Here is a 287197-nt window from a genome sequence, read left to right as displayed (position 1 = left end):
AAATTAAGTTTACGCTTTGCTGCATGCATCAGTAAGCTCGACCTAGCAGGCATACTTGTGCATGTTTCTCTGTACTCGCACTACATTGGTCAGAAAAGTAGGAGGACCCAGCAGCGAGTACACAGCAGCCTACTGTCCACTGTTGTGCTCGGTGTCTATTTTTTTTTTTTTTGGGTAGGCTGATGTAATGTGACCACACATTAAATAAATGAAGTGGCATCGTCGTGAGCGGAGCAGGTCAAGTTTAGACGTGTCGGCAGAGGGTGAGGTTTAAAGTTTGCACGCTGATTTGGTTGACGGTTTGCCGTCACGTCTCCTGTCGGTTTCGATAGTCTGTGAAGAGCATGTGAAGCGAGCTGCTCGGACATGGAGACGCTCTCGGAGACCAAAAACTTGGAGGACTGCTTCGGCAGGACGTTTTCCGCTCTCACCGTCGATGATGTGTACAAGATAGCCAAAGTGATCGGCACCGATGTGGAGAAACTCATCGACGGTTACGGCAAAGAGAGCGCTGAGGGTCTAGTACCGAAGATAGTGAAAGTGCTGGAGCTGCTGGAGAGCTTCGCGTCGAGGAACCACGCTCACAAACTGAGGGAAGAGGAGCTTCTGAAGACCTTCGAGACCATACAGCTGCAACAGCAGAAGAAACGCGGGGGGAAGGAAAACGACGAGGCCAACGATAAAAACGAGATACGGGTGAGAGACGTGGGGGATTTTCAGTCACACCACCATTTTGTAAATAATACAACGGCGCCTGTGCGTGTTACTCACCGAGTGTGCGTCTCTGTGTTATAACAGCAGGTTAATGGAGCTGTTTGACAACGAGTCTGATGTATTTCGAGGTGATTTTGCGCCGTTTGGGTAACCTACATGCTACTGCTCCCAACTGTAGTGAAAACGTAGCTCCATAACTCTTTTTTTCTGTGATACTATGTCACTGTGAAACTAAAATTACTCTTGCATATATATTTGCATGACCTCGCGTGATATAAACCTTATAACTGCCTGTTTGATATCAATCCACCGCCACCTTTAAATACCTGAAGTTCCGCCCCGTGTCGTCAAGGCAACCACGTAGACCGACAGTTATTCTGACTCTGTAATTTAACAGTTTTCAGTGAGAATATTTAACATTGGCATAGTTTAACTTTAATTGTTATGTCCCCTGTTATATATTGTAAAATGTATTTTATAAATCACATGATGACACAGCAGTGATTTTAGCTTTAGCACTGGGAGTGTTACCACCCACACTAGAAAGAAGCTAGCTAATTAGCAGTCAGCCACTTAAGTAGCATCTTACCAGTAATCACTTGGTGTAAAGTACCACATTTAAAAGGGACTTTTCGTTAATTATAACTGTAGCTATAGAGTTATAAATGTTGAAGAACCACGTTAATACGTTCATGAGGTCATAGCATCATTTAGGAGCTTCTGCAGTACTGTACACAAGTTTTGTGCCACCTCATTTATTTATATTTTGCTTGGAAAATGCAACGATTTATTGAAACTATGTGCATACATACATGGGAATACAGTTTATAAGGTAAAAACAGAACATGTCAAATTCTAAGGAGCTCCAAAGTCAGTATTTGGATTGGCCACCTTTAGCCAACACCCAAAGCTCTGCTTTGGATCTCACACTGCTTCATGGATGTTGAGGTCCTGTGTTTGTGATCATTGTCATGCTGAAGAGTGAAGCTATGCTGGTATTGCATGATGGATCAAATTCAGATTCAACACTCTATAGGGCCTGTTGCCACTGATTTTCAGCCCAGTTCTTCTTTGTCAGTCTTTTCTCCTGTTTTCCTTCTTTAAGAATGGCCTCTTGGCAGCCACCCTTCCACTGAGAGCATATCTGATGAAGCAGCAGATTGTAGATCAAACGAAGGTTTAGATGCATCTCTCAGGTCCTGTGTCATGTCTTTTGTCAGACTATTTCTCTCTTTATTTAGTGTTTGTGCTGCCATTATATGGAAAAGCTCTGCTGTCGTGGGAAGTCAGACTTTGCTGTTTAGATGTCTCATAGCCATTAGAGAAACATCTGCAATTTATGCTTATGTGTATGGGTCTTGAGATATTTTTTATGTGCAGAGACTGGATCTCTGTGGTGTCTTGTCTAGTGTGGACCTTGAAGGGGGAGAATTCGGGATGGGGGGTTGGAGGGTGTAATGGACATACAATTGTTCTGAAATCAAGATCGACTTTGCTGTTGTCATGATGTCATGTATGTCATGGTTGAAATCAATAAAACAAAGTTGGAAAAGAAAAACATCTGCAATGACTTAACACTACACACCTGCTTGGACGCAACTGGTTAACTTGAATCCAGATTTTGAATGCTTTAGAGATTTTCTACAGCTTACATCAGATCTTTTTCCCCCTTCTAAAAATGCAATACAACCTGCTTTTGAGGTTTTAGTTTCACAGTCTGACTCCTGTCATCTCATCCAGGAACTTCAGCAGAAGGAGCAGCAGTGGAAGACGAGGTGCGAAGAGCTGCAGGTCCAGATACAGCAGCTCCAGGAAGACAGGGAGGTGCTGGAGAGCAGGCTGAGAGGCAGCCATGCACAGGAAGGTATGTATGAGGAATTATTTTTGTTGAAGTGAACTGTAATGTAAGGTATATCATAGGCTTCTAAAATCGGAACTATGTGAAAATCAGTCCCCCCCCCCCCCAAAAAAAAAACAAAACAAAACAAATTCAACATGTTATAGAAGTGCAGTAAGTGCGTGCTCTTCAAACAGGTAAATCAACCTCGAGGTCTTGTGGTTATGTTGGTTTTTTTACTTCATTCTAGTCTGTAAATGTGACATCAACCAGTTCCAGTAAATATTTAAAGCAGTGGGTTAACCATCATACTCTCTGAGGCTGAAACCAGTCCAACTGGCCATCGCTGTGTGTATAGTGCAGTTATTTTTGCTGGCTGAAGTTCATAGTTGTGAAAGTGTTCAGAAAAAGCAAACATCAAAATTAAACCCTGACAACAACCTGAACAATTACTCTGTACACTATAAAAATTAAACAGCAGAGAGATACGATCAATAGTCTTTTAAACATAATATACAGTAAGGCTCCAGTTTTTGCGTACTGGCAGATAAACTCATGCCGTCTTAACTTTGTGATTTATTTGACAGGACGCCCTGAGGCAGGTGAACGTGACTATTCATTTCATGTAGTAAAAGTGAAATGGCTGTTTGGCCACTGAGGTTCACCGCAAATATGCTTTCAGTTATTTCAGTTTTGATGAAAGGTCACAGAGTGTAAGGGTTAAAAAGAAATGTTATTATTATCTGCTCATTTTTACTGCTGGGTGAACTACATGAAACTCATTTGCTGAATTGTTGGCATCATTTGAGAGATGCACTTCTCAGAATCTGTTAATGTGAAAGCAAAACTATTTGCAAAGCAAGATAACAGTAGATGCAAGCAAGAGATACTGTCTGTGCTCTGAAATCTCAAGTCTCTGTAGAATGAATCAAGATTACGTGCAGCGTGCTGTCCTCGTGCACATTGACACAAATGGGATCAAGGTATTAAGCTCGTGTAATGTTGAGGTCTTGTGGTAATTACTTATGCTGACTTTTGTCTTTCGATATTATTTAGTGCAGATTTTCTTAGAAAGAGTTTGGGCTCATGAGTTTATTACATTTTAGATGACACGAGTAAGCTATTATGAGCATTAGCAACAATAAAACACAGGTTAAATGTTAAATCCAATTTGAATGAGCGTAAGCTATGAAATTATGAAGACAAAGAGGGACAAAAGTAGTTAAAAAAGTAGCTACACAAAGTTGATACACTTTGTGAATTTGTGTGTGTGTGTGTGTGTTAGACCGTGTTCAGCGGCAGGAGCGTGAGGTGATGCTAAAGCTGAAGGAGGTGGTGGATAAACAAAGAGATGACCTGAGGGCCAAAAGCCAGGAGATAACTACCATCACCAAAGAGGTGGAGGCGGTAAGGAGACATACGATATAATTCACTCTTAACCTTTTTTCATTCTTTCTTTTTAGGAGGCTGATAGATTAACTTTCTTAGATATTTTCTCGTTTTCGGACCACTCTGTGTAAACTCTATAGAGATGGTTGTGTGGGAAAATCCCAGCGGATCAGCAGTTTCCGAGAAACTCAGTGCAGCCCATCTGGCACCAACAACCATGCCCGTTCAAAGTCACTTAAATAACCTTTCTTTCACATTCTGCCGCTCAGTTTGAACTTCAGTTTTTGCCATGTGATCAGCTGATTAGATCTTTGTTTAAACAAGCAGTGCTTAAAAGGTATACCTTATAAAGTGGCTAGTGTGTCTATCTATTTTTGATAACATTATAAGCTTTGACATTTCTGTTGTGATGTTCCACTTACAAATATTTTAGTGACCTAGAGTAACAAGTTTGACTGCTGCAGAGGCCTTGAGGCAGATGATTCCCATGGTGACAATGGAAACTAATCTAAAGATGGAGCTGGGTCGGGTTAACTCTTCACTGAAGAATAACGACTGAAAACATCTTTAATTTAATCAAAACATTTTATCATTTCTTTTAAAGGGAAAGGAAATAGTAGAAGTATAAATAAACAAACATTAAAATATATTGGCTCGGTCACTTGAGAATTAAGATGAAAACATGTATGAAGTGCAGCCCTTAAATAATAAAAAGTGTTCTTTGTCCATGTGGATCACAAGGTTACACTCAATCAGATTTATGGCTGCAAGTTGTGTTTCCTTACAGACTTTCTGACTTTTCTCATGGAAACAGTAGCATTTTTTTCATTATTCTCAAACCCTGTTTTATGTATTGTGTTATTTCTATATATATCATACATACTCACATACACAGTCGTGGAGTCATGTGTCGCACAGCAACACAAGAGAACTTGCATCATGTAAACCGCTCTAACGGAGCCACTGGAAGGCAGAAAGTGTGCTAACTGTCAGGAAAAGAGGGCAGGGATTATCCGCACAGTTACTGCTTGATGATTTAAGCTGCACTTTAGACAAGTCAGGGCACTGTTTTCATCTTGGTACAGCCACAGTGTGGGTGTGTGCTATTGTGTGAGTGTTTGCACGTGGCTGTATGTGTGTCAGGGCATGTATACCACATGATTTAAATAGCGGCCATAACTGGGTGTGTTTGTTAATGCTTGGCGTTTTGCACCCAATCAGCTGACTTTTAAACAGAAAGAAAAACTCACTTCATGGTCAACTGGGGGAAGTAAAAGAGTTGGCTTTGATTTGGTTAACCAAGGAGTATTTTTTATTTTATTTTAAATAATGCCTATTTTTTAATCCTTTATATTAAGGCAGAGTAATCTTATATACCACATTTCCAATTTCCATTTTTGTGGGTCAGCCTTGGTTCATTGATTTAGCCATAAGCTGTGTTTATAACTGTCTGCAGTACTGCTCATGATGCAAATTTGTAAATCATATATATATGTGTATGTTTATGTGTGTGTGTGTGTGTAGCTTCAGGAGCAGCTGGAGCGCTTTATGAAAATGAATGCAGAGTTGCGACACAAGCAGAATGTTTTGCAGGCCCAGCTGAAGAGCACCGTGGAGAGGAAGGCCGACATGGAGGCCGACCTGAAGGAGAAAAACAAAGAAATAGAAAACCTCCAAGCACAGCTCGACAGAACCAACAGCAACACGCCGGTATGCACACCTTTCACACTGGATACGACAGATATGTTTCTTTACTTTCCCGCATATTAAATAAGATGCTTCTTAGAGATACCTTAATATTTACTTAAGGCCTTAAAAGAGAAATCTGTGAACTTTGGACTCCAACGTCACTCTAGAGTGTTTAGAGAGTTTAAGCTTGCACTGTTGATCAAATAACTGCTGCTCTTTGCTGAATCAGCTTTGTGGTTGAATTAATCTGTTGATCACTGTTTGTTGTCCCGTCAGTCCCGACCAAGTCAAACAGCACAGGAGCCAAAGAAAAAGCCAACATCCGATCAGAAGGATCCCGATCAGCCATGCTTCACCAAGAAGGAGGTGCGCGACATCCTTTTCGAGAGGAACGAGCTAAAAACCAACCTCTTCCTGGTGCAGGAGGAGCTCAGCTACTATCAGAGGTGGGTTTTCTTGTTTGGGTGCGTGTGTTCTTGTTTTAGTTGATGGTCATGGTGCCAGTGAAGTTGTCTACACGCTGAAAGGACTGTATGTGTCTGCAGGGAAATACTGAACGAGGAGAGGTGTCCAGGTTTTCTCTTAGAAGCTGTGCGCTCTGCCATCAAGAAAAAAAGAAAGCTCATTAAAGCCAAGATGCTTGGGATTCCTAACAACGAATGCAGCAGCAGGTATTTCTTACAGACATGATTTCTAGAACAACAATAGGAAACAATGCGCGGATTTAAAAAGATGTTCAGAAAGCGAAAGGGGTTTGAGTGACTCTGTTTTTTCCTCTGCAGTGATGAGGAAGACAGGAGTTCTCTGTTTGGCCAAACAGAAGTGGATGGAACAGTGAAACCGGCTGAGTCACGTATTCGAAACCTGTGAGTACGATGTTGGACAATCACTCCGCACTGGTCAGACTGGAAGCCAGAGTCCTGGTTTGTAAAAAGCAGCAGAACCTGGTGGTGTTTTATATTTATGTTTCGGCTTATATTAGTGCTCTTTTCGTTCCTACATGAGGTCACAGTGCTGATTAAAGCTGTCATTCGTCTCATTTCCACATCTGCTGCACATTTACTGAAACAGAATGCTGGCAAAATGAACCATAAATTAATTTTCAACAGCTTCAGCGCTTTGCACTGTTCCTGTCAATAAACATAGAGCAAATGCAATAAGAAAGTGAACCACTCAGAAAGAAAGAATAAAAGCAGAAACACTGCAGACATCACTCCATCTCCCTCGCTCTGTTAACAATGTCACCCTCCTCAGATTTTGTCAATCCCAGTCTATATTTAGCAGTAATCCCTGACTGCAGATCTGATCTCAGGCCTGTCCCTTCTGCTCTGTCGCCTGCAGCTTTGGCTTCCTGACGAGGTCAAGCAGCGGCCCGGGTCCCACCGACGTGAACAACTCCTCCTGGGAGATCATCAGAGACTCCGAGGCCAATGAGGAGGCGGAGCAGCTGAGGTCTTCCTGAACGCGTTACTGAGCACAGAGATTGAACTGAGATTTCTCCAAGTTTGACACTCAGACAACACTTTCTCCTCACCTCAGTCACAACTTCTCTGCGGTTTTTGCTCAGGGCAAAGGTTATGAGGACATTTGAATGCAGACCCAGAGCACCGCTGGAAGATAAAGAAGCGCTTTTAAACAATCCCCTCTTATTTCCTGAAGTTAAGTTTCAACCATGATTAGTTCATGTCTGATGCCTTCCCCTTTATCATGGAAGGAGAAAACAAGAGGAACATTGTGTAACTACAGTACGATATAAGAAATACTGCTATGATATTTTGTACAGGAAGACAATCATGATTTTTTTCATTCTTAGAAAAAAAATGTATTTTTGGTAATTCAGTAAAATCAGATTCAGTGTTTATATGTATTTTAAAAAAAACCAAAGACATAGTTTGAGTTTTAAATAGATATAATTATCTACTTTAATAGTACATAAAGCAGTAAATTAAGTTCTGCTCATTTTATAACTCATACAAATATTTTCACAAACAATTACAATCTAACTCATACCTCAGTGAGGGAATTTTAAAGCCATGTGGTTACTCTATGTTTAACCTCCTAGGACCTGGCGTCCACATATGTGGACATCACATTTTGGGTTATTTAGACCAAAATACTCAATTTTGCTCTACAAGGGCCTGATATCCACTCACGAGGACATTATACTGCTACTGTTCTATCAAAATTTTAAATGAATATCCTCATATGTGGCTCTTATTTTTCTTAAAAACAAAAATAAAGAAAAAAAAATCTGGTAATTCTTTGTTTTTACATTCATCGGGCCCCAATATGTCCAAATATCAAAGAGAAACTAAAAATGCATGCCGTGGAAGAGTTCAGGTCTTAGGAGGTTAAATGATCTGAAGCACTTCTATGCACAAGGAAACAGAAAAGTGAGTGCAGTGCAGGTTAGGAGAGTGCATCTTAACCCCATAAGCCTTATTTTAGTGCTCGTAGTGTAAAAATCAATCAATCATGTATCAGTATTCGGGTATTTGATGGTGGTGCCCTAAACGTGTGCTTTCAGCACCACCACTTTAAATTAACCCCTCTGTTCCCTCTAAATGTAGTAGAAACTACTCAGGCAGGCCAGTGGCATGTGTAAAGGGAGAATGAATGAACATTGAGTAAAGCCACCTTCTCCTGACATCCTTTGTGGGCAATTTATTTTTGTAAGCATCTTTGTAATGGAGCATTTTCTTTGTTTGTTTTTATGATGTAAACACATTTAAGGTGTTATTTGCCGTCTGAGTGAATTTTATTATAAAACAACTGAAAAATGTGTGACATTGAGATTTCAATAAAAACATCTATTAAACAGAGAATATATTTACAAAAGTGAAACAATCTCAGTTCATTTTTTTTACCCTCATAAGAAAAGGAACAAAGAATGCTGAATAAGCTTTCACTGGATCTCAAATTGATCACATGGGCATCTTTTCACCGACTTTCACGACTTATAAGGAAGACAAAGGCTTCCTTCATCATCTCCTGTAAGACCTACTGCAATAGATTCTGACAAAAGGGTGACCATCAGTACGTGTGTGTTTGTTCGTACGCGCCCCATCGTTGTGTACGGCGAGTTTTGTGTGTTAGTGTTCGACCATCTTTAAAAAGCTCTTGTGTCTGGCTGAATAGAAGGAAGTGGCTCTGACTTCCCCAGGAAATGGGAAGAGGAAACCTGGGGGCTTCGACCTCTCTGGCTATGCTGGAGCCACAAGACGACTCACCGGACAGAAAGAGAGAGGGAAGGGTGGAGGGAGGCTGAGAGATAGGTACTGCCCCTCGTTTTTCTCCCCTCGAGTTGAGACAAAGACAAGTTGGGAGCAGAAATAAAGACGGGAATATATTTGTCCCTGGTTGTGCTTTCAGATTGGAGATGAAGCTTCTCCTCAGAGCTCTCAGTGCTCTGCTCTGCTTCTCGCTGGCCTGCGCTCACACTCTGGATCCTGCTGGGAAGAACGTCTGCCAGAATATAAGGTAAACTCCAGCTTTTCCTTCACTCGCACATACTGGCTTTTGAGTCTTAAGTGGCAACAGCGGGTTACCGAATTAACATTTTTGGCGGCCTTCGTCTGGCTTTGAGTTCTTGTGATGAATATTAGTGCCATGAGATTGTACTGTTGGCTTGTGGGTTGTGTGGCCCGTCCTTCTTTAGGATGACATGGCTGAATGCAGGCACTGGAGTGTTTTTTCTACTAAGGTTTCAGATTTATCAAGCTGATTTGATGATGTCTGTAATTCTTAGGGATCCCTCTAACCTGTTCTGTTGCCTTGGATGGCGCCAGGAGGGAAAAGAGTGCACAATACGTAAGTTCTAGTATTCTAATGATTATTATTCCTATGCTGTTACCACTTCTACATTGGCTTTGTTTTCTCTTTGTGTTTGTGTGCAGCTGTATGTGAGGGTGAGCAGGCCTGTTTGAAGGGTGAGATCTGTTTATATCCTGGATTATGTCGCTGCCCACCTGGCTACTATGGTGCTGAGTGCAAAACCAGTGAGTTAAAACGTCCATTCGTTGTAGAAGAAATAAGAAAAATAACAATATAAAAACATTATAGTGTTGATAATTACTATATTTTAGTCTAGTAATAGCTCTTTATGTACTCACTGGTGTGTTGTTTCTAGACTGTCCTCTTGAGTTCTGGGGTCCAGACTGCCGTCAGATATGTAAGTGCTATCCTAACGGGCGCTGTCATCCAGCCACTGGCGAGTGCACCTGCCACCCACTCCGTTGGGGCCCACTATGCAAGCAAACCTGCAGGTGTTCCCGGCACGGGCGCTGCCACCCCATCCACGGAAACTGCACCTGCGACACCAGCTATTCAGGTTCAACCTGTGCCAAACCGTGCCAGTGTGATATCGGTGGGTCTGTAGGCCCCAGCTGTGACCAGCAGACAGGCAAGTGTCAGTGCCACAAGGGGCACTGGGGGATGAGGTGTACAAACCCGTGCGACTGTAACCAGTCCCCGTGTAATCAGCGCAATGGTGTGTGCGAGTGCAAGCCTGGCATGTGGGGAACCAGCTGTGACCTGAGTTGTAAATGTGACCTCAAACACAGCAGCTGTGACGTAATGAGTGGGACGTGTCTGTGCCACCCAGGATACATGGGCCTCTTCTGCAACCAGCCCTGTGAAGCAGGAAAGTATGGCATTGACTGTAAAAGGAGGTAGGTTTCAATGTGTGTGTGTCTGTGTCTCTGTTTGTTTGTGTGTATATCATGTTTACATATCTTTGTGGGGACCAAAAATTGAAAGCTTGCTATACTTGTGGGGACCAACAACCCCTATGAGGACGAAAAACCCATCCCCATGTGTTCGAAGGCATTTGTGAGACTTAAAATGTGGATTTAGTGTCAGGGTTAGGGGTAGACATTCATTTTTGATGGTTAGGGTAAGTAGCTAGGGAAAGGGTCATATCAATTAGATGTCCCCACAAGGATATAAAAACACGACTGTGTGTGTGTGGAAAGAAAGGTGGATACACGTGAATGTGTGTGTTCTCACTGCTGAACTTTATCCCTTGTCTTCAGTTGTGGTCACTGTAAAGACAACCAGCTTTGCTCTCTGATCGATGGCACATGTGCAGCCTGTGAGCCGGGCTGGAACGGTACGCGATGCGACCGCCCATGTTCATCTGGTTTCCATGGTGATGGCTGCAAAGAAGGGTGTCCACGATGCAGGAACAATGAACCCTGTGACCCAAAAACTGGGTTGTGTCAGAGTTGTGATCCCGGATGGACTGGACCCAGGTGCGCGCGCATATTTTGGGGAAACATTAGCAACAATACATAAAAATTTACACTATTTACAACTAACTGCTTTACAAAGTACATTACGAGTCATTATTTTTCACCTTTTTTTGGTGCGTTTTTACACTTTGACATAATCAAAGCAATTAATAGGTAAAAGGAAAGAATTAGCTTTCAAATTAAAACCTTATTTCCAAAAAAGTAGGACGCGTGATGATTTGCAGATCTCATAAACTCACATTTTAGTCACAGTAGAACATAGAAAATGCAATTTAAAGAAAAATATTTACACATTTTTGATTTGATGGTAGCAACACATCTCAAAAATGTTGTGAAAGGGTCATGTTTACGGCTTTGCAGCATCCCTCATGTCTGTTTTTAATGCAGTGCTGTCTGAAGGCTCGAAGATCACGGGTTTTGATTTTTGGTAGTGTCCCTTGCACACAGAGATTTCTCCAGATTCTGTATTGTAGATAAAAAATTAGTCAAAGCTGAAGTTGTTCCACAAGTTAATGGCTCAATTTTTTTGAACCTCTGTCCATCTTTACTTCTGAGTTTTTTGGGAATTGGGGTTCTAAATATACAGAAATGCTAAAATGTAATAACTGGCTACTTAATCACTGTGTTATTTTAAAAAAAAGAATAAAAATGATCAGCGGCCTGCACCTCACTGGTCTTAGGAAGCATCCTGTGATCAGTGTGGTTCATATGCTTTAGCTCAAACTGAAAAATCAATCAATCAGTAAATTGTCTGTCTGTCACAGATTATAGTTATTTTTGTCAGAAGCTCCATTGTCATCCTGTGGTGTGATCTGGGGACTGAAAACACTTCCGTACTTGTGCATACAGCTGTTCGTGGGAGGCTCTGACGTCCGTGAGTTGGCTGTCAAAGCGCATTTCACTGACTAGAGACATAATCAGAAAGTCAGACCCAGAAGACAAGAGATGATTTGAGTTTAACAAAAAGAGATGAATCTGCTAAAAAGTCCAAGTTATTCACTGCTTACAACTGTACTGCAGTCTCTTGAACATGACGGATTCAAAGAGTTGCTTGGAAGAGTTAAAACTTATGGATTAAGTTGCCTAAAGATGCAAAATTAATAAAATGATCCATGTGGTAAAACATGAGCACTGCTTATGACACTTAAGCTCAAAAACAGTCTGCTTACAGAGGATGGAAAGTTTGTACCGCCAACAGTGTAAGTGTTAGTAATCTCTGTCCTCGTTTTTCTGTCCTCGTCCAGGTGTCAGGAGCGCTGCCTTAACGGGAGGTTTGGAGACGCCTGCCTCTTGACGTGTAGTCCTTGTTTTCATGGCAACTGCCATCATGTGACAGGAAAATGTGTCTGTGCGCCAGGCTTCCAGGGAGAGAGGTGAGAAAATTAAAGCATTGCTTACTGTTGGATAGACTTACTGTTGCAGATGCAGCTTTTATCAAAGGTTAAGATTTTAAATAGTTAAACTGCACTCCCAGATCAGTTAAAGACTGTGTTTAACTGACAATCCAGCAATTTAGAAACTTACAATTAACCTAATTAGTTGTGGGATGTTCCAAAAGGTGGTAGCATTGCAGAAGTTTTCTAGTCACACCAACCATGGTAAAAAAATGAAACTAACTACCTTCATGACTTGGATGTCCTTTACATTATCCAACCATATATTGCCCACTGGTGTAATCGCAGTCAAGGTTTCAATTAATAAAACTACATTGAACTCTTTTTCAAGAAGCCTTCAAATTTAAATTTTTTCTGATTTCACTCTTTCTCTTGCCCTGAGTGTACGATCTGAGGTTAGTAGGTTAAAACATGGAAAACGTGGCCCCTTTAACTTTCTTCTCTGTGATGCTTGTACGTCATCGTTATGTGTTCACCCAGTACTAAAATAAAATCTTGATTTAACTTTCTTACTCACTGTGACTCATGGATGTTTCCAGCTGTAACAACAGCTGCCCTGCCCTCCGGTTTGGCTTCAACTGTTCTTCTGTCTGCGACTGCGGTGAGGGGGTGGCCTGCGACTCTGTGACCGGAGCCTGTCCTAACAGTACGTCCATCCATCCACTCAGTTATCTGTCAGTTTTGTGTATAAATGTGTACATTAGTGTGTCTTGTACTTTCCCTTACATGTTTGTGTTTGTGTGTGTGTTTGAATGACAGGTTACAGAGGTGCTGTGCTTGCGGGTGTGCTGGTTCCTTTGCTCCTGTTGCTTCTTGCTGTAGTTTGCTGCTGCTTGTGTTGTGGAGGACGCCCGGCTGGTGACAGAGACAAAGACAGGTCAGCAGCTACCTTTCTTTTAGGCATTTTATCTTCACTTTGCATAGACGGTAAAACATGGAAAGCAGGCTACGTTTATCATTCTATATACCGGTAACTTTACATGATTTCTTTTGGTCGTAGTACAACTGTTGCTGATGGCGGCTTCTTGGTTCGGATGAAGTATCACGTTTATAGCGTCCTGGCAAACATTGGCGCTGCCCTGCCGTGTATCTCTGCCTGGTCCTCTGGCCTGCCTCGTGTCACCGGTCAGTCTTGCCACTCACAGTGCTCACAGTGTAATGCAACTATTGTATACAAACTTCATAAAAGTACAAAAAAGACTATTTTAATCATCATTAAGATTTGAATTCTTTTAAAATGTCTACTGTGTGCATGAATTATGACCAGAAGCTGTGATATTTAGTTCTATTATTATTATTCTTTTTAAATTAATCTGCTTTCTATGTCTCATGTAAACACACACAGTGTCACACCATGACCCTGAGCTGACCTTCAACCACAGCTTCATTGAGCCTCCTTCCTCTGGCTGGGTGACGGAGGGATCGTCCTTCGACAGCGATGAGGAGACGGGAGAGGCTCTTTACTGCGTCCCTCCAATGGAAGGTAGAGGCAAAAATAAAGTTCACCAGTTAACAAAGTTTATAGTGCCCTCTTTTGGTGCAAGGTAGAACTGCCACTTTTAAAAACTCTTTCTGGCACTGGTTGATGTTTTGCTCTGTTTCTGTTAGACATCCCGGCTGTGGCGGGCGGTGAGTTCCAGGAGATGAGCTCAAAGTGTAACATGTTCTTAGACCCATCGGGCTTCAGCAGCGAGGACATCTCCTCACCCTTTAACATCCCTCGCACCTCCAGCATTGCCAAGGCCAAGCGGCCATCCGTCTCATTTGCTGAAGGCACCCGCTTCAGCCCCAAAGAGAGGCGTGGCTCTGCTCAGGACCCTTGTGCTCTCCCTCGCAGCAAACCCAAATCATCCTGGGGGGTTTTGATGCTATCGGCCCTGCAAAGTCAGGGAAGCACAGCTAGAACTGGGGAGGGGAACGGACTTGAGGGCGAGAAGGAGAAAGATGGAGTGGATGTGACCGACAGTCAGGAGTTAAACTGTGAGGAGGCTGACCAGGAAGTAGACAGAACCCCATCAAGGTCCACCCTGCAGGTTCCTGGAGCATCAGGACGGAGACGGACTATGTCTAACACAGCTGCTCATAAAGGGACATCGTCCGCCTCTGATGCTCAAGAAGGGGGCTCTCATAAGGTCACCACTGTGTATGTGACGGTGGGTAAGGCGGGTAAGCCCATCACAAAAACAGAGCCGAGCTCTGAGGGCCCCGTTCAGGCGATGCTGCGAAGACTGGGCAGCCTCCAGAGGCAAAAAGAGCAGGAGTCTGGCAGGCCTAAGCCGAAGGGGAGTGAAGGCATCATCAAACCACCCAGGAAGAAGCTGGGAGCTCGGGCGGCTGTTTGGGAGCAGGGAGGACCGTCTACAAGGGAGGCTGGAGTTTGTAAGCCAATCAGGAGGAAGCACTCCTCCCACAACTCCTCTGATGCAGCTGGGTCGAATGGCACACTGCCAATAGAGAGTGGCACTCCAAAACGGCCGCTGTCGTCCATTTTAAAGAGCGTGCCTGAAGTGGCGTCAGCCGACTCGGGGTCTAATCTGCGGGCCGAAGGAGACGAAAGGCAGCACGCTGCCTCGCATCATGAAGAACAAATTGAGAGCTCCTACCGGACTCTGAGACCCGTGGGAGATGGCACAAGCCCCATTGAAATCATCACCAACGAAGGAGCGGCGGTCAGTATGACTGATGAACCCTGGTACGAAAATGTCCAGATCAAAAACTCGTGACCTCTGAGAAAACGGGTCAGCAGGACTGATCGAAAAACAGCCGCATGTTTGTTATCCTGCAGTTATAACTGAACAATGGGGAAAGCTTCTCTGAGAGATTTGTGCAGCTGCAGCTCACATGACTGAAATAACAGAGAAATTGTGATTTTAAAAATAGCAACCGTTAATGAAATTTCAAACAACAGATGGAACAAGAAAATAGGGTGTTTTCTAACAAGAACGCTACACAGTCCGTTGTTGCCTTGGTGTTGTTCCCACACTGTAACCCATGTTTCCCCAGTACCATGACCCTGAACTGACCGATCATGCTGTTATGAATTTTTATCTTTGTAACTTAGTTTTTCTTCAGGCCTTTTCAATACTCACTAAACATATTTTCCCTAAACCTATAACCAAGTGTTTCTGGCTTAACCTAAAAACAACTGCAACTGAAAACTGAAACTACTCTTTTTAGTATTATTTTAATCTAAGCCTAAAAATCTAAATATTTACTTTTACATTAGCACAAACTTACAGTCTTGTGGGTGAAAGTCCTGCATTTAGACTTTCATTAGCCAACAGCTTTAGGAGCAACATCAGCTGGGTCCTGGGTTTGAATCCATTGGCTGTTTTGGGGCCTTTCTGTTCTCTCTGGGTACTCTGAGTCCCTCCTGCAGCCCAAAGACATGTATGTTAGATTAATTAGTGAATCTAAATAGGCTGAAAGTGTGAATGTGTGACGATCGATGGGATTGGCTCCAGCACCCCCATGATGGATGGATGGACAGATGTAATATCTGCACCTGTTGTGCTTATATAGTCAGAAAGGATAAATGGAAGTAAAGAGTGGAAGTTTGTGGAAAAAGAAGCAGTGATGAACATCTGGGTGGGTTCCCAGAAGATAATAAAATGAGTGTGATGAACTTTTTGATTGATTTGATTGATTCAGTTAAGTGTGAGGAAAGGATCTGAGTCTGCTGCTCTGTGGATATTTTATTAGTCTTGGATGAAACTCAGGTAAGAACAGGCTGTAACAGATTGTAGTCGCGATTCACTCAGAATCAGTACATGCTTTACACATGAGGGAAAAGCCCGGCAGGGTTGTTTATTCTATCGTATAAATCAGTCAGAGAACTGGAATTGTAAAAATGTTTGTACTTCTGTGACCCGATGTTAAAGTTTCCTGCGAGTCCACAGCGCACGAACACTGCTGTGGGGTTAGAAACACATTGCTGCCCTGCTTGTGACCACTGGTGAATTAAACCTCCCCTGAAGTCTGTGTTAATATTTTATAGTATTATTATTTCACTGTATAAACATGACCGTGATTAATAAAAAGACAATAAACACTTTGGCTTTTGTAGATACATTATTCAAAATACACGATAAGTAATGAATACAGTAATAATTGCAGATTAATTATCATTAACAGAGTTTAGCTTTCAGACGGATAAACGTTGCTGTCTCTGGGTCTCTCTGTTAAATGTGTTTTTCACTTTAGCTGCGTTTAATAAAGCTGACTGAAAGTCAGCCAGCTGAACTTTGGCCCTAAGCTGCATGTGGACTCTCACCGATACACCAATATTTGCTGAAGTCAGCTAGCTGTGTGTTACACTGCGCATGTTCGACACTTTTAACCCCTACCACTGCCTACTGCAGTAAAAACAACAGCTCTATTACACGCTAACTGGGTTACACTGATCAAAATAACAAACTAAAATTCTGGAAACTACTTCTTCTCTGCTCCAGGGGTGTCCGAACAGCCGAGCCAGTACTTGGCGATGGATCTGGGGTACGGAGGAACAGCAGGATCAACTCTCTTAGTCCTGATATCCACTCTGTAGTATTTATCTAGAAAACACAAAAACTCACTCAACACATGCTTACCAGTCACAGTTAGTATTCATATTGTCTGCTTTGTACACATACTATACTATTATTATAGTGTGTGGAGTAGTGGTTAAACATAAACCAGAATGACACTGAATATGACGTAAAGATTACAAACAGAAATGCACTTGGAGTAAAGTATAAAACAGAAACAATGTTAGGCATCTGTTTTTTGCTGTATGAACTATATACAGCATTAAAATGTAATGAAACTAGTGTGTGGTGAGAGAGAGCCGAGCAAGTTAGTTCCTGTTGCCTCCCCCAGCTGTCTGCCGTCTACAGCTGTGACTCAGCTCTTAGTTTATGTGCCAGCAGTGTGAAGACCAAACACACAATATTTGAACAATGATAAAATCATCATTGTTATTTAGTCATTTAACCATTATTGTACTAGCCTTCATAAGCATTGCTGTTAATAACGGCCCTGCTTTTGCTGTGAGCGTGAGATATTCTTTTTCTTTAACATCCTCATCTTCCTTAAAATAGATTTGATTTGATTACAGTTCCCAGGAAACCTTGAAATAAAGACAATAACTCATGGGATATGCCTTTTCTCTTTCCTTCTGCTCTAGCTGACTTTGTAATGATTAATGTACACTCACTGATAACTTCATTAGTTAGGGGTAGAATGGTGAAGAAAGGTGATTTAGGTTCTTTTTGACTGTCGCATGGTTGTTAGTCACCTCAAGGTGCTTTAAATTGTACAGACCCTACAGCAAAACACAGAAAACCCCCAAAATTAGACAGCCCCCAGTGAGGAAGCATTTGGTAACAGTGGGAAGGAAAAACTCAATTTTAACAGGAAGAAACCTCTGGCAGAACCAGGCTCAGGGAGGGGCAGCCCTCTGCCACAAACAGATGGAGTGTTGGAGTGTGGAAGTGGCATTTTCTAAGTGCTTCGAGCTGATTGGAAGACAACAGTAACTCAAAAAAGGCACTCTTTACAGCCAAGGTATGCAGAAGAGCATCACTGAACGCTCAGCCCTTTGAAGCAGATGAACTACTGCAGCAGAAGACCGCACTGGATGCCACTTCAGCCAGCTAAAAACAGGAAACTGAGGCTAATAGAAGCTTGGGTAAACGTTGCCTAGTCTGAAACATTCAGATAGCCGGGTCAGAATTTGTTGTAAAAAAAAACATGGATCTATCCTGCCTTTTCCCAGCAGTTCAGGGTGGTGGTGGTGTCTTTGCTTACTTCAGGCCTCTCAAACACCGCCTACCTGAGTATTAATGCTGACCATGTCCATCCCTTTATGGCCACAGCAAACCCATCTTCTGATTGCTGGTTCCAGCAGGATAGCAGACCATGCCACAAAGCTCAGATCATTTCAAACTTGTTCCTTAAATATAACAACGAGTTCACTGCACTCAAATGACCACAGCCACGAGATCTCCAGGAGAACCTTTGGGATGTGGTGGATGTGCAGCCGATAAAACTGCAGCAACTGTGTGATGCTATCATGTCAATATGGACTGAAATCTACAAACTGTTGCTTAATTTAACAAAGAAAATGTTAAACTGTTCTTTTTAAATGCAATGCTTTGCTGCTTTTCTAATTTATATTACTATGAATTACAAAATAACCAATTAACCACATGTTGTAAGGCAGTGGAAATGAATGATTGAATACATTTTCAGAAACATTGTTTGATACGGTGCGTCCCATTCTGAATCTGTTACCTTCTTTGAAGAAGTAGACGGTCTGTATGGGCATCTCCCTTTGGAAGTCGTAGCCGTATCGGTCATCTCTGGAGTCATAGTTGCCTCTGTTGTTCTGGCCATAACGATCTCTCCGTCTGTCCTGGTCCCAGTCTTGATCCCACCGTCTGTCCCAGCCTTGTCCCAGCCTCTCTGCCATTTCCATCCTCCTCTCTGCCAGTCTCATACCCATTTCCATCCCTCTTTCAGCAAATTCCCGCCCCATGTTCATTCCCTGCTCAGCAAAGGAGCCCCAGGAGGGTGAACGATTTTGTCTCCGCCGACCCCACTGCTGGTTCCACTGCTGGTTCCACTGCTGGTTCCACTGCTGGTTCCACTGCTGGTCCCACTGCTGGTCTTGCTGGCTGTTGTAGCGGCGTCGCGTCGACCTCCAAGGACTGATGTAGATTCTGCCCGCCATGGCAGCATCCACTGGAGACCTGAGGCCCTTCCAGTCCTTGTTAATAAAGTGGTGCTTACTATGATGCTGAGGCACTGCAGAAGATTAAAAATAAGTTAAACCACACACACGTGTGACTCCTGTCTGCACAAATAGGTCTATAACTGCACAACTCACGGTCAGAGAAGAGCTCGCCGAAGAAACGCTCATAGTTGTTGTAGTACACATCAGTGTAGCGCCTGAAGGGAGTGGACGGAGAGCTCTCAGACATTTTGATGCACTCCTCATGAGACGGCTGGTGCAAAAACTCATACACATAATACTGGTCACCTGCAGAAAGGATGGTATGATGAGCCACTGATGTTCAGTACTACAGGAACAGCTGGAGATGTATGCAAACCAAAGCGTCTGGTTGTACCTTTGAAAAAATAGACCTTCTCTTTTCCGTGGTGGCTGTGGGCAGGAAGGGCAAACGCTGCGTCCACATGATCGGGAATCCGGTCAAAGCCAACGTTTATGTATCGGGGATAGTCATCATCCAGCACGCCATTGTCAAACCTCCAGTACTTGTTTCCCTACATGGGTAAACATCAAATTTGTAGTAGATTAGCTTTTTAAAATACTTTTAAACCTAAACGATGACATAATGTTTCCAATATTGGCTTTGCCCTTTATAAGGCAGTCATTGAAATACATGGAAATGGAAAATTTGAGTGTTATTGGAGGACATTAAAAAAGCAAACTTTTTTCAAAGTTTTTTTTACTTTTTTATAGTGCAAAGTCACTGAAGTTATCATATATGGTTCCTCACACATTTAGAGCATTTTTTTCTACAAAAGACTATAAGAATAAAATACATATTTAAAGGAGGATTTATTTTTGAACATTTTCCTGGTTTCACACTGTCAATTTTCATAAATATAACACACATATCAGAGTGCAGCCCTGCCAACCCCTGTTAGTTTTAATGCTTTAACCACAAGTGTGGGAGTAGGTACGGGGAAAAGCCAATTTCCTAAATTCAGGAAGAATTTGATTGGAAGTTTAAAATGTTCCAGGCCTTTAATGATTGGTCAGATGCAATAATGTCACATAAGCTGATCTTTGCTGATTAGCTGGGAGAAATCCATGTGTTTCTACAACCTCCCAGTGAGTCACGAGGAGGCCAATTTTCATGTCCACTTAAGTCACCAAATATGGCTCCTCGCCCAACAGTACTTTATTGTTGTGTTGAATTTTCTTTTTTTTTCTATTGTTGAATTATTATTTTTATTCTCTTAGAGCTTTTGATTTCTTTGGAGAGTTGCAAACAATTAAAGTGATCAAAATTATTAAGATAATTGGATTTGATTTGTTTTGGTTCCACCTTAAAGATGTAGGTCTTCCCCTGACAGTTGATGCGGGTGAACGCAGCATCAATGGACCCGCTGATGCCCCACACATCCTTAATGAGCTTTGGATAACCAGGGAGCACTGCCTTCTGGTCAAGTTCAAAGAAGTACTCCCCTGGAAAACAAAGCCAGAGCGATCATGCTGTTTTATTTGTTACTTTCAAACATGAGCGAGACCATGACAGAGCCTGAAAGGTTGTCTTGTAACAGATGAATTCACTCACTGACCTCTGAAAGCATAGATGGAGCCATTTTTGATCTGCATGAAGGCGTCAAAAGGTCTGCCACTGCAGACCTCAGCATCTGGGTCAGGGGCCACGGTGGTGGCTGTTGTGGCAGGAACTGTGGTCACCTCGGTTGCTGCGCTGGTCGTGATGGAGTCCTCCAATGTGTGGGTGTCTGGGTGTGTCGCACGTGTCGGCGGGATGTTAGAGACTCTCAGTCTGGTCGGTCTGGTCATTTCCAGCGTGGTCTCGGGGCGTTCTTGCGCTCTGGGATTGAAGTCCGGCGGTTGTGTAGGCCTCAGCTGGTTGCGTGCTGAACGACGTGTGGGCTGAGGCGTGCTCTCAGATTGCCCATCGTAATAATCGTCTTCAGCAAACTGAAATGTGTCTCCGCGAGCTGAGGGGGGTGTGAGAGAAATGTCAACATCCATTTTTGACCTGTGAGTTCTTAACAGAATGAATGAACCAATGAGCAGGGAGGTTTCTTACTCATCATATTGCAGGTGGATTCAAAGTCAGAGCAGCAGCTTTTGTAGTACTTGCACATGGAGTCACACTGGCACTTCTTCCGGGCGTCAAAGCCATTTTCGCAGCGGTCCAAACATGACTCTGGAGATAAAACAACATGCTTCAGTCATTCCCTCTCTCCGCTGTTTGTACCTCAGAACAAAATTCATTTCCTCCTTTGGATAATAAACGTAAATTTGATTACAGCTCCCATGAGGCTTTGACTGTATGCCAGCGGCACAGACTCATGTGATATCAAAAACTCAATCTTACAGTGAATTAGGCAATATATTAAAAGACAGTTGTAATAATTCAAAATGATTACAGTTTTGTAGATTTAACAAAGTGCTCTAAAGACTTTACTCATTTTTCCACATATTTAACAACATTTTGGAAACAAAATAATTAATTTATTATGAAAATAATCAAATGAATTGTTTTTTATTAGCTGTACTGACAATAATAAATATGTCTACTTGTTAAGCAAATTGTTTGCTAGTGCCTCAAAGTTTATGCGTCAGACATTTTAATACAACAGTTAATGAACATAATTCAACTTTTACCACCCAAATTTGTACGCAATAGGTCCCAAATCAGATCTGAAGCAGGGTCCTGAACAGAGCACAAAGCTACTCTATGAAGTCAAAAGTAGATTTTGTTAGACTCACCGTCTGAAGCCAAAGTGTCGGCGAGCAGAGCGAGCAGCAGCACAGCCCACAGGTCCATGTTGCCTCCTCTGTGTCCGAGGACAGACTGAGGAAATAATGAAGGCCTGTGTGCTCCCTATCATTGGAAGCATGTGCCAGTCACCCCACCTCCTCATTCACTTGAACCTTATTTGCAGACTTCTGTCTACTCGGACAAATAAACACAGACTGAGAGGGGGAAAAGATCAATGGGGTGGGTGTGTGGATTACTGTTTGACCTCTGACCAAAGATGTTTGTACATTTTAAGTAGTTTGTGGTCATTTTTACAGATTTCAATTATTGAAATCAACATTGACTCTAAATATTCTAAAGACAGATATTCTACTCTGGCTGATAATAACTTTAAAGGCCTTTTCTGATGAAAAAATGGTGAAAAGCATCTTTCAGGGATTCCTTGTAACTTTTTAAAAAAATGAAAAATGTATCAATAATCTGGTCTCTTGCTAAATAGGAATTTTTGGCATTAAATTATGAACAGCAATATATTAATTAGAGATATTTTCACTGTAAGCAACTATTGTACACTGTGAAATGCACTATACACAGGTACACACACACACAGGTCTTTATCACCAGCTTCCACATTTATTTATAGTTTTCCCAGGTTATGATATGAACACAGTCTGACAGCTGTCGGTCCCAGCTGATTTCCCTCTCCCTCAGCTCCTCTCCGTCTCACTATAAAAAGGGAAGGAAACCATTATCAGTCCAAATCGCCATCAGCTGTTCTCACCGGCATTTCCAGCACCGCCCCGTTGAGCCCACTGCACCACTCCTCCCCTGCAGCCGCGCCCGGGACCACACCTCCGCCACATACACATATCATTTTAACACTTTTATACACCACTCTGCATTTGGTTATTAGCTATTATTAATCTCTGGCTCTCATTCACAGTGTGTCTTTTGTCTTGTCTTCCTCCCTTCACCCCCAGCTGGTCATAGCAGATGTTTGCCCCTTCTTGACCCTGGTTCTGCCGGAGGTTTCTTCCTCTTTAAAGGGAGTTTTTCCTTCTCCAAAGTTCTTGTTCATAAGGGGTTGTCTGATTGTTTGGGTTTCTCTGTATTATTGTAGCCCTTACCTTACAATACTGTTGCTGAGATTCGGTGCTAAATAAATAAAATTCAATTGAACTGAAATATTACCTTTAATTGTCAAAAGCTTGTTAGAAACTATAAAACACGTCACAGACTTCTGGATGTTAGAAGACAATTAATAATGCTCATGAATGAGACTAAAGGCAAGGAGGTGTGTTTTATAACTAAACATGTTAACAGCACCTCCACATTTATATCACAGTTTATTATATTGCACGTGTATTTCAGTAATAGGCTGTTTATTTCAGTATAGTGGTGTACACGAATTCAAATTTCCGAGGCCACAGGTGGCCACGTGGGCGTTATCCATAACCATAATCTATGTGATATTTCTAAACTATAATTTATCCAAGTACACATCAGTTAACCAAGTCAGTCGGTTCTTTTGCAATGAAAGACATAAACACTCATATCACCGGTTAGTTACCGCAGTGCCGGCTGTTTAATTCACAGGAGCGTATGCAAGTAACCATGGTAACCACGGACTCTGAGCGGCTGGCTCGACGCAGGTCAGACAACTTTTACATATAAGATCTTAAAACAGGACACAGACACTGTAATTGCTGACCTAATATCAAATGTATACGTGGACTGAGTCTGTGTTTGACGTTTGTTTTTATATCTAATCTTTACTCTCAAACCTTTAAACAGCAGCGAGTCTGCTGCTAAGAGAATACAGACTCAAACCGATTGATCATTTCTTTTTAAAGTCATCTGGAAGCGCCACGTTTTCACTCAGTCTTTTATTTACAGCACGATTTAAGTGTTTTAAACGGGGGAATGATGGAGGAATGTGTTGTAAATTAGCATGGTACCTGGCATTGTCACGGGAGCATGCAGGTATTAATTTGGTGATTTATTAAATGTAGCCTATAAATGTTATTATACTTGATTCTAATCTGCTGCTAATTAGCAGTCTTAATTAGCAAGTCTTACGCTAATAGAAATGCAGATACCACAGAACACACATCATGAATCTGATCTGCGACAAATTAAAGCCATCTCTTTTACAACAGTGTGGTCTCAGACTGGTATATTTTTAAATTCTTTATGCTTTAGATTTTCGAGTCTCTGGAATAGTTGATAGTAATGAGGATAATTTTCTGTAAAAGAATATTGATATGACCTGTGAATTGGATTCATAGATGACCGTTAGGTTAGTTTGATGCCAACACTTTCATGTCAGCTAGGAAACTCTGGGTTATGACAGTTGTGTACCAGGACCTGAGCTTTGTCGGTGGTATAACAGCTCAAGCGCTTATGAGAGGGAACAGGTCTATCACATGCTTTGCTGTGAGTCTGGGCTGGGCAGACATCTCCGAAATCATCGAAGAACTTTTGCAAAAAGGCTCTATCATGACAAACCGACCAGATATCTGAAGATTAAACCACTACATTCTCGGCTAAAAAAAATAAATAACAGTGCATTTGGTGAGACAAAAACAGGGTATTTCAAAGTACAGTTTAGTTAGTTTCCACATGCTGGTTGTTGGTGTGGAGAAATGCCCAAAAGAATGGCCACCAGGCCAAAGCAATGGCTTTGACTTGAACAGCGTTAACCCCGCCCCCTGAGTTTGATGGGTGAGGCTGACAGGTAAAACGAATTCATCAAGACAGCCACAGGGTCAGGACTGCCAAAATGAATTAAATAAATACATCATTAAGTAATTAATTAAACGGTTCAATAATTAATTAAAATAAGAAATAAATAAATAATTCATCAAATTTGTCAAAAATTAATTAATCAAATATACAATTAAGCAATTGTTAATTAATGTGTCATTAATTAAATAAAATTTGAAATAAATAAAAAGTATGTATTTAATGTTTTAAATGAAATGAATGGGCATTTTATTAATTATTTAAATATTTCTTTAATTAATTACTTCAAATTTCAATTAATTATCGACATATTTAATTAATTATTTAATGGCGTATTTAATTCATTCATTTCGCCACTCCTGGCCCTCTATATCTACAGAGGGCCTGCAGTGTTTACAAACGCCCTTGCCACTATACGCATGCTCTGACCGGCTGTGATGCAGGGAGTTGAGAGATGATGAGGAGCGGTGCTGCTTCTTTCACTGTACATCACTGATAACATATCCGGCGCCGGTGGGCGGTGCGAAACCTTGAAGATGCAGGCAGCCTGCGGATGCTGACCAAAGGATGTCAGGCGAGGAACTTCCGCAGGGTACGAGCGTTACTTTTGATATTTTTGGAGAAAACAATCCGCGGCAGCGCGCTGGATGCGTTGGAAGGGAAACTATGAGAACTAAAAGTCTCCTTTGTTAGCCAAGCCTCAGTGAATGAATGCGAGCGAGAATACAGGCAACAATAGTTTATTGTTATTCTTCTTAGCAAAACGAGCAGGCCGTGCCTCCCAGCGTTTCGGTTCGAGGTCTTGTGCGCTTTAAGGACACTTCTACAAATTGTGCCCACTAACACATCTACTGAGAGAGACAAAGCAGCAACTGTGAAGCGTAAATACCCGCTGATCTGCTCAAGATCTGCTCAGACGTCTTTAATGGCTTACTGGCGCGTATGACACCCAGAGAGAGGTGATGTGCGATTTGGTGAAAGGTGTCACTTTTGATTAATAACCGAGGCCTTGCTTTTTCTGCAGGAGTTGGCTTTGTTTACAGGGCGGCCAGTAGGCTGAACACGGATCACAGGCCTTAAGTGAACACAGCAGTGCTGCTTCTAGCAGTGCGCATCCAGATCGATCACATTGTTTGTGCCGGTAGATGCTTTTCTCCCTGACGCTCTTCTTGTGGAGGCTCTACCGACATTTCTACATCATGTTCAGCTCTGACCGGCTCACAGTCCCGGATTACGTCAGCCGGCTGCAGAGAGGGAGGAGCGGCTCCGCATGCGACCCCAGGGCCATCTCTCCGGGGATCAATGCCGACGTCCAGGCGGTTTTGGACACGTCACTTCCCGCCCTGCGCTCCGCCATCAGTAGGCTGAAGTCATCCAGGGAAACATCGAATTCAGATGAGACCCGCAGAGCTATCGCGGAGATCTTCCAGCTGGTGGAGGAGGCCTGGGTTTTACCTACCGTGGGTCGTCAAGTGGCCGAGGAGATCTGCAACAGGATCCGGCTGCATGGAGGCCTGGAGCTGCTGCTTCAGCTCCAGCAGTCGCCTGCTGTGGAGATAACTTACGAGTCTGCAAAACTGCTGGAGCAGATACTGATCTCAGAGAACAGGTATGGTGTAACGGTGTGATGCGGTGCAGGACCGCAGTAGACTGTACTACATTGCAGTCTGTTCTTGTACTTAGACATAAAGTTTAAACACTGCTGCGGGTAGTGCAGTATTTGTGTTTGTGTGTCTCCATATTTGTCTGAGTATTCTAGTAATCACTTAGTAAATGATTATAAAATGTGATCTTTATTTACTGAACCTTTATTTAATGGGGTTAATGTGACTCTTGAGATTATTACTCTCCTTTCCACAAGCAAGCTGGCCAAGACTGGCAGCAGTACAGTTTCAGAAATGAGTGCTCAGCAAAAATACACAAAATAAGTGTAGTACATTTCCAAGTCATCAATTTAAACGTCAGCGTCTGGGGCCAGAACACAGGGGTGGTCAAATATTTGCAGCATGAAGAAGGTGAAGCTCAACACTTGTAGCATAAAGAACAACTTTACTGCTTGGCATCCACGATCCAGATGATTACTCTCCAGATCCAGATGAAGACTACAAGCCGAAACGCGTCAGTCAAGCGATAAAGTTCATTTTTATAGTACAAGTGTTGCTGGAGCGTCTCCATGCAGTTCGAAAGTAGATGAAGCTGTGCCAGACACCTCTGCTCTGTTTCTACAGCCTGAAGTAACTGATCAGTTATATTCACCTGGAATCGTATGAAGTTTTAGTTGAAGGAACTTCCTTGCAGGCATTATACAAATGCATATAACAACTCTAATATGACGAGGGAGCAACAAGTCTCTTTGTTGCCTCAATATACAGACAGCTGCTGAAAGTGAGGTGTAAAAGAGAGTGAGTCATCTATTATAATTCTTAAGCACTTATACTGAGATACTGATTCACAGCCCAGGACTGCAGTGATACGGTTCAGTGGTTTTGAGTTTGCATTTGAGAAGATCATCAGTTCGGTGTCGTCAGGATTTCAAACATGTTGTGCTGTAATGTACTAGCAGCTGATTGCAGCTGAAGGAGAGGCTGGGTCAGAGTATGTGCAGAGCAGTCCATCCACCTTGTTATCATCATTACAGTGAAAGGGTTCTTTCAACTGAACCCCAGGGCACACTTTTAGTTGCATTAACCAAGTTGTAAGTGATTCCCTTCTACCTGCATGTACTGAGATCTGTCTGCTGAATACTTTTAAAACCATGCAGCGTTTCTTATGTACACCTGTCACAGAAATAACATGTAATGTTGCAGTTTGAAACAACAAATTTTACTTAAACAGACGTCAAAAGCTATAATAGACTGAATTCACACTGACGTACACTACCAGTCAAAAGTTTGGACACAACTTCTCATTTTATTGTTTTTTCTTTGTTTTCATGACTATTTACATTGTAGATTCTCACTGAAGGAATCAAAACAATGAATGAATGAACACATATGGAACTATGTAGTAAACAAAAAAGTGTAAAATAACTGAAATCATGCTTTATAGTCTAGATTCTTCAAAATAGCCACCCTTTGCTTTGATTACTGCTTTGCACACTCTTGGCACTCTATTGATGAGCTTCATGAGGTAGTCACCTGAAATGATTTTCCAACAGTTGTGAAGGAGTTCCCAGAGATGCGGAGGATTTGTTGGCACTTTTGCCTTCTGTCTCATCCCTTTTGCTAGTCCATCTCATCCCAAACCATCTCGATTGGGTTTAGGTCAGGTGACTGTGGAGGCCAGGCCATCACTCTCCTTCTTGGTCAAATAGCCCTTACACAGCTTGGAGGTGTGTTTGAGGTCATTGGTCCAACTAAATGCAAACCGGATTGAATGGCATGTCACTACAGGATGCTGTGGAAGCCATGCTGGTTCGAATCCCCAACAGTGTCACCAGCAAAGCACCCCCACGCCATCACACCTCCTCCTCCTTGCTCCATGGTTTGAACCACGCATGTAGAAACCATCTGTTCACCTTTTCTGTGCCGCACAGAGACATGGCAGGTGGAACCAAAAATCTCAAAATTTGGACTCATCATATCAAAGCACAGATTTCCCCTGGTCTATTGTCCATTCATTGTGTTTCTTGCCTCAAACAAATCTCTTCTGCTTGTTGCTTTCCTTAGTAGTGGTTTCTTAGCAGCTATTTGATCGAAAAGGCCTGATTTCTGGCGGAACAGTTGATGTAGAGATGTGTCTGCTACTGGAACTCTGTCTGGAATTTATCTGGACTCTAATCTGAGGTGCTGTTAACTTTTTGAGGCTGGCGATGATGATGAATTTATCCTCAGCAGCAGAGGTGACTCTTGTTCTTCCTTTCCTTCATGTGAGCCAGTTTCGTTGTAGTGCTTGATGGTTTTTGCGACTGTACTTTGGGACACATTCAAAATTTTAGCAATTTTTCAGACTGGCTGACATTCAGTTCTTTAAACAATGAGAGACTGTCGTTTCTCTTTAGTTAACCGATTGGTTCATGCCATAATATAAATTCTAACAGTTGTCAAATATGGGTGTTAGCTGTGTAAATAAACTCTGATCAATTTTTCTGTTAATTAGTGATAAAGAATGTGGGATGGTGGGTATGAACTTCAATTTCTTGGCTGCTGAAGTGCTGTCACTCAGTCTCCCAGACCGTATGAAGTCTGTATTTAGTGTTTGTTACCATCTTCCAAATTTGTCTACAGGGATTACGTGGCTCGCATAGGTCTGGGGGTCATCCTCAACCTGACTCGTCAGCAGGAAGATGCTCAGCTGGCTCGGAGCGTCTCGGGCATCCTCGAGCACATGTTCAAACACACCGAGGAGACGTCTATCCACCTCATCACCAACGGCGCCCTGGACACCCTCCTCTTCTGGTGCCGAGGTACGGACCCCACTGTTCTGCGTCACTGTGCCGTGGCACTGGCTAACTGTGCGATGTATGGAGGCCACTGCTGCCAGCGCTGGATGATCGAGAAACGGGCAGCTGAGTGGCTCTTCCCACTGGCCTTTTCCAAAGAGGATGAACTCATTCGTTTCTATGCCTGCTTGGCTGTAACTGTGTTAGCTGCAAACAGAGAAATTGAGAAAGAGGTGGTGAAATCAGGGACCTTGGAGCTAGTGGAGCCATTCATCGCATCTCTGGATCCAGAGGACTTTGCCCGCAGTTTACTGGACAGTGCAGACAGCATGCAGGGAAGGACCGCATCTGACCTGCAGCAACTTTTGCCGTTACTGGATGGCACGAGAGTGGAGGGAAAGTGCATTGCAGCCTTTTACCTGTGTGTTGAGGCCAGCATCAAGTCCCGTCAGCGCAACACAAAGGTAAAACTGTCTCTCTTATTTAATGAGTTGGAAAGACATCAGATGCATAAAATAATAAATAATACTTCCAGTGGCTGACACATAGTATTTATTTTTTAGATTAATGAAGTGCATGGATTTTATAGATATTTGAATCAAAACTGATTATAAATTAATAAAATAAATTAACAATTCAACATATTCATTAAAACATTACTTAACAAATATTACTAACATCTAAATCCTCTACAGAGTTATTGTATCAAGGTCCCAAAATGTCTCAGACACAGCACCACTCAAGCCAAAGGGAAGATCCCAGCACTGCTCACCTGGGTGTATTTATAGCCCTCAGAAAAGCTTTAGAACATTTATGCAAGAAGAAACAAGACCTGAAGATCAGGATTAAACAAATGAAAGAGGAAAAATGCAACAAATTACAGAAATGTTGAAAGAAAATGAAGAGCAGAGAAAATGCAAGTTCCAAGACATGGAGAAAAGGCCTGAAGTGATGTTCGACGAAGTTCTGAGAAGGAGCAGAAGGAGCTTTTATGGAAGCAGCACATGAAGAGATGCAATCCAAGCTCCAAGCCACAGAGAAAGATAGACAAAGCACTGAGAAGAAATGCACCATTGCTGAACGAGAAGGAACAAAAGGAAGCAGTATACCAACAAATCGTGTGCAAGCTTCAAGTATCGGAGAAAAACAATGAAGATTTGCGTGTAATGTTTGAGGAGGACAAATCTCAGAAAGACATGAAGTCTTTACTTCAAGAACTACAGCAGAGACATGAGGCCTTACAAACAATCCATTAAAAAAAGAACAAAAAAGGACGTGGAAGAGGAAAACAAAGAACTGCGAGAAAAACGTGAACAAAAGCAGGAAACCTTAGAAGAACTGGAGAGAAGGTGTAAGAAGGTGTAAGTGCAGCATGAAGAACTTTTCAGAGAGAAGACAGACCTCATAAAACAGAACAAAGATCTGCAGGAAGTGTGCCTGAAAAAGCAGAGAAAGCAGTTTAGGTTTTTCCACAAGAAGGGCTCTGCTGCTTCTTCAGTTCAGCCTGGACAAGAGTAGCCTCATCTTCCTCCTACAGAGGCAAAACCTGCAAACAAATTCAGTGTGCTTCAGGGTCTTATGCAATTTTAATGTTGTTAAGAAACATTACTGATTGAAATCACCATTTAGCAGTACTTAAGAAAAGCTGAATAACTGAGCTTTATTTAGCATGACTCCTTGTATTTAGCATGAGTCGACAGGTATAAGTTGGATAACAGTTCAAAACAACCTCACCTTAATTGGAAAGTAAAATTTGAGAAAATTCTCACGTTAATTATTTGCCTTTATTTTATGAAGAGATGTATGTTTTAGCGTTGACTGATCCTTTTAAGCCTTGTTGTTGTGGCAGGTGGCTATTTCACTTAAAATTGAAATATATTGTGGCTGATCCCCAATTTCTCCTTCCTTTTCAGATATTTCAAGAGATTGGTGCTGTGCAGAGCCTCAAAAGAATCGTCATGTACTCCAGCAATGCCACAGTCTGTGCCCTCGCTAAGCGGGCGCTGAGCATGATGGGAGAGGAAGTACCGAAACGAATCCTGTCAAGCGTGCCCAACTGGAAAACCTGTGAGGTGCAGACGTGGCTGCAGCAGATCGGCTTCAGCGCTTGCTGTGATCGTTTTCAGGTGAGCGACACATTATTCCTACAGAAAGATGAAATATCTATCCACACGTTCATCTCACAGCTCAGTTTAACAGCTGAACTGACATGGATGTGGTTTGGGTCTTAGGAGTGGTTTAGTGGAGAGAACGTTTTTAGGGTCAGTTTTGCCTTTTGCACCGAAGAATATCATTGGACTGCCAATTAGACTGCCCCCCACCTTGTACATTTTTAAAGTAAGGCTTAAAACTCATTTTCATTTCTTGGCTTTTATCCTAGAGTGAAAATTGTAGGTATTTAGGTACTTTATTGCCTCTAGTATATTTGTGATTCTTCAGATATACTTATTGAGGTGTGTGGGCAATGGTGTGTGCGTGTGGTGTATCTTTTATTATGTTGTGTAACCCTCATTTTCACGTACAGTGTGCTGGCCGACTTTGTTGTTGTAAACATGCTTTATAAATAAAATCAGACTAAACTGGCCTGATGTGTTTGGTGATGTTATTACGTAGGAACTCCAGGTGGATGGAGACCTTCTTCTGAACATCACAGATGAAGATTTGAGCTGTGATTTGAGCATGACTACCAACCTTACTCGCAAGAGGCAAGTGGTGAATAATATTTGAACCCGCGTTTATTTGTCTTGAAAAAAAACAAACCCTCTAATTTGTCTGATCATCCAGGTTTTTGAGAGACTTGCGTGTGCTGAAGACTTACGCCAATTACTCCACATGTGACCCCAACAACATGGCCGACTGGTTAAGCGAGGTGGACCCCCGTTTTCGTCAGTACACCTACGGCCTAGTCCAGTCAGGCGTGGACCGTCACAACATCCAGAGCCTGACCGATAAGCAGCTCCAGCACGACTGCCACATTGAGAACGGCGTCCACAGAGCAAAGATACTGTCTGCCAGCCGTGGGCCCTTAAAACTGAGCCACACCGATGCACAGCCTTCAGGGCCTGACGTCTTCATCAGCTACAGACGAACCACGGGCTCACAGCTGGCCAGGTTAGAACTGGAGAAGATTTTGTGCAGAAGGTCATTTAGGATGAAGAGTGAGATCAGATAAGGTTAAAATTAAATCCTGCTCATCTTGTTTTGCTCCCAGCCTATTGAAGGTGCACCTGCAGGTTCGAGGATACAGCGTCTTCATAGATGTGGAGAAGCTGGAGGCTGGTAAATTTGAGGACAAACTCATTCAGAGTGTGCAGAGAGCACGTAACTTCATCCTGGTCCTGTCTGCCAGTGCACTCGACAAGTGTATGGGAGACACAGCCATGAAGGACTGGGTGCATAAGGTCAGTTTTCCATTTCCTGCACACGATGGTTGAAATGTCAGGGCTAATTATGTCTAATTTCTGCTGAAAAATGTCAGATCACTGCACCTCGAACTCTTCTCGAGATGTTCCACAGTAGTTCTGTTCATGAGGCAATTGGATTACATCAGATCAGATTTGTGAGCTTGCATTTAAAGTTTGTTCTGTGGAGTCATTTTTGGAGTGTTTTTGTATTTTCAGTGGAACACAACTCTCTTAAAACTCATGAATAGGTTTATAGTTCCATTTACACCCACTTAAATTCATGATGGCGGGTTTTAATAAAATATCATGACTAAAAACTGAATTAACGGAAATCCCACTCTGCCTAATATTATGCCATTAAATACCTCTGATTCAACAGGACATGGGACCCTTGGAGGGGTCCTGTGGTGTCTGCTCCCTGTGATTTGTGGGGTTGGACTTGCTCTAGGACATCCTATCCTTGGTTAGAGGTTAACCAAGCGTACATAGAGGTTCATAATAACATGGTTAGGATGTATGTTATTATGAGAACGCATGATTCTTGTGTCGGGCTCTTTGCCGTGTTGCTCACACTGTTCCTGAGCAGTGTTTGTGTTGTGGTAGGCAGTTTTACCCTTATGAGGGAAGCTGCTGCCATTGGGGAGTGAAATTCAGATAGATTATCTCCAATTCATTTGTTTCATCTTGCAGGAGATCGTCACGGCCCTGGCTGGTAAGAAGAACATAGTTCCTGTCACAGATAACTTTGCATGGCCTGACCCCATGTCCCTGCCAGAAGACATGAGAGCCATTCTCAACTTCAACGGCATCAAGTGAGTCCCTGCATACTGTGCTCCGATTGGACAGTGGACACAGTCCTGTTGTGATGTGCGGGGAAACTGTTTTCCCACCAGGTCTAAACCACAGCTGTTTGTTCCATTTGTACTGCATTTATTACAATCTCCCAATAGCACTCATATTTCTCTCATTAATATTTCAGTCACTTTAGTGCAGATGTGTAAAAATTCCAATTAGAGGGAACTGTTTTCCCTGAATCGACATCATCTAATGCCTGCTGACGTCTCTTCACATAGGTGGTCCCACGAATATCAGGAGGCTACGATCGAGAAGATCCTGCGCTTTCTGAAAGGACCCCAAGACCAAGTCGACCGCTCAGACGGCTCCAAAGAGCAGAAGAAATAAACTGAGATAAACACAGTCCGATTTCAGCTATAATAACTATCCATGATGCCAAAATTCCACATAACCTACAGTGAATAGTCTGGCAGCTTTCCCTGCTCTGACCTAATGCATGTGAAATGAATCCGGATGTTTAGATTACTTGCTGACCGGAATACCTGATATGCACACACTTAATTATTAACAATAAATAGAACTGATAAGGGGATTGTATATAAAAACTCTAAGCCTTTAATGTTAGTCAGTGCTGTATATGTGTAATCAGGTACAGTAAGCGCCTTCTGTATCTCAGGAAAATAACTGTGATAGACCAGCTGACATGGACACCCAGCAACATTATCACTGCTAACACATCAGTGTTCATCAAAGCTCCTCTATATGCAGTCGTCGTTTTTTTTAACCTGTGTACATCAAATGGACCAAAGCAGGTCTCTGACTTTACCAACATTTCTCCCGTTTTCATGTTTGTGTTGTGATAGAAGAAATCTTCCTCGGCAGACTTGATGATTTGTTTAGGATGAGTGACTACTGTGAGTTTAATCTAAGCCCCAAATTTAACCATAAACAAGTGAAATATGTGTAGCGGGAATAACTCCATGTAGCGTTAAACATACTGTTCTGTAATAAAAGTGGGTAAAAAGTACCTCAATATCTGTTCTGTTTTACGGTGTAATTGTGAATTACCACACTGTGTAATCCATTATTACTGCTGACATAAGACTTACTTCACCACAGTCTGTCCAATAGTTATATGTCTGCTTTTGAACTGAAAATGTATCATCCATCCATCTTCTGCTTATCCAGTCAGGGTTTTGGGAGTGGGTGGGCTGTTTCACCCAGCTGTCACAGGGTGAGAGGTACACCCTGGACAGGTGGCCAGGCTATCGCAGGTCTGACACACAGAGACAGATGATCATACCTACAGCCAGTTTAGAATGACCCATTAACCTAACCCCATGCGTGCCTTTGGACTGTGGGAGGAAGCTATAGTACCGGAGGGAATCCCCACAGACATTGGAGAACAGAGAGGCCCCAAACAGCCGGTGGATTCAAACCCAGGACAATCTTGCTGTGAGGCAACAGTGCTAACCACCACACCACTGTACTGCCCCAAAGTGTATCCTTGTTCAGAAAATAAATAAATAATTAAACACAGCAATCTGACACACCTGTCCTGTATTCATGAAGCATAAATGTACACCTGTAAAAACCAATAAAAGCAGTCATCCAGATGTGTTAATCAAGTTTATTAAATAAAATTGTGTAACTCGATTAACAAGATTTTTGGGGTTTGAAATCATTAAATTATCACACTTTATATTATAACAGATCACTCTGTTGACAGAACTGGAAGTGCAAAACCATAATTTAATTGCATTTTGTAATTTTAGAAAAAACATAAAATGTTAAAAGTTAAAACACAAACATCACTTATTTTATCACTTAAAAAATGTACTCTAAAATGTATTCAGATTGCTAAATATTGGAAATTATAGAAGAACAGACAGGTTTCTCAGACAGTTGTAGCACACTGTATGTTTTCTAAGGATGGCTTTGGTCACATGATCACGCGAATCTTGCTAATCAGTTAATGGTAGGTCAGTGGAAACTTCACTCAGCCAAGTAACTTCCCTTTGTGCATTTAAAGCTGATTTGACAGCTCCTGTTCGTTCATTGTGCAACTAGGACGTGACACTGTGTGCACGGCTTCTGCATTACTTCACAGATCAGCGTGTAATGCAGAAGCAGTCATTTAGATAAAAATGATTAACATTCATACAATGGAAAACATTCCTGATTGATTCTACATATGGCTTAAATCAGTGACACCTGGAGATATACAACAATTACATACATTCACGGTTTTAACTAACAGGAGTTAGTTAACAGGAGTGTGTGTGGTCTTCTGCTGCTGTAGCACATCCGCTTCAAGGTTCCACTTATTATGCACGAGGTACCGCCATGTGATCAGCTGATCAGATATTTGTATTAGTGAGCACTTGGACAAAATCAGAAAGCAGCAATTTACAAAATAACTTCTTTGTTTTTGTTGACGCGTTACATAGAATCTGTGACGACACTGCAGTGTCATGATCTCCGGTGCTCTACAATAGCTCATGATATTAAAAAATTACATCAAATTTTAATTATAAAGACACATTTTTGGGTTTGGCAGAACTGTCAGTCAGGATGTCGTTTCTTCATCGCTTACTTATTCTTTCTGGTGTAACAAGATGGAAATATCCCATCCCTGGGTGAGCGAATAAAACTGCAGACACAACGGATGCCTCTGCTCACCTTTCAGACTAACACCAGGATGAACCTGCACTCTCTTTTGTGATCCTGCCCTCCACCTCTCTGCAGGTCAGGACACTGTGGCATCTCTCTGGTCTCTCCTTTGTTCCAAACACTGCAGAGTCCTAGAAATACAGACATGAAGATGGTCAGTAATGACATTTGTCTGGTTGTTTACAGCCCATAAGACTAAAGCCAGTCACACAGGCATGAACAGACTCACCCTATTATTCCAGCTGGGATGAAGAGGATGATAGCAGCAAAGAGGAAAGGGAATCCCTTCATGAAGTGCAGGGTTGCTGGGTAGAGGGAGTTGAAAACGCCACTGCCCACCAGATAACACAAGCTCTCCACACAGGCAACAGATGCAAACAGGGCACCTAAGAAAAAGCACACACACACCCAGTAACACAATTACACATACAACCTGCAGAGCACAAGCTGTCCCGCGTGACAAGGGAACATGTGCTTCAACTGTGCTGCTGATCTAATTAGTTCACTGGCTCCACCACTGCACAGCTGACACACTGAGCTCTCTCTCTCACACAATCCGCACAACTTTGGTTTTAAATGTGTAACACTTGTACACGATCACGGGCTGACCCTGCTCTGACGGCTCCACCAACTTGGACAGCTTGGACCTCAGCACAGGTGTCGATGTCATGAAGAGCAAACACAGACCATAACCTGGGGAGAAAAAAACCCAAAACCAAAACAGATTTTTATGTTTATATGCGTGTAATTGTTTAATATCCATGAAATAATCCAGAGCGGGTGAATAAACTGTGTTAATTATTTCTAGAGGTTACAATCAGAGACAGTTTATTGTAGCCTTGTACTCAGGGCTGACAACCCTGAGTACAAGGCTACAATCAGTGGCCTTTTGTTCACTGACGTGTCATTATGTTTAAAATTTGCTTTAAAAATAACAATAACATGGGGTAAAAGGATTTGAAAAGCACAAATACAGGAAGATAATCAAAGTAACAAGCAGACATTCATCCATTCACTTATCCTTGAAAAGGTCTAAAGGGAGGCTGGAGCTTATCCCAACTAACATAGGGCGACATGCAGGGTGCACCCTGGACAGGTTCCCAGCCTAAGATAGGGAGATAGACAGCCATTCACACCTATGGGCAATTTAGATTCACCAATTAACCCAACTGCATGTCTTTGGACTGTGGGAGGAAGCCAGAGCACCGGAGAGTACCCATACAGACACGGGGAGAACATGCAAACTGCAAACTCCACACAGAAAGCCCCCGGCCAGGTAGCCAAGTTGAACTTCTTGCTGTGAAGCAACAGTGCTAACCACTGTGCCACCATGCTGCAGTGACATTTAACTCCAAATTAAATTGACACCAATATATATTGTAAGTCTTAACACAGACAAAACTTTTTCTTGGGCAGAGGCCGCATTCCATTACACATAATAGAAGAGAGAAAACACCTAATCATGGTAAAGTACTACAATAGTAAAAGTCATCTTCACTTAATTTATCCTACCTCACATTTTTCCTCACATAGTACATTCAGATTGACTTTTTACAATCGGTTTATAAACCATCTGGAGGTTATGAATGTGCTCCGACACCTCTCACCTGTAAACATGAGCTGAGTGCTGTTAGCCACAGAAAAGACCACCAGACCAACAATGTTGGAGGCAAGACCCACAAGAGCCACCCAGGAGTCCTCCATGCAGCGCTGCATGATCTTTATCCCCGCCAGACTGCTCAGGTAGCCCAGGTGGTGAGCTGCTGATCCGTAGCCAATAAAGTCTGGGCCCCAGCACAGAGGCGAGCTCAGCTCGTACAACACGTACAGTTCTCTGGAGCCAAAGTGAACAGTCACCACCAGAAAGAAGCACAGCGTGTAAAGCCACAGCTTGCATCTGTGAAATTGTCCTCCAGCCTCACTGCTGCTGCCTCCTGATGAGTAGAGGTGCCAGACAGCTTTATGGTGTCGAGTAGTGAGGAGCTTAGCACTCGGGTCTGGCACCACAGACTCACGGACAAAGAGGAAGGCATACAGAGCTGACACCAAGTTGGTGGCCAGCACGAGCCAGAACGGGTTGATGTAACTAAACAAAGCACAGAAATAGAGAGGTAAAGCTTATATGGTTGATTTAGATATATATTAGAGCAGTGTGAACAAACCTTTTAACACACATTCCTTACCCTTGAGCCCGCCGCCACTGTCCTCCAATGATGCTGGCTAGCATCCCTGACAGGCCCAGACACGCCTCTAGGATTGCCACCCTGAAGGTGCGAGAGCGCCTGTCACTGATATCTGCCACATAGGCAAAGCAGCCTGCCAGGACGGCATTAAAATCACCCGACAGGCCGCTAAGCAGCCGTCCCACTAGAAAGTAGACCACGGGCAGCTTGAGATACATCACCACAAGGTACACGATCGTCTGCAGGGCCAGGCCAAGGTTAGGGAGGATGAGGACTCGTCTGCGACCAGCGAGGTCACTCCAAGAGCCCAGGAGAGGCACAACCAAGAGCCCGACAGAAAAGCCCCCCAGACTGATGTACAGGTTCCAGTGTGCTGTCAAGGTTTCCACCTCCTGAAAAAGACACATTTAACAACAATCAATCTCAGTGATCAGCGAAGAGGTGGAGAAGATTTTTTAATAGATGCTGTGTTTCTACTTTTTGTTTCTTAGCTGCATCCCAGGTGTAACTCTGTCTGTGCACCAGCGTAATTAGACCCATACATCATTGCGTCTGATCTGCCCAAACACTAGTTTTGCTTCACCTTTTTTAGCAGAGCGTGTAGATTGTATTCCTTTTTCCCATTTTCAGCATGTGACTGCTGTTCCTCATTGTTGAACTGCTTGTAGGTTCAAGGCTTACGACTCCTTTTTTCCTTAAATGACTACACATGCAGCCATTCAGGTGCTGATGATCAATTTACTTAGAAAAAAAAAGCCTTTAAAACACATCTGCATGTCTTTATGTGTGTATTAGTTTGTGCATTGCTTTTGTTTTCTCCAAATTGTAAGCACTTGACAGGAGGTCTTGCATATCTTTAAAGGGCTTGCGTGATAAAAAATGGCCCTTTTGGTGATGCTTATAACTATATGAGCGTGCTTTACTTGTTAGAACAGGTAAAAAAAATATGATACAGGAATGGCTTATTTTTAGGATTGCTTTGCATGCAGTTTCTTCAATAAGTGTTTTCATTTTGTTGTTTGTTAAGGGTAACTATGTAACCTGAAGAAATCAACAAAGTGGGATGGCCTCTCCTACTGAACCAGTTAGTTTAACTGTAAATCTAGCATGTTAGCATTACTTTGTGTCTCACTTGTGATGAATAATAAATAATGCTGCAGGTTTGCTGGCTGTTCAACAGAATATTGGATTAGTGAGTCATGATATGAGATGAGAGTCAAAGTCAGATTTATTGTCCATTCTGCAATATGTCCCGGGTATACACAGGATTGAAATGCCGTGTTTCCCTGACCCATGGTGTGCAGCGAAATTAAATAAATATAATAAATTAAGTGAGAAGTTTTTCAGCTTTTTTATATACAAGATATTAAGTATAAATGTTTTTTTAAAGCCTGCATAAATATTCCAAGTAGCAAAAAAAAATGAGGGTAAACAGGGTACCACAGTCCTTCTGTGGACTAAATCACACATTTCTCCGTGGTCTTTGTCAGGTTACTTCGTTAGTGCTTGTAAGCTGTGGTGCTACTTGGGACTAGTCTAAACCTATTGGGGGTGGGCATATTGTTTTATGCATGGCTTCATTAATAAAATCAATCAACAGTGTTATAGTGTCTACAACCCCTTTAAGTTTTCCGCCATTATAGAGCCTGAAGAAAAGGGTTAAAATACATTGAATTTTTAAGGTTATAAACATGTAACGTAATATTAATGAAAGATGTTTTTGTGCTTTTCCTGTTATAAAAATACTTCACAATGTATTAAACTCACGTTGAAAAGCCTTTATTTGTAACGGCATACATGGTTTTTAAATTAAAGGGTAATTCAAATGCTTTTCCCACGCAGAAAAGACGTGGACAGCAGCAGCAGTACATTTCAGGGTGACCGGACTACCTTCTGAAGCGGGTCGGGGGGCGCTGAGCTGTTGCCGCACTCCGACCTCTTGGAGCCGTTGTAGCCGAGGTCTTCGCTTATGCGGTCCCACAGGTACTGGGTCGACAGAGGTGCCTGCAGGGCCAGGGAGAACATGGACAGGAACAACACCGGCTCCACAGACACCGGCAGCGAGCATGTAACAGGCGGTCGTACGACGTCGGTGGACGGTACACCAGGCTCCTCTTTGTTTACGTCGAGCTGTGGTTCCTCCGCTGTGTCACTGAGGACATCTCCGTGTAGGATCGCCGCAGTGTCCTGCTCGTCCATGTTGGATCCACTCAACTGTAAACATTAAGTGTGTTGACTAGTTTAAGCTGCCTGTTAACGGAGTATACAGTGAAAACGAGAGCGTGTGCGGCTGGCTAACAACGGTTACGCTAATGAGAGTGAAAGTAACTTTACTGCCAGCTCAGCCAAAATCAATGAAACAATAACATGAACCGTAAAAGCGCGGGCTTTGCGGCCTCTGCTGGACGAAGAGGTGAACTACATTCCGAAATGATAACTGCGGTGGGTCACGAGTGCCAAAATGAATTAACGAACTATTTCTTTAAATAATTAATTTACCCCTCCCCCCCCCATAACAAACACAGCTCTCATATTTAGTAGGGGTGCAACGATACACAAAATTCACGTTTCGGTTTGATACCTTGGTGTCACGGTTCGATATTTTTTCGATACAAAAAAATATTCATGCCTTTTTAATTTGTCATTTATTAAAATTATAAATATATATTTTAACTCAAAAGTACAGTTTTTAAATTTAATGTTGCTGAAACAAAAGTAATTAAAAAAATAAATATATCTCAGGGCTCTCAAAATTTCAAAATCCCTGGTAGCCCTTCGGGCAGGGACTCTTCAGTTTTTGGTAGCCCAAAATAAATGTAAGTAGCCCGAATAAAAAAGAGAGCAATTTTTTGATTGATGTTTTGTTTCCTTTACAATATTATACATTAAAGTATAATATTGTAAAGGAAACAAAACATTAATCAAAAAATTGTTGAAAAACAAATTACAACATTGTATAAAAATTACAATCATCAACTCAAATACTTGGTTCTAATTGAACAGAAATTTCTATGAACTTGTAAGAACTGTGTAGGACATGAATCAGTCTGTGTCAGATCCTGAATTTGAAATTTCCACTGAAGTCACGGGTAAGAGGAAAGTGGAACCAAGATCGAGGCCATTTGCTTTTTGAAGTTTGCAAAGACTGCTAAATTTTGCCAGTGGTAGTTCACTCTTTGCAACATAGTACGCTGTTCTAAACAGATTTTTCAAGTTTATTTTTAGTATGTTATTTGCAATTGGTGTTTGTTCTGGGAAAGCTATTGCAGACTGAGCAATAATGCATTTCTTGCATTTCTCATGGGTTCTAATGGGGGCCTTTCTTAAAATGACTGGTCCCAGTAACAAAGGCGCTTGTCGACTCAGAAATCGAGAGAAAACCACCAACACACCCGGCAGAACATTATGTTATTTACACGGGTGCACATAAGTGGTCCGCATGTGCGCATTCGCTGTCAAAATAAAAGACGCGCACCAGATAAGAAGTTGCAACGCGCGTTTGTGTCCATATAAAAAGCGCTGTTTTTGTCCGCTAGAGTGGGATTTTCACGGCACATTCCGCACCACATCTCTGTGCGTTCATCATTTGTTTGAAGCCAACTCACCTCCTGCAACCACTTTTCCGAGAATACGCGCTTCTTTTGTGGTTCGGACTCCTTCTGACATTTGTTTGGAGGTGGAGGAACACCAAAGTAATTGCTTAAAGGAGCTTGCTTCTTCGACATCTTTAAGAGTTCTAAACAAATGTCTGTCCTCCTCCAGAAAATCTTATGTATGCAAACACGCGTTGCAACTTCATATCTTGTGCGCGTTTTTTTTGTTTTTATTTTGACAGCGAATGCGCACCTGCGGACCACTTATGTGCAGCCCCGGTTATATAGCTCGTCATATTGCAGCCACAGAAATTCTTTTGTCCATGAAACCATAAAGCTGCACTTTCTTTTTGCCTTATAGTCTGATTTGTCGTAACTTTTCCGTTTTGTGGTAAGCTTTTCTTTGGCTGTCACTTCTTCACCCTGACCTGTCTTATTTGGCTCAGCAGAACTAAAATATATATCCTGCTGCTTTTACACACACACACACACACACACACACACACACACACACACACACACACATAACGGTCAGCGATTCTCTGCGCGATCAACCTCTCATATGTTTAAGCTTGCTGCGGGAGATTTCACTTGTCATGTTTGCATAGTAAGCTAACGATTGATAAGACGATGTCAGAGGAATTGGTGCGCAAATTATCATCACTCACCAATCAGTACTATCACTCTCTATACACAGTTTGGGCGATTGCAAAGTGAAACCAAAAAACAAGCGCAAATTCAAACGCGATTTCAATATGTCACATATTGACAGTGGCTCACCGATGCCAATGACATAATTACCCAGCTACATTTCCGAAAGAATGCAAAAGCATTGACATATATTTTTCCTTCCTACGATAGCCCGACGGGCAGGGCAGAGATAGATTTTGGTAGCCCGACTGGAAAAATCGCTAGCCCCAGGACGTCGGGCTAGCGATTTTGCAAGCCCTTTATCTGATTGAGGAATCACTCATCTTTGGAAAAGAGAGTTTATTACAGAGAAAGGGCTCTTTCCAAAATAAAAGCAATACTATACGCTTCTTCTGGGCTATATTCTCAGCAGCATATTGTAGCGGGTCAGGGCTGTTCGGGGTTCTGTTTGTACAGTTATGTTTTGTTTATGTTGCCATAGTGACGGGTGACACCCACTCGCCGCGACGGTGTGTCCTTCCGGGATCAGAGGGCGCCCTGTGTGTTGTTGTTGCTGTGCGGTTGCCACGCTGAGCAGTTAGCTAGCGGCAGTGTTCTTCTGCAGATGTCAATAAACGGCTGTGCTCCCTGGCTAGTTCACGGGAAGCTAGACCAAACGACACCTCCATCTCCTCCTTGTCTGAGCTCGCCACATTGGTGTCAGAAGTGGGATGATGGTGGCACCCCATGTTCTGACCCGAGTGACTTTTCCCCCGCCGGTCGGGACCGGCCGGTGCGCCAAAAGAAGGCACCTGGACATTTGCAGGACTTTGTGTGCGGTAATGGGGTCGTCGGGGACGACTGACCCCTTAGGTGGGGGCTATGTAGCGGGTCAGGGCTGTTCGGGGTTCTGTTTGTACAGTTATGTTTTGTTTATGTTGCCATAGTGACGGGTGACGCCCTCTCGGTGCGACGATGTGTCCTTCCGGGGTCAGAGGGCGCCCGTGTGTTGTTGTTGCTGTGCGGTTGCCGCGCTGAGCAGTTAGCTAGCGGCAGTGTTCTTCTGCAGATGTCAATAAACGGCTGTGCTCCCTGGCTAGCTCACGGGAAGCAAGACCAAACGACACCTCCGTCTCCTCCTTGTCTGAGCTCGCCACAATATTAAACATATCAGGTCCCCATAAGGAGAATCATGTGCTAACGGCTGTCTAAATGACTTGGGTTTGTAGCATGTATGCTTGTTGTTTTTGTCTGCTTCCACTTGTCTTTGCACTAGGATGATGTCGGCGTAAATGTGCAGTCATATTCGTTGTGTTCCCACTAGTGCTGTCAGCGTTAATCTCGTTGAAATGACCTTAACGCCACAACACGGCAAATCTCCGTTAACGAGCTACCCCTGATCACCCCGTGCATGGGGCTAGACGGCCAACACATTAACGAGCTAACTGCGCTAACACACTAGTTCCCACCCATGTAATTGAGCATTGCGTGGCACATCCAACATACTGTTTTACTTTAGTCCATGACGCGCTTACCTTCAGGGTCATATGTTTCATTTCATTTCATTTCATTTTTATTTATTTCACACTTGGTACTACAAATCAAACAAAACAACCACATCTTCTGTCAACAAAACACAACAACCATGTGTGAAAAGGAGCAGGAAGAAGAAAATATTCTTATTAAACCCTGCCCCCTATCTACCATCGAACTTATATCACCGGTGGGCACCAAAAATCAGGAACAAACTAATATTGACATTTCTCTCCGGTCGAATCCCAAACCAACATCACATTCATTCGCCTTCTTCATACTGAGTTATTGTTTTAAACATATAACACTTTTTAAAACATTGTAAATTTATACAATTCTTTAAATTATAATGAAGTGAATTCCACAGTCTTATACCCCTAACCGTTGTGCTCATTAATCTTTGTGTAGTCCTGGCTAACTGATGTTTAAAATAAAATTTCCTTCTATTCTCTTCTCCCCTTGAACACATCAAAAATACTCTTTGTAACTTAAAAGGCAAAATATTATTTTTAGCCTTAAACATAATTAATAATGTCCGTAATTTCACTAAATCTCCTAATTTTAATAATTTTGATTCTATAAATAATTTATTTGTATGTTCTCTATATTTAACATTATGAATTATTCGTATAACTTTCTTCTGTAATAGGTTTAAAGGTTTTATGGTATTCTCATATGTATTCCCCCAAACTTCAACACAATAGTTGATATATGAAAAAAACAAAGAAAAATATAAAATACGCATTGTTTTATAATTTAATAAATCTCTTGTACTACCCATGTCACATGAAAACCAAAATAATTCCAAACGCCAGATCTGAATGAGGGTGGGGGAGGTTCAATTTGCCATGTTGCAAGAGGAGCTTAACTTCTGTCTCGCTAGCTTGCCCTGCGCTCTTCCTTCTGACAATGCTGTCTGTGTTGAACGCTCAGTGGATCTGCGCTCGACAGTGCAGCCTAGATGGAATAGTCGAACGCAGATTCACTGAGCGCTCAACGCAGACAGCATCGTCAGAAGGAAAGTTGATAAAATAAATTACAAATTTTGTATTGTTCGATACATATGCGTACCGAACCGAAAGCCCTGTATCGAACGGTTCAATATCGATACGAGTATCGTTGCACCCCTAATATTTAGATTGTACTCTTACAGCCTTTCTTTCATTTTTTTCATGACAATGATGATGACATAAGAGTTTATTTAAAAAATTAAAATGTTGAAATGATACAAACACGTAAACGAAACATAAGGAAAATATTAACGAAACATTTATTTTTCTTATTATTATTTGTGTGTTTGTATAACTATATATCTAGATATTTACATACACTCACTGGCCACTTCAATACTTACACCTTGCTAGCAGCTGTGTTTTGCAAAAAAATATATTTATATTATGTGTAAGTATATTTGCCTGAATTGATAAATAGCCTACAGTAAACAGGCATTATGAAGGGGTTATATGTAAAATAAAGAAATGACCTATTTTGGAAGAATTTTTATTCCATGAACTGTGTGGAAGGCAAACTATGGACCCGGATGCAGGACTTGGGAGACACAAAAAGCTTTAATGCTCATAATAATATAAAGAAGTCCAGAACAATCGCAGGACAGACAGAGAATCCAAATATCAGGAATCTTTAGGGAATGACAGGGCAAGACAGTGCATGAATGCAATAATAGGGTAAGAACATGGTGATTTTGGTAATTTGATAAGTGTTATTAATATAATTATGAGTAATTCATTCATCTAAACCCCTGGGGCTGATCTGGCTGGTAAATCAAACTAAATGTGGTTGGATTCATGCAGTATAGATAAGTTACACCTAGTTGGTTAACCTTAGTGTGCTTGCTTGTTAACATCATTGCACGAAGTACTTTCTCAGACTCAGAAAAAGTATTGATGCTTACTTGCCTACTTTCTACATAACTTGATTCTGTAATTGTAGTTTTTAAAAAGAGGTCTAAAATTAAGACTCAAACGAGAAGCCAACTTTAGAGCACTTATTTACAGCCTTGCAAAAATACTGCACTATCAGTTGAAAAATCCTTCCTGATTTTAACATGATTCGAGTCATGTGGGCACACATGTTTTTTTCTTCTTTTTCTTCTGCTCAAAGTCAGTATAAAAGGCACAGAGAACATCTGTATTTGCTGGCCTGATGAGATAATCTGCTAAAAAGAGAATAAAACAGAGGAGTCAAGGACAGACATGAAGAGAACATTAAAAGACACTGGCTGTAAAAGTTTGGCACTTCTCTTAGAAATCTACCCTCAAGCAGCAATAAAATAGAACACTAATAATAAAACATTTCCTCACCCCTGAATAACTGAGCATTAATAAATATAAGATCTAAGTTCTTTTAAATAATTGCACGATTAGGCTGCTAAAATGGTTCTGAGTTATTTTGAGACCAAATAAAATCTAATTTCACTTCTGTTTGCTGAATCACAAGCGGCGGTTCAGGTCAGTTGGCAGAAATGGTGACAGAGCAATGCTGAAAATGAAAGCACACATCAGTACTCTGTGATTCTAGGCAGATTTTATTTCATTCAGATGGGTGCTTTCCTTTTTTAAGCTCCACTCCTTCAGGTAGTGATCAACAGCAGCATGCAGATCTTTCTTCTTCACAAGCAAATTTCAGTTTCTTTATGCTGCACAGAGGACATTTAAGATACTTAAAATAATTACACATCTACCAAAATACATTGCTGTCACTATTATTTTTGCCATTGTTAGTTTTAATTGATGGTAAAATTTATATAGCGCTTAATAATGCGCAAACTATAATATGGATTTTTATATTAGCCCTCAGGTTCCTATCAACATCTATCTGACAGTAATTTAAAAGTCACAGTAAGAAAAGCTTGGGGGCTGGAACAACATGCTTTTCTGATTAATTTTAATGTAATTTCTTTTTGTTATTACATACAGTGACAGTAGGTTATTTAAAGTTTCGACCACATGCCAATTATAACACCTGTAAAATGTTTGCTGGCTTTCATTTCACCCACACACTAATGTGTAGGTGCAATTGGGTGTGGAAAAAACAAAAAGGTGCCGCCCTTGTTGTCGTTTTCTGTCATTCAATTGTTTAATTAAAAAACTGAGAAGGTTCAGTGGGTGGTTATTAAGGTTGGCAGCCTGTAGCCATGGCACTACAAGAAAGAAAGCAAGAGCTGTTATTTATAGTGTATTCAATACAGAAACACGCACCAGGTACTTTATTACCAACCACTGGATAACGCAAATATCTAACCAGACAGTCATATAGCAGCAACTCAATGCATTTATGCATGTAGACATGGTCAAGACGACCTGCCAAAGTTGATTCTGAGGATCAGAATGAGGAAAAAAGATAATTTAAGTGAGTTTGAACGTGGCGCGGTTGTTGGTGCCAGAAGGGCTGGTTTGAGTATTTCAGGTATTTTGCCACACAACCTTCTTAAAGGTTTACAGAGAACAGTCTGAAAAAGAGAAAATGTCCAGTGAGCTACCTACCTGAGTATCGTGTCCATCCCTTTATGACCACAGTGTACCATGTTCTGGTGGCTGCTTCCAGAAGGATGTTTTATGTACTCACATGGCCTCCACAGTCATCAGATCTCAATCCAATAGAACACCTTTGGGATGAACGGGTAGAAGAGATTCACATCAAGGATGTGCAGCTGTCAAATCTGCAGCAACTATCCGAGGAATGTTTCCAGCATCTAGTTGAATTTATGCCACAAAGAATTAAAGCAGCTCTGACTATGAAAGGGGCCCAACTCAGTACTTGCAAGGTGTGTCCACTGAAGTCGACAGTGAGTGTACGTAATTGTGTTTTTATCATTTATCTAAAATATATTTCTCATTAATCTGAAATGTAAAGTTTTTTTTTCCGAGTTTGTGTTTGTATCAGGCTTTCTGATTTTCTGACATATGCACAAACTCTCTGTATGCTATTCCTGAGCAATGGCCTTATAGGAATCTCACCACCCATCAGCACAATGCCAGTAAAACCGAAATGTCATCACAACCTAAGATATTATCTTTAAAGCAAAAGTTTACTCACTGATATCCTTTTTTTTTAAAAACTTTGAAAATACCTTTATCTTTGCAGATATCAGAGGCTTTTATTTTTTACACAACTCATGTTTGCCTCAGGCAATAACACTGATCGCTCTTTTCTGCAGAACTGATTTGACTTTATGTACTCACACACACACACACACGCACACACGCACACACACACGGGAGAATGCTCTGGATTGTCAACATTTTAATTTCATGAAAGGTTTTACACTGGAATCATAACATTGGTCTTCTTGGTAAGTTACACCCATCGGCGACTAAAACCTGTTTTTACAGATGATCCTGCTGCAGCATTGAGACATAACCAATCTTTCAACTTTTTTAATCAACCACATTCAGGGATTTATTCTTGGGCTATTTTGGGGTTAGGTGGGATGACGTCCAACATTCATGCTGTTACATGAATACCTGCTTACAATGTGCTGTGCTCACTTTAATAACGACCGACTGGGCATTATTCTTCCCACTACCAAATCAGTTGACCTAATATACAAGATAATGTGACTGTTGTAATGACCACATCTTAAAATGCAAATTTAATTTCTACCTTAGAAACTGTAGTAGGTCTCTGGAGGTCCTCTGCAGGTTGGTCCTACATTTATTAAGAGGAGCTTACGGTCCTCTTTTACTTCTTACAGTGTATAGTGTTATATGTCACTATGGATTTTCCCAATACATAGTAACATGTAGCTTACTGGGAATAATACACGTGTAGAGACAGACTGTGTTTTGATCTAAATTACATTTCTGCCTCTTCTTATGTTTTTCAATGAATATCCTACAAGGAATGGCTGAAAATCAGAACAGTCTACATCTGTATCCAAACTTTGCAACCTAATATATATCAGATTGAGAGGTAATCAAAAAAGACATTTGTCTGGATTTATATTATTGTTCTATGTTGTCTTCTTTGTTATAACATGTTCAGGCCTACATCACTGACCCTTGGCATCGTGTAATCTCTGACCAAACTGACATGTGGGATCATATTCAGGTAATAAAGCATGCATGAAGCAATGTCCTTATTTACCTTCACAGGAGACAAAGTGGTGTTGTGTCAGTTGTGCTGTACTGGGATACAGTGCATACCTTTGCTTGTGAGTACCCCACTGCATGTTATCCTTTTCCCATTGATGGGCATCATGGAATATAGCAGTGCCATATAGCAGGCACGTTTTTAGCTGCTATATATTTAAACTGTTGTAATGTCTGTGTGCATTTATATGTATTTGTCAGAGACTGATAATTGTTTCTCCCGAAATCCTTTTACTGCTCGCCCTTTCTTTGTTATGCCTGCAGTTCATTATATTGGGTTCTGTGGATTTTACTCTGTGGAACTCTGAAAGAACAGAAAGGATTATGAAGGCAACAAGACATACCAAACAATCAACGGAGCGATCAAGGCAAGGCAAGGCAAGTTTATTTGTATAGCACAATTCAACAACAAGGTGATTCAAAGTGCTTTACAGAGACATTAGAAACAAGAACAAATAAAAAGCATGATTTAAAATTGAATGAAAGATGAATATAAAAGCATGGAGCATGAGCTTCGCAGAGGGCTGTGCGCTTGTTATAGTCACATTTCTGGTTTTGTCTGAGTTCATACTTGGCTGAAACCACTGTGCTCCTTTTAACAAAGACAAACTCTTGGTACAGTAGTTGTTTATTACACAGCTTTGGATGTGTACCGATCACCAAATAGTGACATCTTGTATCAGTGCGGGCTGTTATTGTATTAACCTGGTAATAATTGCTTCTCTAATCTTTTGGGTTTATTAACACGTTTCTAGGAGCTTTATTTTTAGACCCATTTGCTGAAATAGAATCGTGATTTTTTAATTTAATATAGGAAATTAGGCATATGATGTTCTGTGGCCAGAATAAGACCATCATTGTTGCTCTGCTGCTGTGGGAAGTCCAGAGGTCACCTAATGAGATCAGTATAGTTGTTTATAACAGGTATAAAGTTATTAACACTTTTATGAAAAAAAGATGACTGGCACTTTTTCAGGATCAGATTTTGAAGGTATGAAATCTGACACTGAAGGTTTATCGGCTCTATTTTATATGAGTCTTCCTGTTCACTTGAAATGGAACCATCTTTACATTTGTGCTTTCATTTGCAGAGTCACACTGACACGGTCATGATGAAGAAACAAAAGCACAAGTCAGCTTGTTTTAGGAGGATAAGAGGAGGGATGCTAAAGTAAAAAGACTTTTCATACTGTGATTATACATGCAGCACAAAGGAAAGTGTGCTTTTCACTGTTGCGTCACAGTTTAACCTCTGTAACTTCTCTCTTAAAGATAAAAACACAGCTTTTTTACGATTTTATGCTGTTTTCTGTAACAGCCAAAGATACAGTCAGTTACTTTTACCGCCTGTGACAACTCATCTCGCTGATTCAGTGGTTTCTAATTAACTTTATACCAACTCCTTGCAGAGATGTAGCCTGATAGCCTCAAGGTCAAGCCTGTGCAGCAGTTCCTGCTGTGCTGTTCATCAGTCAAACTACTTCAGTGTCAAAGATTAATTTTTCTTCCTTGGTAACTTAAGTTGAGCATGTCTTGCTCCTGCTTATGAGCAACAAGGCCGTGGTGCTCCTCAAAAAGCTGAAACATCAGTGTGTTTTGCACACAGAAGGGTGACATAATGATTAACACACACTTGGTTTAAAAGGTGTGATGCAGACTTTCGGGTGCCAATAGTCCATTAGTCACTTTGGGAAAGTGGAAAAACCTGTTGAAGTACAAACCAAGTTACAACAACACATTAAAGCATTCTTGTGTTTCATCTTTGCGAAATACATTCATTATCTGGAGACAATATAGAGGAAGGCTTTCAGACAGAAAATAAACAGCTATCGAGGTGCTTTTGATGTTATTGTATTTCTTTGTCTCCTTGTTCTTGTCGTGGTTCCACGGAGCATCCTTTATGCTCCGCTGAAGATGATTTGCATTTGCCAGATGTTCAGCAAGACCATATTTTTATAATTTTTATAAAGATAATGCAGTCTATTAATATTTGGATGTTGGGATCAAGAAGTCTGAAATTCCACTGTGGATTGAAGAAAGAAGAAAAAGAAAGAGATTAATCGCTTTGGCATTTCTACATTGCTGTGTGTGTGCTGGTGGCCACATTCACTGAACGTTCCAGCAGTGTTGTTTCCACCAAGGTCTTTGTACTAATACTGGCCTTCATGGTGAGACACAACATGACACTAACAAGAACAATAAGAAGAAGAATATCATGAAAACCTTTCAAACAAGCCCACAACATGGTGAATATCACCCTCAGAGGCAGAGATACAAATCTCTTATATCTTTAACCTTTAAATGTATTAAAACTTCAATAAGTTCATCTTGGTTTTGGTCATTTGTGACTTAAAAAAAATGTATTGCAAAACAAAAAGCTTTACAGCCTGGCCATGCACATCATTTGGCTGTGATAGTATTTTAATGTTTGTATAGATTTACATACAAAGCTCTATAAGTGAGCATGTTGATATGCACACAGGGTTTTGGATAAAGATTATATCCAATTTTTTGATAAGCAGCTTATATTAATCCTCATATATCTGATCTTTATTATCTAATTGCATGGCCATAATATCCTGAATATTACCATGGAAACTGATCTCAGGAAGCTTAAGCAGCAAATGCAATGTGAACGTGCCTCCGTGGTTTGATAAATTGCCATCGATCTTATTAGAAAGCTGATGGTGTTAACAAAACATTGCATTGTCTCGGGTCAAGCACTAGACATAATTTGTTTTCTTTGAGCGAAGGCAGCAATCATCCCGCTGGAGTCATAACAGCCATCATAACCACTAACGCGGGGAACATAGCCACGTTTCAGCTGAGTGTATTTCCAAGCTGGGCTAATAGCAGTACTAATTATTTGAAAAACATCTCCTACTTTTGCAGGACTGCAACAACGAGGCTTGCAGCTGTCTTTGTAGTTCTAATCAAAGCTCCTTCATGTGGCCTGATAGCCACTGAGGCCTCTTACTGAGTGACAACACTCAATCAATTTTCAAATTTTCTGTTTTACAACAAGCAGGTTACAAACTTACAAAGTAAATAACAAACAGTTCTTTACTTGTATTTCTGAGCAGAAAAAATAGTTTTAGTTGTGCAGGTATAAAACTGCATTCAGTTTGTTATTTGCCTAACCTGGTAAACATGGTTTTGATATAGTTGATATATATATGAAAATGAAGTAGATTGTTAATTTTAATGTTTTTGATTTTAGATATAGGGGATTTGTATAATCTTTATTACTCATATTATGAACAATCCCCCTTTTTTTGCAATATAGATAATGATTTTAGGGTTAGCCCCAATTTAAGCACGGTGAAATCAGTGAAAAATAGAGAACATGGAGCAAAATGTGGCCCGTAAAATATCTTAATTCACTCAATATTGAAATGCTTTTTGAAATGTTATGTTGGCTGTATTTTAGATTGGCTCTTTCAATGTCCACAACATCGATATGATTTTGCACTTGATTCCCAAGCAGCATCGTTTTAGTTTATTTTGATTTAATGATACTTTATTGACCCTTAATTGGATGAGCAGAACAGAATGAATAGATGGATGGATATTTTATTGTGTTTGCATTTTATACATCTTACATAATGGTTCACATTAGGTCTACTGACAGGATATCTACATAAAAATGGCTTCGTGGGGATTGCTGTTCCTCTGTTCAACCTCAGTACAAATTGTGTTTTTGGTATTAAGCATACATGTGAAACTGCAATTCTGTCAGTATGGTTAGATTGTGCACATGGTAGTGCACAGAAATGTGATAATCAAACTTTTGATTATTTGATCAAAGGTAGAATATTTAACTTACTTAAAGAAAGCACATCTTTACAATAGCGACACTGCAGATCCAAGAGTTGTAGTTACTTTTAAATCTAATGATGGGCTCAAATCTCATTGCCATCTATAGGATTATGACCACTGACCCCTCGGCTGATTTAAGGAGAGCCATGGGAACAGGAGGCAAATCCTTTCAAGGGGTCAAGTGGGAGAAATTCAAAATGATTGAAGGTCAGAAAAATCTATTATATGACGCTGATTGAAAACATTTCATTGAACCTCTTGGCAGGGGGCCGTATATCTGCTGTATGTGAAGGCATGGGGCAAAAAGGACTTTAAAATGGTGGAAGCAGAAAACTCAAAGGGTCAAAGGAGTAAGCAGGTATGAAGCCCAGAAGATTTTTATTTAATCTACAGACCATGCTCCTGGTAAAGGCTGGACGACAGCATCACACAAAGGAAAATCTATCACTCGCTCTCAGGGATTTGATTCTCACAGTTATGGAGGTTCAAGAAGGTCCAACTGATGTCAGCTATCAGAGGTAAGACTCAACATTTATGCCTTTATATAGGATGTGAGGGGTTATTACACCACTCACATCCCAGTGTTGTGTTTTGTGCCCTGTAATGCTGCAGTACAGCTGGGTTATCCCAAGACTCAATCTACTGATCATGTAATAGCTTACCTGTCATTTAGCTGTTTGCGGTTACTGGCACTGCCTCAGATCATGAGATTTGCATATTAGGATTTCATAATGGGCTGAGAAATATGTGAAGAGTGGGATGGGGGTTCTTGAAACGCTGAATCACTGAGTTTAGAGGGAATAATTATTCAACTTGACACAAATGAAAATTTATCTGCCTTCTACTAACACAAAAATAAATACTACTGACCTACATACCAAATCTTCCACATTAATTTCTGGGCGTGTCCTGTATGATCCTGTGAAACTGGCAGCGGACCCTTTGGATCCTGTGGGTTGAGGGGTGGCACCTGCATGGCTAGTCCTTGTTGTCTACATCATTGGTTATGTGTCAAAGAAGCATCCATATGGATCCCAAAACCTAAGGTTTCCCATCATAGGGTTTTATTGTTAATACAACTGCCCATGTTTTAAATGTGATAGCTGGCCAGTGTAAGTGATTTAAAATAAGTCCATCATCTTCTGAAATTCTTGCCCATTCTTTGCAAAACAGCTCCAGCTCAGTCAGATTAGATGGACAGCGTTTGTGAACAGCAGTTTTCAGATCTTGCCACAGATTCTCGATTGGATTAAGATCTGGACTTTGACTGGGCCATTCTAACACATGGATATGGCTTTATGTTTAGGGTCGTTGTCCTGCTGGAAGGCGAACCTCCGCCCCAGTCTCAAGTCTTTTGCAGACTCCAAGAGGTTTTCTTCCAAGATTGCCCTGTATGTGGCTCCATCCATCTTCCCATCAACTCTGACCAGCTTCCCTGTCCCTGCTGAAGAGAAGCACCCCCAGAGCATGATGCTGCCACCACCATATTTGACAGTGGGGATGGTGTGTTCAGAGTGATGTGCAGTATTAGTTTTCAGCCACACATAGCGTTTTGCACTTTGGCCAAAAAGTTCCATTTTGGTCTCATCTGACCAGAGCACCTTCTTCCACATGTTTGCTGTGTCCCCTTCTAGTTTGTGGCAAACTGCAAACGGGACTTCTTATGGTTTTCTGTTAACAATGGCATTCTTCTTGCCACTCTTCCATAAAGGCCAACTTTGTGCAGTGCACGACTAATAGTTGTCCTATGGACAGATTCCCCCACCTGAGCTGTAGATCTCTGCAGCTCGTCCAGAGTCACCATGGGCCTCTTGGCTGCATTTCTCATCAGCGTTCTCCTTGTTCGGCCTGTGAGTTTAGGTGGACGGCTTCGTCTTGGTAGGTTTACAGTTGTGCCATACTCCTTCCATTTCTGAATGATCGCTTGAACAGTGCTCCGTGAGATGTTCAAGGCTTGGGAAATCTTTTTGTAGCCTAAGCCTGCTTTAAATTTCTCAATAACTTTATCCCTGACGTGTCTGGTGTGTTCTTTGGACTTCATGGTGTTGTTGCTCCCAATATTCTCTTAGACAACCTCTGAGGCCGTCACAGGGCAGCTGTATTTGTACTGACATTAGATTACACACAGGTGCACTCTATTTAGTCATTAGCACTCATCAGGCAATGTCTATGGGCAACTGACTGCACTCAGACCAAAGGGGGCTGAATAATTACGCACACCCCACTTTTCAGTTATTTATTTATAAAAAAAAATGTTTGGAATCATGTCTGATTTTCGTTCCACTTCTCACGTGTACACCACTTTGTGTTGGTCTTTCACGTGAAATTCCAATAAAATTGATTCATGTTTGTGGCTTTAATGTGACAAAATGTGGGAAAGTACAAGTGGGCTGAATACTTTTGCAAGCCACTGTAGCTGGAAATGTGCCGCGGGCACATTCATACATTTGAATCAGCTATAGCGTCTTGTCCACAGCTTGTCAGCTTTCACATGTGATTTATTTATTATTCATTCCACTGACAGCCATCGGTGTTGTTTCTGTGACACAATCATTAGAGAAGAATTTGCATATTATAAGCTCAATTTGTCACCATAGGGCACGGCAGAATCTGACATGTGACTGTTGAAGGTTCTTTAAGTCAAAATGTTTTCATTAGCATTGCATAAAGGTAAGGGTAAAGTTTATTTATTAAGCGCTTTTCATAGACAGGTAGTCACAAAGCGCTGCACACAGAGATTAAAATAAACAGTACAATAAATAGACAATAAATAGCAAAATGCACAATATACACAATATAGAGTTTAAATGTAAATTAAAAAATCTAAAAATATGAAAAGCATTGGTCAACAGAAAGCTTGTTTAAACAGTAAAGTTTTTAACTGTTTTTTAAAGGATTCCACAGAGTCAACCAAACGTAGTTGTAGAGGCAGACTGTTCCACAGCCTTGGTGCCACAGACTGAAAGGCTCTGTCCCCTTTCGTCTTCAGACGTGTTCTGGGAGCTGATCATGTAATAATAAGTGAGAAGAGAATCAATATGATGCATAATGATCTGAAATGCAAGTGGAAAGCTTTACTGCTTTAATGCACCTCTGATTTTTAATAACTGGTCATGAAATGGTAATTTCTTTCAAATGGGATACCAAGAACAGTCATTTGGAGAAACAGCTGCACATTTTATTATTCAATATCCCTGGGATACCAACTGTAATTACTGAATTCATTTAAGTGCACACTGAGCCATAAATGTGAAGTACTCTGTGATAAAGCTCGCTGCCTCAGGCACTCTGAATGAATGTTTTCCTGAGTTTTTAAAGGCCATTCATAAATCATTATTTCTAATGTGGAATTTCAGCTCTATTCTCACTTTATCGCACACACCCCTGTGTGCGATAAAGTGCTGTGTACTGTGTACTGACACGTGTGTAGCTTCAAATGCTTAAATTAAACAGGATGGCTAAGCTGTGGATCTGAGGAAGAAAATATAGTCGATGGCCTGGTGTCATAACGTCCACTTTGGGAAGAGCACGTGCAGCCACACCATTAAAGGTCCACCCTATAATAGTCCTGATTTGTTAATGATCACACATATTTCATGCTTACTGTAATAAAGGAGGTCTGCTATCAGGTAAAGTTCTGCTTAGATTTAGCTGTATACATTGTTCTTGTAGCTTTAAGGATTACTCTCAGCACATGTAGATACACTATGGTTTTCACGTTTCAGCCACTTTCCCCCAACATTCCTTATCTCTCTTTATCGTTTGTGAATAAAGAGTCAAATGCCCAATTTGTCAGTTTGAGGCCATGCAAAACAAAACAAATCAATGTTTAATTTAACCAGCTGGTTTAAAAAAAAAAAAGCATGTTTGCCTTCAGGTGATATTTGATTGACAATTTATGTGATCTGGTGGCCACAGGAAATCCATCCCTCTTAAAAAGGTTTACATTTTGTCATATGTATACAAAGAAGAGACAAAAAAAAAAAGAAAAAGAAAAAAAGAAAAAGATGGGCCGTCAAACGCTGCATACAGTGTAAATAAAAACAGAATGCAGTGATTGGCAAATCTCAGATGCTCATATTTTATTCACAATAGAACAAACATGTTGAAAATTGATCATTTTAAGAAACATTAACTCATTTTAAATTGGATGACAGGATTATGTCTCACAAAAGAAGGGAGATGACAACAAAATCCTGTAAAAGAACAAAGAAACCATTTTTACCTACTTGTTATATTGGCAACAGGTCAGTAACATGGTTTGGTATTAAAAACAATCTTAGAGAGGCAGAGTTTCTCCCAATTAAAAATGGGCAGAGATTCACCAGTCTGTAGAGACAGTGCCCAATATTATCATAAAATGAAAAGATTCAGTGGAATCGGGAGAAATCTGTGTGCAAGGGATAAAGATGAAGATTACATCTATGTAATTTTCAGGTCCTCGGACCGCACTGAATTAAAAACCGACATGATTCTGTCATGGAAATCACCTGATGGACACATGAACACGTTCAGAAATGACTGTCGATATGTAAACGTGATCCAGAAATGCTGCTGTCTTCTCTGAACCACAGCAGCAAAATATTTTGGGAAAACTTGAAAGCTTTAATACTAAACTGGCCAAACTTTTTGAGATGTGTTTTTGCCATTGATTTCAAAATAAATGAGCATTTTTCTTAAAATGATACATTTCCCCAGTGTAAACATTTGATATGAGTAAAATAAGGGTTTATGAGATCAGCCAATCATTGCAACCCCCCCCCCCCAAAAGAAACCAAACACCCCCCCCCCCCCCCAAAAAAAAAAAACAAAAAAAAAAAAACTGCTTCATTTATTAGCTGGTACCTAGTCTTATTACTCCAGCTTTAAACACCATTAAAATTTTATTGAACGGAAAGGTAGACATATACATGCGTGACTTTTAATCAATAACTAACACAATGAGAGACCCGCTAGTTAACCAGGGTGAATGCCAGTTTTTGCCCATTGAGCGCTAGGATAGGCTCCAGACACTCAGACGACCCTAAACTAGTTAAATTAACATAATGGATGGATAACTGTCGACTGGACTAGTGATGATGGTAGAATTTGTTAGTGATGTTTTGGGTAACAACACATAAAACTAATATCTTTAAAGAACAAGAAAACAACACCAGGTCAAAATTCAAATATTAGCCAACAAATCACAAACATGACGTCTGTTTCACATTGTAAAGTATGTCATGAAGCAGGTACTGCATATGAGTGGTGTGCTAACATATTACAGCACAGCTCTGCTTTGAGCTGAAAAGCAAAGTTAGCAGGCTAATAATGCTAACACGTTTAGCAAATTTCCATTTTTATGTTGATCATTTTGGGGTCTTTTTTTAATTTCCAGGAATGACTTTAGTTTTTGCGGATAAAAGATAAAAAAGAAAGTTTAAAAAAAAATTTATGAGGGAGTAATCCAGCCGACAGCTGCTAAATAAAGATCAGGAAGCAATTTAACAAGTACATGCCCGTCGACAGCGTGTCAGCAGAGATATTTATCTATTTAAGGTACATACCATTTTGCCATATCTGCTATTAGCGAGTCTGTGGTGACATGGAGGGGACGGTCAGAGAAGAAACAGACATGAAAATGTCATCCTTTTAATTTATTGTTTAACCCATTCATTTTCATAATGGCTTACAATGTAGGTTAGAGGCTGATCACTGACCTGATCAAACAACTAAACTGGATGTGCAAGTTAGTGTGCATTTGTTTTTCTGCAGGATTTTTATTTGCATATAGCAGAGAGTAAATTATATGCAAAAGCCCTCAAAGAAAACAACATTCACTCTAAACATTCACTCACCTGTCATGATTTTAGATCTGGCTTACGTGTTATGTAATTCTAAAGATATGTCAAGTTCAAAACCGTACAAACTGTGCTCTGACTTGCTGTCAGAGGCATTGTTTTGTTGCTCCAGCTCTAGAAAACATGATATTGCAACTGAGAACAGCACCAGAGCAATTATTTTCCAGAAGACATTGAGACTTTGACTAAAGAGCCCCCCAGATTCTGTTCCCACATTACTCCCTCCTCAAGATCTTCATCTTTGGCAGAAAAGGCCTTGGGCACCATCTTCACTCTGCAGAGGCCTTGCATTGTAACACAAGAGTTTATTCAGTCTGTAACTAATCCTCAGTCTTTCTCTGTCATTCGGCCTCACCCTCTCATTGAGGACAGGGTTTGTTCAAGGTATAGCTACGAGCTAAGGCTGCTGTTGTTCCTGGTTCATTGGGAGGATAGGATAGGAATCTACCTGTATTGACATACCTTTACTCCCTCTCTCACATTCTTCGGTAAATATCTACCTCAGTTTCTTTTCAAGCTTAACAGCTGATTTTTAAACACTAGTTCCTAAAAATATCAGGGATCTTAAAATGTACGTGGGAGCTGCCTGGTGGTCCTAAGATCAGTTTGACTTCAGATTCTGCAGCCCGTAAGAAACAACTGGTGGATATGTCCACGAGGTATGACATTTACTGTTACTGGTTACATCAGAAACTAACATTTCCAGAATGACTGCTTCTGTTCACTAGAAACAGCAGCAGTGGCGCGTTTGTATTCTTGCAGGCTTCAAATGCACAAACGGTGTTGCCTGCATTCACCTGTGCACATGTTTGTTTGAACACTCAATAGTTAAATGAAAACAGATCATAGTGAAGGCAGCCTTTGCCATGGGCAAGCTCAGAAAGCAGGGCAAGATGCCCGTTCTGTGCTGTGAGCGGTGCTGTATTTTATGTCCCGTACAGACAGCCAAACATTCAGAGAAAAGACTGATGGAAGGAGGAAGAGAGGGCTGCCAGCTGCCAGTGACTGCACCAAGTAGATCTTTTGAAACCTGTTCCAGCAGGTTTTTCTTTCTTATTGCTGGGCTAGCTTGGACGAGTGCCCCACACACCCCCCCCCCCCCACACACACACACACAAAACATGAGGATGATATTCCGAGCTGCCAAAATCTGAAACCAACCCATCAACCATTTCCATACACATTTAAACAGTCAATCTAATCGAAGTACCTCACTATCAGGTATAAGGAAGTGGGAGGTGCACAGGTCCACAGGAGAAATAGACTTAAGCTGTCAACAGAGGTTAGAGGGCTGAGTGAGAGAACCTAACTGGGACAAGAAAGAGCAGCCACTGAATCCAAAAACTAGGTGAGTTAAATTACTAGTTGTTGTATCATTGTAGGATCTTTACCTTACAATATAGGAGAGTGTTCTTGTGATTTGGCGCTATGTAAATAAAAGTGAAATGAATAGTTGCGGTAAATTTTTGTAAGCTTTCTTTGATATTTTCTGACATTGTTATTTTTATGCTTACCATGAGTGAGTTAGTTTATTATCCTTCTATTAATGGCAAAGTTGCAGCACTGCAGTATTGCTGCTGGCATGGGTGCAGGAGAGGAATCCTCATTAACCTCTGAACTTTGAGTGGCAACGTTCTCATGCCAACACAACTGTCATCGGTATCATCCAGGCCATTAACAGATCTGCCTGCTCTTTTTTCCCCCCCAATAACAACAGACTTCGAGGTGAATTACCCACCTTCACAATCGTGTGCGTAAGACTTAGCTTGTGGGGAGAAACAGTAATAATTTAGCTTTGCTTATTCTGACAGTTGACTGCTGACATATGCATCAAGCTTCCTCGTGTTTTGTAGAAAATGTTGGCGTAAGGAGGCATCTATTCCAAACAAATTGCATGATAGCAAGTAGTTAAAAAGAACCCCTATACATTATGTAATCCTCACAACATCACCCAGAGAGAATTTCAGCCTGCAGCAAGAAAAGCATTCATGAGAAAATGAACACATTTTACTTGATACCTTAGTGACAGCCACCAGATTTGTTTCCATTAAAACAACTGACATGTGATCTAATGAGGGATCATATGCCCTATCCTCAAATTAAGGGTTTAAAGTAGTTGACTAAAATGAAAACAGTAAATAGTCCAGCTAGATGTGGTTGTCTTGGAACATTACCTTAATTTGCACACCCCCATGAAATGCAAATACAAATGACACATTATGCAGCAGTCAAATCCCACATGAATTCAGGCCAGATACTGATTCAATACAACAACCATAAATGTACCACCCACTTCCTGCTCACCAGACCACAAACTTTAAAATCATCCGGTCTGTGAAGACGTAACTGAAAAACAACTCAGCTAGCCAGACAATTGGTATCTCGTCTTCAGCTTACCTGTCATTTAGCTGTTTGCGGTTACTGGCACTGCCTCAGATCATGAGATTTGCATATTAGGATTTCATAATGGGCTGAGAAATATGTGAAGAGTGGGATGGGGGTTCTTGAAACGCTGAATCACTGAGTTTAGAGGGAATAATTATTCAACTTGACACAAATGAAAATTTATCTGCCTTCTACTAACACAAAAATAAATACTACTGACCTACATACCAAATCTTCCACATTAATTTCTGGGCGTGTCCTGTATGATCCTGTGAAACTGGCAGCGGACCCTTTGGATCCTGTGGGTTGAGGGGTGGCACCTGCATGGCTAGTCCTTGTTGTCTACATCATTGGTTATGTGTCAAAGAAGCATCCATATGGATCCCAAAACCTAAGGTTTCCCATCATAGGGTTTTATTGTTAATACAACTGCCCATGTTTTAAATGTGATAGCTGGCCAGTGTAAGTGATTTAAAATAAGTCCATCATCTTCTGAAATTCTTGCCCATTCTTTGCAAAACAGCTCCAGCTCAGTCAGATTAGATGGACAGCGTTTGTGAACAGCAGTTTTCAGATCTTGCCACAGATTCTCGATTGGATTAAGATCTGGACTTTGACTGGGCCATTCTAACACATGGATATGGCTTTATGTTTAGGGTCGTTGTCCTGCTGGAAGGCGAACCTCCGCCCCAGTCTCAAGTCTTTTGCAGACTCCAAGAGGTTTTCTTCCAAGATTGCCCTGTATGTGGCTCCATCCATCTTCCCATCAACTCTGACCAGCTTCCCTGTCCCTGCTGAAGAGAAGCACCCCCAGAGCATGATGCTGCCACCACCATATTTGACAGTGGGGATGGTGTGTTCAGAGTGATGTGCAGTGTTAGTTTTCAGCCACACATAGCGTTTTGCACTTTGGCCAAAAAGTTCCATTTTGGTCTCATCTGACCAGAGCACCTTCTTCCACATGTTTGCTGTGTCCCCTTCTAGTTTGTGGCAAACTGCAAACGGGACTTCTTATGGTTTTCTGTTAACAATGGCATTCTTCTTGCCACTCTTCCATAAAGGCCAACTTTGTGCAGTGCACGACTAATAGTTGTCCTATGGACAGATTCCCCCACCTGAGCTGTAGATCTCTGCAGCTCGTCCAGAGTCACCATGGGCCTCTTGGCTGCATTTCTCATCAGCGTTCTCCTTGTTCGGCCTGTGAGTTTAGGTGGACGGCTTCGTCTTGGTAGGTTTACAGTTGTGCCATACTCCTTCCATTTCTGAATGATCGCTTGAACAGTGCTCCGTGAGATGTTCAAGGCTTGGGAAATCTTTTTGTAGCCTAAGCCTGCTTTAAATTTCTCAATAACTTTATCCCTGACGTGTCTGGTGTGTTCTTTGGACTTCATGGTGTTGTTGCTCCCAATATTCTCTTAGACAACCTCTGAGGCCGTCACAGGGCAGCTGTATTTGTACTGACATTAGATTACACACAGGTGCACTCTATTTAGTCATTAGCACTCATCAGGCAATGTCTATGGGCAACTGACTGCACTCAGACCAAAGGGGGCTGAATAATTACGCACACCCCACTTTTCAGTTATTTATTTATAAAAAAAAATGTTTGGAATCATGTCTGATTTTCGTTCCACTTCTCACGTGTACACCACTTTGTGTTGGTCTTTCACGTGAAATTCCAATAAAATTGATTCATGTTTGTGGCTTTAATGTGACAAAATGTGGGAAAGTACAAGTGGGCTGAATACTTTTGCAAGCCACTGTAGCTGGAAATGTGCCGCGGGCACATTCATACATTTGAATCAGCTACAGCATCTTGTCCACAGCTTGTCAGCTTTCACATGTGATTTATTTATTATTCATTCCACTGACAGCCATCGGTGTTTTTTCTGTGACACAATCATTAGAGAAGAATTTGCATATTATAAGCTCAATTTGTCACCATAGGGCAGGGCAGAATCTGACATGTGACTGTTGAAGGTTCTTTAAGTCAAAATGTTTTCATTAGCATTGCATAAAGGTAAGGGTAAAGTTTATTTATTAAGCGCTTTTCATAGACAGGTAGTCACAAAGCGCTGCACACAGAGATTAAAATAAACAGTACAATAAATAGACAATAAATAGCTAAATGCACAATATACACAATATAGAGTTTAAATGTAAATTAAAAAATATAAAAATATGAAAAGCATTGGTCAACAGAAAGCTTGTTTAAACAGTAAAGTTTTTAACTGTTTTTTAAAGGATTCCACAGAGTCAACCAAACGTAGTTGTAGAGGCAGACTGTTCCACAGCCTTGGTGCCACAGACTGAAAGGCTCTGTCCCCTTTCATCTTCAGACGTGTTCTGGGAGCAACCAACAAACTCTGAGTCTGTGAGTGGAGACGGCGAGCAGTAGTGTATTTTGTGAGAAGCTTGGATAAATAATCTGGGGCTTGGCCATTTAGTGCTCTGTACGTTAAAACAATAATTTTAAAACAAATTCTAAAATCTATTGGGAGCCAATGTAAAGAACATAAAATAGGAGTGATGTGAGCTCGCTTGTTAGAGCGAGTTAGTAGTCTGGCTGCTGCGTTTTGTATAGCATATATTACTGCAATTAAGTCATTGAGTGTGATTGGAGAAATAGAAGTAAATGACCCGGGACAACAAGGGGCATCTTCATAGGGGGAGGCACTCGAGGAGATTTTGGATCTCAAGTCCATCACCTTATTTACAAAGTAATTGAGGAAAGTGCTACAATCTTCGTCAGAAAGTAACACAGCATGCTGAGTTGGAGGAGAAACAATACTGTTGATAGTATCAAATAGAATTAATAGAATAAAATGGTCACTTTCATTCTTATTGTTTCACAGTACATTAAAAATAATTGCAATTGCAAGACTCATATAATGATAAAGAATAGATGTTAAATGCTCATAAAATTTCATCATCTTTGTCCAGTTCCACTGAAGCACATACAAACCGAACCACCTGACTGAATTTATCAAATATAACAAAATAATAGCACAACAAAACCCATTTTAATATTCACATTAAAAAGTACACAAATTGAATTTTTTCATGCATAACATCCACCATCCTACATCTACTGCTGCTTGCAGAGGTCAAAAAGTATATTATACAATATTTTCTATATCATGATTAAAACTTATGTGTAGATGCAACCACAGAAATTGTGACACTTTGTGGTAAAATCTACACCCATAAAAAAATAATTTCCAATAATTTAAAACAAGATTATTTAGCTTGAATAATTTACATAACAAATAACCCCGAACTGAAGATCAAAGGGTTGCAGCATTCACTCTTAGCACAAAACTCTGATCTTGTGTTTAATTTGGACTATTCTGCCTCTATGTATTAAACATAAGAAGCCAAGTGGTCATAATCTAACAATAAATGACACAAACTATCTCAGTAGTTAAAAGCCTGGTTTACAGTTAAATGCTAGTTAAAAGAGGCTAACTGTGTAAAATCCAGGAAAGTGTCAAAAATGGAAATGCATACATGCAATACATTATTTGTTCATGTAGAGTATTACAAGTATCACATGCTCTGTTAAGTTTAAAGAATTATTTTCTAAAATAAAATAGAAAACTCACTAGATTGCTGATTGTTAAAAGGGAATGTGAGTTGGAACATTTAGAAAGCATAAGAAATAGAAAGGAATAGAATAAAATAGCAGACATGAGAGTCATGAAGCTCCTTGAAACTATTAGCGCACAATTTTATCCTGACTTGCTGATGAATCCTCACAGCTGACCTATTTACAGATTTAATACTTACACAAGATTAGTCACTTAAATTTCTGTCTCTTGTGCATTAATAGTCATCCAAAAGTACCATAAAAAGCATGGACAAAATAAAAAATCCTTTTCATATATGAGAAAGATTTTTAAGACTGAACAGGTATGCGTTTTTTCATTTTGGGTAAATTTCACATCAAAGTCTTGGTAGTGTCATGTCAAGTGTAGGAGCCTCTCAACCGCCCTAATACATGTATACTTTCATGTTTAAATAAAATGGAAATCATGAACACTGATCTTTGTAACATTACAAAACTTTTTTTGTTTTTTTTTGTGCAAAATGAGCAAAGAGATAGAGGAACAACCTCTCTTTTTAAGATAGATGCAGTTTTTAAAAACTACACAACTTTTAGGTATTGATTTATGGAAACACAGATAAGCACACATACACACACATTATGGCCACCGCTACAGCTCCTTCTTTTCTTACTAAAAGTGCATCCGTTCTAGCTGGTGACAGTGTCTGTCAAGCAGATGAGAGGATTTGTTGCCACAGTGATGAAAACGTCAATCTCTCAGCTTTCACCTCGACACTTTAGCCTCCTTTGATGTGAACAGAAAGAGCTACGATTGCTACTTCTCTCTTTTCCACACACAAACTTTCTAAGAGAGGCACTTTGTCCGCCTCAGCATTACTTTACTTTACGTGACCCAGCGCCACGGTTTGTTGGCAGTTTTAATGAGCTTGGTTTATGTGGAGGCTGAGGTTACCTTTACTGGAACCAGGGCCACGTGTCTCACACCTCTGATGGGATCACATAACACTTTCAGATAACCCTCCTGACCCACATACGTCCACCAGCACTTTGGAGTTTTAATGCTCTGGTGGTGAAAATGAACTCAGCTGTTCCCACGCCTGCATTCGTGCTGTCAGATTTACAGTAGAGAAATGACTCACACGATATTATCACAAAGGATCAGTGAACAGAAGTGCTTTCCCCAAACATGTCAGAGTTGATTCCTCTTATGTGGCAACAGCAATATGAATCAGATTTCACCACCGTCCACTTGAGTTTTCTTGTCATGTTTTACTCCAGAATGAAGGGAATTGTGTTGGTCTCTAGCAGAGAGTTGAGTGAGTGCAGTAAGCAGCCGCTTAGCTTAGCTTAGCTTAGCATGATACTGGACACAGGTAAAACACAAAACCCAATGTAAAACAACAACTTCAAATTACAGTCCTGTGCAAAAGTCTTGAGCCACCCCCTCATTTCTTTAAGCCAGATTTTTTAGTAGTAGTTGAACAATTGGTTTTATCTTTGGACATTGGCTGCTTTTTCACTTAATTTAGCCCTGTCCTTGTACCCGGTCATTTTCAGAGGAATGTTTAGTTTGTTTGTTAAGCCATTTAACAATGTGAATCATTTGAGGTCAAAAGGGGCACCCACCCCAAGGAATAAACCAGTGTTGTGTCAAAACATAACAGACAACTTAGCAAAGAACTGATTTTAAATCGCATGTTTAGGCAATTTGTTACTTATAACCTGTTGTTCCAAGTAGTTGATTGTTTTCAATCTTTAGTTTTATCTATGAGAAATGCCAAAGATAATACAGTTTGACAGACATGAAATGTTATTTTAGCACCATCAAGGTGGATCCAAAAGAATTATTACAGTAGCTGAAAACTTGGCATTTCTCAGTATAGTGTTCAGTGTGTCTTTAAAAGACTTAGGAAACCGGATCGGTAGGGGGGAAAAGGAGAATTCACAGGCCTAGAAAACTCTATAGCAGATGAACAGTATCAGTATCATGTCATTTAAATGTATGAAAATTTACCAACTACCTCAGACATGTAGTTGGCTCTTCAGTTCTGTTTACTCAAGTGTCATTGGAAATGTTCTCAGTGAAAGGATGGCTGTCGAGAAACAATTCTTAAAAGATGGGAAACAGGGAGAAGAATGGAAAAAGCTGGACAACTGGACTGAAAATCAGTGTCAACAGATATTATTAATTGATGTATACAAATCCATTATGAATGTCAAAAGAGAGGTACACGGTGAGTATCTGTAGAAGTCCAGTCCTTGAGAGCTACTGTCCTGCAGCGTTTAGATGCATCCTTGTTCCAACACATCGGAATCAAATTAATGGCTTGTTACCAATCCTTTGCCAAACTTGATGGCAAGTTGAAGAGGTAATTCAGCTATTTAATTCAGCTGTGTTGGAGTATAGATGGCTGTCTCGATGGAGTTTAATAAATTCAGCCACCTGCTCCTTGCTATGTAAAATATAACAGGACACTGGCGTAAATGCTTGATCATCTCACACTTCTGTTTAATCAGTTTTCTTTTTGACGTTTATTCAGCTGTGTGAAAACTATAACTTTAATCTCAGCCAAACCGATTTACTCACGAACTAATAAAACACTGAAAAAAGCCAAACAAAAACATTAAATGCATTTGGACAGCATTTGTCGCGTCGCTGTGACGTAATCGGCCTACAAACGCGGCATCAGGAGGGTGCAGCCTATGAATTTGGACACCCCCTGTATCTTGAGGACTGGAGTTGGAGACCCCTGGTCTACAGCCATCTTTAAAACACAGTGGAACACTATGAGCCTTGGATTGGCCTCCCCAAAGATCAACATTATCGACAGTGTGGACTAATCTTGACAGAGAACAGGACAAAATGCAGCCAAGATCCAAAGAAGAGCTTTAAATGTCTTAAAGACTAATTGAAGAAATTACAAGAAAGCTTGCCTAAGGCTGCGTTAAAGATGCTTTTGCGTTGCACTGCATCAATTTCCTATTTTCCTAGCAAAATATAAACAAATGTGAGCTTTAACTGCACAGCTTTTGCCAATTTTGTCACATCCTAGCAAGCAGTGCAGTCTTTAAGCTGTGCACTGCTAGCTTAAACTAAGATAAGCTAAGCAGCTGCCAGATACAACATCATTATATTTAGCATACAAAAATGACACCAGAGTCAGTCTCGTTGTCTTATTTTGGTCCAGCAGCATTTAAGTTTTTACTAAATTACTTTCACAGCTTTTTTTAACGTTCAATTTGACTAAAGCCCCTGACAACAACCCAAACGTTTCTCATTTAGCTTGTTTTCACAAATGTCTTCACAGCAGCAGGTTTTGGTGCAGGATGTCACAGTCACTGACATTTTCCCCGAGCAGCAAATCTCATCATCAAACATCACCCCCTCAGGTGAGTCTACACACCTGTGAACCCTTTGGAGCCTCACATCAACAGATGGTAGAAACAGAGGCAGCCGCCTCTGGCATTGCTATTTTAACCCAAAATGACCTTCTTTTTTTTTTTTTAATGTAACACTGCAAATAAACCAGTTCTGAATCTGCTTTGAGTCACATCTAGCTGCTATCTGCATTTCTGTGTAGTGTTTCTGAATTAAACTGAGTGAGTTTTTCAAAAATAACAAGAACAAAGTATATGAGGGCGGGGATTGTACAGCTACCCACTTGCAGACAGATACAACTTATGCCACTTTAATGCTTATTAAATAGAACTTAAACTACTGTCAGGATAAATAAACCCGTCTTAAATCCTTCAAAAAGACTTCTGACACATTTTATTTTGTGGCCACACTCTAAATAACAATAAAATAAATAAGAATAGTAATAAATAAAGATGGCACACTTCTCTGTTTACCTTAGGGGATTCCCTGGAAAAACTGTTATTGAATTCTTTGTTTAAAATTAAAGTGGAGAGATGGGTGCCACCTGTTTTGCAGCAGTTAGCATATTTGTATTTCCAAGTAAATCCAGCCTGTGTCAAATCACTGTGATGATGGTTTTCACACCACAGACCAAAGAAGGCAGCTGCTTCACCCAGGAAAAGAGCAACACCTTGAGTCTGAGAACTGCAGCAGTGAGCAGGAGGCACAGCGCTGATGGAATGATCAGTTCACAGTCAGGGCGAGGGGACCTGGACGCTGACCGTTTCCACCCGTATCAGCGACAGTTCAGTGACGGAGCAGTGACAGAGTGCCTACAACAGTGCTCTTCTTCCTTTAGCAGTCTGCATGAGGTGTGCAGTCCTGGCAGTCATTCGCACAGCAGCGATATGCCACCATCCTGGGACCAGTACAATGGCAGCATTCAGGTTTCTATCCTTATGATACTCTCATTTTATCCTTCCATATTAATAAAGTTTTGTACAGCCAAAAGCAGCCTGATTGATTTGACACAGGAAGATAGACAGGCCAAAAAAAAAAAAAAAGATCCACCACATCACAGCAAAAAACACTGTCTTGAAAGCTTCTCCAAACATTTTTCCTTCATTTACTTACATTTGCAGAACTCATATCCAGAGCTACCAGGCATACCTGTGGATCCTCCCTGTTTTCTATCTCAGAGCTATCCATCCTACAGCTCAGCAAGTCCTCAACAACAGGTGAGTGTCCTGCTTCAGGCACTCAGAAATGCTTTAGAGGACATGACGTTTAGGACACGAGTAATATCTAATATTTGCATTTATGATATGGTGTGCACATTGGACTATAACACAGTGGTCAGATCATGATTTCTTCTCTGTTCTCAAAAGGTCTCTTCTAGACTGTATCCTAACAAGGACCAGTCCAGCACCTCAAAATATAGTCTCTCCAGCCAGTCACACCAGGACGACACCACACAGTCCATCTTTCCTAAGCCCATTTACTCATACAGGTCTGAAGCTAAATCTTTTGTCTACCTTTTTTTACTTACTAATATTTAATACTGTCCGTGCTATCACAAGCAGGGTAGCTTTTTAAAATATATAATTATAAATAAAATTCTTTATTGTGGCAGCATTTTGATTTTCATGGCTCTGAAGAACAGCAAAACAGGAAGTCTCCCAGTCAGCGAGATCTACAGCTTCATGACTGAACACTTCCCATATTTCAAGGTACCACAACGTTATTATTAAATACTTTACTTAAGCATGTTGGCTCACTGAGACCAAGGTTTCTTTTCAAGAGACATTTGTGTGCTAAAGACATTTTTGTTTTAAGGGTAAACATACAGACACGTGATATAGAAACAAAGCATGTGACATAGTCACTATGACCCAGTGCTTTGAGTTTATTTTTGACTTTTGATTCTCTTTCTTGGATTTAAGTTTTAGCTTTGTATTAGTTAGTCCTGAGTTTTGTATTTTCTAGTGCATCATAGTTTATTATTTCTAGTTCCTGATTCTTGTTTTGTTACATTAGCTCCCTTTCGTGACCAGTCTGTTTCTAATCTCGTCTCTGTGTCTTGTCATCAAGAGCTCCTGTTGTAGTCTGTCTAGTCTCTATGGTTTGTCTCTTCAGTCAGTCATATTTCCATGTTTGTTTATTTCCAGTCCCTGTGTCAAATTCATGTGTCTCAATTTTGGTCTCAGTGTTTGTTACTTCCTGTTTTATTTTGATAATCCCTTATTCCTATACGCATTGCATTCAGTTTTTCTTCCTCTGTGTCCTTACTAGAGATGGACCGATCCGATATTACGTATCGGTATTGGTCCGATACTGACCTAAATTACTGGATCGGATATTGGAGAAAAATAAAAAATGTAATCCGATCCATTAAATATCACGAAAGCACCTCACAAAACTTGCAACACGCCGTAACTCACCTCAGAACGTTAGCACGTCGGAGCAGTATGCATCACGTGATAGAGCGGCTGTGGCATGCGGGACCTGTCGGTGGTCTGGATAGCATGTGGAGCTTCGCTAGCAACCCGGCATTTCATCTCCAACAAAGTTATCCCCGAGAGAAGTAAAAAAAGTGTGTAAGTCCATCTCTGAATGTTTGTAAAGCATTCCTGCGTTAAGCTTAACAAGCGATATATGGAGCGACTGCCTCTTCTTGCTGCTACTTCAATCATGAAACTGCTTAACGATCAGCTGATCGGCTTTTCTGTCAGTCCGTGTCTCTTGTTTGTTTTTGGCCCACTTCGTGCCAGAAAGAGGAAACCAGGGGCTGAACAACAGCAGCACGTTTAAGCTTGATCAGCTGTTGTTAGAATTTATTTATTATTACTTTCTACTCGAGGATCTTTTTCTACGTAGCTGACGGCTGGTAACTGTGCAGGGGCGGATCTAGCAAAGTTTAGCCAGGGGGGCCGATAGGGCATTAACAGGGAAAAGGGGGCACAAAGACATACTTTTCTTTCTTATTCTCATTTAAAATGTCGAGCTTTTAATAAATAATTATCTGACACCCAAAGTTTTAATTTGATGTAAAAGGAATAGAAGTCAATTACTGTATATAGTGACTATTAAGTCTAATATATATACCCTAGTAAGCTATAGTACTTTTTCCTTTGGGAAGGTACCATCTGTGCAGTCTGCAATTTTGTTGAAGAAAGATGTTGAATCTATTTAATATTTCTTGAAAAATAATTGATTTCTGTGCATTTTTTTCACACTGCATCAAATTAAGGTTGATTACGTCGATTAAGCATCATGAGGTGGAGCGTGAGGGGTGGTTCCCTATGTTTTATTTATTTATTTTTGTTGTTGCTGGGAGTTGGAACCCTATTAGTTAGGTTGCTTAATATTTACGCTAAGTACTCTTTAAAATACCAGAATAGGGAGGATGGTGTAGGTTTAAGTTTATTAGATTGAACAGTATTGCTGAACTATGAAATTTTTTTTTTGCATACAGGTATAACAGAATAGCTTTAGTGTAGTTGTTGTTTTAAACTTGAGTATGAACTTATACAAAATGCAGCAAGATATTAAAAAAAAACAGTTGTTGATTAAAAAAACACTATATCAGATTCATATCGGTATCGGCAGATATCCAAATTTATGATATCGTATCGGACATAAAAAAGTGGTATCGTGCCATCTCTAGTCCTTACTCCAGATTAGTCGCTGCTGTGTTCACAGCTGTCTCAACTTCCTGTGTCTGTCCCAGTCTTCCCTTGCTCTTTGTTGTGTTCTTGAGTATACAAGTGTCTCTTGACACTGAACTGACATGTGGGACTTCATTGTAATGGGCTTCCTAAATGTTATTCTGTGTGTTTAATCGAAGTGGAACCATGAGTGTACACTCAAAAAAATCTTTATGCCCAAAATGCTGATTAACGAACTGATTTGGTTTTTCTTTTTGCGAATTTAAAGTGTAAAAGATTCAATATAATAGATTACCATTAAAACTTGATTGATATGTGTGCAGTTTATACCAAGCGTATTTTCCTTAGTGATTAATTAATTAATAGTAGTTTAAATAAACAAACCTTTCAGTACTTCAGAAACGTTTTTTAAGGGCAATTTTGTAACAGCTGTTCCAGGGTAAAGGACAGAAAAATACAATTGTTAACAAACGTAACAGAAAATAGTTGTAAGACAGTAGCTCATATATTTAAATGGAGCATTTTTCATTATTAAGCGATTTTAAGTGTTTTACTGATATTGCAATTTTTTTCTGGGAACCATGGAAATCACTTCATGGGCTTGGGAACATTTCTGAAAACCCATGCCTCCTTTCCAAAGCTGTTCAGTGGGCTGAATTGGGGACTTTGCTGGCCCATTTCTTATGTTTAACACCCCTGCTATACATCATTTGCTCTCAGTTCTCACGCACGGTATTAATTTACAAATAAAACAGTGATGCACTTTTTTGTTGGAGGGAGGTATACATATCAATGCATTGCATCCTTTTTTTGGTGAGGAGTTCTAAGTAACAGATTAGATTAGATTAGTTACGCTCATAAAATACTCCACATCTAAAGGAGCCAGCTGAGGTGGTTCGGGCATCTGACAAGGATGCCTCCTAGGCGCCTCCTGGGTGAGGTGTTCCGGGCATGTCCCACCGGAAGGAGGCCCCGGGGCAGACCCAGGACACGCTGGAGAGATTATATCTCTCGGCTGGCCTGGGAACGCCTTGGTGTTCCCCCGGATAAGCTGGAGGAAGTGGCTGGGGAGAGGGAGGTCTGGGCTTCTCTGCTTAGGCTGCTGCCCCTGCGACCCGGCCCCGGATAAAGCGGAAGAAAATGGATGGATAAAATACCTTTATACTTTTTTAGTGGTTAAAGCCGCATTGTGTCAGAGCTGATGTAAAAACAGAGATATATAAATAATAAATTTTTGTATAGCAGTTGACAGATGTGATCATGTTAAAAATGAATGCCTTTATTCATTAATTTTGATAAATGAGGCAGCTGCAGGGTTGGACTTGAACCCTGCAAACGACAAATATTTTACATTTTCCAGCCATCTATGAATCAGTTCAATAGGTTCAGAGTAACTTCTGGAGGGAGCTGAAAGACTTGCTGCCATTCATATTAAAGATGGCTTATAGATGGCTGTTTTCCAAACAGCTGCCTAAAAAAAAAAAAGAATGAAAAAAAAAGTTAAACATATGCTGCAGGGCTCGAATATACATGAGACAGATGAAATGATATTTGAAGAAAAGTTGGGTTCACTTTGTAAAAGCTGTTTCTAGATACGTCTAAATGCTTCAATCAACACATCACTTATGTGCAGTTCAGTGGACACTTGTTATGGCATGCAGATACCATTTACTGGCAGAGCAGATGGTGGCAATATTAATATACTGTGTGTTGTAATATTCCCTGCAGGGTGGACTGAGTACCCTGATTTTATTAGATGGTTCACAATTAATTTATAGTTGCTCTCAAGATATTTTAACAAGAATGTAACACATGCAGCGGAAGACAATCAGGCAAGTGAGGTCGAGTTTCTTTCAAAGTCATACTCAAGATGTGGAAAAAAAAAACTGTGGAAACTATGGAAAAATGTTCTGTTTGGAATTCTGTATAGGGTGTTCCCCGAAACAATGAATCATAATAACATTCATGAGCCATCAGGAGAATTTGTCCAGTTTGTTTAAAGTAATATGAGGTGTCCCGGCAGCCAAGTGGTTCACTTTTAACATAAATGTTCTTCATTTATCTTTTTCTTCCTGTGTTCAGACGGCTCCTGATGGATGGAAGAACTCTGTGCGGCACAATCTGTCCCTGAATAAGTGCTTTGAGAAGGTGGAGAACAAGAATGGCAGCACGTCTCGTAAAGGCTGCCTGTGGGCGCTCAATCCAGCCAAGGTGGAGAAAATGCAGGAGGAGCTGCACAAGTGGCGCCGGAAAGACCCCGTTACTATTCGCAGGAGCATGGCAAAGCCAGGTCAGTCCCGTAGGTATCCAACCTGAGAAATTGCAGAGTAGAAATTAAGGTATACAGAAGATTCTTTTCTACTACTTATTTTGCTTGTTTTACTTTTCCTGTAGAAGATCTTGATCGACTACTGGGAGAAAGACCGGAAAGACTCAGGTCTGTGCCACCGAACCCCAAATCAGGCACATTAACCAGAGCGACCCCCGTCTACAACCCCTCCGCTTTTACTTGTACTCCAGCTGAGCTTCGCCCAGCATGCCAGCCCATTTGCCAGTCACTTTATGCTCACCTTCAGCCTCAGCAGCCCTTCTACCTCCCCCCTGCTGTCACACACCCCAGCAACTCATTCGCCCTCTTCTCACCCTGTGGACAGCAGCCTGCAGCCGGTATCCCATCATCCACTGGAAGCCTCAACTCACCGGTAGCTGGGAAGATACCACCTGTTTATAACAATGCTCTCCAGTGTGATTACAGTGTTGAGCCCAGGACCACCATGCAGGAGTTTCTGCTGGAGGGAGACACCACTTATGACATTGACATGCTCAACCCCAGTCTGACTGACCTTCAGCTGCAAGGTATGAAAGACAGGGACAATACGGAGGGAAAATGAGTGCACCAAGATTTGCTTGTGCAAGCTTCAGCAGATATTTATTACTGATACTGACAAACTGGTTTAAAAGCTGATAGGAAAGAAAAGGGAATTTAGGAGCTGTGTCTTAGTTGCATAGTTTGCCCACCAGAGAGCACTGAAGAGTTGAGTTCCTTGCTTGGTAGACAAAGCCCATCATAATCTTTTACACAACTTTAGATCAGTCTGCATTTCTGCAGGCTGCTTTAACTGTAAAAATAACAAAATAGCAAACTGTTGTGTGAGTGTAGCATCCCTGCTAAATAATGATTGGTGTTGCTCTCTAAAATATGACCTGTGGTTCCTTTTTTGCAGGTAACCTGTGGGAGGAGCTGAGAGTCGACAGTCTGGTGGCAGAACCACAAGTTAGCACAAGCTCGTCCGCTACCTTTGTCCCTCAGAACCACCACATCCAGAGCAGCGGCCTGCATGTCGTGCCTCCCATCAGTCAGACATCAGCTGTGGTTGCCAGCGGTCGTTGTGAAGCGGAGTACGAGGACGGGGACGAAGGGCGAAATGTGGAGCAGCATGGCTGTTTTAACGGACTAAATCCCGTATTATATTCAGGAGTGGAAAGCTTGGCTGGGTATCTGACCTCCTGCACTGCATCCGTCTCTTTAATGTAAACCTTCGCTCTATGGATTTGATGTACCATGTGAGTCTGAACGAGGAATATAGTTTCAAGCAGTTTCACACTACAGTGTATGATTGGTGGTAATTTAAGCCCCGTGGCGTGTCCAGCGGGGTGGCCTTGGGGGGCCCCCCCAAACCAGACTGGCCACCCCGAAGCTAAAACAATAAAATTCAATGAAATATCAAATGTATGATTATGTTTCATAGTGAAGCTCAGATATCCGAGTGTAACTGAATGCAGCATCGGCTTCTGCACTATGAGCATCATGTTAGCAAAGGTAGGAGAGCCAAGCACGAAAGACGGCACCACAGAAAACAATTTTTCTGCGAAAGATTAGCAGGTTAACATAGCTGGACTGGCCATCGGGCATACCGGGCATTTGTCCGGTGGGCTGATGACTTATTTATTTATTTATTTTGTAACGGCATGAACAATGAGAGGTGGTGGATTGGCCAGATGCTGGCCGATGTGTAAAAATAACTCAGTTGTTTGGTGGTGGCTATGGCGGAGCTTCCACAGAGGCAACAGGTGGATGCAGGAGGAGGAGAGACCCGAGGCGGCCGCCAGTCCGAGTGTCAGGTGAACTGAACTTCAGATAAGAAGTTATGACCTGCAGTCTCTCTGGGTCATATATAAACCAAGTTTAGGTGGAGTTTATTTTCGTTGTGCTGACTTTTTACAGTCAGTTACAATAACTCGTACTGCGTGAGCTAGCATGACAGAGTTTCTATACAGCTGTGTGGGTGCTATGATGTTACTGATAGTGAACTTTATTGTGTTCATAAGGTTAGTTGGTAGAGTTGCCAACGGCTCCTTAAAAATGGAATGGTCCCTCATTCAGAGAAAATATTATGCGTCTCGTATTGAGCTGAGAAGAGACGCAGTTTGTCCCGTACTTCAGCTAGAATGAAAAAAAGACACAAAGCTGGAGTTATTCTGTCGTTAGGCTGTTCAGCTGCCTCTTCTTCTCTCATCCTCTCACCCTCCCTCTCCTGTTGCTACTTCAATCATGAAACTGATCAATGATCAGCTGATCGGCTTTTCTCTCTTGTTTGTTTATCGCCCACTTTGCGCCAGAAAGAGGAAACCAGCGGATGTCGCCCTAAACAACAGCAGCATGTTTAAGCTTGATCAGCTGTTGTTAGAATTTATTTAATATTAATTTCTAGTATCAGCTGATGTTTGCTGGAGCCACAGCTGTAAAGCTGCTGGTCATGATATCAGTTTGTATATCTGGTGAGAGGGAAACATGAAGATGAAACCAGGAGATGTCCTTACTGAAGCATCAGAGCTGAACAGGTGATGGAGAAACAGGTTTACCCTTTAGGTGACATGAATGAGTTGAAGTTATGAACTGTTTCTGAGAGACAAATAACACCAGGCTCCTTTTTTAAGCAGCTGACAGCTGGTAACTGTGCAGGTGCGGGTCTAGGAAAGTTTTGCCAGGGGGGCCAGGTAGGGCATTAACAGGGAAAGGGGGGCACAAAGAAATATTTTTATTTCTTATTCTCATTTAAAATATCTAGCTTTTATTAAATAATTATCTGAATCTTGCGAACAAAGTTTTTATCTGACGTAAAATGTATAGAAATCATACATATACCAAAAAGACTGTACATCACTGTCACAACAGCGTTTGTTTTCATTCAAAGGCTTTATGGCTTTAATACCTGGTGGGCCGGTCTGTAGTCAAAATGCCCAATTTTTTGTCCCAGTCCAGCCCTGCAGGTTAATACTGGCAGTGTCACCATGCCAGCTGACTGTATTTCATCATCAGCCAGTGTTGTTCTTTATACATCAGTATTACCAAAGTTTACCATAAGGCAGCATAGAAAGTATTTACTTGCTTTCAGGTTTTATTCAAATGTTAGTCTTTTCAGTTGTTTCCTCACTTTTTTCCTGTTTCAAAATCAAACACCAGTTTGTGAGAAGATTATCTTCTTTTTTTAATAGGCAGAAAAAGTTTTGCATTGGCTAATTTCCCAATTGTATGTTAAAAATGTTCGTATTTTAATATTCAAAAATATTTTTGCCCAAAACATATGTGCACTATATGTCAGTAAAAATACTATGCAAATATTGCTGTCCTTGAATGCTGAATAAGCACTGACAAAGCACTGATTGTATCTCTTGTACTTTATCAACAGAGTATCTAAAAACTTTGCACCGTAGTGGTTAAAATCTCATTCTAATAAGAGTTAAAAGTGCATTTGGTTATTAGGTTTATAGGGTTACTGAATTATGGTTAACGGTTGGTAGAATTTTTTTTAACATTATCTGCCAATTACATCTGCCACCCTTCTCCAAATCTGTGCCCCTACCTGGCCCCCCAACAAAAATTTTCTAGACACGCCACTGTTGAAGCCATCGCTGCAGCAGACTCTGATGAAATTGGTTGTTGAGATTTTCACTGCATGCAGTCACAGTTCAGCTGATAGGACAGAAGAGCTCGTGTATAGTTATTGTCTGAAACATTTTTCCGCCTCCATTTCTTCTTATAGCTCCTGATGAATTAGACTATTCAGTATTAGAGGTTTACAAAGTGCATGTGTTTTGGTTCATTGTTTCTTCCTGCGGCTCACTCCCTGATCAGCAACAAGCAGCAAACAAACACAACAAACCTTCTTCACAGCAGCTGTTTTTGACTTGAACTAGTCAGCAAGATAAGGCAGGTGTTACTAATCACGTTAATGAAGGCTTAGTTTCTAAGCAGAACAGCACCAAGCTTCATTAATGTGATTAGTTACACCTGCTTTTACCTGCTATTAGAAGAAAACAGTTGGAAACCGTTAGAATATTCTGTCGATGATAGATATTTGGATGAAACCAGGTGGTTGGAAATATGACCTTACATGGTTGCTAATTTTGCTCTGAAAGGTTTCCACTGCCTCTGGGTGTCCAAAAAACCCCTTGTTGTTTCATGTTTATACACCATTGACCAGAGTCTGTGTATCATGTACTCACTGGCTCAAACCATGCACAGTATGTGCTGAGAGGGAAAAAAAGAAAGAAAAGATGCTGATGATTGATGAGTGATACAGTGGGAGATGCAATAATAACGGTGCAGTAAGACTGTTGCTACAGAAGATGGCGACAAAAACACGTTTTGCTTGTTGCGTGTTAGGAATAATCTTTGGACATGCTTTACTTTCTGTGTGCATTTGACTGTTTTCTACATCAAATAAGTCAAAGGAAGAAGAATTCCAAGTAAAAGCACACAAACGACCTGCGGATCTTAAAGTGTAGAGGATGTTAAATGGAAAGTCTGCAGTCTAGGGAATTTATAAACCACTGCAGTCCATTTAAAGGTAATCAAGTTCAGTCAATAGTATCGTCTGTACCTCAACTTTAGGTCTTTTTTCTTTTTTAGTGGGTGTATTTGGAGTGAACCTCACTGTTAATGGAAAAAAAACCAGCAAATATCAAGGTCCCACAAAAATCCCACATTTATTGCAGTTATGGAATTTTGGTTGTCAAAACTTTTTTACATACTTTTATTTATTTTTTTGCTTAAAACATTTATTGTAATTAAAGTATACACAGTGCTCAGTACTACAGAGATCGTACTGGATATCAAAATTGGTATCTGACTTTGGGCTAGTGTAACTCTCTGACACTTTTTCCAAAATGGCTATTTATTTAAAAAATACTCCTCACGCACTACAGTAGTAGTAGTACTACGGACATGAAAATATATGACAACAAGTGACACATTCACAAAGACAGAGTACACAGTGCCGTCATTCAACTGAACGATGGCAGATCACAGGAGGAGGACTGAATCATTCAGATGTGTGTGCCACTACAAAGACTTTGCTGAACCTCTGCAGTACAAATACAGTGAGACTCCTATACAAACTATATACTGTAAATATACATCTGATTTTTTTTATTCTTACTGCTTTTAGGGCAATTTCATTTCCTCCTTTGTCTCATTCTGTGTTTCCGCCTTGTCTGTTTGACTTCGGTTTCTCTTCCAAAACACACAAAATAAAATAAAAAAGTTTTCCTGATGAGAAACTGGAACCCACATATACAGACAGAAAGCAACACTATGTACAGACACCGCATGTGTTTGCTGCCCACACACTCACTCACGCACGCTGATGCAAACTGAGGATAAAACTTGCAGAATTCAGTGTTTCTGCAAAAAAAAAAAAAAAAGAGGCAAAGGGAGAAATCTGATTGGCCGGGCAGCTCAGTACCTGAATGGAAATGCATGGAGCTTAACAGGGAAGGAGACATGAGTATTTAATGCCAGTGATTTGTCCATCAGTTCATCTGTTTCTGGTCCTGAAGTGATAGCTGGATTATCGAAAATGTCTAAAACAGGGAAGGAGAAAGAGAGAAATGGTGGAGGGTTGCAGGATGGAGGCTTTCCTACGGCCCTCCGCTGTAGGAATAATCTGCCTTGTTGTGCATCACCAGCTTGTTGTCCACAAAGTAGAAGCTGTCAGACTGTGTCTCGTAAGGGTGCAGGATCATCTCACGCACTGAGAGAGGGAGAGAGACAGCACACAGCGTTCTAAAACATCAAATCCATCTAAACATGGGGCGGGGGTATTTGTCTCGAGTGCGTCGGAGTGTGTGACACTCACTCATTTCCTCGGACAGCGTGGGGAACTCATAAATGTGCTCGCACGTGTTCTTGCTGCTGGGCATGCAGAAGCCAAACTCGAAATCAAAACTCTTTAGCAGCTGATCGCGGAAGTAGTGTCTCTCAATCATACGGAAGTTGTTGATGGGGGTGTCACCAACCGTGAACTCCACTCTGCAGAGACACAAAGTGGACAAAATACACCCACCAACGAGTAAGGGAATGGAAATACAAACTGCTGTCGCTGCTTTTGACACTTATGATAACAGTTGTAAGAACGCAACAAGGGAAAAGCCTAGTAACAATCAATCTAGATTATCTGCAAACCCAATTCCAAAAGGGTGGCTGCTTAAAACGTGAATAAAACTGAATGCAATTATTTGCAAATCTCAGAAATTCCATATTTTACTCACAGCAGAACACAGAAAACATATCAAGTACTTAACCTGAGAAAATGTAACATCTTAAGAAAAAGCTTGTTTTGAATTTGATGGCAGCAGCACCTCTGGAAAAATTTGGGACAGGGTTTGTGTTCACCACCGTGTAACATCACCTCTTCTTATAACAGTTTGTAAAATGTAGGAACTGAGGAGAGCAGCTGCTGGACTTTTAGGAGAAGAATATGGTGGTGTTTCTAGATTATGGATGGATATGTCTTTTTTGACTGATTTGTGGAATTCACAACAAACTGTGATCAAAGAAAACGATTTCTGGAAGAGTTCCTGATTCCTGACAGAATCATGTCTGTTTTTAATGCAGCACAGTCTGAGGGCCTGAAGTTCACAGACATCCGATAAGCAGCACCTGGCTGCTACTAAAGCCTCTTAATTCCTATGGAAGCAGAAAGGATGCAAGTCTCCTTTATTAGGTTATGGGAGAGTGTCAGATCTGAACACACTGAGTAGCCTTTAGTGTTTAATTGCATTGGTTGCTTCAGAGCTCTAACAAGTAGCTTTCACATTAGAAATAAATAGCAGTGAAAAAATAAACACATTAGCTTTATTATTTTTATGCGGTTGTGACGAGCAAATCACTTTACTTACAACACACTGCACTGCTCTCTTGTCTTAATTATTCTTTACTGTTATATTTTTACATTCTGCTTACATCTCCATCACCTGTTCCTCTGATAATGTCTCTGATTGGAGCAGACCATGTGCCATCGATCCCCTTTTTGCTTGGAAGAAGAGCGAAACAACACGTCAAACTTTTATGTGAGCCTGAAGCAGAAAGTCTGAGTTAAATAAGAGAGTCGATAATCATAGTCGTGATACCTGTTATCTCTGACTGAGGTTTCACATTTTGTTAAGCCCGGTAATGCAAAGAAGGCCTGGTTTTGTTTAGCTTGCTCTGGAGCACACCCATAAAGGAGGCTTAAAAAAAACATAGTTTGGTGAATTAAATGTGATTAGAAATGATAAAAAGGATAAATCGAAGTTATAAAATTAAAAAATGAAGACTGTCAGGGGTTTTGAGTTTTGGGGAGTTTTGGGTTTTCTATAATTTTGTATTCTTATCTTGTTTTATGTTTCTATACTCTATAATATTGATATTTAGCTTGCTGTATTTCTTAGTGTTTATGGGACCTTTTTTTCAATCTTGGTTGTTGTTTTCACGACTTTAGTTCTGACCCTTTGTTGCAAAGACCTTTAGGTTTGGTCTGTGTTTTGTGGGTTTATGACTTCCTTTTGGTTTTCAGATAGGAGCTCTCTGTTTATGTTGTTAGTTTTACTTTCCTTGTGTTTATGATTTCTTATCTGTGCCTTTAGTTCCCTGCTTGTTTTAGCTGACGATAGGTTTTTAAATTCCCTTTTGTATTCCAAATTCTGTTCCTTCCATCTTATGTTTTGACCTCTTTTCAATTCAATTTCATTTATATAGAACAGCAATTACAACAGCAGCCACCTCAAGGTGCTTTATATATACCTACAAAAAGACTACCTCCATGAGCAAGTACTTGGCGAAAGTGGGAAGGAAAAACTCCCTTTTAACAGGAAGAAACTTCAGGCTCAGGGAAGGGAAGCCATCTGCTGCGACCAATTGAGGACGAGGGGGAGAAGACAGGACAAAAGGCACATTGTAGGAAACACAGAGATGAATAACTAATGATTAAATGCGGAGTGAAAAAAGGTGAATGAAGAAGAAAAACCCAGTGCATCATGGTCCCAAGTCCCCAGCAGCCTAAGCATATTGCACACTAACAAAGGGATCCAGCCCTAACTATATAATTGTATATTTGAGTCTTGGTCTCAGTGTTAGTTATTTCTTGTCTTATTTTGATAGTCTCCTGTCACTAGTGCTTTGCATTTAATTCTACTTCCCCTGTCGCGCCATCTCTGATTGGTTTCAGCTGTCCTCCCACCTGTTTCCTCTCCGGTGTATATCTATTGTCTCAGTCTTTCCTCCTTGCGTGTTTTCTTAGAAGAGTTGTAGTTTTGGCAAGTTTGTTCTTGACCTGCATTATTTTGTATTTTAGTAAAAACACAGCATTAAAGCTGATTTTGAGTTTACTTTCCATTTTCTCAGGCCTACATTTTGGGTCCATCCATCCAGCTGTCAAATGCACTAAAACCATTTACTCTACAGGTTAACACACACATAATCCAAATAATAATAATAATGATGATGATAATACTACTACCAATAATAATGATACAAATTTAGGGCTAATCCCAGTTTAGATTAGTCAGTTGATGTGTTGGTTTGAAATCTGCACTCAGTCTCATGATGAGCAGTTTTGGCTACTTGGTGCCCGACTCAGCAGATGGGCTGGGCCACTCTGTTCACACTCATCGCTGTCAGCCTGCTGCCTGTGACACCAGAGCCTACACATATCCTACTTCCGGTACGTTCCCTCAGTCGGAGCAGCAGGGTTGACCGGATATTACACCACATGGGGACTTACGTGGCTCCAACCTGCCGCAGCTGTAGGAAAGCCGGGGTGAACTGGTATCGGACAAAACGGCCGGCATTGGGGTCACACTGCTTTTTACCACCAGCTGAAGACAAGATGAATAAAAACAACAAAAAGCAGTCAGCTTTTTGAGTTCCAGCCCTTGCTCGGCTTATTTGAGCTATGCACATATGCGTGCAGGTTTTTCCTATTAAACTGATGAACCAATAAACCATCTGACATACTGGAAGGTTTTTGGACCTGCCATATAATGTGTTATCTAGTTTCTGCACGTTGGAGCTCACCTGGTGTCGGAGGTTTGGTGATCTCAAAGAGGACAGTCCCCGTTTCCATGTCACGGATCTTAAATCTGGTGAAGTCGATCATGTGGACGTTTTCTTCTGGAGAGCAGAGGTAATCTGAAGACAGAAAAAAAGAAAAAAATGTGTCTTAGGTTCTTCTGTTGTTTTGTACATGATACAAAACCAACTGTCAGTTAACCACAGACTTCTGTTACACTCCAAGAAACAGTCATATCTGTTGTTACAGGCAGGCCCGAACCGGTCTCACATTCATAAAAGCCAGCTCTGCGCTGAAGAATAGTCACCGGTGTAACATCACAGCGGTGCCAGGAAAGCCATTTTTGCACGTTTTTATCTTCCTCTGCGCCGAGAGAAGTCACAATACAAAACTCCCTACTTCAGCTACTTCAGTGAAAGCCAAGACAGACGTTCAGGTCACGCTGAGCTCAGGGAATTGTCTGAGTCGCTCAAAAGGATAGACACACAAAGCAGAAGCTAAACACGTTACTCAAAGTTTCTAACTTTCAAAGCAACTCACTAATCTCTCATATGTTTGTACTTATGTGCACCGGAAGATACGCCCAGAGTCAGGTTTGACAGCGGCAGTTATGTAGTCTCATTTCTGGCGAGTGATTGAATTGTTTTTGTGATTGGTTTGAGTATGCATATACTTACCTTCAGATAAAGAAATCTTACAAAACAATACAGAAAACAATATGGTGATCCTATTATTGTATGCATGAGTTGTATGTTAGGGTTGTTTAGAAATAGCTTTTCTTTATTTAACTTTTAACTAAAGTTGAAGTTTAATGGCTTAAACATAGTTTTGCTCTGGTTCTATGCAGAGCCTACAGACAGCTTTGCAGATCAACTTCTACATGCATTTATATAGAGAAGCAAAGGTGCTTTGTGTTGTAAGATAAGGATCCTACAATCACCTGGGAGCGGTGTTACAAACAAAAATAATTTCCCACAGTCACCCAATTCAGTTCAATTTAATTAATTTCAGTTGTATTTAGTTTTCATATTGGCAGCTAACAATAACAGTTGCTTCAGGTTTTATACCTTGAAAGCCCCAAACAATCTGACAGTCCCCTATGAGCAGCACAGACAATGTCGCCTAATCATTCAAGCCTTTGTATGTGAAGAGAAGGATTCAATTCTGGATTACACTGGGAAATAATAAAGAGAAGCGCATATATGAGAAATATGATCTCGCTTTCTCTCTCTAGTTGTTCCTCTCTAGACTTTTCAGGGGCCTTTTAGAGCCAACCAAAGGTTTTCTCTTTCATGGGGAACACATCTGCCTTCCACTTTCCTGCTCTGGACTGCACTTTTCAACTATTCTGTATTTGACCTATGCAGGGCATCATCAACAACAAAGCTACATGTTATTGTTTGGAGAACTGCATCAGTTGCATACCTGCTTAGGATCTACAACCGGACACCAAAGCAGCACTGTAAATCTTGCCTCGTTGTGGCTGTTTTTGAAGCTTATGGATGGCTCTGGACCACAACTTGGTTTTTCCTGCTGTAAATTCAGGCTGGTGGGAGACCTCCCATGGTGCAAAAAGCAATTCTCCTCTCTTCCTGTGCCTTTATATGCCACATTACATTAACATGTCTTCAGTTTCTCCTTTTTGTTGTGTGTTGTTGATTTTTATTTTATTGTTATTTTTTTTAAAGAAACATTGTATTGGGTCAAAGCAAACATTCTCATTCTCATATAATTTCGGATGCTGTTACCTCTCATTTGCTGCTCTCATGTGCTGAAAATCTAAATTACGATAAAGAATTTTTGTCCACTTTTAAAACACGTCTTAACCCCAATTTTATCCTTTGATTTTCAGCCTCAGCGAGACTTAGCTTTTCTTGTAATTAAATTAGCTACTAACTAATTAATTAATTACTTTGCTTTTTGCTTTCATTTGTTTTTTTATTAATGTATTATATAATTTTATTATTTTGTTCCAATGTTCAGCACTTTGCATCACCTGTGGTTGTTTTAGAATGCTTAATGAATAAAGATGATGATGATGATGACTTTTTTACTGTCCTGTAATATTGTTGACCAAACAGGTTGCTTTCCGACAATAACAATAAATGTTTTTTTTTTTATCACTTTTCTCTTTCAGGATTTTGATGGCATTAAACCAAAGAACTGTCAGATTTGGCCACGTTGGCGCTATGTGTGCACGTATGTGTGCACGTATGTGTGCGTGGCATGTGTGAGACACTGCCTTCCCAACGGGGCAGGATTAGATCTAAGAGGCTTATTGTGTTTTACCATCACATGGACTGACTGTTTGAGAAGCGCAGACACAAATGCACACACTGTATCTCATTAGGGTATGGTAAGGGCAAGTATTATTAGCTGTTTACGTTGCGTAAGTGTTGAAGGGTCTTTCTCTCTGAGCCTTTCATATGATACATTAAGAAAGACAAACATAAGTTACACTAAATGCGTTATCACCTGACTTGAACGGATCTATGTATTTGTACACACACACACACACACACACACACACACACACACACACCTGCACAGTTACATCTTTGACTCCTTCCTTCTGAGGGTTAAGGAGCAGATGGGCCACACAGGCTTTAGCCACCTGCTCTGAGGTATTTATAGACTTCTTCATAAAGGTTAACACACAACACTTAATGTGAAATTTACTGAACACCAATAATAATCATAATCAATCAATCAATTTATTGATAAAGTAATAATAATCTTAAAAAAGAAGAAATCTGAATGCTGTTATGCCGGAGTTAAAGAAAATCCCTTATTTTGCACGGTTTTAATGGAGATTTACACAGGTGGTGAAGTGAGACCCATTACTTAACAGACCTTATTATTTTTTCTAAGGACAGTCTCTTTGGTTCTTTAGAGTTTCTTTCACACTCCAACCAATGCTAACATCTGACATGTATTTTAACTCACAATTTGCATAGAGTTAAAAACTTTATGAGCTTTGATATTTAGGTGAATGAGATCGTGTCATCTTTCTACGGTGGCCCTGTGAAGTCAAACAAACTGCAACTTAAGAAAAATGGAAAAACACCACAAAAAGCAGACAAAACAAAACGGAAGTGTTTTGGGGAGACAATTATGTGACGGACCAGCTTCAGACGTGAACTGCACTGTAAAAAAAGAAAAGAAAAAAAAAACTTAGAAGAAGAAGACAGCTGTAAAAACTTGATGCTGGGAACCCAGTTGTGTATTCTGTAAATCATCATTTGTTTTTCGGTTGGGAATCTGTGCAAGCTTTCTGGAATGTCATGCGGAGTTAGCTACAGTCCAGGGGGATTCAGTTACCACATTAAACATTAAGTGTAATTCAATTTGGGATATTTGATCATTAAAAAAATGAATTTGCTATTAATAGATTAATGTGGATACTTTGACACTAAACCATGAACAGAATGGCTGAATGAACGCAACCCCCTGGTTTAGTCACTAAAACAGTTAGCGTTAGCTTGTCACTTCCGCAGCTGGTCCGTCATGGTAATGCTTCCCCTTTCTATGAGGTTTTTTTTTCTATGTCTGTTGTTCTTTTGTGTGTTTTTGCAGCATTTTTATATTGCTTGTGTTTTCTGAAACTGGAGTGACTTTCCATTTTCATAGTGAATAACGGCGTGATCAAGAGATTTTTGCCTTTAAAAAAAAAAAATTTTTCGGTTACTTTCTGAAACAGTGAGAGTATAGATAGCGTGTGTTTATTTGCAGCGCCCTCTAGTGCTGTGGTTTTTTAATGTGAGGGGCTTATATGCACTGGGAACATTACTATAAGCCTAATGTTACTGCTGCAAATGCAACTTTCACATAGGATTTAAAGAGTGCCTGCATGCTATGTGGCCTAGACGCGATTAGCATGGAGTCGTTTTGAAATAAACCCAAGAACTGAAATCGTCGTCTTGGCTGAAAGCTGAATCAAATACTGTTATCTAACACAGTGCAAAACTACGCTCTTCATGCTGCAGAGATTAGATGCTTGTTTGGGTTACTCACACTAATAACATAAGTATCTACAACCTCTCTCACCTCCCCCAAACCATTTACAGCTCATGTTTAATATGACAGCATGTCAGGGTCCTGAGCTAAATGACTGTTTCAGGGATGCAGCAGAGTCAGAGAGGAAAGTGTTTACACTCAGGATCCAAAGCTTAAAATAGCTACTGTAATTGCAGCTTTGACATTATTTTCAAAGTGAAGGATGTATTGGGTATGTTACACTGAAGTCCATCGGTGTGTTACCCTGCTCCCACGGTTAAACCATCAACTTAAAAAGGAAACTCTCGCATGCGTACTGCACTATTCAAAAGTCTTGAGCTACCTTTGATTTCTTTATATTCTGCTATGAAAACAGGAAATAGGTGCAATGACTTATTGAAACATCAGCATACATATATGGAAATACTGCATATAAGGCACAGATAGTTACCATGCTAATAGGCCTGAATGTCAGTATTTGGTAAGGCCGCCTTTATTCTTTAGCACAGTCTGAACTCTCCTGTTAAACTTTCTTGTAATTTCTTTAAGGAATAGTTCTCCAGGCTTCCTAAAGGATATTCAAAGCTCTTCTCTGGATGTTGTCTGCCTTTTGTTCTGTTCTTTGTCAAGATGATCTCATACTACTTCAATAATGTTCAGGTCTGGGCTCTGGGGAGGCCAATCCATGACTGATAGTGTTCATCTATGTGTTATTCTGACAGGTATGCTTTTACTGCACTGGCAGTGTGTTTAGGATGTATGTGATGCTGAATAATTAAGCTATTGCCCATCAGATGATTTCCAAATGATACTGGACCGTGGATCAAAATTTGATGATACTTTTCTGCTTTTATAGTCACATCGATATTTACAAGATCTCTAACACCACTGGCTGAAATGCAGCTCCAAACCATAACAGCCTTTACCGTGTTTTACAGATGGCCTCTCTCCTTCCTTGATTTGAACCAAAACTTTTCATAAGACAAACATTCTTCTGAAAATGGTCAGGTACAAGGACTGGACTGAAATTATGTGAAAAAGCAGCCAATGTCCAAAGAAACGCTGAAAGGACTTCAGAAAACCTGGAGAACTATATCTCGCTCCTCGGAAGCAAAATATATAAGAAATGACGGGTGGTTCAAAACGTTTGCACAGTACTGTACATACAAAATCAAAGATTAGGTCAGAACTATTCCCACAGTTTACTCACAGTATATTATAACATTGCTAGAACGCCTTTGGCTGTTTTGATCGAACGAACATTGACTGAAAACTCAAAGTCAGTGCTCTTTCCCTCTGTCCAGTAAGAATCTTTTATGTTACAACCTCAAGGAAAACTGAACTCATCATTTTTGGTGAAATAGCCCTTCCTTTTCTCACAATCTGTCTGACGAGTGCTCTAAGTCTATTTTCTGTAACAGCTACTAAACTTGCTGTCTTTGTGGACAGATGACTGATAGATGTACTTGGTGAATCAGAGACGGCTTCTTGCCAAACCTGATGAAAAAGACAGATGGAGCGTTTCATCTGATAGCAAAGCCAATGAAATCACTTTCATCCAGTGCAGTGCAAGAATTTGCACACTTCTGTGTGCTCCTGCGGTCGCATGAAGCCCAGACTACACACTACAAAACACACTTTGATTTCACAGCCTCTGCACATGGAGCAGCTTGACTGATGATGGGTGACTGCCTTTCAGAGATTTGTAGTAGTCATAAAATATACCCCTTTCACATGCTCGGTGTTTAGAGAACACAAAATTTGGTGTGAGGGGAAAAACACACAAACTGAAGGAAAAATGTCATTTTCAGTTTGTGAAACATATTTAGAACACCAAAAAAGAAAGAAAGAAAAAGAAATAAAAAAAGACAGAGAAGTACAGTATAAACAAATAGGTCTCAGACTGGTTTCTGAAAACATGTAGCTGGGGCAAATCTACCTACTATAGCACATTTGGAATTATTTATATATCGTCTGTGAAAGCAATTAAGTTAGGAGTTAACTCTGCTCTAGATGGTTTTCATCCTGCTCGGGGGCTACTCCACCAGTTGTATCTTTGGAAGATATTTAAGGGTGTGTGGGAGTTTACCCAACCAGTCTAAAGGCATTGGACTGCTTTCTTTAAGGTGTCCTGTGAGGGGTGTTTCAGGAGTCTGTTGTAAGTTACGTAACTGCTGATTAATGGGAAGAAAAATACTACTGCTGAAGCCAGCATCTTAACATATTCCAGCCATGAAGATTACCCCTGCACATTTAAAAAATTATGCTCTGTGTCAATGTGACACAGAGGTCTAGAGCAAGCATCCATATGTGAGGATTGGGAAGTGACCGTCGTCTAACTATTGTTTCAATCAGCGCATCACAAATACACAGTGCTAAAGGGCACTGTATGTACCTCTAAGTGACTTTCAGAAAACAGCATTATTTAACACCTGGGGAATAAGAATAAGCTTAAAATAGAACATTTTAGGCTTTACACACAGTAAGTTTTGTCCAGAGAGTAAAACTTGTTGAACGCGTAGCTTCACTGGTGCTGTAAAAAGGAAACCTGTACACAGCATCTCACTAACAAGGAAAAAAGTACAAGAAAATAACCGTCCATCATTGTAAAGACAGGACATCCACAAAAATGTGGTTAAAATGATGGTTCTATTCGTCAGTTTGCTCTTCTTTCCTTTTTGCACACACACACACACACACACACACACACACACACACACACACACACACACACACACACACACACACACACACACACACACGCACACACACACACACACACACACACACACAAAGTGCTGCACTTCACTTCCTTCAACACTGTCACCTAGCAACGCTCCTTGTGATAGAGCACTAGCTCGATTAGCCAGTCTTTTTCCTTCTCCTGTTCCACCTGCCTGCTCCACAACAACAAGGTGCAGCAGCAAATCAAAGGAAAGCATCTCGGATTTGACATCAGTCGTATGCAAACGAAATGCACCACGTCTGGGATCCAATGGAGGTATGCCTGAGGCCTCCTCCTATGGAGGTTTGTGCAGGATGTGCCTGAAGTGCAGGAGAAATTAGACATCCTGTGGCAGTGAAAACAGTGACTCCACTTGTGACATGAGACCTTACTGTACTTGTCATTTTGCTGAAACATGTCATTATCTTCCAGCTCAGGTAGGCTGCCTTTAATTCTGCCTTTGCCTTTTGGATCTTACTCTAACCTCGACACATCTAATTTCTTGGATAACAATCAGACTCATGCTATTAGACTAACATCAGGCTTTTGTTAAATACATGAATTTTCAGTTGTCAACAGAGTCCTGAAAAGAGGCAGCAGCACCTCTACAGAGAGTAAAATTAGCACCAAGTCAAGAGTCATGCTGTGCTCCTGCGTTCAGACTCCCAGAGCCTGTCTGACGGGTGCCACTTATAGCTCCCTAATCCCTGAGATTAGCCCGGAGTTACAGACTTTCAGCCACAGGGATTGACTCCACATGGCTCATTCTTTGACTGCGTGGCCTTTGATTAGTTTTAAGACCTTGTTTTGAATAAATCTAAGAACACAAGTAAGGAAAATGCAAAACATGTTTGCATGTTTTCACCTTAAATCCATAGCCTTTGGCTGCTTGTGGCATTAGCATTACACGTTGGAGTTCACGTAATGATGTATGGTGCACCTGAGTGCGGCGGGTTGTTTCATGTCTCTCAGTTAACAGAACCTGCAGGCAAACTGACAAATGGTGAGGTTCATGGAGAGGTTGCATTCTGAGCAGCTGAATGCAGATGAGATTTTTCTCCTCTTATCTTTCTCCAACCAGAAAAAAGAGGGGGGAAAAGATCCGGGGCTTCCTGTATCTTATGATCAGTGCTGGTGGTAATTCTTTACATTCGTCTGCAATGCACTATGGTTCCTAAATTAAGTAATCACATTAGTTACTAATCAAATATTTATGTCAATTTTGTTACGCAAGTTCTTTAATTACCTGCATAATTTTTGCTTGTGCACTAATCACTTGACTTTGGTTCACGTGGCGGATTTGGATAAAAATAGCAGAGTCGTCTGTAGCTTCTCAGGGGTGGATATAACAAATAATCTTGTGGACATTTGTTTTCATATCTTAGTGAGGACAAACAATTGACATAATGCCTTCCCTAGCCACTTGCCCTAACCATCAGAAATGAATGCCTAACTCTAACCTAACCATAAACTAGTTGTAACCCTGACACAAAACCCACATTTTGAGTCTCAAAAATACCTTTAAACTCGTGGGGACGGGCATTTTGCCCCCACAAATATATTAGCATTCCAGTTTTTGGCATATTGAAAAATGGCACTTTATGTATGTTGATTGCACTTTATGTACACACACACACACACACACACACACACACACACACACACACACACACACACACACACACACATAAAAGCACACAAAGCAATGAAAATTTGAGAATTTTTTTCCCTTTGTTTTCTTTTTAAGATGTTGGAGTGAAAACAGATGATAGCATTCACCTAGCTTACTACAAGGAGTGATTGTTGTTACCTCTGCCAGCTGTTTTCCTTTTCCACCCTTTATGCCTAGCTATGGTGCAGTGGTTAAAACATTTGCTTGGCAATTGCAAGCATGCTGGTTTGGTTCCAGCTGGAGGCACAAATCCCTTCTGGGGTTGCCTCAGGAAGGGAATCTGGCATAAAACTCTGCCAATGCAGAGCAAACATGCGGTGCTACCCAATGGAACGACCCCTTGTGGTAACAGAACAGCTGAGAGTAGCTTTTATGCCTAAACTAGCCTTCAGAGAATAAAAAAGTAAAATCCCTACAAAAACTGCAAATGCTGAAATTAAACATATAATTTCTCTTTTTTGCTAGCAAGGCAAGTTTATTTATATAGCACAATTCAACAACAAGGTGATTCAAAGTGCTTTACAGAGACATTAAAAAATCAAAAACAAATAAAAAGCATGATTTAAAATTGATTTAAAAAAACAGTAGATAAAATCTGTAGTTAAAATGTAAGTTTTGAAATTTAAGCTTAAAAGTGTGGATTTGATGCTTTATTCAAATGCAGCTAAGAATAGGTGAGTCTTCAACCTGCATTTAAATAAACTGAGTGTTTCAGCTGATAGCAGGCAAAGATCCTCAAAGATCAGCAGGTTTGATTTGTAGGGTAGTGCACACATGTATACTGAATGTAGGTCATCTGTTCTTCAGGTGGAAACACTTCAGTATGGAGTATGATATAACCTCTGCCTGGTAGTAAACACACACACTCCACCTCTCTTCATGGACATCATCCATTTTAAAAAGTGCATAAAATAGCTCAAATTAAACTGCAGAACAAAACAGCTCAAAATATAAAAACATATTTAAAAAAACTACTGATGTTTTTATTGTAACTTGTAAAACTGCACCTTGCAAATAGATAGAGACTGCTTAAAGCAGCAGATTCAGCAGCACACTGATATGAATATTTGAACTCTTATAGTATGGGCCTCCAACCTGTGGCTTTGGATCCATATGTGGCCCTTCCACCTGTCTCCAGTGGCCCCCTTTGGCTCTGATAAGAAAACTAGATTAAGAAAATGATCCTCTTAAATTCTCTAGACCTCCGTATCAGTGGCTAGCATGGATGCACATCTATACACGTCCTGTTTTAGTGTCCTTAGCTATGAACTGAAAATAAAAGTGTCATAAGAAACTTAACAGTGATGGTCAGATTTGTTTGCTTTAATCTCCGATGCTGCTGGTATACTTTACCTGTGGCTGGACTTCTGTCAGAATTAATTTGAAATGTGTCTTTTACTATTTTCCTATATTTCAGCAAATACTTTTATCTGTTTCTCAAACTTATTATCATTACTTATAATTTAATTCCTTAGCACAAGCATGGGAAGAACTCATAATGGCTCAACTCTGTTTTAAAGTGGGTCTATACGGTTTGTTTTTCTTTAAAATTGTTCTGTTTTGTTGATAATAAAACATAAGCAAACTAAACGCTTTTAGTTATTTTAGGTCTCGAATTTCATGAATGCAACAAAATCTTGGTAACACTGAAAAAGAAATGCAACGTCAGAGTACCAAATAATCACTATAACTAGTCTACTGCAGAGTAATTACATGTGGTGAAAGATTTTAACTATTTAAACCTGTTAGCAATGTTACTGTAGGTTAATTTATATGTAACAAGCCGTGTCCCTCCGTTAAGATAACATTAGAAAAAATTTATTTATTTATTTTTTATCTCAAAGCTGGGAAATTCTTTCGTTATAATAGGTAAAAAGTGAAGTTCAGCACAGCAAACATCTAACAAATAGCCTGCATAAGTCAACACTGTGGGGCTCTAGTTTCTCCCAATATACACAGCGTGTAAATTTAACACTACTTTAATGTAAATACTTTTATTTTTCCTTTAGTTGAAGAAGATTTACAAGATGGTAGTGAGGCCTGCTGCAAATGAAACCAGATATTTACATACACTTAAAAAAACACAAAAACATTTTCTTTACCCTCAAAGATGAAATCGGGTCTTGTTTTAGATCAATAAATATTAACGTATTTGTTGTATTTATGAAATGTCTGAATGAAGAAAGAGAAAATTGTTATGTATTTTTTTTATTACTTTCATCAAAGTCAGAAGTATACATATACTTCCTTTGTGTTTGGTTTGCCCTGAAACTGTTTCACTTGGTCAAACGTTTTTGGTATCCTTCCACAAGCTTTCTACAATAGCTTGCTGGAATCTCGTCCCACTCCTCTTGACAGAACTGGTGTAACTGGTACAGGTTTGTAGGCCTTCTTGCTCGCACTCGCCTTTTCAGTGCCACCCACAAATTTTCGATGGGATTGAGCTTTATGATGGCCACTCCAATACCTTGACTTTGTTGTCCTTAAGGCACTTTGTAACTAATTTGGAGGTAGTGCTTGGGGTCATTGTCCATTTGGAAGACCCAAGCTCTAAATTCCTGGCTGATGTCTTCAGATGTTGCTTTAATATGTCCACATAATTTTCTTTTCTCATGATGCCCTCTATTTTGTGAAGTGCACCAGTCCCTTCTGCAGCAAAACAGCCCCACAACATGATGCTGCCACCTCCATACTTCACAGTTGGGATGGTGTTTTGAGGCTTCGAAGCTTCCCCCTTTTTCATCATTACGGCCGAACAGTTCAATTTTGATTCGTCAGACCAGAGGACATGTCTCAAGAAATTAAGATTTTTGTCCCCATGTGCAGTTACAAACTGTAGTCTGGCTTTTTTAATGGTGGTTTTGAAGTAATGGCTTTTATCCTCCCAGAGTAACCGTTCAGCTTTTGGTATTACGGGACTTGTTTTGTTATGGATAGTGACACTGACGTATCAGTTTCAGCCAGCATCTTCACAAGGTCTTTTGCTGTTGTCCTGGGGGTGATTCGCACATTTCGCATCAAAGAAACATTCCTCTCTTGGACTCAGAATCCGTCTCCCTCCAGATGATTGGTTGTACGTTCTGATGCTTTTTATATATCTTAACAGATGAACGTTGGACCTTCAGGCATCTGGAAATTGCACCTAAAGATGAGCCACACTTGTGGACCTGTTTTCCCATGATGTCAAAGAAAGGCTCTGTGATTGGGGTATGCCTTTATATGCATCCACAGATGTGCCACCAACTCAAATGGACTCAATTAACCTATCAGGAACTTCTCAAGCTCAGAATGGAATCATCTGGAGTTTTCATTTTCTTTAAAGACACAATAAACTTAGTGTATGTATACTTCTGGCTTTAAAGAAAGTAAAAAATACATAACAATTTTCTCTCTTTTTATTTTGACGTTTCACAAATACAGGAAATATGTTAATATTTATTGATCTAAAACAAAAAAGTTTACTCTCATTCGATTGTTGATGGTAAAGAAAAAAATGTTTTTGTGTTTTTTTCTGAAGTGTATGTGAATATCTGGTTTGAGCTGTGTGTTGTTGTATGGTTTGGAGATGGAGGCACTGACAACAAGACAGGAGGCTGAGCTGAAGATGTGAAGATTTTCATTGGGATCAACCAGGATGGATAAAATTAGAAATGAGTGTATCAAAAGGACAGTAACTTCTTCAGTTTAAAAGTTAAAAGCTCTTGTTGTTGATATTAATGTGATTGTGTTGAAAGTAGTGCAGTGTCCTATTTTAGTGATGGTGTAAAAAGAAGAAAACGCCCATTTTTTTTACTAGTATTGGACAACGAATGTTAAAGATGGAGGAGAAAAAAAGGAAGACCACAGAAGAAGTTTGTGGATGAAGGAGGACACGCACCTCTGTGGCGAGCCCTAAAGGGAACAGATGAAAGAAGGTTTCATCTGTAAAGGACGTCCAGCTCAGCAGAAAAGCAAAGAGTAAAGTTGACTACATCCTGTTTAGGATCACCCATTTTTAATCTGATGTAGCTCTTTCAGAAAATTCTTCCTATCAGGAGGAGAAAATGAGCAGAGATCCAGCATGAATGGCTACAAGCATATGTTTAGTCTCTTGAAGCCACAGTAAATTTTCTAGACTGCTGATTGCAATTTGTAAGGGGCATGAAAAAATATTAATGTTACTGAATAAGCAGAATATTTTCCAATTACTTATTCAGATGCTCCACTGATGATTGTCATTTAGCTTAGCTATGCTGGGGAGTCTAAATTCATCTTCAAGTAAAACTAAAGGTTTATTACACTACGAGGGTTCTGGTGGCATCTTCGCATACACAACTGAACTAAAATTATTCAGCACCAAACCCTGACCTGTGGTAATTTTTCTATTTCAGCTCTCACGGTTTGTCATCCACAAGCAATCAGAATTGATTATATGACTTAACACAAATACCAGCACCAGCCAGTAAGCACAGAGTCATAGGTTATTGATCAGTAACCATGTTAGACCCGATACAGGGTGATGGCCGTCTCACAAGTGCACGTTTACCATAATCCAATTGCTTAAGCAAAAATTAGGCCTAAACTCATGTGAGGGACACCTCACGAGACCGTGCCGGTGACTGATGTGGATTCAAAAGCCATCTCTCTGCGCTTCAGATCGCTCCGAAAGAATAACCTTGCGACAGCTGTGCATGGGAGATTAAGAACCGGCTGCACCAATCAATTTTAATTAAAACTGTATCCATTGTGCTGGCACACATCACAGAGTGGAAATCCCGCCCGATGTAGATAAAGCGCTGCTCTGTGTCCCAGACTTATTAAGGCCAAATAATTGATTGCCCATTAATGTAAAAGGAGCAAGATCGCTTTGAGTAAATCATCTGGATAATTCAAAATTACACACAAGTGATCCTTTGAGTAAAAAGACCCACAGTCTAAGAAAGCATCTAGTGTGGTCATGCTCCTCTCTTCCCACGAAGGTGTCATTTTTTACACTGAAGATAACTTTTTTTTAAACCTGGCTGTATTTTGGAAAAAGGGAAGTGTCAGGTTCCAAACTTTACATCCATCCTTCACGAGACCATTACAACAGGTACAGCTGGATGAAAGCTCTCTAAGGGTGTTTTCAAACCTATAGTTTGCTTACTTTGGTCCAAAGCTACTTGTAAACTTGTAGCAAACTAACCACGTGAGAATGTTCATTCCGCTCATTGGCCAGATGTGTCTGGGGCGGGAACTACAAAAGTAAATACAGGAAGAAGGTTCTGTATTCTGGACCTGTGCTCATCTATAGTACACAGTAGTAGTATCAGGGTGGGATCATGTTCACACCATAAACAAACCGCTCTGGAGACTGAGACTCTTTGGAGGAGGTGGTCTTGGTGCGGTTGTTTTGGTCTGCAACCGAGTGCGATTACCATGTTCAAACCTGCACAGACGAACTGATTTAAACTGACCAATCTCCTTTTTCAGGCTAATTAGGACATGAATGAAACAACATCGAAAGCAAAAAAGTCAACACAAACTAAACTTCTACTGCGTGCATGTGTGCTTTTGTCTCAACTAAAGATAGCTGTCACCTTGAAAAGTGGTAAAATCTAGTGGTCATTCTATTCATAATGGACATTGTGGTTTTAAGAGCAGCATGGTGATTAGTACTGTTACCTCACAGCCAAAAAGGGCTTGGGTTCAGATCTGGGCTGAGGCATTTTTGAATTGCATAAGCAGTCTGGACAGTTTCACATTACCAGGTAACATGATGAATGTAAGTACCCAGCAAAAATTGTGTTAAATGATCGCTGTTTTATCATATTTAAGAAACAGTTCTAAAAGTTGTGCTGTTATCTGGTTGTCTGCTTCAGCTGTTTTGTGGATGTCATGGTTGTTAAGAAGAATTTTGGTACATTATGATTTCTCTATGAAAACAAAACAGAAACTTAAGCACCATAAAATGTGATCGAAGTCATGGCTTTGATAGCTAACCTGCCAACACAACATGGACTCTAAAAGCTTGTGTTAGAAGGGTCAGCATGTAAGTGGCTAAATCTTCACTTCCTCTGTGTGCTGCTCAAGACTGACTCCAACAGGTTACAAAGTCTAAAAGCTTACAGCAATGCAATAATGTAATGCAATACTGTACTAAATTCAGTAATTACACTAGCTGCAATTGTGTCATTACAAAAGGTCTTCATTTATCTGCGTGCCGCTTGGATAAAGTTTTTAAAGTTCATGTGTAGCAGGAGGAAAATAGCAGCGCAGTCTACAGCAGACATTACTTTTATTTTTAGTTCCCAGAAGGGCAAGAGAGAGAAGGTAAAGTGCAAACTGCATCCAAGACAGAAACAAATGCATTATACTGCTTCACAAGCACCTGCAGAGACAACATGCTAATGCAAAGCTACACAGCAAAATCTCCAGTGTTAAATTAACACTGGAGAGTGTCTATATGGGTCCACACCTCTGAGTGTTAAATACAACACTGTTGAGTGTTAAATTAACACTTTTGACAGTGTTATATGTTTAAAAGTAACCTAGTCAGTTTTGAAGATTAACAATGGCTAACACTGAGCAGTGCTGATTTTCTAACACTGGAAAATAACTCAAAATGTTAGACATATTCCAGTGTTAGAAAATCAGCACTGCTCAGTGTTAGCCATTGTTAATCTTCAAAACTGACTAGGTTACTTTTAAACATATAACACTGTCAAAAGTGTTAATTTAACACTGGAGATTTTGCTGTGTAGTAAAGAACCCAGGATGATGTTAAATCTGAATGTTTGCTGACCCCAGCCCAGTACCCAAAGCCTGATCTTCAACAGGTAATGAAAGCAGTGATGGACAATCAGGTTTGAAGCCTTTGTTTCTACCATTTTATGTTTCTAATTTAAAATCACTGTGGTGATAGCTTTGAAGTCTCTTTGGCCTGGTTTTCAGCTTTATGGTTGTACCTAAAAACTAAGAGAAAATAATACGTATTTATTCTCATTAAGGTACAAATAGGGTAGAGCTGTGGAGACCTGGCTTGTCTGGTCTTGTTCTGTTAAAGCCAAATAAAGATCTGTTAGTCTGTTTAACTGACTGGCCTCCAAGTTGTCCGGCAAACCTCCACACCACATGCCCGCTGGACCTGCTAGCCGCTCCTTCCTTACCAGACCACCTACAGCCTCATCTAGCATCGAACAGTCATTAGACTGAACCTCTTTACTGTATTTGTGTCTTTTGGAGCATTTATGTTGGATTTGTTTGGTTGCTCTGTCATCCAAGCAAATCCATGAAGCAAATCCATGAAGTGTATCCATCATTATGTTCATTCATTCAAATTAGCACTAATTAGCCTGTATGGGTGTCTTTGCATTGTAGCTGTCAGTTTATGATTGCAGCTAACTGCGCTAACTAGCATTAGCTAATAAATTAGCACTCCATTCTTTCATCCATATCAGGTACAGTGCAACAACAGGCTGAAGAACAAAACCAGTAAGCCCATCTTTGATCATGACCTCAGTGTTTGAAAGTTTGGCTATGTATATTGGTTGTATCAACAGCAGAATATAAGGAAAGGTAAACGTTAAATACAGTTAATTCAGTGCAGGTGTGGAGGATGAGCACTTTTGACAGAGACCATTTCAAATCAGCTATAATTTGTTTAAACAACTGAGGTGTAATGAATGACTGATTCAGTATTTTTATGGTTTTGGTGAATGTATCAGTGAATGCATCCACTGCTGCACACTGATATCATAAACCAAACACACCCACAGTCACAACCCTTCCCATAGCGTTCCAACAAAGGGTCATTTCTGTCTGAATCCACCTGCTAACAGCAGTATTTCAGGGATCTGGATCTCTCAGGTAGCTGTAATCTCACTGTGGACTGTATGTTTTAAATTGTCAGCTGGAAATTTAAATGCATTTTCAGCAAGAGGCACAATTTTCCTGAAATCCTGACTGCCTTTCTGCGGCACTCAAGTGCACTTACATGGAGACATAGTTAGACATGGTGGATGACAGGAAAGTGGCTACAATAGAGAATTAAATAAACATAGAATGTTTCCAGAAATGTCTGTAACAGGATCAAATATTTTAAATTTAAGTCTCCCGTTTTTTCAGAAATCTGTGTTTGATTATAACCAAGAATAACATATTTCACACCGCTCTTGTCCATCAGTAATTCTTGATATGAGGTTACAGGATTGCAAGCGCAACATTAATTTAGTGTCAGCAGTAAGCCTGCTTACAGTATGTCCGTCTGCAGCCATATCATAAATCATCTGTAATGCAAACAGTGAACTGATTATGTGCCATTTTTCATGTCACAGCACTGTTTCTCATCTGCCTGGATTATATTGCTTCTCCGTTCTGCCTGTGTGACAATGAGGCGCTGTGCCTTGCTTATCAGCACTGAACCACCATGACAGACTGGAGATGGGCTGCCCCAAAATGGTGGCATTTGCTTCCCAAAAGCACAAAAGGAGAAGTCATTTACACAGCAGGCTGCGGTATTTTCTGCAGACGCCTTTTCTCTAAAAGATTTTCTTTCCCTTGCAGCAGAAAACAATAGCCAAAATTATATGAAACTGTGCTTATCTGTGGGATATGTGTGTGTGTGTTTTTTGTTAAATGGTGAGGACTTGGAACCACTTTTGGACACCTCGGTGTGAAATAGGGCTTGACGACAGGTTGAAAAAGTCATCTTTCACCATCGAGGATTACAGCCACACCGCGTGTCTATAACAGGGTGCAGCTCAATAAATGAATGAGTGGCAAGCACATTTGTAAGCTTATTCCTAGTCTCCAGGGTCATTAATTACCTGAGGTGTATGGCTCCACTGCAGAATGCTGTTACAGCCATTCTGACATAATCCAGATTACATGTCAGTGGAGAGCGGAGATTACCGCACCATCACGAGTGATTTAGGAATTATCAGGCTGATGCAGGCCGAGCACTGCCTCTCCTCTTCTGAGGGGTTACTGGATGAAAATCCATGTGACTGTTTGAGAAAAGAATGAGAGCGTGACTTAAACCGAACTGAATAAATAAAAATAAAGGCAAAAAAATTGGATTTGTTTGCCTTTTCACTTTGTCGAAAGATCAGTCACTTGTTGAAATCCCTTCTTGTTGCATGATAATAGTTGGGAAATCTTAACTCTAATGTTTAGATTAGCATCTTTTTTTCTCATTGAGTTGGGGTGTGATTTAGTGCTTCATCACACAGTCTTTTAATACTGCATATGGATATTCCAGTCATTAGTAACAGTTTGGTCACATTTGCTCCTAAAGTTGTTAAGATGAGGCTCAAAAAAACTAAAGTAAAATCAGCTAATCACATTTCTTTGCTCACACTAACTGTCGCAGGCCTCGAGTAGTGTTACTATACTGTAAGTTTTCACACAAGCCACCTCCACAAATTGTACAGTTTCATAATAGTGCATCCTTGATCACCACAGAGATGCAATAGATGGACTAAAAGCACCTGCGTGAAACATCCTTGTGAGAAGAAGACACGTGAGAGAGGCTTTCACTGTTCCCCTTCTCCAGCACAAGTTTATTAAAGTGTTGGGAAAGCAGGCCTGGTGCTGGGGAGAGCCTCTGTGGCCTCCCTGCTTCCATTACATAATGTGGAAAGTGTCAGTTATATATGACAAACAACAAGTTAATGGTATCACTGTCTTGTTTTTGTTCCAACTGTCTGAGAGGAGCTATAATCAGTGGATCACCTCTCCGGCCACCTGTTACCTCAGAGCCACAGGTATCTTGAGGTGAGGGAGTAGTAAGCATCACTCAGGCCCCCCTCCCCTGCAGTGGGAGTTGAGAGGCGCACATTAGAAGCACCTACACTCACCTGCTGTCTCTTTCAGTGCCTACACAGTCAAACACAGAGGTACAAAAACAAAACAAAACAACTGGAAGCATTCACACACACACACACACACACACACACACACACACACACACACACACACACTGATGCATTAGTAGTACCAGTCAAACTTTGCACGGCAAATACATCTGCAATTGGACGAGACATCTAATCTACAACTGCACACTGACTGAAACGCACACTGATTACAAGTGGTTAATCTTTTTTTTTTTAAGCTATAACACTCGGAGGTTATGTCAGAGTCGCTGTCCATGGTATCTGTCAACAAGGAAAGCACATTTACAAAAAAAGACACCGCGAACAAGGAAGGAGCACATGGGTCTGCACTAATCCCATCTAACAGTAAGGCTGAACTCATCCCCCCGTATCGTGCGAGTTGCGGCGGGTTACTCACTCTTGGTGATCTTCTGTAGCCCGAGCACATCCTCGGGCGTTATTACGGTGTGTTTGCGCAATTCTTCTTCGGTTGTAACCGGGATGCCCATGTCTGATGAGTTGCAGCCTTGCTGCACTTTCATGTCCGGCAGGAGAGGGTTGTTCGGAACGCGACCTGGCAGGAACTGAGGCTTTCTGATGTTCTCGGCGTCGTCGCCGCAGGAGCCGATTTACTTGCGCCTTTAGTTACGCGATGGCTAATACGCCGTACAGCAAATAGGCTCTACTCTGTTACAAGAATAACTCATTCTCCGAGCCTCCTCCCCTTCTCGATCCGGTAAAAGATAAAAATCAGCCCTCGGCTCCCTCCCTCCTTCCCTCCTCCTCCAAGCCTCATCGGCTCTCTCGCAGCTATTTAATCCAAATCCTGCGGCTTTAAAGCGACCGGCGATGCGTGGCTGTCCGTCTGCGCGCCTCGTCATGCGCTGCCGGTGCGTGCGCGGTTGGCTTTTTGCTCAATAACAGTTTCGCACCTCCGAGATGAGCTCTGGCACCTCCCGCGTGGAAGTTAGTGGGGGTCAGGAATAACCGCTGGAAATCGTATTGTGGATGGTGCGTTCACTGCACTGCTGTGTGGAAAGAGACAGAGGTGCTAAAGTGCACGGCGGAGCTCGAATGTGCAAGCTACACAACGCAAGGCTGTCTGTTTTTGTTTTGTTTTTTAGGGCAGTTATTTAGCCTCCGAAATATAATCGGTGCTGAGGCTTGGAACTGCACAGCTGAAGAGAGTCATCAAGATAGAAATGCATAGCGACCGGCAAACCAAACAATGTCACGGTATAGTCACAGAACTATTTAGACCATATGGTCTAGATTGTGCTTTGACACTGTCTGCTTTGAAGATCCACGTGTTCACATCTGTCTGAAGCTTGTGTGTCAGCAGGTAGGGTCCAGTGAATGTGTTGAGAGTGAACCAGAAACAAAAAACTTGAGTTCCAGGCTGGAAAATCAAAAGAGCGAGCTGAATGACAAAGCAAGGCACTTCAGACTGCTGTTTCATAGCCAGTCTGAGCAGCATCGAACATCAGCAACATCTGAAGAAAAAAAAACAACAAGAGGGAAAAGAAAGTAGGCCCAGTGAGACTTGCTTTCAGGTACAGTTCTTTTATTTTTCCATTGGAAAGTTGCTTTCCAGATGCCAGCATCCCTGAGAACATTTAAAATGCAAACCTTCTGGACAGCCCCATCAGTGAGGTGAAACAGGCCAGCCAAAAGATATTCACATCAGCAAACCCACAGCTCTGCACTGCTCTTTTTTCTTCTTCTTCCTTTTAAGTCTATTTTAATGATTAACCAGCATTGCCGTCCAGGCTCTGAGTCTGTTGCTTTGCGATGAGGATATGGTGCCTCCCTCTGCCTGGAGAAATAACTGCAGGCCATGTGTTGGGTTGAGAGCTGTCCATGGTAGTACTTTGTAAGCAGATATGATATGTGTACCTTTATTCTAGACTAGACTATGGATCCCAGGAGAAGGAGAGCTCCGTGATGAACAGGCTTAGTGACATCATTTCAGCTTGAAATACATCATCGAGTAAATAAAAATAAAATCAAAGAGTTGCAGGTATGATTGGAAAAATAGCATTGAAACAAACTAATAAACACAAACCATTAAATCCACTAATCCCCTTTAATCCCCTGTTCAGATAAATCATATAATCTTTCCATGAGGTCTGTAGACAGAGAGCTTTGCTACGTTTTTTTTTTTTAAACCTGTGTTACAGTTACTCTGAGAGTCTGTGACAATAAGAAATTTTCATCCCATTCAGAATCGTTCACCCCGCCACATACTTCCAAATCCTACCAGGAAACAATATTAAAATGCTGTTAGCTGGTGTGGCCATGTGGCTGCTGAAGGATCTCCAGGGGATGTTTTTAGCAGCATGACTTCACCCTTGCTATTCCCTCCTTTTTAGTCAACTGGACTCCTCTATGCGGTCATTTCGAAGCAGCCCCTGCGGTGCGTCTGCATGTCTCTCACGCGGCGGATGGACTGGATCTGGGGGTGGTGGGCTCCCCACTCATTCCAGTGCTTGAAAGGACCCATTTCAAGCATATATTGGTAGCCACGGTAGCCAGGGTACTGGTAACCCACCCAGCTATGTGAAGAAGACAGAAACAGAGGTTAACTACAATGCTTTAGCTTTCAGTTTTCAGCTACGTTGCTATACAAATGACAAAGGTATTTTCTGTATAAGACAACACCTCCCAGTGCTTTGTATTTTACATCTGTTTTCATATTTATTTGTTCTGTCTTTTCTTATTGCACTGTGGATTTCCATGTTGTAATTTTAAGTATTTGATGGGCTATACAGGTGTACACTGTCTGATGGTGTGTTATATTTCTTGGTTATTATTTTTGTCCGATCTGTGAGACTACAGATGAAAAGGAGCCTTTTGACTAATTCTGGAATCTTTGAATCTGAAGAGCCCAAATACACTAAAGCTATAAATCATCCATATTATCTGACAGAGGCATTTTGGATTCCGGCCTTCAGTGAGGTCATCAAGTCTACCAGTTATGGCCCAATCCCCCTCCAGTCAGGGTGAACAGTACCCCTCGATCACCCCAAAAAACATGCCCTAAACAGAGAGCTCAAACCAAGTGGGGAGTTGCCACTGAGCCTGAGTCGAATTAGCCAAAAAAGATAACTAGAAATGGCTTACGTTCCACCGGTGACCTGAATGCTGGCAACACGATCCTGGAAGCCGTAAGACCACAAACTTGGAACATCCTCGTCGCACACTTCCATCTTACGACCCTCAAAATTTGCACATTCATACAGGCAGATCTTGTGGTCCTGCGGGTCCTGTTGGAGAAATACATTGTTTGTCGCAGATTGTGTAAATGTTCATATTTCTATTCTAGATTAACAAACAAAACAAAACAAAACAAAAACAAACAAAAAAAACCATAACCAAAGCATTATTATGATTACTGAGGATAAATGATGTATGCATAAATACACAATGGTTGTGTAATATAAATGTTTTAGAAGATAAAATCAAATCCTTGAAAAACAACAGTGAATACTTTTTGTTGTTTGGGGGTTTTTTATAGTTGAAAATGAAACAGCTGCAAAAAAAAGACATCTAATGAATCCTTTCATCCAAAAATGGAAGAAGACTATAAATACACGTGTGAACCCCTCCCCTCACACAAAAAAAAAATAAATTCCTTTGAGCCAGCAAAAGACAAAAGAAAGAATAGATGGACACGAGCTGCAACGTGAGGCGGACACCAGAGACTAAACCAAAAATTGACAGGCTGAAAAATGTCCACCACAACTTACCATCCGGAGAGGTCTGATTGACATGATGCGGTCGCACCTGTAGCTGTTGGACCAGGTGTCCCAGCGGGGGTACTCTCCTTTCTCCAGTATGAACATCTCACCGGTCATGTTCTGCTGCTCATACCCGACCCAGCTGGAGAGGCGGACAAACAGATAAGGAAAAGGGGCAACCTAAAGTGTGCTGTCACTCACAGTGTGTCTAACACGGGGTCAGTGACTTACGGTCCGATCTCTACCCGGATGGAGCCGATTCTCTCCATGCCCTTCTCGCACAGGTTACGGGACTCTCCAAACAGGTCCATTCTACGTCCCTGGAAGTTCTCGTATTCATAGAGGTATATCTGGAAAGCAAAAACACACTGAAAGCATTAGTTTCTCAAGTACAGTACTTTAGATACATAATTACTTGTTTTCATGTTTTTTTTAGGGCTCTTGGTGTTAAAAAGAAAACCGTAGTAGTACCTTGTGATTGCGCAGCCCAATGGCAGAGTGGCTGCCTATGCTGCCTTGAGCACCTGAGTGAGACATGATCAGCTCTAGAGGGAAGAAGCATGAAGTCAGTCAGCTGTTTTTAGAGATCCTGAAGAGGATAATTACTTCCACTCGACTGCTGGAACATGGCATAAACTCCAGCACGGCAATTAAATTAAAATAGTGGTCATTTAAAATCAAAGATTACTATTCTTTTCTTTTTCTAAAGATTCGCTGGATAGATCCTTGATGCTTATTCATTTAAAAGTAGGTTTTTCTCAGAGTTATCCAATGGCTGTTTTCAGATATAGCTTGTTTTACTTTTGCAGTCTATAAAACGAGTCAACACAAAGCAAACTGAAACACATAATTTGAAGTCAGTTTTTCTTCTGGCACATCCAGCAGTGACATCACAGTTGGGATCAAGGTGAGAACTTCAGCCACACCAGTTCAACAACAAAAACAGGGTTTAAGTAGAGTCAAGCTGCTCATTAAGGATAAAAAAAAAAATCCGTTCTGAAAATGATTGAGCTCATTATAAAATAAAAAAATAAACTATGGGTGTCTTTATATTCAAGCATTTTGGACACATCGTTATTATGTGAACATAAATCTAAGGCTGATCAGTTTTTAATGCTTAACTTAGTTATAATAACTCACTTTATCAGATTTTGACCTTAAAGTTGTATTTACTGTGTAAATATTCCAGGACTGCAAGAACATTCAATGATCATCCATAAATCTGTCAATAGTGGCCTGAGCGGCTTTTTAAGGACAAAAGCACTGGGCGCAGTCTCTTATCTTTCTCATTCATGTTAACTTCAGGGTGACAAATGAACACGTAAACTGCATTCTGTGTCAATATTCCTCCTGTTCAGGCCAGAGTTAAGGTTTAAGAGAAGAGGCAGTCCCTAGTTGGTTCTTTGAGTCCAAGGTGTCAGTAGACAGGAAAACAAACACAACATTTCCAAATAACGAGTCTAGCAGTTCTTTAAAAGTTAGAAAGAGGAAAAACTTACAGTTACAATTGAAGGAATGGCCGACCTTTAGAGAAAGTGATGGACGCCGACCTTATGAGAGGGGATATATATATACATTCACATCCAAACCAAGTCTACAGAGGCAGGATTCCGGCTTCTCATTGGCTGTGAGCTGGCTCACAATGTGGGGTCAAAGGGCACGCTGCTAATCCGTGGACAAGTCATGATGACTCAGCTGCTCCTTTTGTTGTCCTGGACCATTGTGGGGGACCAGGGACAGTCACTGCCATCAGCAGAAAGTCTGCACACACACACACACACACACACACACACACACACACACACACACACACACACACACGTAGGTGTTTGTCCTATGTGTGTGAAGCTGTCACTTCTCTTCATGACTTTCTTTTAAAAAGCTTTTTCTTTTCCTCATGTTTTTTCTTTTCTGTCTTTCATTTCATTTTCACTTCTTGCTCTGTGATATATATTTTTTTGGCTTTCACTTTCATTTTTTCTCTCTTTTTTGATGCTTCGTGCATGCAGTCTAAGCTTTTGAGCCCCACGTCTCTAATATGCTGACTGCAGTAGCTTTTGTATAGGCAGGCAAACGGACACTCTTTGGAACATTTGGGTGGTCGACAGGCTATAGTCATGCAGATAGACATGCATCCATGATTGTATCATACAGACGCTTTATTTTCTACATGCACAGCAGAGTGGCAGCTTCTTGACATGACTTGTGAAATGACCAAAAGACCAGAAACATTAAATGTATTTTTGTTTGCTATATTAAAATAAAAACACGGTGTCATTTTCTTTTACAGTCATGGTAAAAGCAAGTGCACTCTCTCTTTCAATTTTAAGGTTTTATGTATCTGGACACAATGAAAACATAATTCTAGTCCTTAGCAGTGTCACGGCGAATGGGATGAGCCGTGTGGAGAAAATAAAGGAGGATCCAAGCACAGGCACTTGTGGAGGTGCGAAGGAGGTTTGTTGTAAAAATAAAACACAAGGTGAAAAATGGCAGAACGGAACTAAAGATAACCTAAAGTGTAAGAAACTAAAGTATCAAACATGAACACAAACATGACAAAGGGTGAGCAGAGGCATATCAAGGTGGACAGCAGGGTGAACACACGGTGGATACACAGACAGACCAGCAACTGGTACACGAGTAGACACAACTTAAATACACGCAGAAGAACACAGGGAGATTACAAACAGGTGGGGAACACAGCTGGGAGTAATTGACAAGACGAGACAGGGGAAGCAAAACTGAATACACTGACATCAGACATGAACCTTCAAAGTGGAACATGGAAACATACACTGACAAAACTCAGACCTGATACTGGCTGTTTTCTCAGGCTTATATTATATTATATTATTTTTGTGTGTGTATGTGATGTGTTGGTTGTCTGTTTGTTTGTATGGACATACTGCAAATCAATTTCGCTGTAGTGAACAACTGCAGCAAGTGTGAGCAACTCTATAAAAGTGGGACTTTTAGCAGTTTGGTGGTCTGTAGTATTCAGGTGTGTGCTAACACAATGCCAAGGAGGAAATACATCAACAATGATCTTAAAGCAATTGTTGCTGCCCATAAATGTGAAATTAAGGCTATTTTCAAAGAATTAGAAATGAGTCATTCTGCAGTAAGGAAAAAAAGAAGGAAAGAAAAACGACTCAAATGAAGAAAACATTCAAGATTGTTGCAAATCTCCCAAGAAATAGACGTCCTGCCAAATTTGCACTAGACTGTGCAATGCTCAGAGTAACTGTGAAAAATCCACGAGTTAAATCTCAGACACTAAAGGCCTCAGTTAGCATGTTAAATGTTAAAGTTCATGACAGTACTATCAGAAAAGGACTGAACCAGTATGGCTACCAGGAGAAAACAAACCACAAAACCTCTGGATCAATTTCCTTTCAACAGAGACCAAAATGAAGAAGTTTGGCCGTAATGCTCAGCACCATGTTTGGAGACAATCCCCCACACCTTATCAGCACAAACACTTCATACCAACTGTCCAGCACTGTGGTGGATGAGCGATGATTTGGGGTTGTTTTGCCCTCACAGGAGCATCTTGCAGTCACTGAGTCAACCATGAACTCATCTGTATATCAAAGTGATCTAGAGTCAAATGTGAGACAGATAAAACTTCTCTGAAGCTTGGTCATTCAACAGGACAGTGATCCCAAGCCTTTTCTGTATTGGTGACATATTTCTTTCCATTTAGTTTGGGTTACACTGATTTCAACACTGTACTTGTATCTTTTTGACATTTGAGAAAGTAATTTCACAATGGTTTACCTCTTCAGCCTTGAATGTTAGATCAGCACAACAGCTTCACTTAAAATAAAAAGAATTCACAGTGTCCATGTTTAATCAAGTGGTTAATTATTCAAATGCTAAACCAAAAGTTTCTTAGATAAAACTCCAACAGGTTTTCTGCTTCAAAGCATTAGTTTTTCCTCACTGACCCACAATATGCAGGATGTGAAGCTTTAATCTTCACAAAAAGAGTGTAATTGATGCCGCCTGTATGAATATCTTTGCAGGAAATTAAGTCAGAAATTATTATTTATTTTTTCTGCCTTAAAGACAAAATTATATTAGGGTGCATAATAATAACATGTGAAATGCCACCTATTCACAGACAGCCTTTGACTTTTTAGTGCAAAGCAATTTTTGGCTCCTTTTCATTATCATTATTATTATTATTATTATTATTATTATTATTATTATTATTATTATTATTATTATTATTATTATTATTAACAGTAGTAATAGCAATATGCAAGGAGAAGATGAGTGTACACTGGAAGGTCAGCTGTTCCCGTGTAAATGGTTTTCTCTCTGTGTGTCCTTTGTAAGCTCTGCATGCATGTGTGAGTGCATGAATGAAGCCATTGCATGTCTGTCTCTGTCCATGACAGTCTGCCTGCATGACTGAGCATGCGTGCACATTGATTTGAGAGGGGAGAGGTGAAAGGATCGGAGACGTGGGGTCAGTAGAAGCGGACATGATGTACAAATCTGAGACAGAGCACACCGCATTCTGGAAAGCCCTTGTGAGTAAAGAAGAGACAAGTTATCTTTTGTATTAGACAAATTTTTATGTCCCCCTAGATTTTGAAAAACCTTTAATGATGAAAAGTCTAAGCTTGCCTATCTTTTTTCAATTTTTTTGCTTTCTAACTTAATTCTACTTGTGGTGCTTTTCCTATTTGCAGGGCAGTCTCTGCCAGGACTGTGAACATCTGTTATCTGTTATCAGACTAGGCCGTGCCAGGACTTGGTCCGGCCCACCGGTCATGGACCATTTGGAACTTGTGCTTATCTGCACTGGGCACCGTGCCCTCCATCCAGTCCTACTGCAGCTAAAGCCCAGCAGCTCAGCGCCGAACAATGCACGGAGCAGCAATGTGCTGACTCCTGCCCCGACCCACAGGCCCAGCTGCTTTTCAGCACCAACATGTATAAATAGGTCCGTTTACTCTGAGGTCAGGACATCGTTTTTGTGGAGCCCCCTGTGAGCACTGAACAGCTATTCTTTGGGGCCGGTCAGGTAAGCCCTCTATCTCAGTCCATTCAGCCTATACAACCTTGTGCAGACTATTGTCACTTACATTTTTGCATTTTTTTTTTCCTCTTTGTGGATTTCGCTGAGTCACATGAATGTAAAGACAGAGAGCAGACATGCATATGCAAAGGTGTACTGACGACACACAGGGAGGACATGTATGCACTGTGTCTACATCTGAACGTGGTTTCATCAAGTGTGGAGAATTTCCCATAGTTAGCTGTTTCAAGCCCAAACATGTATGACAAAGGCAGTATTGTTATATATGTCAAAAACATTCTAATTAATGAACTTTGTAAATTTTGTTATAAAATTTGGTCAAATTCAAAAAAAGACACACCAACATGACACATAAAATGATGACAGTCTGTAAGATCCTCTTATATTTTGCATAAAAACTGCAGAAACGCTCGTTATTGTTTTAAGTGGTGTGAATGATAAGCTGTATGTTTAATAAATGCAACACTCCCTGCTCTTCATTCTGAAGGTATATCAAGTCGGAAACACAAAGTAGCATGGCTCTAAACAACCCTAACCCACTGGGACCATGGAAAGTGAGTCTGACGCCCTTGTCATGGATCAACAACAAAAGCAGATAATGCTTTTAAATATCAAGCCTGGCCTGATAAATGTGTGCATCTGTGCACACATCAGTGTGTGCGTGCAACATGTGCATGCTACATGTATGCATTTGTGTCCGCTCCAGATCACAGTTTATGACCAGGAGAACTTCCAGGGGAAGCGTCTGGAGTTTACCTCAGCCTGCCAGAACATCATGGAGTGTGGCGTTGACAACATTCGATCCTTGAAGGTGGAGTGTGGCGCGTAAGTCACCCACAGAGAAAAGAAAATCTCGAAACCAGAGTGTGACCTAAAACACATTTATCATTTATTAGAAAGATACTGAAAGATCTGTTAGTATTTAAACTCAAAACATAACATCTGAAATTACTTATAGCCCTCACTTATAACTATTTAAAGTTCACTATAAGCTTTTTTAAAATATACAAAACATTTGCCTGATGTCTTCTAATTGGTCTGTGTTCCTGTGATCCAGCGATGCATTCATGTGTCTCTCTGTTTGTTCGTGGCAGCTGGGCAGGATATGAGCACTCCAGCTTCTGTGGCCAGCAGTTTGTTTTGGAGAGGGGAGAGTACCCTTACTGGGAGTCATGGAGCGGCAGCAACGCCTACCACATTGAGAGGATGATGTCTTTCCGCCCCATCTGCTCTGCTGTGAGTTTCTGTCCTAAATCAGCAGCTTCTGCTTTTTCTCCATCTATACAAAATGTAAAAAAAAAAAAAAGTATTTGTCTCATGAAATGGTCTCATGTGTGTGTAAAGCTCGATAGAGTGACTAATAAAGGCGCTGAGTGCAGCCTAAAATAGAATGGAGTGCACTTGCAACTTGTAAATTATTAGATTTTGGGCCCAATTCACACAATTTTAATGATTATTATGCAACTCTTTTATGCCTGGAAGGTTGCTACCTCATTACTACACCTATCACCAACATCATGTGTTCTTTTGCCTGTTTTCTCTGGCTGACTCATGCTCGCACAGAATCACAAGGAGTCCAAGATGGTGCTATTTGAGAAGGAGAACTTCATGGGGCGCCAGTGGGAGATAAACGATGACTATCCTTCCCTGCAGGCTATGGGCTGGGGCAACAACGAGATCGGATCTATGCAAGTTCAGAGCGGCGCGTAAGTCTCGACATCGGAACTCGTATTACTCTTTACAGGCTTCACACATGTTAAAATTGGAACAAGTGAAGAAAACTGTAGCTGATAGTGGCTTCCAGGCTTATCCACTGGCATACAACTGTTGTCTTTTCCTCCTGTAGCTTCACGTATATTTTTCTAAATGCATTTCATTTCACTTGCTGTCTAAACCACAAATTCCCCTCTCCTCCTCCTCCACCACCAGCTGGGTGTGCTACCAGTTTCCAGGTTACCGTGGTTACCAGTACATCATGGAGTGTGACCATCACGGTGGCGAGTACAAACATTACAGAGAGTGGGGCTCCCACGCTCAGTCCTTCCAGGTGCAGTCGCTGCGTCGAATCCAGCAATGAGACCCCGCGGCCTCCTCTCCCAGCCTCTCGCTCTTTACCTCCTCCAGATCTTCCCTCCTGCTCCTCCTCTTCCACCCTTAACCCAATCATTCCAGCACCTTCTGGTGCTTTATCATCGAGATGTTTACGACACTTTTCTTGTCTGTTGCCAAATGAAAATAAAGAGAAAACATGAGAAGAATAAAAGAAAGTTAAAAACAGGCCACTGTAGAGAAGCTCCTGACTGATGCCCCGCTGAGGAAAGAAAAGGAGGACGCTAAAAACAGGCCTCAAGGCAGCAGCAGGGTGGTGATGTCACTCAGAGTCATTGCTCCTCATATTTGTGGATAACTGTGGTGCTGCCAGTGTTCAATAAAGACAGAAGAAGGCAACTTAAATAAAGAGTCTGCTGCTAACCTCTGGTGTGCTCAGTTGTGATTTATTTTAAAACAGCGAGCTTTGCTTTAGGCTTCTCTGTTTAACTGTGACTATTTGCAGTGAAAAGAAGCTGGGAGCACATAAGGGATAGTAGGTATATTGGTAGTCATGTTTTGTTTTACGCCTTAATAGAAGCAAAATTGACTTATACTTACATAACACCTTTCTACTCCATTTGAGCACTCACAAGTGCTTTCTAGTACAAGTCACCCAATCACATACCCTGGTACCCTGGTTCTTCCATATTTTACATATTGTGTGGAAGTGTGGGGAAACACATATAAAAATACAACTAATCCATTAGTCACAGTACAGAAACGAGAACTGCGTATTATTCACAAGGCTGGTTATCTAGATCATACTCACAAACTCTTCCTTCAGGCAAAGTTACTTAAATTCCAGGATCTGGTTAATTACAATACATCTATAATCTTATACAAAGCCTTTAATAAACTTCTACCTACAAATTTACAAATTATATTTGAAATTCGAGAAAGGGTTTATAATGTGAGAGGCTTCGGAGAATTCAAATTACCCAGAACTCGAACAACCTGTAAAGGTTTTTGTGTGTCTGTATGTGGTGTGAAAATCTGGAACAGTCTGAGTTTACAACTGAAACAATGCAAAAATATTCATAGATTTAAATTCCTCTACAAACAGTTGGTCTGGTCACAGTATACTCAATGATGGTTTTGTTGTGCTCTGTAATGTCTGTTCTCTTAACATTGCTGGTATGAATTAAAAAAAAAAAAAAAAAGTGTGTGCGTATGATTGTACATATATGTACATGTGTGTGTAGATATATATGTATGTATGTATATGTATGTGTGTTTGTCACTATGTAATTATTATTGCCTGTTACCTGTGGTAACGCAATTTATAATTAATATATATTCTGTATTCAGTTATGAAGGTTCTATTTGTTGTTTGCGAGCTGCCGTTGAGATGCTTGCATGTGCCCGGGGCTGTTGATGGTTTGTTTGGTTGCAACGATGGGCGTAGCTGCGGGAAGCTTATTGTTTTTTGTTGATGAGTGAGTATAGGGGTGGGATTTAATAAGTTTTCTTCGTCCCACTCCTTTTCAGGTAATTTTTGTTTTTGTTTTGTGCACTTTATGTTCAATATATGTATTCTTGTTGTGCCTGAAATGAACAAATAAATGAATGAATGAATGAATGAATGAATGAACATGCACTCACACTCGGATCAGGGGCAACTCAAGGTTTAGTATTTTGCCTAAGGAGTGTCATTAGCCAGTACTAAAGCTGGTTAATTATTGGAAAGCACGAGCATCTTCTTGAATCTTTTAATGTGGAAATGAGACTAATTACTTAGAAAAATAAATTCAGCTTTTAAAATCAGGACACATTGGGACTTCCTTATAATGACTAACAGCAGGAAGCAACAGCACAGATAAGTAAACCACACATTGAAATTCTTAGATCCCTTATGCTAAACCTATTAGATCTAGTTTAGTTTGCCGCTGCAGCTTTAACCTCTGCAGTTATAGTTTAGCCAGAGCTGTCTGAAGTTAAACACCTCGGGGGTTTCAAAAACTTTGACAACTTGCTACCAGCTCAGGGAAAACAAAGCACTTTGAAAGCATTTTGAAGTGTCCTCAGAACCTTTGAAAGGTGAAAAATACATGTATTGAAAGATTTCCAGGCTGCATGTACATCCTAGCCTGGAAAATGTGAGGAGAGTTTGTGTTTTTGAAATCTGAAGGCTCTGAGAGATGCTTTGGATTGCAATTTTCCAGAATTTGCTAATATTGGTAGCATCCATTCTTTCCCATTAGTGGTGGTCATACAACCCCACAGGAGGATATTCCTACCCCCCCATGCTTAACAGCTGACAAATTGGGATAATTTTGTTCTCCAGACACTAAAGCGTTGATTTCTATGCTCTAAACATTGGTTTTGTGAAGAGATTGCAGATAAAGTGTTCATATGGACAACAGACCTCCCTTTCTTTTAGCAGTTCCTTCTTGTCTAGTCGAGGCCCATAATGGCCACATAATAAATTAAAAACCATATGTAATAATATAAAAATAAAAAAGACAATTCAATGTATGAAATAATATACTTAAGAGATCAAAATACCATATGAATTTAAAATGCTTTAAAACTGTACAAAATAGACGGTATTCTGTTTTATATCAGTCCCCCATTCCAGTAAAATTAACCCTTTTAAAGCCAAATGTAGTATATTTGATGAGTTGTTGAGTGCTTTTGGGACTTATACAGAATTTTCTTCTACATTTTTAGCATTTTTATTTTAATAAATGACCAAAAAAGACGGATGTACCAAGTACGATACAAATTAAAGCTAATATATATAAATTGTTATTCAATATTTTTTTTAATGGCCAGGTTCAATAAACACCGTTTTCAACAAATAGATTTTTCTGGCAATTATTTCGGGCTTTAAAGGATCAAAGGCGGAACTACTCCGGCCCACCTTAAAATCTGACGTCACCACGAAGCTCCGACCCTGTGAGGTGAACGGAAGTAGATGGAAACAGGCAGGCCAGAACAACTGTGGCAGCGGAAAGACGTCCGTCCGTGCGGAGCCAAATACCAAAATATCTGAGTGTAGTGTTTGTTGTTCAGTTAGCAGTTCCGGATGGTGTAGAAGTAGAAGACAGGTCAACATGGTGGCTAACTGGGAACATGTCTCGATGACGCTGAAACTACGGGTGTCACTTTTCGCCTTTCTTTTCCTTTTTGTCGTGTCTCTTGGCGACGACAGACTGCTCGGCACAAGAAGCGCCCGAGCCTCTACGGAGGAAGCGGTAGAAACTTACGACATATACTACAATTATAATGAACTAACAAAACGTTTACAGTCGTTAGCCCAGAAATACCCTCACATAGCTAACCTGTCGACTGTAGGGCAGTCCGTGGAGGGCAGGCAGCTGTGGGTGATGCGGATCACCAGGGACCCCGACAGGAAGTCACTGGGGAAACCTAAATTTAAATACGTTGGGAACATGCACGGCGACGAAACCGTATCCAGACAGGTGCTGGTTTACCTAGTGGAGTACCTGCTAACCAAATACGGGGAGGAAGAGCGCATCACTGAACTGGTGAACAGCACGGATATTTACATCATGCCCAGCATGAATCCCGACGGCTTTGAGAAGTCCACAGAGGGGGACTGCAGTGGTGATCACGGCGGTCGAAATAACGCCAAAAATAAGGACCTAAACAGAAGCTTTCCTGACCAGTTCGACAAAGCCACCGTGGATCCAGCTAATATCCCCGAGGTGATGGCAGTGATGAGATGGATCCAGGAGAAAAAGTCAGTATTTTTGGCGTTATTTGTTTTAAACACGCAGATACCAGATGTTTTTGTCCAGCTATTTGAGGTTTTGACTCGTGTGGCTTTGATACTTTAGCTAATCTGTTTCCAGTTATTGTCTAGCTAGTTGTGGAGATCAAAGAGCAACTCCATCATTCACAAGGAAGTGCAAGGTTCACAGAGTAAAAGTTGTCACACTAGCTTCACAGCTCTTTGCAAAGGGGGGATGCACCTCAGGTCATCCTACATTATAGGCATTTCTCTCATCATCACTTTTTTATACAGAAAGGTTCACAGTTTCATCCTAATTTAATGTACATGTCCATATGTTGAGCCTTTCTAGCGTTAAAGCTGGGGTTGGTTAAAGTCCTTATTCTTTATAGTTGTTCATGATATTCAGCCAAGAATAATTTGATGTGTCAGCAGTCAAACATGATCAAGTCAATTGTTCATAACTCAGGCTGACAGTCTTTTTAGTGTTAGATTCTTTCTTTACTTCATGGCAAGTAGAGACATGAATGTTATGGTAACAAAGAGTTTGGAGCACTGTGAATTTTATGCTTTAAAGCTAGTGATATAAATCTGTCTTTATCTCCTTAGATTTGTGCTGTCAGGGAACCTGCATGGTGGCACTGTGGTTGCCAGTTACCCTTTTGATGACTCAGCCTCCCACGATCAAGAAGGTCACTACAGCCCGTCGGCGGATGATGGTCTGTTTCGCCACCTGGCCCTGGTGTATTCCCAGAACCACCCTGTAATGAAGACCGGTAAGCCTCACTGTCCTGATATGCCAGAAGAAACATTTAAAGATGGCATTACTAATGGAGCGGCGTGGTACGACGTGCCAGGTAAGACAGCCAAGTTTCTTTGCTCTTATTGATCTGTGCGGGGCAGAACGCCCTCAATAATCTATCAGGGTAAATGAGGTTATCTCACTGGATTCAGCTGAATAAACTGAGCTTCGTTAATCATATAATATTTGTTTCTGCTAGAACTAAACGTATGATGTCCTTGTTTGTTTTTGGACAAGGACATAACAGTCCAAACTGAGACACTTTGTGTGTGTGAAGGCATGGAGATCAGTGGAACCGGTATGTTGTTTCTTTGAATGAAAGCTGATTGTTGTGTAAGATGGTTATTTAGTCATTGTTCTGGAAAGTCTACTTTGCCAAGCAGGTGAGTGTGGTTGCAAGCTGAATGTTTTCTGTTACAGCTGCATTGTTTGCATTGTATGTAGGCTGCAAGCTGTTTGAAGGGTCTGGCTTAGAGATTATTTCAGTTTTCTTCACACATGCACTGCAGGCAAGCAATCTTCTAGAGATGTGAAGGATAGTGCAGATATAGAGTATCCAGGCAGCACCATCACTTAAAACAGATAAACAAACTATTTATGTTGTGAAGTTTAAAGATTTTTTTAAAGATTCTTCCATGATAGATTGCATGCAAAATATCTGCATTTGCATCAGAGAAAACATTATGCCACATTCCAGAAATGGCACGTAGTAAACCTTCTTTAAGGCTCTTTATTTCTTCATTAAATATAAGCTTGGTTAAAACAGAGCCGTTATAATAGCGGGACATGGCATTCCAAAATCCATGCAACAATTCATGCAAAGATGGCGGTTGAAAAATAATTTTCAGTGGGGGGATAAGCTTTTTTTTTTCTTTTTTTGTTCTTTTTATTTTTTTTCTTTGTTCTTCTTCCTTTTTTTTTTTGTCCCAGTGATCATTGAGTTTAAAATTAATTTAGATAAAACTTCACAATAACTGCCTCCAAAAGTTCCCACAGTTGTTTCCTGATTTCTAGTAGCAAGATGTCTTTGTAAAACACATTATAACGCAGTGTTCATCTAGGGTTCATTTATTTCGCTGCATTGTTTAACACATGATAGCCAGTTCACAGCCTCTTTAATACATGTACATATAACAGAATAGAGGTCTTATGCTTAGTGCTTTTGAAACACAAAGAGCTTAAGTGCTTACAGTGCTTCGGGATTTTGACCCTACTCCAAAACCAGAAGTGCACTGCTCATCGTGTTTGTGTCTGCCAAAGCCTGTAATTATGCAACATTTTAGAGCTGGAGGCCTCTTATGGCTCTGTGGGCTGACTCTTTTCAGTTGTCAATACACTGCATGTATCAGTTTCTTACATGAACCAAACTAAAAGCAGTTTGTTTTGTTTCCTTGACTTCAGTGTAATTTAGGCTGAAAACAAGCTCTTCTCTGAACCTGAGGGCCAGAAACTCAGTCAGCATGCTCCTCTCAACCTTTGTTTTGTTGGCTTGTCTGAGGGGTTGGGAGTTGGTGATGTGTCTGGAGCGTCGGGTTACCAAACTGCTCTTCCTCTGTATTGCGCTGTAGTAGATGTCAGGTTAGCGGTGGATTTGCCTCAACCAGATTAACTGCTTTGATTAAACTCAAGCTTTGTGTAACTAGCGTGTCGTTTACTCTTTTTACTTAGGTGGCTGTAGGTAGAGCCAGGTCATCTACTAATCAGAAGGTTATGTTTATAAAAGTGTCTGTCAGCCAGCTATTTGAGCAAAAATACTTAAGATACATCTGACTGAATGCACCTGTATTTTCCCAGCTGATTTTATAGTCTATGCAGTGAAACTCTGAATATAAAGATGGCTTAAAAGTAAGCACTATTTGTTCTTGTTTCAGTTTGTCATTAAATGGAACAATATTTGTTTACCACTTAGAGAAAAGGAAACACTAAATCATCACCTTAAAGGCTTAAATAGCAGGCAGTATATCCTCGTACTTATCAGAAACACAGTGAAAGAAAAATTAATGTTCAGGTTAAATATTATGGATCCTTGACTGAAACATCCACTATTTACTCTGTGGAGGTTCACATTGTTAGTATGAGACACTTATTGAACCTCTTAGCAGCGATAGTATTCATATCTCACTGATGAAGGAGGTGCCAAGAACAACCTTTGAATTGACAATGGGTTCATCTGTCTGCCATGCCACAGTGGATGAAATGTCACGACTAAAACCGGACTAATGGCAGATGATGGAAGCAGTCAGGCCATTGTGTGACGTAATTAGTCATCCAGGCAAAGCTCCAGGAATCAGGTACAAGGGATTTGTTGTTTGGGAGTCAGAGCTTGAAATAATAATTGTGCATAACATGTAATCATGACCTATAATCGTTTGACACGGTCTATTGTTCGCGTGCTCTTACTTTTGAACTGTGTTTTGTTCATGTAACCAGATCTGGTGTTATTGATGATGTGCGTTGCTGTCTCCAGGGTCTTATCTGTTTGAAATATTTTTGGCTCATTTAGTTGCTGTCTGTGCTGAAAGAAACGCGTCGCTGCATAGACACTTACAAGAGAACAAGGTCCTGAATCTAATTTTACTGCATGAAAATACCGCTCCACAGCCACGATTATCTGACTGCTCTGCCAGTGTCTGAGTTCACTCACGCCTCTTATAACCACACTTTTAAAAAACCCAGTCACCTGACATTTATACTCTATGCCCTGGGTTGCTATCTTAAATGTTTGACTCAGCTTCTTAAATCAGCACTCTGAGTTCAGGGTGTGTCACTGGATCCGGTACAGACAGGACATGTAAGGTTGGGGCTGCTCTAGGCCTTTTTGTGTGTTTATCCAACTCCTGCATATGCAGGATGTTTGCTTTAAGTGATTTGCCTGAAAGACAGCGAGACTTGGCTAACATCTTATGACCAAAAACAAGCTTCTTATTTTTGTCATGTTGTTGTAGGCAGTTGGATTTAGACATAGTTGAAACAGGGGAATGCCACTTACTGCAATTATTCTACTTTAACAGGTGAGAGATTTTAAGACCTGTTTGCTGCTTGGTTGACAATGCCCCTACTCTCTCTGTTGTGAACACAGTGATTAAAGCGTTACCCTGACACGTCTAAATACACCACCCATATTCCAAATAAGCCCAGAGGCCATGCTTCCTATTAAAAAGTCAAATCTGGCTGGTAGCTTTAAAAGTCACAGTTTCAGATAGTTTACTTGTTTAGCTGCAGCAAGAAGGAAGCTTTGTATTAAAGACTAGCTTTGGAGTCTTTGGAATTCTTTATTTAGACTGTTGAACCCCCTTTACAAAATAAACTTTTGTGTTTATACCATGTAGACACACAAATGATGACTATATTTTGACCCTCATCTTATGCAATGACTGTGTATTAGAAAGGGAATCTTTCAGTGGTTGGTACGAACATAAGGTTATAGAGCCGTAAAAATGCATTTGTTTTGGTATAGGAAGAGTTCATCACTTTGCTTGTAATGTCCCTTTTCAGCTTCCATTGAGTGAACTGGCAGACACTCTGAGTTTCGGGCAGCCAAACAGCTGTCGCTTCACGAGGGATGACTCAGAATAACTTGTATTTTTCCAAGGCTGCTCTCTGAGTTGAGTGTACCATATCACCATCTGTCTTTAGGGTGGAAGAGATTCATTGAGATTTTCATTACTGTGTTTTTTTTGTAACATAGTAAAGCCAATAATACAACAGACAAGCAGACCAGGTTTATAAAATGGTCAGCAGTAGGGCTATTTGGAAGATACTCAGTGGGTTATACAAGCAAGTAGTATTTTTAAGAAAATGATTGCAAGTAGTGTAGACTAAAGTGGTGGTGAGTATTGTGACAAGGTAGGGGCTTTCCATACGCTTTTTTTTTTGTACATTTTCCTTCTCAGATTTACTTGCATGTGGCTTTGTTGTGCATCACAAATTTTGTGTGCCAGCATTTTCTGTTGTCTTGTGGTTTGCATCTTCCTCACTGAGGCTGGTGTAAGCTGGTTTATAGAAATTTTGACAGACCCCCTGGCTCAACTGTGTAGGATGAGGGCAGAGGGGGAAAAAGAGAAACGAAGCCCATATAGAAACAATGAAATGTGTAACAACAAACCAACAACTCTCGGCACTTGGTAGGGCAAGCAGCCGCACATCATTGGCATACAGGATTGGGGGCAGAAGTGTCTGTTGCATTTGGTTCCCGGGGCCACCAAGCCAGGAGTCATGGAAACCTTGCAGCCAGGAAGCATCTGACTGCCTGCTCATGTTCCACAGGGATGAACAGCCTGCCCTTCTGTGTGTGTTTCTGTTTGCATTACTGGACTGCAAGGTGCCTTGCAAACCCCAGATGTCGGGGCTTGTTGCCACACTAACTCCCTCTGTAAACTTTGGCACTGAGGGGGACAAAGACAGACTTGAACTTTTACAGACAGATCCTCTTGTATAATAAACAGTTCTGGCACTGCTGGATTACCGTTCAGGGTAGCATAGTATGTAGAATATGTAATTTTTGCATCATTTGCATGCATCTTTTTAAATGTGACTTTAATATCGATTTAGCTGTTTCTAACTTGTGCTTTTATGTACATGTTTTTTATGTTCTTTTTCTTTTATCCAGGAGGGATGCAGGACTACAACTACATTCATGGAAACTGTCTGGAAATCACCATGGAGCTGAGCTGTTGCAAATACCCTTTTGCTTCTGAGCTCCAAAGGGAATGGGATCTAAACAAGGAATCCCTGCTAGCCTACATAGAACAGGTACATAAGAAATAAATTGTCCATAAGATGTGTCTTTTGTTTGTTTATATAAAAGAATAATAGCACAATCAACATCTCTGTCATGCAGTTTCTCCACTTAAGCCAAATGTAAGGTTCTTTAACTTTTGTTGAAAATCATAATGGTCATTTAAGAAAATGCATACAATTTAAAAAAAAAAAAAAAAAAAAAAAAAAAAAAAAAAAAATTAGCCTAAAGCCACAAAGATGGTATTTTCAGTGAATTAAAAAAATCACGTTATTACAAGTGTTTTATAGATTAATACCAACTTCAGTCAAACCAGTGATTTTATAACCACTGAGGGTTTCTTTGCACTCATATTACTGCTGTCTTCCAGGTGCACATCGGTGTTCGTGGCTATGTGAAAGATGCAGTTAGTGGTGCTGTCCCTAGCAATGTCAGCATTGTGGTAGCAGGCGTTCGCCACAACCTGACGACAGGGGAATATGGGGACTACTACCGCCTTCTGTTACCAGGAACATACAACATAACAGCTGTGGCTCCAGGGTGAGTGCACATAACAGGTTTTTTACAAACAGAGGTTATTCATTAGTGGAAACACTTAATGCTGGGCCAGATCTCTAGTTTCAGTTCAGTGACCAGTGACGGCCCAGAGGTTGCAGATTGCTCCCTGCTGATTGCTACCAAGGGTTTTTTTTTGATAGAGTTTAGACTCGTTTGTTGGGTTAGACCAGTGGTTCCCAAACTTTTTTTGCTAGGGCCGCCTTTGTTTTACAAGAAAAATGTCCCCCGCGTGCGCACGCACGCGCACAAACACATCCTCCAACCATACACACCCATATTTTGCTCTATTGCAGTTTATTTCACACCTCAAACATTTAGTAAACAATTAAGCAAATACAAGTAAACTGCAATAAATTACAGGTAGTAATAAAATAAACTACTAACTCTGTTACGCTACGTCCACACCTACACGGGTATTTTTGAAAACGCAGCTGTTTCTATGCGTTTGGAGCTTTCGTCCACATGTAAACGGCGTTTCGAATCACTGAAAATGGAGATTTTTTTTAAAACTTCTTTTTTGTGTTAATGTGTGGATGAGGAATACGTGATTTAGACAGGGGAAACAAATCGTGGCAGGATCAGCCTGATGTTATTTGTATCCCGGTGTAACTTTACTGTATAAAGACCTAACATCTCCAAAATGACAGGAGTAGTTAATCATTATGAGAAGTGTTTGTGAACTAAAAATGAAGAATGTGGGATACTGTTTGTCCGTGATTTGAAGAGCCCAGCGCTGCTCCTGACGCAGGGAAAAGCAATTCTGCAGGGGAGACCTACCTCGGCACTTGTGCAGGTGAAACCAAAGGGCAGATATGCTTCACCATATTTTCTAGTCTTTGGCTTAGAATGAAATTGGTTTGGAAACATATTCAGCTATGCTTCATCCCCTGCTTTGCGCTTGTGTGGGCGCCCCCTGCTAGCAGTGTCCAAGCGGTTTTTTTGGCGGTTTTTTCTCCCCCTTTTCATACCGCGCCCCCCCTGCAATGGCTCTGCGCCCCCCACACTTTGGGAAGGTCTGGGTTAGACCAACCTTGATTTTGCTTACTGTATTTTCCGCACTATAAGGCGCACTTAAAATCCTTTAGTTTTCTTAAAAATCGACAGTGTGCCTTATAAGCCGGTGTGCCTTATATATGAATTCTGGTTGTGCCTACTGACCTCGAACTGATTTTTAAATTTTACAAGGCACTCAAAAATCAGTCAAAAAATGTTTTACTGCGACTTTGGTAAGCTACGAAGCCGCACTGTTTGATGGATTGTCTGAGCATTACGGCTGCCATAGTCAGGAGCCTCGCGGAGTAATCTGGGTCATCCGCTTCAGGTTCCAAAGTCAAACGAACACTGCGGCATCACTGAGAGCTAAAAACTGTCCAAATTCATTCATCTGCAATAAAATGATCAGTGTTGCTGCTTTACCAGGTGTAACAATTAAGTTTAACATCCAGGCATCCATGAAAACAGAATTTATAAAATTTAACAGAGTTGGAAGTTGGAAGCAGCAATTTAGCTCGCTAGTTTCCACCTACACATGATATAGCATGTTCTGACTGAAAGATTTCTGAAAAAAGTAAAACGTACAGGCCTGCTATCACTTCCAACATAAATGAAGACAGAAAACTAAACAGCAGTGACATTTGTAGGGTTACTGAAGTTGGGTTAGCTGATATATCATGATGTGCTACGTGATCGCTAGCAAAGCTATGTTAGCATAAAATAAACAGTGAAGCTGGAGGCCGAATGCTGTTGCTTGTTTCGCTTAATGCGCCTTACAATCTGGGGCCTGTTCTTCGTACCGCACTAAGTGAGTTAGCTGGATGAGATTGTTGACGATTTCGCGTGATCCTGGATCGTTCGGTTCCCCGAAGCCCATCCGGGACTTGCTGTCATAGCAACAGAGCCGTAAGCGTAAACCTGCTGGGGAGCAGGCTTACTTTATGTAAACAGGATTAGATCGCGGCCACGCAGGTATGTCCGCGTCATTCATACGAAAGCAACAGCGATATTCCACCACTGTTTCACCATAAATAAATAACATCAATGTAACTAAAGATAATGCAGCACCTGATCCATTTATTGATGTCACACAGATACATACAGGTCATTCCCTAAAAAAGGGAAATGTACTATTAACATTCTATTACATGTATGTGATTATTACAGATGTAATTCATATTTCAGAGTAGTAATTGTAAATTACTTCGTGTAATCAAGATGAGAGACCACGGCTATAAAAGCGAAGGTGGATTTGGGAAGTCTGTCGCAGTCATATCCTGTCCGTTTACGCGAGCAACCCATTGCGGAAGGTGCAAGATTGATAAGGAGAGTCCTCAGAATTCAGCGTATATTGCGGGATAGACAGGATCCTTTAGCTCAGCGCGACAGTGTGCTCATAGAGAGATATCGATTTTCCCGTGAGGGTATTATTCACTTAACCAACTTGTTGACGAGGGGGTGCAGGACCACCACCTGTCTTTGTTTTTGCTCTGCCCTTTTCTTGGTTGCTGTTATGAACAAACAAACAGATTATTCCAGGGTCTCTTTCCAAGAGACGACAAGCAATATAAGTGATAAATATTACCATTCTGTAGAATATTCTTATATTTCACTTTTACTTGTTCCCATGTTCTAGTGGGTCCTGTTGTGGCTCTAATGTGAAAGGGGATATAATATAACATATTATAATATAATATAATATTGGATAATATGGTGTGATATGATAAATCTACCCTACCGCCTACTGGTGTTGGCCAGAGGGGCCGATGGCGCAATATGGCAGCCTGGCTTCTGTCAGTCTGCCCCAGGGCAGCTGTGGCTACAACCGTAGCTGCCTCCACCAGTGTGTGAATGTGAGAGTGAATGAATAGTGGCATTGTAAAGCGCTTTGGGTGCCTTGAAAAGCGCTATATAAATCCACTCCATTATTATTGTTATTATTGAATTACTTACGAGTTTGATTTGTCAGCAACTTCCTGCCAGCCCTCTCTCCTTGCTTTTGCAGCCTTTGCAGTGTTCCCTTGCGTTTTAATTAAACTCTGAAACTCCTGAAATCCCTCACTCAAGAGTTCTTGCTCTGCTGCCGAAAAATACCGAGCGCGCTCCTTCGACATTTTCGCCGACCAATCAAAGGGTTGCCGATCAATGTTTCTACTATCGATGCGTAGCCCCTGTTGGGCCACCCAGTGATCTCACATTACTTCATCCAGCTATACTAATCGTCAACAACAGGTGTGTTCGGGGAACCGGAATAGCGAGCTCAGAGTTAGCGCGATGATTTGGTCTTGGATGTTTCATTTGATCTTTAATGTAGTAAGCGACGTACGAAGCACAGGGCCCTGGTGCGCCTTATGAATGAAAACAGACCAGTTTATCAACAGTGCACCGTATGGGCCGAAAAATACGGTATATATAAGAGTAATGCAAGTTAGACTAATGTGAAGTTAAAACCCCGCAAAACAAAACGATTTCTTAATCTCGGGCTAACTAACACCCAGTATTGTGTAGTAAGTTACGTGTGTCTTTTTATGTTGCCTCAGGTCAACTTTTATTCACTAAAACAGAGGCATCTACCGACCATACCCTATATGGACAAAAGTATTTTTGAATTCAGCTTTTTTTAATGAGTTAGTCTAAGGAGTTGACTGAATGATAGTGTGCTATCTAGACAGAATTTGTTCTTCTGTTTTAAATCCACCCTGTATATATGATGCTGGTAGCTGCAAACCCCACTGAAACCCTACCCCTACGCCTTTAGTGTACCTGCCTGGAAATGTAACTACACCTCTTGTCGATGAAGCTCACAGCTATTGTGATTGGCTTATTGCTCTTGAATAGTCTTATGCATTTCTAGCTGCTATTTTGCTGCAGTTTTTTGAGAGAATCACATCACTTCAATATAAGGAAAGTTAATCATATCCTCAATATAAGGGCTCATATGAGGCAAAAACAATCTGGTACCGCATATAAAAGCCCAGACGTGACTACAGGATAACATGTAAAACATCACGCAAAAGTATGAATGCTGGTAGTGGTTTTGGTCACTAACACAGGTTATGTTGTACGTTCTAAAAAACAGCTTCTAAGCCAGCCACAATTGGATACAACTGTTGCAACAAACCAGTTAGTGAAATTTATTTCCTCTTGAATAATTGAAGTGGTATTATTACTTTAAGACTTTATTACTATTATTATTATTATTATTATTTATTACTTAAGACTTTAGGGATAAAAAGTTACATAATAGGGTCACTGAGTGACTGAATCGTAAAATTAAGTCTCCAACCTTCTGTTAACTTCCTGCGTCATTAACATCAGCACAAAACTGTGTGCCAGGGACTTGCATGCGTTTCTATTGCCAAGGAGGCCGTGTAGGTGTAACATGTAGGCGGGCCAGAACTTTTGTCCCGATAGTGTGTATCTTAAACATTCTTAAACATAACATTTTACTGTCTCTAATATTTTCCTGTGATTGTCTTTAATACAAGAACAAATACTAAATATAATCTATGTTTACACACGTTGCCTGCATAGCAAGCTACATGACTCCTAAAAAAACATACCTGACGTACATAATTGGATCGAAACTTGGTTAAAAGAAATGGTTTTCTTTTGGTACACTCAGTGGAAAGTTGTGTTGTATAACAGATTAAATCTCTTCAACATGTGCTTCTTTCACTGTACAGGTACATATCAGTGACAGTCAGCAGTGTCGAGGTCTCTGAGGGCAAGGCAAAAGAGCTTAACTTTACCTTGACACCTGTGGTCAGTGAGGCAGCAGGTAGCAGCACCACTGTGGCTACAACCTCAGTGCAGTCCATCAGCCATCCAGACAGTTCCACTACCAGCTCTTCTGGCTCCACCCAGACTCCGGTGGTTACTTCTGTTTCTCCAACTTCACACCAACTGGCCAACCAGCCACAGGAATTCCGTCATCACAACTATGCAGACATGGAGCTGTTTCTACGGAAGTACAGCAGCGAGTTTCCTTCTATTACCCATCGTTACTCTATTGGACAGTCTGTAGAAAAGCGTGAGCTGTATGTGATGGTCATCTCAGACAACCCTGTCACTCATGAGCATGGTATGTGATGATATTTGATTTAATGTTTTATTTTTTATACCAGTAAATCTTGAAAAACATCAAATGCAAACCAGAGAGCATCATTCTGTCTGTTACACTCTCCCAGGTGAGCCAGAATTTAAATATGTGGCCAACATGCACGGCAATGAAGTGGTGGGTCGCGAGTTAATGCTCAACCTCATAGAGTACCTGTGTCGTAACTATGGTACTGACCCAGAGGTCACCGAGTTGGTCAACAACACCCGCATTCACATCATGCCTTCGATGAATCCCGATGGCTACGAGGTAGCTGAGGAAGGTAAGTAAAAGGGTCATGTGCATATTCTGTAGAGCTCTTTACAGGCTTTACTTATGGCTTTTTGATACGTAAGGTGTAACCTTACAGGCCTTAAACAGTAATTTGACTAAGCGTTCCTTGAGTCTGTGGCAACTATTAAATTACTGCCTTTGCTAATGAAACTGCATTACAAACTGACCACACCACATTGGTGTATACTTGATATCTTTAGTGGTCACAAAGAAAGAAGCAATTGACCCTGGAGAGAGACATATGAGGAGTAGCTGTTCTTCTCGGCAGAATTATATTATCTCCTTCCATGCTATGCCGTCTGTGTTAAAATAGCTTTCATTTCCCTTTGTGAGCACGTAAGTGTCCACAAAAGGAAGTGTATGAAGTCATACATAAGTGTCTGACTTAAGGGAAAGTTTGACAGGGCATATCCTGTGTTTGCTAACAGCTACTGTTGTTTGCCTATGTAAGGGAGTGTTGTGGAGGAGGAGCCGAGGATGTGCATATGCTGTGGTTATGGATGCATGTAGATGGCTGCTCACCGGTGTTTGTTTCCTGACAGGTGATACAAGTGGCTACAAAGGGCGTAACAACACCAACAATTTTGACCTGAACCGCAACTTTCCCGATCAGTTCGCCAACATCACAGAACCCAGACAGCCAGAGACTAAAGCTGCGATGAAATGGCTGAAGAGCATCCCTTTCGTCCTGTCAGCCAACCTCCACGGAGGCACGTACTGTACAGTGGTGTTTCAGTGTCGCGGCCAGCTTTTGAATGTGGTGATCTGCTAAGTGTTGTTAAAATTTGTAAATATTTTCTATATTTTATGGTTATGATAATTAGTGTTTTTAGTAACAAAAAATAATTTTATGTTCACAGACTACATTTTCTTTCCTACCCACACATTCAGATATTATTATTTGTGTATGTGTGTGTTTTACGCTGTATTATTTTTGTTGTGCAATTCAGGGTCCTTGGTGGTCAACTACCCCTTTGATGATGACAAAGATGGGAATAGTTACTACAGCAAGTCGCCTGATGACGAGGTCTTTCAGCAGGTCTCTAGAGCCTACTCACAGGTAACTGGACACCGTTGCTGTGGGAGCTGTTTGAGCCTGATGCTTATAGTTTCAACTTTTAGTACTAATGGAAGCTCATTGAAATCTGTGGAATGACTGTTTGAAAACTTGACAACAACAGTGATCATTGTTTGGTTTTACTTGTATGCAGGAAAATCCTCTGATGCACCAAGGACACCCTTGTGAGGACCTGTACCCTAATGACTATTTTAAGGATGGCATAACCAATGGTGCCCAGTGGTATAGTGTTCCTGGTATGCTTACACCTTTCATTAATTTTGGCATACTCCATGTTTTTAAAAATTCACGCAACCCTTTTATATAAGAGGTTAGCCTTAATTAAGATCTACTTGAATTCTTCCTGGCAAAGAAAGAAAGGAAAGAAAGAAAGGCATTAATGATGCCTTCACAGATATACCCCATGTTATGTGCACTTCTGCTGCTATACTGTCACGTATGCCGCCCTTAAGATGTGCGCTGATACCAAGCTGGGTGGTCTTTCTCCTTCTTAGCCTGGGGTACTCAGCTTTCAGTTTTTACAGAGAAGATTTCAGTTTTTTGTTGGTAAGACCGGAGGGATAGTTTTTTACTTTGCCCTCAGTATGTCTTTAGTAACAGAGTGGTCAGCTATTTGCATGAGAGAGTGTTGGCACTGCATCAGTAGTAGTTAAACTATGTTTTCTGGCAAGAAGGCAGGGAAAAAAGTGTTCCTGAGACAACGCAGTGCAGCCTAAAGGCACTATGGTGACTTGTAGTTCTAAAGTAGGTTTTGGGCTCTTCACCGGAATAAAAGAAAATGTGATTTTTATTCTATCAATGTGTAAATTGTATATTTTTAATGTAGAAAAGAATTCCCTAATTTTTATATTTTTCACAATAACTTTTTTTAAATTATTTTTTTATGTTCTGTTATGAAATTGTCAGATTATTTACCCACACAGTTTCTTGATATGACTCTAAAAAGGAGTGCATGTTTTTTCCAGGTGGCATGCAAGACTGGAACTACATAAACACAAACTGTTTCGAGGTGACAATTGAGCTGAGTTGTGTCAAATATCCTCTGGCCAAGGACCTCCCAAAATACTGGGATCAAAACCGGCGATCCTTGCTTCAGTTTATACACCAGGTAGTAAACATAGATCTCAACATTATCCTGAACCTTCAGTGTAGTTTTGCATTCACTCATGTTTTTGTGGGCATTTGCGTCTTTAGGTTCACACTGGGGTGAAGGGCACAGTTTCAGATATGTGGGATGGTAGGAGAATTCCCAATGCCACCATTAGTGTCGAGAAGATAAACCACAAGATTACTACAGCTCAGACTGGAGATTACTGGAGATTGCTGGTCCCTGGGACTTACGCTATCACTGCCTCTGCTCATGGGTAACAGCTTTATTCAGAAGGAAAACATAGTAGCCACATGAAATCTAGTTTCAGTATGTTTTTGTCTTATTGCGACCTTTATTTCTGTTATTCTGTTATGTTGTCTAGTTATAAGCCTGTGACGATCTACGCCACAGTCTCAAAGGATCGAGTGGAGGTGGTGGACTTCAGACTGACATCTGTGCGGTCAGAGGGTAACCGTCATTCTTCCAGTGGCCCCCGACCCACACAGAACCCATCTGAGAAGGAGTTTCAGAGCTTAATCAAGGAGCTCTCTGTAGGCCAGGGTTTAGATGAGTTGGTGAAAAACACAGCCACCGAGAGCAACTTCCGCTACCGACCCTCCAAAGAGATGTCGGCTTTCTTGAGAGGCCTCACGCTTAACTTTCCCCACATTACATATTTACACAGGTAAGAAGATTTTATTTTCCCCTAAACTGTGAGTCTGAACCAGTCTTTATTTTACTGCAGTGACCTATATTGTTTCTTTTTTTTCTTTTCTATGTCCAGCCTGGGCCAGAGTGTGGAGTATAGGACCATATGGGCTTTGGAAATCTCTAACAAACTAGGAGAATCTGAACCGTCCAAGCCAAATATTCGCTTTGTAGCAGGGATCCATGGTAATGCCCCAGTGGGGACAGAGCTGCTGCTGGAGTTTGCTGCCTTCTTGTGCATCAACTATGGCAAAAACCCAGCCATCACCAAGGTGTGCCTTAAGACCTCTTTATTATTATAACAACAGCATTTTTATCAGCTCGTTTTGGCTTTAAGGGAGCCAAAGCTTGATTTATTTCTCAATGAACATTTAGTACCTGTGAATATATGACTGTAATTGTTCCTTATCCTTCTCCAGCTGATCAACGAGACTCGCATATTCATTGTTCCTTCTGTAAACCCTGACGGACGAGAACAGGCTGTTGAGAAGCAGTGCAAATCTACCCAGGGCTTGACCAACGCTCATGGCAAGGACCTGGACACAGACTTCTTTGGTCAGTTGTCTTAATTTCTGCATGTGTGAAGCTGAAATGAAAAACAGATTTAAAAGATCAGCTCTTCAAGTCAAGATTTCTTTTGAATGTAAAAAAGAAATGGTTGACGTTTACATGTACCATTTACAAAAGAAAAAAGAAAAAAAAAGATATTCTGTCTGTCCTCTTTAACAGGCAACGCATCACAGCGTTTGGTGGATCCCCAACCTGAGACCAGAGCGATGATGAACTTCATTCAAAGCCACCGCTTCACTCTGTCTGTAGCCCTTGATGGAGGCGCCCTTGTTGCCACTTATCCTTATGACAAGCCTGTCCAGACTGGTAATACCACTATGACAAGAAACAAAAGTATATTGTGTATAAAAATCTGAGAACACCAGGATAGCTCTTTGCTGATGCTGCATGAGTGCAACGTGACACTGGGCACCACTTTTTCACACATATGAGATTCAGGAAACATTAAAATAAAATTGTTTGAGTTTGGAGAAAGTGACATGTGAATGAGACAAACATCCCTTGTGGGCCTTTTCAGAAACCCAACAACGCTTGCTGTAGCTCATCTGTGGGCAAGATTTACTAAACAGGGAAAAATAGCATGTGACCCAATATCCAAATAGCGCTCATAGGTGTTGTTAGTTTTATGGGTGATTTACAAAAGATGCACTGTTTTCCAAACACGGGGGTGGTCAGTGCCTTTCAGTATCAGTCACAAAAAAACAAGCACGTCAGTGTATGTGGGCCTATGTATAGGTTGAATGCTGACTGGTTGAAAACTAGGCTGGAAAAATGAAAGTGGTCAAGACACCTTGGAGACTAAGATATCAAAGTTTAAAAAAAATACAGAAGGTGAAGCACAGATTGTTGCTGCAGTGGACACTTTTCATTGTTTTATCACTCTGTTTCACTTCAGCTCTTTGTTATCTCATAACTTTGCTCCTCTCTGTCGCTGGCAGGACCAGCAAGCGCACAAGTGAGAGCAGCCCACAGACCAGTTGTTTGTGACACTGCCCCCTGGTGATAGTAAAGATGTAACTGATGGTCTGTAGAGCTGATGGCAGAACCATGTTTTCCCCATTGCAGGCAGATAAATAAATCATTTGAAAACAGTTTCCTTAAAATCGCTGGTTTCACTGTTTAATTATTGAATCAGTTATTTTGTTTTTCAGTTGACAATGAAGGCACCTTGAAGTATTTGGCAACTGTCTATGCCAGCAATCACCCCAAAATGCACCTTGGGAACACTGAATGTTCAAATAATGGGCAGAGTAAGTCATACGACTGCTACATATGCTTGTCATGTCGGTCATGCAAATAAGTGGTTAATGGCCAAGTTTTGCTTTACTCATTAGGCAACATCCCAGATGGAGTTATGAGAGCAGCGGAGAGACAAAGTCATCTGGGAAGCATGAAGGTAAGTGTGTGTCTGTGCTGTCATTTTCTGTAATTAAGTTGGCATCCATCATGTCATTGTGTACAATCTAAAAACAAAAGGCACTACTTCATATTTAATTGGAAATGGAGTCAAGAGTGTTTGTTTTGAAAACTTCCTTGACAATTCTGAGAATCTTGAAGTTCATTTGGAGTTATTGATCAAGTGAAAATGAGAAGTAAAGCATAGGAAATGCATCAGCTTATGTCCACATCTCCTTTCCAGGACTTCAATATGGACTTTGGCCATTGTCCAGAAATCACAGTGTACACTGGCTGCTGTCTGTTTCCTCCCGCTGAGCAGCTGGCCACACTCTGGACTGAGAACAAGAAGTCTCTGCTAAGCATGTTGGTAGAGGTATGATGCATGATTTTATTAGGCAACTGCAGCGACATTGACATTTATTTATTTTACAAGTTATGGCTGCTGTAATACATAGTTTGTATTTTAATGAACTGTCATACAGCCACGCATTTCTCTTTGTTTCTGCTCCTTCCAGATCCATAAAGGTGTGCGAGGCATAGTGAGAGACAAGAGTGGAAAACCAATTGTTGGGGCGATCGTTATACTGAACGGAGGAGTGAGACTGTTTACTGTGGAAGGTGGCTACTTCCATGCCCTGCTAGCTCCTGGCACTCACAATATTGAAGCAGTTGCTGAAGGCTACCAACGCCAGCGTCAGAAGGTACTGTCTTCAACAGAATGTACTCGCTCGCAGGAAGAATAATATAATAGTTTACTGCTGTACACACAGACGCACACACGGTAATTATTTGTTGTTCAGAGGTTTATCATGAGGAGCTTCATTTAAAACATTTGAAGCTTTTAGTCAAAAACATTAGAAATATGATTATTACAATCATCCCACGCAAGGGTTGCAGATGAACAAAATGAAGCAACATAAAGACACATAAATAAGAATAACTCTACTACAGGTCTCATTTATGGTCTATATCTATGCAAGGTGTGGGACGTAGTAGACAAAATCTCTCCATCACCTCCACCTTTCCTTTTGGATGCTCTGCCATTTGAAGCATGGGGTAGGCCAGCTCTCTAAACAGATTTTCCTTGATGGTGTGTCCAAGATCCAGACTGTAGGCTGCGAGCTTCCCGCATGGCTTAAAGAGCAAGGGATCCACCACCGAGTGATAAATCTGCTGGTAGTCTCGCACTGTGAAACCGTGGATCATGAGCTCGTCACTGGAGTTTCCCTCTTCAGTAGTGACAACTCTGTTGCTCCGTGGCAGGTCTAAAAGATCTGGAAGAGCGGCGGCATTCCTTATATATCTGTCATCCAAGGGTTTTTTGTGGTCCGTTTCTTTTTGCTCCCACACAAGGTGCAAATCGTAAGCTGGAGCCAGCAAATATTTTCTCTCCTTAATCGTCTCGCCATATTTCTTAGGACACCGAATACTCTGCCTTAGACCATAGGGACGCATCTCATACCTCTGCAAAGAAGAGTGGTGTCAGTTTTGGTTGTGCCCCTTCAGGTTCTTTTGTGTGTTTATCATATATATTGCAACAAAAATATACGGTTACTGGGGGGGGGAAGAAACCATTAAGGTACTTACTCCTTGGTGTATTTTCAGTCAACATCACTAAAAAAGGTCTGAAAATGTGGTTTTAATCCTTAATTCCTAACTAAGTACAGCTTTCCCATTTTTCTTTACACTGGATCATGAAATCGCTTCTTTGCTGCTGAAAACAATCAAGCAGGTTGCAAAAAGTAAGTCCTGAGATTCTTGTAATTTACCTCTGGGGTGAGTAAATTGAGATTTTTAGCACTTTTTCAGACATCAGACACAACCTGCACCAGATTATACAAAGCAGGCGCACCTGCGAGTAGCTCTTGCTGATTAGATAGTTAACAAGCCCAACTTCCAAGGAGCTTCAGCAGAGTGCTTAAAAACACTTTACCTCTCTGACAAAACAGCTCGATGTTTTCTTTTTGTTGCAAGTTTTAAGTCCTTTAATAAAAGCAACAAAAAAAACCCTAATGAAACTTTGAGGTCCAAATGCTTCAAATATCTTTTGAGTTGTTTGTGAAATCCTGGAAATCTGTTTGAAGAGCCTTGATTGACATGACCATCAACTTTTTTAAGAAGCCTCTGATGACTACAGGAGAGAAGTGATTCTTATGTTTGACAACTTTCTGCTATCTAACTTTTAAATATTTCTTCTATCTTTTAGGTCGTGGTATCTTCCTTTGAAGCTGCTACTTCCATCATCATAGAGTTTGACATGGACAACAACATCTTTGGCCTTCCCAGAGAGTTTGTTGTAGCCAGTGCAGGTAAGCATGTCTTATAATGCAGCTTTTTGTCACCTGCTGAGAGCTGACGTCGCATGAATTATGCTCCTTGTTCATGAACAAGATAGATTTTCAGTGTTTCAGTAGATTATGTATTTCAAATTAAGTCTTAATGGTGGTAAAATCCACTGGCAGTTACTGTAGATCTCAGCTCTTTTGAGAAAGAGTGTAATTTTATTAAATTAAGAACAAAGTATACATAATGCCAAGTCATGCATGAATATTCTGTTCCTCCCCACAGCCGCCACCATGACAGCACTGGTGGTGACAGCGTGCATCATCTGGTGCGTGTGTGCCGCTAAGTCTAATCGCCAAAAAGATGGCTTCCACCGTTTGCGCCAACACAGAGACGATTATGACGACGAGGTCCGGCTCACCTCTATGGGCTCCAAAAAGTCCCTGCTTGCCCACGAGTTTCAGGACGAAAGCGAAAGCGACGAGGAGACGTTGTATGCCAACAAAATCTGAGGAACACAGCAAAAGTTTTTGTTTGCTAAGTGTTTTATTTGAAGCTCAGCCCCCTCCTCGCTGTCTCCCAAAGATCAAACACCTGACCCACGAGGACCACCATGAACTTGACCTCCATCTCTTTTTATGGCCAGTATGAAGGGGATGGAGACTATTTCTGTTACACCAGTATATTCTGAGGACCCTCTCCCTGTCATCCTGTCAGTGTCTGGACTGCAGGGGCTGCTTTTCTTCTTTTTCCTTGCAGATTTCTCTGATCAACTTGTTCAACATATGGAGCAAGGAAGAAATTAACAAAAGGAGGGTGGAAAAAGTGGTTCACTCCACCTTTGTCGTCATCCAGCCCTTACAGCAGCTTGCTTCTTTGTTTTGTTTTGTGTTTTTTGTTGTTGTTGTTGTTGTTGTTGTTATCCGAGCCAACCAAGAATCCTGTAAGACGACCACACATCCTGCCCGGCTGAGACATCAAGCCGAAATGTCCAAATAACTTTAGATAAAAGTGCGTTATTTTCCTTGTTTCTCTTCACTAATGTCTGTGAGCACCATGTATTTATTTTTATAACGGCTTTGAATTAGAAAGTAGGTTATTTCTCTGTGTCCAAGCCTTTGGGAGACTGAATCCAGTTCTGTGCCTTGGCTTCCATAAAGTTTACAGTCTCAGTCAGGCTGTAATGTGTGGCTGAAAGTAACATACTGGAAATATAATACCATAATACTGGAATTTGATCCATCTTATACTCAGGTGGAGTGAAAGAGAAACTTTTTTTTTTTTCTTGCCTCCTTCTTCTGCCGCCCCCTCCCTTCCAAAGATGAGTGGAACCATCAGGGAGAATGTTACAAGGCTTGAATGAAATGTTTACCAGAAAGTGGAGTGTGGACTTGATATATGTACGGTGGGGGGTGATGTGGGTTGGAGGGACTTGCACAAATTGGAAAGAATCACCCTTAATTTTTGGCCACAAAAAACAATGAATCTTTAAATCTGTAATCATAAAAAGAATGTATTTTTATTTCCTTTTTGTTTTAACAATAAGTTTGTTTGCAAGATAATTTCTGTATATGGAAACTTACTACTTTTGTGTCATCACCTTTTGATCACAGATCACTATGTGTAATCTTTATGATTTGAGTTTTTATCTGAATATATTTGGCTTTTTTGCCTTTTTTGTACTAAATATTTTGATCACAGAATGAAAACCAGGTTTGACCATTCATGACTGTCTAAAACACCCATACCACACCATATAAAGGTTTTATAATCTTATATCTTTCCTGACTTATTTTAAATTGCAGTGATTGAGATAATTATGAGTTTGAAGTTTTTTGTGTTGGTAGTCCATCAGAGACCCTTTTGTCACTGTGTGAGGAACAGTGACAGCTGGAACAGGCTCCAGTCCCCAGCAGCACCATTTCAAATCACTGCGCTGGATCCTTGATCTGTTAAGTATCTCCTGGGTTGGAAATTCGCGCTGTGATTTCTTTACATGGCAGTAGTTTGAAGCAATACAGGTGTGTTCTCTAAAGAATGTGCCCTGATTTTCAGTTTGAGAAGAGATTTCTTGACATCTGTGTAGGGAGACACTTTTGTACATTATTTTTCTTAAACTGTGTGTGTGAGAGAGAGTGGCACCTTTGAAGTTAAGTGCGTGCCACAGTCGGGCAGTTTTGTGTGAACATTTTATATGAACTGGAATCAACTGTAAATAATGTTGGTAATTGTAAAATGTTAACCATGAAACTACATGCAACAAAACATTTAAAATCCTCTTTGTGATGTGCACAAAAACTCACAGAACACAATCAAATAAAACTTCTCACAACACGTTGCTTTTGTGTTTACTTGTATGATAGAGAAATGAGAGTAACTTAATCATGAGGCAGTTTTTTTTTGTTTTGTTTTTTTGCTGCACTAAATTAGTAGGAAACTGGGGATTTTTCACTTGTCAAATTCCCTTGTTGAGGAAAACTGAGCCAAAAAGGAATGAGGGAATTTATTTCCCAGATACCTGCACGTGGTGGTAGCTTGTACCGATGGAACGCATGGGCGGGGGGTTACTGGGCTTAAGCCTGGGTAATTTTTTCAGAACCCCTTTTGGAGTATAATTTGTTTCATAGTTAGATGCCTGACTGACAACTGTATAAAACAAAAGCTACAGACCGTATTGGTTAGCACTGTTGCTGCACAGCAAGAAGGTTCTGAGTTCAATTCCACCATCAGGCCGGGCCTTTCTGTATGGAGTTTGCATGTTCTCCCCGTGATTGTGTGGGTCCTCCCTGGGTACTCTGGCTTCCTCCCACAGTCCAAACACATGCAGTTAGTGGGGATAGGTTAATTGATTAATCTAAATTGCCCATAGGTGTGAATGTGAGAGCGAATGGTTGTCTGTGTCTCTGTGTTAGCCCTTCGCCAGACTGGCAACCTGTCTAAGGTGTACTATTGACTCCAAATCTCCCGACCACTATGTCGATCTGAGACACCAAGACCAAGACCGGTCTCAAGACATCCAACTCTACCAGTTACTAAAGCAAATCATTCGTACTGTACAAATAATGTAAATATGACTGTGTATCACAAAAGATTGATATCAAACTGATCACTTGACCCATATTATGTTACTTGCTCCTCGAGTGAAACAACAAATTGCGAAGTGAAAAGCCGAACAACAATGCCGTTTTTTTTAGAAAGTCTTAGCTTACATGTGTGTTTATTTGATATTTTCAGTTGTTACCCTCCACGGCTTAATAAAGCACTCTAAATTGGTTTCAGTTATGTACTGTACTGTCAATCTGCCCCAGGGCAGCTGTGGCTACAACTGTAGCTTGCCTCCACCAGTGTGTGAATGTGTGTGTGAATGGGTCGATGACTGGGTGTGTAAAGCGCTTTGGGGTGCCTAGGGGGGACTAGTAAAAGCACCATACAAATACAGGCCATTTACCATTTACTGATGAACTTAACATTTACCTGAGTTTTTTCTTTGAAAGAAGCCCCTTATTTCTATTGTTATTTTATATACAGTAGTATGTTGTTCAGTATATCTGTATGCAAAACAAGAGGAATTTCAACACACAGCAGTATATTCACAGTTGAAACCAGAAATTTACATACACTTTATGGAAAAAACAAGAAGATTTTTTTTTACTGTTAAACATCAATTTAGAGTAAACGTTTTTGTTTTAGATAAATAAATATTGAAATATCTTTTGAATTAGTTAAATGTCAGAATAAAGAGAGAGAGCTATTTTTTTTTATCACTTTTATCAAATTTAGGAGTACATATACACTAAGTTTATTGTTAATTAATAAGAAAACTGCAGACGATTCCATTCTGAGCTGAAGAAGCTTCTGATAGGTTAGTAGAGTCCATGTGAGTAAATTGGTGGCACACCTGTGGATGCGAATAAGGCAAAACACAGAGCCTGTTTCTTTGACATGGGAAAATCAAGAGATGTCAACCAAAACACCAGGAAAAGAATTGTGGAGCTCCATAAGTGTGGCTCAATTTTGAATACAATTTGGTGCCATTTGCAATTAAGGAATACAGACGATTTCTCTCTTTACTCTTAAAGTTAACAAATATGTTTTTTATATTTATCCATCTAAAAAAATAAACATTTAGTCTGATTTGATGTTACAATTAAAAAAGTATTTGTGTTTTTATCTGAAGAGTATGTAAATATCTGGTTTCAACTGCATATTTGATGATGTTGGTGTTTGGCTTGATTGTCAGCACAAAGAGGGAGAGAGAGGGAGGAAGAGAGAGAGGAGCAGAGAGAGAGAGAGAGGAGCAGAGAGAGAGAGAGGGAGAGAGAGAGGGAGAGAGAGAATGAGGACAGAACAGAGATGAACAAGAGCAGGTGAGACAGACATGTTAGTCACATGGTTGTTTACCAAAACTCAACAGAACGTGTATCTCGTACCTAGTGTTTCTTTTTAGGTTTGTTATTTTTCAAATTCTATATTTATTAATTTATGCAGGCTTGTTTGCACAACAAGGCTAAATAATTATATAAACTTCTCAATCGAAATAGTGTTCTTTGGTAGAATTAAAAAATAAGTGTAGTGCAGGTCTATGATGATTTTCACAGTTTTGATTCTGGTTCTGTTTTGGTTACGTCCTAAAGTAGTCCTGAGTTTGAACTGTTGTAGTCCTGTTTTAATTCCCGATCAGTTCTGGATCTGGTTGAATTGGGGTTTAGTCCTCGTGTCTTGATTTGTTCTGCCTTGCTGCTTGATTAACAAACTAGTTTAAGGTGTCCTGCATATGTGATTTTTTTTCCCTATATGAAGTCATTCTTTTTTGAACAAAACTCAAAACACAGCCAAATAAATCTTTCAGTCATTTCTAACACCCCCCCATCTCACATGCATACTACCTTTTAGGGCTAAGCCCCGGGTGTATAAAATGTCTGGCTCCGCCTCTGCTTGAAAATAACTTAAAAGTTTATTTTGTGACCCAGAAAGAGTAATATTTAAAAGTTTTTAGCTGTGCTCCTCCAATCCAATATCTGACAAGCACACCAACCACAGAAGCAGCAGCAGTGATGAGAGCATGGGAGATGCAGCAGATTGATCCAAAACTTATGCAGAGTTCATTCCCGCCACAATAAAGGGATTTCCGGAAGTGGGGTCAGATGTTACCTTGGTTACACAGGCCTAATGTAGAGTAGTTTTTTTTTGAAAACTTTATACAATCAGGCAATCTGAGAACAAAGCATGATGTATAGACCAGCAAAGTCATGCTACATGTAATTAGCAACCACTTTATTAGGTACATCTGTTCCGCTATTCATTGCAGTAATCCACAAATCTAATCATCCTTTTGCAGCAACTCAAAGCACTTAGACATGCAAACATCCTCAAGACAGCCTGCTGAAACCAAACAGAGGAAGAATGATGAATAAATGTGGCATGGCTGTTGTTGTCAGATGGCCTGGTGTGAATATTTCATAGGAGTGGGTTAAAAAAAAAAAGATTTTCCAGTTCAAATCAATTATAGCTTAAATAATACGATATTGATTCATTAAATCCTGAATCGATTTTTGAATAAATATGTATTTTGTAAGAATCGCCAGAATCTCAGGTTAAAGCTATTTCAACAACCACCAAACAGCTAAAACAGCAAATGAGAGCAGGCAAACAGATTCCACACAAACATGTAAACACAAAGTGCGGGCCCCAACACATCAAAATCTGTGAGTTGTCGGCTTTCTCGCCCAACATGCCGCTGTGGCTGAAAGCCAACATCTCACAAATTCTGAAGCTGCAGGTTTTGTCACTCTTCAACCAAAACTGATTGAACAAGCAGCAAAAGAAGATCAAAATTACACTTCACATTTAATAAATACCATCATGAATTCCCTCTTACTTTCGCTGTTTTGCTTCCACCACAATAAAAATCGCACTTCCTGCACAACCCTCTCTCTATCTGTGTACTTCAAGAACAGTTTTCCATTCAAATCTCTGTTTTGTGCATGATTCACTTGCAGTGTTGGGGAGTAACGGAATACATGTACCGCCGTTACGTATTTAAAATACAAAATATGAGTAACTGTATTCCGTTACAGTTACCGTTTAAAAAGGTGGTATTCAGAATACAGTTACTTTGTTGAAATAAATGGATTACACTGCGGTACTTTCCTGTTTGATATTGTCGCGGGTCAGGACTGTTTGGGTTTGTTTGACAGCTACGTTCTGTTGTTCCAGGCGGCAGCGTTACGGTTGCCATGGTTACAGGGCGACACGCTCTCTCTCTCTCTGCGACTGTGTGTTTCCTGGGTGAGAGAGCGCCTTTTTGTTGTTGTTGTTGTTGTGCTAAGCTAACAGGCAGAATGCTACAAGCATAGCTCTAAAGAATGTAGCCTCATGGGCAGTGTAGTCCGTGTTGCAGGGAGAATGGACTGCCATACACGTTATGGGTCTGTGAGCGCGAGGAGGGAGAAAAAGGGGAGTGGAAAGGTACGAGTTGTCATCGAGGAAAAACGGGAGCTGGAAGCATGTAAATATAATAATAACCACTGCAGCCAAGAAGAGAGCCTGACGAGCCCAGTTGTAAGTAAGCTATTAAGACTCGACTGTACACCGTGTTCGTGTTTTCCTCCGAAACAATAAGTTCCGTTGGAGCAGCCTTTCAACGCCTCTCTCTGTCTCTCGCAAGAAAAGTTGACCCACACAACAAAGTAAAGCTATTTTTCGGCTACCAGCGTATTAGTCAGAGGTCCCTTTACTACAGTTCGAAGTCGCTGACCTTCAGTAACAGTAATAAATCACACAGCAATAGTACATTCACGTTGTTGTAAAAAGCATGATAATATATTAAGTAATCCAAAGTATTCAGAATACGTTACTGTCATTGAGTAACGTAACGGAATACGTTACAGAATACATTTTGGGGCATGTAATCTGTATTCTGTAATGGAATACATTTTAAAAGTAACCTTCCCAACACTGTTCACTTGGTTATGCTTTTCTTCTCTGAGCACTCAAAGTGCTTTATACAACTAATTCATTCACTCAATCTCACCCATTCACACAAGCACTTTTCCCAAGCTGTTAGTGCATTCATGAATGCACCAACGTAATGTAATGTAAAAGGTTTATATCTTGCCCAAGGATATTTGGCAAGTAGACTAGCGGAAAGCCATGAATCAAGCCACCAACCTTCCGATCAGTAGATGACCTGCTCTACCTGCCTGAGCTACAGCCAGGTGTGCCACAAGGGTCCTGTTTGGGACCTTTATTGTTGTTGTTGTAATTGCTTTCTCTTCAGCACCTTCTGAGCACTCTTAAGAAGAATTTCTTATCACTACTATACAGATGATATTCAGTTATATATCTCCTTTAAGCCCCAAGATGTTTCCAAACTACTTTGCATAGGCGCATAGACTCCATTAGAGGTTGGATGGCTGATAACTTTCTTCAACTTAATGAGGAGAAAACCAAAGTCCTTCTTTGTGCTTCCGATAAATTTGTGCCCAAGGTTATGGAAAATGTAGGTCCTCTTGCTACATTTGCCAAATCCTCTACTAGGGATCTTGGAGTAAACTTTGACTCAGCTCTGACTTTGGACGCTCATGTTAAATCTCTGGTTTGCTCCTGTTATTATATTTTAAGAAACATTGCAAAGCTGAATCCATTGTGTCATGCTCAGAACTCGAAATTGTCATACACGCATTTCCTTCATCTCGTTCGGACTATTGTAATTCTTTGTTCACTTGTTTATGTAATGCCTCCTGGGAACGTCTGCAGGGTGTTCAGAATGCTGCTGCAAGGCTTCTGACCTTGTCTTCCAAGTACTCTCATGTCACACACCTGTTGATCCAGCTGCACTGGCTCCCCATTAAATTCAGAGTCCACTTTAAGAATATGACTTTAACATTAAGGGCTCTGGATGAACAGGCACCGACATATATCAGAGATCTTTAATATCCATACATCGCCAGCAGGTCCCTGAGATCATGTGATCAGGGCTTGCTGGTTGTAAATTTCAAAACTCAACCCCATCAATTAATTTGTTTTTGATTGAAATTGAATATTACTTAAACTCTCTTAAATTAACTTCCAATAAAAAAGGTTTATCATTGATTGGAGTTCATTCAGAAATGTTTAAGGTATGAGCTGTCACAACTTTCAAGTACAAAGTTGTTATGAAGTCTGTCACATCCCCCCCCCCCCCTTTTTTTGTCTTTTTTTTTTATCCTTTATTTATTTATCCTTCTTATTTCATTGTACTGTATATTGTTACTCTCATTTGCCTTGTATATCTACTGTACAAACTGAACTGGAATGACTGACTGTTCGCTTTATAAGTTCAATAAAGTTTGGAAAAAAAACCCTCTTCGGCCGCTCCCTTCTGCCGTATTTTGCGGCAAAATTATCCACACCCACCGCCGCGCTATGAATTGTTGGATATATGGGACCACGAAGCGTGCACCGGACCACGCTTGATATTTGGGGAAATCGACGGCGCATTTGGAGTATGCATTTGAAGTACACTTCGAATTGGGACAGCCGTCGTCGCGTGGCGGTGACGTAACCGCACTTGAAATGCGTACTTCAAGCGTGCAGACCCTGAATTGGGACACAGCCTTACTCTGCCCAGGCTGCTACTGGTCTCTAGGTGACGCTGTGTTGTAGCTGATTGGCTGACGCGGTCGTGCGGTACGTCCTGTACGTTTTCTGCTGACACGTGACAGTACCCGGATTTTGGTGACGTCGCAGAACAACAAAGATGGCAGGAATAGGAACCAGCACGTACTGGGAAGGTAAGGCAACACTCGAGCCTGTTTACAGCAAGTAGTATTATAACAGCACTTTTTTTTTTTTTTTTTTTTACCGTTTTCATAATATCAGCAATCAATTTGCCCCTGTCACTCCACCTCTGGCTGTAAGAAACATGGTTTAAAAACATACATGCCACTACAATACCAAGTTAGCTCCCAACAAGCTAGCGAACTAGACGCCGTGTAAGTTCATTTAACTCTGTTCCTTCGGCGGTTTAAGCCGTGTCGTTGATCTAAACAGCTTATCAGCCTGGCACATCGAGTGTGTCAGCTGCTTCGTTAATTGTCGGCAGTGAGCAGATAGCGTTTTCATATTTTCCCCCCCTTGGTTAATGTAGTGTTAAAACAATGAGCTTTGTTGCTATAACGGTCTTGTTGCTTTAGCTTTCGGTAGCACAGGAGTTTTTTTTTTGTTGATGTTTAATGCAGAAAACAAAATGGCATATTTTTTAAAATTGCCCCCCCCCCCAATCCGGTGACAACTGATACAACTGTATCAGTTGTCACTGGATTAGAGGCGGGGTACTCCCTGAACAAGTCACAACTAAAACAACTAAATTGCTCATGGGACATTTCACCTTCGTAGTACCATGTTGGACCCGACTTTGGTCAGAGACTTTGGTCTATATTCGCATGAAAACATCACACAGTTGGCGCCAATTTGTGAATCTCCTGTACCACTACATCCCAAAAATGCTCTATTGAGATCTGAAGCCAGTGGTAGCCATTTGAGCACAGTAAAGTCATTATCATGTTCAGGAAACCAGTTTAAGGTGATTTGAGGTTTGTGGAATGGTGTATTATCCTGCTGGAAACAGCCATCAAAACTGTGGTTATAAAGGGATGGATATGATCAGCAACAAGACTCTGGTAGGCTGCTGCATTTAATTAATAATAATAATAATAAATTTTATTTATGAGCGCCTTTCAAGTCACCCAAGGACACTTTACAATAGGATAAAACACTTAGTAATTGATGCTCATTTGGAGATAAGGGACCTGGTAATAGCCAGCAGACCATTATAACACCACTATGAGCTTGAGCTATTGATTCAAGGCCAAATGGAGCCATGTTTTCCTGTTTTTTTTTAGGATCCTGCTATTTTAATGTTGCAGCAGAAATTAAGACACATGTACCAGGCAACGTTTTTCCAATCCTCTACTGTCCATCTTTGGTGAACCTGTGAACTGTAATCTTACTACCCTGTTTTGTCCTTAGCTGTCAGAAATGACACCCAGTGTGCTGTAGGTAGGTTATCTGCTTTAAGGTTTGATGTATAGTGCATTCAGTGATGTTCTTCTCCATACTTTGGTTCTTACAATTGTTTTTGTTTTCTATTTAAGTAGTTCTTGTTGCCTTCCTGTCAACTTGAAGCAGTCTGCCCATTCTCCTCTGTCTTCAACAAGGCATTGTCTGCCAGGGAATTGTTGCTCACTTGATATTTTATGTTGATATTTTATGTTTTTGGACCATTTTTTTGTAACCCCTAGAAATGGTCATGTGGAAAAATCCTGAGTCTGAGTTTGTGAAATACTCAGACCACCCTATCTGCCATCAACAACCATGCCACATTCAAGTCACACAAATAACCTTCCTTGACAATTTGAACTTCAACAGGTTGTCTTGACTATGTCTTGACTTGACTATGCCTAAATGCATTGAATTGAAGCAAAAATTTCCCCGTTGTGGGATCAATGAAGTCTTATCTTATCTTATCTTATCTTATCTTATCTTATCTAATTGATTGTCTGAGAGTGTCACCATCTACCGGAACCGTGTTTGCACATATACTTGGCCAATAAACACGATTCTGATTCTTCTTATTATGATATTTGCTTTAATGAGTATTTGGATGTGTGTATTAAACAAATTGGCTAGAAAGTGTTTAATAGTGCAGGGCAATATGGCCAAAAATATTTATCACGATATATATTTTGAAATTTGCAATAACGATATAACTGACAGTAAGCACAACCAGAATTCATACATACGGCGCACTTCAATTTTTCAGAAAATCAAAGGATTGATTTAAAGAGCGACTTATTTTCCAAAAAACACGGTAATAACGACAGCCCGCTAGCATGCTCTACCAAAAATAGTGCTTTGGTGTGTATCTGACGGACGAAAGCTAAACCAGTTCCACACCACTGAACCATTTTTACAAACCAATTCTGGTTCATCTGTTTCATTCAACGATCTGCTTTCGCCCTTCTCATTCTCTGTCGCCGCCATGCTTTTTCTGCCAGGTGCGTATGAAAACAAAGGCACTGCGCATGCACGCTTTACCCATATTCTATCGCGATATTTCATTTTCTTATCATTGCCCAACATTATACCGGTATTACCGTGAACGGTATGATAGGGCCCAGCCCTAGTGTTTAACATAAATTATTCCTCTGTATAGGTTTCAGTGTTACATTTTTTGGATATCTGATATAAAATATTTTTAATAGAAGATGCACAAAAAGATTTTCAGTTTTGAAAATCTTGTCATGGTGAAATTTTGTTCTACATAGCTCTCATACTCTACTATACACTCTCTGCACAGTCAGCAACAGACAAAATAGACATCACAGCTGAGCAGTAGAGTCAAGTTGTCTTCATGTTGAGTTGCTAATTAAGAAAATAGCATTACAAAAAAGTTGAATGGACCATCTATCTATCTCTCTCTATCTATCAATCAATCATCTACTCTGGGGCAATACTTAATTGATGGTGTTTTAGTTATTTTTAAGTATTTTATTGGGTTGATTGCTTCTGTTACAGATCTGCGAAAGCAGGCCAGACAGTTGGAGAACGAACTTGACCTGAAGTTGGTCTCTTTCAGTAAATTATGCACCAGCTACAGCAGCTCCAGAGATGGACGTCGAGGAGACACGTAAGATTTAGGCTTCTCACTCAACCGCAGAGTTAATAACTACTAAAAAGCTGAAACAATTAATATTCTTTTAGCAATAAATCTTTACCAAATGTAAAGATGTATTTATTGTATTTTATTGTTGTCATATTTAATCACATATTTAATATTATTCTTAAAAACAACGATATAGTAAAAAGATATAAAGATATAATGAAAGCAAAGATTGGTTCCAAAGCTTAAACTTAATGTTTTTTATTTTATTTTATTGGAGTTGAAAATGGGTTACTAGTCAAAATGTTATTATTTTTAATTATATTCATCATTCAGAGTTTTCATATCTAGCCTGAATTGTAATTGTTAAAATGCATATTTGTTAATCAGCTAATCTACAGCCACCCCTAAAGTAGCTTGAATGGAATATTCTAACACAAAAACTACATGTTTCTTTATTGCAGACCTTAAGGATTTTGAGACCAAGTAGGCTTTTGAAACATTACCAATCAAGAAAAAAAAACTTGATTACTTACTTCTGTTTGATTACAGTTATTTATTTTTTACTAACAGCTTTAAATTCTTTATTTGATGAATGTGTAATTTCTGCTATGAAATAAAGCACATTTCTTATCCATTAAACACAAGAAAACAGTACAAGATTTTTTTTTATGTGAGTTAAAAACCAATTACAAATAAGCTGCTTTAAATAAAAATTCTTAATATTCTTCCATCTTATTTTTCCTTTCAGGTCAGACACCACACCTCTGCTAAACAACTCTACCCAGGACAGGATGTTTGACACCATGTCAGTGGAGATTGAACAGTTGCTAGCCAAAGTAAGTAAATTGTCTCAGGTCAGTGGAAAAGGACGGCAAAAAGAATATAATAAGAACAGAAATGGAAATATGCCTCGTCCTTCGTGTCTATCCATCCGTCCACTCTGTTTCCTTCTCTCTCTCAGCTGACTGCAGTGAATGACAAGATGGCGGAGTACACCAACTCTCCGGGCGCAGCTGCTCTCAACGCTGCTCTCATGCACACGCTCCAGAGGCACAGGGACATCCTACAGGTTTCCTGTCTTGTTCCTTTTTTCCTGTCGCTCATCTGTTTTCTATAGTTTTTTTTAACATTTTTATTTAATTGAAATCATTTTCTTTCATAGCGACTTCTTCTCAGTTATAGTTACTGAACTCAATGAAGAGCCCAAGAACTACTTTCTAAAGCACATACTGAGTCTTAGGCTACGTTCACGCTGCAGGCGAAAGCACATCAAATCTGACTTTTTTGACCCTGTGCGACCCATATCCAATCATGGTGTGACAGTGTGAACGGCACAAATCCGATATTTTCAAATCCGATCTGGGTCACTTTCGTATGTGGTGCTGAATCCGATACATATCTGATGTTTTAGAAAGGGACTGCTGCTTGAATGGTCAGGTCGCATTAAATCCGTCTTCTACGTCACTGACACAAGACAGACACCAATTATCAGTGCCGGAGAAGCGCCCGATAAGACATCGCGAACGCTTCCTGGCCGTCCATTGCAGATGTTAGTGAAACTGTTGGGAAGACAACGTTGGAGAAACGTGAACATTTTATTTGTACTGTATAATCTGCAGATTCTGACAGAAATCTGCAACTATCCTTTGAAGCACCGCTCCTCTAAAACAGCAATAAGGATAATTATTAGGCCATATGTAAATAACAAAATAACTTTATAACTTAAAGCAAAATTGAGAAACGTGAAGTCTGAAACAAGTCTTTATATTAACGGCCATCAGTCAAACAATACTGTTTGGTCTGGGTCTAAACAGAGCGCGTTGTGTGTGACGTCTTCTTTTGTGCATGCAGGCCGCTTTGAGGGTTCACACTAAAGCGCGTTTGCTGTCACATTTTATTTGTAGTATGAAGAAGTAGACAAAAAAATCGGATTTGATCAAAAAATTGGAATTGAGTAATAAGACCTGCAGTGTGAACCTAGCCTTAGTGGTTCAGTTTTGTCCTGTTTACCACTTGTTTGTTTGTCTGTCTTTCCTGTATTCCTTTTTTTAAAAACAAAACAAAAAAACCTTTATTTTCCTCGAAGGACTACACACATGAATTCCACAAAACCAAAGGCAACTTTTTGGCCATCCGGGAAAGGGAAGACCTTCTAGGGTCTGTCAGGAAAGACATTGAGTGAGTACTCAGCCACAGCACCTTCTAATTTCATTTAGCTTTTATAGCAGTGTGGGAATGTTTTAATTAATTAATTAATTATTATTTTTATTAATGTCGTTGTTGTTGTTGTTTATTATATTATAGTAAATGATAAGATCCTACACACGCATGCTTTCTTGTGTTTTGATCTGAAAGGGTGCTGAGCAATAAAAACGGTCAAGCACTGCTCTTATGTCGTAGACCTTATTCCTGAGAGGAATACGGTAATTGAAACTTCACTTCCATTTGGCATGTTCTTGAACAAATAGAAGATTCGTGCTCACTTTGGCCTTGCATTGAGGAAGTGCATCCTCTCTTCAGATTTGCACAGTTTGAGGGAATTTATTGAAATGAAGGTCTCCCTAGACCATGAGTCTTCTTTTTGCAGTGGCTTATTGATCTGTGAAGGCACTGATGATGGCAAACAGTGAGCACTGCAGGATTCTTATTGATCCTTCCCTGTCCATCTAGAGTACAAAGAGAAGAGTTCTCATGCAGAGGCGTCTTGCAGGCAGGCATACATGTTCAATAGGAATACACTCACTTAACTATGTATAAATATACAAATGTAGTATTCATTAAGTAATTTATAAAGCTCTTAAGGAGCTTACTATAAATTAAAATAGTTTACATTTTTCCAGAATGACCTGAGTGTGAAAAAACAACAGATTAAACAGCATTGGGTGCAGTTTTTCATTTAAATTATGAAACTAAGGATAGGGTACAGGATACTAAGCAGACTTTTGTGTAATACCAATTTGTGTCACGAGATGTTGTATCAAGTCATTGGACCCTCGAGTGTGTCTTGAGTCCAGCACAAGAAGAAGGTAAAATACCGATGAAATGACAGATATTGTGGTGAATCAGACACTGCTAGAAAATGATGCCTTAACCACCAGCAGCAGTAAAGGAGCAGTCAAATGCATGATTTTATTCTCTCTGTTTTAACAGAGGACGGGAGAGGTTATCAAATATAGTGTGAATCTTTACTTAATAAAGTATTAATCAGGATTTTCATTACATTTGAAATCACTGAAAGTAACATTTGCGTCCTTAAAAAAAATATATCTCTTTATTTTAGGAGCCACTTCATTACATAGGACATCGGTGGAGCTTTTTTTTTTTTTTTTTGGCCAATTGTTTTTATTTTGGTTTTTTTTCCACTTTAATGTTTTTTCTGCTTTTTCACCACTTTAAAAGCACCTTTGTCTGATCTTTTAAGTACAAAAGATGCATTTTCATACAGTTTTCTAGCATGATGTGGCAACTTATTGCCTAGCAACCGGAAAATGACTTTTAATTAAAGAGACCACCCCTTATCTGAATGATCCTAAGTGTCAATACTGGCAAATAATAGACAGAAAGCAATAAGATGTGACTTGAAAATATATGACAAAATTCTGTTGTCGAAAACAGCAAAAACAATTTCCTGATCACAGAATTCTGGACTTTGTGTTTTTACATTGTCTTCTTGGCAGCACAGTTTAAGCCTTGGCCTATCTGAACACTAACGTAGTTACAAGATGCTTTTATAAAATACAATTTTGGGGTCAGTACAGAAATGTGTAAAATATCATGACATTAATACAGTGATGGAATATCTGGTGCAGCTAAGCATTTTCTCTTTTGTCAGGCAGAGGGCAGTAGAGCTCTTGGCTGTGAAGTAAATGGACCAGCACACGTTTCAGAATATGTTTTCCATGTGGTAACAAGAAGGAGTCCAAACTATCTAATTGATACAAGCACTCAAATGGAACAGTGAGGCATATATCAAACACCATATCAATAACTTGCATTGTGCTTACAGACTACTGAAGCACACACACACCACATTCATAGTAATAGCATGCTGCAGAGCTGAGCTGAGATGTAACAACCCTTCTTCTCCTGCTTTGATTTTTAAATGTCAGCAACAAAAATGACAGTTTTCTATGATTTACATTGGTGCCCTTTTAAAAAGCCTCGCCGGAGTGATGAATCGGTCTGTCAGTACAAAGAATTCTGGTCCCACAGAAGCATCAGCCCAGTTGCTAGGGTGGTCAGATTGGGCTCAAGGCAGTCACTCTGGGGTGTACTATATGTGCTCATAGCCTTCCTCCTCCCCTGCTCGACGAGAGGGTGGGGCAGTGTTAAATGACCAGAAACGAAGAAGGCATGGGAGTCAGCAGTTCAGGGCTGCTGATAGCTAGAGATTCATCAAACAGAAAAGAATGGGTTTGCTGTGTTTACTTTGTGAGTGGTGCAACGCCCATTCATCACTTCTGACTGCTCAGTAGAGGAGAGCACGGTTTTTTTTCTGTTTCTTCATTAACCATAAAAAAAATCTCTTTTTCTCCTTTTTTTTTTCTCTAGGAAAACAGTTCTTTGAATTTTGCTTTGTTCACTGCAGCAGCTTTAATTCAAAAGATCTGACAAAAATGACACATTTAAGGAATCATTATTTTTAAATGTCCCTGCAGTTTCTCAGACTCAGACCTACTTGGGCAGTTGGCCAATCATGGCTTATAGTTTTATGGAAACGCAATATTTAGTCTGAAGAATTATTATTATTGCAAAGGGTGGCATCCTTGGTGTGAAAATACAAAAAGGAAATTAGATATTTGATGCAGTGTTAAAAAAAAGAATGGGTTAGAAACACAAAAAGAGCCATGAAAGACAATCAAGTCGTTAAAAAAAAAGTTTAAAATGCTTACCTTCTCTGTCTGGCTTTTCTGATTAATTAATCATTACATAATCACTGTATGCAATAGCCATATATGCTACAAATATTAGCAGTTTGTGTGAATTAGTAAAGCGCTACCATACCAGTAAAGCGATTAACACCTTTAACGCTGTTATCACATTGCTAATGTGCAGTTTAAGGAACAAGGCCTTTACATTTTTATATTCCTTGTATATGCTGTGTGTTTTAGTGGTCCTTGCAAAGAAGAGTGAGATCTGCAGGATAAAACGCAGATTGTCACCTCACTTTGAAAGTTAGCCAGCCTTTGGTACCCTGTGGCAATCTGCTTGTGAAAATTACATTGGCAGCCTTACAGATTGCTCCTTTTTGGTTGACTTCTGATTCTGATGTATGCAAAGTTACAGAGACAAGAATTGGGATCAAGGCTGTCGCCTGTTAACTTGGGCTGTCATTTTAGATTTATTTCTTATCTACACTTTGAAAACTTGATTTTGACACACAAGTAAATCTGACATTGCCTAAATGTTGAAAATTACCATTCATTTAAAAAAAAAAAAAAGTATTATTCACGAGTGTATCTGCCTGCCTTTTTAGGACATACAAGAGCGGTTCTGGGGTCAACAACAGAAGAACAGAGCTGTTCCTAAAGGAGCATGAGCATCTGAGAAAGTAAGTTCCCAAAGCATTTGTATTATTTAACCATAGCAGTTAAAAGTAGAATAAGGTTGCCATCCTAAATGTGAAATAGTCCGATATTTTTTTTAGGAAAGCAAGCTGGAATAACCTTGATGGCGCAGGCCCACGATTTGGGAAAAACAAATAAAAATGTATTTTTCTGACACATTCATTTGTTCTCTTCATGCGTTTACTTCATAGCAGATGTGAAGTTCTTCTGTTAATTCATAACTTAAGGTCTTATATGAGCATGCATGACAGAGAAGATCAAATCCTGATCTCTAGCAACCTTAGTATCCCACAATCTTTTGGCTGACTCTCAACCCCTGCAGAACAGCATGTGGTTCTTTTTTTTATGCGTTTCCCTGTGTTTGTGCCAGAGGTGTTAGATGCACACTGCATGGAAAGTAAAATTGGATAGCAGCAGGACACACACACACACACACACGCAAACATACCCACACAAAGAAACGAAACACAAATTTACCACAGAGCTATTTACATGGCCAATACATAGCAGTGTGACTGATTAGTATTTGCATTTGTTTTCCATATCAAGTTCTCAAAGGAATAATGCTGCAATTATTCCCTCTCAAAGACCTCTCCATTCATTTTCTAACAGGCTTTACCTGCTCCCACAATGCATGGCTAATATTTATATACTGAAATTGATGTTTATGTAATGACCCTTTAAAATACAGTGTGGTCTAGTTAAATAACTTTAATCGCATAGCATTTTATGGATTTTTTTATGTCTTTGAAATAAAGCAGTTACACTTTTTTACTATATGTTCAGTTAAATATAAATTTGCATTTAAATTAGTAACTAACACGAAGCAACTAGCACGAAGGTCAGTAACGCTCCTGTTTCAACAACAACATTAAATTGTATTTAACAGGTATCTTAAATGTTAATCTAGCCACCTCCTCCAGCTTGTTTGAGGAAACACCAAGAGATTCCCAGGGCAGCCGAGAGCTATTATCTGTCCAACGTGTCCTGGATATGAATATGATCCAGAACCTTATTCTTTTGGTCACTACCCAAGGCTCTTTACAATAGTTGAGGGTAGGGACGTTGGACGACCAGTAAATCGAGACCTTTGCTTTTTCGCTTTGAGTCAATCTCCCACTCCCCTTGCCCATCACTCCTAAACAAGACCTTGAAATATTTAAACTCTTCCGTGGGACAATAACGCATCCCTGACCCGGAGTGGGCACTCCATCTTTTTCTAGCTGACGACCATGGCGTAAAACTTGGAGGTGCTGATTCTCATTCCGTCGCTTCATACTCGGCTGCAAACTGCTCCAGAAAAAATGAACAGAATCTGTGACAAAGGGCAGCACTAGCAAAGTCCAAAACCCACTGGGAACGAGTCTGACTTTTTGCTGGCTATGCGGACAAAGCAACAGTTTCTGTGGGATCGAATGGGTCTTGGCAACGGGTCCGACCACGCATACTCCCGAAGCATTTCACACAGAATACTCAGAGGGTATGGCTTCTGCAAGTCCGCAAAACACATGTAGATTGCTTGGGCTACCTCCCATGAACCCTCAATCATTCTCAAGAGTATAAAGACCTGGTCCAGTGTTCCGTGACCAGGGCAGTTATTTGGGACAAAAACCACATTGTTCCTCCTGTATCCCGAGGTTCGACTAACCAGCTGTTAGTCGAACCTCAGATACTCTACTTTCCAGCACCCTGACATAGCTTTTGGGAGGCTGAGGAGTGTGATCACCCTATAGTTGGAGCACAACCTCTGGTCCCCCTTTTTAAAGATGGGAACAACCACCCCAGTTTGCCAATCAGACCTTTGGATTGTCAAAGATCTTTTACCGTCCAACAAAATTCTTAGTTAAAGTCAGCAGTGCTCCACCCACACTATACACAGTGCAGGTAGACCACCACTTTCCCCTCCTGAGTCAACTGATTGTTTTCCAGAAACCATTCGAGGCAGTCAAAAAGTATTTTTCCATGGCCTCTCCAAACTCCTCCCACAGCCCAGTTTTTGCTTCAGGCACTGCCCGAGATGTGTTCTGCTTGGCCTGTTGGTAACTATCGGCTGCCTCCAAAGTCCCACAGGCTAACCAAGCTAGGTTAGGACTCCCTCTTTAGTTCGATTACGCTCTTCACCTTCAGTGTCGACCATTTGGTTCAGGGGTTACACCCATGCCAGACACCAACTACCTTGCAGCCACAGCTCTGTGTAGCAGGTTCAGCAATGACTCAATGTCCCTAGTCTACCAATGGAATGTTGTCGAAGCTCTGCTGGGAGTGGAAGTGGCCTAGGGTGTACCATATGTCTCTGTGTTTTTTGTTTATTTGTTTGTTTGTTTGTTTTTTGACGGTATGTCTTTATAGCACCTATTTAATGGTACTGATAAACAGTATCAGTAAATTTAATACTGCAGTGAAAGTGTCCATGGCTCCTTCATCTCTGTATTCTGTAGGTCTGTAGTCAGTTTTATTTAATACAGTGCCAAATTACAACAACCGTCACCTCAAGGCGCTTTATGTTGTAAGCTATACCCTACAATAATACAACAAAGAAAACCCCAACAATCATATGACCCCTATGATCAAGCGGTTTGGCGACAGTGAGAAGGACAAACTCCCTTTTAACAGGAAGAAACCTCCAGCAGAACCAGGCTCAGAGAAGACGACCATCTGCCATGAGTGGTTGGTGTGCTGTGTCTATTTTTCTCTTTGTCGTCCCCCATTTCTTTTGTGTTGTCCAGAAGGAAATGGAATGCGGTGCTACAAATGCTGTGACTCTTCTATACTGACCTATAGGTGGCAGCAACATGCCAAGATATATAGCAATGTGCAAATAAAGATGAAGAAGAAGAGGACTGCAGGCCAAAAGAAATGGATGTAAATAATTGAGAGGAAGGAAATGGATTCAACACATTTGTTAGAGCTCAAGGATATAATCAAAGGTATTGCTGAGTTAAACAGAATAAAAAATGAGCAGAGGTATTCTAGCGTTCACAAAACACTCAATATTTGATGGTTAATTGGAGTACAATTCAGCCTGTGTAAGTTCAGTGGTTTTCAAGAATCACATAGGTACTGCTGACTGCTGAACTGTATAACATGACATTTCATTACCATGAATTGTTCAGGTGGGAAACATTTGGTCCTAGCATTCATATGGATGCTACTCTAACGCATTACTGCCCATGTTATTGGACACCGAGCAACCCCCTGATGGGGTTGGCGTCCCACAGAGAACAGTGTATCTTACCACACCACAGAAACTGCTCAGTGGATGTATCATACAACCCATATAACACAATGGATGCTTTAACAGCATCCCAGTACCAGACAGTACTCCTGTGACATAATAGCTGGAGATGGCTTCTATTTCGTGGCTGATAAATGAATATTTAGGTGTGCTCATTTTAGCACATGAGGGAGACAAGTTAATGCTTCAAGTGCTTGAGTGGGTCGAAGAATATTTTGGCTCCAAACATCTTAACTGAATATGTAATATAAATTATTTTAAAATGAAGATTATTTAAAAACACACACACAGCTAAACATTACCATTTGAGATGCTTTCTCAGCAGTCAGGCTGTTTTGCTTGTCATTTGCATTTGATCAGGATATTGTTAATTAAATTTTGTTATTAAACCACAGCCCATACTATCTATAGGGCTTCCCCTTACCATTGGCATAGATGGGAGGGAAAGTGGATACTGGAGATGAGGATTGAGTTACACTTGATTGATCCTATTAAAGCCATAAAACAGGAAAGGGAAAAGAGAGAAAAGGGATGTAATGTGTTGGTGAGTATCACTGTTATCCACAGATACCCGATAAATATGAGAGATTTGAGTGAAAATCTTACTTTCCTGGCGCAGTCTGTGATGATCTCTTGTCAAAGGTGACTTTTATGGAAAAGTAGCATGAATAATGAGGTTTCTTTTATGTAAAGCTGCATGATCTGTTTTAATTTATTGAACTTTTTTTGCTTCATCATGCTGCCCCAATAATTTAGCGTGGAAAATGTAAGTAGGAGGCCTTGTGTAATGACTGTGTTTGAACCATTTATAAATTGGCAAATGATGGCTTGAGGCTTCCAAACTGGTCAGCTAAGACTAATCAATTTGCAGCCTATAAAACAGCTCTCTTGCAGTTAATCTACAAGCTACTGCAGTGAGTGAAATGCTTGCAAATCTCTATTGATTCTTAAGAGAACCCACTGAAACAAATATCAGTGAGCAACTTTTATTTATTTCATGACTGCACCTTCAGATATGAAGATTCATACCTATGTTTTATCATCTGAGAAGGGGTCCGCTTTACCATAGGAGTGAAAATATAAAGAAAGGAGACAATGTGGCAAGCATCTACAAAAAAAAATCATCCTCTTCCTCCTCACCTCAAGATTCATCACCTGAGCTGAAGTCAAGCCTCTAACACATGAAAATGTGTATAAACATGTTTATGTGTTCTAGATATTGTTGCAATTACTCATTTTCAGCAGCTACGAATGAGCCGGCTTTAACAACAGTAGCTGGTTGTAAGCTATTATGCCAGCTAACGTTAGGCTTCAGTGTCTTAAAAATCACATTTTCTCACTGACAGTTTGACACTCTGCGAATTAACTCTCGTATTTGTTCTCATGTGAGAATATAATTTGAGTCCAGTTAAAAAAAACAAGTTTCATTAATGCTCGGTAACAGTGGATAACAATAGCTAACAGCGGTGCTAACCGACAGAAAAGTTCATTGTATCCTCAACATCTCACCTCAGTATTGCTGTCCTCAGGAAGAAGTGAGCTTCTCTGACTCCATGACTTGTATCGGATTCTTTTCACAAAGATTTACAGCCTCCTGTAAATGGTTACATAAGCTTGTCATCTGGCATATAAACAGTGGACTGGTTAGATTTTCTTAACCAAATCCAGTTGTTAAGTGATGACGTATAAACCCTGCTTCCAGGTCCAAACTACTCTGCGTTTATTAAGTGATCACTGTTGGCCTCTCTCGGCAGCACATTTTAAAGATTGGTTTTTAAAACCTTACAGTATAACTACAGACCAGCAAATACAACAACATATTAATTAGGGGTGGGGGGGAAAATCGATACTGTGTAGTATCGTGATATTTTGTTTGCTAATAATGTATCGATACAGGGACAGCAGAAATCAATATTTTGTTACAAAAAAAGTTTTTGTGGACTGGAACATGCTCTGACTTCAGAGCATGTTGATCAGCTCCTTTTTCTGAGCAAGAATCCTGACATTCCTTCACTGTCCAAATGTGTTTAACTTTTTTTTTTTTTTTTGGCAGCGATAAACTAAATTTAAGACATGTTTTATTTTAATTAAGTTTAAAACTTTTTTATTTAATGTAAAATTATATTTTGTTTTAATTTACTTTCAAATTCTTCAGTTGCTGAATGGGCTGCATAGTTTTCATAAATTGCATAGTTCAGAATAGCTATAATTGTACCAGATGGTTGCATTCAGTTAAGTTGGACTAGACTGTAATACAAACCGTTCAGTTTGTCAACAATAAAACTGACTGAAATGAGAGAAAGACTGAGTGTGAGACTTTGATATTAGATAAAATGAATATTGATAAAGCTTACCTTTATGTACAGAATCTGAATATCGCAAAATATTTAAAAAAAATTGCAATAATATCGTATTGTGCGTTAAGTATTGTGATAATATCGTATCGTGGGATGTATGGTGATTCCCACCTCTAATATTAATCACTAACCTTGTATTGTGGATGGATTATCTCAGTTGTTCTCCTGACTGAAGTTTGGCCCGTTTACAGCATCCTGCCATGCAATTACATTTGTCCCTAACCATTGGAAACCCTCACATTAACTTGAATCAAGTGGAAAAAAGTTAGCGTTCATCCTCCAGCTTTACCGTGTTTACAGTATATTATGCTAACCATAACTGTGTAGCTAGCCACCACTTACCACATCATTATATACCAGCTTGCTCAACTTAAGTAACCCTACAAACGTCACTGCTGTTTAGTTTTTTGTCTTTGTTTATGTCAGAAGTGATAGCAGAGCGGTATGTATTAATTTTTTCTGAAATCCCTCAGTCAGAACATGCTATATTATCTTTAGATGGAAACTAGCGAGCCAACTCCCTGCTAACTTCAAACTCCGTTAAACTTCATAAATTCTGTTTTCGTGGATGCCTGGATGTTAAATTTAATTGTTACACCTGGTAGAGCAGCCACACTCATCATTTTATTAAAGATGAAAGAATTTAGACCATTTTTAACTCTCAGTGATGCCACGTTGTCCGTTTGACTGTGGGACCTGAAGCGGAGTTTGGACCCGGAAATGGATAATGACGTCAGACTTAAAGACAGGATGGCAAACCAAATAGTGAAAGACTATTTTTTTGTTTGTTTGTTTATTTGCTTGTTTGTTTGTTTGTTTTTTTTAACACACAAACAGTAGTAGAAACACACCGATTGGCCACAACTATTACTGGGTACAGTCTAAATTTAATGTTTTCGATCTCTCTTGGTTGACTAAAGCTGCAACTATAGCTAGGATTATGTACTTAAATTGGAAGGTGTAAGAAAAAAAACTTGAATGAAGTTGAATCCAGTCTATAATCTACTGACATCTAGTGGTGAGGTTTTATACACTGTAACTTTAAGATAGCTTTCATCAGTTTTCAGTATGTGGTTCTACAGCAGTCAGATGTTTCTACATATTAGAGCTGAAAGCTGTTTTCAGTTTTGTCACTGATACTCATTGCTTTAGCTTTAGTTTATAATAGTCTTTGGCAAGTGTAACTTGATGCCATTTAGTAATTAAAGCTACTATAAATGCTGCTGATCTGTTATTTCGCCTCATCATTGGTTCTTTCTCCATCCTTGTAGATCTGTTTTTCCATTTCTCTTTGCCATAGAGGTTAGCCTTCATAAATAAACAAGAGATAGGGAGGGAGGGAGGGGTAAGTCCATTAAAAGTTCATGCTGCAACAGCTTTAATGGTAGTGGTCACATAAGGACTTCTAGTTCAAACTCACAAGGAAATCCAATGATGATTCTCTGGATGCTTTTCTTTTCACTCACAAAGTTGAGTTATTAAGCTTTAAGATATGCTCTGAGTCTTTATTTCAGTAAATACTGTCACAACTCATCATTTTGTGTCCATTTAGGCTCTATAGTCTGCCTGTTTCTAAATGTGTAAGCTCTGTTTGCCAGGCTCATGAGAATTGCATGTGATGCTTTGCTTCAAGTGAAAAAGCATCTAAATATCATCTACATATCAAACAAGACATATTCAAATTGTGCATTTTTATAACAAATAAAAAATTAAAAAGTTAGTGCAGCATAACGAACAAGGGCATCAAATCGCACGATCCATGAGCCACATCCAACAGCTGCAAAGAACCTGCAATTTGTGAATGTTTCTGTTTGCTAATCATTAAGGCCAGCATGGTTGCTGAATAATTGTGTACTTTGCTAAGTTACTTAGGTAATTTAGCAAAGTACACAATAGTAATTTGGTGAGAGTTAGGTATTTTACAACTACAGTGCTTAGGCTGTGTGGGTTAGTTATCTTCACAGTTGTCCAGTTAATCTGTTTTCTTTTAACAAGGACAGTTAATTGCCCATTTTAATAATGAAAATACTCAAATAGCCAGGGCTGGTACTTCTAAAACTGTAGTGGCCAGTATATCATGCCAATATCTCTTTTATAATTTTTTTGCAAGGTCTTGATCATGGTGAACTCTTCAGGTTTTCCACCTAGCATTTTAAACAGGTGTTCAAAGTCTCTCTGTCACTCTGTTGTCTTCAAGATGCCTGCATTTAGTCTGTCTAGCCTGTTGCCGATTTTTAAGTTTGCACCATGGATACACGGTGAAGTGCTTTCTCGTATTTTTTCTATCACATTACAACTTACCACAGAACTAGTTCAGGACGTTTAGAGATTTAATTATAGATTTACCCAACAAAAGTGTTTGTGGACCAATTTGTGTCAGTTAATTTATGTTTTTTCACACTTTTGTAATGATATGAGGACAATACCACAGCTTATTTTAAATCTATCATCCATATCAACCATATTCACTGACTAGCTCACACAAAACAGTCCATTATGATCTATTTCATATCCATTTCCTTGTGAAAGCAATTTAAACATCAAGATTGTTTACGGTTTGGGAGAGAAGACTCATTTCAGTGAGTTGAAAGTGTTTAGCTGCTTACTGGCATGTTCTGATTTTCCTCTCAGTACTTAATGTTGGTAATGTTTTAGTGGGACATCTCAGTAGCAAAACGTGTACCATAGCTTCATTGACAAATGATTCTCCTACCAGAAACGCTACATCCAGATGAACAGAATGAACTTTCTGGGATTTCCTTACCAGGATGACTGAGCATGCAGTTTATGTTATCTGTTGGCCCTTCAACTAAACTTTGATGTAAACTTTGGAGGTCATTCAAAGCCCTTCTTTGGATATTGGCTGCCTTTTCTTCTTTTCTCTGTCAGGACGATCCCACGCTGCATCAATTATGTTGTGGTACAGGCTCTGGGGAGGCACACCATGCTGACATAGGCCAGGTTTTTGGCTAAGAGCTCTTTGGGAATCATCGTGTTGATGCAAAATACAATGTTGTGTGTATCAAACTTTGTTATCTTTGGCATTTTTCATAGACTGAGCTGAACAAATGATGTGTATTTGCAACAAGCTGCTAGAAACAAAGTGGTTTGCTAAGTCGACTGTTATGTGTATACACAATACTGATTCATATTAGGTTAGTTAGGTGCTTTTTTCAGTTGAGTGGCTTAAAAGACAAAAAAAAAACCTTCCTCTGAAAAGGGTGAGGTACAAGGATTTGACTGAAGATGAGTGAAAAAGCAGCCAAACAGAAACTATGAAAGACATTCAGAAAGCCTAAAGGACTATTGGCTTGAGACAACTTTAACCCTTGTATGGTGTTCGGGTCTGTGAGACCCGTGTTCAGTTTTTTTCAAAAGAAAAATTAAACAATTAATTATTTTTTCACGTGTAAATGTGTTGTGTCTTTCCACTCACTCCACTTGATTATAACTGATTTATTTATAACATTTTATATAAAAGAAAAACGAGAAGCACATTAATTCATAAATGTGATCTAACAAAGGTAAAGGGAAAAAATTAACCATGTTTGCTGTTCATATGTCTTGTAATTGGGATGAAGTAAACATCTGTTGAGTAATTTAACATAAAATTGTTTGATAGTGTTAATTTGGAAAGCCAAAACTCTAGCGGGTCCACCAGACCCATGAACACTGGCTGAGTAACAAAAATACGAACACCACACAAGGGTTAAAGGACTTGTGGGCAGTACTGTTTTAATCCTTGTAGCCATGATTTTGCAATGCATGTAGTATTTTTTTTTTAACATACTGTTCAGATGAAACCAAAGTGTACATAATTGTCAATAAGCATTCTGTCTGTGTGATCATTTGTTTGTGAATCGCAGCAGATCATATGGACAGTATGGGTTGATTCATCAAAATGGAAAGGGCAATTAGCTGGAAGCTAATGAGTGACTTAATGACGGCAGGAAAACAACTGACCAAGGGAAACAGAAAGAACCCCACTCAAAGCTGAAACCACAGAAATTCTAATATACATAAATGGCACAATCAAGCTCACCACTATAGCTGCAAAATGATTATGGAGGATATAAAGCATAAATCTTTTGCCACATCTCATCTCTGCACATAAAAACTCCATAAATCAAGGCGGATCCCGAGCTTTCTCTTTTTCCTCTTCAGCTCATTATTTATCAGCAGAACACTGTCAGGTGAAGGACAGTTAAAGGCTTCGTTTTTTTGTCGCACCTCCTTCCATCTTTTAAGCAGTCTCTGTCCATATTGCATTCTTAAGTTCTTCTTTTTTGGCCTCTTTCAGACATACAGTGTTTATTCGCACCAATTAATTTAATATTTTATTAACCAAATACTTATTTCAAGTTTTTATATGTTTTAAAATCTCAGATCCTAGAATATAATTTCTGGTCTTTTTCTAATGCTATAAAGTCTTATTCCTACTGCATAATTGCCTAATTGCAGTCTTCTTCAGTCCACCCACCAGCTCCCATAATACATTTATTAAGTGAAATGGTAACTGGCATCTAACTCATAATGAAGTTAGATGCCAGTTATCATTTCACCTCCTGTAACTGATTTCATTCAGTCAGACAAATGCAGTTACGATCTTACAAACTACTGCCAAAAAAAGCAGGTTGGTGCCAGTGTGGGCAGCTGTGATCCAAGAACAGAAGGATGCACAGCCCACATTGTGAATATGCATTATAGTCCAATTGGTCCTGCCCACTCGCTGCCTAGAAGACAAAAAGTTAAATAAGACATATTACCTTTCAATACCACAGATAGTAGGGAGCTCTAGTGAAAAAAGGTCCCTTGTTATGTCTGGGCTTGGCTTTCTTTACCACCTTTCCTGTAAACACTCACTGCAAAGCAAAATAAAAGTCAGCTGGAGCAGAAAATAGTTCTATCAAGTCACAGATGAAGAAATGGACTGCTAATTGGTACCCAGTAATAGTTTATCAAAACTGAAGCACAGATATCTGAGACTGACTTGACCTCGCAGCAAACCATAATATTATTCAAATAAAAGCGCTCTAAAAGTTTATGATGCAGATGCATGCGTGCACACACACACAAACACAAACTGTGCATTTTCCTTTTTATTCTGAGTAAACTGATATGTTTCGTAGGTCATTATTTTGATTTGCTGTGGTACAAGACAACAGAGTGATATTCACAGGTGGGCAGACTTGAGCAAGTGAGGTACTGGAACCTAGAACGGGAGGTTTGCCCACAGGGAGCATAAATAAAAGTTATAAGATAACTGACTATCCACTAGTCAAAGAAAAATTGGCAGATTAGTCAGCTACCAAAATAGTCTTTAGTTGCCCTAATTGCTAGTAACCTAGAGGAACTACAGTTTTTGCCACATTTTCCAGCTCTTGGTGGTTTCCTCTCATGTTTGCCCATCAACAGAGAGAATGACAGAATCACAAAAACTGTGATGCAATCAGGAAGATCTCGCATCTTGCAAGTGACGTATAAATCTTTTAGCGCCTTCTCTTACTTCATCTCAACATTGTTAAGAGCTTAACGGAAACCGCACATTGAGCATGCAGGCGGAGGATGTGGAGCTGCTGAATGGAAGATGAATGACTGTTGAACTATGAAATACAATCCCTGCAGTTTTGTTTGTTTGGTTGACTTTAGTTCTCTGGAACATTATCCAAATTGATTCCAATTAGAAGATAAACCGCTGAAAGCTTTTTTGCTTATGAGCAACCTGAGACACAAAACAAGTGTTACAGCATAAGAGGTTTGTGTGGGATTAGGAGTGTAGCAGTGCCTTCCACTTTCCCCTCTTTTATGCAGTGATGCAGAACGTTAACCTCCGGGCATCTGAGTTGATTTATCCATGAGGGGAAAATGAACAAAACAAATAAAAAAGAGAAAAAAAAAAAGACTAATGCCTTTTTGGTGCAACTCAGTCACTGCTATATGGGCCAAATATAATGGTGTTGTCGCCCTTGCAAACATCAACGGATCCGTTGCAGTTGGCGCATGAGTGTACAATTTGCTGGCGTTTGCTCCCATTTTAATGATAAATCAGTACAGAAGCTCAGAGACTCACAGATTGTACAGGAGGAGATCTTAAAAGACACTCAAAACTGTGCAAGTTTTGTTCTGTTTTTTAATTTAACAGAATCTACCACAACTTTCTTTTTTTTTTTTTTGTGAAAAAGTATATCAGTCTTCCAACAGCTTGACCAGACCAAACCATACTGTAGCATGGCCTTTGGTTTTGTGTCAGGAAGTATACAAATTCTGCCAAATCAAGCATGCAGATTCCTTGTTTATTCTGCAGTGCTTGTATCAATATCTAACCAGTGCCCTTCCCTTGCGTTTTTCTCTCCTTCTCACTGTCTATAGCTCAGATCGACTGATGGATGACACAATAAGGTAAGCCCTTCTTTCCCTTATTCATCTGTGTCTGGTTCTTACAAAGATTTCTTCTTGTTTGTTGTTGCTAAGTATGTGCTCACAGAGCATTGTTGCTTTGCATTGATTTCCCCTTTATAATGTGGCTGGCTCTTTTCAATATAATTTAAAGTCTCTTAAGATGAGTATTGTTCTGGTTTCTGGCTATAGTTAAAAAATGGGTTTAAAAATTACAGTTCTCTCAGGTGTGACAGATAACACGTTATCTTCTTAAATATAATGAACTGTAGTTTACAGGCTATCCTTTTAAAAAGTTTTGTAGATGTAGTTAGTTTAATCTTAATGACCTCAGTCCAAGGAGAAGAGGCACTGTTTGCTGCACATATTGCATTAAGAGGCACTATCATAATTTGTGATCTGGGGTTTTATTCAACAGTTTGCTGGACAGTTTAACATTCCTCGTTTAGGTCACCAAAAAACAAAAACTGACTGATCAGAGTGCACTTCTGTCCTCCAGCTCTGATTCTCATGAGCCGGTTAACACTGACTAGTCGAGGTTGCTGGTATCAGCAAAGTGATTCTTCCTGACTGAGGAGAACATGATCCCCAAAACACAGCTCCAGGCCAAGACTGCAGATTGTCCCCTCAGCAGCCTCCAAACCACAGGAGATGCTAAGACCCCACCCACCCGTGCTCACACATCACACGCACAACACGTTCAGACGAACACAGTGGTCATAGTCTCTCAGTGCTCAGTCGAAACACACACACACACACACACACACACACACACACACACACACACACACACACACACACACACACACACACACAGAGCTCATCATGTTTACCAGCCAAAAGAGTAAACAACTGGTGATTTCATTTACTTTGTTTTCACCGGCATCCTCTGGGGATCTTTTACTCTGAGATGGGAGGAATTGGTCCCCTATGACTAGTTCTGTTTGTCACCAGTCTGAATACTAGCATAATCCTACATGTAGTGAAAATTTAGAATAATTGAACATTTTTTGCTCAAATCAAAAATTTTCCTTTCTATAATATGACATATGTTCAAATAGTATATTATTCATTGTGTCGTATATAAGGGGCGTTAAACGGGTCTAAAAGCTTTTATAATTGGCTGATGTCACATCATCTTTAAACCGATTAAATGATGCTTCTCAGCATGTCATGTCTTTTTAAAGTAACTTCTCTCCTTGCATAAGCAAACCAGTACCACTCGCAGCCACTGCTGCTGGCATCTAGCCATTAGTTATTGTTTATAGAACCTGTTTGTGGATCTTTTTTGGTACAGCTGTGGAGAGGTTACTGTAAGAGAAATAAATGATTATTAGGGATTAGTTCTTACAACTAAAAGTTGAACAAAGTGCTTGAAGGTGGGCTCTGAAGCTTGTATTGATTATTTTGTGTAACATAGAGCCTGAAACTTTTCCTGCCAACTGCTCAGCTGCACTTTGCTGCTCTGAAGATTCCTGAGGCCCAAGTTTTAGAACAAGAAGCACAATACCACAGCACATCTGTACTGCCCTTATAGGTGCTTAACCATCTCATAAAGATACTGCATGTAGGAAGGAGGAATAGTGTTTGAATGAGCAGGAATGATCACAATTTTAGGTTTTACCCTTTAAATCCTTTTCTGTAGTTTTGGTTTACAAAAAAAAGGTTTAGAAACAGTACTGAATGACACAGGGGATTTACAGCACCACGATGTTTGGTGGAGACAACCAAAGTAAAAAAAGAAAAGATAAAAATTACATTTTCTAACTCGCCTACAGTCAGAGGTACTTTTCCATTACTAATAAAGAGCAAAGACATGAAGGATTGTCACTTTTCTCTACTCATCTGTTTTGCTACATCTTTCTTTTTCTTCAGCATTGCTATGGCGACCAAGGAGAACGTAACCTTCCAAAGGGGCATGCTGAAATCCATACAGAGCAAGGTCAATACTCTGGCCAGTATCCTTTATGTTGCACATGTGCAGTGTTGTATGCGGGGAACCAAATGACCTCCTTTAAAGTTATCTTTAAAGGATTTCTAGACTGAAATCAGTATAGGACATTCAAAAATTAGCGCTCACATATTTGATAGAAAATGGTCTTTCTTATTAGGATTTATAGAAATGTAGCCAGTAATAGTGTTACTGAGGTTACTATATCCCATATTTGTGTATTTTTCCTTAATTTACACTCTTTCAGACCGTTTCCCAGCTATCAACAACCTCATTCAGCGAATCAACCTGCGAAAGAGAAGGGACTCTCTGATCCTTGGCGCGGTGATTGGCGTTTGCACCATTCTCCTCCTGCTCTATGCCTTCCACTGAAACTCAGTCTTTAAAGAGGCAGGATTCATCTGCTCTTTGTAGCATGGAAACTCTCTGGGGGCTGAGCTGAGTGATTGGAGGACCCTGGAGGTTCCCGAGCAGAAGGACATTAAGTTGGTCCAGTTTTGGGACAGGAGCAAATTTTGGCCAACATTTTCTACTGAACCTGTATTTAGCAGCGGGGACAGATGGCGGGTTGGTGGTTGGGTGTTTTCTGCCAACAAGAGAACGAAGACCAAAACTACAAATAAGACTAGATAAAAAATATATATTGATAAATCACCTTGAGAGCAATTCTGTGCCACTGAAAGTGTAAAGAGACTGAGATTGTGTGATGGATTTATTATTATTTTTTTCACAGGTGAAGGATTTTAAGCTGAATGGTTGTTTTTAATTGGTGGAGTGGGATGGATAGTTAATTGTGGGCTGTACAATGTGAATTAATAAATTATTCATATCAGTATGTACAACAAAGTGTGTGACACTAGAAGATGCTCATTTAGAACATTTTTGAAACTCTATTATTTGAAACTTCATCAACATTTCTGCATAAATGTAATGCCACCACAAGGCTCCAATAATAATAATAATAATAATAATAATCTATTACATTTTATGTGTTTTACCCGTGGAAAGTGGATTTATAAAGTTAATGACAAGTGGGAGAGAGATTCAAGAAAGTGATATTGAGGTTCAAAGGCAGAGCCATCGGTTGTATCTTACATTTTTACATTCAGAGGTTCTGAGCAAAAGTGTTAAGCCACCCCACATTTCTTTGTTTTTGTTTGAAAATGGGAAATATGTGCAGCAGTTTTTTGAAACATTTATAAGCCTGCGTTAACATACAGTTCATAAGGCAAAAAAAGGAGTTTGTACAGTTCTAATAAGCTTGAAAGTCAATATTTCGTGGGACCAGCTTTCTTGTAATTTCTTTTGTCTTCAGCAAAAGTTCTCCAGATTTCTTGACAGACGTTCAAAACTCTTCTTTGGATATTCGATGCCTTTTGTTCTTTGGCAGAGTGTTTGGGATCAATGTCATGCTAAAAAAGCTGATGGAACTGCATGGTGGATCAGTCTGATGATACTTTTGCAAATACAGCTCCAAAACACGACGATTTGAATAAAAACCTGTGTAATGTTGCCTTTCCTCCCTGTTTCTCTACCTTGCACTGAGACCATTTCTGATGAGACTTCAGTGAACAGTAGACAGACAGAAAATTAGTGAAGAAGAAGCCAATATCCAAATAAAACCTTTGAAAGACCTTCAGGAAGACAAAAGCACTATTGCGCAAGAACGCGTTAAAAAAGTCAAGAAAGACTGGCTCAGTGGAAGCAAAATATAAAGAAATGAGGGGTGGCTCAAGACTTTTGGACAGCACTGTCAATAAATTAACTCACAGGTTAATCAGGAGCCATTACTTGTTAAAATAAGGCATTTTTAGTATAAGGCAGTCATGGCATAGAATGAAAACAATCATTACTTGCACACATCCACATTAATATATACATTTCAGTTACTTCTTACTGTAATCTTTTAAACTTGTGTTAAAGTTTTTGTAACTTGCTTGATCGTCTAAGTTCAGTCCTAAATCATTGAATATAAGAAAGCATTAAATAAATGGCAGCTTTTCTCTTTTGGGACAGTTGATCCACATGCTTGCCTGATTGGCTGTTTTCAAAGCCATGCAAAATAAAGTATCTTTTAAGAAGAAAAAAACTGGTGAAATATATTCAGTCACAAACCTTTTTATAGTGCACTGCTTCAAGGTTTCCATAGCAGAAAAATGAAAGCAGGGCTTGATGACCAGCCTCTGGTGGAGTTAAACGTTTTGCACATTTCACAGTGTACCTGGCAGACCTGAGCCTGACTGACTGCGTCTGGTTTGAATCCACTTGGAACTCAAAGAGGCACTAGAGGCGCTGAATCCTTCAGCTGAGAAGGGAATGACGGCAGACAGGCTTCGACTCATTCGATTAAAGTCTTAGTTTGTTGGTGCCGGTGCTGGAATGTGAAAGCAAAGCAGCTGTGTGAGAAACATCAATGCGCTTTTCTCTCACTGCTTCAGGCTGTCAGTTGACTGTAATCCAATACAAAAATGTCCACAACAGTGGAGTGATGAGAGAGCCTTTGGTTTCTTGTTCTCATCCCCTCTGTTTGATGCCTTCCTCACAAAGAAAACATATATATATATATATATATATATATATATATATATATATATATATATGTATGAATAAAATATGGTCTGTATCCTGATTGGGCATTATGACAGGAATAGCCTTTTCTTCATACTACAGCAGTCAGAAAAGATTGCCACCTGCCCATTAATATCTTACATCCTTTAAGGGGGAAATCCTGCGCTGAAGTCTAAGTATAGCTGAGAAGTGTGTACGTGCTGTTGGAGGACTGCAGAGGTGCAACTCCTGAATGTTTTAGCCACTCAACTAAGTGCTAGATTCTCTCAGAAGAGTCTTGCTACAGTAACTTCTGGCTAGCAAATTTCCTTATTAGAAGGAGCTAAGGTGTAAAGACAGAAATCTTGTCTTTTTTTTTGTGAACAAAGTGAATATTTAAAAAGCAGTTTAAGCATTTGAAACTAAGCCAGGCCTTTATTTGTGTGAGTGTGTGTGGTTGAAGAGAGCCACACACACACACACACACACAAATTCTCTCCTACTCTACAGTCTGTAGCTGTGGTGACCATGATAAATGGTGTTTGTGTTCCCTGAAGTCGAAGTGTGTATGCCCTATGTACAGGGCTTAGATACAATAAAAGCAACAACAGCTGTGCAATCCAATACAGGACTGCAGACAACAGCACCAGTGCAGAGTTGAATCAATACCTTCTTCTGTCAGTCTCAATGAAGACTGAACAATACACAAATATTACATTCACAAATGTACCACAGTGGATTTTTTTTCTTCTCTGTGGGAAAAGCCTTTTTTTTTTTCTTTCTTTCTTTCTTTAGACGCCAGTCATGAGAAAAACACAGATGGTCACAGACATGCAAAAAAGTTGGGTGATTCAAAAAATTTAGTTTCATAGTCAGGCTGCCTGAATTTGGCTGTTGACTGACTGACCTCTAGTGCCACCACTAAAATTAACCTTTTAAGAAAATGCATTGATAATTAGTAGATAAATGGAATATGTTTTAGCTGTAAACGTCAAATTCTTGCCAGAATACAATAATAAAAGTGTCCCTTTACTTCTAAAACAATCATTGAGCAGATTTAAAGATGGCAACGGACCGGTAACCATGGCAATGGGCCGGTAACCATGGCAACAGGCCGCCAACCATGGCAATGCGACGGTAACCATGGCAACGTGTCGGTAACCATGGCAACGCATGTAAACCATGCCATTGGGCCGGTAACCATAGCAACAGGCCGGTAACATCGCAACGGGCCGGTAACGATGGCAACACATGTAAACGCATGTCAACACGTCGGTAACCATGGCAACGGGCAGTAACCATGGCAACGGGCCGGTGACCATGGCGACGGGCCGGTAACGATGGCAATGCGTCGGTAACCATGGCAACGCATGTAAACCATGCCATTGGGCCGGTAACCATGGCAACGTGTCGGTAACCATGGCAACGCATGTAAACCATGCCATTGGGCCGGTAACCATAGCAACAGGCCGGTAACATCGCAACGGGCCGGTAACGATGGCAACACATGTAAACGCATGTCAACACGTCGGTAACCATGGCAACGGGCAGTAACCATGGCAACGGGCCGGTAACCATGGCGACGGGCCGGTAACGATGGCAATGCGTCGGTAACCATGGCAACGCATGTAAACCATGCCATTGGGCCGGTAACCATGGCAACGTGTCGGTAACCATGGCAACGCATGTAAACCATGCCATTGGGCCGGTAACATGGCAACGGGCAGGTAACGATGGCAACGCATGTAAACGCATGTCAACACGTTGGTAACCATGGCAATGCGTCGATAACCATGCCATTGGGCCGGTAACCATGGCAATGTGTCGGTAACCATGGCAACGCATGTAAACCATGCCATTGGGCCGGTAACATGGCAACGGGCAGGTAACGATGGCAACGCATGTAAACGCATGTCAACACGTTGGTAACCATGGCAATGCGTCGATAACCATGGCAACGGACCGGTAACCATGGCGAGGCATGTAAACGCATGCCAACGGACCGGTAACCATGGCAACGGACCGGTAACCATGGCGATGCATGTAAACGGATCGGTAACCATGGCGACACATGTAAACAGGCCGGTGACCATGGCGACGCATGTAAACGCATGCCAACGGATCGGTAACCATGGCAATGCATGTAAACGCATGCCAACTTACCGGTAACCATGGCAATGCACAAACAAGGGCAGTTAAGCTAAGTTCAAGTCAGCAGACAACGGAGCTAACTAGCAGCAGCTAGCTAGCCCAACTCAGCAGAGGTGTTCTCAGCGAGGTGAAGAGCGCAAGAACTGAGGGATGACTGTGATGACAGCGGCTATATGGGCAGGCGGGGCCGTCCGCGTGTCATCACACGTCATCTGCTTTAAAGGCGTGAATAAAGGTTTCTTTAGCCAGAACACGCGAGGGCGTGATATCCCATACTTATGTGTTGTACCGAGTGAATCGACTGAAAGGGAACTGTTTACATTCTGCTATCCCAGTATGAGTTCTTTGCAAAAAAAGAAAGAAAGAAAGGAAAACAGTGTACGGTTATACAGTTTATGTATGTATATTGTGAATTCTGTAGAAAGGAATGCTGTGTGTGTGTGTGTGTGTGTGTGTGTGTGTGTGTGTGTGTGTGTGTGTGTGTGTGTGAGACCCCCACAGCAGGAGGCCCTTCAATTAGCATCCGCCCTCGTTAGCACCGCGCTTTCATTTGAGGCCCAATCCCGCTGGTTTAATGGCCACGACGCCTCTCCCTTTCCACTGCATTCTTTCCAAATCACTTCCACCACCAGCAGGAAAAGACAGAGCACTGCAAACAACAACACACACACACACACACACACACACACACACACACACACACACACACACACACACACACACACACACACACACACACAGAGAGAGAGAGAAACAAACACACAGGAATAGTTGTCTGAGTGTTTCAACATGTGAGCGTCCATAATAACAACGGTACCAGACATAGGCTGTGTTTGTCTTTGTAGGGGGTAATGAGTGTGTGTTTGCTTGTTGACAGTGTATTTACACTCACTGAGAGAGAAAGCAGGAAGGATCAGAGGCTTTTATGTGCTGAATGGGTGGTTTTTCTTTGTTTTGGACTGCAGGTTAACCTGCAGCATCTTGAGCAGTGTTGGCCAACAATTATGTACAATCTGTGGCGCATACTGTGTGTTCTGAAGCAGCTTGTGGATTTCACACTTTGGTTCTATTTGTACTTTTTTTCTGATTCATATGCTTCATGATGCTTTCGCAACTCTGTGAAATTCTGCAATGTTTTTCTTTTTATTGTTGTAACATTGATTTTAAATCTAGGCGATGTGAGAAGCGTGTAGATCAACCTTTTCAGATCAACCCCAACCTTTTTTGCGCCACGAACCGGTTTGTGCCCGACAATATTTTCACGTACCGGCCTTTAAGGTGTCGCGGATGAATACAACAAAACAAAACTAGTACCGGTACCGAAAAAAAGAAGATTTATTCATAGCACACGTGAAAAGACCCAGGAAAACAGAGTTAACGAAATAACTGCTTATTTAAGCACAAATAACTATTTAAGTGACAAATAACTGCTTATTTAAGCAGTTATTTAACAAACGCAGGCAGACAAGGAAAATCTGAACTTGAGCTCTTTTATCTTCATTCAGTTGTCATCAGTTTCACACTGTACGTGTCTGTGTGTGTGTGTGTATATATACATCAATAGTGAATCTGTTCACATTGACAGACAGTAGGATGATTGTGAAAGGGTTTGGGAAGTTGGATCTGCTGAAGTCTCTGCATACAAAGTCTTGCTGCCCTACCGCAGTGATGACATGCATGTGTGTAGTGTTTGTGTGACCGAAACACAACTCCTTCCAAAAACGTGTGTGAGCTCGACACCTCCTGTGGTCCTCACCATGTAGGCAAACTGGGGTCTGACCCATAAAGGTCTAAGTGACAAATGGCCTGTATTTGTATAGCGCTTTACTTAGTCCCTAAGGACCCCAAAGTGCTTTACACTACATTCAGTCATTCACACACTGGTGATGGCAAGCTACATTGTAGCCACAGCTGCCCTGGGGTGCACTGACAGAGGCGAGGCTAACGGACACTGGCGCCACCGGGTCCTCTGACCACCTCCAGTAGGCAACGGGTGAAGTGTCTTGCCCAAGGACACAACGACCGAGACTGTCCGAACCGGGGCTCGAACCGGCAACCTTCCGATTACAAGACGAACTGCCAACTCTTGAGCCACGATCGCCGTTGCGATCAACATGTTGGTGTTTTTATTGATATAATTATTGGAATATTTACATTTATTTGAAACAACATGCTATCTATAGACTACAGACTCAGAAAGTTGCTAGCATGGCTGTGGTCAACACAATTCCTTGTGAATTGGAAGTTACCATGAGAAGGCACAACTTGGACCATGCATGGTAATGTTTATTCCTGACATGCAAAATGTACACCACAGAGAGGTGAACTGGCACATACAATATACTGGAAAGGAAACACATTAATACACGGAAATGAAGTGGAAAAGTTTGAACTGTTTTACTGACAGTTGGCTTCTGCTCGCCAATTGTTCCAGATGAAAAATGTAGATGTAAGAAAAACAGTAGGGCTGTCGCCTGCACTACGTAAACAGTAGGGCATCTTTGGATTTTGCTGCTTTCGGATGTTTTGCTAAAGTGACTTTTTGTACAACCACGAGTATGAACGGGGACTTGAAAGTCTGTTAACTCGACAGTTAGCAGTTGTACATCCTTTCACTGATGATGATGAGGACTTGGTAGTATCACTTTAGCAGCATAATATAGCTATAAGGTTTCACTTGTTTGAACTGTATGAGCAAGTGAAAACAAGCACTGCAACTTATCAAAATGAAAATGATACAAAATGTAAATTAACCCCGCCATCCAAATAACATTATTGCCCCCAAAATCTATCCAAATGATCTGAATAATGCAACATAGTGTTACTGAATTTTATCTCTGCTCACAAGCCTGGTACATGTCACTGTAACATACTTGTTATATGTATCCACAGGCAGAACAATAAACTGCATCTCTTCGATAAAATTATGAATACAGACAATTTGTCAGGCTTGAACTTTACAGAATGCTTGTGTTTTTTGTTTAAATGCTTTTCATTGTTACTAAGTTAAACTTATAGACCCGCTCGTTGTTTAAAAAAAAAGAAGCATGCGTACATATTGCATATATATTTTCCTATATAAATACATTTTATACCAATACAACAAGCTGGAAAAAACATTCAGTGAAATAATCAGTGACATTTAACAGTCATTGTATAACAATGCCAATGGTGTAGAAAGGCAGCAAACACACGTGCACACACACGCGTGCACGCACACACGTAAAATTAATTATAAGGGAATATGGTGAGGAGAAACAACACCTGAAGGTGTAGCTGAGACTAAGTCATGTTTGTGGTAAATAATTAGATGTACACAAAACAGTCTCACATGTGCAAACCTGCTAGTCTCTCAGACTCCTGGAAAAGGTAAGAAACATGGAAATAACAGTCAAAATGAAGGCAGAGGTTCGGTGATCTACATTCAGGCATGCACTTGGTCTTGTTTTTTTTTGTTTTCAATGAAAAATTATAATAAATAAAAACAATTATGTCCCCTGCCCACTTTCACAAACCTTTGAGTTTCCACTGAGCATCCAGGTACTGACAAAGCAGCCACTATGACAGCCTTAGCAAACCCAGCACCGCTTGGCATACAAACATATAAAATGTACATATACAATGTATATATGTAATTTTTTTCTATCCACATTTCAAATATATTTGTAACTGTATATGCTTTGAATGCAAAAGATTCGATGAGGAATATATGAGGATTATATGCAGCTGTCCAAAGTTTGGCGACCAAACCCCAAATCCATTTTTCGAAAGAAGCTCCATCTCATACAGAGAAAGTCGCTCTCTCCTCATACACAGATTATTGTCTTCATTGAGAGAAGTCCATGTTCCACACTGGGAAACACACGGGGTTCCTTCTGACCACAAACAAATCTGCATTTTCTTCCTCCTCTGTTTTAACCTGACAGATTTACATCAGGATTTTCATTATTTTTGTCAAGCAAATGCTAACCAGATTCTAATACATGCATCTCTGAATGGTGTTTTTCATTTGTTTACTTGCTGAAAGATCATCTCTCGCGAGTTCATTTGGAAACTGTAAAAAAGGGAAAGAGAAGAAGTATGTTACACACTTATGATTGCAGCAAAAGTAAATGTAACACACACACAGATGTTGGCAAAGTTGAAAACAGGAAACACATCTGAAGCATGTCATTCTTTCTGTCTGTAAACAAGATCGCTTGAAAAATTTTGGATTCTGATTTTGATAAAACTTTGAGTGTAGAGGGGCCTTATCTTCAAGGTCAACTTAATGATTTATTGGTTGAAAATTGACAAAAAGCCTTATAAGAATTTAAAAGTTTTAGCGTTTGACCTCTGACCTCTCCTTCAAGATTGATATAAAAGTCAAAATGACAATAATGTAATCAATGTAAACATCTGTCATGCTACTCTTATCTCATTTTTACTGCACTACAAACTTCTTAACGTATGTTTAAAAAGAAGAAAGTAAACAAAATGAGTTACCAGGAACACTCTGCCGAGAGAGTGAGCTGCCTTGGCAGATGTTTCTTGGACTACCCTTCTGAGTAGATAGTTCCTCCTACAGCTACACTTTAAACCTCAATCTAAATCTCGGTGCAGCACACTGGACACCATCATGATAACATCACTGTCCTCAAAAATTTGTCCTGCTTGATTCAATGAATGTACCTGAAACTGAGACGTAGACTGTGATCATGACCACGCCCAAGACAATGGAGACGATACTGAGCAGACGAGCCAGTTTACCCAGCCTCTTGGCCCCGTCTATGTCCCCCGCCTGGAGACTGTTTCTGGACTGAGGACACACAAAAGCAGCAAGACTATTAAACAAATTTAATATATTAGGTAGTAGACCAAACATTTTTAGGAAGATCTGTCGAACCAGCCAAACCAAGGATACACTTAGGGTGGAGATTTTCATCTACATATTTATGAGTTCTTGGATAAAGCTAGAGATGCAAACAGTGATGTAGCAGGAACCCTATAAAGTATTATTTGTAATTAATCCAGTTCTTCCTCTAATTTCTTTATTTTTCCAGTTTGTGTAGGAAAAACTAATAAGACCAAGCAGCACTAAGACTTTGTGACTGCCCCAAAACCTGAGTTATTGCACCTGCACCTGAAGAACTCCAAATTGTTTGATTATTATCAATTTTGAACACCCTGAAACTACTGAACTAATCATCCTGGATCAGTCAGGCTCATCGATGGATTTTGCTGATCTGGTGTAATGTGATTTAACATTTAAAAAAAGAAATAGGTGATTAAAAAAAACCTTTATTAACTCACGAACATACACAAGTCTTCACACACATTGAGTGTAAGGTGTGAAATTCAAGATACATATAAACCATTGCTCACTGAGCTTATGTACTAAAGTGCAATGCTTTTCCCATTTATGGGTGAAACAAATGTGAAAAGTTCTTGAAAAATGTCCAGATTAGTACATATTTTACACTGAAAACATAAAACACCCGTATGTTCTCCAGAGCTGGTTTTTCTTTCGGCATATACACTGAAGCGCTGAGGTGTACCAATAATTATTCACACTCTAACCTGTGGCTCTTTGAAAAGTCTAACCCTCAAAAGTTTTCATGGGGACAATGTAGTTAGGCAGCATCAGATGGTAGTCTGTAGAATGACTTTGGACACCAAGAACAAGTAGAAGTGAGTTGAGACAAGCTCTGGGTGGTGGGGAAAAGTTACTGGTGTTTGGGGTATCTTCTGGGCAGACGACACAGGACAAAGAGACTTGGTGGTGGAAAGAGGAAGTGCAAGAAAACACTCAAAGGTTAGTGAAGAAACAGTGGGATAGTCAGGAAGATGAATGAAGTGCACAGAGTACTGGAGGCTAATAATATAAAAAAGAGAGGTGGCAAAGCCAAAGGAAAGCAGGCAGGGGTCTCTGTGGACTCTGTGGAGCCTGGACAGGTGGAGGTATGCTCTGGAGAGAAAAGGAATGAAAGTCAGTAGTAGCAAACAGAATACGTGTGTGTGAATGAGAGAGTGGCAGGTGGAAAGATGAAAATGTAAAGAGTATCAAAGTCAAAGGGAAAGTTTACAAGATGGTAGTGAGACCTGCTGTGGCACTGACAAAGAGACCATGATGGACAGGGTTAGAAATGATTATGTCAGAGTGACATCTCACAGTGCTTTGGAAACAATGTTAGAGGCAAAGCTGTGATGGTTTTGACATGTGCAGAGAAGGGATCGTGGCTTTACTGGACAAATGATGAAGTTCCTGGCCGGAGGAAAATACTGAAGCAGCTCTTCAAGAGTTACACTTTAAAATATTTATCATATAGTTAATCAATACTTATTTTAAAAAGAAATTGATAAACATGCAGCACAGTAATGTTGACTTGTGAAATGCAGAGAGTAATTTATTTCAACTGTAAACGGGCAAATCTCATGCCGGCAGATTGGGACTGATGGAAGAATGTGACTTGCAGAGCCAATTGGATGGAGTCGGTGAGTGCAGCAGTATGAAGGGGTTGTATATCATTTTAATGCTGAACGTATATTGCTTTGCTTGTACACTGCAGATACGGAGACAGAGTGATTCATGCGTATGTGTGAAAGGTGTGATGGATGGGAATTCTCAGCCTTCTGCATTGCTTTTATGTGAGTCACCCCAAAGATCAAATCTCCCGTTACTGATGTCTCAGGCTTTTCATTGGATTGGCAGGGTTTTTTAACAGTGTATGTTTTTATTTTGTGAAAGGGAATCCACACAAAGGAACACTGTTCTTCACGGTATTGCAGCATGTACATGCACACATCAGATAAAAAATCTTATGTTGCTGTTTTTCATTTATTTAGTCATAAAACAAAATTTCATCATGTGTGTGTTTTGCCTATAGTTTACATATATCACTCCAAGTATTTGCTCTATAACTTAAGTTTCACTTGAGTACTAGAGCAACTAAACAACCTGATCAACCTGAATGGAGATGGCGTTTAAATACTTCAGCAGGTGTCCAGGATGAGTCTTTTCAAAGCAGAGGTGATAAAACAGAAATTGGAACTCTCACCAAAACTTATCTGGTATTAGAAGAAAGAAAGTGCTGCCCTACTGTCCTAAGACTAAAATACATATAAGCTCTACACAGGTTGGAGTTACAGATATAAAAATATGAAAAGTTAAAAAACAAAAACAAAACAAAGAAATTCATCAGTTTGACAGTTTAACTACACTATCGTATTCCTCAAAAGATTTTTCCCCATTTTACATATGAAAGTTCAAATGCTTTAAATATAAACGGCATTGTGTGTATGAAAGTGTTAATAAAACAAATATAATTAACACTGACTGAAATTAAAAGCATTTTCATCAGAATTAAAAGTAAGAGGTGATTTGCAGGTAGAAGAAGGATCATGACTCAGTCCATGTGTGACTGCAGCAATGAAACCTGCCTACACCTGAGTTTAGCAGCGATTGAGAACTTCATAGTTCATAAGAGAATTTCAGGAAGTAATCCACTATTCTTAATTTCACATTACCCTCACAATTTAGTTTGAAATCATGCTATGGTGTCTCTGTTTTCTTGCTTCATTCAGTCACTGAATACTGAAGAAATAGATTGTTGGGGGTTAGGTGGGAACTGCCTCAAATTCAGATTGAATTACAGAGTAGTTCCCCTGATTACTAACTTGTTACTCCATCGTCTCACTCCCGTGAGATGCTCTGCCTCCAGGCTGTCTGGTAGTAAGATACTACTGTGCACTAGTACACGTGGGTTTGGGACAGTGCAACCTTAGGATAGAGTGGAAAACTACTTTTAAATATGGCATTCATCTCTTCTTTTAATAATGCCTGATGTTTGGGAAATAATAACAACAACCGAGCTCATGATATACTTTCAAAGCAGAATGTCTTCACATTCTTGCATGATAAAGGATTTCAGCTGCCCAGTGCATAATGAACTCAATATTAAGAAGATGAGGAAGTGGTACTAGGCATGGGTGAAATATGAATGTTTTGGATTATTAAAGATGCAGGAAAAAAAGGAGAAATAAATTAAATACACAGCGCTTAACAAATTTATTAGGCCAAAACAGCTGCTCTAAGTTAACAGCTCTGGTAATTATGAAAATTATGTTTTTCTTAGTTGTAGATGCAAAGATGAAATGCACTGATGGTAGTTTTTTGAGATCTTTCTGAGAAAAGCTCACGTCTGCTTTTAAGGAGGACCTTGGGACCATGTGATGAAAAATGTACATTTGTCAGAATTTTACATCGACAAATATTCTTCTTACCCCTTCAAACTTGAACCGTTAAATAATTGCCAATAAATGGAGAATTTATTAAATCTCCTGACATTTATAAAAAGATGAAATTTGCAATAATTTGCAAAAAACAAAGTTTAGCAAATATGATAGCTACACCTGGCAAAGAATTACTTCTTAAAAGTGTATTATCCAATATATTTGTATTTTTTAGGGAAAAAAAAAATCACACTGAAATGTTGAAGTCTCAAAAACTGTATGTATCAAATATAATACACTAGTCTGTTATGGGGTTAAATTACTGACTGATTTGCTCACACAGTTTATCGCAGCTTCACAAACGCCTCCCAATTTTTAATTCTAAAAGGCTCAAACTCAACTTTTGACAGATGCTGCATCGCAATTAAAACAAAGATATTTCAATATAATGCAATTGCTTTAAAACAGTCACCTAATATAATGTACTCCTATATCCTGCATGGTAAGAAACGTAATCACAAAAACTATTTAACTGGACGATTATTTCTAGGATTTATTTAAATTTGATCAAATCTAAATATCTACTACATGCAATGTCTCATCCCACAATCCAGGCTCATGACAGTAAAACAAAAACATTACTTTTTTTTTTTTTTTTAACTCTCACTCACTCACTCTTTCACAGGGACACACTCCATCTTCTTGCTCTGAGGACTGCAATGTGAAGCTATGGTGCAAAGTCCCGCTGGAGCCTGTATTGATCTTTTCTCATAGAGAAAAGCAGCATCAGCACCTTAAATCAATGGAAGTCCCTTTCAGAAAACACAGCCTATTTGGCCAGCTTGGAGAGAAACCATCAATGGAGAATGGAGGTGATTTAAAAAGATGATATTTTACTTGCATAATGATAATAAGAAAGTAAAAAGAAACAAAGGAAGGCAATGTCAGCACTCTCATTTGGACCTAGTCTTGTTGGATGTTACCTTTGAGACCTGCGAGAGGTTTTCATTTGTGTTTGTGAATATCTGTGTGTAGTGAAAGGGAGGCACCCTTTGCTTCACTGAATCACGCCTGTATTGATTCACAGCACGACTACGGGTCATATTTGTTTTCAGAATGGGAAATTCTACCCTAATTGTAGTGTTCATTGTGCTGCCTTTGTACACACACACACGCACACTCGTTCTCTCTAATGTGTTCAAATGTTCAGCAGACAAGTGTGGGTGGTAGTAAGTCAGTAAGTGCTTCTTTTCTCACTTGCCATTAATAATGGAGAACCAACAGCAGCCATGGTGGAACGCAGAAGTGTACAGTGAGAGGATGTTTTCTTCTATGAGCAAATCTGTCGTTTTCCAGGTTTATACATTATGTCTTTCAAAACTTTTAGATTATAATCCCCAAATGAATTTGTACGAGGCTTTTGCAGGGTTTTTTGTTTTGGTATGTTAAGTTAAATCACATTGGTCCGGTGAGGGATAAAGAACATCGCAGTCTCTCGGAAGCGGCTAGCAAGGCTTTTAGACTTTTTACAGAAAATGCCCATTAAAATTTCAAACCACCCATGCGACCAAATGATCAAACCTTCCAGAGCTATGATGGCACAATACCTATTCTAGCTATAAAATGCATTGTAGCTGATGGTTACATACGATTTTACTTGTGTTTATATATTTGCTTGTGAATTCAAACAAACTAACAGAGTGCTAATGCTTTTAAAGACTAGACCATCATAGTATAAACCTTTATCCATTGGCAGATCATTTATAAGTGAACCACTGCCAGGCATATTTAAATAACTCAGAGTCAGGTTTCATCGTTTAGTTCATAGCACAGTGCACTATCATCGGGATAATGTATGCTATTATTAGCAATCTGTTTGTTAAACCAAACACAGTTTATCGATATACAATTCAACTACAAAAACAAAACAGAAATGGGCTATTTGTACTAAAAAAGGGCAAACACTAAGAAACGCTTTCACCACAGGTGAGATTTCTAAAGCAAAGAGTTGTCTAGTTACACCGCTGTCATTATCTAATGTGATGCAAATCACACAATGAAAAGTAAGTTTAGCATCTGTTACTTAGCAATTGGAATGCACAGCTTAAGCTGGTGCAAATGCCATTATTACAACTTTTTTTTTGCAGGTAGTTAATCACAAATTAATGTGCTGAAGCGATTTCTGTTGCATTTGTCCAGATTTTGCTAATAAAATGAAGAATAGGTTTTACTGAAACATTTGTAAGCTCACATGCAAATACGATATATAAGGACAATATGAAGGTCCATTGAAAATATTTGGGTGTTGGCTGCCTTTTATTCCATTGTCTGTCGAGATGATCCCACACTGCTTCAGTAGTGTTGCAGTTGGGACTCTAGGGGAAGGTTAGTCCATGACTGATAGAGTTCCAATGTGTGTTTTTCTATCCAGGTATGATTTTACTGCACTGGAAGTGTTTGCGACCATTGTCATGCTGAAAATTGAAGCTATCACCAATCAGATGATTTGCAGATGGTATTGCATTAGGTATTAACATCTGATGGCACTTCTCTGTGTTTACAATTGTATCAATTAAGCACCTTGAGGCAACAGTTGTTGTCATTTATATAAATAAAAATAAATGTAATCAATTTTGTCAAGATTTCCAACACCACTGGCTGATAGGCAGCTCCAAACCATGACAGAACCTCCACCATGTTTTACAGATGGCTGTAGACACTCACTGTCGTATCTCTCTCCTGACCTCTTCTGCACATCCTGATTTCACATTTGGATTCACCACTCCACTCCACTGTTGCCACTGATTTTTCAGTACAGTTTTTGTACAATTTGGCATACCTCAGCCCTTTGTCCCAGTATCCCTTCATCAACAATGCCTTCTTGCCAGAAGAAGACAGTCCCTTCCACTGAGACCATCTCGTGAGTCTTCAGTGAACATCTGGGCCTTCAGATCAACTGGAGGGCCAGATGCATCTCTCAGGTCCTGTCAGGCTGGATCTTTTCCCCTATTAAGGACATGGCATTCAGATAACTTTATCTTCTGAAGATTCTTATTCTTTTGTTCTCCACTTCAAAATACAATTTATGTGTGTTGTCGCAGGCTGCTAGTAACAAAGTGCCTGAAGATACAGTTCTTTGCGTAGAGACAACACTGATTCATCCCCTAACTTATCATGTCTTTTTATGTTTGAATGAGTCATAGGTCAGTGTTAAGTGGCCTAACAAAAACATTCCTCTCAATATAGTGAGGTAGAAGCACTGGAATGAAAATGAATGGAAAAACAGCTAAAGAAACTTCTGGACCTTCTGGAAGGCTGGAGAACTATCATACGAGAAAGTCTTGTTCTTTGGAGGCAAAATAGAAAGAAAAGAGGGGTGGCTCAAGATTTCTGTACAATATTGTAAATAAAATGTCCCAATATTATAATTAAAACAAGTGAAGATGCATTCATTTTTAATATTAAATCATCGAGTAGTGGGATTTGAAGATTTTAAAAGCTCCTATATTATCAAATAAGCCACTCATATAGCTAGTGGCCCTTATGCTGGTAAGTGCTCTGTACTATACTTGTACTCAAAACATGACTTTCTATGCATTCAGTTGTATTATTCAGTGGATGATCACATTGTAGCATTCATTGATTTAAAATGATAAATGAGTTGTAGCACACGGCTTTTCTTTTTTCTCTGTAACACTCTGATGAGCTCACATTGGGTAAGAACAGTGTTAAATGCTCTCTGATGGTGACTGCAGCACTTGACTGCTAATAAGATCTCATTTACCTACACACACACACACACATACACACACAAACAAAGCCATCCCGCCAGTGCAGCATTGTGAGACCATATTTTACAGGCAAATCTGCAGCACATGCAGTAATGCTCCTGCAGTTTGGGCATTCCCATTACTGGGATAGGCTAGTGCGCACTGTAAAAACCTATTACCCCAACCTCTCCAGTAACCATAATTGACTGCGTATCTTCAACGTTTGCCAGCCGCAAGTCCTTCCCACCAAGCATCTGTCAGAGATCTTTGGCGGCAGCCAGCTGGAAGTTGGCTTTTATGTGCTCCTACTGCTGAAAGTAGTGGGAGATGATGATGGATGTAACTGTTCCTGCTGTTAGCAATGCACCATCTACAGTGTGGAAAGATGCTGACGCTTTTACAAGGGTAAATGGGACCAACACAGATGGATACTTTTACCTGTTTAAGCGATTAAAAGATGGATATACATCTTACTTAATGTTTGCACTGTCTACATACACAAAAATGTGTATTTTCTTAAATTCTGTGATATAGTTTATGTTTTGCATAATAGCAGAATCTACTGAAGTCTGCATTTACAGTTAGACACAGACAATTACACGAGTTTTGATTGTATTTAAAGCTGGAGCTGGAGACAGGTGTGTGATCTAAAAACAAAACACCTGGATATATTTGTATCCACTCCTATATTTGCGTTTCTTTCCAGCTCTGTTTGAGGTTTGAAAGATTCCTGGGGTAAATATTTGGGTCTGTTGCAGCTCAGTTTTGTGTCGAACAGGCTGGAATACTGTGGATTTGTCAAAGCTTTGTTGCTTGAATCTGCTGCTAAAAACAGCTGTATTTCTGAAGAACTAAAGCAATGAGCTGAAACAGGCTTAAATGCCACTTAGAGCTACGGGACAGTGCCACAGATACTGCTGCTTATCACTCTGATCACATTACACAGCCATTTTTGAGCCATTGCTTAGCTACAAATGTTGATTGCGTACTATACTTATAAAACAAAAGCTATATGGTTTACATCAGGTTTTAATTGAATACACAGCACACAGCACAGTTAATGTTACATAATAGCACGACTGTTAAGCACAAACCCTCTTGGCATGAAATGAAGTCTGAATCCAGATCACTGGAAGCTAAAGGCTCATCAATAATGCAAGTGACCACCAACTGTGGCATTTCATATCAGGCTACCCCTTAAGATGGTCTTTTTTGATCTTTCTGTCTTTCTGTGAATGAATTTCTAAAGTCTGTTCAGCTTCCTCTGACACCTCCCCATTGATACCATTTTAAAAGTTGCTCTTTTTTTTTATCTGACTTTCCAGCAATATCCATTTCACAGTGGATGATGAGTAGCGAATACTGGCACTTAGCACTAATCTGGCACTCCAAAGCTGTATCGTGTGGTATCAACCACATTACTTTTGATTCATCTGCTCACAAGTGAGCGTTGTACACCTCTGTTTTTCCTGTTCTGACTCACTCGCACTTATCTGACTGTGCTATCTGATTTAGCTTCTTCTAATCAAGTGATAGGAACTACTTTATGGCTATTTGCTGTCTCTCTCATGCCCATCTGCCCTTGTAGCGAATGATGTTTTGATCTTCTTTGGGAGGCCCATATCCCCTTTCCTTACCCCCCAGGAAAGAGAGAGGATGTTGATCGCTGCTACTGAGCTGGCTAACTGCTGCAATCTGCCCTCTGCAGAGAAACTAAATTGACTTCACTCGTCTTCTATTGAGTTAGTGGCCAGCTCCAGTTTCTTCCTCCTTCGCTTTTCTCTCTTCTGCCCTCTGTGAAAACCTCCCTCTGCCACACTTTCTCTCTGTCTCTCTGTCTCTCTCTCTCACACACACACACACACACACACACACACACACACACACACACACACACACACACACTCTCTCTCTCTCTCTCTCTCTCTCTCTCTCTCTCTCTCTCTCTCTCAATGCCATTAGCCAGCAACCGACTTGTGAATGTCAGTGGGTTCGTGATGATGGCTCAGGGAAGTACAGGCTGTCTTGTGGATACCGTCTGATATTCCCCTTGGTGTGTAGTCCCCGCAAGAGTGATATTACAGAACTAATGGCTTACTGCATTTCCTCTGCTTTGTTTCTCTGTAGATCTGAGAATTGGCTACTGGACAGTGTCAGAAGTAAAGTGCGCTGAAAAACACAAATGGCTTGAAACTAAGGAGCCGTCAGCCACCAGGAGTTAAAATCGTGACACAGGGAAGTTATGACTGATGGCGCTAAAAGAGTTCTGCTAGAATGGTTCCAGATACTTACTGCAAAGGTCCGTCATAGGCTGTTTGTGTCTGTACTGCTCAAGAACAGCAGTTTGCCTTTCTCTACACTTACAGTGCAGAACACATTAGATATTATGGCTAACAACACACTTTGCTAAGCTCTATTGTGGCTGTTACAGAGCTTGAAGAGCCTATATACATACGATTTGTAGTTTACAAGCCTTTTTTCTTATTTTAGATGTTTTATTGTAAATGTGGAAAAGAGTAAAAATATAGTAAATATAGCTGTGGTAATTTAGGCAGGAATTTGATACAGTTTCAACATATTGGTAGAGAAGAATATATACATACATAAAATTTTTGACCTTCACACTATGTTCTGTTTATGAATTACTTTATTTCAAAAGTTGTGTGTGTATATCACATGGAGGCAAATTTACATACGTGATTTAAATATACCAAGCTTTTTGAAATGTGTGTAAACACTGGACTTCCTGCTGATTGCCAGACAAATTATGTGAATGATGCCATTTTTAAATAAACACAAGCATCTTTCTTTGCATTATGCATTATGCACTTTTATAAGCTCATATGTGCAGCACACACTGGTACTGATGTATCTTTGAGAGATATAGGCATAGTATTGTGTAAAAAAACAATACTAAAAAGCAGAGCCTCAAACAACAGCTCCACCATCTTCGCTCCAGACCTCACTGCAGAGGGAGACAGCAGGAAAGTGCATCCTCAGCATCACAGATCAGTTACATGTGCTGCGTTTTGGAATGCAGCCCATACAAAGGTCTATCTGCAAAAACACAACATTTTATTTACAATTCTGTAATGCCATATCTGACTGAAGTAGCTTTAGTGTCTTAGCTGCACCCTTAAATTTCCTGTGAAGGGATACATCAAGTATCAGCCCCTCTGAAGCAGACCATCTAGCAGCTGAGTGGAAGCAGCCAGCGTGAGATCATTTAAAGCCTCAGCAATAGTGAAAGATAATGAGGCACTGAGTGTTTTTCAGTTTTTCACATACATTTGCACTTCTGTTATTTATATATATATTCAAAAATTTAAAACCTTTAAGTGTAAAAGTGTCAGAAACTCTTTTAAATTGTCATCCAAGCTCTGCTAAATGGTCTTTCTGTCTAAAATTAATATGACCATTCACCCAAACGCAAATGTGGTTCTTAGTTAGGGATAATAGCCATACTTTAAAAAAAAAAAAGCTTCCTTCATATATCAAAAGGCTGTAAAGGTAAAGGGCATTCTCAAATATAAAGTGAGCCTTAACTGCAAGAAGCAGTGATGGAATCTCAAGAACCCAGTCCTCTTTTGTTCCAAGATCTTAATTTACTTAGCCTAATAGCACTGTCCCATCATGTGCACCAGCAATAACATATTTAGGGGTTTTAACACTTTTGACGAGGCAACAAGATGCTCACCATGATGGAGTACACCAGTGCCACGATGCTGATGGGCCAAACGGGGCAAATGCAGGAGATGATGACCAGGATGAGGTAATCCCGGGGCTTCGGGGTCTCCTGGACTGCGTTGCCGGTGGAGGAGCGGCTCAGACTCGCCTTGGAAGGGGAGAGAGGGGCGGAGGCGGCCAGCTGCCCGGTGGAGCCCGATCTCACGGAGACGCTGTGGCCGTTCTCCTCGGCTTCCAGACCCTTGTCGCTGCCCACGTTGACCGTGAAGGAGGTGGACATGTTCATCTGGTTCCCTCCAGGCTCAGTGGTCACTGCAAGTAGTTTCTCAGTTTCCTGGAAGTCTGGCGGCGGAGCGCCTCCTCCGCCCTCACCCAAACTGGATCTCTGGAAGTTGGCATCCGTGTTGATCGCCATGTTCACCTCTCAGTTAGAAAGATATATTTATATATTTATAAATTTGTGAAAATAAATATCTGTTAAAAATGTCTTAAGATTGATTACAAAACAGTGAATGACGGCACTTTGACTAGTCAAATTTTCGTTTTTACAACAAATCTCTAAAGCTGAGATCAACTTTGATAACGAAGAAGCTGACACGCCGAGGTGCGGTGGACGGCTTCAAATTAGATTATCTGAAAGGCGGAGAGATTTGATGGAAAAACTTCCTAAAAGCAACGAATAAAATCAGATGAAAGCAGCCTGACTCCTGTAAACATCATTTTCCTCCTTCGATCACTTGTCTTGTGTTCACACCCGACACTTGAGTCATTTCAAAAGGAGCTCACAGCACAAACCGTCCCTCCTCTTTGACACATCCAGATCAGTGAGAGGAGCTTCTGTCACCCATGCAGATCTAGATCCAGTCCCACCACTTGAGCCTGTGTCTGTTTGTTCTTGCAGAAGTAGCTTCAAGGGTTTCCTTCTCCTTTCATAAAAAAGAAAGATCAAAGTCAGACGTGATTTTCGAAGCAGACCCCCCCAAAATCGGACACTTTCTCCTCCTCTGTCTCCAGGAACACAGCCACTGCACTCTACTTGGGACCAGTGTCATGTTAACGCATTTAAACAGGGCACTTCCGGCGACGATGCACAAATAAAACTCGAGCGTTCTCAACAAAAAGCCAGTAAGGGAAAATAAACGAGTTCATCCTAACTGGTTGTACTGGCATCATGTAGGTTATTTATTTATTTTACTACGTCAGTAACAGACAAAAAACCCCTTTTTTTGTCTTTTGTTTTTTTGCACACACAGTACTGTGCAAAAGTCTTGAGCCACCCCTAAGACTTTCATTAGCCCACGTATCTGTGGAAAAATAGAAAACAGGTGCAGCAATTTACTGAAACCTGAAAACATAAATGAAAGAACAGTAGATAAGGAAAAAATATAGTTTACACAACCTAATGAAAATGAAAGTCAATATTTGGCATGATCACCTTCATCCTTCAACACAGCCTGAACTCTTTCTGGAAGCTTTCTTATAATATCTTTAAGTAGTCTTCAGGAACAGTTCTCCAGGCTTCTCGAAGGTCATTCAGAGCTCTCCTTTGAATCCTGGATGGCTTTTGTTCTTTTCTAGGTGGAGGCAAAAATTCATGATTGATAGTGTGTGTGTGTTATTAGGTCCAGGTATGCTTTGAATGCACTGGTAGAACAACTACAGGCCGATCTCAAATCTCCCATTTTTAAGTAAGATCATTGAAAAAGCAGTTTCTCAACAGCTCAATTACTTCTTAACACAGAATAACTGCTATGATGCCTTCCAGTCAGGTTTTAGACAGAACCACAGCACTGAAACCGCTCTGACAAAAGTGTTTAATGACATATGTCTGAATACAGACAGTGGAAAAATGTCAGTCCTAGTTTTACTGGATCTCAGTGCAGCATTTGATACAGTTGACCACAACATATTACTCAAACGACTGGAGAACTGGGCAGGTCTTTCAGGAACTGTACTAAACTGGTTCAAAACATACTTAGAAAACAGGAAATACTTTGTATCAATAGGTAACTTCACATCTAAGCAGACAAGTATCACATGTGGAGTTCCCCAAGGTTCCATCTTGGGACCCCCTCTGTTTAACATTTACATGCTCCCACTGGCACAGATTATAAAGAACAACAAAATAAACTACCACAGCTATGCAGATGACACACAAATATATATCACAATGTCACCAGGAGACCAAGGCCCTGTACAGGCTCTTGGTAAATGCATTGAGGAAATCAATGACTGGTTGTGCCACAATTTTCTCCAACTAAACAAAAACAAAACTGAAGTAATAGTCTTTGGCGCCAAAGAAAAACGATTACAGGTCACCAGAGAACTTCAATCTATACATCTAAAAACCACAAACCAGGCGAGAAATCTGGGTGTAGTGATGGATGCAGACCTAAACTTAGAAAAACACATTAAGACAATAACAAAGTCAGCTTACTATCACCTCAAGAATATTTCAAGGATAAAAGATCTGATGTCTCAACAGGACCTGGAAAAACTAGTCCATGCATTCATTTTTAGTAGGCTTGATTACTGTAACAGCATCTTTACAGGTCTACCTAAAAAATCAGTCAGACAACTACAGCTCATTCAGAACTCTGCTGCTCGAGTCCTCACTAAGACCAAAAAAGTGGACCACATCAGTCCAGCTCTGAGGTCTTTACACTGGCTACCTGTCCGTCAGAGGATAGACTTTAAAGTTCTGATGCTGGCCTATAAAGCTCTGAATGGTTTAGGACCAAAATACATCAGTGACCTCCTGACCCAGTATGAACCATCCAGATCCCTCAGGTCATCTGGATCCGGTCTTTTATCAGTTCCCAGAGTCAGAACCAGACACGGAGAAGCTGCATTCAGCTTTTATGCTCCTTATATCTGGAACAAACTCCCAGAAAGCCTCAGATCAGCTGAAACACTCAGTTTATTTAAATCCAGGTTGAAGACTCACCTGTTCTCAGCTGCATTTGAATAAAGCACCAAATCCACACTTTTAAGCTTAAATTTCAAAACTTACACTAACTACTGATCTTATCTATTTCTAATTTTATCTGTTTTGGTTTTATATACTGTTTTGTTTGTTTGTTAAGCTTAAATTTCAAAACTTACATTAACTACTGATTTTATCTACTGTTCTGATTTTATCTGTTTTGATTTTATATACTGTTTTGTTTGTTTGTTTGTTTGTTTGTTAAGTGGGTTTAGAGCTCTGGGTAGCTCCCCAGCTGGGTCTAGACTGGGTCTAGAGAGTATTTTAAATTCAGGGAATTTAAAATAGAAAGTAGCTCGTCCACAGAAGGACTGGTAGCTCCCCTTACGATAAGGGTTCAGATCGCGCGAACAGGTGTGGGATTAGAGCTCTGGGTAGCTCCCCAACTGGGTCTAGACTGGGTCTAGAGAGTATTTTAAATTCAGGGAATTTAAAATAGAAAGTAGCTCGTCCACAGAAGGACTGGTAGCTCCCCTTACGATAAGGGTTCAGATCGCGCGAACAGGTGTGAAATGTGTGTGTTTAGTTAGTTTGTTTGTTTGCTTGTTTTAATTAATTTTAAATCATGCTTTTTATTTGTTTTTGTTTCTAATGTCTCTGTAAAGCACTTTGAATCACCTTGTTGTTGAATTGTGCTATACAAATAAATTTGCCTTGCCTTGCCTTGCCTTGCCTAGTGTGTTTGTGATCACTGCCATGCTGAGAAATAAAGCTGTCATCAATCACACGCTTAGATAGCATTGCATGTTGAATCAAAAGTCTGAGAATACCAATTCTGACAAGATCACCAACACCACTGGTCAATGGCTGTTCACGTTCACTGTTGTACCTCTCTCATTAAAGAGAGGCCCTGAAGGGCCAGATGCATCTCTCAGGTCCTGTGTTGGATGTTTGCTGGATTTTTTCCTACTTCTTAACAGTTTGTGTGTTTTTGTGAGCACTTGCTAGTAACACATTGCCTAAAGATAATATTTGAAATGGATTCTTTGATAAGTTGTCTGGTAAGTGTCAACACTGATTCATTGGTTGAGTTCGAATGACTCATCATTAAGTGACTTAACAAACAAGCAAGACCATTTCAAAAAAGTCTGGCTAAAGACTTTTGCACAGATCTGTGTAACTCATGATAAATTATAATGGGCCATACTAATGTCCTTTGGCACAACCCCAAACTCATGAACACATGCCTTTACCAAGTTACTGCAACATAAGTATAAAAAATAAGAGACAACAACTTTTTTGGATACGTTAGCTACACAGTACGAAGCAGCCTACGTTCTAAAATAAAGTAAAATAAATACAAAAATCTCAGAAATCATGCTTTCATGTACTTCTCCTATAATGTGACATTCGCAGCGTTTTATTTTGCCTACATGATCGCTGTACTTCCGCCGTGTAACTAGCTCTCTGTGGCTAACTTGGCGCATTGCACTGTTGAAAGCGGGCGAAGCAGGGCTGTCGAGCCCCCTCCCTTCTACCTCCTTCCACTCCTCCTCCTCCCTTCCCTGCCCCGCTCCCAACATCAGCACCAGCGCTTTATGGACGAGAGCCAATGGCGAGTTGTGCTGCTATGCAGAATTTGCTGTTGTGGCATGTTTGGGCAGCAGTTCAGTGACACAATTCACCATAAATCAAATCTTTATAAATCAAAGTTTGCGAACAGATTTAGATACATATATTATTTATTTATTTGGAAAATACGTTGTTAGATGTGTGAAGAGGATCCTCTTGAGATAGACAGCATCCGGTTTCTAATGGGCTCTCTATTAAACCACCATGTTATTCTACTTGTTTACTTGCGTTAAACCAGGCAAACCTCCCGAAAAACAAATGCATAAAGGGGGTGATAATGGCCTGTGTTGAATGTCATGTGTGTGTGTGTGTTTCTTAATACATTTCTATTGATTTTCATCATCATTTGATGGTGCATTAGCATTCAGCGGTGACCTGTTATAGGGATGCTGGGTGGAAAGCACTGATAAACGGGGATTCCCTGAATTAAACCCAGCTCTCAGTATGATGTCATGCTATTGAGCTAGTATATTATCTCAGTGTACACGCAGAGGCACGTCTGCTTTCAGTGTATTTTCTTCTTAAAGAATTTACTTAAAATCAGTTGTGTCGTTCACGAGTGTTTCTCTCCTATTCAGTTTATTTTCAGCTTACAGCACATTTGTAAATATATGAAGGGACTAAGGAGTAGTTTTCAGTGCCCACACTCCTGTGACAGATGTGAATGCTGCTGAGACAGAGTAATTTTCCCATCAGGGATCAGGTTGCTGCAGAGGTATAGCTACAGTTAGAGCTCCATCTTGTGGACGTTCAGCGTTTCTGCAAGACTAAGAAAGTAATTTCTCAGTTTTTGACAGGACGACTTGATAATATTTAAAATTTTCCACAACATTCACACAACTCAGGTCATTGCCTCTTAGTTAAATTACTGGCACATTCATAATGAGCATCTGGTCCCGAATCGAGTCAGTTAATGGAAAAATAAGTTCGATGAGTCAACAACGTCGCAAACCGGAACAGTAGTTTTAAAAATATTTTAATTTGTGGAAAATAAATGTACTCCCTTTCTTTGTGGCCTTTAAAAACTAAGATAACCACAACCGTGTCTCCATAGTATAGAGCAAATGCCAAGTTATTATAACCAGCAAATGGTTGGAATATAAATGACAGGAAAATGGTTAAAAAACAACCAGGTTAGTCCAAAGGTCACAAATTATAACCAAAGTTTTTCCGTTTTGCTGGAAGATGTCTCTTCCTTCCCAGGCTTTATGCTAAATGGCTTCTGGCTTCAGGGATATACAGTTTGGTCCACAAGGTTTTGTAATTTTGTACACCAACACAATGGAGTTTAAATCAAATAATCAAGATATGACTAAAGTACAGACTTTCAGACTTTAATCTGACTTATAGCATTTGGGTACATATTTTGGCCATGCTTAATAATGGAGTCAAAATACAAACAAATATTAATTACAATTTAATCATAATGCACATCCACAACATATAAACCACAATAAGTCAGGTTTTAACAATGAAAAGTTCTTCGTTTCATTTTTACACACGTTGTCAGCTATAATTTGGAGTTTGATACAACCTTGCAGTTTATAAGATGGATCATTTTATCAGATACTCTCATGTAGGTGAGTATCCTGTGCAGAGGTTTGATATTTAACAGCTGAATTCTTCTTTAGTCGATCAGCTCTCAGTCTCATCAGGTCAAAACATGCCTTTGTATTTGAGCTTGTCTTCTTTGTTCTTCTCTTCCATACGCATGTTAAGTATGGCCAGTTCCTTCTTAACAGCCTTTTTCATGCCCGGGTTCAGGTCCAGCACCCTGCTGAAATCCTGCCGGGCCTCCGCCTCGTTCCACACCTCCACGTGGGCCTTCCCTCGCAGGTAGTAGGCCTTAACTATGCCTGCAGGACAAATATAAGCTTGTTTGTTTATGCATTTGCAAGCAGGCAGTCATGCGATAGAAATATGCAGCTCTGCAGTGAGAGAAGACATAACTGACATAACCGTTTAGGTCTATGAATGATAAAAACACGCACAGGCACCAGGATCAGACTTTAACGGGACTATGCAACCTGCAATTACAAGCGTCATAAAAAAATTCACACGCTCATTCTCACAGTATGAAAACATGCCCGGCATATAAAAAAGCCTGAATAAACTGTAAACCATGTGACAGTCTTTCACAACTGGCTGGAAAGTGTGATAATACTCTTGGCAGAGAATTCTCCCCCTGCTTTAAGATCCCTCGCTTGCTCGAGTTAAAAAGCTTGTGATGAGTGACAAACCTGGGTGCTGATTGATAATGTCGGTTGTGTGCTCAATGACCTCGTAGTACTCCTCCATGCGGAGCAAACATTGGCAGTAGTTAAGTGTTAAAGTGTTGGCCATCTTCTCCAGCTTCATCCATGGGACATCCCATGCTTTCTCCTGATATGGGAGGAAGAGGTTCAAAGTCATGCCTATATATAATGGCAAATCAGTGCTTTGTAAAGGAATTTCTGCCTTGGATCAATTTTTTCAAGTATTAACCTTGGTCTGAACATTTTTAATGCAGATGATGGCCTCCTTGTATTTCTGTGTGGCTTCTTGGTAACGTCCCTGTTTGTAGAGTTTGTTTCCCTGGCCGTGCAGCACAGGAACGGCCTTCAGCCTCTCCTCATCACTCAGAGCCCACGTCTCCCTGTCGTACTCTCTGGGCTGCTGCACCTGTCAGCCACACATGCACATACACGGACTTCAGTTTTCCATCAATTATACTACAGAGCCGGGATGTCAAACATAAGGCCTGAGGGCCAAAATAGACCTGGCAAAGGCTCCAATCCCGGCTACCAGAACTTGTTCCCTAATTTTAAATATTTATTTCTCACAACTCACAAGAGTCATACTGACAGATTTCTTTCATTTGCTACAGCAGTGTTTCTTTGTTATGCAGAAAAACTGAGATATACTTTGAAATCTTTTTCTAATACTCAGACATCTCAGGGATTAAGTGTGAAATGAAACTTCTTTATACTGACAGCCCATTTATGATTAAAGTGTACAGTGAGTTTGACATCCCCGTCTAGATATGCTAAACCCCTTTAATGCAAATATATTCCTAATTTAAAAAGCATTTATTTGGTAGGCGAGCTTGCAGGTTGTCTTTCTTCTTTCTCACCTTGAGCAGCTCCAGGACGAAGTAGAGCGGCTTCGGTTCCTTCATCAGCTCATCCAGGTCTTCATAGCCAAGGCTGTGGTAGGCAAACATGTTGGCCATGCCGCATGTATGGATGTGCCAGTCGACTGGGTCTTTGCCCTCAGCGATGCGTCGCATGCTTTTGGACACCAGTGGATAGACACCAGTGTGCTGGAAAGGAGGATCACAAGGTGATACAAGACTTAAAGTGACTGAGGTGGATCACGAAACAGTCCATGACTTTTAGTCTGTGCCTCATGAGTTTGGTGTCTTTGAAATGGCTGTCTGTTAAATATTTATATGTTTTATGGCGATATGGCATCACTCAGCAACTAAAAAAAACACTGTTATCGTGCTGACTGAACATTGCTCATTCATTACATAATTTACACCAAATGAACAGGTTTAAAGATGCTTAGAAGCTGAACTGTGATCACACTGATATTAATTGTGACACTATTAATTCTGCTCTAATAATCCAGCACAGAGATATAATTTTATTGCTTGAAAAGTAACAGGACAACCCTTTGCAACATTCCATACATATTACTTTTAATTGTTTCCCTATTGATCTGTCCAGGGTGTGCCCCGCCTCTCGCCCTGTGGTAGCTGGAATGAGCTCCAGGATGTTTGCCTATTTAATGTGTGTTTCTGTTTTAAATCTTGCCTGTTTTAAGCTGACACTTAAACACAAAGAATTTCATTATGTGACTGCATAATTACAATAAAGAATCTTGAAGCTTTGCACTAAACATTTTACATTGAGTTACTCAGCATTCCCTGGAGCTTGTTTTCTTAACAAGTTATGTTTGCCCTCTGCTGGGTGAAGAGTGGCAGCGCACGACACAGCCAGTGGAGCAGGCTATGTCGTGCAGACGTGTTGTTCGGAGTGAATAAAAGCTCTAAGCCCCATCAAATCTAATCAGAGTGGAGGGGAGTCAGTAGTGCTGATTCAGCAGGAGTCAGAGCCGATTAGGGAAAAGTGAGGCTGCTGCGGATTAATGACAGTATGCCTCGATCCATCTGTCTCTTACACACACACACACACACACACACACACACACACACACACACACACACACACACACACACACACACACGCTAGCATAAAAAGTTAAAAAGTTATGGATTACATAACATGTGACAACATATTCTGAGGTAGCATGTCTATATTATAAAGCCTGTTGCAGGGATCGATCTGTTTATCTGTTAGTTTTTATCTGTCTTTGTTTATCTGTATGAGATGACAATTATTCATAAAAACAATCATATATTCAGTGAATTAAAAGTAAAACTTTAGCCGGTACCCGACTTGTTATTATTGCTGCATGAATGTTTGTTTAAAACCACAAAATGATGATTTAGTTTTTCTTCTAACCCAAAAGTTATGAAGACTTGTGTGTCCCATATATACCTTAACCTTCAACCTCTATATCTGGAACACATCTCATCCTGTGTTAGTTTGTTTCCTTGTTATTTAAAGCATTGTTTATAACTCACACATCTGCAGCATGATGTCATTCTGTCTGCACGGACACACTTTTCAGACTAAGTTTGGATCAACAGGATGTAATCCACTTTGAGTTAGACGAGTGAGAAAATTAGGGAGCGTGCAATCAAATAAATACAAAACCAAAGCTTTTATTAGCACTTACAACGGTGTCACACCAGAACTCCGCCACTTCACCGATCCTCATAGAGGACAACAGGGTCTCCCAGATGTCCAGCTTAAACATGTTGCCAATCACTATCTCCATGGGTGTTCCAACCGCTTTGCTGTCATCTATCACCGTGCGCTCGTCGTCACACAGCTGCGTGCGGAAGTGGAAGGTCACCTGGATAAATAGTAAGGAGAAAAAGGCCCATGCTGTGTGAATCTGCTACATACAGTAGAGTCGCCTGTTATTTTTTCATATTTGCTAGGAAAATAGGAAATAGTTAAGTGTTTTATTGAAAACGTAATGGAAAAACACAATATAGACAAAAATGAAACCACTGTCAATCAAATGCTTTCCTGATGGTGCTGCATGATGGATCAAAATCTGCCTGAACTCATCTGCATTCATAATTTCACCAATTTTAACAAGATCCCCAACACCCTTAAACCACTAAAGAGCCTCTGTGTTCTCCTGAGCTGAACCAAAAATGTCAAATTTGAATTCATCACTCCATCAAACCTGTTGGACCTGATTTTCAGTCCAGTTCTTGTGCAGTTTTGCACCCCTCAGCCTTTTCCCCACCTCTTTCCTTTCTATAAGAATAGCTTATTAACAGCCACCCTTCCACTGATTTCAGATGAGGCTTCAGATTTTCTCCTATTCTTAAAGACTGTTTATGTTATCCGGTGTCTTTAAAGTCTTTCAGGGACACATTGTATACCACGAGGAGATATACCAAGTTTTCAGCTAACAGCTCTTTGGCAATCACCTGTTGGTGCAAAAATAAAATTTTATGTCTGTCAAACTGTGTTATCTTTGGCATTTTCCATAGATTCAACAAAAGAAATGGGAACAAATCATTTGCTTTTGCATCCGGCTGCTGGTAAAAAAGTGCCTAAAGACACAATTTAAAATAGTCTCTTTGCTATGTTGACTGTTGTGTGTAGCCACAACACTGGTTGATCTCTTGACTTAGGTGCCTTTTTATATGATGAGGACTGGGCTGAAAATGTAAAAGCAGCCGATGTCCAAAGGAACAGTTTTAAAAGAGCTTCAGAAAGCTTCAAGACCACTTTAAAAATGACAAAAAAGTCTGACTCCTTGGAAGCAAAAGATAAAGAAATTAAGGTTGACTCAAGATTTGCGACAGACTGGCGACCTGTCCAGGGTGTACCCCGCCTTTCGCCCTATGACAGCTGGGATAGGCTCCAGCGCCCCCCGCGACCCTGAAAAGGATAAGCGGAAGCGAATGGATGGATCAAGATTTTTACACAGTACTCTACAGAATGAACAAACTGGAGAAAATGATGGCAGTACCTCCCCAAACAGGTTAGTTTACATAACATAGCGATAGCATGAGTGTAAATACCAGAAGAATAAAGTGGAAGAGGAAGTGCAAACGTATTCAAACCTCAGTGATGGGAAAAGATATTATGGTGAAATATGGGTCTGAATAACAGTGAAATTTGAGCATCTCAGCAAAAATGTTACGTCACGAGCTTCACACAGCTCAGTTACTCAACAAAGGAGACAGACAGGAGGAAGGTCACACATGCCAAGGTTGTCTGGTTCTGTAATATCCAAGGAATGGAAACCTTTTAAAAGAACTGTGTGCAAGCTGTAGTAACAAAGAAAAACCAGTTCTTTAATGCGCAGCACCAGTAAAATTCATCAATGAGTTCATGACCCTTGTGAAAGGCTTCAGTGGCACATGAGAAACGAGTAGTAAACATTATTAGGAAAACACAAGAACAGGGTATGAGACAGTCAGTTAGCCTCGATCAGTAGTGACACATAATGTAACTGAGATAAGGAGAACTTCATACGTCTTTAACGTCCAAGCCATTTTTTCAAATTCAGTTCTCATTTGAAGAATGTTCTTATAATTTATATTGTCATAAAATAAAATTAAAATCTCATTAAAATGTTATAAACCGCTACATCTTCTATCGACCTCTACTGGCAATAACTTGGGAACTACAGTAACTTGAGCATGCTCATCCCTCTTTGCCCCTCCTGCGGCAAATTATTAAATAATAAGCACACAGTATGGAGATAAAATCCACAAATATTTAAAAAGCTAAATATATGAACTTCTGTACTCTGTTGTTCAACTTTCTGAACTGTGTTCCTTTATTGTTAATTTTGTGTATATTAAAATACTACTTCAAGGAAGTGCAACACACAGTTAGCTCCTGAGCTCATTGTGCAGACAGTCATTCTGTTCCTTTGTAATTAAAAAAAGGTACATCTGCTCTGCTTAAAATCAAAATTAGCCACAGACAACAGTGTTATAACACAGAGTCGCTGCCTTTCTTCTTCTGCATGGTCTTGTGATGCTGATGACATTATGATAATTAAGTGCACATATTAAAACTGCAGTTTTAGTATGAGTTATATTTCTCGCTTTGTGAGTTATAGTTTTAATTTAACCTATCACATGAAAAATGGTCAAATACGATTAATTTTGGGCTCCGGAGACAATATGAAGTCAAATGTTTTTTTATGCCTATCCGTGGTAGAATAATCCAAAAGTTTAAATGAAGTCGGCCTACAGTACCTTCACTCCTGTGACAAACTTTGGAATGTCTCCACTCCCTCCATGCAGGATGGTTTTCTTAATTCCTTCTGATCCCAGCAGGAGTGCGTCTTTCATATCCGACATCTTTACCTCACCTTAAATTACAAAGCATATATCTCACACAGAGGTTTGTGTCTGTGTTGTGATGGGTACAATATATGTAAAAGCTTGTTGATGATTTGGCGGTATCGATTGTGGTGGATTAGTTTAGGCAGAGATAATGAGATTAGAAACTTCTCCTCCTCTCCTTATGTCCCATCATCCCTCTGTAGCACTCATCCCCAGCACTTTCTCTAAACACAAAGAGGACGATAACAAATGAAACAACAATCCAGGACCAGATTTAATTGGGATGGATTTAAGTTTCTTTAGATTTAATGTCAACATTTGCCTGGATGAAAAGTCCTAATGTGCATGTTTGTGTGTGTGTTTGTGCTAGAGATAAAACATGAAAAGAAAACTCTGTACAGGTCTACAAGAGCAAAACTGGAATGGTTTCCATTCCAGAGGAAATTTCCAGGATTTATGTGGATGTGGTGATCCAAACAATGCAGAGAATACTGAGAAATGGTGGAGCAGACAATTACTCTATGGACTCCTTGACCTTGTCTATGAAACATCTGTCTCCCATCTGTGCAGTGCCTGTGTGCATGTGTGCGGGTGTGTTATCCAAGTGCCCCGTACTGTTTGCTAACAAAGTCTGCAAGCAGTTTGAGGGGGCAATTATTCCCAAGCATTACCCAGTGTTAATGTCTTATTCCATACTAATGGCACAAATAGAAAACCCAATAACTGCACCTTGGCAACGCTCACAATTGTGTAACTTTATAGGCTTGTGTTTCCTCTGTGCAACAACATGGAAAAGTTAGTGTTTCGCATTGAATTATCAAGCGAGACAGCTGTCTAATCTCTGTTCAAATAAGACCTCTATATCCCTGGAAAATGCTGCAACCTTCTATCAGGTTTGCCTTTTCCCCCCCACTGATGTGACAAACAGGATTGGGCAATAGTTCGGTATGTACTTGGCAGCTGCTCAAGGTAAAGGCAGAGTTCACCCCCTCTTGTGGAAGAGCTGGGCAGTGCAGCAGGAGTTTGCCTGCTTCTAGATCGTATTGCCTCTGATTTGAAAGTAAAGCTCTTAGAGGGAATCACGTGTAAAGCTGGCCTTTACAAACAAACTATTTACACAGTCTTGTGGCACAGAGGTGCTTATGTTAACTAAAACCTTCACAAACACATTTAAATGCCAGTTACAAAAAAATAAATAAATAAATTTCTCCTTCTTCTACATTCTCCCTGCCCTGTCTTCTCTCCTTTTCGAAAGTGAAATGCTGAAAATGCAACATGGGTACATGGCAGAGTGCCTCCCTCGGATGGCAGATTTGTGTTGCTATAGTTACAGCCTTTTGCATCATCATATCTCTGAGTTTAGAGGAACAATCTATCGCTAGAGTCCTATAATTACTCATAAACCTGATAGCATGTCCCAAGAAAGGTTTCAGATTTAAAGTCATGTGTATCACCATTTCTGGTCATTTCTTAAATAAAAAAAAAACAAAAAACAACAACAACAAAAAACATCTGACCTGCTGGAGAGGTAATACTATCACAGCAGTTTCTGTTATAACCGCTTTGTGTCAGAGTGACTCATATTTCTTGCGTCACAACGCCTACACCTTGTTCTATTGCTCTGCCTATGGTCCATTTGTGTGTGTGTGTGTGTGTATGTGTGTGCGTGCAAGCACGTCAGAATTTTCTGCATGTACATTGTAGCGTGGGAAATTGAATGCGCCACTTTGATGAACCACATGCTTGCATAGCTTTGAGAATGGGTTCATCTACAAGTAGTCCTTCCAACAGGCAGCACAACCCAGTCTCTGCCATATTTGGATTCTTCTGGAAACTAATTGGTGATGCAGTAGTTCCACCTTAAGTAAGTAATACTCTATTTCTGGAAAGCACAGTCATGGATTTCCTGGGGTGGAGCTGTTCACTTTGTAAAAAGCCTTTCATTCATATACATAACACACATGGGAGGACTTCCTCCATGACGCACACTATATACGCACATAGAATAATGTTTATGGATGTGTACACCATTTGTGCTTCTGCTGCTGCTGGGAACAAAGCACAAAGAGTAAACAGGAGACAGACGAGCGATAGCTCGATTACCCTTTCTTTCTCTTTGAGATTGACACTTAGAGCTCATCAGGCAGATGCAAAAGGAGGAGGAACAGACACTGAGGGGAGGTTTGGAGCCAGCACACAAGAGCAGGAGACATCAAACACATGCATGCACATACACATATGTTTTATAGAATGGTCACTTTGAAAGTGCACCGAAGTGCTGAAACACAGAACAAAAAGAAAGGGTTTAAATAAAAAATAAAACACAAAGTGAGTAAAAATAAAACCAAATGACACCCAGTGTAAGGAAGTGTAAGGAAGCAAATATGGGGGACATGAGGGCTTGTTTGTATGTGCCAATTAACAGCCATGCCTCTGGGTTTTGGATCTAGTTAAAGTTGACTATGTAAGCAATGACACCTGGACAACTGTTACAAAAAATGAAGTCGAGATGAAACTGAGGAATGGATTACCATCTGAAAGTCTCTGAAGCTCAGAAATGGCTTTACTTTTGCAGGTAGCTGAAAAAAGCTAACTTTAACGAGAGCATTTATGTATTTATTTACGTGTTTATTTTAAAAAATATAAATCCTCAAAAGGCAGAGATTGTGGAGGTTAGGAGTTCCAGTCACAATGATTAACAAAATTATGTGTTAACATCATGGGCCACAACAACCAACTTTGATCCTAAGTGGGCTGGAACGAACTATGTGATTACATAAAACGTTCTCTTAGTTCATTGCTCACATCGTACTGTAATTATGAAATATAACGTTTTTCTTAATTCACAGAAAATGTAATTGTTTATCTATTACTTTGGTGTAGTATGAATGGCAATGGCAGGGTTGGTCTTTATCAATAGAAACAGCTTTAAAACTGTGAAAACGCAGGTAAAAATTTATGCAGTTGTTCACATTTTCCAAAGGTGTCCAGTGGGCTGGATTGGAGTCTTTGCCAGGCCAATTCTGGCCCCCAGGCTGTAAATTTGACACCCCTGCTTTACACAGTCCACTGAGGCCCTTGGAGGAGTCATGGATTTACGTTTCAGTAGCTGGTAAATCAGTGAGTCATCTGCATAACAATGAAACAATGATATGCATGCTGGGTCAAGGATGGACTGTGACAAAAAACAAATCTTTAAGTAAACTGACCTACTTTACAAATTTAATAGTAATTTTAATGTCAGACATCCTCGTTTACCTGATAAGTGCTTTCACTTTTGAAACAATGGTTTGATTTTGCCACCAAAAGATTGTCTCATTTTACTGAAACCTATCATCCTCCCATTTTCTCCTGCTTACCCAATTCAGGATGGTGGTCTTGGGGGGGCTGGAGACTATCCCAGCTGCCATGGGTTGAGAGGTGAGGCACAGCCTAGACAGGTTGTCAGTCTGTCGGAGGGCTAACACAGAGACACAGACAACCACTGAGGCTCACATTCACACCCATGGTCAATACAGCCGGAGAACGCACAGGGAGAAGGTAGAATGGCCTCTGCTGGCCTTTGACACAGCAGACATGAAGCATTAGAAGTTATTTAGTCAGGTGTATTTTCACCTCAGAGTCAGTTCAGTATTCAGTTATTTTAATTCTGTTATATTATATTACTGAAGGAGTTATCTGAAGGAAATATCTGAGACTTCTTGAAAAAAATATATTTAAAAATATTTTGCTATGCTTTAAGATTTAACGACATACAGCAAAAGCAGCCATACACTGTATGCATGCAAAGCTTGTACTTTTTGGTGAAGGATCGAAATAGTTCTCCCACTGCTGACAATACAGAGCGGGTTCATGGGACTGCGTCACAGACCGTCTATCGCTTCTGTGTTTATGCATGTGCACATCTCTCAGGTTTAGGAGAAGTGACAGAATCGATGGTTACGTGGCGAATCACAGCCTCCCTGGTCACTTCCACAGAAATGCTTCCTCGAATCGCCAGAGAAAAACTGATCGAGTGTAAACCTCTCTGCAAAGCACATGCAAGCGTCCCGTTCAGCCCAGAGTCAGTAACCTCAACTGGAAGTCTTGATCATACACAAATGCGAAGGCTCATGCACACTAGTGTTTTGAGGTTTGATCTGCTTTGACTTTGAAAGGAAAACTTTCAACCTACCCTTTTTCCTACTTAGTTGAATAGACGAATGTTTTTTTATTATTTCATTATTTCTTTTGGAAAGCGAATTGCATAAGAGATGTCTTACATTTAGAATCTAGGTTAGAGAACCTCAACCTTTTTGTTTAGATTAATGATAATTTGAGACCTGCCAAATACTTATGTAAAGAATGACTTTGTTCAGGCCAGTGCATTGGCCAACCCCAGCAAAAACAATGATTAAGAGGAGGAGAGAGGAGAATACATCTGTCCATACAGTGTAAGTCAATGTGTTGCCTGAACAGGTAAAGAGGCAAATGTCTGAATAACTGATAGAATAATAGTGTTTGCACCACAATCCACAATAACACCTTAGGTCAAAAGCACATAATAATAATGGATTAGATTTATATAGTGCTTTTCTAGGCACCCAAAGCGCTTTACAATACCACTATTCATTCACTCACACATTCATACACTGGTGCCCTGGGGCAGACTGACAGAAGCAAGGCTGCCATATCGCGCCATCGGCCCCTCTGGCCAACACCAGTAGGCAAGTAGGGTAAAGTGTCTTGCGCAAGGACACAACGACCAGGACAGAGAGCCCAGGGATCGAACCGGCGACCTTCCGGTTACAGATGCGATTCCCAACCCCCTGAGCCACGGTCGCCCATATGTTGCATTAGATCATCCAAATATGTGGTGCAAAAAGTTAGCATAAAAAAATAGGGGCAATTATGTGCTTTAATACCCTTTTAGGTTCCTACCATTTGCAGCCTTTTTAGTGCCTTTGCTTTGTGCTAGCAGATGATGGTGCACGTGAATCTACAATGGTACATTTTAGTCTGTGTAAGGTTACTAATCACTCAAGTGCTACTTAAGCAGAATAAATGTGCGGGCTTTCTTGTGTGTGAATTCAAAACTGCTGTTAAAAATAATGGCATATTTCCTTAGATTAGAACTGTTAAGATTCCCAATGCATCGCTCATATTTCCTCTAAAGATTTCAAAAGGATAAGTAAGATGGCAGCAGTTCAACCAAGCCAGTCAAATCCTTCAGCCACAAGGGATTTCATATTTGGATCTCATATTGAATGTGTTTTTAAAACTGCGTGTACACTATATTTACCAAATGGAGGAAAGCTGTGGACAAAAATGACATTCATAGATTACAGATGACTGTGGAATTCAAACAATCATGTTCAGGACTAAAGCTGTGGATAAATTGCTTCCAGTCCTTACTTCCATATATTTTTCCACATATTTCTAAACTCCAAGTGTTTTAAAAGGATTGTCACAAATCTAAAAAGACTGTGTAACTTCCAACTAGCCTTACAAAATGTAGCTTTGAGTCAATAAGAAGGGGAAACAAAAACAAAACAAAAGCCAAAAGTAATATTTGTTTTTCCATATTTAACGAATAAGGAAATTATATGAGAGATACGTTTTTGTCTCTTGTTTAAATCCACTCATGGAGCAGAAGATTCTTGTGACTGTGGCGTCTTGTCATGCAGAGAAGACAAAATCAGAGGTGACTGCTTTCTAAACCACTGAGACAGAGGACTTTTGGCCCTGCAGTACCTTTTCCGACCAACAGGAGGACTTCTAGGTTGCTGGCTGTGTGTGTGTTTGCATGTGTGTACATTTTGTGCAGTAGCTGTCTTGACTTGCAAATTTCTCAGGAACAGCCTGCACTGGAGTCTTGTGAAGTCATGCAGCGGGTAACGAGAGGTGAGAAGTTTCTAGAATATCACATTTGCTGAGATTCGTGAGGTGCACACATCAGTACCTGCACTTTGATGACACCTCAGTTTACATGGAGGAAATTAAATACACAGTGCTCACTAACTGATTATTTCCTCACACGAGCTATATTTTGTACATAAATGTGTGTATTGTTTTGCTCTGATATTCACGGCTCCATCCTAATCTCTGCTCTCGTCAGTGCAGCTGGACTTCGGCCCTGCAGCTCTTCCCAGCCTCAGCTCCCCCTGAGAGGGCCCCTGCTGTCCTGCTTGCTGCCTGGCCCCGACCTTTAGCTACATACCAGAACACATAGCAGCAAGGACAAAGGGCAAATGCACATGACACATAAATACACTCTTACAGTACATGCAGGCTCTTGCTTTCTTCTATAATGCAAAGGTGACTATGTGGCACAGGAAATATTGGATATCAGAGTCTGTGATTAGAATCTATGATAAAAATAAACACACACATATATAATAAATAATACATGCAATTTAATTCCATCCCTTTATCTATCCATCCTCGTCTGCTGATCTAATTCACCAATGAGGGGGAGGGGGCCTGGTGCCCATCCCAGCTGCCATGTGGGTACAAGGCCAGGTACACCCTTGGGCAGGTAACATGTCTACCACAGGCCTAACACATAGAGACAGACACCTTTCACGCGCACATTAATACCTGCGGCCAATTTATAATCACTAGTAAACCAAAGATTGATGTCTTTGGACTGTGGGAGGAAGCTGGAGTACCCGGAGAAGTCCCCAAGTGAAAAGCACTTTCAAAATGCCACATGCACTACCTGCCAATCCAGGGCCTTAGTCAGACACTAAGACTTAATAATTTGGTATTTCTGTGTTTTTCATTGTTTTTTGGGCATTTTGTCCACACGTTTACTATGTTTTAAGCCACTAAAGGCACTAGAGCTTTTGTAGAAAGCTTTTACGTGTGGATACGGAAAACAAATATTTTGCCTTGCAACATCAGAGGTGTCCTGTGTTATTGTTCATAGGCTTTAGGGTTGCCAACTTTTTAGCTATCAAATACAGGACACTCTGGCGTGCCAGTGGCACAGTGTACAACCAGCTGGGCATAGTGTAAATATGCACTGTATGTTCATATTCTTATAATAAAAATGCAGCAATGTGTTGGGATTCAGTTTAATCAATACCTCATCTAAAAGAAAGAAAACTACAGTAAATGATAACTGAAATCACATGGGCATTTCCTTTGTAAAATAAGCAAATACTGTAAATATGGGCTTCAATTACCCAGTTTATTAACCTACACAGACCAAACAGCCCCTTATTTTTACGACTACTTTATTGTGTAATATGTTATTAGATTATACTTGATGGCTTGGGCCCCAGGAAGACTATTGTGGAAGCTAATGGGGTTCCTTATATATGAATAAACAAATAAATAAATCTGGTGAGCGTAACGTCAAAAAGTGCAGGTAATGGTCAATATACGGGACATTTAAGGATGTCCCGTATAAAACGGGACAGTTGGCAACCCTAATAGGCTTCAAACTGACCTGCCTTTCTAAGGCTTGAGTTGTATTACTAGCTGCTGCTTTGGCATGCTATGGATTGCACATGACACTGTTTTTCCCTTTTTCAGTTTGTGTGTACATAGCCTAGAAGGGTACTGAACTAAATATAGAAGAAAGTATGGAACAGCTGCCATTTTGTTTTTAGCTTACGCCAGTGCTTCCAGTCTTCCATAGTGGCATATGCTAGTCTAACCACAGTGTTGGGAAGATTACTTTTAAATTGCATTTCACTGCAGATTACAGAATACATGGCCCAAAATGTAGTTTGTAACTTATTCCATGAAGTTACTCAATGTTGAGTAATGTATTCTGAATACTTTGGATTACTTGATATATTGTCATGCTTTTTACAACTGCATCAATGTACTATTGCTGTGTGATTTATTACTATTACTGAAGGTTACTCACCACCGAGCTAACATTGTTAGCTGAAGGTAGTTCATAGACTGCAGACTTTTAGACTTGATGGATAGCATCAACAATCTGCTAGCTGCAAATAATCATGTGCAGTTCTGAAAGCAATACCAGCTAGATTTTAAAATCTTAATAAAAATGAGTAACAGTTTGTTGCAGTGATCTTGTATAGAAAACTATTTCTGTATCAGTAATATATTTTCTTTATGTCTACTTTCAGAACTGCACATGATTATTTGTAGCTAGCTGCTTGTAATGCAGCCTTCAGTAATAGTAATAAATAACACAGCAATAGTACATTGAAGATACTGAAGTGGCACATAACCCAGGTAGCTACCACTAAAACAAGGTAGTTGCAGTAGGCTAATGTTAGTTTTTTAAAAAGAAGTTACTTACAGATGTTTCTTTATGTTGCAGTCTTTTGACACTGAGAGCAGCTTGGTTGCTGGCAAACAGAGTTTGCGTTGGACGATCAGATCAGATTTCGCCCATTCCTTTCTTCTTTAAATGTGAAGTAGTGTTGGAATTTCCAAGTAAGAAATGCATTCCTGCCCTTGCACTGCTGGCTCTGTTGTGCTGGCTTTGAGTCCATTGTGTAACTGACGCCACCAACATTAACAGGGTGCTTACATTAGAGCCACTTTTTTTGTTTTGTTTTGTTTGGGTTTCCAGCAATATGTGGAATTACTAAAATTAGAGAGGGGATAGCCTAACATGAAACAGGAAAAGACCACCGCGTAATCCATTTATTTCAACAAAGTAATTGTATTCTAATGATCACCCATTTAAGTGGTAATACATAACGCTGGTACATGTATTCTGTTTCTCCCCAACTCTGTCTAGCCACTATAACTGTAAGCATTGTGGGATATCCTCTAACCTGGATGACAAGAGTGTTAGAATTGTACACCATAAAAAAAGACTGTCCCTGCTGCGGGCCTGGTTGGAGACAACGATTGGACACAACAGTGATTCAGAATTGCCCTTGAGGGACAAAGTGATATTACCAGATGATGTGAACCTATGCTAGCTGATTAGCATGCTAAATCTGGTAAATATCAGTACAACAAACCCCTAGGCATATTGAAAATTATCTATTAGTTATGTTTTTGATGTTTAAATATAAAAGTTTGACCCTTTTTCCCAGTAAACAAAGAATTTATACTTCTATGCAAAATCTATGCCACAGGTAGGTCATAACAGCAAACCCTTCACGTAGGCTACGTCATAGTTGCTCCATAGATTCACTGCAGAAATATAAATTAAGTGTAAATGCATTTTACCTTTTCCTTATTATTTAGGTTTAAGTGATTCTTTGCAGAGCATGTTAAAACTGACAATGATTTGGAAGAATTGTGGGATTGAGATAGAACTATAGCAAAAAATAAATAAATTAATGCATCAAAGGCTCTTTTAATCTAATTTCCTATCTCCCTTCATCTTAATTAGTTATCTCAAAAGTCCTCAAAAAACACTGGACCCTGCAGTTTCTTTTGACACAACTTGATTATTTCTACTAGCACATGGAATTTTTAAGCTCCAGTCATAGGATTTCCATTAATTAACCAAAGTGTCTTAGTGCAAACCCAGATTCTGCCAATGGGTTATTTCTTCCTTTCTTTACAAAGCTCCTCCAAAGTCAGCAAAGACTTTACACAACTGAATAGGCTACTCTTTTCTGACTAGTAACTTTAACATTCAACTCAGTGGAGTTTTAATTTAAGAACAAAGCAGATTAAATGAGCCCTGTTATGAAATCCTATAATGAACATATCCTTGAGATTAGTGCTTGGTAAAATGAAGTTTAAGCATCATCTTTAAACTTAAACGAGCTTTAAAATACTCATTTATCTATTATTATTTATAATGGTTTTACTGAAAGTTTGTAATTCAAGTGGGTAACTTGTAGATCACACATCTGTACCTTTAACAACTCATAATAACTCATGATTGTAAATTGTCAAAGGTAACTGGCAGTACAGTTTTGATGAGACAAACACAAAGACATGGAAAATCCTCTTGTGCCATGCTGCGAGCTAATAGAGCTAATTGACCCGACAGATCTATACAGACCTAATCCTATTGCTTACTTTCAACAACAGCTTATTCGACTATTAAGATAAGCCACGCAGATCGCTTTCTCTACCTGCATGACATACAAAATGGAAAAAGAATCCCGTACACAGAGACATATAAGAGAAAAAAACAGTAATTACAGGATGTTTCTTGTGACAGAACAAAAGAACAAACAGGTCAGAACATTAAAAATTTTGTCCATACCATATATGTGTGAAGTGCGTCAGCAAAACTGAAGTTCTGGCTTCGCCTGTTGCTACAGTAGCATGGCAACAAACCCTGATTTCACTGACTGTTTTTCATTTAAGAGCACGCAAGGGCAGAAACATTAAAGGCAATAAAACACATTTTTTAATTTAACAACAAAATTCTTTGCTATAAACAGAGTTCTCCAAATGAGGCACATGCTAGATGCATGATGTTACTTTCCTACTTTTTCACTTATGGTACAAACATTTTTGATGCTATTAACGGCTACAAACAAATACAAAACAACAGATAATTTGTTTTCTACAGAAAACTATATCAATGGTACTTATGCACAATACTTTGTCTCTTTCTTTGCATATGTTTCAGATCATAGAAGAAAATTTTAATCTTAGACGAGGGCAACCAGTTTTTAAATGATAAATTTCATTTATTAAGGAAAAAAAAAACACTTACTTGGCTCTGTCTGAAAAATAGTATCCCCCTAAACCTAATATAACTGGCTGCGACAGCTTTGCAGCAAAAACCGCAATCAGCTGCTTGTGATAACTGAAATGAGTCTTTTAGTTGCTGGAGAGGAATTTTTGTTTTTGGACTTTTGGCCCACTCTTCAGAATTGTTTTATTTCAGCCACACTTTTCACACACACAGATTGATTTTCTGGTGTGTTTTGGATCATTGTCCTGTTGCATTACCTGTGTGTTTGAGTGTGTTTCAGGATTTTCTCGTAGAGATCAGAACTCATGGTTCCACCAATTACAGCAAGTCATCCAGGTCCTGAAGCAGCAAAACAGGCCCAGGCCATCAGTTCAGTTCAGTTCAGTTCATTTTTATTTCAAACATTTCAAACATGTGCCTTCACAATCATTACAAAATATCATTCCATTATTTGTTTGAAAAGGAGTAGGCTGAAGTATTTACTTATTTGTCCCTACCCCCTCAAGTTTTACCTCTCATTCATTTAATTTTTTTTTTTGTCTTAAATTAAACAAACAACATATAATCACACTACCACCACCACGTTTGACTGCTGGTATGACCAAGTTTTTTCCGTTTGTGGAGAATGTCTCTTACTGTGGTTCACTGGAGTCCCAGAGCCTCAGAAATGGCTTTTTAACCCTTTCCAGATTAATAGATGTCAATGACTTTGGTTTTCAGCTTCTTCTATAGATTGTGGCATCATGTGTTGCTTTTTGCAATCTTTTAGCCTGCTTCACTTTGTCAGACAGGTTCTACTTCAGTAATTTCGACAGGTCTGGGAGTAATCATACTCGAAGAACTCCAAAGAATGTGGTTAATACTTAATTAATTAATTGGGGCAGGTAATTACTTTTTTCACATTGGGCCAGGTAGGTTTGGATTACGTTTCCCCCTCAGTTAATTAAATCACGATTTAAAAACTATATATTGTATTTGCTCATGAAAAATATGCAAAACTTAAGAAGGGGGATAAATACTTTTTCAAAGCACTGTAGTTGTTATAATTGCTATAACATCAAGTTTGGAACTGCTAATATTAGCAATCTTTATAATATTAAAAAAGGCAAAGCTAACTTTAGAGCTTTTTTTTTTTTTTTTAATCTTGTGACTAACATCAGTTAGTCTCCTTCTGCAGTCTATCCAAATAGAAACTATAGTAAATTTGAAATCAATAAAAAAATATATGGCTTATATTTGTGATGCAGCCTCTTGCTGTAGCATTATTGTTTTGTTCTGGCTTGTGTTTTATTATATCTTTGTGTTGTCTGTGTAAGGTATTGTCTGCCCTTTTCTGGTTTAAATTACTTAATGCCATGAAGTCATCCGGTTACCAAGCCCTGCCTGTTCTGAGAGTTCTCTGCTGTGATCAAGCTATGCCGTCATGACCTTTCCTTCTGGGAAATATTGAATGCGATTGAAGTGAATCCAACAGAGAGCGACAGGATCGACCTGAGTATTTTCCCTCAACAAGCTGGTCTAATCTGTTGGTTAGACCAGGTCAAGGGATTAAATGGTTGCTGTCCGGTGGCCAACCTATCTGATCTTAACAAACTTAACCTGCCCAGTCCTTACGACAAAAAGTCTGTCTTACTATCCAATAGAAAAGTGTGTTGTTAAAAACAAACAAATCAACCAAACAAATTAAAAAACAGGCAATAAGTGGGTGTTTGTAACACACCTAAATTTGATTAAAAGGTCTTGAAATGTGTATAATATTATTGTACTGTATGGAAAAATAACAGGTGAAAGTAAACCTCTTTATTAAAAAAACAACAACAACTTTAACCTGTTGTATTCAGACAAATGCTACAAATGAGAAATCTCTAGTCTATTAGGTTTTGAAATGTGCAACCTGTAGATTGACTCCTACTGATTTTTAGTTTGAACAGCTTCAGGCCTACTACATATCTTTAAAAGGAGATTGAGCCTTGCTTTTGGAGCTCTGGAGCTAAACCAAGATATGTGAATAATGCATCGATCCCAGCCTTACAGTATCACAGTTCACTGGTACACTCTGCATGACTGAACACAAACCCAGTGAACTTGGAAGTGTCTGCACTGCCGGGAGAGATTATCCACTCAGAAGCTCCGTTTCAAACCCAGAGTCATTTCCTGACCGTGGAAGACCACTGAAATAGCCAGACATTGGACTGGAGAGCCTGATGGCAAGCACGCCCTTGTGGGAGTCTGCAGCATCTGACCGGCTTTAATGTGGACCATGTGCTCTCAGCTGGTCCTGGTCTTTATGAGCAACTATTGACAATTTCCTCAAGTATGCGTGAGATGCACACAAAGAGGGGCACTCCCTGACACACACGCACAATGTTTTCCATCTCAGTGATGATGCTGCATGCGGCTAGAATAAAAGCTCAGCCTGCTTGAAAATGGATGCTGCATCTAGCAAGCTAGCTAGCTAGCTTTACTTCTTCATGGCTGCTGAATTTGCTCACTTCAAACACCTAAAAGCTTCCTCTGGTAATGTGCACGCATCCAGAGGACACTAGAGGTTCTGGTACTTTACTTGCGTAAAAGTAGAGGAAGCAAGGAGGTGGCTTATATTCAATACTTACAGTAAGAGAGGAAAAAATGAAGCTACAGGCAGACAGCTGGCTTAGCATAAACACAGGAAATACACTGACACATATAGCTTGGCTCTATCTTATGATATAAGAGTACATCTCGATTCACTCATCAGCACCTCGTATATTATTTACTTAACAAAACCCCCCCAATATAATAAGCACGTTTTTCAAAATGTCAAACTATACTATAAAAAAACTATTAATGTGAGTGGAAAAATATAGCAGAACTATGTTCATCTTGCACATAAGTAAATGTGTCAGTGGTTTTCACTCGTGTAACACAAGCTGAGCTGTATCCAAAAAAACAAAAAACGAAACTTTGCTGTTCCTGTCTGAGTGCTAATAAGTAACAGTAGCTTGGAAATCCTAGACGGCCCCCACGTTCACCAATCTTCCTCTGTCTCCCTGTCTCTTACAAGGGATTAAGTTGTCAGGTTACATTGAACTCTGAGCGCCCTCCACCCAGACAAAACCGTCTTAAGGTGCAGGCCGTCCAGTTATTTATAACTCTGCTGATAAGCCTCCGCTCTCCACGGCCTACTTCAGCGCATAGACATGTATGGGCGTCTGAGCTCTAATTATGTGGATTCGAGGGTAACACATCATAGTGGTCGTTTTAGCGAGTGTGTTTAAAGTATGTTGGACTATATCTACATGCCTCATGCTGTGGCAGTGTGTGTGTGTGTGTGTGTGTGTGTGTGTCTGCACATCACAGCTATTTAATAAGATTGTCTAGCCACTACTGGTCAGACTTTCCAAAGAATTACATAATGGGTGCTTCGCTGAAGAGCACCAGACTGACAAGAGCACCGTTCCTTACGTCACTGCACACTAAAACTCACACACACACTAACACACGGTGAAATAGTAGTGCGGGCAGCAGATTTGAGACACACAATCTTGGTCTTTTCTTCTTTTGTTAAAATATCCTATGTCTCACTTCCTTTCCCACTTTCTCTCTCTTTTTCCCCCCTCACAGCCCACCTATCTGGAACTACCATCTATTTTCAGAGCTCAGTGCAAGCCAAGTATCTGCTGCAATGTGTAGAACACATCACAAGCAAAGGGGCCCTGTTGAGACAGGATGAGTCCTAGTTTGAGCTATGTGATGAGTGAGTGAGTGAGGCTACTTTTTAATATCTCACAATGCTTTCAGAATGCCTGACCTTACACCTTTTTACAGCACATTTAATACACTCTGCACTTGATTGATTTACTCTTATAATATCATTGACGAATGCAGGATTTAAATCTGACTTTTTCTACACTATCCTTCCATTTTTAATTATCTCTGATTGGATTTACACCTGTTTGCTTCAACATTAACAGCATTCACAGAAAAAAATCAAACAACTGCTTTTACGTCTATATGAAAGGTGAGCTGTTTTGCTGAGATTGACGTTAGTGGTATTCTTCTTGTTCTGAGGGGCTTCAATAATTTATGGCCATCTCCTTTACTGGTACTAAAAGATGACAAAAAAAGCTCTAAAGACTGACTGTTTCAATAAGTATTCCCCCATAAAACAGCTGTCTGAGACAAAACAGAGCGCCATTGCGCCACATTCCCTGCATTCAAAAGAAGATGACCCCGAAGAAAGACAGCATGAGTAAAACCAGACCTCGCCACATTTCAGCTGCTGCCATTTCTACAATAATTCTTCAGTGTTTGGCTGACAGTTTATGCACACATCACAAATTTCACCCAAAATTTCATGACTCAGTTTAGAAAATCTTTTAAACAGTGTGGTAATTTCATATCTGCATTTTCTCCCAGATACATTAGGTAATTTCTGGAGCATGATCAGTAGTATAAATTTATAGCTTTAAAGTAGACAACTGACACTTTAAAAATTATCATTTTATTAGCAGTATATAGCCTGTGATCTAGAGTCTGTGGTTATCACTTCATGCAAATGTTACATATTAAATTACGCAAAAAAATGGGGAGCAATCCACCCGTGTCAAAAAAAAATCAAGGTCCTTTCACACATATTTCATATTTAATGTTAATAATGAGTAATTTATTAATGTCTGACCCAGTTCCACAAACATCAAAGAAACAGCGATGCAGCAATACAGGAGTGGAAGCAGGGGCATGACTTTTATTTTTATTGCACAAAAGGACAAAAGCACAATGATAATGTGCAAACTGGATCCAGGAAAGGAACAACTGCAATATACTGCTAACTTCAGCTCTTTGCAAGCCTCTGCACAGACAGCATGCTAATGCAAAGCTAGTAAAGAACCCAGAATGATTTTAAAGCTAATTGTATTTGGACCCCACCCCAGAAGTCAGAGCCTGATCTTCAACAGGTTAAAAAAACAGAGATGAGCAGTCAGGCTTGTAGCCTTGGTTTCTACTGGTTGATGTTTCTACAGCAGAATCACTTTGGCAGTCTCCTGGGGCTGGTTTTCATCTGCTTTTTTGGGGGACTAATAAAATAAAAATCATAAATATACGAGCATCCTCATTAGCATAGGGATTTGTGTTGTTTTGTGGGACTATAGCCTAAGGTTTATATTGTTAACTGGTAATTATATGACAAGGTGTTTCAGGTCATCAAAGTAATTCAGCAAGTACAACAACAAATTACTTTCTCCAGGGTAGTTATTAAGTAACCTGTAATGTCACTACCTTATATGGGACCTTTATTTTGAAATACTCAGCATCAGAAAAATGTGTAATGAACATGTACGGTATGCTAGCTGGATGTAAGAATACGGATCTCGGTATCTAAAAAATAGTTGACATAAAACAATGTGGACCTGGATTTATTGGATGAACCGGAGGTCATATGAGGTCATATCATAACCTACCTCATTACTTAAAATAACGAGTGATATCTAATACGTTTCTTGAGAATTGACCCCACCACTGAGTGTCTTCCTCCCTCACCCCCAACTGTTTTGTGGTAGATTGCTGCCGCTACCCTGAGCTTGGTTCTGCTGGAGGTTTCTTCCTATTGAATAGGAGTTTTTCCTTCCCACTGTCGCCAAGTGTTAGCACATACAGGGTTATCTGAATATTGTGGATTTCTCTGTATTGTTGTAGGGTCATTGCCTTAGAATATAAAGTGCCTTGAGGCATTGTTATGCTTTACAGCGCTATACAGAGAACTTGTACAGCTGACATCTAAAACTATAAATTTGAAAATGTGATCTTAAGGAAAGACGATATGACGATGTGTTTTTTATTGTCCATCATCTCATCTAGCAGGAATGAACCAGTGACTTCCCATTTCTTCGCTTTTATGTGATTCCCTGCAGAAAATCTATATTTTTGTTTTCAAATCATAAACTACAGCTGTGGTCTAGACAGCCTGATGGTATATTTAGCTGCGGGTTGTGTAATCGACCCTGAAATTGTCGTTTTTCAAGAATTAAAAGTATTTCAGCAGCTTCAAACTCCATGGTTTACCTCTGAATCAGCTGAAAGCGAAAATGTGTTTTCCAGTTTAGCATTGCTCTGCCGCTGGACATTGTGTTGCCTTCAACCAGACAAAGGCTTCTGTGTGAAGCTCAAGAAACTGAAGTCCCTTCACTGTTAACGAAAGTTGCCTTGGTGGCTGAGTGTGATAGGATGTGGATTTTATTGGAGCATTGTGTTTGCAGGAGGTGACAGCGCACCTGGGACCTCATTAAAATATACTTGGAGGGAGACCATTCTTCTACTAGACCTAATTTAGAAAAATGACTTTCCAGTACCTGACAAACATAAGCACACAAAACAAGCTTCACTCTTTAAGCAGATACCAACTCAATCAAAAGTTTTCATATACCAACATTATAGACTAAATATAGGGTATTGCTGTCTTGCTGTACAACAATGGCCAGCATCAAAAATTAAGTGACAGAAACTGTCAGAGCTGAAGACTATTATATTCTGTTAATAATACATATTTACATAGTCTCAACTGAATGTGACTAAGAAGACAACAACATTTGTTGTTGTAATATTAAAGTTTAATGTAGTAGTCAGTAGTTACTGCTGACTTTGTGAATGTGCACCTGCAATCTGAACTAACCACACCAAAAACACCAAACACACCAAATGGGCCATTTATCAGCGGGGAACCCTGCTGAGTATTGACCATGACTGATTTATGAGAGCGGCTAAAAAAATAAAATTTCTTTATAGAATACTTGTAACTGTTACTGGGTTTTTGCCAGAAAATGAATGCCTTTCTTCATTTCCATAAAAAATTGGATTGGAAGAACATCTGGTGCACTGGACTGACATTTTTATGGCACTTTTCTGTTTTTACTGCTCACTCAAAGTCCAGACAATTTGAATTCTATCCCTGACCATTTATATTAAGTTAATATAAGTTAAATGTTTTACATGGCACCACTCGATGACAAGATTTCAACCCCTTTTCTTCTTTTTACTAATCATGCAATCTAGTTGCTTAGAGCATATTCCTATACAATCAAATTAAATTATTGACCTGTTTTATTTGGGGCAGATTAAATATGGCTAGATTTTGTATAATCAGATGACTTGTGTGCTGATTATGGCATTAGTCTGCTTTCTGCCACAAGATACGATTCTCCCTTGGGGCTAAAGGTCATGGGGGATTGTTGGAACTCGCTGCGCCACAGGCTGTGGTTGCGTCACCACGAGTATTGAGTCAGGTGTACTCCCAAGGATCTCACTGCCAGCTGCCATCGAGGCAGGGATAATCTGCCTAAGCAGCTTTCATATGATTTCACCCACAGGGAAGAATTTAGGAGAGGTTTGTAAACCTCTTCAGACCTGGCCTTGGATCTTCTTCCTGCTTTGACTTAAGAGGTGATCCAAGGCTGCACAGCAGACACTACAACAGAGTACTTAGTGTAAAAATACTTGGCTCATTTGTAATTTATACACGTGGACTTCAGGGACTTATCTTCACTTACCTAAAAGAATCCATATGAGCATCTTTTCTGTTAATGCTTTTTACCCAGACTTTATATATAGGTCTGCTAAAACACATCGTTCCATTAGCCATTACACTGGCATCATTACAATGAGAAGTGATAAGGAACAGAGATCAGATTTTACAGAGATGTCCTGAGAGGCGATATCTCTACAAAAAGATAGAGAGCAGAATCAGATTTGATCCCCGGAGAACTCTTCAGTTTCCGGAATTTTCTGTGACCTTTTCTGCTAGCAGCAGATGAACTGACGTTAATCTGCAAACAGCCAGGGGTGAAAGTCAATGCCCTGAAGTCTATACATGCTCTGCAAAAAGGATACATCTCTCAAAGTGCAGGGCTACCTTCATGCTTGAAGGAAAAACAAAACATTTCAGGAAGTCCTCTGTTTTCATGCACACAACGCAATTACACAGGTCGCCTGGTGGAAAGAAACTTGTCCTAACTGGACTCAGGTTGACTGCAGTCACTCTGATTTGCTCCATCAAATAATGAAAAATAGTGATTATCTGTACAGTGAAGGAGGCATGCTAGTGCTAAGAGTTGAAAATATGTGAAAATGATTTGGCTCTGTAAAGTGTTTTACAGCATCATGGACAGGTTTTGTGAGTTATGCAATGAATGACAGTCAGGTTCTGGTTGAGTTTTTCAGTCAGGGCTGGTGCTGTTCCTCTCCATCAGTCCATCACAGATGCTGCACCATCAGCTGCAAAGCCAGCAAAGCGTGTGTGGATTATTTCTTCAGAGACGCCCTTACAGCAAGGCTTTTTAACTGTATGGTGTGAGGCAAAGACCCAGTCTATTATTCCAATTTAGTTTCACACTGCAGAAAAAAACCAAGAGATTCATGGATTTACGCACATGGCATAGGAACAGCATCTTCACTGAAGCAGTGATGGCTGGGATGTGACAGTAAATAATGTTTTGTAATCTTCTACACATTGTATTTGTGTGAGCTGTTTCAGGTTTACATGGAAGAAGAGTTTGCAATGTAGCCCCTTTCACTAGATAAATCAGGCTCCACCTGAGTCTAAGTTCTCAAGACCAGGAGGTTGCCAGGAGGACACGGTCAATTTCTAGGCCTTAATGACTGAGGCCTAAGGAGCAAAATTCACTGGTTATACAGCAAAACTGTCATGGCCGAGCGGCTAGTGCATGGTGTGAACCGAAAAGCAAACGCTCGAGGCAAGAAAGGACTTAACGTAAAGCAAGTAATTTATTTGAGGCTAATAAAAACATACAAAACAAAGGGCAGAAGGGAACTAAGACAGAGCTAACAATAAATTAAACTGGGAAAATAAAAACTAAACGCAGACCCAGACATGAAATACTTGAAAAGGAAAAATCTGAACATAAATACCTGGTCCATGGCACAAGATGAGCACAAACCTGGGAAGGAACAAAGGGAAACTCACACAATATAAACACACGAGGGTGACTGGGGAGAGAGGAAACACATGGAAACACATCTGAGGCGAATAGACAAAAAGACACAGGGGAAGCAAAACCAAACACACTGAACTCGGGACGAGAGATTGTCAAAATAAAACAGGAAACATGCTAAGATGCAGACTAAGACACATGGCTTGACACGGGAGCCAGAAGAAAGAAACAGACATGGGGACAAACAGGAACGTGGGGACAGTTAAAAGGAGATGAGACGCGGAGGGAGACCAAACACAGACATGACTGAGGAAACATAGAATGAAACACAAGGACAGGACTATGACACACAGAAGGTGAGGGAGACATAAACACAGATGACACAACACACTCACGTAGTGTGTAACACAGGGGTAAGACAAGAGGAACCTCACAGCCAATAAACCGTAAACTCCACCTTCATATTCATCACAAAACAGAGAAATTAAAAGTATTAATAAACCATTTATCATTAATTCTGTCACATTCCGTTTTGGGTTTAAACATAATTACCGTACATATAATATAAAACAAGAGTACAACTGATTAGCGGAACATCCCACATAACTCATAATAAAAAGGTTAAGGCACTACATAATATGACCTGTTCTCCTAAAAGTACAGGGTTTTTACGATCCAAGATGTAATTTTGTTTGTTTTTATGCTAAAATAACAAGTGATTACCCACTATTTAAAACTACTTACAGTATAATTTGCGACTCGTTTCCTGTAAAATACCTGAAGTTACTTAAAATGTTTCTTTGTTCCTTTAAAAACTTGAATTATTAGCCCTTTATTCTGGTGTATTTAATTTAAGTATTTGTAAGTAAATATAATTACAATGTAATTACATGGTAAGATAAAATATATGAAAATGTAGTTTTAGATGGATTACGCTGTCAGTTGGAGGCCAGTAAAAAGATGTGATCAATAACAATGCTATTAGTTTCATTTCTGCTCTTCTATATTATCAGTCAAAGTAAGCTAAGCTTGCTTTATGCTGTTGAAGTTAAGTGACAGTACTGTGGAGGAATCTGTGCAGGTGTGGACAAAAGAATGAAATCCAAACCAAATTATTGTTGATTTTAGCTCGTGCGCCAGCTGACTGAGCATTTTTCACTACTGTGAGACCACACTATGCTATATTGATAGTCAGTCCTCGGATACAGTAAATTGCTTGAGTAAGGGCTTGCTTTTACTGCTCATGGAGCAGCTCACACCTTAAGAAGATTATTGTTTATGTTCCCTCTGGCAGTATAATGTATGTCTACAGCAGGAAGTCTGCTAGCTAAGTCCATAAGCTTGGAGACGGGAACACTAATGTCCTGTGGTTCAGCTCCCAACATGTGAATCTGGCTCCCGGGCTTTGTGAGAGATAAAGTTAAAACAAAGCACTTACACAATATTAAAGTTTAATGTTAGAAATCTTAGTGAGAAGCTTGTAAGATACTTTTCAGGGAATTGTTAGACCCAGAACCTTAATGTCAATAATGGGTGTTAGTGGATGGTTTTTTTAACTACTACTTTTTGTGGTATTACTTGTCGACTTGAGCTTTGTTTTTTTATTGCCCTCAGATTTGTACTATTATGCATCCTTGAGAAAAACAAACAACAAGCAGAATTCCTTCATACGTTCTTTAATCAAACTGCAAAATGCTAAATGTCAGGGGCAGCAGTTTGCTCTATCTTCATCTGATTATGTTAAACTCCACGTTTGGGGTCCTTAACGCTGAGCTGCTCACTGACGAGCTGAATGTGGTATGTTAGATTTGCAAAGTATTTATTTACTTGAGTTTCTATTTTTTTTGTTTATAATGATGGTGGACTGTCAAACTGAATTACCCACTGCGGAATAAATAAGGTTTTCTGAACCTGAACACAGATAAACACAAGACACACAAATTCTGCACTCAGGTTTCCTGCAGTGCACAAATTATACAACCTTAATTCACTTAGAACATAATGGCTTACATGCTGTAAATGACTATGAGCTAATAAAATAATATTATTGATGTTGTCCGCACTGATTCAGTTCTCTTTGGATGATGTTCTTCCATGTCTCTGTTTGCAGCAGCTGTCTGTTCATCTCTTTGTGCAATGCTTTTCTGCTTTCTCGACCTGCACAGCTGGCAAAACAGCTGGCTCAGGTACCAGGCCACCCAAGTCTTGTGACACAGCTAAGATTCATCTGAATTAGAAGGAGAGAGGAAGGAGGAAGATTCACACACGTACAAGTATCAAACCCGTACCAGATAGCATAAAGTCACACCCTGTATGGGTGAGGTGGATTCATCTTAGAGCAGCTGTTCCTCCATTACGTGATAACGCACTCAAAGGACAATTTCCCGGGCGTGGCTCAAGCGGCCGTTGACCTGAAAGAAACCTAGACAGCACGGAAGGTCAAGGTGTGGCTCTTATAGGCAGAGTTATGACGCAGGATAATGACAGTGTTACCTGAAGAGGATGTACAGAAGGGAGAGTGGAATAATCCCGTGTTAGTGTTTCCTGTGTTTGTGTCTGTCACTTAAGTGAAGGAGGATTGTGGGGGTGGTGGGGATGAAGAAAATGTCTGCCAAGAACAAGGACAAGAAGATAAGGAGATTGGGGCACAGACTGGGAAGAACAAGCCCGACTACTCTAAAGGTATTTGATAGAGATGAAGATGCACTTCAGACAGGCTGACGAATGAGTCTGGCCAGCTCGTGGTTCCATCTGTGGTGTTAACTAAGAGCTCGAGGAGTGAGAGAAGGCAGCACTGAGCATGTGTGCAAGGGAGAGCAAGCTCGGGCATCTGGTTCTGCTAAGGCCCCAGAACATTCCTTTCCTCTGTTCGACTCCGGCTGGCAGCTTTTAAAGGGACACATTTGGTCTTACATCCTGCTCTGGGCATTGCCCTTTCTCTTGTAGTTTGATTTATCGCTGCTGAAGGTCACAGGCAAGATGTCGGGCTGCCGGTTTAAATGTGGGTTCTTTTCTCGACACTTACGGCTGTTAGAGAGGAAACACTTAACAGCAGCAAACTTTAGCTGTCACACTTTTTTAATACATTTTAGTGTTGGCAGTTTCCGTTTTCCTCTCACTAGCCTACTACAAACTAATTCTTTGTGGTAATCTTTGTTCTGTATTCACTGATATATTTGAATGCTAATCAATAAATCAATAAATTATTATTTTTTACTACAATATCAATACAAAGACATAAAGTAGGATGCGTAAATGCTTATTATACTCAAGCCTTCAGTCTTATTAGCATCAGCTGCTGAGCTTTTCACACGGGAGTTTGTTTAAACACTCAAAGTTAAACTGAAATAAGTGGAAGAAAATGACTCGTCTAAAATGTGTCTTTGGGCTGATGCAAGCCAGGAGAAACTTACAGCTGTGACAATACTGTACAACAACTTTACAATAACATGTCATTAAAAACAAACGCTGAGCTGCAGAGCCATCACGAAGACTAACCCTGAGTGACAGATGACTTCCATGATGCAACATTATTGTTACATGATACAGCAGGTGTCACGGTGTGAATCCAGTCACATGAACGTGCTGCATAAGTAACAGGATTTTCAGACCCTGAGTGACTATCCTGTTTTTTTTTTTTAAATGTGTATGATGGTCAGAGCCTGGATTTTTAGTCTCGTTATCTTCATGTCACTCCTAGGAGGGGGGGTGGAAGTGTCTTCGGTGCAGGGAATAGCCAACCACAACAGTTCTTCAGCTGGCAGCTTTAGCTGGTACATGAGGACATAAAGCTTGCCAGTGAAGAACTGCTGTAGGTCAGCCAGTGAGCACCTTATATCCAACATTCGGATACACAGCATAACCTGAAGGGAAATATATGCAGAGCATCAGTGAAGTCAGCTATAGTTCCTTCTGAAAGACATTTTAAGCCTTTGACTTGTCCTAAATTTTAAAAAAATAGCTAAAATAATTTCACTTATTGTCAATCTTCTGCCAACTTAGAGAAAATAAGGCTAACAGTATGAAATACCTCTCAGTCAACCAGATGCAATAATGACTTTGTTTTTAGAGGGTTTTTTTTAGGTGCCTGCATCTAGTAACCTCTATTTGTACTCCATCTTAAGGCCCATCCACGCTGGCTTTAGCTTTCAGTCGTGGTGGTTGCTGCTTGGCACACCACCACACAACTGCTTCTTTCTGTGCTGGCTTCAAGAGGATCTTGTGGGAGAAAGGTGAAGAGGTAGAGAGAAAGATGCCAGAGAGAAAGAAGGAGAAGTAGAAAAAAGGCATGTTTTCTTCGTTTTTTGGTGAATATTGCGGTGCGGTGAGTTAAAATGTCCATGCGCACGTAAACGACAGCGCTGTGTGTGTAAGTGCCCGAAGCTATCCTGCATCAGGAGTACCAGCCTACTGTTTTAGCCTTCTCTCTGCTTTTTGCTATAATTGAGTACAGAAGTCTTTGCTAGCTAGATAGCTCGGCCTCTGGTTACAGCCTGGAACTCCTGATAGAAAACAGCTCTCGTCCTGTGGGGCAGTTCAGTTTACAGCAGCCGTACAGGGCTGAGCGAAGGAATTTTTCCTCGCAGTTCAGGCAATTCTACTCCCCTGGGTGTGTAACTGCTTCACCAACATGTCAAGTATGTTGTTATTTCACCTTAAGATCTCCCCACAAATTTTCATCCAAAAACGTGAGTTTAGGATTGAATGAATTGACTGCACAGCGCTGATTTGAACCGGCTTCCCCCCCCCCCCCTTTATTTGTTTTTGCTATGAAGTAATTTTTTTAAAGTTAAACTTTATTGAGTGTTAGAGATTTAAAGTGACAGGAAAACCATTTATGGGATGTTCCCCTTTAAACATCCACATTCAGCCGGCGACAGTGTAATACTTAGGAGTAGCCCAGGATTTGTCTTGCCTGGCTTCCATTCAGCTGGCCTGACTTCAACTATTGCAGTCAGTCAGTCTGAAAAGCCTTTCCCTAGCAGCATATTCTTTCACAGTTCAAGGACAGGACTTTGGGCAAACTAGCCCTCAGCGGCACTGCGAACCCAGCAACCCATAGAAACTCAGCGAACCCCACGCTGCTCTGAGCAACACTGGAAAGCTCTGGACTTCACACACAAAACACACACACTCACTCCGTGTGACCAGATTGTCCTCTTCCACCGAGACTAGATCGAGAGAGAATTCTGAATCTGCTGTGGGCCTTGAACTTGCACTAAATCCAGAGGGATCCATTGTGAGTGCGTAATATTGGAGATGAGATCCAGGGCAAAAGCTTCCTCTTTTGTACTCAGTGAGCATATTTACAAAAAGGCACCTGATGCCACCACTGGACTTTGTTAACAGTGAGAAGATTAGTTTCTCCTGGTGTCCTATGGAGTGTGTTTGAACTGGTAAGAAGATTAGAGTTTTACGCAAGGACGGACGGAGATGTAAACAGATGATATAATGAAAACAGGATGGAGAAAAGATGGCAGCAAATGGCGACAAGGTCAGAGATCATCGCTGCTACAAGAAATCAGACTGGTGACCATGCAGTAACCCTGATGTGACACAGAATGAAACAAGTCTCCCTCTGGCAATATACTAGGCGTTAGCAGCTTGTCAGTTCAGATATAAGCATAATGTGCAAAGGATTAAGTGCAAAAGAAGCATATATGGCAATAATACTTTTTTTTCCAGAATTGTAGCATTTGCTTTAAATGCAGCACTTTAGTGGGGAAGATGAAGAGCACTGTTTAATATTTCTACATGTGAAACATACAGGAAAGAAAGAAGTCTGGAAGAAGAAAATAAGTGCAAAAAAAGAAAGAGAAGAAAAAAATCCTCATTATTTATCAATTGCATGCAATAAGAAAATGAAGTTGAGCCTGTTGTGACAGAGAGCTGGAGTTTCTTTGTTCTTCGTGTAGTTTTCAAACCGCATTATTTCTCGGCTGTGTTTTTTTCCCCTCTACTCATGAAATGCTAAGTATGCGCACTACACGTGCAAGCAGAGGCCATCCCGTACACCAGAGTGGAGAACACAGTGTACCAGAGGACTGATTTATTACCCAGAGCTGACGATTCCCAGGACAATTACGGAAAGCCTAAGCAACAGGGTGAAAATGGCTCCTCGGAGTGTGTAGGAAGAAACAAGCAAATACACACAAGTGGCACACAGCGCATGTGTGCACGAGTGATAGAAGCAGTGAGTTGGCAGTGAGCTAGTGATAGCTTAAACTTCTGAGATCAAGACCCATTGTCCCCAAATCGTGACATTACTCTGAGGTTGACGTGCGCAGCGAACCAGCCCATGTGTTTTTGGTTATTCCTGAGGCAGCACAGACATGGACAGACTAAATACCTGTTAGGTTAAAAATGCAAACAAAACCATGGAGAACACAAACTCGGCAAAAAGGGTATTTAGTAGTGATGGCACGATTGTTAACTTTGCCTTAGAGCAAATATGAAGCTGTCCAGAGGCTCGACAAAAGTAACACATTAACCAACGCGCTTTAAATTGCAAAGTCACTGTAAAAACATTTAAAAATAACTCACAGCCGACTGCCAAGTAGACATCCTCTTACAAAAGTGACCTGATATTAAAGGGTGCGCTCACCCTCGTTTGTTTCCAGACAATCCCACTTATTTGGATTTGGCTGTGGGTATGGTTTGGGCTATAATGGTCTTTTTTGGTAAATTGGAATGCTATCTAATTGCGGAAGTATGACTAAGAGGAAAGAGACTAGATTCAATCTATGAAAGCAAGCCAACAACAACATATCCCAGAAGGCAATACGGGATGATGATACTGCCAAGACCAAAGAATGGGAAGCCCCATGAATCATTCCAGAAATGCCATATCTTATCCAAAATGAATTGCAAAAAATGAATCCAGTCCATATTGTGGTATTTGAACAGTTTTACTGTCAGGGGTACGAGTGGGAATTGATGCTAAATGTTTCTCCTGCAAGACGAAACAGAAAAAAGCTAAAATAGGATACAAAAAACCACCACACAAGCATTTAAGGCAGACTTTGTGTCCAATGTAGGTGGAAGCCTAATGCTACAACTAAGTATACCATGAAGGCTTTCTTTATATGAAGCAAGAGAATCTTATACAGGTGCTTCCTGTGCTGAGGATATGAGCAGCTGTGCAACAGATTCTGGCAAGCCTCTTATCTGTCCTCCAAAAGCATCAACTATATCCATTTTACAAGCAGGATCAAGCCCTCGTCTTTTTTGGTATCGTAGTCATCTAAAATATTTTCTGTTGAAAGCGGCAGTCCTGGCAGAAACCCTAATGCTAGTTTTATTACAGCAAACTCACGGCACACCCCAGAACAATTAGTTCATTGCCAGTATAACAATTGCACACATTCAAGTCCAGTTTTTTTCCTCTCCAAATAACAATGTAATACTTGAAAAAAAAGTCACAATACTGCTTGTGCTCTTTATTACAGGGAGCCAGTCCTCTACAATTAACCATAGTTTTGAGAGGAATGCTCTGCAGGTTGCTTTGAAAGAAGAAGTTACCATTTCTACTGCAGCAAACATTGGAAATGTCAGCGTAGGCCACAAAAATGATCTGAAACATGTGTTTACTGGTATCTGTTGAAGAATTTCCTCATAATCTATCATATAAATAACAGCAGAGGTAATGCACAGTCTGGCATTTCTCAATCAGCCCACCTTGAGCTCATTCTTGTAAGATACAGTCAGTCACACGTACTACACCCAGGCATTCAAACACGTCCATGTTTGTAACCGTCATCTGAGAGTTTAAAATGTGCATTTAAGGTAATAGGCCAACCCATTAGGAACAAAAGGTGTTTGAAGATATTTTGCATTCCCCAGTGTGCACGCTAACATCCTATACGTGCACACGCTGATGGCCTATTGTATCACTGTCACGGTTTGGACTGGTCTGCACTCGATCATATGTGCACCCCCACCTCCCTTAATCCTTCTCTGAAGGCCATGACAAATTGCTTTCAAGTGAATAGTGGATCAATATATTTGCCAGTGCTTTCCTCCTACAGCTCTGAATTGGATTAGTGAAGGGGGAAAGAATTTCAAAAGCCATGAACAAGCACGCACATACACAAATCCCACTGAAGCGTAATTCCGGAAGAGATGCAAGCTAACACTAGCGCCCTTTCTCCTTCGCGCTCCTGGGTTATCAAAATCACCACGAAAGATTGGAATCTTCTTTGGTGAGTACAGGAGGAGGATAACTTATATGTATAATGCATTTTAGTAAGTAAACAAATACATGCATGAGGCTAGGTGGGTGAGGGTGTGGTGGGATCCATGGAAGTACTCTCCCTATGTGCAGAAACACACACAGACTTTAAATTATGAGATGCAACTAGATACTGCAGTGTGAGAGTGAATTGCATGTGCATGTGGATCTATATTGTGTAATCACTCTTTGTGCCCACGGCTGATGTTTATCTGAATATGAATTAATGATTCAAAATGAAACCAGTTACAGCTGTGGGTGGAGGAACACCTTCCGCTGGTAGAAAACAGCCCCATAAAAGGCTAACATGTTCCTCATAGGTTCTATCTGGTTCAGCTGCATAGCATTAACAGTATGTCCCGTGAAACAATAGGTGTAACACGCACAAGCACGCACACACACACACACACACTAAAAGGACCAAAAAGACCCCACAGATTCACCAACCTGACAGCAATTATACCACAGTTATTATCCACGTGGCTGTAAAAATTTGCCACCCTCATTCATCCAGTGAGCACAGCTTGGAAATGCGCTGACTTCCTCCAAACGGAGTATGGTATTTTTTTAAGGAAGAGGTGATGTCAACTGACAGGAAGTCCGCAGGTGGGAAAGAGGAAGAGGAAGCAGCCCTTCCAGTGAAGTCCCGCTGTGTGTCTTACAGGGTTTAATGGAGAGCATCTGGAGCCGGGAATGCATGTGAACACGGCAGTCTGCGAGCAAGAACAGAGGTATGCGTCACAGAATATATACACAGAATATGGCGTCTCTACCGTGCGCGGAGAGACGGTGATGCAGCGTGACTTCAAATCTGTGTGCGCACATCTGATGCAAGATCCCTGTGAAGGACACCGAGGGTCAAATCGAATCACCCTTTGGGGGAAAAAAGTAAATAAATAAAAAAAGAAATAGAACGGGAGACACAGAGTTGAGTGAAAGATCCTCACACAGTGAGACAGAAACAGAGGGGTGGAAGTTGGGGTGTGAACACTGGGCAAAGACAGCCAACATAAAGAAAAGATTTGTGTGCTTCCTCTGGCTGTCATCTCGCTTCCTACAACTGGGACGAAGTATGTCAAAGACTACATTGTTTCTCCCTATGTTTCGGTTTGTGCCCATCTTTTACTCTGTAGTTCCCATGAATTCACCCCTTCCCTGTGTCTCTCTCCGTATATACATATATATCCCTTATCACCCTCCCCCTCTAACTAGCAGTTTAGTTAGCATGCTGAAAGACAGAAAATGCCTGTCGGGTAAATGAATAAGAAGTGGCAGCTGCCCATGCGCGGTGTGAATCCAGAGAATCTCCTCAGTATCATCGCTTCATCCCAACCATCCTCTCTAAAGAGGAGCAGAAAAGGGTTCGGAAGACTGAAATATGCCATATAACATCTCGGTAACGATTCTGTGAGATTTACTTTGACAAGCAGACACACGGGGCTCTGCAGCTTACAAAAATGTCACATTAAATGGTCAGACCTGTGACCCTGCACTCTTGAACCTGCGAGACTTACCGGTGTTATAATACTAGGTTGTTATGCAAGGTGATTGCTTCATCCTTCAAGCTAAAACTTTGCATCACAAGATATTTATAACTTGCATCAAGTTAATAAGGAAGCTACACAGCAGGGGTGACCCGATGGCTCAGGGGGATAGGGTTTAAACTACATGGGCAAAAATGCTGTGAGCAGGAGGGACTCTTTTTTTTTTTTTTACGTTTCACATTTCAAGATCACTTCTTCAGCAGCTTTACAATAAAGGCAGAAATAATCTATTAAGAAGATAAAAGAAGATGAAAAGCTGAAGTTGTAAAAGGCACCAAACATGGAGATTGGTGGGTTGAACACAAATAAGGAAAAGAAGGAAATAAAGTTCTGGTATTAGTATTTACACATGATTATACTCTGAAACATGAAGTAGCCTGAAAAAGGAAATCATTATTTAAATATAGAGCGACAGTAGCTTTAATTTGGAGAACTGTTTATGGTAAACTTTTGGGTGTAAGTCTGATATTCTTTCTGTTCTGGGCTTCTGACTTGCCACCTAAGGTTTCCAAGTTTTGTGCACGTTCACATTTGCCGTAGTTAGCTGTAAGATCGGTTCACAGAATTAAAAATGAACTGGGTTACATTTAATTGTCATGTGTTTTTAAAAAAATGCTGCTCGGAGCTTTTCTTTTTCAGGAGAACATCCTCCTACCATCATCACAGCCTCCAATTGTCACAGATTCATAAACTAAACGAATTGCTGTGTACCGTCACACACAGCAGCACTTTAGTAACTTTTGAGGCTCATTGTCTTACTGATTGGCAATGACTTCTTGTTATCATTTACTTGCAGATATTTCCCAAGACAGGCCGGGTGGTTTAATTCAGAACTGCTGGGTGCTGCGTTGACTTAACCGCCGCTAGCAGTAGCCATGCCAACAAGCTGCATTGCTTGCAGCTTGTCGTTAATTTGTTAATTCTCATAAGGAACGAGTGGCGTTAATGTCGTGATTTTTTTTACGTCAGCTCACATGGTTTCTAATGTGTTGATGTGCAACAGGGTTATTAAAGGAGTATTAAGGAAAAGCCATTCACGTGGACACTTCTCTATTCAGTCATTTATACATTTTAAAAAGACACAGGGTCAATTTGATTGGCCACTCATGTGATGATAGCTTGACCTTTAACCCTACAGCTCGCATTTGTGCAGAGATGAAAATGTACTAACGGTCTAATGTTTTGTCTTGAGCTACAGATTAGTGCAACAAAGGGTTTTAGTACTAATGTTGTACAAGGTAGATGTCATAAGGAAAACTCTAAGTCCTGATATCATAACTTTAATATTTCATTAGATGAAAATAGATAAAACCATTAGATTAAAGCCATTTAACTACTAGCTCATCACACTCTATCAAGCAGGGTGTGTGTGCATATGTGTGACAGTGTGTGTGTGTGTTTGAGAGAGAGAGAGGGGGCATGACCGGGGTGTGCCAGACTCAAAAAAATGAGAATGTTTGTATAAGTGTGTGTATCTGTGTGTGAGTGTGTTTCCTGCCATTCTGGCCCCAGCTGTACCCAAATAGCCTAAGAGCACAGTGTGCTAAGCTAACAGAGACTAGAAAGCAGCATTCACCCTGGGTTAGTGAGCTGGAAGATCACGGTGCTCTGACACCACAGAAAGAAGGAACCACAGCTCTGAACCTGCATGATAACACCCATCCACGTTTCATTTGCAAGAGTCACCCATCCCCTATTGCTCTGTACAGGTGTTTACTACAGACATTAGACATGACATTAGTATTCAGCAGCTTTAAGTCTTAAATGAGGCCTCTACTAATGGGGTAGGCTGCCTCGCTAGACTGTAATTACTGACACATTTACTCAAAAACTACCATTTAGTTTCAGGCTGGTTGGTTTTTATCCAAGTTACATGCATCATGGCATTTTGAGGCATTTAATAAGCAAGACACTGTTACGTTTCCAGCTCCCTGACTCTCCTATCAATTCTTCCTCCTGTCTACATTTCAAATGAAAAAGAGCAAAAATTGACAAGTTACAAGTTCCTTACAGTGTTTTCTTTAATCCCCACAAACAAGACAGCACACATGGGCTGTGACTGAGACGCAAAGAAGTGATTAGATTTCTAAATATAGTCACACTCTATACATAAATAAAATCTATATTCATTAATTATCTGTCGATAAATGTGTTATTAGGCAAAGCAAAATTGCCAAAAGAGCCATTTACATATCCAAAAACTTGAGATGGTTTTGTTTGACCAAAATGCAAAATTTGAGAAATAAACTAAAATGGCAAAAAAATAAATAATGACCTTTAGAAATGGTTTGTTCCTAGTTAGTTTTCTTTTTTTTCAACCACAGCAAGTAGACTAATTTTAAAATGCATTGCCGTGCCATCTTATACACACCAATTTTTTTTTTATTGAATGTGATTTAAAGTAACCTTTTGTCTAATAAATAACATGCAGCACATTTTTCCTGAAGCTTTTCTTCTACGCATCCTTCACCTCTCGTCTTCTATCTACTGAGCTTCAATTTCTATCGTGCTTTCCTTGCTCATTCCTCATTTTCTACCTCCTTATCCTGCTGCGCTCCCACAGCGTCTTTAGGTTGGTCAGTTCAGCGAGGCCGAGTTACATTCTTGGGATGCCTCTTACATATGGTTCACATTCCAGCCGGTCTGCTGAGAGGCCCACTGCTCCTCATTGCTGGCCCTGCATAGACGGGCCCAAAGCTAGGCGTGCTACTGCGTTTCTTCAACCTAAAATAATCTCAACCCAGCTTTAGGTTAGCCTAGCCTATGCTAGCATGAGGGTGGAATTTATTAAACCTCTTCAATCAAAATATGAGATATATATGGGCCAACCCAAGCGCACACTGGTGTTTCGTTTAGCTCTCTGCACAAAGGTGGCTGTAGTTTCTTTTGCAGTTTATCTAATCCCTCGGGCTACTACATCCGCCTCTATGTGTGCTAAAGCTATATAGCACAATGGTCGTATTCTTTAATTAGGTCACCTACAGAAAAGAGTGACAAACTGAATCTAGAAACCATTTATGCAAGAATTCCCTATGTGAAGAAACACACACACATCATGGATGAGCATCCATCTTAAGCTTAAAAAGATTGAGCTTAGTATTTCTAACTTACTAGGTGACCTAAAGTAAGTTCGCATATTTCTGCACACACAGACAAAACTACTAGTTTTATGAATTTTGTAGAGATCCAGTGAGCAGGTACTTGTGTTTGTGTCGTACATGCAAGTCTAGGCCCCATCAGGTAAACCACACACCGAAGAGCAGTGGACATCTCTCCATATGAGGCAGTTAAAATATTATTCTGGGACATGTTTGGAATACTGGTAAAGCTGCATCATCAACTACTCTATGCCAGACTTCAGCATGCTGCATACACCCACACATCCTGGTGCAGTGCATGTGTGCACATGCAATCAGAGAAAGAGAGTGCATCTGTCCTTCAATCAGACCATACATATCCGCACCTACGTACAGCATGGCAACACCTGTTCTCTTAAACATCCCCAGACACTCACTCTTTCAACCCACTTACAATTTCTACACTTGTTACCCTCTTAAAATTGCATATGCGACATTTACCATAAGGTCTGTCATAAATTACTCTGAGCTAGTCACAGTTAGCCCGCTGAGGTTGTCTGGGCGTGGCCATAAAAATGCGCAACCTTACTGCAGCTACCACAAGTCCACCGCAGATCCTCCCCTCTTTGATCGGCCTTCAGCGACAAAAAAAGTCAGACCTGCCCAGTTACACAAGTCACTTGACGGGCCGGTCACTCATAAGTAAGCAGAGGACGAGTGACTCATCAAATAACATTTTTTATTATTAGTTTTCGCGTCAAGAACGCGGGTGATGCAAAGCGTTTATAGATCTGTCTGTGGGCATTTTGGAAAGTAAAGGCCTGCTTGTCAGGCAAACCCCTCCCAGTTTACCAAACCACAAGCATACACACAGTTTCATAAAATATGACAAATATGCAAAGATAAATGCTTTCATATGCGCCCAAAATACTGACTTTCACATTGACCTATCATTTGACTCTAGATTAAAGATCGTAAAAAAAAAAAAAAAAAAAAATTACTGGCACACACATCAGATCCTGTCTGTCTCCCTGTTACGTGTCGTTTCTGAGGAGTGGAGTAACAGACGTCATGGCTGGACGGCTGTATTAATCAAATCTAGGAAATAATGACTGTGCTGGCTAACCACTAAGGCACACAGACATAGGTAAATCCAAAGCAGCTAAACGATCAGAGCTCAGACAAAGCAAACATTCATACAGGATGGCAAAGGGGAGAAAAGGGAGAAAGAGGGCAGAAAAAACAAGGTTGTCATCGAAACAACAGTTTAATTCTTCACAAATATTCCCCAAAATGATTATTAACTGACTACAGAGCCTGTCAGGTAAGCTACTTCATGTGAACTTCGAGTCTGGGCCATACTTTATGCAGTCTCCTGACTTCAGTGTGACTCTTCTAACAATAAAAACATTTTCACATCCTTTTTGGGTACTAATGTTAAAAACACTCACAATGAGTCATTGTAACTGAGGTCATTGAGGCCTTGTAAATACATTATCACGCTCCTATATGTGAAACTAGTTCCAGCACGGCACTTCCTTCCCAAAGTGTGGGTGCGACATGCACTGGAACTATTACAGTAAGTAAAATTTTGCCCCAAGTCTTGGCATTCAAATGGTTGCGTCCTCAAATCAAGATGTGTCCAGTGGCACTGGACTCTGGCCCTGCCTGTAGCTTCATGTATAATTCACTGTTCATAGGCAAAGGGAGGATAGTTACAGCAGGACTGGCTACTCCTGGGGAAAAGACAGGCTGACGCAACTAACAAGCATTTCCAGAGCATCTCCACCCTGATAAAAACATTTACTCTAAGACACAGTATATAACTGGATGAATAACATTCTTATAATATGTAATTCGACTAGATGAGGTTGTCAGCATTGGAGCAGGCTGTGTGTAGCATAAGCAGCGAAAAAAAAAAAAGGCAAGCCATCCGCCATCAGAAGTGGCCGTGATTTGCACGAGGTCAAGTGATGCATCGGGAGTTCTAAGCCTCGCAAAGATCAGGGACGACGAGGTCTGAGCTGTCGCGTAGCCGGCACAGATTGGATGCAGGTGGAAAAAGCCACTGGCTCATGGATTACAGCTCAGTACCCAGTCTTTATCAAATTATAACCAGACACCACAGTTTTCCACTGAAGAATATGAGGTTTGAAAGGACAGCTCTTTAACCACGCTGCCATCCTGAATGCTCAAATGTTTGAGATTAGATTAACCAAAAGTAGGACTGTGAAGACAGCCTTTAAGATTACATAATCCCTGCCACTAGAATTCTTTGAAAATGGAGGTCAGAGTACAGAGAATGGCTAAACTTGCAACAGGTTGATGGTCACAGGTTGAGAGTCAGAGATGCCAGGAAAAAAAGGGAAGCGAGCAACAAGAAAGAAGGAAAGAAAGAAAAAAGTCTTGACAGATAAAAAACCTCCTTACGCCCAGACATGTCACAATGGATAGGCTACATGACTTCATGACAAACTCGAGAATTCCACAGGTTGACTCTCAAACAGTCCAGTCTTACCTCAATTTATTAAAACCTCTGGACAATCCTGGAAGAAGAACCAACCGTGATGCTCAAAAAGTCGATTTAAAACAAGAAGATCTACCGTGGACACCTGGAGATACTGAAGAGGGGGGAAAACAGCACAATACAAGCTTGAACGGGGAAATGAATGACGCTCAGGGAAGGAGGGAGGGAGAGAGAGGTGGTGGTGGTGGGGTTACTCTTCACATCCATGTTGAGCTGCAAAGGGTGGGGCCTTGAGGAATTCACTCTTTCCCCTGGACTTAAAGCTTATCTTAATTTGACTACACGGGGTCAGACTGCCTGTGCACTCAATTACGATCGCGTTATTGTGATATAAACGCATTATAATACCGAAGAATGACTCCTCGGTTGTCTTTGACAAGTCAGACAGACTACTGTAACATAAAGAGCAACTCGTATATTTCATCTCCTCTCCAGCAGTAGATCTGTCTATCCAGCGGACAAACGTCGGGCTTGGCAAAGACACATCCGCTCCATCGCAGTCTATCCTTGGGCTGTGTCACGAACAACTACAATATATATATATATATATATATATATATATAAAAACAGGCGTCACCAACCGAGAAACCACCTTCAGTGGCTTGAAATTACGTGGTTACGTGTCTTCATTTCCTACTGACAAGACAATGAAACCCGATGAAATGCCTTTAATGGTTGTAGCCTCTAAATGTCACCTCCGCCTGAAAAAAAAAAGTTTGCAAAAAACGTATCTGACAGTCGCACTTACTTTAGTTCAGCTCAATCCTCTGGTTCCGCCGAGGTGCGCGTCAATGTGGCGGTAATGTGACAAATATGCGCAATTTGCGCCGTGCTTGGGGGAGATTTGAGGATTATTAGACTCTGTTCGGACTGTTCCCTCACCCCCTCCTCGCCCTTCCACCTCATCCTCCTCCCCACACGCCCAGTTCGCCTGTGGCATTTAGCGGGGCTGGCTACTGTAAAGTTGCCACGTCCGTTACGTTTCTCAGACTTATGAAACCAGAACGACCCGCTCGGGGAAAAAAAACCCAAACCCTCCAAAAAAACTCCTTAACTGCGCAACGGTCTCAAATCAATCGCGGCCACCGTGGGAGATTTAAGCGAAAAGGTGCGCAAATCAAATGGCATTACATTTGTTATGTAATATAATCCTTAATGAAAACGACTGGTAGATGTGTACTCTCAGCCCTCCCCACCTCCTGACTGAGTACTCTCGAGTGGAATCACTCGGTTTTTCTGCTTTTCTGTCAGCGCAGAAGCCTTACAGAAACCATCAGCCACACCTTAACTCTCAATCAATTTTGTGACACTTCCAGAGGTTTCGACGTGACGCGAAAGCCCTCAACTTTAACCTGATAAAACGGTCGCTTTTTGCACTCCTGTGTTAACGTTTAAACCTGTAACAAAAAAATAAAACACCAAAAACCCGATCCAATCTGTGTATCCGGTTGTCCGGTCCCACCCCATGCTTCTCGCTGCTCCTCGAGGTTCCTCCCCGGTCTCTCTCTCCGGTCCAACTCCGTTCTTCAAACCGGCTTCTCACTCCGATCAGCTGGCAGGGTCGTGACGTCAACACCAGCCAGCGACCAATCAGACAAGAACCGGAAAACTCACCTCTGATGACCACGGTGTACGTACGATGACGGTCAGGCTCTTCGACCAATAGCAACACAAATCTCTGTGAGAACTAAGGCGGGCGCTAGAGACAGCGGCCAATGACATTACAGCCGCCCATGGGAGGCGTTTTATCCTCGGACCTATTAGGTGTTGGTAAGTATTATGTGTGAACTGCGAGGAACTTTTTTTTACGCCACTAAGCCATAGATGAAATTGAAATTATAGACAAGCGGAGAAACAAAATGTTATCACTTACTTCTTACTGTAGCTGATGACAGGTTACCAATCCGCACTTCATAAAGTCAAGTGGTAATTACTGTTATTTTCAGCATGTGTGTCACACCAAGTGCCAGAGTCACGGTTGTTTATACAAGTCAGATATCTTTCCATCATATAGCATTATTCGTATATATACATGTGCATACTCATACTCTCAGGCTGTCACGTGTCCGATTCAAGGTTAATAGGGTCATGCATCAGGTCTGTTGCATGAAGACACTTATTACTATAGAATGACAAGCTGATTTGAGTGGAGAATGACAATTTCACCATGTAGTTAACGCTGGTTTCTGCAACTGAAAGCGTTGTACTTGCATATGCATTTAAAATGCCTTTAGATTTGGGGTTTTATTGTGCAATGTGTTATTTTATGTGTTCCCATAAGACACCAGAATTACCACTTGAGTTTATTGGCTTGAACTTCTGGCAGTTATTGCGGTGTTGATATAATGTCCCTTAAATAAATGAGGCAGTGAAATGGTACTCGCCACGCTTCCCCCCCCACTGCCCAACCCCTTTCCTTATGTTTCATATCCAGGCAGTCCTATAAGAAGTCTCTGTACAGAAAATACGCAAAACTGACATTGAAACAAACGAAACCTCCAAAGAAAATGTTGTCCAGTGTTCTCTTTTTTTTAAGCAAACACAGCATTCCTGTGGTTTTGAATTGAGCAGGAATCTGGCTCTACTGCCAAATAAGTGATTGCACTTCTCGTGGACAAAAAACCTCAATTGGAGGCTTGCTTGTTGAAGTCACAATTCCACATTTGGAAAAGAGAATGGAATGTGCAACATTTTCCCTTCAAATGGGATAAAAAAAAAGAAAGAAAGAAAAAAAGAAACATTTGTGTGGCAGCTGTGGAAGCAACTCTCTCTCTCGAGGGCTGAAGGTGAAATTAAAATGCAGATGATGTCATTTACATAAGTTTGTTGAGAGCCTTAGCTACTGTCTGGGTACAGTATGAAAGGCTTATTTGTTCCTTAAATACAAAAGAGGGTATAGAGAGTCTTTGATACGAACAAGCCGTGGACATGCATAATTGAAGATACCGGAAGTCTTTCAAGCCACTGCAGTGCACGCATGAGAAGAACCAAATCTTAAGTGAATTCGCTCTTGACTTTTTAATGCACTGGGGCTTGTGTGCTCATGCTGCACTGGCATCCCGTTCTATGTTATCATGGATTTTAGGAGTGAGCCTTTACCTGGTTTTACCTGTCACTGAACAAACAGAGGAATGCTCACGTTTACAGTCATGTCAGAAATCTTCTTTGTGCTGAGGCTCAGAGAAGTGGGGTTATACAGATCGAAGGCAACAACCTGCCGACCCTTTTGCTGTAACAGTGGAGCAGCACAGTGCTGCTTCAGTGACACAGCTTTTTATCCCTTGACTGAATTTATGTTGGTGCATTCACAAAGCTGGACAGAAATGCTCCACATCCACACATCACTCAGGAAACCAATCCTTCCTGCCCTCAGTCTTTTCACATGGTCTCAGTCCACACTGTGAAGTGTCTCTTACCTCTGGTAGCAAACACTGACAGTTTTTCTTTTTGCCTTTTCTTCATATTTTGCCAGTTTATTTAAACCCATCACGGCAGGTTGTGCCTTCGAGTCTGTATTCAGACACACAAACACATCTTGGCTGCTAAGCCATGAAACTGGTGTGAAAACGTTACTGGTAAGTAAACACGGAACTGCACATAAAGCCACACCACAGGTAACAATCATGACTGTTTTTCTGAGCTGAGCTTTATACTAATCACATAAAAGCAAGTGCTTTTATGTGATTAGTAGAAGAAGAAGAATATGAACACTTATGTCATTATGTCATTTTTATGTCATGTCCTTCCTTCATCCTGCTATTCTTTAATAACTTGTTGCATGTAACCTAAATCAAATAAATGTCGTCTATCTACTTTATAACTTATATTTTTTATAAATTATACACATTTGCATATATTTTTCTTGCTTATTTATTCAGTGTTCTGTATTTCTTATGACCTCAACATACTGTACCTTTGTTGCGCTACTCTGAGCCAGGTAATTTCTTTCTGATGACTTTTGACAAACAATGACAAACAAAATCTATTTGTCTCTCAAGCTCTAACATATGCTCTGTTACTTTATGAATTTTGAGCTTGACTGAATCAGCATTGTTTGTGACAATGAAAAAAGGACCTGCATCATCTGACTAACCTCTGACGTCTTTAAGCAAAAAAAGAAAAAAATAATAATGCTGCTACTTCCTGTTTCTCAGAACCACACAGCACAGACATGAGAACATTACGGTGATTTGCTGTGACGCTATCGCCTTTCTCATATGAATAATCTACGTCCTCCTGTCTACTGTCTCTGACCGGCCTCCTCTTTTCTTTAGTTGTGGTCTTGCAAGGGAAGTACATAAACACCTGTGTTAAACAGATTTCAAGAAGAAATAGGCACCTCTGCCAGACAAGGAGGCAATCTGGGGACTCTTCAAGCCAAGTAATTGCTTTTCAAAGCAGAACACTGTGTATAGTCACTCACATCAACAGGTGGAGGGGAGGGACTTTTCTGCTTTGGGCGAGCAAGACTGTCTTCCAGATGAAATTGAGAGCCTGAATCTATGAGTCAGAGGGTTTAAAGAGAGAGAGACTGCAGGGAAACAAGCAATCGCTCTCATTCAGAATCAAAGCATTATTGTTCACAAAACTGTGCATCAGTTATATAGCAGAATGATCCAGGTAACTATAGCATGATAATGTTATTATTTCACTGATTTGTGTTTGTATTATTGCTCAGTTGTTACATAATAGTGTGATTGATGTTAAAATCCTTTAAGTCAGTTGCAATGGAAGACTTTAAAGTCACAATGACGGTTCCTTTAGCAGGAACAGTGCTGTCCATGTTTGCCATCTGTGCTAGTCATGGTAGTATGCTAACATTCAGTCATGCAACTAAATGTAATGCAAATGGCATCACCTTAGCTGGGTTTTGGGTTTGTACAAATAAATATGTGACTTGATGATGGTGCTAAAATATGGTAGAATTTATGTGGCCAGCATGAATTTCCTCCACCGATTTAATGGCAACTGATCTAACAGATCTCTGTTGCAAACCAAAAATACCACTATTAGAGTGACTCTAGATGAAAATACAGGAGATTGCTGTAATCAGTAGGTATCGCTCTGTGGAGAACATGGAGTTAGAATAGTAAATGGTACCTTTGTGTTCTTCACCTGTCTCGTCAGCCATTCATTTGATCCACTTAAAACTTGGAGTGTGTATAGCTGGGCCCTAAGTGCTGAGTTTGAGGTTACTGCTTTACAGTATTGCCAAACGGCAGCATTTCTTCATGCATACGGTACAAACATTAGCACGTGAAAGGTTCTGTTGTGAACAAACCAAATGCTGTTTAACTGTTAATACATTTGGCTTTGTTTAATACTTTCTCATGTCGTTATACTGTTGTAGACAGTAGATTCAAAGGTTGGTTTGCATGTTCTGCACATTAAATCCCATAGAAATGACTACACTGGCCTACTGTACATTTCTCTTTTCAAGGTCCCATTGACAGATCATTTGTCTTAGAGCCAGCAAGGTGTCATGAAAATGTGACACACTGTCATATTTTAAATCAGTTGGTTACAATTATAAAAAAAATTGTTCCACGTCCATATCAGCAGTACAGTTTACTCTTTGAATCAAAGTGTCAGCAGAGCTGGAGCACCAGGTATCACTTTTACAGGTGTTGCATCCCTTTTTTTTTAGTTTTATATTATATATAATGACTCAATAAAACTATTTTAGTGGTCATTGACCTCACTGTTGGTTGGTTAAATGTCAAAGGTGTCACGTATTAATCTGTCTTTATGCCGCGATGCTGACTCCTCCCCAGTCCCTGATTTTTTTCTCCCAGTGCTTCACCACCTAATGCCTCATCTTTACCACACAGCTTCCCTCTTCCCAAGCTTCCCAAAGCTAAATTACTGTGGAGTTCTGGGATCTGTTCCTCTCAAACAGATGTCAGTTATGCATCAGTCACAGGGGAACGAGGGGAGTACCTCTGCCGCTTTAAGAAAGGCTTCTGGCGAAAAGAAACTGATTAGTAGTGCTGGCAGCCAACCACGTGGAGTGCCGTGTGGAGACTGAAGCCAATGAGAAGCCCTGCTGGGTGGAGGTTACAAAAGCAGTCTGAACCCAATGACTCAGCAAAGTTGGGTGCGTGTGAGATGTTACTTTGCAGTGCTTTAAAGGGCCAGCATGCAGACTTCAGGCCCTCCAAAGGAAGGTGAAAAATGTACTTAAATACTGCCCAAGTGTTCACTCCCTCTGGTACAGATCCTGAAAGTATGTGGCCCGTGCTGTTCTGCAAGGTTGTTAGTAAAGAAAAACATTGCACTGGAGACGTACACCCACCTTTCTGAAAAAGCACCGAATACCAGAATCCACAACTAATGAAACTAAATTATGGAAAATGCCTACTGTATATTTACATGTGATTTATATATTACCAAATATTCCTTGATTTTTTTTTTTTTTAAAAAGGCAGCACCTGTAACATGGTCATCAATTATAAAAGTAAACAGTCTGAAAAATTGTCAGAAAAATCTATATTGTTGTATTTCTTTTAAAGCAGGAATAAAGAAATAGACTTTAGCGCATAAACTTGTTGTTCACCTATCTTCAGTGTGATACACTTGCAGCAATAATTCCTACGAATGGACCACATGTCATGAAATTTGTTAATTTAGTTTTGACCTAGTTTGTATTTTAAGTCACTCTCTGGAGCATTACTCTCTAAAGGTGGTTTTCATTTCCCGCAGTAAGAATCTAATTCACCCTCTGCTTCCCTATAATCTGTTTCCTCAAATATGACCAGGCAAGTCATCCTCACGCTCGCATAAAGATTCACAGCTGATAATGAGTTGGCTCTTTCAACTCTGTTATAGATTGAATGACCCACATTATGATTCAGTCAGGCACTGTTCCTTCTTCCTCTCTGCTCTGTAACAGGGAGAAGTATTGTGCAGTATTCAGATCAGTGAGCAGGAGTGGAAACTTCCATTAGGCCAGAGGAGAAGAATACTCTTGAGTATTGTTCTGATCAGGCCTGTATTTGTTGTCGTGGCAGGGTACACCTCAGTGACAAGACACGGGGTCAAATTCATATATATTTGTGTGTGTATGTGTGAACTGTGGAACAGTTTCTAACAGTAATTCAGTAAGTGCAGTTACTTCCAGTATCCCAGCTATAACTGCAAAAGGACAATGGGCCTCTTAAAGGCATAGTTCACAACTTCATGTTATATAGTTTTACTCTGACAATACGAGACATAATCCTTTGCTGATAGAGATTACAATTAAGATCAGAAAGCATTTTTGCAGTTCAAAGCACAAAACTCTTAAATGGGACAGAAGTGACGATGACAAACCTTTGACTAACAGGGAATTTATACTTCTGTGTTAAATCTACACTGTAGACTGTAACTGCAAACCCCTCTGAAACCTATTCTGGTCTTTAAGTCTTTAAGCCATTTCCAGGTCCAAACAAACAATGCAGCATCACTGAGAATTAAAAACTGTCTAAATTCTTTCATCTTTAATAAAATGATCAATGTCGCTGCTCTACCAGGTGAAACCATTGACTGTAGAAAATAATCAGTAAATTCCTGTAGGTAATTTGAGGGAATGTATAAAGAAGTAGAAAGACTTTAGAGACAAATATGTTGGTAATGGCACTGGCCAGTTAGGTTTTGCTGTGGGCTCTACAAAACGGCACTGCAGAGGTCTAAATCAGCTGTCACTCCACCACCACTTGCATTAAATCCATCTAATGAAACTTTAGAAGACGACCCTTCCATTACAGTAGGTGCATCATGGAAAGGCTGCCAAAAGACAGCTGGTGCTTACAGCTCCAGAAGCATCTGACAGAATGGCTGTTTTTGATGTGACTCATAGTAAAAAGTTGGTGCATACTGTGACATCACTCATTGGTTTCTAAAATAACATTTTGAAGTCTTGAGGTGAACATTTCAATGGTCATCGGTCTGATAACTCATTACTGAGGTTAGGTGTTGCGGATTGAGGATATCCTTTCTGCGAGTAAGCTATGCTGCATCTGTTAGCTGCTGTGTTTGCTATTGTTAGCCTTTGTTAGCTGCTACTACCCAGCGCTAATGAAATGTTCTAACACTGTAAGTGTGATAATAGACTTCTCTGCACTGAATCATACTTGTTATTAATCTCTGCCTCTCTTCTCTCCTGTCTTTCTTCTCTCACCCTGGTCATGGCAGATGGCCGCCCCTCCCTGAGCCTGGTTCTTCCGGAGGTTTCTTCCTGTTAAAAGGGAGTTTTTCCTTCCCACTGTCACCAAAGTGCTTGCTAACAGGGGGTCATATGATTCTTGGGTTTTTCTCTGTATGTATTATTGTAGGGTATACCATACAATATAAAGTGCCTTGAGGCGACTGTTATTGTGATTTGGTGTTTTATAAATAAAATTGAATTGAATTGAACTGTAGGACGCGGACACTTAGCAAATAAACTCTCATAGGATGTAAGAATGTAATCAAACTGTTTATCAGGGAAAGTTAATATTACCTGGCATAAGGTTAGCTTATAACCAGCTGCTTTTGTTTAGCTGGCTCATTGTGAGCTGTCCAGAGAGGAGAGAGTCGCATATCTAATCTGTTGGCAGCCTGTTTATACATATTTTCGTATATTAGAGACAGAACTGTTCAGAAGATGAGGCTTGAGATGAGAAGGAAAAGGGTGAAGTTTTAATCAGATGCCTTTTCGGTTCTTTGGTGAAGAGGACTGCTCTTCATACATATGATACTTCATTCTTGAGTCATATCTTGTAGACAGGAATTAAAATTTGCCTCCATTGCACATGACACCTACGGGTTCGCTTGGCTATGTATGTGGGCAGTCTTTAGTCACATACATAAAATGTGATTAGGCAGAACAGTGATGTCTATCTCAGTGACTGTGTGAAGGACCGTGTGTTGGAAGAAGTAATCACATCAGTCATCCTATATTTATAAGTACAATGTGATTCCCACTAAAGGCAAGTCATAGCTTTTTGTTTCTCACAAAATAGTTGGTTGGTGGGGTCAGTGGATTTACAATGGGCAGGCTAAAGTAATGCTAAAGGGGTAATACCTATATTCACAGAATATTTATTTTTTACTCATCCTACCAGGTGAACATACAGTCTCTGCATTAAAATCATTAGAACTGTAGATAAAGCGATTCCTCTCCCAGTAGATTAGACATTGGACCAAAGTGTCATGTTCCTTGAGCACCCCTATCTTTAGTTGTTGTGCTCTGTGCTGTCAGTGTACTGTGAACACTGCCCTCTCCACCTCTCCACATTAAACTTGTTTGTTCCAGGAAATGTTCTCACTTGAACCCTGAACCCTTTTCGGAATCACCTACTTTATTCGGAGCTCAAGCCAGAAACAGGAATCAGCTGTTTCCTTATTGATTCATGTGATCCACATCCTCCAGTTTCATAAGCTGGTTCAGGGTGTGATGTCAGCCACATTCATGCGTGTAACTGCAACCAGGAAACTACACAGAGGATTTTTTTTATGCTCAATAACAGCTGACAGTAACCGCTCAGCAGCAATTATAACACTTTTTTTTTAAGTGTAAAAGGTTACGTTGGTCCATGTGTCACTTGTTACGTCACTCTCCTACTCATTAGCTACTATTCCCCACGGCATGCAGGGAACTCTGATCCTTTTGCATGTGAGGACAAAAAAGCCATGGCAATGTGCAGCCGTGCCTGAATTCTTGGAGAACAGCATTTCCACAAGGTTTATCTTGATTGCCACATCCAGGGCCAAGGCCTACTTACTGATATGATTAGCCTTGCTGGTTTAAAAGGAACACATTATCCTCAGACAGTCTGATCCAACTTCTGTTCTTTCCAAACGGCCTTATTTATCTGATGCTTGGCATGAATAACCATGATAGTAAGTAAAAGGCGCTCCTCGCTTTCTAAAAAAAAGAAAAAGAAGACCAAATGTGAACTGCTGAAGCTAATAGATGGAGACAGGTTGGCAGAACCGTGGCTGCTGAAACTGATGACATCACTCCGAAAGGGGGACTTTGAGTGAAGACATGTTAGCGACGAGTGGTAGCTATTGGAGCTGACAGACCGCTCTCAGGCACTTTTTATTTCTCAGTATCACGGTGACAAGACCTGCGCTTTCACATGAGCAGGTTAAATATCAGCCAAATCTCTTGTTTCATACTAGCTACAAATCTGATATTCACTGGATCAGTTTGTGCCAGCAATACTCTGACACCATGTCATAGCATTGCAGCGGAGAGACCAAAGAGCTGCCTCAGCCCCGACTGGCACTCTGCTTTCCGACATGCACTCTCGCAGATCAATAACCTCTTACATAACATTCTGGTTTGGACTGGAGGCGAGATTCCAGCTGACTGGAACATGTGAAAGGGCTTTGACTGTGTTGACCCACATTTTCCCTACCTCCACAGATCCCTCCCTCCCTTGTGCCTTCCATCTCCTCTTCCCTCCATTAGCCCAAACCCCTCTCTACCCCTTCACACCCTTCAGGAAAGCAGTCATGTAGGCAGTCAGATCCAGACTTGGGTGGGTCAGGCCTTTCTGTGATGTGCCCAGACATGCAGCTAGACAGAAGAAAGACACATGTGGAGAAAAGCTTGTGGCTTAGCAGTAATTTTACTTGGACACATGACATAAGGGTACAAGAGCATTTTTGTACCCTTGTGACTCAGTATGGTATTCCACAACCATACTTTTGTCTAAAATTTCCCTCTAAATGCAGTAATGTTTTTACTGAAAAGCCATTAGCAATGATTACAAATAAAAAAAAATAAAAGTTACGTCACAACTACCGATTGCCGTAGCACATGCAACAACTTTGCTTTGAGAATTGTCATAACGCCAAAACATATTTGCGGCATTAGCACAGGTTTAATGAAGAGCTCATATCAGTTTGCTTCTCGTCCGCTCAATAGTTTCACGCTGTGGATATCGGTTAGCTAGCAGTGTGGTGGGAGGTGTGAGAAGGATTTTCATGCAGTGTCAGTTAAAGGAGTAGAAAAACAAAATGGAACACCTCCTGTTATCCCAATGCTGACTCTGTTCATATACTTTCCAGAACACCTACCCCAACTGCTATTTTTTTAATCACAGTTTAACTTGCCCCGTTCTCTTAGATATATTTCATAAAAGCGTGCAGTCTATTATAGATTAGTAATGCATTAATGTGTCATTAATATGCGCAGTGAAAACATGAATAATCTCAGTAATCCATCATTTAATAAAGTGACACTCTTCTTGGCTGCTGGTTGTGCAGTTTTGTAAGGCTGTGTTTAGGGTGTTAGTGATGGGGTGACTAAATAGTGTTTCCATAGACAACATAATCTTGTTGTGCCTACAGGAAAGAAAAGAGATCATAGTGTATGTGCGTGTTTGGGCAATACACACACACACACACACACACACACACTAGCTCACAAATAGCAGATGCAGTAGGTTCCGCACGGCACTGCTTGTGCAAATTTGTATGATTCCTCAACGGTGAGCAGCATTACGGTATGAGGCTGAGTTTGAATGAGGTGAACCCCACACTGGATTCCTGCCACATTGACCTGTCTGGCTTCGTATTACTGTAAGCTGATTAAGGCACCACAGGTGTTCTATTTAAGTGTTTGTTTCACTGAAACGTCCTCCAGACAAGCACATCTGAGTCTTGTGAATATTTCTGACAGTCCCAGCAGCTGAGTGACAAGTGGTGTCTGACGTGGCTCTGCGCAGAAAGCGTAACTAAACAAGATAGTCGAGGCTTTTCACTGCCTAATTATGACTCATCCCGATGGAAAGAAAATATGGCTAGAAATGTTCCCTGTAATAGAGAACCCTCTCTGTAATAATACAGAGAAATGAAAGTTATCTAATTCTCAACAAACTGAGCATTTTTTTCCTGTTTTGCATTTCAGGTTTCATGCCCTGGTGCATGTGTGGATAATTAGAAGATCATGAATTGCACTAGGCCTGCTTTTAGTTCTTTAGGAAGTAACAGTGACTCATCAAAAGTTGGTTTCCTGCTTCTATGAATAGCCAGTTATTCACTAGCTTAAACACGAGGTACTAAATGGACTGCAGAGCCCTCTCTTCTATGCTTTCTGTAAACTGAAATGTTGGTTTCTGGTTAGTTTTCTCTCTCACTCGACCAATGATTCTCAAATTTCTTTCTGGAATTCCCAACTTCACACTCCCAAATTTTTATCAGCTGAATTTGATAGAACTAAAGGTCAACACAGAAGCGTCAGCAAACTCTGTTTATTTTCCGTGCAAACATCATTCATTTAACAAAGCTTCACTCAGTATTTTAACCCTGGTTATCCATGTCCCTCCCGCAGGGGCTCTGTGCCGCAGCGGTGGGCCCACTCCAAACTTTGAGAATCAAAGCTGCAGTGAGTAGACTGCACTTGTAATATTCTAGAAGTGTATATATGTACGAACAAAAAGTACCACCCCACAGCTGTATCATTAACTTCAGTGCCATTATCACAGGTGTATAAAATTGAGCACCTAGCCATGCAGTCAGCCTTTACACACATTTGTGAAAGAATGGGTCGTTCTAAAGAGCTCACTGAATTTGAGTGTGATCCAAGACCATTGCAAAAAGTGAGTTCATGAAATTTCTCGCCTCCTAGATATTCCACAATGAACCGTGAGTGGTATTATTTGAGAGGAGAAGTGTTTAATAACTACATAAAGTTAGAGAGCAGGGTCGTTAAGCTCTGAAGTGCATAGTGTGTAAAAATTGCCAACATTCTGCTGACTCAACAACTGCAGACCTCCTCTGACATTAACATCAGCACAAAAACTGGGAGCTTCATCATGGCATGGGTTTCCATGGGCGAGCAGGCCCTGTAGGTGTAATACGTGGGTGCCTATACAGTGCTATTCACATTCCAAGCAAAGTTGGGTGCACATTAAGAAAAGCACCACCACCAGCAGCATGTTTGACTGGTGGCACTGGTGGTGGGTGGGTGGGCAGATGCAGCAGGGCAGCCAAGCGGGACTGTGATGAGACACATCAGTGAAAGAAGTGAGAAAGAAGGCTGGTGCTTTTCCAAGAAGGCCTGCTGTGCGCATGTCTGCACACGTGCCATCTTTCAAGCATTTCACCAGCTTGTCCAGATTGGTTCTGCTTACTATCTTTCTATCTTTCTACCCCTCTCCACATTCCCTTTACTCTTTCTTGCTCCTCTCTACTTTTCCTTCCTTTCTGCTTTTTCCTCCCTGCCCTTCCACTTTCTTTCTCGTCATCTCCAATATCCCTCTCTCCCTTTCTGTCTCAATCCATCCTCATTTCCCATCTGTGTCGCTTTCCCCACCTCAACCTCAGTTCACATCCGGGGCCCTTGTCAGAGCTGTCTCGCCCAGACAGGCACCAAGGGCAAGGAAACATCCTCTGGTGACGCCTTGCTATCAGACACAGTGATAAGACAGCGTGAGACTGCACAAATGTCTAAAGAAAAAACTTTTGTTTTTGTGTGTTTGTAGTATTTGCAATATCTACAGTAATCTATGTGCAAAGATTTATGTGAAATTGTGCATATTGTGTAAAAGAGAAAATGCATCATGAAGTCAGTTTTGAATGCAGCTGCTCTTGGAATGTTTGCTTATGTAAGTCTTAACTGTAACACAGAGCAAACCGGTTGCCTGGGACAAAGGCCCTGCCCTCACTGCTGCACGTGTGCTTTTTTCTGTTTGTCCATGTTTTTGGAGATAAAATGGAGAGAGGCACAAACTGAAAAATAGACAGACAAAGAAAGAAAGGGCAAGTCCACTGGAGATTAAGGTACTATGGGGTGATATCGGGGTGGACCGGTGTGCTGCAGATGAAGGAAAAGATGACCCCTGCTGTGCCCTGGCAGTCCACCTGCTGGTTTCTGGCCCTCGTCTACTGCTGTTCTGTCATACAGCTCATCGCCTTGCACAACACTCCATGGGATCCACCAGGAGAGAGAGAGAGAGAGAGAGAGAGAGAGAGCGAGAGAGAGAGAGAGAGAGAGAGAGAGAGAACAGCATAGCATTATAGGCAGTGAGAGTGATTGCAAATAAGAGAAAATCAAATGGAGGTTTGATCAGCTGAACTCTGCAACCACAACTGCTGTTTCCTAGAAAACTTCTTCTCTCATGCCTTATTATTATTATTATTATTATTATTATTATTATTATTATTATTATTATTATTATTATCATTATTAATTGTGTGTGTGATTCCTGTGATCCTGCTTTTTGCTCTCCACTGAGCTGTTCTGGTCTATCCTAAGTCATACTCCTAATTATACAGTAAAACTGACTTACATTTAAAAATAAGTCTCTTCTCAGAGCGCTATTGGTCTCCAACTGGGTCATTCTGCTCACAGCTACACGGTAACGCTGCACTCCCCAGCTCACCTCAGCTGCTTCAAGTGCAAATTCACTAAGGTATAAAGCAGAAAGAAGTCACTGCTATAGCGGTGACCCCACTGAAAGTTATTTCAGAGATCATATACTTCTGCAAAACGGCTGGTTTCATTTTCCTGAACTGTAAAAATTGTCCTGTGATCTTGTGGGGAGATGCTTTGGTTTTAGTTGCCAGGGCTATTTAGACTGTGCACAGAGACAGTTGGGCAGACCAGGCTAACTGTCATGTTGCATTAGATATTCCAGCATTAGCTGGTTGGAGTTTAGCCTAAAGGAAAGGTGGTTACCTACCAACAACCTCTAAACGTGCACAGAAAAGGACATGCATGCACATGCTACATGTACAGATCCAGATGCACCTACTTAAAGAGCAATACAGAGGCAAAATGACCCTTTCAGTCCCTCTCTGTCTCACCCAATTTCCTTCTCTTATGGATCTACCTTCCCTTTTTGTTTCCCTTCAACCCCAGCATGACTGAAAGTAGCACAAATTAGATGGCAAATTTGCTAAGCTCAGCTGCTACTTGCCAGCAGAGAATGGCCACACCCACTATAACCCATGTTATGTGACAGTAGAGGAATTCGCTGTAGGCGAGCCACAAATACTTGCAGCCTGAGTCTGAGGTACTTCTACGTCACTGGTGGTTTGAATGACAAGAAAATTCCAGTGCAGGAGTGAAGCTTGCTGAAAACGGTTTTCGGCATGTTTGCTTCGTTTTACTTTCACAGGTGTTTCGAAAAATATTTGGCATTTTTAAAATGCCTGTTTGTACAAGACTGAAGTACAACAACAGAGTAAAATTCAAACGCAGATGTTGATTTCTGTATTTAGACTTAATGATTGTGTTTCATGTGTATTTTCCTTGGTATCAAGTAGCTTCTCTATCCAAACAGCACATAGGATGAATGGAAACAAACAACTGAGCAAAACAGTTCTCATAACATAAATAAATAAATATCTCATTTTTATTTTATTAAGTAATATATCTTATATATAGTATATTTTACTCTGACTTTTTGCCATCCATGTTGAGTAGAAAAGTAGAAATCCACGGTGCAGAAATCAGACAGTAGAAAATGCAGGTTTTGCGGTTTGAGGCCCAGGATCAGACATATGCATTTTTTGACACATAACACTTTTACTGAGTTTGAAGTTTACTCTTTCCTTTTACTGATTGCTAGATTTTCACTGTTAGTGAGCAGAATAGACAGGATTGGAAATGAGCACATCAGAGGGACAGCTCAGGTAGAGCAGACAAAAAGTTAGAGAGGTGAGGCTGAGATTGTTTGGACATGAGGAGAGGGGGGATAGCGGATGGAAGGTGGAGCAGCAAGGCTGGAGGAAATGAGGAAAACGTCAGAGGAGGTTAATAGATGTTGTGAAGGAGGACACGTAGAGGGTTGGTGTGACAGAAAAGTATCCTAAGGTAGGATGCTCCCCTAAAGGGAGCAGCCGAAAGAAGAACAAGTGTTTCTTAGCAAGATTGCCAGAATAACTGGCACATTTGCGCTATGTTATCCCAGCATTCATGGTAAAGGGTTTCCTCTTACTTTCTGATGGAATTAAGTAGCTGATGAGCTCAGATTTACATTAACATTTAATTTACTAAACCTACTAAAGCTAAAAAGCTTATCGACCTGCCCCCACATTGGTTTTCTAATGAAAAATTAACCTTTGAGTGCAGATTCAATCTTTAACTGTAGTTTCAGAGGCATGAGTAAATTAACATAGTTGTTAGTATATGTTGATTGGTAGTGGATGAAAAAATATAAGTGCATACCCATGTCCCCTCTGATACTGATAAAAAACGGGTCGTTTGTATGCACTGTTGCGGTTCGTTTTTACTTGCAGAGACAAGGTAGTCACACAGTAACCTTAGTCAAATGATTTTTTATCAGCTTTATTTAATAATCACAGATGAGCTTGACTAGTACGATGAATAACTCTCGAAACTTTGTCTTTTGCCGGTCAGCTCTGTAAATAATCATTTGTTTATAATGAATGGTTAAATAAAAATGTTTTAAAACTATTTACTGAAGTTGATTATGCTACTAGGAGAGGGGCTACAGTCCAAGGTCGCTCACATAGGAGCAAACCACAAGGTGCATGTCACAAATGTTCACGAGCTTTTTAGGTGTCGAACTCCAGGCCTCGAGGGCCAGTGTCCTGCAGGTTTTAGATGTGTCCTTGATCCAACACAGCTGATTTAAATGGCTAAATGACCTCCTCAACATGTCTTGAAGTTCTCCAGAAGCCTGGTAATGAACTAATCATTTGATTCAGGTGTGCTGACGCAGGGTGTTATCTAAAACCTGCAGGACACCGGCCTAAAGTTTTACACCCCTGTGTTAAACTGTTAAACCAGTGCTAGAAGACAGTGAAAAAAACCCAACAACAACCAAAAAAACCTTTGGCATAAGCCAAACAATGGCTTAAATTATGACAATCACTCCATCGTACTCGAGCCCTGAAAATGACAGAACAAAACACAAATGTTTAGACAGTTAAGCAAAATACAATATCAAAGATAAATGACGAAGACCGCATTCATTGCAACATGCTCTTAAAGTCATTTAGTGCTCACTTTGAAGAGCTACACATTAAATGAGTTATATTGCTATGGTGTACACAGGTGCTGCTGTCCTGTCTGTTTTCAGCCTGTGGCACATTTGCTCTGTAGAGTGAAAACCAGTTCAACAGAGGGTGTGGATATTAACTGTTGCCTTAATAATGTGGCTTGTATCAACTGCCGTACTTATATGTAATAATTATCCCATGAGCAGCTTGGCTCAGAATAAGTACCACAAATACATATATCAGCATACATATATATATATATATAATAGGGGTGCAACGATATTCGTATCGATATTGAACCGTTCGATACAGTGCTTTCGGTTCGGTACGCATATGTATCGAACAATACAACATTTGTAATTTCTTTTATCAATTTTCCTTCTGACGATGCTGTCTGTGTTGAGCGCTCAGTGAATCTGTGTTCGACTACTCCGCCTAGGCTGCACTGTCGAGCGCAGATCCACTGAGCACTCAACACAGACAGCATAGTCAGAAGGAAGAGCGCAGGGCAAGCTAGCGAGACAGAAGTTAAGCTCTACTTGCAACAGGCAAATTGAACGTCATTCAGATCTGGCGTTTGGAATTATTTTGGTTTTCATGTGACGTATGACCCTGAAGGTAAGCGAGTCATGGACTAAAGTAAAACAGTATGTTGGATGTGCCATGCAATGCTCAATTACATTGGTGTGAACTAGTGTGTTAGCGCAGTTAGCTCGTTAACGTGTTGGCCGTCTAGCCCCATGCACGGAGTGATCGGCGGTAGCTCGTTAACGGAGATTTGCCGTGTTGTGGCGTTAAGGTCATTTCAACGAGATTAACCTGAAAGCACTAGTGGGAACACAACGAATATGACTGCACATTTACGCCGACATCATCCTAGTGCAAAGACAAAAACAACAAGCATGCTACTAACTTTAGCCGAGTCATTTAGACAGCTGTTAGCACATGATTCTCCTTATGCTGCTGAGAATATAGCCCAGAAGAAGCGGATAGTATAGCTTTTATTTTGGAAAGAGACATTTCTCTGTAATAAACTCTCTTTTCCAAAGATGAGTGATTCCTCAATCAGATACAGGGCTCGCAATATCGCTAGCCCGACGTCCTGGAGCTAGCGATTTTTTTCAGTCGGGCTACCAAAATCTATCTCTTCCCTGCCCGTCGGGCTATTGTAGGAAAAATATATGTCAATGCTTTTGCATTCTTTCAGAAATGTAGCTGGGTAATTATGTCATTGGCATCGGTGAGCCACTGTCAATATGTGACATATTGAAGTCGCGTTTGAATTTGCGCTTGTTTTTTTGCTTTCACTTTGCAATCGTGCGAACTGTGTATAGAGAGCGACAGCACTGATCTGTGAGTGATGATAATTTGTGCACCAATTCCTCTGACATCGTCTTATTAATCGTTAGCTTACTATGCAAACATGACAAGTGAAATCTCCCGCAGCAAGCTTAAACATGTGAGAGGTTGATCGCGCAGAGAATCGCTGAGCTTATGTGAGTGCGTGTGTAAAAGCATTTCAGTTCTGCTGAGCCAAATAAGACAGGTCAGGGTGAAGAAGTGACAGCCAAAGAAAAGCTTACCACAAAACGGAGAAGTTATGACAAATCAGACTATAAGGCAAAAAGAAAGTGCAGCTTTATGGTTTCATGGACAAAAGAATTTCTGTGGCTGACCTTATAAAATGATATTTCACATCAATGTGTTTACATCTTTGTCTGTTCACTGGATTTTTTTGACAAAGCGATTGTTCCCTGATTGTCCTCCAATATCATAGGTATTTCATACTCAAACTCATCAAGATCTTGAATCAAATAAGTCAAATACATACATTCCTGAACTGTTGCTGCTAATGCCATGTATTCGGCTTCACAAGTTGATAGTGCTGTAGTTGTCTGCTTTTTGGTTTTCCATGATATCAAAGGACCATTTTCATTTAGGCTTACACAATAACCTGTCATACTGCGTCTATCAGAAACATCGGATGCCCAATCTGCATCACTGTATGCTTGTAGACCTAGTTTTCCACTTGAACATTTCCTAAAACACAGTTCTTTTCCTCGACTACCTTTTAGATACCTCAGAACATGTTTCACTGCTGTCCAATCATCAACAGTTGGCGCATTGAAATGTTGTGACAGTTTGCTGACAACATAGCTTAAATCAGGTCGCGTACAATAGCTCAGATAAATAAGACATCCTACCGCTTCACGATATCTCCTCACATCTGGTAATGTCTCGAATTTATCAGAATGAGTCCATTTCTGTTCACAGGGTGTTAACCTTGGCTTACAGTTTTGCATGTTAAATCTCTTTAAAATGTTCTCAATATATATTTTCTGTGACATTCTGACACATTCTTTTTCTTGAATAAAATCTATTCCTAGAAAATGGTTAAGTTTCCCCAGATCTTTCATTTGGAATTTAGAAGAGAGCATTTCTTTCACGCCTGAAAGCACATTTTCATTGTTAGCTGCAATGAGTAAATCATCCACCCACACTATGATGATTACTTTTTCACTTTCAGTTTCTTTTGAATACACACAATGATCAGCAATATTTTGTCTAAATCCACAACTGCTTAAATAGTCATGTAAGGTTTGGTTCCAGTTACGACCCGATTGCTTCAGCCCATAAAGTGATTTCTTTAGTCTGTACACCAGTTTATTAGTCTCACTTGATTCTGTCTCAAAACCTTCTGGTTGTTGTATATATATTTCTTCATTTATTGGTGCGTGTAGATAGGCGGTTTTTACATCCATCTGGTGAACCAACATATCATCCTGAACCACTTTCTGCATCAAAACTCTCACACTCGATAAGTTAGCAGTCGGTGAAAAAGTCTCCTCATAATCAACTCCTTTTGTTTGACTAAAACCTTTAGCCACAAATCGAGCTTTATATCTGTCTGATCCGTCTGAGTTCTTTTTAACGGCATAAACCCATTTACCCCCCACTGCTTTCTTACCCTCTGGTAAAGTGGTTAAAGTAAATGTGTCATTCTCCTTAAGGGATTGAATTTCTTCATTCATCGCTTTTTCCCATTCTTTTGACTCACTTGACACAATAGCTTCGCTAAATGATGTGGGTATTTCACACAACAATCTGTAGCAATAATCAACACTGGTTTGCATCTGTTCATTTTCACACTCTTTCACATCCGTGATATAATCACTCAAATAATCAGGTCTCTTTCTGATTCTGGATGGATAACGTGTAGCTCCAGCATCTACTTTATCATCAGTTTTAACCTCGGACTCAGTTTGACTGCTTTCACTACCATCTGGAATATCCTCATCCTTCGTCTGTTTGGGTTCACCATCTTTTCTGGATTCATAAACCTCATCTTCTGTGTTTGTTGATCCATTGTCGCGGGATTTAGTATTTTTATCAATCTGTGCTTTTCAACTTTCCCGGTTTTTGGGAAATAGATCAAATATGCTGGACTATTTTTGTCATATCCCAAGAAAACACCTTTGTCGCATCTTGGATCCAGCTTTCCCCTATTTTGTTTATAAGCATAGCACAATGATCCGAATTTTTTCATTCTAGAAAGATCAGGTCTTTTTCCAGTTAACATCTTATACGCTGTCTGACCTGTGCGTTTGTTAAAACATCGGTTCCGAATCACTCCCGCGGTTTGTACTGCATATGGCCATAAAGACTTTGGCAATTCGCTCTCAACTAACATGCATCTCGCCATGTCAAAAAGTGTATGCCAGTTCCTCTCTGCTGTTCCGTTTTGATGAGGCGAATATGGCGCCGAAGTTTCCTGCCTAATGCCGTGTCTACTTAATAAATCTCTGAACTGTCTGCTTGTAAATTCAGTTCCATTATCAGAACGAATGCACTTGATTTTCCCATATGACGCCACCTCTGCAATAAATCTTTCAGTTGCTTGAGTTGTATCACTTTTGCTTTTCAGATTATATACAAATGTTGCACCTGAATAATCATCAACAAACGACAAAACATACTTAAACCCTTCTTTCGAGTTCGGCGTAATCGGACCAGCTAAATCCGTATGTACCAACTCTAATGCTGCCCTGGCCTTTTCATCTGGTTCTCGGTTCCTAGTTTGAGTAAACTTCCCTTGTATACAGGCTTCACATTGCATGTTTTTGTTGATTTTACCCTTAATTTCCATTCCATCAACGACATTTTGCAGATTTTGAACATCCTCATAATTACAGTGTCCTAGAATTTCATGCCACGTTTGCATATCAAAACATCCATTACATTTCTCTTCAAACTCTTGCACAGTGTTTATAAAGAACAGTCTCTCGTGTTCATATATAGGGAATTTTGTTCCATCAACATGTTTAAGAAAACTGTCCCCGTGTTTGAAAACCACAGTGGCTCCGTTACTAGTAGCTGCTTTTACTGACAAAATGTCCTGTGGAAACGATGGAATGTAGAGTGCTTGTTTCAATGTTACCTTGTGACTGCGTCCTTTACTGTCAATCATACTTATCTCAGCATCTCCTCGCCGCTTTGCAGCTCCTCTGCTCCGCCTTCCGTCAGCCAACTCTACACAATGAGCCTCGGGTCGAAATGTGTCATCAAAAGTCTTAAAACTCTCGATCTTCGTAAAGATATGTGACGTCGCTCCCGTATCCACCAGTAGCTGGTTATTCAGCATCTCTTGGCCGCCGTCCGGGACCCTCTGGGGTTCGGAGCCCGTCCTGAACGCGTAGTCCTTCTCCACAACCCCTCTCGCTTCATCCCGTCTTAGCTTCCTTCTACAGGTCGCATCTTTGTGTGTACTACTCCGGCAAAAACTGCACCATACTCTGGATCGGCACGTTCTTGCAGTGTGTCCCTTTAGTCCACATTTAAAACACACAATCTCATTATTCTTTGATCTTCGGTCATCTGCTCGCCATGAAGTAGAATCCTGGTCTAATTGCACTTTTGTCCTCATTACGTTGTCATCAGTTACAGCCGCACGCATTCTCTCGGTTTCTTCATAACTTCTGAGTTTTACTTTAAACTCTGAAAATGTGATTTTTGCTTCGCTCTGTGTAACGTGCACAATCAGGGGTTTAAACGTCTCTGGTAGACCTCTCATTATCATTGCGATCAGAAGTCCATCAGTTAATGACTCACCCGCATTTTTTAACGCTGTGATAATTGCTTCTGCTCGGATAATATAGTCCGTCACACTTTCATTCTTTTCATTTGTGAGAGAAGTAAGTTCGGTGTACAGACTTATGATCCTTGGCTTGCCCACTCCTGCATAATGACCTCTCAAAATTTTTAGGGCTTTCCGTCCGTCATCAACTGCATCTCTCATAACTAACGATAAACTTTTGTCATCCAGAAATTGTATCAACTCTGCATATGCTTCTGCATTTTTGTCATCATCTTCACCATCGGCTTCTTCATCACCCTCAGCCTTTAAGATGACATCTTTCAAACCTTGTAGTCTGAGATGACCAAGGAACTTCGTTTCCCATATCTCATATTTCCTTTCATCTCCATCAAACTGCAAACGGGAATATCGACTGCCCGACTCTGCCGTGCGTCTGCTCATGATGCACAAAAACGCTTACTCACTCAATCGTGCCAAACTTTTAACACCTGCCGGTAACCTGCGGCTTTCCAGGAAACGCTGCCCTTCCTTTGGCAGTTACAGGATCTCTAGGATCTCTTTACTGCTGCTCTGGGCCCATAACCTGTTAGCAGAGCTGCTCTGGGCAGCGTTATGGCACGATAATCTTAAGGGAGAATAAAAAGTCGACACACATATCTCATTCCTGACGGAGGACTCTACCACTACACTTCTCCAGTGCATTCACAGAGTTGTTGCATGGTAAGACCTGGATGGGAAGTGGGCGGAGCCTTTTACCGTCATTTTATTACGGCGCAAAGTACAAACACCTGTGGACACACAATCCAACAGCCACAACACGGCAAATCTCCGTTAACGAGCTACCCTATACAGAGGGGCTAGACGGCCAACACGTTAACGAGCTAACTGCGCTAACACACTAGCTCCCACCCATGTAATTGAGCATTGCATGGCACATCCAACATACTGTTTTACTTTAGTCCATGACTCGCTTACCTTCAGGGTCATACGTCACATGAAAACCAAAATAATTCCAAACGCCAGATCTGAATGAGGGTGGGGGAGGTCCACTTCTGTCTCGCTAGCTTGCCCTGCGCTCTTCCTTCTGACGATGCTGTCTGTGTTGAGTGCTCAGTGAATCTGCGTTCGACTACTCCGCCTAGGCTGCACTCTCGAGCCTAGGCGGAGTAGTCAAATGCAGATTCACTGAGCGCTCAACACAGACAGCATCGTCAGAAGGAAAGTTGATAAAATAAATTACAAATTTTGTATTGTTCTTTTTTTTTCTCCCCTTTGGTTTTCTTTCTTTCTCTCCCCCTCTTTCTTTCATTCTTTCCCCCTGTCCTATCCCACAGTCATGTCTGTCCCGTTTGCAACTGAAAATAAAATAAATTCATAATTATAATAAAGGTCAATCAAATGGACCAATATGATGATCCACTTAAAATAAATCCTCTTGGCATCTTTCTTGGCCTCAAGACAACAATTCTGATGGCTATAGATCCAAACGGGACACAAAAAAAAAAAAAAAAAAAAAATTGAAAAAAAAAAATTTGAAAAAAATTGTATTGTTCGATACATATGCGTACCGAACCGAAAGCACTGTATCGAACGGTTCAATATCGATACGAATATCGTTGCACCCCTAATATATATATATATATATATATATATATATGAGCCTCGAGGGGGAAAAACGCCTTAACTTGATTGATCAAAAGCTTTTATATCCAGGTTTTCAGAAAGTTGAACTCCTCTATTAAGCCTGTTACAAACATATGTGTGCTGTGTCCAACTTGTGTGACTCGGCAGACATCTATTTAAACTGCCAGCTAAATTTATTCCCCATGTGCTTAGCTCTAATTTTAAACAAGGTGCTAAATATACAGACAGTTTCCAAGCCAAAAGCAGAGATAGCTGCGTCATTGTATCTCTCAGAGCGGAGTCAACCCCTGGAGAAGGTGGTGTTGAGCTTTCCAGGCAGAAACCTTGTTAATGCTACCATCTGCTGGTCACTGACAGCAACCGAGCAGGAGGAGAAGGAGTAGGTCTCCATGGCGACGTCAGATGAGATGATTGGTTAATTTGGATGGACAAGTAGGTCGAGTGATCTTGCTAAAGTCATCTTCGGAAAACCAGGTCACAGGGAAACAGCAATGAGGAGGCCTATTTATGGACTTTTGGATGTAAAGCTGCACTCACTTATGATGTGATCACAATACAGCCATGGTTGGGCAGTGTGCCCTCTTATTGCTAACAGACTCTTGCTGTTTCTTCTAGCTTTATTTAAGCTATTCCCCACCTTTTCCTCACATATCTGGGTAAATAAAGCACTTATTTACCTTTTATTTAAAAAAAAAAAAAGGAGTAGTTCTGCTTTTGCTTTGAGCCCATGTATGGATTCAACAATATAATATAATAAAATATAATAATAAGATATTTCTGATCATGTACAATTTTCCAATCACTATACAGTATTTGTTAAATAAAGTGCTTATGAATATAAAATGGAAGGGATTGCTGCAGAGTATTAAAAACTATTAGTGCAGTACGGTAACAATTGAACTGTTGTAGCTGTCAGTATCCACAAGGTGGAGCCAGTGTTCAAAGTAACAATCTGGGCGTTCTTTGGCATAACAGCACTTCAAATACAAATCCGTACTTGACTGATAATGTTTTATACACATGACTGTGCAAAAGTCTTGAGCCACCAACCCCAATTTCTTTATATGTTGCTTCCAAGCAGCCAGACGTTGTTGTAATTTTTAAAAGTGGAGCAAAAAAAGAAAACAAACAAAAAAAAAACAAACAGGCCAGAAACAGGACCTGAGAGATGCATCTGGTCCTTCAGTTGACCCATCTATTGTTCCCTGAAGCCTCATCATGGAGGAGGTGAGGAGACAGGTCCAACAATAAGTATCTGTGAAACAGGGTGGAGGCTCTGTTCTCTGAAATTATGATAATAGAACTGTATTATACAGCTGAGATGTGACTCACTGCAGGTTTTCATTTTTTATCTATACTCCCCTGAATCAGCATGAAAGAAGAGATGAAACACCGAGAACCACCTTCCCCAAGACTTTCACTCTCGATTAAATATTAAAAAAACCTTCAGCTGGTGTAGCTTTTACTTGTATTTTACAGAACATTACAGGAAAGCTTAAAGTTTCATGCAGTTACTTTAGAGATATTTTAGCTATTGGATTCTCTTCAGTAGATGTGATCACAGAGAAAAATGCAACCAGCTGGCCAAAAAAAAAAAAGACAAAACGGATGTTTAGGTTTGGGTCAGTGACGCTCTAATCGAACTTGGTCCGGTTGGTAATCATCGAGTGAGGAGTACGAATGTTTCAGTGTCTCTTCACTTCTCTGTTCCACTGTAAGCATCAAAAGAGTTGTACTGCGCACCGGGTTTGTGGAGGAGTTCTTGCCTCCTGGATGTTTACATGAGGGTACAACTTAAATAAAACACCAGAGATACTGTGGTAGACAGTTCCTCCCCTGCTTTGTTAGATTTTTAGTTTTTTTTTTAAACCACCATCATATTTTTATATTCTGTTTATATCATACTTCAGTTCTCAGTGTTTATTAATGTTCCAAATATTAATTTAAAAAAGAGGTTGTTCTACTGTAGCATATTCACTGCATGTGCTGTAACTCACGTGTGCCATGCTGCTTTTTTATGCTTTAGAGTTAAGCACAGAAACTTATGATGATGACATCAAGATGGAGCTGGAATCAGTAATTACAGCAAACTGAAAAAAGACACAGTTGACCACACACACTGCTGCACTTTATGACTGTTAGAATTTAGCAAATATGTGAATCACTGTTTGCACAATCAGTCTCTTACAAAAAATGAAACTGTACCTTTTGTTCTTTAACATTGCCTAACAGTATTTCCAATACATAATTTACACAACAAAGTTTAAAGCTTAAAGGAAACTACAGACCCTGCAGAGCTGAAACACTCGGCCTAGCTGCTGAAAAACCCTATCACAGAAAATAGCTTATTCAGTTTTATTCTGACTAAACTGTGCAAAAGTCTTGAGTCACCCCTCATTTCTTTACATTTTGCTAGAAAAACTGGAATTCATTCATTTCATTCATTCATTCATTCATTTATTTATTTATTCATTTTCAGGCACAACAAATACCTATATTGAACATAAAATACACAAAACAAAAAACAAAACTTGCCTGAAAAAGGAGTGGGACGAAGAAAACTTATTAAATCCCACCCCTATACTCACTCATCAACAAAAAAAAACAATAAACTTCCCGCAGCTACGCCCATCATTGCATACAGACCCATCAACAGCCCCGGGCAGATACAAGCATCTAAGCGGCAGCTCGCAACCAACAATTAGAGCCTTCATAACTGAATACAGAATATATAAATTATAAATTGCATTACCACAGGTAACAGGCAGTAATAACTACAAGTAACAAACACACATACATATACATACATATATATCTACACACACAAGTACATATATGTACATACATACGCACACTTTATTATTATTATTTTTTATTTTGGAATCCATACCAGCAATGGTAAGAGGACAGACATTACAGAGCACACTAAAACCATCATTGAGTATACTGTGACCAGACCAACTGTTTGTAGAGAAATTTAAATCTATGAATATTTTTGCATTGTTTCAATTGTAAACTCAGACTGTTCCAGATTTTCACACCACATACAGACACACAAAAGCCTTTACGGGTTGTTCGAGTTCTGGGTAATTTGAATTCTCCAAAGCCTCTCACATTATAAACCTTTTCTCGAATTTCAAATCTAGTTTGTAAATTTGCCGGTAAAAGTTTAGTAAAAGCTTTATACAAAATTATGGATGTATTGTAATTAACCAGATCCTGGAATTTAAGTAACTTTGCCTGAAGAAAGAATTTGTGAGTATGATCTAGATAACCAGCCTTGTGAATAATACGCAGTGCTCGTTTCTGTACTGTGACTAATGGATTAGTTGTATTTTTATATGTATTTCCCCACACTTCCACACAATATGTAAGATATGGAAGAACCAGGGTACAGTACAGAGTACGAAGTGCATCTTTATCAAGGAATTGTTTCACTTTGTTCAAAACTGCGAGGCTTCTAGAAATTTTGGTTTTTATGTGTCTGACGTGGGGTTTCCATGAAATTTTGTTATCAATTATAACTCCCAAAAATTTGTTTTCACTCACATTATCAATTGGTACACCTTCAATGATAATTGGTAATTCTATATTATATTTTAAATTACCAAAAAACATTGCTTTAGTTTTATTTATATTTAATGATAATTTATGTCCATCCATTTTTTTATTAATTTTAGCTCCCTGTTTACAGTCATTACAAGATCAGTATAATCATCGCTACTGAAAAATATGTTGGTGTCATCTGCATCTGCATCTGAATTGTGTGCATTGAAATGTGCAGACAGAGTTTGTACATTTTTTTTGTGACCACCTTTATTCTGCAATACAGCCTAAACTTGCTTAGGCAAACTTTCTTGTCATTTCTTTAAGTAGTCTTCAGGAATAGTTCTCCAGACTTCTTGAAGGGCATTCAAAACTCTTCTTTGTATGTTGGCTGCAAGATGATCTTACACAACTTGAGTGATGTTGATGTCCGGGCTCCATGCCTGATAAGCTTTAGCTATGTGTTAGCTATGTACAGCTGAATCTACTTTCAGTCAGATGGAATCCAAACTATGATAGAGCCTCCACTGTGTTTGACAGATGGCTAACCACCTCCATATATACTTATGAAGATCTGGATTCAAATCTGGATTCGTGAGGCCATCAGACATATTGACACTGATTTTTTTGTCCAGTTCTTTTGTCATTCAGCATACCTCAACCTTTTCTCCCCGTTGACTGCCAACCTTTAACTGAGATCATTTCTGAGGAAGCTTCAGAGGTGGCTGTAGCTATAGGCACAGCAAGTCATTCTGCTCCTGTCTGCATGTCAAATTATCCTTGGCCAAGTTACTGAACTGATTTTATCAGAAAAATAGTGTGCCGCCCTTAAGAGAGCCTATGATTTAGTACAATCAAAGCAATGGATATGTCAGGTTCTGTTAATTGAATATCAGTCATTTTAATTAAATCAGTCTCTTATCACTGAAGCACACCATTGGGTCAGAATTAAATAAGCAAAGCGGGAAAGGGCAATTCAATCTTAATGGCTTAATCTTTTTGGAGGCTAGTGAAAGTCAGCGTTTATTGCGAAGAAACAGATTGGTCATAAATTATCCGACTTAATATCAGCAACAGCGACAGACCTTTTTTTTTTTTTTTTTTAAAGTGGGCACGTCTCCTGTCAGCACCTTTCACCATATGTAGGGTAGGGTAATTAATTCAAGAATAATTCAAGCTTCACAGTCTGATCATTTCAACACCAAATAGAAGCATGTTTAATGGGAGATGTATAAATGCAGTTTAGTAATAATAATAAAAATTGCCTTGAAGATAAGACTAAAATAAAAACATTTCATGTCACCTATGGGCAGACATGTTTGTGTGTCAACTGACTTCTACTGACACTACTGATAACATTGGTGATTATTTCTTGTCCGCTATAGAATGTTTATATAGTAAACTGATGTTTAGTATCTGTAAATATAGAACTTTATTTGCTACTTCATGGGAAATGAAACAGGGTGGCACAGTGGTGAGGTGCTTAGCACTGTAGCCTTACAGGAAGCACGTCTCGGCTTTGGAGCCAGGCTAGGGCTTTTCTGTGTGAAGTTTGCATGTTCTTCCCGTCAGCATGGTTACTATAGTTTCCCCACAAAGATATGCAAGTGGTGGATGTGGATGGTTGCCTGTCTCCATGTGTTAGCCCTGCAATGGACTGGCAACCTGTCCAGGGTGTACCCTGCCCCTCGGCCTATGACAGGAGGGATAGAGTCCAGTGACCCTGTGTAGTGGAGATATCAAAGATAGGCACGGCTGTGGCACTGATTCAGTCTTTGAGCACTACAGTCACCCCGGTGTGTCGGCCAGAACACCACTTAAGGCCAAATTGTCCCAGAGTATGAAAGAAGAAGGGAGCTTGAGGTTCCGTTTGAGGCACTTTATTGTCACCAGTCAATTTCTGGGCCTGTAAACACAGTTGCGGGTGTACATGTGTGTGTGTGTGTGTGTGTGTGGTTTTCTACAAAGGAAATAAACAATGGAAATAACGATAAAAAAGAGAATAGACAAGTAAAACATTCAAATACAGACATAATATAATACAGTTAACATAATCAAATATAAAGATCAGCAAAAATATAGCACACTTCAACTGCTCACACTATCCGGTCTTTAAGTGATGACGTGACGAATCCTACTTCCGGGCCTAAAGTAATCTGCGTTTAATGGCTTTTGTGTTGTTAACATGTTTAATGTTTTGTATTTTCTTCTATTTATTTAAGTTTGGTCTTTTTACAGCATCCTGCTATGCGATTACATTTGTTCCTGACCACCGAGAACACTCACGTTAACTTTTATTGAGTGGAAAAAAAGTTAGCTTGTTTATATTATGCTAACATAGCTGTGTTGCTAGCGGTCACATAGCACATCATTATATACCAGCTAGCCAAACTTCAGTAAGCCTACAAACATCACTGCTGTTTAGTTTTCTGTCTTCATTTATGTTGGAAGTGATAACAGAGCTGTACGTTTTAATTTGTTTCCAAAACCCCGCAGTCAGGATATGCTATATTGTATTTAGATAGAAGCTAGCGAGCTAACTTCCTGCTAACGTCTAACTCCGTTAAATGTCATAAATTCCATTTTCATGGATGCCTGGATGTTAAACTCAATTGTTACACCCGGTAGAACAGAACGCTGATCATTTTATTAAAGATGAAAGACTTTAGACAGTTTTTCAACTCTCGGTAATGCCATAGTGATCGTTTGATATGGACCTGCAGCGGAGTTTAGGCCCAGACACGGCTAGTGACGTCAGACTTAACGACTGGATATGCAGCTAAACAGCATCCAGTGGACAGCCTCTTCCTCCCAGGCTGTCCACTGCTGCATAAGCTCCTGAGGTGGGTGTGGGTCATCCCAACCCCTTTTCTTGTCCCAAAGATGGCAGATGATTACCTTCACTTTGGTTGTGTAGGGTAAGATGAACCCTAGGGGGTCGTACTGGCTGGCCAGGACCTTGTAGATATTGCGCATCGTGGGGACTGCATATGGAACTTGACGATGCTTGTAGCCTAGGACATCTGTGTGGAATAGCCAGCTCAATTCAAGGGTAGATTCTGGGGTATCTACCTTGTTCTGGGCCAGCCATAGCTCCACACTAGCAGAGCAGCTCTCTTCTGGAAAATGACTGATGACGTCACGTTTATTGCTGGCCCACTGTCGTAGGTCAAACCCTGCTGAGGCTAGGATGGCCCGTAACTTGTCGACAAGGTTCCTTGCCTCTTCCACGGTGGGGAAACTCTGAAGGCAGTTGTCCACATAAAAACACCTTTCGACTGAGAGTCTCACGTCATCATCTGGCTGGCTGTTATCCATGACTTGACGCTGCAGGGCGAATGTGGCACAGCAGGGGCTACACGTGGTTCCGAACGGGGGCACCCACCACTCGTAGGCTGCTGGAGGGCTCTCGTCGCCGATGTCTCGCCAGACAAATCTGAGCAGTGCACGATCTTCTGGTAAGAGACGAACCTGGTGAAACATGCCTTTAATGTCCCCACTCACTGCAACTGCATGCTCTCGAAAGTGTAATAGAACTCCCAGAAGCGACGCACGTAAGGATGGCTCACCATGTGATGAGGGATGTACCGCGCCTCCTGACCTTCTGACACAGGTGTCCCAGAGTCCCACTTGATGATGGAGCCAGCCTTGATAAACTTCTCCATCTCCACCTTGTAGGCCTCAGCTCTTTCTGGGTCTTTGGCCAGCCTTCTCTCCACACCCCGTAGACGTGACATGATGGCGTCTTTAGTAGCCTGCGGTAAAGGCATCCCATTCCGGCGAAGCAGTGGGGGGGGGGGGGGGGGGGGGGGGGGCATAGCGGAGTATGCCTTCAACCTCTATTTGGACAGTTCTGGTGTCTAGAATGCGTATGGCCTCTTGGTCTTGCCTTGAACGAGTAACAAGCTTCTCGTTTCGGAATGGAACGATGTCAACCTGCCATAGTTTCTCCACATGTTTCATTAACTCACTGACCTGAGGTGCCACAGTTGTCAGTAAGCATTGCTGCGGTTGGGCAAGCTGGCCGACTATACTTGCTGGCCCTTGTAGCGCCTAGCCTGGTACGAATAGCAGCAGGCCCTCCTGGAGGTCCCAGCCTGACTGGTTCAACGGGGGTAACCAGATGGGGATGGTCACTGCCAATGAGTAGCAAAGGTTTCACATTTATCAAGGTGTGGATCGGAAGGCCAATCAGGTGCTTATACCTTTCTCTGAGTTGCTCCATGGGATAAGTGTGGCCTGCAAGTCCGATGCGTGCAGCAGTGAAGGCCCCAGCAATCTTGAACCTGGTCCTGGGCCTTGAGGGAGAGGAAACAGAGAACGACACTGACTCACCTCTGAGAGTCTGCACATCCTGCCTAATCGTGCGCAGTGGGACGTCCTCTGCGATCCCTTGCATGCCTAACTTCTCGGCAGCCTCTGGCAGAAGCATTGTCCTCTCTGACCCGTCATCCAGTACGGCGTAAGTGTTGATTGTTCGCTTGCCATAATGAATGCAGGCTTTGACGATCTTTAGAAGGACTCTGCAGCCTTCAGTGGGTCTGTCTAGATACAGGACGTCGGTCGCCGCCTTCGAGTCACAGCTCACCACCGCTGTTGTTGGTGACCCTTTTAGGTGTTCTAACATTGACATCATGCAGTACCTTGCAGGTGCTTCCCTTGGCAGAGGCTGCACGTCTTTCTCAGATTGCACTGGGCCGCCTGGTGTGACCGTGCGCAGCGCCAGCATATCTTGTTACTCTTTATCCACTCTGTTAGCTGGTCCTTTGTCAACTTGGATACCACTGTGCACTGACTGAGATAGTGCTCTTCCGTGTTTCAGAATGGACAGTATGGCTTGTTCTTACTGGCCACACCACCTGGCCTCACAGCCTGTGGCTTTGTCGTTACCTCCTTTGCACCATGAAGGACTGTGATGGATCTCTTACTCTGGCGCATCTCAGGCCTGGGTCACTGTTTCTCCTTTGTCCCTTTCACTGCTAGCTGCCCTTCAGAGTCTTGGCACGAGGACTCATACTTAAGCCACCCTGCGAGATCTGCCAAGGTATGCATCCTCACACCTTGTTGGAACATGCAGCGGCGGAACTCTGCTCTCTGCTCGGGGGGTAGTTTACTAAGCAGACGAGCAACATGTGAACCACAGTGTAGTTCCACTTCTCCTTCTGGGCCTAGTGTCCTTAACATCCCCACTAGTGACTGTACTTCCGGCGCCCCCCGTGTGCGGCAGCCTGTTACAGCAGCTCTGCTCATTCTGAGTTTCTTTCTTTCTTATCTTTTTTCTCGTAATTTTTTTATAACTAACGTATTAGTAATTAGACTCTGCAACCATGTTCTACCGTTTTGTGCTAGTCCTGGTCGTTTTTCTCAGTTTATTTCTACTTTTTTCACCCGTGTCTGGGGACCCAGAGCAGAGATCCTTTGTTTACAGTAAGGATCAGCTGTTAGCGCTGAGTCCTGCAGCGGTACTGCCGGCGGACAGACCCGATATTCCCAGCGAGCTGAGGAGGAAAAGACGGGGGTGTCGTGCTGGGAAGGAGCGCCGTCGCCCGAGAAGGAGACGTTATCGACCATCTCTTCCTTCTGTAATTATTGGAAACGTAAGATCTTTGCCCAATAAGATGGATGAGCTCATGTCGCTAACCTGGTCACAGAGGGAGTACCGGCAATGTAGCATCATGATGCTAACGGAGTCGTGGCTAACATCGCTAACTCCGGACACAAGCGTGACACTACCGGGATTCCAGCTGCTGCGAGCGGACAGGACCAGAGACAGCGGTAAGAGGAAAGGAGGGGGACTGGCAGTTTTTGTGAACGACAGATGGTGTAACCCTGGGCACATCACTGTAAAAGAGCAACTCTGCAGCAGAGACATTGAGCTGTTAGCCGTTAGCATGCGTCCGTACTACCTGCCCCGGGAGTTCTCGCATGTTATCGCGATAACAGCGTATGTCCCCCCCTCGGCCAACGCGGATACAGCCTGTGACTCTCTCCACTCTGTGGTCAGCAGACTGCAAACACAATCACCGAGAGCCCTTCTCATAATATCAGGGGACTTCAATCATGCCTCACTGGACTCCACACTGCCCACCTTCACCCAGTATGTGACCTGCCCAACCAGAGTCAATAAAACACTGGACTTACTGTATGCCAATGCAGAAGAGGCATACAGTTCATCACCTCTCCCTCCCCTGGGCAGATCTGATCACAACCTGGTGCACCTTGTCCCTGTGTATGAGCCCTTAGTGCGCAGGGAGCCACCAGCCACCCGCACAGTACAGAGATGGTCAGAGGAGAGCGAGGAGGCTCTTAAGGATTGTTTTGAGTCGACTGTGTGGGAGGTGATTTGTGATGACCACGGTGAGGACATCGACAGCCTTACTACATGCATTACTGACTATATAAACTTCTGTGTGGATAACACTGTACCTACCAGGACTGTACGGTGTTTCTCCAACAACAAACCTTGGATTACCCCAGAAATTAAAACCGTCCTCAAGCAGAAGAGGAGGGCCTTCAAATCCAGAGACAAAGAGGAGTTGAAAAGGGTGCAGAGAGAGCTGAGGGGACTGATAAGGAATGGGAAGGAGAGCTACAGGCAGAAGATGGAGAACCAGCTTCAACAAAACAACGTTGGTGAAGTCTGGAGAGGCCTCAGAACCATCTCGGGCCACAAACAGCAGAACTCTCTGCCTGGGAGGGATGTGAGATGGGCAAATGAACTGAATCATTTCTTCAACAGATTTGACTCAGCCATGAGGCAGTCTGCAACATCGGCTGCAGACTCACCCACCCCCACTGCTGCTGTTCCACCTCAGACACTTCACACCTCCTCTATTCACCCTGCTCACTCCCCCCCACCCCCAACAACAGCATCCAATACACACTCAACACAAGGCTCCAGCCTGTCTCTCTCAACCACCCAGGTTAGGAGGGAACTGAGGAGGATTAATGGCAAGAAGGCAGCAGGTCCAGATGGCATCAGCTCGAGGGTCGTCAGGTCCTGCGCGGACCAACTGTGTGGGGTGATGGAGCACCTCTTCAACCTGAGCCTGAGGTTGGGAAGAGTCCCACAGCTCTGGAAAACCTCCTGTGTTGTACCAGTGCCAAAGACTTCACACCCCAAGGACCTCAACAGCTACAGGCCGGTGGCTCTGACATCCCACCTGATGAAGACCCTGGAGCGGTTGGTCCTGGCTCAGCTTCGGCACCTAATAAGCTCATCACTGGACCCACTTCAGTTTGCCTACCAGCCTGGCATTGGAGCGGATGATGCTGTCATTCACCTCCTACATCGTTCCCTCGCTCACCTGGAGACCGCTGGAAGCACTGTGAGAATCATGTTCTTTGATTTCTCCAGTGCCTTCAACACCATTCTTCCCTCGGTTCTAAAGGACAAGCTGGTGAACTCTGGAGTGGACCATCACTACCTGGATCCTGGACTACCTCACCGACCGACCACAGTATGTGAGGACTCAGGGCTGTGTGTCGGACAGGGTCGTCTGCAGTACGGGGGCCCCACAGGGAACGGTTCTGGCTCCGTTCCTCTTCACCATCTACACTGCAGACTTCTCCCACAATTCCACCCAGTGCTTCCTGCAGAAGTTCTCTGATGACTCTGCAATAGTCGGCCTCATCACTGATGGGGACGACAAGGAGTACAGAGGTCTGACCCAAGACTTTGTGGACTGGTGCCAGCTGAACTACCTCCAGATCAACGCCAGTAAAACCAAGGAACTGGTGGTAGACTTCCGCAGGCACAAGCATTCTCCACTGCAACCACTGAACATCCAAGGTATGGACATTGAGGCTGTGGACAGCTACAGGTACCTTGGTGTTCATCTGAACAATAGACTGGACTGGACTCATAACTCAGACGCCCTCTACAGGAAAGGGCAGAGCAGGCTGTACCTGCTGTGGAGACTCAGGTCGTTTGGAGTGGAGGGCCCACTCCTGAAGAAATTCTATGACTCTGTTGTGGCTTCTGCTATCTTTTATGGCGTGGTCTGCTGGGGCGGCAGCATCTCTGCTGGGGACAGGAAGAGACTGAACAGGGTGATCCGAAGGGCCAGCTCTGTTCTAGGATGCCCTCTGGACCCAGTGGAGGTGGTGAGTGACAGGAGAACGGCGGCTAAGCTGTCATCCCTGATGGACAACATCTCCCACCCCATGCAGCAGACTGTGACAGCACTGAGCAGCTCCTTCAGTGGGAGACTGCGGCACCCACGGTGTGGGACGGAGAGATTTCGCAGGTCTTTCCTCCCCACTGCTGTCAGACTCCATAATAAAGACTTTAACTGATCAAGCACACACATCCATACATATGCAATAATACTAAGTGCAATAATCCTTTCTGTCATCGTTGTATTTTTACTCAGTTGTATATAGTATTTGTATTTGTATTCTATTTTTATCTTATTGCATATTTATTTTATTTTATTCTACTGTATATAGTATTTTATTTTATTCTATTCTGTACAGTTGTGTACTGTATTTATTCTTATTGTATTCTAATTTTTGCCTCATAACTTTTGCACTGTCCACTTCCTGCTGTGACAAAACAAATTTCCCACGTGTGGGACTAATAAAGGTTATCTTATCTTATCTGGAGGGCAAATCTCTCAAATGCCGAGACGTCTCCACGCCTGATGTCAGGTTGTCATTGTCAATTTATCATTGAAGGCCTCCATAGTATCAGTGAAGGGTGTGGTAGAGTTGAGGTAAGCATCGGCTATTAATCTGGCCTCCTCTAGGTGCAGGTGATCAACCAACACTTGATACTTGAACAGCTTAGTCGCGTCCTTAAATGAACTTATATAAACTTATAAACACCAATAAAACTATTCTATGAACTTTGGGGCCTTTTATACACCCTGAATTAGATATGTGGAAGAAAATGGATGGATGATTAGTATGAAAATCTTCCTGCAGATAATGTGCATCGATATGAACAATATATATCTGACAGCTTGTTTGTTTTCCTAAAGGTCTCTGTATTTCTATTTCTATTTGTGTGCTTTTCTGACCGCAGGGCTGTATGTTGACAATGTGTCTGCCAGCACACATTTTGTGTCTTTCAGTGTGTACACTGCTGGGTTCCAGCTGTCTGAGTGGATAAGGCTCAATGAAAGGACAAATGCTACAGTGATTGTAACACACATGCACACACAGAAAGGCCGTGGGTACTTTACCATAATAGATAATGTCTGTGAGCACTGATTTAAAAAAAATAAATAAATAAAATAAGGGGTTGACAAGACCACAGGTTAGCTTTAATGAGATCTGCAACATGGAACAAGACATAATATCATGCAACATTATTAAATTAATTTAATTATTATTAAAGAGGAATCTGTTTAACGGTAGTAGAAGGATGCATGGTTATTAAATTCAGACCCAGCAGCGCGTCTTGGTTCACTCAGTATACTTTTAATTTCATCTTGTCACATAATATAACACATCAAACGTGGGCACAGCCTGTTCAATAAACACAAGACAACAATCATTTGTGCACTGTGGTACTTAATGTCCTGATTTACTGTATACTCACTGTTATAATGCACCTTGGCTTTTCCTTAATTAATAGGAAACAGAAATACTGAGTTTTATTTATTTATTGTTTATTGTAGAAGTATGAACCCAAAATTCTCCTACTCAGAGTAAAACAACAGCCACCTGCGGATCCCAAGCAGCTCAGGAAAAAGCCTCGGAGCAGGAAGTCAAAGGATACGAAATGAAAACTTACAAAGTGCTTCCATTCGCATGACACAGACCTATAAAAGCTGACTGGTTAAAAGTCTCACAGGTGTTCACCTATTCTGTTCATCACAGGATATTTTCTGACACAGAGGAGAACATACTCACTTAACTCTCTGTAACACATAGAAAAAACAGTCGATTAACTAATTAAACTCCTTTAACATTCAGCTCCAATTAGTCTGAAACTCTGATTCACTTAGGCATAAGTCTTAGTCCTCAATAGATATACTTGCAGTAAAACCAACAAAATACAATACACAGTAAGGTTTCAAAAGTCAAAGCAAATGTGGCTACAAATGTAGCAAATGGGGGAAAATGTGCAGCAGATGACTTGGACCCTGTAAACATATAGTGAGCTTGTTAATATAACTGAGAAATTCCTGCAACAGCTGACGTTACAGAGGACCTAAATCTGTCTGTAGAAAAATATAGAGACACTCATAATTTGTCGATTTTTTTTTAGTGTCACTTTTGAACATAACAACTGCTTGCAATCTTGTGGTCTGTCATTTTTCTATCCTAATGGTTTGTGCCCCGACTTAGCAGTGTGAAAACAATGCACGCACACGCGCACACACACACCGACTCAGTGCTTCACAATCCCAGCACTTTTCAAAGTTTGGTTGTCATAACACTTTCAAGTGAGTGCCACACATCCAGAGAACAATTTGGCCCCTCACATCCCAAATCGGAAAAAAAACATTAGAAGCATTAAAGTCAGACGTCACTCGTGCCCTGTGGTGTTTTTTTTTTTTTTTTTTAGTTTTAGCAGTGCTATGAGTTCACATACATACACAACAATGCACATGTACACACATATGGCGTTACACCATTCCACTCATCTACATGTGCATCGAGCATCATGTATAATACAACAACGCATGAACAATGGGAGGCAAGACGAGTCAAAGGAGCCAGCAGAAAAGTCAGCTCTGTTGAGGACTAAAGTGTATCTGAATGTAAAAGTTAAAACTTTCTCCCTTTTTGGTTTACTAAAATGGAATAGCTGAATGTGATTACACAGAAACTCCACAGGGTACCTTTAATCTCCATAAAGCTTCCTCATCGTGTGTAGGATCTCTGCCAGCTGTAAATAGCATGGATATTATGAGAACAAGCTGGCACTCTTTTACATGTACTGACACTGCGGTGGCGAAAAAATCTTCCTCCTGCAGCTCCTCCCAGGCCCCTCCTCCTTGAAGCAAGCTGCTTCGCTCTCTCCTCTGCATTGAAGAAGTCCGTGGTGGCCCTAAAGAATTCCAGTGAAGCTCTGTGGCTCCAGTTGATCCCGTGACTCTCCATCCCTCTGTTTGATGCAGCCACGGAGCCCACTGCACCCACAGCACCAGCATCATTCCCTTCAGATTGGGTGGAGAAACCGCAGTGACCTCCACGGTCAGTTAGGAGGAGAAAAAAATGTGGATTTGTTTCAAAAAGTTCCAAGGGGACTGTGGACTGGGCATCTCCACGGATAGGGTCATCCTTAGCACACACGCTCAAAACAGGAATGGCCACTTCATCCACATCTCTTAAGGGTTCATTGTGTTCCCAGTAAGCATCCCAGGTAATTGATGTATTGCTGCTACAGCCGTTTCCTGTTGGTGCTGCAGGTGTAGAGTCAGGATATCCAGGCTGACAAAACAGTGCTTCCTCCAGGCCACGCAAAGAATGGCTGGAGAACAGAGTGTCTGTCTGCAGGGTCTCAGCCAGCACGGTCCTGTATCTATCATTACAAGCACAAGCACAAGCACAAGCACGCACACACACACACACACACACACACACACACACACACACACACACACACACACACACACACACACACACACACACACAGAGGGATGGTTACAAAGACAAATGAAAAAACAGTAAATCAATTCTGAAGAGCTGCATGGGTCTCATACTCCTCATTGGCCTTGATTTGAGAAACTTTGCCATGGTCACGATGTCTCTCAGAATCAATGACTCAACACTGAGCGAGCTATTTGTTGCTACAGTGACATGACTGTTTCCTAAATTGTATGTGCCTCTCCAATTGAAGGTTTGTGAGTACTTATTTGTCTGTTTGTCACACAAGTCTCCTTCTCCCTTTCGGCCCACAAAAACATTGCGATTTTCCGTCTTAAAGGACATAATTTTAAGTTGTACTTCGAACCGGAGCCTTATTGAGCTCCTTTTTTTCTTCCCTTTGCAAGCTACCAAATATCATTAAAAGAAAACTTAAATTTTCATACAGTTGTATTTATAGAATTCTTTTATTTTGGTGTTGTGCTTTGTGTATGCCACATGATCACATGGCCTCATGACTTTGAGTGTACAATGCATATTTTACTCATTAGTATAGGTCAAATTTGTACATCCTGTGTCACAAACCCAAACATAGCACAAGCTCATGCTATGTTAATTTCAGCCACAGCATGCAAGCAGCTCAAATGAATTACCTTGTGACACAATGCCCTTATCCTTACATGGCTGCACTTTGACAATTTAAGCTGAATAAAACTGTTCCAGCACTGAATTCCTGAAATGTTACCGTGTATTTGGACAAATACACACTTTGTCTCATCTTCTGTTGTTCTGGGGATGCAGCAATAAACCCCAAGAATAAGTCAGAATGGACAAGACAAATTAGCAGTCAAATAATTAGACGAGCTTCTTACATTATGGAGGATTTTACTTATTTAATCATCTGCCTTTTTTTGACTCGCTGTTGCGATATGGATATGCATAAATCATCATACAATACAAAATGTAGCCAAAGCTATAAAAATAAAACCCAAGTGGTAATATTGTGGAGTTAAGGCCACTGTTTTACTATCAGTCTGTCAATACACAGTTTTTTTCAGTCATGTGACAGACTCACTGCTCTCGTGGTCACAACATTACTCCATCTGGCTCATAGTGGACAGTACTGCAGGCCAAAAGTGTTGCTTTTTTCACCAGTCTTGAGTCTGGTGACTACTTGGATCTCTTGTGATCCATATTCTGACCCGGCAGCTTTATTTAAGTCCCTGAAAGTGACAATATCTCTCCTAGACCTGCAGTTCGGTGCCAGGATGAAAGATGTCATCCTGGCGTAAAGTATAGACAGGTACATGTATTTTGATCTGAATGGGTAAATAATGTCACCGTCTGGGAGGTGAAGAACTAGAAATTGTTCATCATTAAAGCAAAGGTAAGTAATACATAGCAAGCTTAAACAAAGCTACATGTAAATCTTACAATTTGTCAACTTGAACATTTACAGTGTAGGGCCAGAAAAGTTCTGGTAGTATAAATTTTTCACATTAATGTCATGTCATGACAGTAAAGCTGACTGATTATTTTCCAGTGTCAGGTAGGAAACATTTCTATGAGCTGCCACTAACAGCGTGTGTCGCTGGCCCTTCTGGCAGCTGTAAATAAACATTGATGTATGCATCTGATAGCACAGCAACTATCTGATATTTCGGCTAAGTTCAATTTGAAGACATTCAAATAATGGCTGGAGTGCAAAGGACTACTTTTGCCCATGAGGTGGGCATGTCCCAGTAGTTTTGACATCATGTAAAAACTATGGATAACTGGTTCTTATCCCCCCCCCCCCTCTCTGTACCTGCTGAGACATATTTTCTGGTACAGCACCAACGCCCCCTGCAGAGGCCAGCACAGCCCACTCTCAAACCAGCTCTGGCAGCGGAACACAGGAGACAGGCAGACAGCCGCCGTCACGTAGCTTGAAGATCCACACTCCCCCAGGTAGGACAGCAGAAGGCCCGACCCTGAGCTCTCGCTCACTGCATACAGTCTACCCGCAGGCTGCCGGTAGCGAATGTAGCGCACAGCCTCTCGTAGATCTGCAGGATCACCAAACTGCTGCAGTTTCACGGTTGTAAGTGGGCAGCTGTTGTGGTTGCGGCGATTGAATACCACGGGAAGGTAGCCATGGGACAGTGCCATTTCACACAACTGTTGAAAGAAACAAAGCAGATTGATTGATTATTTATTTATTTATACACACACACACACACACACACACACACACACACACACACACACACACACACACACACACGAGTAGAAAACTTTTTTAGAACACAGCATCTTCACAGCTGTAACACACAAACATGAATAACATTACTTTTATTGTATGGAAAAAAAAAACTATTACTGTAGGAAATCAGAACATGGTAAAACTAAGAAAGCTTTGCTTATTAAGTGTCCATTAATTAAGTGTCTAACTTTGCTTAAAGTGCACACGACTGTCTTACAGCATAGGTTTAACTATCAGCTCCCAACAGCACACATCAATGCTCAGATACACTTAAAACAGCTACAGACTATACAGGCTTAAGTTAGCATATTAAATATAAAGTAAATGACAGTACAATTAGAAAAAGACAGCGGAAGAATGGGTTATGCATCTGTAGGTTCTCCGTCATCCAGGACATGGTAGTCTTAAGACTTTGAAAAGAAGGTAACTGGACTTCTCCAAGGTTATTTTAAAGAGTTTTCACCTCTCATCTAAAAGGCTTCTCCAGTTTTAAAACAAGAACTACAGCACCATGTTTGGAGAAAAGCAACCACAGCCTATCAGCACACATACCTCATACCAACTGTCAAGCATAGTGGTGGAGGTGTGATGATATGGGCTTGTTTTGAAGCCACAGGACCTGGGCACCTTGAACTCACAGAGTCAACCATGAACTCCTGTCATCTGAAGTTGTATTCTAGATTCAGATGTGAGGACATCTGTGCAACAGCTAAAACTTGGCCCAAACTGGTTCATGAAGCTGTGGCGGGAGCTTAAACATGGAATTATATTTGTGGTAAAATATAATTATGAGCAAAGTATTTCACCTCACAAGCACAGGCACAATGCTGCTTATGCAATCCTATAAGGATCTGGGAGTTCAACTGGATCACGAGCTGGAGTGCTCAGCTAACAATGACTTCTACGAAGGCTCAGATCATTCAATGTATGCAACAGGCTGCTCTACATGTTTTATCAGTCTGTTGTTGTGAGCACCATCTTCTTTGCTGTGGCGTGCAGGCATCGAAGCAAAGGACGCAAACAGACTGAACAAACTCATCGGCAGAGTCTGTTCTTGGCATGAAGCTCGCCACCATGGAGGAGGTGATCAGTGACAGAATGCTGACAAGACTGCGGGCAATCATGGACAATGACTCCCACACTTGGGACAAGCTGAAGAACAGTTTCAGCAACAGCTTCCTTGAACTATCTGAAAGAACATTAAAGGAGGTCATTCCTTTCTGCTGCTATCACACTCTTCAATTCATCGACTTGGGTCAGGTCCACACGTGTGGAACAGAATTAATCACGCCTCAATGCATCCTGTCACTCTTGTACACCACAAGATATATTTGCATGCGCACTTGTCTTTTTATATTTATACCTATATCTCTATATTTATCTATTCATCTTAATATTTATCTATCATTATCTCTGTTTCTACCCTCATTTTATATAAGTGCTTGATGTTTGTTGTATATTTGCTGCTATGACAACCCAATTTCCCTCTGGATTAATAAAGTCTCTCTGATTCTGAATTAAATTCCTCACATGTAAATTCAATAACATACACAGGTAGAACTCAGCAACCAACTACACAGAGAATCCATTACAAGAGTATCCACTTGACAAGTGCTACAGCAGATTCACGCTCTTGCAGGCAGTGCTCGCTCTAATCAGACTTCTCATAGTGATTTCAAACGAGTAATTCCACAACCTTTGTGACTGAGACATTCAGATTATACCCTCAAACGAAATGACACTATGACAGCAACATAATTGCTCTTTAATACCATATCTGTTCACAATTTAACAAATAAACTTTGCTGAATTAACTGCCAATAGTTATTTTTTTGCGGCGTAATGACGGAAATACTGACATCAATGGATGGACTTTAATGCTTCCGTTGGGCTCTGCCCTCCAAACTGTCAAAATTTAGACTGATCAGAGAAAGCAGAATTCAGCTTTGAGAGCACAGTTGCTTGTGAGAGCAATAACACTTTATTTCTTTATTTATGGTACCATGATTGCATCAGTTTGCACAGGTATTTGCCCATCTAGGGCCCACAAAGAGGTTTTCAACCAAAGCAAATGTGCCTCTGTGCAGTCCTCCAAAATCCCAAATGCATTCTGCTCAATATGACGGCGATGCTGTCCACCATTATAAGCTTTATGAACAGGGAAGGCTGTGACAGTGGAGTTGACTAGGAATGGAAGAAGCATGAAGAAAACCTAATCAAGGCTTTTAAAAAAAAGAAAAACACCATAAGAAACACAGACAGTGGCTGCAGTGGACACTTAATTGTTTTTAACACAGCATTTCATTTCAGCTTTTTGAATGTAGAGATGGGAATAAACTCAATAAACTCAGTAGCTCACTTCCTTTCAATTGCTGCTCTTCTTGGCAGTTGGATCCGCTTATCAGTTCCAATTGCACTTGTGCAACAATCAGCTGATTTTAGTTTGTGAAGGGAGGATGAAAATAGTGACAGTCTACAGCGTGGATATGGACATTACTTTTATTTTTATTGAAAAAAAATGTTGCAGATTTTGCAACAATGTTGCCGATGTAAAGCGCAAACATCTGCATTTGCAAGCACCTGCACAGACAGCATGCTAACACTAAACTAGCTAAGAACCCAGAGTGATGTTAAAGCTGAGTGAAATTGGTGTGTGGAACTTTACCCTATAAGTTGATATTGTTAACTAGTGTTTGGTTGTTGTAACCGGGTATTGTTAACTATGAGGCAGCGTTTTTCAGGTCATTTTACGGAGAAAACATATTGTACTATAAAGAAAAGTGTTCTGTGTAAGATTACATTATTTTCTTTGATTAACATTGGACATAATATAGAGGGAAAATACCTGCAACACACACTAAGATTTGACCACGTAACGTAATTTATTCTAGACAAATGTCATGTTTTTGATAGACTCTCAAAGCTGAGCCAATGAGAATTGATAAGGAATCAAATCGAAACGAGATTTAAAAATGGAACAAGAATTGCTAAATTTGATCAATTCCCATCCCTATTTGTATGTTAGAACTTCTCTCTTCTCTGCAGCTTGCTGACAGACCAACAACATCACCAGCAGGAGCCCACAGATGGACTGTATGACATATTTATGACATAGTCCCCGTCTGACAACAGACGCTCTTTGCAGGTAGATGGACTGTCTGAGCATGCAAAAGGACTGCAAACAGGCAGACATGCAAACATAATTTCCCCATTAACCTGCTGCAATGCTCACCAAACAGACACTCTCACGTGCATGATGAGTTTTTTTTTGGCTGCTGAGATCTACACATGCAGGTTGTTGAATTTATGTGCAAGGAATTTAATTGTGCATACCGCATTAAATAGCTGCCCCTGTGCAATAATATTATTTGCTCATGATTATATTTTTACACGCCAATTTTTACACAAACATAATTTGAGTTATTGCTGCTACAGGTTGTTCTACAACTTACTGAATCACGGGTTATTCTTAGTTCTCTAACTTTCCTTTTCACATGACAAACAGACAACATCAAAAAATAGTGAACCTCTTCGTCTTCATTTATTACCCTGGAAAAAAAAATGACTGTGATTTAACTCTGGGAAGGTTTTGATTCAGAGCAGATCACAAATGACGAGTGATTTTCTAAATTACTGTGAAAAGCTCTCCATGCAGAGAGGGACTGAAAATGAGAAACTGCTGCAGTCTAGTCTCTAAATATTACCATTAGACCAAATGACCCATTATGTTGTCTGGAAGCACAGGGAGAAGATTTGTCTTCCCTCTAAATCTGCAGTGCTTCTAATCCTTTATCTCAGCACAAGAGAAGGAGAGTGCACAGACACACAGAGGCTTGTGACTCGGGACGACGGTGAGATTATTGTACATTTTGTGCAAATAAATGGCTGGATTTTAAATGACCTTTCACTTTAAATCTGCAGGAATCCCAACGGGCTGCGGGAAGAGCATTAAATATTTACCAGCTGAGAAAGACTGCAGTAGCAGTTTTGCCACTTCTTCGTTGTCTATATGAAAAGAGGATTTACTGTGCCAGACACATTACTAGGTCAGTGCTGCGCTGAGTTCTTATACCAGAACATCACTCATTTGCTCATTCATTAGCCTCTTCCTCAAATCATCAGGATTTGAGAGGAGCACACAGGAGAAAGGACTATTCACATATGAATATAAATCACTTCTGGGTTCAGTTAAATTCCTGGTGATGCAGAGAAACGCAGAGCGATCTTACGGTTTCAGCAGCATATTAGAGCTGTGACAAACAATGAGCGCTCCAGCTGTGATTAAATTAGGAGAACTGCCCGCCTACTAAGGTATTTTCCAGTCGCACAGTGTAAACAAACATCAGACGGTGCAGTTTACCCACAATAATGATAAAAAAAGCTTTATCATTAAACCTCAAGGACTTGACGTTTTTAGCCTCAGCATTACCATTTGGTACTTGATCACGAAAGATTCTGTGATTTTAAAGTCGCTGCAAAGCACATGTCAGATCAAATGTACATGTTCTAGTTTGTGGGGATATATTATACTAACACTATGCAGTTGGTTTTGTTAGAGATTTAAGTTTAATTGTACTGCAACAGCCACTCCAGCACTTTTTGGCTGGTGCTGATAAACTGTCAGCTCCGTGACAAATTCCTCCACCCAGGGCTGCACACACTGCGCAACACCCCTTGTCCTCACACAGCGACAAAGACATTAATACCAGAAGGCTTCTAAAGGTCAGCGGTGCTCACATTCAATTAGGAATGCTACTTGATCAAAAGCCCTTCAGAGGCAACAACAATGTGTCCGCTGGTTAACAGTTTGCTATAATACTATTCAGCAGTCACATGTACAGAACGTCAACACAAATTTTTGCTGCAATATATTACCATGTTGCCGTTTATACCGCCATTCACTTTCGGCTATTAGTTTTAGACGTTTAAATCAAAAATAGAAATCTACAATTTAAAAAAAGTTGTTGCATTTGTTATGTATTAATCACGATTTCTGGTGTCCTGGTTTATTTAAATGGTTGGCAGTTTTATGACCAACTATTTGTATGAACTCTAATCAAAGGAAAGGCTGTTTCATATTAATTGTTTGGAGTAAAACACACAAACAGTAGAGAAACAAAAGCCTGTGTTGCTGGAAGAAATGGGTGAGTTTATGATGCAACTGCGTTGCTTTACAAAAACCAATGCAAGCAAAGCGTGAAACTGATTTGTGGATGTAACGTTGCATTAAATCGAGAACTTTGTGAATGGTTCTCAGAAAGTTTTAATTTCCACCCTTTCCAATTTGTTATGTTCTGTACAGTATATAAAATTTAAGTATAAAATAAAGCAGTCTGCATTGTTCACTTACACATGCACTGGTTACTTCATTAGGCACCAGTGCTTTACAGCCACCTGGCACCAGCTCAGTGCATTTAAGCACGTAGACATGATCAAAACGACCTGCTGAACTTGAAACTGAGCAGCAGAATAGGGAAGAAAGGTGGCTTAAGTGTCTTGAATGTGGCAGGGCTGGTGCTGCTGGAGGCGCTGATCTGAGAAAGTAGATCAGCAGTTCACAAACTGCTGATCTACTGGGATTTTCCCACACAGCCATCTCTAGGATCTACAGAGAATGGACTGAAAAAGAGAAAATATGCAGAGAGCAGCAGTTCTCTGGGTGAAAATGACTTAGTGATGCCAGAAGTCAGGGGAAATGGCTTGAACCTGATATGAAGGCAACACTAACTCAAAATACCACTTGTTACAACCGAGGTATGCAGGAGACCATCTCTGGACAAACAACTTGTTGAAACTTGAAGCAGATGGGCTATGGCAGCAGAAAAACAACATGCATGGATTCATCTTCCCTTGTATCAGCGGTTCAGGCTGCAGCTAGTGCAACGATGTGGCACCAGCTGGTATTACCAAGGCGCACTTACTGAAGAAGCCATTGAGGTTATGTGCGCATCTTTATACATATCTTGACATATGCACATCTTACACCTTTAAAAGATGGAAATCAGATTTTTGCAAGGACAACTCAGGTTGAGCAGTTTGGAGACAAACTTTGGGAGTCACGGCTGAGATGGTTTGGACTCTCTCACTGCTCTGACACTATAAATTATAAAAACTGATGGGGGAGACGGAAAACAGATCCATGATCAGGTTTTTTTTTCCTTGTGAAAAAGACAGTAAAGTATTTGATGAACAGTATGCTCAGGATTTTGGCACATTTATGCAGAGCTTGTCATATTTTGTTTAATACTGCTGGTTAGCTTTTTGATAAACATACTCTTTTTCCAGAATCGGGAATGTTGAGGTTTTATTGCATCCCTCACTGACAGAATCATGAGTGTTGATATTAAAAATTTCCCCACTTTTACTGAGCAAGTGCTACGCAGCTATTCCATCCAAGACGTTCGTAAGCTGAAAGCTGCTTTTTTAACAGTAACATAAAGAAATGGTTAAAAAAATGTAAGTGATAAAGTGTAGTTTACATGTAACCAAAACATTATCTAAACCCCCATGTAGTGCATTTCTCCATTGCTGCACCAGGCCAAGAAATAAACCACAGTAAAGTATTTCTTAATTTCAGTCTCACAGTTTAAGCAAGCAAGATGCAACTTGTTAACTGGAAAGGTTTATGAGGACTGGTGGGAGTTAGTTTCCACTGTTTCCAAGGCAAAACAGCCACCAGCAACTACCAGCAGCTGGGTATGAGGTATGCAAGTACATTTAAAACTCTGACCTGAATATAAAGGCAGTAAAAAGTAATAGATATGATAAACAATGTTTAATGCATATGAACCGTACCAGAATGAGAGAGACGAAAGAGGTCTAAGACAAACTGTGAGTAAAAGTATGAATAATTGATGAAGAGGTGGTTCATTCATAAATTCATAAATCCCTGGAATGGGATGCGTTAAAGAGGAGGCGACAGGAACCACAAGCCCATAAAAGAATCTACATGTTCCTTGGTTTCAGTCTTGTGTGACAGATATAGATGCATGGTTGTGTTTGAGCTCTTTTTATCTTTGCCTCTCCCTCCCACACACAGAGACTGTGACTGCTTTATGCATAGTGAGTCTCACCAATAGCAGAAGCAATCTTAATTGGTGCACATCCCTTGTGGTGCCTCAGTTTCCAGCCCTCCCAAGCGTAAATGACCGGGTTCATTGTAAATACTGTATTCTGATAATGGGTGCCAGTTAAAAAAAAAAAAAAAAAAAAAAAAAAAAAAAATGCATGCTGCACCGATCACTTACTCTTCATCTCTACATCATTCAGAGGCTTTTCCTTGTGGTAAAGCTGTAGGCTGCACTCTCCGTTTTCTTTACTTCTTCTTATTTCTTCCTTATTGTCACTCTCTATCCTTTCCTCTTTTTTTTAAAGAGTTGCCCTAGTTTAATGTCAGGCACATTTGATTTTCCAGTATTCCTGCAGACTTGTCATTTCTGACACAGGGCTGACAGTAAGCCTGTGAGTGCTTTACACACAAAGCTAACAGTATGAAATGAAGCATGATACCAGGTGGCCAGAACGGTGAATGAACCAACAAGCGTTCATGTGGAGCAGCACTTGCACTTCCCCGGCCTTCACAAGTCAAGCGATGCTTTGTAATCCCTCACTCAATTACCTCAGTGTATTGAAAGAGCAGTTGAAAGACTGGCGCAGCCACTGCATCTGCTCTTTTCACTGCTCTGCTCTTTCCTTTCAACTCAACTTGCCATGGCTTAAGCTCAAATGGCTATTTGGCGTCTTCTCTTTTTAATTAAGATGGCAATTCACTGTGCAAGGGTGTGCATTAAAAATTACCTTATTTGTTTCTGGTTTTATTTTATTTTTAATCATTTGCCCAGCTATTTAGCTCTTGAAATACTCAAACTGCTACACTTGTATTTTTGATGCAAAAACCTCCCCCAAATAAGACAGAACGAACTCCCAAGCGACTGCTGTATTTACATCACGTTGGTTTATGCTGTAACACTGATAAGAGGAACAGGGCATCTGTAAAAGTTCACAACACAAGTTGAGATTCATCTGCTGGGGACTTCAGCCATTTGTATCTGCTTCTGTCTCTAAAGCAGATACAAATGGCTTCCTGTTGTCAATACGCTGTATACAAACTACTAGCCTCCTCTTTGTTCCACAATATACTTCTTTACACTCAGTTAAGTTTTTATTGACATGCCGATAACGCACGAGTTACCTTCAGGACATTTCTAGTGATCTTCCCAAAAGAGTTTGGAATGATGAGAAGAACCGGACTGGTGGAGTGACTCGAAGTCCTGCGACGTTTCTGGTAGGATGGCACAGCCCAGTCCAAGGCCACCACTCCGTCATCACTTAGCTGCAGGTTATCTCGCACAAACTGGACCGGGCTTTCGTACGGCCAGCACGCCTCGTAAACACTCTGGAGAAAGGCGCTGGCCCGCCATGTCCAGCCGACACACGGTGAGTAGTTACTGAAAGTCCAGCAGTGCTTCAGCAGGTAGTTTGCCAGCGCGGAAGGTTTACATATTAGCGCCACGGTGCGTTGCTTCTCACCGGTCAAAGCGCCCACGCAGGCCGACTGGGCATCGTCGCTCCCCTCTCGCTCCGAGACGCACTTCTCCGTCTTGCCTTTCGCCACCTGCTGTAAAATTCCAAATCTCTGAAGCAAAGCATCGCGCTGGCTCTCGGTACAGAAATATTTGGAGCCTGGCCAGATTGAGACCACCAGGATCACAAAGCACAGAGCCAAAAGCCATTCCAGCATTGGCACGGTTCGGGATGAGCAAAATGCGACAACGCGAACACTTTCCACTTTATATTCTACATTTGCATATTGCAAATTAGTTAACAGAAAGATTAGCCGTCTTGCACCTTGCTGCTTTTGTCTGTTGGTGCTCAACTCCTCAGTTAAAGCTTAGTGCTCCCTCCGGTGCCAAAGCGCACGAGTCCCCGGTCATTACAACCGCGCGGTCCCGATTACGCAGCGTTTCTGTCATTCCAGCTCCCACAACAGAGGCTAGTTAATGCCTTCAGTTGTGATTATCTAGCTATAAAACACGCAGGGACAGTTCCGTTCACTTATCCACACTGCACTTTCCCGACACCAGCGCTTCCACCCAACAGTCTATAGCGCGAGAAATATCCGTGAGCAACGCGCTGCTGGAAACGCCCCCCACGATGGGTCCCATTAAGACCAACCCCTTATAGGGGAGAACAGGTATGTGTGGTTATCTGTGCTGTTATTTACTCTCCCATGAAAATACTTCCTGTAAACAACGATTTTTAAAAAAACAACAACAAACAAACCCGTACACTTCGTCTCCATCAGCCTCATGGAAAGAACCACACCCTCCCGTAACTGCACTTTGCTCTTCACACACGGTGGAGGCAGACCTGTGTACCGCGCACGACCATTATCAGATGTGACCTTGTACTCGGAAAGTGTGAGAGAGGTAAAAATGAATAAAGAGTGATCTGTGAACTTTTGGTGGAGACCCTGTTAAGGCTTCTGTTCATCTTCAGTTTTGCTTGGTGGCACAGTTTTTGTGATTTTCACTTGTGGGAAAGGCTGAAAAAAGAACAATTGTCATTAGACACACAGACTCTTCTGCAGTTTAACTGCGGGGAGATCCAGTTTGTACCCACTCATCTCTCTGGTGCCCGAACTCAGCATACTACAAAATTCAAATGAATGAAAAGAAATTTAACACTTTAACGATTTACAAATGTTTCTCTTCTCCACTGTGTGAAGGGCGGGACATTTGAACACCATGCATAAAAGATTTTTTTAAATCAGACACGAGGTGAACCCATATTTGTATTTACCATGGAATATCCCATTTGAATCTTTATCAGTAGAATCTAAAGCTATTACTAAAATACTGTTAATTAATTTTGTGAAAAGCTTTAGTGCTGTCATCTGTTTTTGCAGTGAAATATATCTTTAACACTCAGTCTAGAAGCACAACTAAGTGCTTCATCCTGATCTCACAGTGACAGTGTGGAGATGTAATGTGTACAGGCAAGAGGAAACACACCCAAACGGAAACTGGCAAGGCGATAGTGCATTATGTCTTTGTGGCAGGTTTCAAGCCTGCATCAGTCCACTGGATTAGCCAGAAAGAACAAATAGCCGACACCAAAACATTGAGCAGAGAATAAAGAAAAACAAGAGACCGAAGCATTGTGGTAACACGCCTCACAGGCACCAAATATTTGCTTTTCTGCACTTTGTGTGCATCCATGCGTGCAGTGATGCTCTAAAGTTGGGTGATGACCAGCTTCAATTCAGTTCTTTAACTTAATCTCTAGAATGTGTATATGTGTTCAGTCCCCTTAAATATTGCATTCAAGTTCTGTTTTCATTTCCCAGAAAACTCTTTTTCCTCCACTGGTTCTGAAAATGATATATTACCCTTCTTGCTGCCAAACGATTACAGCCACGGCTATTCTTGGACAAGCAATCATTTTTGTTTGTTGGTGAAATCGGTTCATTTTGAAAGCTAATCAAGGAAAACTCTGACCTCTGTGCAGTGCATCAGACTATCGAAGTCTCTAATAAGCACGGGTTTGCAAGTGTCAGATCAGGTGTTCTCTTTAAACCAGTAACAAATCTCATTATGCATTACTTTCTGTATATATGTGAACCCAATATTTGTAAGCGATGTTCTCCAATATTTGGTATTTATAAACTTGCTTTACTAAAGTAAAATGTGAGGCTCATTCACAATGATCACAGTTAAATAAACCATCTTACTGATGTAATTTGTAATGGATAGAAAGGGTCAGGACTTCATGTGTTTTGGATTTTAGATTGACTTTTGCACAGAGGCCATTTTTCAAAGCGGTATTAATTTGAAAAACTCTTGAGGTCAAGATGTTGCAATCCAGATTCAGTCTTTGTTCAGTCAATACACTGACTCAAACAGTCCCAAGAGACAAACTGGCGTGGACCACAAAAATACATTTTGCATTGATGAGAAGAGATGAGGAGGAAAATGAACTAGAAATCGACCTGACTTCTACAAGTAAAAATGACTACAAAGTTTAGACTAAACAGATTGTGGTGCTTTTTTTATGTTCAAAACAAACATCAAATGCTGTACTGCATGAAAAATATCCTCATCTTTGCAACTACTTACACCTGACAACAGATTGTAGATCCCATCAAACATTAGGAGAATGTCTGTAAGAATGAGTGTTTTCCCAGGAGTGCTGACTGAATAAGAAAAGAACTGGGCCAATATGAAGATGTAGCCCAGAGGCTGCATTTTGCACCCTGGATGAAGTCTCCTGGCTGAGATTCTGCTGACATTTACGTACACTGTGTAAGAGGAGACACAATCAGCATAAAGAACTAAATGCAAAAGTTAGAATATCTTGCTGCAACAGCTTAATGAATCAAGAATGGATTTTTACCTAAAAAAACAAAGCACGATCAAACCAAATTCTAGTCTTTAACTTTTTTTAAGGGTAGTTTTAATATGAGAATTGTTCCAATTTGAATATGAAACTAAGGCCGACAAACAAAGTCCATATACAGTGCTGTGAAAGTATTTCCACATTTCTGATCCCATTTCTTTTCCTTTTTTTTCCTTTTTTGCAAATTTGTCACTCTGTTTCAGGTGATCAAACAAATTTGTAATATTAGACAAAGAAAACCTGATTAATCATTTCTAAAATGATTTTATGTATTATTGGTAAAATAGCCATCCAACCCTACCTGACAGCAGTTGTGTCACCCTTGAAGAGTCTTTCACATCCCTATGGAATAATTTTGGCCTACTCTTCTTTGCAGAATTGTTTTAATTCAACCACATTGGGGGTTTTCCAAGATGAACGGTCTGTTTAAGGTCATGGAAAAGCATCTCAATTGGATTTAAGTCCAAACTTTGAATAGGTCACTCCAAAACCTTCATTCAAACTGATGGCTGGACATTGTGTTTCAGGATTTTCTGGTAGAGATCAGAATTCATGATTTCATCAAATACAGCAAGTCTTCCAGGTCCCGAAGCAGCAAAGCTGTCCCAGACCATCACACTACACCACCATGTTTGACTGTTGGTTTGATGTTTTCTTTTATGAAATGCTGCTCTAGCATCACTGCAGATGTAATGGGGCTCAAACCTTCCAAAAAGTTCCGATTTTGTCTTGTCAGTCCACAGACCTGATCTTGGGGATCATCAAGCAGTTCTTTGGTAAATGTGAGATGAGCCTTTGCGTTCTTTTGGTCAGCAGGGGTTTTCTCCTTGAACTCTCCCATGGATGCCATTTTCCCCCAATCCATCTTACTGTTGAATCATGAACTCTGACCTTAACGTAGACAAGCGTGGCCTGCAGTTCTTTATATGTTGTTCTGGATGATGCATGCATGGATTAATTTTGTTAGGCAGGCCACTCCTGGGAAGGTTCACCGCTGTTCTCTGTTTTCTCCATTTGTAGATAATAGCTCTCCCTGTGGTTCACTGAGGCCTTAGAAACTGTTTTAACCCTCTCTAGACTGATAGTTGTCAATTATTACTGACATGATGTGTTGATTTTTGAGATCTTTTAACCTACTAAACTTTGTCAAACAGGTTCTTTTTCAGTGATTTTATTGATTTAACAGCTCTGACAGTAATAAATTACTTTTTCAGGGGGGCAGGTAGTTTGGATAGCTTCTGTTCCTGTAATAAAGGACATCATCCTTTAAAAACTGCATTGTGTGCTTGCTCATCTATCTTTGTCCAGTGTTAAAATTAGTTTTATCATCTGAAACAATTAAATGTGCAAAATATGCAAAACAGAAAACAGACTTTGTGACTTTTTGAAGAAGGCAAACTTTTGTTGGAAGCTTCTTTAAAAATACTGAAAGGGAAAAAAGGTTTAAATCACTGAATCCATGGTTTTTATCTAGAAGCCTGAAAGTAATAGAAGCCAAGTTTCAATTAAAGGTTAATGTAAGTTCGAGTTTTGCGTCTCTCATCTTTTATACACATTGCAGTTTCCGTCTCTTAGAAAGGGTGACTCATGTACAGTTTCATTCTCAGAAATTTGACAGATGTCATCACCAGATTTCCAGTTTTGAGATCTGGATTTATTTCTTTAAATTGTGGAAATGTATAAGATCTTATCTTCTATGCTTTACATCCCGCTCAGTCACAGTGGTGATCATCATGCTTTAGCTCACCGCAGTGTTGCCAATATAGCAAGACTAACTGACTTGCTGTTGTTGCTCTTCCACCACAAACACAGGTCTCTGTCTGCGCTCACCACAGTGCAGCAGCACCCAGATGATTGTGTGCACGGTATGAGAGAAAAAAATAAAGTCAGTGTTGTGCTTCTACTTTCTTTCTAAGGGATCCTTCTCTATATAGAAGTCTTTGTGCCTGGCTAGCTGTAATTTGCGAGCTCAAACAACTGTCACATCTGCACATACAGAGGAGACTGCTCTGCTGGTCTCACACCGTCCTCACCCCCTCCTCTCCAGCCTCAACCTGTCATGTGCCACTATGGAAAAGCCAACAACCTTTGACATCAAAACAAACAGTGACTCTGTCATAGTTCCACACGCACATCCATAATGCAGGGAAACGTTTGGCTGAGCCACAGTTTTGTTGATGTTCTCCTGT

General features: G+C 40.6%; 14 protein-coding genes and 2 long non-coding RNA genes across 28 annotated transcripts in view; 7 read left to right on the top strand and 9 right to left on the bottom strand.

Annotated features, from left to right (window-relative positions):
• Positions 1-1025, bottom strand: part of LOC147314501 (uncharacterized) — an 11868-nt gene extending 10843 nt beyond the window's left edge. Inside the window, exon 1 of the long non-coding RNA XR_015124671.1 lies at positions 772-1025. This is a non-coding gene — a long non-coding RNA (uncharacterized LOC147314501). The remainder of the gene's footprint in view (positions 1-771) is intronic.
• rilp (Rab interacting lysosomal protein) lies at positions 105-8476 on the top strand. Its single transcript, XM_086261465.1, has 8 exons — positions 105-696; positions 2455-2578; positions 3837-3958; positions 5465-5650; positions 5906-6075; positions 6175-6300; positions 6412-6495; positions 6971-8476. Exons 1-8 carry the CDS (start codon positions 367-369, stop codon positions 7089-7091), a joined length of 1263 nt encoding a protein of 420 aa, XP_086117591.1. The 5' UTR covers positions 105-366; the 3' UTR covers positions 7092-8476.
• Positions 8325-21910, bottom strand: vtna (vitronectin a). 4 transcript variants are annotated; one of them, XM_086261463.1, is made up of 12 exons: positions 21757-21910; positions 21071-21190; positions 20586-20978; positions 20333-20472; positions 19385-19541; positions 19144-19296; positions 18549-19061; positions 13646-16828; positions 13244-13453; positions 13040-13130; positions 12793-12947; positions 8325-12239 (listed from the first exon to the last, which is right to left on the bottom strand). In XM_086261463.1, the coding sequence occupies exons 1-8, from the start codon at positions 21812-21814 to the stop codon at positions 16707-16709; spliced, it is 1656 nt and encodes a 551-aa protein (XP_086117589.1). In that variant the 5' UTR covers positions 21815-21910; the 3' UTR covers positions 8325-12239; positions 12793-12947; positions 13040-13130; positions 13244-13453; positions 13646-16706. The 4 variants fall into 4 exon arrangements, with proteins under 4 accessions (XP_086117589.1, XP_086117588.1, XP_086117587.1 ...); XM_086261462.1 differs by having other exon boundaries at positions 13256-13453; XM_086261461.1 differs by having other exon boundaries at positions 13040-13453.
• scarf1 (scavenger receptor class F, member 1) lies at positions 8593-16111 on the top strand. 2 transcript variants are annotated; one of them, XM_086261460.1, is made up of 12 exons: positions 8593-8904; positions 9002-9109; positions 9378-9439; positions 9526-9627; positions 9759-10299; positions 10663-10881; positions 12126-12254; positions 12815-12921; positions 13035-13152; positions 13276-13400; positions 13621-13758; positions 13884-16111. In XM_086261460.1, the coding sequence occupies exons 2-12, from the start codon at positions 9009-9011 to the stop codon at positions 14996-14998; spliced, it is 2757 nt and encodes a 918-aa protein (XP_086117586.1). In that variant the 5' UTR covers positions 8593-8904; positions 9002-9008; the 3' UTR covers positions 14999-16111. The 2 variants fall into 2 exon arrangements, with proteins under 2 accessions (XP_086117586.1, XP_086117584.1); XM_086261458.1 differs by having other exon boundaries at positions 8872-9109.
• Positions 21911-23281: 1371 nt separating the features above from the next.
• sarm1 (sterile alpha and TIR motif containing 1) lies at positions 23282-33475 on the top strand. Of its 3 annotated transcripts, none has more exons than XM_086261452.1 (9): positions 23282-23400; positions 25518-26102; positions 28720-29338; positions 30788-31000; positions 31488-31579; positions 31659-31985; positions 32086-32275; positions 32969-33090; positions 33352-33475. In XM_086261452.1, exons 2-9 carry the CDS (start codon positions 25639-25641, stop codon positions 33458-33460), a joined length of 2136 nt encoding a protein of 711 aa, XP_086117578.1. In that variant the 5' UTR covers positions 23282-23400; positions 25518-25638; the 3' UTR covers positions 33461-33475. The 3 variants fall into 3 exon arrangements, with proteins under 3 accessions (XP_086117578.1, XP_086117581.1, XP_086117579.1); XM_086261455.1 differs by lacking the exon at positions 23282-23400 and adding an exon at positions 23607-23731; XM_086261453.1 differs by lacking the exon at positions 23282-23400 and adding an exon at positions 24936-25085.
• Positions 33476-34689: 1214 nt separating this feature from the next.
• On the bottom strand, positions 34690-40324 carry slc46a1 (solute carrier family 46 member 1). The gene is made up of 6 exons (XM_086261456.1): positions 39820-40324; positions 37930-38321; positions 37354-37832; positions 36356-36439; positions 35976-36132; positions 34690-35877 (listed from the first exon to the last, which is right to left on the bottom strand). The coding sequence occupies exons 1-6, from the start codon at positions 40126-40128 to the stop codon at positions 35823-35825; spliced, it is 1476 nt and encodes a 491-aa protein (XP_086117582.1). The 5' UTR covers positions 40129-40324; the 3' UTR covers positions 34690-35822.
• A 12651-nt stretch (positions 40325-52975) lies between these two features.
• foxn1 (forkhead box N1) lies at positions 52976-75873 on the top strand. Of its 4 annotated transcripts, XM_086262818.1 has the most exons (9): positions 59719-59803; positions 67717-67798; positions 68417-68713; positions 68909-69004; positions 69155-69276; positions 69400-69496; positions 73517-73724; positions 73829-74290; positions 74659-75873. In XM_086262818.1, exons 2-9 carry the CDS (start codon positions 67736-67738, stop codon positions 74967-74969), a joined length of 1656 nt encoding a protein of 551 aa, XP_086118944.1. In that variant the 5' UTR covers positions 59719-59803; positions 67717-67735; the 3' UTR covers positions 74970-75873. The 4 variants fall into 4 exon arrangements, with proteins under 4 accessions (XP_086118945.1, XP_086118944.1, XP_086118942.1 ...); XM_086262819.1 differs by lacking the exon at positions 59719-59803 and adding an exon at positions 52976-53133 and having other exon boundaries at positions 68417-69004; XM_086262816.1 differs by having other exon boundaries at positions 68417-69004.
• Positions 75874-78399: 2526 nt separating this feature from the next.
• unc119a1 (unc-119 lipid binding chaperone a1) lies at positions 78400-101779 on the bottom strand. Its single transcript, XM_086261451.1, has 5 exons — positions 101412-101779; positions 82773-82886; positions 82480-82573; positions 79576-79748; positions 78400-79470 (listed from the first exon to the last, which is right to left on the bottom strand). Exons 1-5 carry the CDS (start codon positions 101533-101535, stop codon positions 79358-79360), a joined length of 618 nt encoding a protein of 205 aa, XP_086117577.1. The 5' UTR covers positions 101536-101779; the 3' UTR covers positions 78400-79357.
• Positions 101780-102525: 746 nt separating this feature from the next.
• crybb1l3 (crystallin, beta B1, like 3) lies at positions 102526-106473 on the bottom strand. Its single transcript, XM_086261450.1, has 6 exons — positions 106233-106473; positions 105205-105278; positions 104965-105083; positions 104743-104875; positions 104117-104259; positions 102526-103548 (listed from the first exon to the last, which is right to left on the bottom strand). The coding sequence occupies exons 2-6, from the start codon at positions 105268-105270 to the stop codon at positions 103380-103382; spliced, it is 630 nt and encodes a 209-aa protein (XP_086117576.1). The 5' UTR covers positions 105271-105278; positions 106233-106473; the 3' UTR covers positions 102526-103379.
• Positions 106474-109489: 3016 nt separating this feature from the next.
• cryba1a (crystallin, beta A1a) lies at positions 109490-112261 on the top strand. The gene is made up of 6 exons (XM_086261449.1): positions 109490-109774; positions 110277-110343; positions 110496-110614; positions 110884-111025; positions 111353-111495; positions 111719-112261. The coding sequence occupies exons 2-6, from the start codon at positions 110305-110307 to the stop codon at positions 111864-111866; spliced, it is 591 nt and encodes a 196-aa protein (XP_086117575.1). The 5' UTR covers positions 109490-109774; positions 110277-110304; the 3' UTR covers positions 111867-112261.
• Positions 110203-115514, bottom strand: LOC147314491 (uncharacterized). The gene is made up of 3 exons (XR_015124670.1): positions 114744-115514; positions 110809-111068; positions 110203-110660 (listed from the first exon to the last, which is right to left on the bottom strand). It is a non-coding gene; the product is annotated as an uncharacterized LOC147314491 (long non-coding RNA).
• On the top strand, positions 114781-136525 carry cpda (carboxypeptidase D, a). 2 transcript variants are annotated; one of them, XM_086261448.1, is made up of 21 exons: positions 114781-115586; positions 116187-116353; positions 120989-121131; positions 121488-121657; positions 126355-126752; positions 126859-127050; positions 127604-127771; positions 128012-128121; positions 128273-128375; positions 129105-129247; positions 129334-129503; positions 129612-129914; positions 130014-130209; positions 130357-130492; positions 130667-130813; positions 131659-131757; positions 131842-131903; positions 132147-132278; positions 132421-132606; positions 134112-134214; positions 134474-136525. In XM_086261448.1, exons 1-21 carry the CDS (start codon positions 114937-114939, stop codon positions 134698-134700), a joined length of 4005 nt encoding a protein of 1334 aa, XP_086117574.1. In that variant the 5' UTR covers positions 114781-114936; the 3' UTR covers positions 134701-136525. The 2 variants fall into 2 exon arrangements, with proteins under 2 accessions (XP_086117574.1, XP_086117573.1); XM_086261447.1 differs by having other exon boundaries at positions 116187-116434.
• Positions 136526-142627: 6102 nt separating this feature from the next.
• gosr1 (golgi SNAP receptor complex member 1) lies at positions 142628-167418 on the top strand. Of its 2 annotated transcripts, XM_086261444.1 has the most exons (9): positions 142771-142962; positions 145748-145859; positions 146584-146671; positions 146797-146904; positions 147922-148013; positions 151312-151386; positions 163364-163393; positions 165266-165348; positions 165589-167418. In XM_086261444.1, exons 1-9 carry the CDS (start codon positions 142929-142931, stop codon positions 165711-165713), a joined length of 747 nt encoding a protein of 248 aa, XP_086117570.1. In that variant the 5' UTR covers positions 142771-142928; the 3' UTR covers positions 165714-167418. The 2 variants fall into 2 exon arrangements, with proteins under 2 accessions (XP_086117571.1, XP_086117570.1); XM_086261445.1 differs by lacking the exons at positions 163364-163393; positions 165266-165348; positions 165589-167418 and adding an exon at positions 151466-151795 and having other exon boundaries at positions 142628-142962.
• A 4721-nt stretch (positions 167419-172139) lies between these two features.
• trarg1a (trafficking regulator of GLUT4 (SLC2A4) 1a) lies at positions 172140-186740 on the bottom strand. 2 transcript variants are annotated; one of them, XM_086261442.1, is made up of 3 exons: positions 185718-186740; positions 174711-174837; positions 172140-174093 (listed from the first exon to the last, which is right to left on the bottom strand). In XM_086261442.1, the coding sequence occupies exons 1-3, from the start codon at positions 186120-186122 to the stop codon at positions 174083-174085; spliced, it is 543 nt and encodes a 180-aa protein (XP_086117568.1). In that variant the 5' UTR covers positions 186123-186740; the 3' UTR covers positions 172140-174082. The 2 variants fall into 2 exon arrangements, with proteins under 2 accessions (XP_086117568.1, XP_086117569.1); XM_086261443.1 differs by lacking the exons at positions 172140-174093; positions 174711-174837 and adding an exon at positions 184445-185077.
• A 4929-nt stretch (positions 186741-191669) lies between these two features.
• aipl1 (aryl hydrocarbon receptor interacting protein-like 1) lies at positions 191670-197858 on the bottom strand. Its single transcript, XM_086261441.1, has 6 exons — positions 197614-197858; positions 195051-195230; positions 193378-193566; positions 192750-192926; positions 192506-192647; positions 191670-192121 (listed from the first exon to the last, which is right to left on the bottom strand). Exons 1-6 carry the CDS (start codon positions 197716-197718, stop codon positions 191922-191924), a joined length of 993 nt encoding a protein of 330 aa, XP_086117567.1. The 5' UTR covers positions 197719-197858; the 3' UTR covers positions 191670-191921.
• Positions 197859-268836: 70978 nt separating this feature from the next.
• abhd15a (abhydrolase domain containing 15a) lies at positions 268837-282752 on the bottom strand. The gene is made up of 3 exons (XM_086261440.1): positions 281803-282752; positions 273174-273526; positions 268837-271301 (listed from the first exon to the last, which is right to left on the bottom strand). Exons 1-3 carry the CDS (start codon positions 282349-282351, stop codon positions 270641-270643), a joined length of 1563 nt encoding a protein of 520 aa, XP_086117566.1. The 5' UTR covers positions 282352-282752; the 3' UTR covers positions 268837-270640.
• Positions 282753-287197: the final 4445 nt, after the last annotated feature.

Source organism: Aulonocara sp. 'chitande type north' Nkhata Bay, linkage group LG14 (assembly GCF_057382095.1).
Source record: "Aulonocara sp. 'chitande type north' Nkhata Bay isolate Kocher_YH1m ecotype deep benthic linkage group LG14, A_spYH_male_GT1.1, whole genome shotgun sequence".
NCBI lineage: Eukaryota > Metazoa > Chordata > Actinopteri > Cichliformes > Cichlidae > Aulonocara > Aulonocara sp. 'chitande type north' Nkhata Bay.
This window is presented reverse-complemented; position numbering and strand designations above follow the sequence as displayed.

Excerpts from the sequence above, each read along its gene's own strand:
- rilp (XM_086261465.1), top strand. The coding sequence starts at position 367 with ATGGAGACGCTCTCGGAGACCAAAAACTTGGAGGACTGCTTCGGCAGG. Across the intron at positions 6,076-6,174 it reads GAGCTCAGCTACTATCAGAG|GGAAATACTGAACGAGGAGA; the intron begins GTGGGTTTTCTT and ends ATGTGTCTGCAG. Across the intron at positions 6,301-6,411 it reads AACAACGAATGCAGCAGCAG|TGATGAGGAAGACAGGAGTT; the intron begins GTATTTCTTACA and ends TTTCCTCTGCAG.
- scarf1 (XM_086261460.1), top strand. The coding sequence starts at position 9,009 with ATGAAGCTTCTCCTCAGAGCTCTCAGTGCTCTGCTCTGCTTCTCGCTG. Across the intron at positions 13,153-13,275 it reads GGTGACAGAGACAAAGACAG|TACAACTGTTGCTGATGGCG; the intron begins GTCAGCAGCTAC and ends TTTTGGTCGTAG. Across the intron at positions 13,759-13,883 it reads CTGCGTCCCTCCAATGGAAG|ACATCCCGGCTGTGGCGGGC; the intron begins GTAGAGGCAAAA and ends TGTTTCTGTTAG.
- vtna (XM_086261461.1), bottom strand. The coding sequence starts at position 21,814 with ATGGACCTGTGGGCTGTGCTGCTGCTCGCTCTGCTCGCCGACACTTTG. Across the intron at positions 21,191-21,756 it reads CGACACTTTGGCTTCAGACG|AGTCATGTTTGGACCGCTGC; the intron begins GTGAGTCTAACA and ends TTTTATCTCCAG. Across the intron at positions 19,542-20,332 it reads GGAAGACCTACATCTTTAAG|GGAAACAAGTACTGGAGGTT; the intron begins GTGGAACCAAAA and ends TTACCCATGTAG.
- sarm1 (XM_086261452.1), top strand. The coding sequence starts at position 25,639 with ATGCTTTTCTCCCTGACGCTCTTCTTGTGGAGGCTCTACCGACATTTC. Across the intron at positions 31,580-31,658 it reads ACCAACCTTACTCGCAAGAG|GTTTTTGAGAGACTTGCGTG; the intron begins GCAAGTGGTGAA and ends CTGATCATCCAG. Across the intron at positions 33,091-33,351 it reads CTCAACTTCAACGGCATCAA|GTGGTCCCACGAATATCAGG; the intron begins GTGAGTCCCTGC and ends CTCTTCACATAG.
- slc46a1 (XM_086261456.1), bottom strand. The coding sequence starts at position 40,128 with ATGGACGAGCAGGACACTGCGGCGATCCTACACGGAGATGTCCTCAGT. Across the intron at positions 38,322-39,819 it reads CCCCCGACCCGCTTCAGAAG|GAGGTGGAAACCTTGACAGC; the intron begins GTAGTCCGGTCA and ends TGTCTTTTTCAG. Across the intron at positions 35,878-35,975 it reads ATCCCAGCTGGAATAATAGG|GACTCTGCAGTGTTTGGAAC; the intron begins GTGAGTCTGTTC and ends CTGTATTTCTAG.
- foxn1 (XM_086262819.1), top strand. The coding sequence starts at position 52,976 with ATGAAGCCCAGAAGATTTTTATTTAATCTACAGACCATGCTCCTGGTA. Across the intron at positions 53,134-67,716 it reads ACTGATGTCAGCTATCAGAG|CAGCAGGTTTTGGTGCAGGA; the intron begins GTAAGACTCAAC and ends ATGTCTTCACAG. Across the intron at positions 67,799-68,416 it reads ATCAAACATCACCCCCTCAG|ACCAAAGAAGGCAGCTGCTT; the intron begins GTGAGTCTACAC and ends TTCACACCACAG.
- unc119a1 (XM_086261451.1), bottom strand. The coding sequence starts at position 101,535 with ATGAAAGTGCAGCAAGGCTGCAACTCATCAGACATGGGCATCCCGGTT. Across the intron at positions 82,887-101,411 it reads GCTACAGAAGATCACCAAGA|ATTACCTCTGCTCTCCAGAA; the intron begins GTGAGTAACCCG and ends TTCTGTCTTCAG. Across the intron at positions 79,471-79,575 it reads CACGCTGTCCGAGGAAATGA|TGCGTGAGATGATCCTGCAC; the intron begins GTGAGTGTCACA and ends TCCCTCTCTCAG.
- crybb1l3 (XM_086261450.1), bottom strand. The coding sequence starts at position 105,270 with ATGTCTCACTCAGGTGCTCAAGGCAGCATAGGCAGCCACTCTGCCATT. Across the intron at positions 104,260-104,742 it reads CAATCAGACCTCTCCGGATG|GACCCGCAGGACCACAAGAT; the intron begins GTAAGTTGTGGT and ends TTTCTCCAACAG. Across the intron at positions 103,549-104,116 it reads ATTCAGGTCACCGGTGGAAC|CTGGGTGGGTTACCAGTACC; the intron begins GTAAGCCATTTC and ends TTCTTCACATAG.
- cryba1a (XM_086261449.1), top strand. The coding sequence starts at position 110,305 with ATGGCTCTAAACAACCCTAACCCACTGGGACCATGGAAA. Across the intron at positions 110,615-110,883 it reads TTGAAGGTGGAGTGTGGCGC|CTGGGCAGGATATGAGCACT; the intron begins GTAAGTCACCCA and ends TGTTCGTGGCAG. Across the intron at positions 111,496-111,718 it reads ATGCAAGTTCAGAGCGGCGC|CTGGGTGTGCTACCAGTTTC; the intron begins GTAAGTCTCGAC and ends CTCCACCACCAG.
- cpda (XM_086261447.1), top strand. The coding sequence starts at position 114,937 with ATGGTGGCTAACTGGGAACATGTCTCGATGACGCTGAAACTACGGGTG. Across the intron at positions 129,248-129,333 it reads TGCTTCAGTTTATACACCAG|GTTCACACTGGGGTGAAGGG; the intron begins GTAGTAAACATA and ends TTGCGTCTTTAG. Across the intron at positions 132,607-134,111 it reads ACCAACGCCAGCGTCAGAAG|GTCGTGGTATCTTCCTTTGA; the intron begins GTACTGTCTTCA and ends TCTATCTTTTAG.
- gosr1 (XM_086261444.1), top strand. The coding sequence starts at position 142,929 with ATGGCAGGAATAGGAACCAGCACGTACTGGGAAG. Across the intron at positions 146,905-147,921 it reads GGCACAGGGACATCCTACAG|GACTACACACATGAATTCCA; the intron begins GTTTCCTGTCTT and ends TTTTCCTCGAAG. Across the intron at positions 151,387-163,363 it reads GAGCATGAGCATCTGAGAAA|CTCAGATCGACTGATGGATG; the intron begins GTAAGTTCCCAA and ends CACTGTCTATAG.
- trarg1a (XM_086261442.1), bottom strand. The coding sequence starts at position 186,122 with ATGGCGATCAACACGGATGCCAACTTCCAGAGATCCAGTTTGGGTGAG. Across the intron at positions 174,838-185,717 it reads CACTGGTGTACTCCATCATG|TCCAGAAACAGTCTCCAGGC; the intron begins GTGAGCATCTTG and ends GTGTGTCCTCAG.
- aipl1 (XM_086261441.1), bottom strand. The coding sequence starts at position 197,718 with ATGTCGGATATGAAAGACGCACTCCTGCTGGGATCAGAAGGAATTAAG. Across the intron at positions 193,567-195,050 it reads AGTTCTGGTGTGACACCGTT|CACACTGGTGTCTATCCACT; the intron begins GTAAGTGCTAAT and ends CCTCCTTTCCAG. Across the intron at positions 192,927-193,377 it reads TCGTCCTGGAGCTGCTCAAG|GTGCAGCAGCCCAGAGAGTA; the intron begins GTGAGAAAGAAG and ends TGTGGCTGACAG.
- abhd15a (XM_086261440.1), bottom strand. The coding sequence starts at position 282,351 with ATGCTGGAATGGCTTTTGGCTCTGTGCTTTGTGATCCTGGTGGTCTCA. Across the intron at positions 273,527-281,802 it reads TCACTAGAAATGTCCTGAAG|TTGTGTGAAATGGCACTGTC; the intron begins GTAACTCGTGCG and ends TTCTTTCAACAG. Across the intron at positions 271,302-273,173 it reads CAGAAAATATGTCTCAGCAG|ATACAGGACCGTGCTGGCTG; the intron begins GTACAGAGAGGG and ends TTGTAATGATAG.